This window comes from Pan paniscus, chromosome 2 (genome assembly GCF_029289425.2).
Source record: "Pan paniscus chromosome 2, NHGRI_mPanPan1-v2.0_pri, whole genome shotgun sequence".
Taxonomy (NCBI): Eukaryota; Metazoa; Chordata; class Mammalia; order Primates; family Hominidae; genus Pan; species Pan paniscus.
The window spans coordinates 86,991,638-87,279,995 of NC_085926.1; the positions used below are offsets into that span (position 1 = coordinate 86,991,638).

The 288,358-nt window shown below is 36.2% G+C and overlaps 1 protein-coding gene and 2 pseudogenes across 11 annotated transcripts; all 3 read right to left on the reverse strand.

Moving 5' to 3' along the window:
• Positions 1–14,126: 14,126 nt before the first annotated feature.
• On the reverse strand, positions 14,127–141,963 carry VGLL3 (vestigial like family member 3). 11 transcript variants are annotated; one of them, XR_010111594.1, is made up of 7 exons: positions 141,209–141,892; positions 129,163–129,439; positions 119,223–119,756; positions 60,919–60,990; positions 58,930–59,002; positions 30,188–30,386; positions 14,127–26,662 (listed from the first exon to the last, which is right to left on the reverse strand). XR_010111594.1 is itself a non-coding variant. In XM_063602859.1 (6 exons), exons 1-6 carry the CDS (start codon positions 141,332–141,334, stop codon positions 56,067–56,069), a joined length of 1,113 nt encoding a protein of 370 aa, XP_063458929.1. In that variant the 5' UTR covers positions 141,335–141,892; the 3' UTR covers positions 54,819–56,066. The 11 variants fall into 11 exon arrangements, 10 of the variants coding, with proteins under 10 accessions (XP_063458929.1, XP_063458933.1, XP_063458932.1 ...); XM_063602859.1 differs by lacking the exons at positions 14,127–26,662; positions 30,188–30,386 and adding an exon at positions 54,819–56,097; XM_063602863.1 differs by lacking the exons at positions 14,127–26,662; positions 30,188–30,386 and adding an exon at positions 54,829–56,097 and having other exon boundaries at positions 129,163–129,280.
• On the reverse strand, positions 88,644–90,016 carry LOC106634587 (uncharacterized; annotated as a pseudogene).
• Positions 141,964–201,181: 59,218 nt separating the features above from the next.
• On the reverse strand, positions 201,182–204,199 carry LOC100985209 (amidophosphoribosyltransferase-like; annotated as a pseudogene).
• Positions 204,200–288,358: the final 84,159 nt, after the last annotated feature.

Genomic DNA, 288,358 nt, shown 5'->3' on the forward strand with positions numbered 1-288,358 from the left:
ATAAGTAAAAAACAGTGGGCTTGAAAGTGTTTGGATAATATATGCTCTTCAATAGTTAGACTTGTTTGTATGAGCAGGATAATGGTAGTTCTCTCTAGTAGAGAAATAAAGTTGTCTGTGTCTTTAAGACAGTGAGTGTACAAACAATAAGCAGACAGTTTAATCTCTTTGTTAAGGAAAGAGTCAGCACATTAGGTGAAGTGGAGTTGGTGGGAGTTAATTCAGGTGTGTGGCATTGTGAACACAAAATAATTTTTTAACCAGTTTTTCTCTTTTTTTCAGTTTCCACCTGGTAGATGTAATGATACATAAGCCCATATCCATGGAAAATATTCCCAGAGGAAGGGCGGTGGTAAAGTTGGGTAATTTCTTCTTTAGCTGTGTTTGATACAGTATTGGATTATGATATTCAGTCTCTGGCTTACCAAAGACCATATATGCCATTTATGTGCCCTAGGATGAGCAATAAATCAGGCCATTTACAAGCATTTAGTCTAATAATTGTATTATGCTGCCCTAAGAACTTCGAGATTGTTCAAAAATTTGAAATTTTTTTCTAGATTTTTAATATCAAATGTACTCTTTAAAGCAACTCCTACAGATAAATCACATCAACTGTGCTGGGTTAAAAGACAAGAAAAGATATATCAATCTCCTTAGGCTTAGGTGGGCAAGCACAAGTTGACTAACCAAGGAGATTTATGTGGCTTCGATATTGCAGTTGCATTCAACCTCTGTTTCATCAGCAATAGATGTTGATGTTCATTTCTAATTACTGACTGGCTCTCCAGCTCTTGTACTGCAAGAGATTGGGTCAAAATGACCCAGAAGAGTAAAAACCTGACAGTGAGGAAGGCCAGCATTTCCACAAAAGCGTATCCTCGTCATGTTTATATCAGAAATTTAAGGCCTGATTCCACACAAAGTAGAGAATGTATGGGTATCTTAATACACAGAAATAACAAGAAAAGATCACAAGAGCATGATGTTAGACTTGAAGAACTTTATTTTTTAACTGTGGTGAAATAAAAATGTAAATAAGCTATACTTCCATGCTCATGAAATATATGAGGGTGTCATAACCCTGATATAGACAAGCATCATATGTCCCTGGGAATGTGAAGATAGTTCAGGCAATCATTACCAATGGCAATGATTCTACTCTTTCCTTATTATTGATAGAAATTTAAAAGATATATTTTATATTAATTCATAACAGTGTATTAATATTTGATATTACTCTTTTAATTTATAGTTGCAACTGTAGGTTTGTAGACTTTCTACCTTATTTTTGAGATATGCAGATATTAAATGTTTTCTTATTTTAATTCATGTTTAATTTGTGGTTAAATGACCCTTTCCTGCCCTAAAGTTATAAATTATTTACCAAGGAGTCTTGCAGATAGTTACATGGTTGTATATTTTACATTTAAATCTAGTATTTGTTTTGGTGTAAACAATGAAAAAAGTCCACATTTATTTTTAACACCATTTATCATATGCCCCAATTTATCTTTACTAATTTTGTAAATAATTTTTATAATGTATTATATTTCCATTACACTTGAGTCTAATATACAGTCTCTCAATCAATTCCTATGTCACTTCCACACTGCTTTTTAATTTATGAAATTTTATAGCACATTCACTATTGATAGAACTAGGCCTCGTATTTTTGTTTTTCCTATTATTTTCATATTTTTTATATTTATTCCTACAGATGTTCTTTCAAGTCATTGTTTTTATAATGTTAAATATGTCATAATATTCAAGGTGTTAAAAAAAAGCACTTGGGTGAATTTGATTGAAATTGATTGCATAGCACTTACAGGTTAAGTAAGGGAGAACTGACAAATTTCAATTTTTTCCTATTTGAGAACTAAATATATCTATCTCTAGCAGTCTTTCATCCATAAAAAGTTTCAGAGTTTTAGATGTATTTTCTCATATTGTTCTAGCATGTTTTGTATTATTAATAATAGATTTTCTATTTTTATAATATTTTGATTGTGTTTATAGATAAAAAGTTACTGAATTTATGTCTCAAATCATTTAAATGAATTCATTAATAAAAACCATCTTCATAGATTTATAAAGAAATAGTCCTGATATTTCATTTTCTCTGTGGATAATGCCTGGGGAATGTATACAGAAAGAATACTCAGGTTCATTGCAATAGTTTCCAATTCCCCCAGCACTTAGATGTCTACATGTTTGTGAGCCACTAAATAATCAAATTATTTAAATTCACTCTTCCTAGATCCATCTGTATTTCACATTCACATTGAGTCTTTGTAAAGTTTGTCAAAGTATAATTCATATGAGTTGCAGAATTTGAGAGGTAGATGAAACTATAAACATTATTGAGTCTAATCCATTAAATGTTTCCCATACTTCAAAATATATTGGTCTTAAAAAAATTGAAATATTTTAGTTTTTTAAATGAAATATGATCATCATTCTTCCATTGCTCCAATTACTGAACATTGGTTGATTGTATTATGCTATCACAATGTTGAGTAAATGGCCAGGGACCAACTGCAGTGGCAGCTGCTCATTTTACTGTAACTACAAAGCTGATATCCAGAAAAAAACTGTTATGTCCATAAGGCAACTGATCTTCTCAGTGGTAGATCAGGGTCTCTGATTCCCCTGAGGTTGGGCAGGGAGCCCAGAAGAATAATTTATTAGTGTCAAAAAAGAGATTACTTGGACAACTATGGGTAACAAACACAGTCCCTGAAGCAGCACAGTTCCTCTACCAAGTTTCATAGTGGCAAAAATCATAAATCTTTCTTGTTTAAGTAACAGATGTCTCACTATTTTTTATATTTGTTAAACCAGGAATGAGTCAATTCCTATAGGTCCATAATCAAGAAACAGGTTAAATACCAAGGATGAGATCTACTGCCTAGGCTGTTTGTCAGAAATCAGGGGAAAAGGCTCATGTTTTTGTCCCAGACTCCTTAATGGAATATATTAATAGTATTCAACTACATTAAAAAATAAACAGATGATATGTCATAACATCAACTGAAAAAGTCTAAACCTTCTTACAGAAGTTCTTATCAACTGAAAATGGAGTATTATCTCTTGTTGGCAGCTTGAATGGAATGAGTCTATAAAAGTAACCTTCTCTTATCCTTACTAGTATCTAATTTTTCAGCATAGATTTATTTTAAGATTTGTCTTACAGTAAGAATCCCATGGGGTTAAAGTTAGCTATGTTACTATGTTTTTAACAGTGTCGTGAAGTTAATGTCGGCACCATTTAGTCAGTTACCTAAGCTTCCCAATTCGCTTCCTCAATGTATGTTAAATTTTCTATCTCTTCAATGTCTTCTGTTCCAAAATGATAACGTAAGATCTGCATATTTTAGCCCCTCTGATATCTAGCAGTTAACCTTATTCTGGCCTACCACTTGCTCAAGATGTGGCAGTCGTGTTTACTGACTATGGCAGGAAAAAAAGATGAACTTCCTTTAGGGACAGAATAGAGAGAAGTTCAAGATGTCTGATAAAATCCATGGAGGCGGTTAATTATAAATTGGAGGTGATTGCTAATAAAGGCCATATCAGAGCCTTATTCTATGTATGCAGGAGAATGAATAAAATCCAGGGTTAGGAAAGCAACGAGGAATCTCTGACTACACGTCCAGCCTATTGAGAAGCACTCGTTCATATGCATCTGATGATCTAATAGGCTATTTTGTCTTGTGTCTTTGCAGATGTGGTTTTCCCATGGAAGGCTTTTTCTCTCTGGCCAGCATACTAAACTCCTTCTCATATTTAAAATTGAACTCTGATAAGGCCTTCACTAACTCTTCTATTACTCCTCTCACCCAAAAACCTGATACTCTCTTCCTGCCAGAATGTTAGCTAATACCTATAGGTAGTTTATATAGGAGATGGAAGAATGACCCCAAGAACCTGAAGACAATAAAAATAAGAGCTCCCTTCAAGAGTTAGCTGCATACACAGTCACAGTGAAGAGTTAGAATAACTTCTGGACTATGGTAATTCCATATGAATAGAAATGCTGATATTAGCATATCTAAAGGACACTTCCAAGAGTAAAATAGCTATTAAGTTCAGGAAAGAACAAGAAGTGTCTCTAAGGCATACGTTGGTAGTCTACATTTGGGTACTAACTGTTCAGTCAATACTTATTACTACCTATCTTAGTAGCAGTTATAAAATGGTTGGTGATTTAATTCATTTCAAATAAGATTTAGATTTAGGAAGGAGAAGGGGATGTGACAGGGACTTGAGGTGCTGAGTTCCATTTGTGGAATTTTGTTTTTATGTGCCTATGTGCCTCCAGGCATGTAAACAGAGATACAAGATAGACTGCCAAGCCTAGAGGTATACATTTAGTGTTTATCAATGAACTGATGAATCTATAAGCCTTATGAGTAGGTGAGATTGCCAGGGTGAGAATAGAAAAAAACAAGTGGCAGGGACTAGGGTTCTGATTTTAAGGGAAAAGTGCTCAGCTTGTCACGATTGAGTATGTTAGCTGTTGGTTTGTCATATAAGCCTTTTGTTATTTTATTATATGTCAAGTTACATTTATTCTATACCTATTTTGTTGATAACTTATTTCATGAAAGGATATTAAATTTTGTCAAATGCTTTGCCTGCATCTATTGACATGATCATATGATTTTTATTCTTCATTCTACTAATGTGGTATATCATATTCTTTGATTTGTGTGTGTTAAATCATCCTTGCATCCCACGAATAAATACCACTTGATCATGATGTATGATCCTTTCAGTGTGCTACTGTATTTAGTTTGACAGTACTGTTTTAGTTTTCCCCGTCTACATTTTTCAGAGTTTTTGCCAGGCAATTTTCTCTTTTTGTAGTGTCCTTGTCTGGCTTTGGCAGCAGGGTAAGGCTGGTCCTGTGAAATGAGTTTGGAAATGTTCCCACCTTATCAATTTTTTGGAAGAGTTTGAGAAATAGTGACATTATTTCTTCTTTAAGTGTTTTGTAGAATTTGGCAATGAACCCATCAGGTCCTAGCTTTTCCTCATTGGAAGGTTTTAGATGATTGATACAATCTCCTTGTCGTGATTGGTCTTTTTCACTTTTCTATTTTGTCATGATTCAATTCTAGTAGGTCGTATGATTTAGAAATTATCTATTTCTTCTAGTTTACTCAATTTGTTAGTGTATAATTGTTCACAGTAGTCTTCTCTGATCCTTTGTATTTATTTACATGGTATCAGTTGTAATATCTCCTCTTTCTTTTGTAATTTTATTTGAATCCTCTTTATTTCTTGATTAATCTTGTTAAAGGTTTGGCAATTTGATTTGCTTTTTCAAAAATCACCCCAGTTTTATTGATTTTTGGTGTTTCTAGTTTGCGTTTTATTTATTTATTGTATGATTTTTAATATCCTTTTCCTTTTGTTGATTTTTAGGCTTAGTTTGTTCTTTTTCTAGTTCTTTAAGGTATAAAGTTGGGTTGTTTATTTGAGACATTTCTCTTTTCTTAATGTGGGCATTTATTGCTGTTAACTTCCCTCTCAGAATTGCATTTGCTGCATCTCATAATTCTGGGTATATTATGCTTTCATCTTGTCTCAAGATAATTGTTGACTTCTCCTTTCATTTCTTCTTTGATTCATCAGTTCTTCAGTAGTGTGTTGTTTAATTTCCACATATTTGTGAATTTTTCAATTTTCTTCCTGTTATTGATTTCTAGTTTTATACTACTGTGGTCAGAAAAGATACTTATTATGATTTAATTATTTTTAATTCTGTTAAGATTTATTTTTTGTCCTAACAAAAAATCTGTTCTGAAGCATGTTCTGTATGTGCTTAAAAAGAATGTGAATTCTGCTCTCTTGGGTGAAATAGTGTTTTTTTCTGTTAGGTCCATTTGGTCTATAGTGTTATTCAAGTCTGCTTTTTTTTCTATTTATTTTCTATATGGATCATCTGTCTATTATTGAAATTGGGGTGTTGAAGTCTCCTGCTATTTTTGTATTGCTGTCTATTTCTCCCTTCAGTTCTATTAATATTTGCTTTATATACTTAGGTGTTCCAATATTGTCTGCATATATATTTACAATTGTTATATCTTCTTGATGAATTGACTTCTTTATCATTATATGATGACCATTTTTGTCTCATGTCAGTTTTTGACTTACGGTCTATTTTGAGGTATAGGATATAAATATAGCCACATTACCTTTCACTACTATTTGCATGGAATATCTTTTATTATACCTTCGCTTTCAGCTTATGTGTGTCCTTAAAGCTAAAGTGAATCCCTTGTAGGTAGTATATAATTGGATTTCTTTATTCATCCCACCACTTTATGCATTTTGATTGGATAATTTAGGCCATTTAAATATTGATAAGTAAGGATATACTGTCAGTCATCTCTCAACGTGAATGAGGGATTGGTTCTAGAACCCTCCACAGATACCAAAATCCATGATACTCAATTTCCTTATATTAAATGGCATAACATTTGCATAGAACTTATGCACATCCTCTCATATAATTTAAATCATCTCTAGATTATTATAATACTTGATAGAAAGTAAATGCTATGTAGTTGTTAAACTGTGCTATTTTTATTGTTGCTTTTTATTATTTTTCCCCATATATTCCCATATATATATTCCCATACATATATTCCCATATATATTCCCATATATATATTCCATATATATATTCCCATATGTATATATATTCCCTATGTATTTCCATATATATATATTCCCATATATATATTTCCATATATATATTCCCATATATATTTCCATATATATATATTCCCATATATATATTTCCATATATATATATTCCCATATATATTTCCATATATATATACTCCCATATATATATTTCCATATATATATACTCCCATATATATATTTCCATATATATATATTCCCATATATATATTTCCATATATATATATTCCCATATATATATTTCCATATATATATATTCCCATATATATATTTCCATATATATATATTCCCATATATATATTTCCATATATATATTCCCATATACATATATTTCCATATATATATTCCCATATATATATTTCCATATATATATTCCCATATATATATTTCCATATATATATTCCCATATATATATTTCCATATATATATATATTCCCATATATATATTTCCATATATATATATTCCCATATATATATATTTCCATATATATATATTCCCATATATATATATATTTCCATATATATATTCCCATATATATATTTCCATATATATATTCCCATATATATATATATTTCCATATATATATATTCCCATATATATATTTCCATATATATATATTTCCATATATATATTTATTTCCATATATATATTTATTTCCATATATACTTCCATATATATATTTCCATATATATATTTCCACATATATTTCCATAAATATATTTCCACATATATATTTCCATATATATATTTCCATATATATATTTCCACATATATATTTCCATATATATTTATATATATATTTCCACATATATACATTTCCATATATATATTTTCACATATACATTTCCATATATATATATTTCCACATATACATTTCCATATATATATATTTCCACATATACGTTTCCATATATATATATTTCCACACATACGTTTCCATATATATATTTCCACATATACATTTCCATATATATATTTCCACATATATATTTCCATATATATATTTCCATATATATATTTCCATATGTATATATTTCCATATGTATATATTTCCATATATATATATTTCCATATATATATTTCCATATATATATATATTTCCATATATATATTTCCATATATATATTTCCATATATATATTTCCATATATATATTTCCATATATATTTCCATATATATATTTCCATATATATTTCCATATATATATTTCCATGTATATATTTCCATGTATATATTTCCATGTATATATTTCCATATATATATTTCCATATCTATATATTTCCATATATATATATTTCCATATCTATATATTTCCATATATATATTTCCATATCTATATATTTCCATATATATATTTCCATGTATATATTTCCATATATATATTTCCATATCTATATATTTCCATATATATATTTCCATATATATATTTCCATGTATATATATTTACATATATAAATTTCCATGTATATATTTCCATATATATTTCCATATATATATTTCCATATATATAATTCCATATATATTTCCATACATATATTTCTATATATATATTTCCACATGTATATTTCCACATATATATTTCCATATATATATTTCCACATATATATTTCCATATATATATTTCCACATATATATTTCCATATATATATTTCCACATATATATTTCCACATATATATTTCCATATATGTATTTCCACATATATATTTCCACATATATATTTCCATATATATATGTCCGTATATATATTTCCGTATATATATTTCCGTATATATATTTCCGTATATATATGTCCGTATATATGTGTTCGTATATACGTGTCCATATATACGTGTCCATATATATATGTCCATATATACGTGTCCATATATATATGTCCATATATACGTGTCCATATATATATGTCCATATATACATGTCCATATATATGTCCATATATACATGTCCATATATACATGTCCATATATATACATGTCCATATATATGTCCATATATATACATGTCCATGTATATGTCCATATATATGTCCATATATATGTGTCCACATATATATGTCCACATATATATGTCCATATATATATGTCCACATATATATGTCCACATATATATGTCCACATATATATGTCCACGTATATGTCCATATATATATGTCCACGTATATGTCCATATATATATGTCCATGTATATATCCATATATATATGTCCATATGTATATGTCCATATGTATATGTCCATATGTATATGTCCATATATATGTCCATATATATGTCCATATGTATATGTCCATATGTATATGTCCATATATATGTCCATATATATATGTCCATATGTATATGTCCATATGTATATGTCCATATATATGTCCATATATATATGTCCATATGTATATGTCCATATGTATATGTCCATATATATGTCCATATATATATGTCCATATATATTTCCATATATATGTCCATATATATATGTCCATATATATTTCCATATATATATTTCCATATATGTATATATTTCCATATATGTATATTTCCATATATATTTCCATATATATTTCCATATATATATTTCCATATAAATTTCCATATATATATTTCCATACGTATATTTCCATATATATATTTCCATACGTATATTTCCATATATATATTTCCATATATATATTTCCATATGTATATATATTTCCATATACATATTTCCATATGTATATATATTTCCATATACATATTTCCATATGTATATATATTTCCATATACATATTTCCATATGTATATATATTTCCATATACATATTTCCATATGTATATATATTTCCATATACATATTTCCATATGTATATATATTTCCATATATACATTTCCATATGTATACATATTTCCATATATACATTTCCATATGTATATATATTTCCATATATATATTTCCATATGTATATATATTTCCATATATATATTTCCATATGTATATATTTCCATAGATATTTCCATAGGTATATATTTTCATATATATATTTCCATATGTATATATTTCCTTTTATATATTTCCGTATGTATATATTTCCATATATATATTTCCGTATGTATATATTTCCATATATATTTCCATATGTATATATTTCCATATATATTTCCATATGTATATATTTCCATTTATATATTTCCATATGTATATATTTCCATATGTATATATTTCCATGTTTATATTTCCATATCTATATTTCCATATGTATATATTTCCATATATATATTTCCATATATATATCCATATATATTTCCATATGTATATCCATATATATTTCCACATATAGTCATATATATATTTCCATTTATATATATTTCCATATATATATTTCCATATATATATTTCCATATAGATATTTCCATATATATTTCCATATATAAATATTTCCATATAGATATTTCCATATATAGATATTTCCATATATATATTTCCATATATATATTTCCATGCATATATTTCCATATATATATATTTCCATATATATTTCCATATATATATATTTCCTTATATATATTTCCATATATATATTTCCATATATATATTTCCATATATTTCCATATATATATTTCCATATATATTTCCATATATATGTTTCCATATATATTTCCATATATATGTTTCCATATATATTTCCATATATATGTTTCCATATATATTTCCATATATATGTTTCCATATATATTTCCATATATATGTTTCCATATATATTTCCATATATATATTTCCGTGTATATATTTCCATATATATATTTCCGTACATATATTTCCTTTTATATATTTCCGTATATATATTTCCATGTATATATTTCCATATTTATATTTCCATATATATATTTACATATATAGATTTCCATATATATATATTTCCATATATATATCTTTCCATATATATATCTTTCCATATATATATCTTTCCATATATATATATATATTTGAGATGGAGTCTCGCTCTGTCTCCCAGGCTGGAGTGCAGTGACGCCGTCTTGGCTCAATGTAAGCTCTACCTCCCGGGTTCAGGGCATTCTCCTGCCTCAGCCTCCCGAGTAGCTGGGACTACAGGCGCCTGCCACCATGCCTGGCTAATTTTTTTATTTTTAGTAGAAACAGGGTTTCACCGTTTCCCCACATATTTTTAGTCCATACTTGGTTGAATTTGTAGCTGCGGAACCCATAGATATGGCATGCTGATAGTACTCCTGTCATTATATTGATTTCTGACTGTTTTTTGCTTCCTTTTTTCTATTCTTCTATTGTGAATTAGGTGATTTTCTCTAATGTTTTGCATTGATTTATTTGTCTTTATCTTTTATGTATCTACTACAAGTTTTTTCTTTATGGTTACCATAAAAACTATATAAAAGTCTTATAAGTAAAACAACTTAATTTCAACTATATACAAAAATTCTACACTTTTTCTCCTCTCCCATATTTTGTTACTGTTGTAACCATGTTTGTCTTATATGTATTGTGCATATATTGACAAATTATTGTAGCTGTAATTATTTTTAATTCTTTTGTCTTTTAACTTTTATGCTAGAATTAAAAGTGATTTATGTATTACCATTATAGTATTAGAGCAATATGAATTTGACCATATTCTAACCTTTACGGTAAGTTTTATTTTTTTTATGTTTTCATGATGTTAGTTAGCAGGGGATGTCCTGCAGCCTAGGTCTGTGGGAGAGGCACCTGATATGATTTGGCTGCGTCCCCATCCAAATCTCATCTTGAATTGTACTCCCATAATTCCCATGTGTTGTGTGAGGGACCCAGTGGGAGATAATTTGAATCATGGGGGCGGTTTCCCTCATACTGTTCTTTTGGTAGTGAGTAAGTTTCAAGAGATCTGATGATTCTATCGGGGGTTTCCACTTCTGCATCTTCCTCATTTTACCTTGCTGCCACCATGTAAGAAGTGCCTTTTTCCTCCTACCATTATTCTGAGGCATCCCCAGCCATGTGGAACTGTAAATCCAATTAAACCTCTTTTTCTTTCCAGTCTCAGGTATGTCTTTATCAGCAGCATGAAATGGACTAGTATGCTAAATTGGTACCAGTAGAGTGGGGCATTGATGAAAATATAACTGAAAATGTGGAAGCGACTTTGGAACTGGGTAACAGGCAGAGGTTGGAATGGTTGGGAGGGCTCAGAAGAAGACAGGAAAGTGTGGGAAGGTTTGGAACTTCCTAGAGACTTATTGAATGGCTTTGTCCAAAAGCCTGATAGCAATATGGACAGTAAGGTACAGGCTGAGGTGGTCTCAGATGGAGATGAGGAATTTGCTGGGAGCTGGAGCAAAGGTAACTCCTATTATGTTTTAACAAAGGGATTGGTGGCATTTTGCCCCTGCCCTAGAGATCTGTAGAACTTTGAACTTGACAGGATGATTTGGGGTATCTGAAGAAATTTTTCTAAGCAGCAAAGCATTCAAGAGGTGACTTGTGTGCTGTTAAATGCATTCCGTTTTGTAAGGGAAGCAGAGCACAAAAGTTTGGAAAATTTGCATCCTGACAATGTGATAGAAAAGAAAAAACCCATTTTCTGAGGAGAAATTCAAGCCAGCTGCAGAAATTTGCATAACTAATGAGGAGCTAAAAGTTAATCACCAAGACAGTGGGGAAAATGTCTCAGGGCACATCAGAGGTCTTCATAGCAGCCCCTCTCATTACAGATCTGGAGGCCTAGGAGAAAATGGTTTCATGAGCTGAGCCCAGGGTCCCCAGGCTATGTACAACCTAAGGACATGGTGCCATGTGTCACAGCTCCTCCAACTGTGGCTGAAAGGGGCCAACATAGAGCTCAAGTTGTGACTTCAGAGGGTGCAAGCCTCAAGCCTTGGCAGCTTCCATGTGCTATTGAGCCTGCAAGTACACAGAAGTAAAGAATTGGGGTTTGAGAACCTCTGCCTAGATTTCAGAAGATGTAGGAAAATACCTGGATGTCCAGGCAGAAGTTTGCTGCAAGAGTGGGGTGCTCAAGGAGAACCTCTGCTAGGGCAGTGTAGAAAGGAAATGTGGGATCAAAGCCTCCACACAGAGACCCTACTGGGGCACCACCTAGTGGAGCTATGAGAAGAGGGCCACTGTCTTCCAGACCCCAGAATGGTAGATCCACCAACAGCTTTCAACATTCATCTGGAAAAGCCACAGGCACTCAACACCAGCCTGTGAAAGCAGCTGGGAGGGAGGCTGTGCCCTACAAACCCACAGTGGTGGAGCTGTCCAAGACCATGGGAACCCATCTCTTGCATCAACATGACCTGAATGTGAGACCTGAAGTCAAAGGAGATCATTTTGGAGCTTTAAAATTTGACTGCCCCACTGGATTTCAGACTTGCACGGGCTCTGTAACCCTTGTGTTTTGGCCAATTTCTCCCATTTGCAATGACTGTATTTACCCAATACCTGTACCCCAATTGTATCTAGGAAGTTACCAGTTTGCTTTTATTTTACAGGCCCATAGGCAGACGGGACTTGCCTTGTCTCATATGAGACTTTGGATTGTGGACTTTTTAGTTAATGCTGAAATGAGTCAAGATTTTGCAGAACTATTGGGAAGGCATGATTGGTTTTGCAATGTGAGGACAAGAGGTTTGGAGGGGCCAGAGGCAGAATGATATGGTTTGGCTCTATCCCCATCCAAATCTCATCTTGAATTATACCTCCAGAATTCCCAAGTGTTGTGGGAAGAGCCCAGTGGGAAATAATTTGAATCATGGGGTCAGCTTCCCCCATTCTGCTCTCTGGGCAGTGATTAAGTCTCACAAGATCTGATGGTTTTATCAGAGTTTTCTGCTTTTGCATCTTCCTCATTTTCTCTTGCCACCACCATGTAAGAAGTGCCTTTCACCTCCTGCCATGATTCTGAGGCCTGCCAAGCCATGCGGCACTGTAAGTCCCATTAAACCTCTTTTCCTTCCCAGTCTCGGGTATGCCTTTATCAGCAGTGTGAAAACAGACTAATATAGTACTCTAGCTCATTATTGAGTTTCACTGAAGCAGAACTGGCCCCTGGGTTGGCTAGAGGATGAAGCTGTGGGGGCCATCTTGGACCCTGGGTCTACTGAAGCATGGGACTACAGTGGCCAGCTTGGAGCCTGGGGCCAAGGGGACCACTGTGATGACTGATGGTAAAGAAGTTGGCCTGACGCTGTAATGAGCCTGGAGTCTGGGTCCAAAGGAGCCAGCCTAATGCTGGTGACAGACTGGGATGTTTATTTCTGTTGTTGAGTTGTAACAGTTCTTTACATGTTCTGGCTATTACATCCTCATCTGATATATAATTTGCAAATATTTTAATCCATCCTGTGGGTATTTTCACTCTCTTGGTAGTATTCTTTGATGCACAAACTTTTTTTTTTTATTTTTGTGAAGAAAAACAATGTATTTAATTTTTCTTTTGTTGCCTTGCTTTTAGTGACATATTTAAGAAACTATTGGCCAAATCCCTGGTCAGGAAGATTTTCTCTCATGCTTTCTACTAACATGTTTATAGTTTTAGCTCTTAAATTTAGGTATGCTCTATTTTAAATTAAGTTTTGTACCTGGTGTGGGGTCCTGTGTTCTTAATACTGAATATGTTTTGTATTCATGGCCCCAAGTGAAAATTTATGATTAGCTGAGTTAGATTCACACTTCATCCTACTGTCATCTCTCAGCCCCAATGAATTTCCAGGAAAGTAGGTATGAAGGATACATGGCTTCTTATATATCTATGTCTATATGTATCTATATATCTATATCTATATATCATATCATATATATATATCATATCAGTGGTCACCAGGGATTGGGGGGAAGAGGGGATGGAAGTATGTATAGGCAGAGCACAGAGCATTTCTAGAGCACTCAAAACATTCTCTGTGACTAGGATAGTGGATATCATTGTACATTTGTTTTGCTGAAAGATTGAGTGAGATGAGAGCTAAAAATTTTCTTTAAATGTTATAGCATGAAATCACCATGGACCTCACCAAGAGCTCTTGTGTTGAAGATACTCAATTAGAAAAAGTTGGGGAGTGAATAAGTAGTGCAGAAATGGAAAGAAAATGTATAGACAACACTTTCAAGATAATAAGGGAAAAAGAAAGCAAATTATGAAAGGAGTAATTTTTGTTTTCTTTAAAGATGAGATTAGAAAGAAGGAATAATCTAAGTTTATTTAAAAGTCAGAAGTATAAGAAACCACAGTACGGATAGTGAAAGGACTAGAACCAGAAAAAAAAAGAAAAGGATGGGTATATTTATATATACTTTTGTAGGTTTAGTGTCAGAAAATTGAGAGTTCCTATCCAATTACTTGCATTTTCTCAGGAAAGTAAGAAGCCATGTCTTCTGCTAATAGTGTATGTGAGTGTGAAAGCTGGTAGGAAGGAGTTTCGATAAGATGATGACCACTGTACAAAACAGACAAAATATCTTCCTTGGTATAATTTACAAAGATATTTATTAAAACAATGAACAAGAGATTTTACATTGTATGACAAAAAAAGTGAAAATAGGAAAGAGTAGTGCATCTATAATGAAAGAGTCATAGGGCTGGAATTTCTGATTATGGATGAAAGTTTCTAGTGGGAATAGCGAGAAAGGAATTTGAGTGAAGAGGAATGCCATTAAATCTCTGCCAAATTCTTCAGAGAGTAGGGGACAGGGGGAAGGATTGACCAAAGTATCAGGAGAAGAGAAAATAGATAAGAAGAGGTAAAAGATAATTGAACATAATGGTATAAATCTTAATGATGTAGGAAGTTTTATTAAACTCATCATAAATACAATGATTATGTAATAATCATCATGGAGCTGCAATGGAAAGGAAAAAAATGATGCAATTCTGCCTCCTGACCATCAGGGAAATAAGCTCAAAAGGAAAAGATGCAGAGGAAGTGGCATCCTCAAAGAGGAGGTAAGTGTAAGCTGGGGGAATGCAAGAAAAGTAGCTGGCACATGATTTGTGACTCTTCATTAAATTGAGTCCCAATGATTTCTTGGACAAAAATGAATATTGAGTACTCAGTGCACAGAGGACATATTTCAACCTGTTTGAGATGGCACTTGGCAAGCAATAGAGGTTCTATCAAAGACTAACTCGGCTGGCACTACATCAGCATATGGTCCACTAGGCTGTGTGAAAATTGACAAAATGGAGTCATGCAAATGAGGGTCACACAGCCATCTTTCCTTGCTCTGCTACTCTGCTAACATAGCAATATTCTAATTAGGTGGCTTCTCATACAGGTTTCTTACAGAGAGGGAATATGCTTGGAAAACAAATATGAATGTCTAACCTTCATATAATTGTATTTCTTACTAGAAATTAATGAATTCATATATTTATATATAGGTTTTATACATTTTTTTTTTGTGAACATTGTGAGGGTAAATCAGAAACCTCAGGGGATCAATTCTGGAACACTGGAACATTCAGACACAGCCAGAGTTTTAGCCAACTCTGGATTTACTTTTATTACTGAAAACAAGTCTATTATCACTGAATGTATCTATAGCCTGAGAGCCTCTATAATAATGGAGCCTGAGAGCCTCCATTGCCCTGAAAATAAACTATAGCTTCTATGTGTGTCTTGCCTACAAATCCATGTTTGGAAGACAGAAATGATGTCTTATTTGTTTTATATCTGCAGTATCTAGAGCAGTGCCTAGTATGTGTGAAACAAATATGTAATAGTTTTTGAAATGAATTGAATAGTTACTCCAATGGTGACATTGCAGGAAAAGAAAGATCTTTTCCACTGAACAAGATTATAATATTCATAAGCATCTAACAATTACTTTCTTTGAGATCTAAAGAGCAGGTTTCTTATGTGGCAGAATGCACTATGTGGAAGGACTATGTGGCATGTTCTTTTGTCTAACAGGTCTCTGTGGCAGGTTGTACTAAATGGCTGATATATACAACATGTTGAACTATACGACAGATCATGTCATTATTCATTTTGTAGAATGGGGTCTTTAGATTTTTGAAACAGCTTGTCTTCTTGCCCCTTTAAATGGTGTGGTATGGGTGGGCACCATGACAATATGCCCAGCTATTTCAATGGATATCCTAAAACTTTTTTTAAAGGTTTAGATGGCAGGTTTAACACAGGTTTTGTTTATATGTGTCTGATCTTATGTAGTATGTGCTTAGAACAGAATACTTAACACATAAATGATTTTGATACTCAAGCTGCAAGCATTAAATAATTCTGTCCAATATTTTGGAGATTTCTCATCCGTATTATAGCAAATGAGCACTTTCCAAGGCAAGAAATTTAGTAGCGACCTTTTTAGATCAAAATACAAAATACTTTTTTTTTTCTGACTGCAAGTAAACTATGAAGAACATACAGTTTTTTCTAAAGCTAATTTATAGGTTATTGAATTTTTCTTAGTGTTTACTTCCATTGTTTATTTTAGCAAGTAAGTTTTAATAAGATGAAGAGAAATGCAAGAGTCAGGAAATTGGGCAGATAACTAAAATTATCTTCCTAAGACATAAGGCAATTGCTGACATTTGCCTTCCTCAAGGGCCAAACAGCCAACCAACAGTGTCCTTGGGAGCAGAGCTGAGTTTCTAAACCTACGGCTAGAAACATGGAGATCCAAATCCATATATGGAGATACCTCACAGAAGGAAAAAAAGCAGGAATAAACTCTTGGGAAAGAAAGAATCAGACCCACTTGGACAAAACAAAGAACTTGGTCAATCAGACAAGAATTGTGAGCCCCTCACACTTTGTGCCCAAATCTGAGCTAGCATAAGATGCAGTTATAGAAGAAAAAAAAAAAAAGGCATTCTTATCTTTAGAAAACATGTTGTCCAGCATAGATGTAAGGGTGAAAGTCCAAAATTGAGCCATATACAACTACTAAGGAATAACCATGCACTGATCAATGAAATAATAAAAGCAAATATAAAATGAGCTCAAAGAAGAGATAGAACTATATATAGACTGGAGATCAAGACAGTCAAGATTCCTAGCTACAGTTAAATACAGCTGTTGCAGAGAGAAGCTTGCCAAGGCTAAACCACTGCTTTTACATGCTTTTGCAAGTTAATATTTTTTTTTGCCATTAGTTAACTCATTTCCCCTAAAGTTCTTAGAAAAATAATAAACACAGTGGAATTGGCTGTCATAACATGGACAGGGTTTTCTTTCAATGAAATTGTTTTCAGTTTTGTTTTTTCTTTTTTTTCTTTTTTTTTTTTTTAACAATCACCAAATCACCATCATTAAAACATTCTTTTCTTCTCCTTTTCTAGATGGGGCTATCATGTAGACATAATCCTAAATAAGATGAACTACTCATTAGATGAATGGCAATTTGTCAGTGATTTATTAACTAAGAATTGTGCACGCTCACCTTAAAACATAAATTTAAGTCATTGTTATCTTTTTGCTTCACTTCACTGTAAATTTCTTTACATTATTTTTTGCTGGAAAATTTCTGAATTTGATTTATCCAGTACTTTCAAAAACTCATATTAAAGACAAATGAGTAGATACTGAGCATATCTCATAAAACATGTTTGAAAAATAATTTTTGAGAGATAGAAAACCTTTTTGGTCAACCCTGCAGTTGGTTTTCAAAGGTCATTTTTTTTCAACCCAAATTCAATTAGTCTTATAAAATGTGAGTTAATCATGTCCATCCAATTCCCAACATATCCTGATCCAGAAGCATGTGGAGCTGGTGATAGGTACATGGAAAATAACAAATATGCCTTTAGTTTCCTCCTGGCCATTCCACTTGATGAAGTCCAATTAACTTAAGAAGAATTTGGTCTTCTAGAGAAAATTTCAGTGACTATTGAAGTAAAAGACTATTGCCTCTGAGAAGGCAGTTTAGGAGAATAATCAGTGTTTATTTATACCATAAGGTAGATTTTGTAATGTCCTTTTATTAGCGTTTTAAAAAATCATAAATGGATGAAAATGCATTTGAGAAATTTTAACAAAAAAAAACCCAAATTCAAAATAATTATAATCATTTTGTATTTAGATACTTAAAAATTGCTCTTAATGTTTTTTCTTATATAGTAACTTTCATATCTTATATTCAGTCAGATATTCTTGGGAATACTGCAAAATCTCATGATTTATTTTGTTTTAACATTTTGAGATTAAAAACATTCAGATGAGAAAAAAAGCTATAAGTAGCATCATAAAATTTTCTGAAATACAAGATCCTTTGGGTGAAACTTGACTGATATTAGTATTTTATAATAAAAACAGTATTTTTGCTACTTCATTGAATTGAATTCACCTCCATAAAGTTTATAGGAAGCTATAACTATTAAAAAATAGCGAAGAGGTCTTTATTACAGGAAAATGCAGATACCCACCCCCCCTTTTTTTTAATCAAATAAGTCAAGCTCGTTAAGGAAGTTAAAAACAAAGTTTCTTTTTTATGGTTCCACTAACAGGTTTCTGTAGGCTGAAAATGGACTCTAATCCTGTTGACTGGCAGTGCATTTTTATTTTGCCTGGCTCTCCTGCCCCTGCCCTGCTGAAAACACACATGGCTGGACAAAACGCTTGAAAACAGTGATCTCATTGTGATGGTCCCTAACTCTGGCCTTAGTGCTGTTAGATGATTGAGAAGCACAACTTGCTTCACAGATGTGGAAACCGTGTAATTCTGGGCTTCCTCCAGGAAAGAATGAGCTTTGATAGGCTGAAACTAAAGCTTTTCTAAAGGTATAAAATAACCGTGAATTTCCTATTACTATGGACAACTATTTCAGATATTCACAGCCAATTTAAGCATGGTGGCTAACAGCTGTTCATGATATTGCTGCCTTAGAGTATATATACCTTCTAGTAAGAGTGAGAGGTACATTCCTCACTCTCTTTTTTTTTAGGAAATTATAACCATGTTATTTTCTTAAAAAATATCTAGTACACTAGTTTACTTGTTTTGTTTAGTTCTGAACATTTATATAAAAGTTTTATAAGTAATGTGAGGAGACACTATATACTTCATTTATAAATGTTGGGATTTTGCCTCTAAATCACATCTAATATTTTAAGAATTTTTAAAAATTTAATACAAATTTGTCTTATTTACAAAGTTTGAGAAGTAGCTTTCTACTTTTTCTCAATTCAGCTAAGAAAACTCACTTTGATGCTATAGGTCCCTATACCTAGAGATGCAACCCATATAAACTAGGGTATTTTTTCAATTTCCTTTTAATTGTTATCATTAATAGAACTTTAGTTCACAGAGAAAATCAAATACAACAAAAAGGGAAATAACTTTTATATGTACTGTTAAAAATTCTATTTTGTTTCATTGAATGTGTAACATTTTGACTATCTACATTCAAGCTCGCTCTCCCTCTCTCAACCTAGAGAAAACTTTTATTATAATCATATAAAGTTTTAGCATTAATTTAGATCTGTGAAATTGGCTTCAACTTGTGAAATATTAATGCCATAGATAACAAAAGCATAGGATATAATGTTTTATACGTATTATTCAATAACAGCAGAAGATGATGATGTTGGAGGAGCAGGTAAAATTTAGGTGCAAGCTAAACTCTAATGTGAACTTCTGGAAAAAGAAATCATGCAATAATCATTTTTTTTTCTCTTCAAACACAGAAGTCTTTCAATGTGAAAATGAATTGCCTTGGCTTCAGGGGACAATTTGTACCCATGGTTACTGTACATTGGAAAAGTGCTTGTATACTTAAATAGATGACTAAGTCTACTTTTGTACCCTGAAAATCATTTTATATTCAGCACTTCAATTAATTATTGTTTACATCCAATTGAGGGAAACTTATGAGAATTGGAGTACTGAATATACTTAGGTCATCTTGTACTTGCAAGACTTTTTCCTGGATTGCTTTGGGAACCCAGATTGATAAATTAAAAAATGTTATTGCATTTGTTTAAATGATCATATTTCCATATCACAATCAAGGACTATTATTGTTTTATAAAATAAATCTAATTATTAACTACATGATCTAACAAAATGTTCATGCAAGCTTAGATTAACTATGCATGCATTTCCAATTCGTTTTAAAAGGTGTATTTGGTTTGGTCTTGTGTTGTTTCTTTATTTTTATTGTTATACTTTAAGTTCTGGGATACATGTGCAGAATGCACAGGTTTGTTACATAGGTATACATGTGCCATGGTGGATTGCTGCACCCATGAACCCGTCATCAACATTAGGTATTTCTCCTAATGCTATCCCTCCCCTTGCTCCCCTTCCTCAACAGGACCTGATATGTGCCCATATGTTCTCATTGTTCAACTCCCACTTATGAGTGAGAACATGCGGTGTTTGGTTTTCTGCTCCTGTGTTAGTTTCCTGAGAATGATGGGTTCCAGCTTCATCCATGTCCCTGCATAGGACATTAACTCACTCTTTTCTATGGCTGCATAGTATTCCATGGTGTATACGTGCCACATTTTCTTTATCCAATCTAACATTGATGGGCATTTGGGTTGGTTCCAAGTCTTTGCTATTGTGAATAGTGCTGCAGTAAACATACGTGTGCATGTGTTTTTATAGCAGAATGATTTATAATCCTGTGGGTATATACCCAGTAATGGGATCGCTGGGTTATATGGTATTTCTAGTTCTAGATCCTTGAGGAATCGCCACACTGTCTTCCACAATGGATGAACTAATTTACACTCCCTCCAACCAGTGTAAAAACGTTCCTATTTCTCCACATCCTCTCCAGCATCTATTGTTTCCTGACTTTTTAAAGATTGCCATTCTAATTGGCATGAGATGGTATCTCTGTGGTTTTGATTTGCATTTCTCTAATGACCAGTGATGATGAGCTTTTTTTTATATGTTTCTTGGCCACATAAATGTGTTCTTTTGAGAACTGTCTGTTCATATCCTTTGCCCAGTTATTGATGGTTTTTTTTTCTTGTTAATTTTTTTAAGTTCCTCATAGATTCTGGATATTAGCCCTTTGTCAGAAGGATAGATTGCAAAAATATTCTCCCATTCTGTAGGTTGTCTGTTCACTCTGATAATACTTTCTTTTGCTGTGCAGAAACTTTTTAGTTTAATTAGATCCATTTTGTCCATTTTAGCTTCTGTTGCAATTGCTTTTGGTGTTTTAGTCATGAAGTCTTTGCCCATGCCTATGTCCTGAATGGTATTGCCTAGGTTTTCTTCTAGGGTTTTTATGGTTTTAGGTCTTATGTTTAAATCTTTAATCCATCTTGAGTTGATTTTTGTATAAGGTGTAAGGAAGGGGTCCAATTTCAGTTTTCTGCATATGGCTAGCCAGTTTTCTCAATACCACTTATTAAATAGGGAATCCTTTCCCCATTGCTTATTTTTGTCAGGTTTGTCAAAGATCAGATGGTTATAGATGTGTGGTGTTATTTCTGAGGCCTTTGTCCTGTTCCATTGGTCTATATATCTGTTTTGGCACCAGTACCATGCTGTTTTGGTTACTGTAGTATTGTAGTATAGTTTGAAGTCACGTAGCATGATGCCTCCAGCTTTGTTCTTTTTGCTTAGGATTGTCTTGGCAATGCGGGCTCTTCTTTGGTTCAATATGAAATTTAAAATAGTTTTTTTCTAATTCTGTGAAGAATGTCAATGGTAGCTTGATGGTAATAGCATTGAATCTATAAATTACTTTGGGCAATATGGCCATTTTCACAGTATTGATTCTTCCTATCCGTGAGCATGGAATGTTTTTCCATTTGTTTGTGTCCTCTCTTATTTCCTTGAGCAGTGGTTTGTAGTTCTCCTTGAGGAGGACCTTCACATTCCTTTTAAGTTGTATTCCTAGGTATTTTATTCTCCTTGTGGCAATTGTGAATGGGAGTTTGCTCATGACTGGCTCTCTGTTGGTCTATTATGGGTGCATAGGAATGCTTGTGATTTTTGCACATTGGTTTTTGTATCCTGAGACTTTGCTGAAGTTGCTTATCAGCTTAAGAGGTTTTGGGGCTGAGACAATGGGATTTTCTAAATATACAATAATGTCATCTACAAACAAACATAATTTGATTTCCTCTCTCTATTTGAATACCATTTATATCTTTGTCTTGCCTGATTGCCCAGGCTGGAATTCCAACACTATGTTGAATAGGAATGGTGAGAGAGAACATCCTTGTCTTGTGCCTGTTTTCAAAGGGAATGCTTCCAGCTTTTGCCCACTCAGTATTATATTGGCTGTGGGTTTGTCATGAATAGCTCTTATTGTTTTGAGATGTGTTCCATCAATGCCTAGTTTATTGAGTGTTTTTAGCATGAAGGGGTGTTGAATTTTATTGAAAGCCTTTTCTGTATCTATTGAAATAATAATGTGGTTTTTGTCATCGGTTATGTTTATGTGATGAATTTCATTTATTGATTTGCATATGCTGAACCAGACTTGCATTCCAGGGGTGAAGCCGACTTGATAGTGGTGGATAAGCTTTTTAATGTGCTGCTAGATTCAGTTTGCTTGTATTTTATTGAGGATTTTCCCATCGATGTTCATCAGGTATATTGGCCTGAAATTTTCTTTTTTTGCTGTGTCTCTGCCAGGTTTTGGTATCAGCATGTTGCTGGCCTCATAGAATAATTTAGAGAGGAATTGCTCTTTTTCTATTGTTTGGAATACTTTCAGAAGGAATGGTACAAGCTCCTCTTTCTACCTCTGGTAGAATTTGGCTGTGAATTTGTCTAGTCCTGGGCTTTTTTTGGTTGGTAGGTGATTAATGACTGCCTCAATTTCAGAACTTGTTATTGGTCTATTCAGGGATTCGGCTTCTTCCTGGTTTAGTCTTGGGAGGGTGTATGTGTCTAGGAATTTATCCATTTCTTCTAGATTTTCTAGTTTATTTGTGTAAAGGTGTTCATAATATTCTCTGAGGGTAGTTTGTATTTCTGTGGGATCAGTGATGATCTCCCCTTTATCATTTTTATTGTGTCTATTTGATTCTTTTTTTTTCTTGTTTATTAGTCTGGCTAGTAGTCTATCTATTTTGTTAATCTTTTCAAAAAACCAGCTCCTGAATTCATTGCTTTTTTAAAGGGTTTTTCATGTCTCTATCTCTTTCAGTTCTGCTCTGATCTTAGTTATTTCTTGTCTTCTGCTATCTTTTGAATTTTTTTTCTCTTGCTTCTATAGTTCTTTTAATTGTGATGTTAGGGTGTTGATTTTAGATCATCCCCACTTTCTCCTATGGGCATTTAGTGCTATAAATTTCCCTCTAAACCCTGCTTTAGCTGTGTCCCAGAGATTCTGGTACATTGTGTCTGTGTTCTCATTGGTTTCAAAGAACTTATTTACTTCTGTCTTAATTTTGTTATTTACCTGTAGTTGTGTGGTTTTGAGTGAGTTTCCTAATCCTGAGTTCTAATTTGATTGCACTGTGCTCTGAGAGACTATTGTTGTAATTTCCATTCGTTTGCATTTGCTGAGGAGTGTTTTACTTTCAATGATGTGGTCTCTTTTAGAATAAGTGCTATGTGGTTCTAAGAAGAATGTATATTCTGTTGATTTGGGGTACAGAGGTCTGTAAATGTCTATTAGGTCTGCTTGGTCCAGAGCTGAGTTCAAGTCCTGAATATCCTTGTTAATTATCTGTCTCATCGATTTGTCTAATATTGACATTGGGGTGTTAAAGTCTCCCACTCTTATTGTGTGGGAGTCTAGGTCTCTTTGTAGGTCTCTAATAACTTGCTTTATAAATCTGGCTGCTCCTGTACTGGGTGCATATATATTTAGGATAGTTAGCTCTTCTTGTTGCATTGATCCCTTTACCATTATGTAATGCCATTCTTCATCTTTTTTGATCTTTGTTGCTTTAAAGTCTGTTTTATCAGAGACTAGGTTTGCAACCTCAGCTTTTTTTTCTGCTTCCCATTTTCTTGGTAAATCTTTCTCCATCCCTTTATTTTCAGCCTATTTGTGTCTTTGCAAGTGAGATGGGTCTCCTGAATACAGCACAACAATGGGTCTTGACTCTATCCAATTTGCCAGTCTGTGTCTTTTAATTGGGGCATTTAGCCTGTTTACATTTAAGGTTAATATTATTATGTATAGATTTGATCCTGTCATTATGATGCTAACTGGTTATTTTGCCCATTAGTTGATGCAGTTTCTTCATGGCATTGATGGTCTTTACATTTTGGTTTGTTTTTTGCAGTGGCTGGTACCAGTTTTTCCTTTCCATATTTAGTGTTTCCTTCAGGAGCTCTTGTAAGGCAGGCCTGGTGGTGACAAAATTCCTCAGCATTGTCTGTAAAGGATTTTATTTCTCCTTCACTTATGATGCTTAGTTTGGCGACTATGAAATTCTGGGTTGAAAATTATTTTCCTTAAGAATGTTGAATATCAGCCCCCACTCTCTTCTGACTTGTAGGGTGTCTGCAGAGAGATCTGCTGTTGGTCTAATGGGCTTCCCTTTGTGGGTAACCCGACTTTTCTCTCTGGCTGCCCTTAATATTTTTTCCGTCATTTCAACCTTGGTGAACCTGATGACTATGCGTCTTGGAGTTTCTCTTCTCAAGGAGTATCTTTGTGGTTTTCTCTGTATTTCCTGAATTTGAATGTTGGCCTGTTTTGCTAGGTTGGGGAAGTTCTTCTGGATAATATCCTAAAGTGTGTTTCCAAACTTGGTTCCATTCTCCCCATCACTTTCAGGTACACCAATCAAACGTAGGTTTGGTCTTTTCACATAGTCCCTTATTTCTTGGAGGCTTTGTTCATTCCTTTTCATTCTTTTTTACCTAATCTTGTCTTCACACTTTATTTCATTAAGTTGATCTTCAATCTCTGATACCCTTTCTTCTGCTTGATCAATTTGGCTATTGATACTTGTGTATCCTTCACGAAGGTCTTATGCTGTGTTTTTCAGCTCCGTCAGATCATTTATGTTCTTCTCTACATTGGTTATGCTAGTTAGCAATTCCTCTAACCTTTCATCAAGGTTCTTAGCTTCCTTGCATTGGGTTAGAACATGCTCCTTTAGCTCAGAAAAGTTTGTTATTACCTACCTTCTGAGGCCTACTACTGTCAATTCGTCAAACGCATTCTCCATTAGTTTTTTCCCTTGGTGGCAAGGAATTGTGATCCTTTGGAGGAGAAGAGGCTTTCTGTTTTTTGGAATTTTCAGTCTTTTTTCACTGTTTTTTTCTCAACTTTGTGGATGTATCTACCTTTGGTCTTTGATGTTGGTGACCTTAGGATGGAGTTTTTGTGGGGTCATCCTTTTTGTTGATTTTGATGCTATTGCTTTCTATTGGTTAGTTTTCCTTCTAACAGTCAGGCCCCTCTTCTGCAGGTTTGCTGGAGTTTGCTAAGGGGTCCACTCCAGATCCTCTTTGCCTGGGTATCACCAGCAGAGGCTGTAGAACAGCAAAGATTGCTGCCTGCTCCTTCCTCTGGAAACTTTGTCCCAGAGGGGCACCTGCCAGATGCCAGCCGGAGCTCTCCTGTATGAGGTGTCTGTCAACCTCTGCTGGGAGGTGTCTCCCTGTCAGGAGACATGGGGTCAGGGACCCACCTGAGAAGGCAGAATGTCCCTTAGCAGAGCTTGAGCCGAGCATTGTGCTGGGAGATCCACTGCTCTCTTCAGAGCCAGCAGGCAGGAACATTTAAGTCTGCTGAAGCTGAGCCCACAGCCACCCCTTTCCCCAGGTGCTCTGTCTTTGAGAAATGGGAGTTTTATCTATAAGCCCCTGACTGGGGCTGCCGCCTTTCTTTCAGAGATTCCCTACCCAGAGAGGAGGAATCTAGAGAGGCAGTCTGGCTACAGAGGCTTTGCCCAGCTCTGGTAGGCTCCGCCCAATCTAAACTTCCAGGTGGCTTTGTTTACACTGAGCTAGAAATGCAGAAATCACCTGCCTTCTGCATTGGTCTCCCTGGGAGCTGCAGACAGGAGCTGTTCCTATTTGGCCATCTTGCCTGGGAATCCTCATGTTGTTTCTTAAAGGAGAAGACCTAGTAATAAAAACAGAAATGCCTTTTAAATATTTTAACAATGATGGTTGATAGAAAAGATAAGTTATTGAGAAATGTTTTCATATTTTAATTTTAAAAATCATTATTGTTGTAATCAATATAGAATTGTATATTTTACAGCAAAATGTTAATGCACATCAGTGTTATTAAAACTCATTTGTAGTACAGCAAACCAACATGGCACATGTATACCTATGTTTCAAATCTGCATGTTGTGCACATATACCCTAGAACTTAAAGTATAATAATAAAAGTAAAATAAAATAAAATAAAAATAAAAATAAAAAATCTTGAAATAGAAAAACAAAAATGAAAAAGTCATTTGTACTTCTCCAAAAATAACTTTCTATTTGTCTTGAAGAGTATTTAACTTTATGGTATCTGATTTTTAACCCATCTCAAATTTAATATTAAATCTTGGAAATAACATTCGACTATATTTTTATAGTTCTAAAGTATATTAATGATTAACATTGCCTTATTTTGATATATTTTTTCATGATTATATTTACATACAAAATTCTAAAGCTACTTAAAACTACAAAAATGTGTTTATTTCTTCAAATACATGGATTCATTTCTCTTCAAATACATTAAATTAATAAACAATAAGCAATCTCAAACTTTTTAAACATTTGTAACTGAGCCTAAATAAACATAGTTTTGTGTTTATGTTTTCTTTGGTAAATGAATAAAATAATGCCTTCACAAAGTTATAAATTCAAATACTACAAAAGAGATCATAATGGAAAATGCTACCTTCCCACACCAATAAGAACAACTACTCTTTATATAGTATAGTGTTTCCTATGGACCGGATATTAGTCTAGGTCTTCTGTGTGTAGACATATGTACATTAATTTTCACCACATCCTCATGTGGGAGGTAGTATTGTTTTCATGTTACAGATGATGAAACTGAAGCAAAAAGTATTAGGTAACTTGTCCAAAGTTGCATGGTTAGTAAGGGTCAGGGTCAGAATTTATAATCAGTATTTTTACTCCAGAGGCCATGGTCTTAGTCACTACTCTGTTCTCTTTCTCTCTGAGCATTATATTCCTGATGTGACTAGTGAATTTCTTCAACAGAAAATAATCACTGTATCCTTCATAAATCAGATGGGTAAAAAAATATGGATATTTTTGGCCATGTTTTTTATTAGAGAACAAGTCAATGGAAGGTCATGCTATGACGGATGGATGTGTGTCTGCGCATTTGTCTGCATTTCACTGTAATAAGATTTATTTGCTCATGGTAGTTACCTTTCTCTTTATGTTAATTATTCTAACAAAAGTAAAGGGGATTAAAACATTAAACGGTCACCAAATTCTCTTGCACGGCCCTTTCAAATGTGTCTCTCAGGGCTTGGATTAAGACCTTCTCCTGCTCTGCTGTGACAATATTCTTCAAGACAGATTTCACAGTAAGGAGAAGAAGCATTTAAAAACTGAGGCATGGTGGATATTTGTGTGTGGAGAAAGGGAAGGAATAAAAGGAGACAGATCCAGGGGAACAAGGAGCAAAACATTGCAGTGGTTGTTTAAATAATCTGAATTCCACTAATAACCAAGCATTGTAGAAATAAAATGCTTTAGAATGTTGACTTGGCATTCATTTATTTGTTAACTAACAAGTTGAACATAGCTTTCACATGGGGGCCCTTTCAATTTCCCTCCTAATTTAAATTGAAGCTGTGACACATGGTTCAGTTCCAACAAATGTGACTTTCCCCCAGCCCTCAGAATCTAAGCAATGCATCTCTCAGTTTAAAAAGAAAAGTAATAATAAAATCTTTATAAGATATTATAATCTATTTGCTCCTTTGTTGAGGAATAGTGACAGTCATTTTACAGATTGGATACTGATCAGAAAATTTTTCAAATTTGCTTTGCATTCAGTTTCAGACCTGGACCACAGCTATCGATTATTAATTTGATTGGAGTGCACTTCATCTGATATAAATCTAAAATGTTGATTTAGACTGCATTTTGAATATCTCAATACATCTCTAAAATATGGAAACTCACCTAACAGCTAAACACTGCCTATTGAGGTGGGCTAAAATGTATATTTCTATTTAAGCTCATTTTTCTTATTAACACAGGAACCAGGGCTGTGTGAGTGTTGTGCTAGTAAAATCAAGTCAACCGATAGTCATTTCATACATTGTAGGCATTGTAGGGAATACTAGAGGAAAAAAAAAAAAAAGACACCTGCACAATCTAATTAGAAAGGCAAGATAAATGTTCCTCTAAATTTTAAGACAATACATTATCAATTAATAGATTGTTTTATACAAATATAAGTACTACTGGAAATTGAATGTTTGAAATATCTTTTTTTTTTTTTAATTTAGCCTGAGTTTCGCTTCCCAGGTTCAAGCGATTCTCCCGAATAGTTGGGACTACAGGTGTGCGCTACAATGCCTGGCTAACTTTTGTATTTTTAGTAGAGAAGGGGTTTCACCAGGTTGGCCAGGCTGGTCTCAAACTCCTGACAGGTGATCCTCTTGCTTCAGCCTCCCAAAGTGCTGGGATTACAAGAATGAGCCACCATGCCTGGCCTTGAAATATCTCTGAGGTTGAATGATTAATAAAGTTTTTGTGAAGAAAATTGTTCTAAAAAATTACATATGGTATTATGTTGCAGAAAAATAAGGAAGAGACTACAAGGGTGCAGTGGAAAATGTAGCTCTGGGATAGTGGAAGAAGAAAGCAAGGGAGAAGGGGCAATGACAGAAGTTAACTTACTACAATAAGTTATCATATTGTAGTATGATACAAAGAATTGCTAATGACGGAAGGTTTGTTTCCAGCCTCCCACTCTGCCCCAATTCATATGTTGGAGCTTAATTCCCGATGCCATAGTATTTGGAGATAGGGCTTTTGGGGGTGATTAGGTCATGAGGGTGGAGTCCTCATGGTGAAATTAGTGCTCTTATAAAAAGAGACACAAGAGAGTCTGCTTCCTCTCCCTGCTCTCCACCATGTGAGGCTACAAGGAACGGGGAGCTGGCTACAAATCAAGAAGCGGGCCCTCACCAGACACTGCATCTGCTGCCACCTTGATCTTCAAATTCACAGCTTCTAGACTGTGAGAAATACATATGTGTTGTTTAAACTGCACCATTTATGGTAGTTTACTATGGAAGCCAAAACTAAGATAAATATGTTGAGTCACCCGTCGATGATCTGGACTGGCTGATGGTGCTAAGAATCTACCTCTCAAAAAGCTTTTACTCCTAACCTCCTAAGTAAAGACATGCTATTTTCAAGTTCTTTGTTTGGGTATTTCAGGGAAGATTACTCTCTTTACTGCCTTAGAGATTCCCCTTTTTCAGGTCACCAGCGGCATCATGTTTTTCCTACTCTGCTATACTTCTGAGCCTCTCACTGTTTGATGAGCGGACCCAGTCCATGAGACTGCCCTTGTCCTAGGCTGGACAGAGCCATGCTTTCCATGTGACAGTGTATCATGTAGACCAAGCAGTATGTCGACACTTACCTGAGGTTCAGGTGTTTCCATGGAAGCTAGGGCCACTCATTCAGGTTACATGCTTAAGGACAACAGGTGCAGTCTCTTGATATGTAGCCTTATTATTATCTTCCTACCACAATCTCATCCCCTATCCAAGTCCCCTTATCTCTCAGGGGCCACACAACTTTAATTCTGCTTCCCAGACAACTATAAGGAAAAGTTTAAGCTGTTAAAAAAAAAAAGAAGGAGTTGAGCTGCTGTATCTTTGTATTGAAATATAAACAATTCAAAACTCAAACAGGAAAAAAAAGTTTTTTCTTTATATTTTGTAATTGATTAATTATGGGAAGGGAGCAAGCATTATTCAGTGTAAAAGGAGATGTTCCACCTGTGCCTCCAATATTTCTCTACTTGTGGCTTTTGTGATCTGTAAATCCCATCCCTCCTAGATAAGCCATAACTCTTTTGCTGCCCCATCTCCAAGATCCTAGAAGAAACGAATCTGATACAATTGTAAACTTAAATGTATATGTCCTTGGAGTACAGTGTAACCCAGATATAAAATATCCTTATGATTTTCTAAACTCCAAAATACCACCTAGAGCAGGACATAAATAATGAAATTTAAGTGAGAATATTGCTCAGATATTTAACTTGAGTGGTTACCTGGGAGCGTGCTCTCTTCCTCTCTCATTGTTTTAAGTATTTTTTTTTCTGGTTGCATAATACAAAGTCATATATTAACAAAATGTCAAATTGCCACAGGTTTTGGAATCTTGTAGTAGCTTGTTGGCAAAGAGATACAGCAGAGAGGCTACTGTGTTTTCATTGTAAAAAGGATATCTGAAGAGGGAATGTTAACCAAAAGGGAAATATAATAACAATGTGGGAATAAAAGAAATTTTTGTTATCTTCCCTTAAAAATAATTGTTATTATGTTGAATTATAAGATATCTTTCACCGTAGCTTCATGGGTGTTATCACAGGAGAGGAAAAAGGCTTAATAGCAAGTAAAATAATTTATATTTTTAGGAGAGCATTCATTTAGATCACACCACATATTGGCATACAAACCAGTTCCTACCAAATGAGTCCATTGAGATGACAGTACTTATTTGTTGAAATCAGTGTTGTTTTGAAAATCATGTTGCATTTACAGTCCACTTAAAAAGTAGAATAATTTATTAGTCCTACTTTTATACCCTAAACAAACACTTAAAAAAACAACATTTAAACACTTAAAAAAAGCCATAGTATTAATTCTATTTATATGTTAGTCTACTTTAAGAATGTGCACAAATGGGAGGAAAAACCAATGGTAGAGACAGGGCAATGAAACCCAAGTCTACCCCTCACTTTATTACACTGGAGCTTCAACAAAATTGTATGAGCAATTCTCATTTTTCAGAAATGTTTGACAATGTTTTTGTTTGTTTGTTTTGTTTTTGGACACAGGGTCTCGCTCTGTTACCCAGGCTGGAGCGCAGTGGTGCGATTACAGCTCACTGCAGCCACAATTTCCTGGACTTAAGTCCTCAGCCTCCTGAATAGCTAGGACTATAGGCATGCACCACCACGCTTGGCTATTGTTTTTTTTATTTTTTTGTAGAGATGGTGTATTAGTCCAATCTTGTATTTCTATAAAGAAATAATTGAGGCTGTGTAATTTATAGATAAAAAAGTTTTAATTGGCTCATGGTTTTGCAGGCTATACAGGAAACATAGCAGCTTCTGCTTTTGGGGAGGCCTCAGGCAGCTTCCAATCATGGCAGAAAGCAAAGGGAGAATGAGTCATCTCACATGGCCAAAGCAGGAGGAAAAGAGAGGGGCAGGCACTGCACACTTTTAAACAATCAGATCTCATGAGAACTCACTATTGATGACAGCACCAAGGGGATGGTGTTAAACCATAAGAAACTGCTCCCATGACCCAATCACCTCTCACCAAGCCACACTTCCAACATCGGGAATTACAGTTTTACATAAGATTTGGATTGGGACACAGATCCAAACCATAGTAGACAGGAACTCACTGTGTTAAACAGGCTGGTCCTGAAATCTTGGGCTTAAACAATCCTCCCATCTCAGCCTCCCAAATTGTTCTCCAAAAGTGTATATGTTGAAGTCTTAAACCCCAATCCCTCAGAATATGACTGAATTTGAAGATAGGGCCATACAAAAAGTGACTAAGTTAAGATGAGACAGGTTGAGTCCTAATCCAATATGATTTGTGTCTGTAGAAAGAGGAAATCTGGACACATGCAAGAAACACCAGGGATGCATGTGCACAGAGGAATGACCATGTGAGCACATAGTGGAGGGCAACCAACTACAAGCCAAGGAGAGAGACCTCAGAAGCAACCAATCCCCCTGACACCTTGACCTTGGACTTCTCAGCGTGTAGAACTGTGAAAAAATAAATTTCTGTTGTTTAAGACACTCAGTCTTGGTACTTTTTAATGGCAGCCTAAGTAAACTAATATGTATGCATATGCAGACATAGCAAATCCTTATATAGGTATATATTCATTGCTATGTCATAGTTGTTAGAAATATGCATCAGAAAATGTTCTACAACTTTACATGCATTATTTCATTTAATCCTCAAAATATTATAGCAACAATGAGTTAGGTGCTATTTTAATGTCCATTTTACAAAGAGGAAATTGAGTCACAGGAGGTTTTAATAACTAATGTCTCACAGTCAGTCCAAAATCAGAGTTCAAACTCATAACCACTATTCTCCAAAAGAAACTTTTAAAATTAAAAAAATAAACAAATAAATAAAAATTTAGTTTTGCAGGCATATAGTGCAAATTGTACACCAATAAACCAAAAGCATGAAGCCCCAAAACTTTTGTTAAAAACAGGGAAAATTCAAGTGACTTTAAACCTAATTTAGGCATACATGAGTGCATGTTACCAGATGTATTTTTATAAGAACATTTCAATGTTCATTTTCATGAGGAATGTGGATGACATGCAATTTTTAAAGCACTAAGAGTTGCTTTTAATGCAGCCTAGCCTATAATTTTAGAGTCCCTTAGCACATTAGTTTCAAGTATCCATTGGGCAATTCCATGATCACAGACACAAAGTAGATGTAACTCAGAAGAAAATGAAAGCTAATAACTCCCTTGTCTGGTCCGTGGCTAAAATGCTCATATTTTCAACTTGAAAAGTATTTCATTCTGCCCACATCATTTTGCGTAAAGATTTCAATAGGTCAAATATCTAGATTATATTGTTTTAACAGAAACACAATTTGATAATTTGAAATGTGTTATTAAGTATTGATAGGAGAGGCCCCCAGGGTATATAAGAATTTAGAATGTTTAGCATCAATTACTTCTAAATAATTGTATCTAATAAGATAGAAATAGCATTTGAAGTTATGAAAAATAGTTATTACCACATGCCAGTTACTTTCCTAGATTATAGATGTAGAAATCAACAAGATAAAATCATTTCCTATATTTGTCATAAATATGAGAAAAAGCCATCTCAAATTCATTTAATATTATTACTTTTCCTTGAAATGACTTTTTTGATGAAGCAGAAGGAAATGTTACCTGATGACCCAATAAATATAATCATAAATTGTAATTATTTAATTCTGCGAGTGGCAGTATTTTCTCTTATTTATACAATCTTATTCTTTGTGTGTCTTAAAATCTAAAAAATTGTACTTAGCACTTAATTATTTTCTCTAGCTATAACACTAATACATAACCATCATGGAAAATTCCCACATATTCTCCCTCCACCGCTGAAGATTAGTATCAGATATTGATATATTGCATTTCAGTTTCATATTTGTATACATGAGTATGTGCTCTCAAAGTTTGCTGCATGTATTTATTTATTCTTTTGTTTAGTTACTGTAATCAATGTGCATGGATAACAATTCTGTTTCAGAGCAACGGAAGGCAGAAACCATAAACTCTGTATTCAGAGATTTTAAAAAAAAGTCTATTGATGGAGAGATCAAGAATCCAGATTTGGACATGCTAAGTTTGAGATGTGTATGAAACCCTCAAGTGGAAATATGTTAAGCAGGGAGCCAGATATTGAGTTGTGCAGTTCAGAAGAGAAGTCTTGTCCAGCTTTACTACATTTGGGAGTCAAACGTATTTAAGACCATGCGGCCACATAAAGCAGAAAGACATCAGTGTGGCTAGAAAACAGAAGACACCAGGGATGAGCCCTGAAGCACTTCAATATTAAAAGCATGAAAAGAAAAGGAAGGGCTGGCAAATCTGACAGAGAAGAAGCAACTAGTGAGAGAGGAGAAAAAAAGAGTGAGTTTGGAAAACCAAGTAAAAAATTTTTTTCTAAATTGTACGACTAGAAGAGATAGTTTCAGCTTCGTTAAATAGTGCTGATAGACCAAGTGAGGCAACGAGTGGGAACAGACTGTTGGATTTAAAATGAGGAGGACAGTTTCTCTATCCACTTGTAGATGGACGGGCATTTGGTTTGGTTCCACATTTTTGCAATTGCGAATTGTGCTGCTATACACATGCGTGTGCAAGTATCTTTTTCGTATAATGACTTCTTTTCCTCTGGGTAGATACCCAGTAGGGGGATTGCTGGATCAAGTGGTAGTTCCACTTTTAGTTATTTAAGGAATCTCCAAACTGTTTTCCATAGTGATTGTACTAGTTTACATTCCCACCAGCAGTGTAGAAGTGTTCTCTGTTCACTGAATGCACGATGCACCAAAATCTCAAAATCACCACTAAAGAACTTACTCATATAGCAAAACACAACCTGTTCTCCAATAATCTATGGAAATAAAAAAAACTAATAAATATAAATAAATAAATACAATGGGGAGGACATTGGTAATCTTGATAAAAGCAGCTTCTATGGAGTATTGGAAAAGAAAAACCAACTGGAGTGGAATTAAGAAAAAAGGGGATAAGAACTGGAGAGTGTATAAGCTAGTCTTTCCTGGAGTTTTGAATGAGGAAACTAAAGAAATAAAAGCAAATGGTGTGTCAGAAGGAGGTAAGAAATTGAGCCAAAATAATGATTTTTTTCTTTTAAAATGAGAAAAATAATATCTGGCCTAAATGCTAATTGAAATGATCCAAAGGGGAATAAAAACTTGATGATGTAAGAAAAGGGAGAGAACTGTGATGCCGATGAGAAGAAAAGAGAATGGGGCATCCTGTCATCAGTACATGAAGAGTTGAACTGTAATGATATGCAAGGGTGCAGAGCATGTGAGGGCAGGCAAGGATAGGTAGCTGGTCATGATTAGTGACAGCCTGAAATAATCCCTTAGATATGAATCCACTAGAGATAGGATAGGATAGGTTCAGAAAGATCAAGGCTAATAATCATGAATTTAAAGTGAGAACAATCAGGGGGCTTGTTTTCTCCACTAAGGTTTAGCTGATTAAGTGCAAAATAAATGTAGGATAAATTTTGAATTTAGATAGTATTGGCTAGTTTATCAAGTGTCCAAGAAAGTAAAATGAAGATTTTTAACACAAAGTCATAAGCCTCTTTCCTGTATTGTTGAATATCTTTAAACTTATTATTTTAAAGTTTATAAATAAATATGAACAAAATATATTGAAGTATTTTCCAATTGTTGGAATATTTGTTTTCACTCATTATATATAATATTTCAATAATTATTGAATTTAAGAGCCAAAATTGAAAATCAATTGAAAAAAATCAAAAAAATAATAAATTACAAAGAGCTTCCAAAAGAATAACTCTTTTTTTTTTTTTTTTTTTTTTTTTTTTTTTTTTTTTTTTTTGAGACGGAGTCTCGCTCTGTCGCCCAGGCTGGAGTGCAGTGGCGCGATCTCGGCTCACTGCAAGCTCCGCCTCCCGGGTTCACGCCATTCTCCTGCCTCAGCCTCCCGAGTAGCTGGGACTACAGGCGCCCGCTACCACGCCCGGCTAATTTTTTGTATTTTTAGTAGAGACGGGGTTTCACCGTGTTAGCCAGGATGGTCTCGATCTCCTGACCTCGTGATCCGCCCGCCTCGGCCTCCCAAAGTGCTGGGATTACAGGCGTGAGCCACCGCGCCCGGCCAAGAATAACTCTTTTAATTATGATCTATTGCTATATAGCAGTTCATTCTCAACATTCAGTTGGTTTAAGAAACAACAGACGTTAATTTGTTTACACTACTACAGTTTAGGAAGGACCTGTTTGGTATAGTTTATTTTGTACATGAACATGCATTAGCTAAATTAACCTGGCTAAAAAAATTACTTCCAGAATGGTGTCACTCACATGGCTGTTGGTGCTGGTTGCTGACTGTGAGTAAAGCTGGAGGTATTTGAAAGATCAAAATATATCTTAGAAATCAATATTTCTTGTGGCACATATACACCATGGAATACTATGCAGCCATCGAAAAGAATGAATTTATGTCCTTTGCAGGGACATGGATGAAGCTGGAAACCATCATTCTCAGCAAAATAACACAGAAACAGAAAACCAAACCCACATATTCTCCCTCATAGGTGGGAGATGAACAATAACACATGGACACAGGGAGGGGAACGTCACACACTGGGGCCTGTCGGAGGGTGGGGGGCAAGGGGAGGTAGAGCATTAGGACAAATACCTAATGCATGGTGGGCTTAAAACCTAGATGACGGGTTAATGGGTGCAGCAAACCACCATGACACATGTATACCTACACAACAAATCTGCTCATGTATCCCAGAAATTAAAGAATAATAAAGAAAGAAAGAAAGAAATCAATATTTCTATGATGGATATAAACTTAGATTAGATTGGGAGAATTTTTATATATTTCATTATTTTTCATCCAAATTTTGTTGAAACTTATGAATTAAACTTTTTTAATAATTAAGTTTTGCTTAAATTTTTTTGAAATTACTTTTCTATTTCTTTTAAGTTGACATTGTTCTTTGGCCAATTGATGAAAAGGTTTATTTAATTTAGTTTCATTCTGCTTTGTTAATCTATAATTTTTTTTGGCATTTATCAGTCTCAATTTTTATATTTATTTATTTATTTTTTGAAATCAGTAGGTACTTTAATGAGGGTATATGTGAAACATAGTCGGGACATTTTATAGACAATGAAACCAAAGCCCCCCAACAAAATGTGGGCGAAGGATATGAACAGACACTTCTCAAAAGAAGACATTTATGCAGCCCACAAACATGAAAAAATCTCATCATCACTGTTCATTAGAGAAATGCAAATCAAAACCACAATGAGATACCATCTCATGCCAATCAGAATGGCAATCGTTAAAAAGTTAGGAAACAACAGATGCTGGAGAGGATGTGGAGAAATCGGAATGCTTTTACACTGTTGGTGGGAGTGTAACTTATTTCAACTATTGTGGAAGACAGTGTGGCTATTCCTCAGGGATCTAGAACTAGAAATACAATTTGACCCAGCAATCCCATTACTGAGCATATACCCAAATGTTAATCTATAATTTTTAAATTTAAGTTTTAAATAAGTTTTAATTATTAAAATGTTTAAAACTATGCTTGTGCCTCTGGATATATTCTTGGACACACCTTAAATCACACCTAAGGTGTGTCCTAGTTGTTCACTTTTGCTATTAACTTCTATTTTGTTGATTAAAAAAATGAGAACTTTAAAATTTCTTCTTTGAGAAATACATTGAGGTTTTCTTTGTGACATAATCTAAATTCACTTTTTTGATGAATTTTTAATGAACTCTTAAATAGTTCTTATTCTAAGTTTTAGGTTGTTAGGTTCAATGCATGCCTTTAATTTAACCTAGTGATTCAACACTCAAGCATTTTCTTTTATGATATTACGCCAGTTACTTGATTGGCTGCAGTTTTTAATGTGTAACAAAATTATCATGCCAGATTTATGACTGAGAACTGATGTATATAGCATTAAGGAAAAAAATGTTCATGACACTTGTTAAAGATGGTAAGGAAGAATCTAGGGGAATACAAGGGATTACTGCAGTGGGATTTTACAGTAGGGGGAAGAAATTAGGCTCAATTCTGAATACCACATAAGTATTTACAGCTAAGAAGTAGGGTGAAAAGATTGGTGGATGGAAAATTACTAAGAGAGTAAGGTAATTCTCTGCTAAACTTACCTGCCAAGATTCTTGCTAAAGGTAATCAGACATCATGAAGGGGATGGTAGAAAGGAGGAAATTGTCCAGATATTAAGGTTGATTAGACTCTACAAGAACTAAGACCAAAGCCCAAGTTTGAGCTACTTGAGTGGAGGGCTTAGGGGAACTTGACTGAAGTTTGGCCAGGTACAGTATCTTTGACAACAGCATCTCATTGGTAGAAATGTAATATTTTCAGTTAAAGTAATGTCCTGCCACTATACAATTAATTGTATTTGCCAAAATGTAATCTGAATAATTGATTCACTGTAAAGCCATACAAACAACCCATAAGGCCATTCTATGATTTCAACCCAAAAGACCATTCTAAGATTTTCCTATAAGTATAATGTTGACAAAGTATTAGCCTCTTACATTTAGAATCACTCTGTGATCTAATTCTAAATTATATATTAAGTTACTAGGTATTAAAAGTTATGTTGCTGAATCCAATTTATTTCTTCCTAATACTTAAAAAAAATTAAAATTTATAAAACCTAAAAAGAAGTTTCCATATTATTCACAGGATGTCTCTTCCTACACTCGCATCTTTAACAATGTAAGTCTTCCCATAAGAAAATGCATCTTAAATATTCATGTTTTATGACCTCATCAATTGTAATCATTTTATCCACCTGGATGAAGCATGTAAATAACTATATTAATCATGTTAACAGCATTGCAGTCTGAGGGTACTTACTGAAATCACATATCCTCGCTTTTGACTTTTCTTTTTTTGCAGAATTGATCTCATGATTTATTTTACACTGCTATCATATGTTTCATTGACATATATTATTTATGCAGTTAATATTTCAGCACAGCAATAATATTTCCTAAGGTTCTTATGGGTAAGTTAAAAAGTGTTCATGAGATCTCCATATGCAATGTAACAAACTTACAACAATATTCGACTTTCATCATTTGCATACTAAGAAAATGACTTATAACTTATTTCTATGTAACAGAGTATTTTCTCTGTGAACTTCATTAACATGGGTATTTTTCCATCTTCTTGATTTGGAATTACACTTCCAATCATCACATGGACAAATTCAGTGTGTAATATAAATAAATAATATATTTTTGCACACAAGGTTGACTAATAGCTAATTATTCTTACAGACAAGCCTCTGTAGTAGAATTTGTGAGGTTTGTAGGTGTATTATAATGCCATTCCAACAAATGTACCTCTGTAACAAGAGAATAAGCCTAGATTTTAGAGATGGTTTGCTGGGGTTCCAGAACTATTTGAAAAGTATATGATACTTTGATTTTTTTCTATGAAATATGTTCATATTTCAAGTTTACCATTACACTTTTATTCGTAATTTTACTTCTCTTTTATTCTGACTCTAAATATAATTTTCATCTTCAATCTTGAGCAGAAAATTTTTTCCTCAAAAAGTAACTAAGTACTATATCAGAGTGAATTGTCTGTATTGCCATCTATAGGAAAATAATGCACTACAGTTAATTTCCTCAGGTAAATAAGTCATATAGAAAATATACATTTTATAAAATCCATATGGAATATTTTAATGTTATCCTTACATTCCTTTCAAAAGTATCTACACATCTTGAAGGAGAATAAACACATGCACACACATACACACACATGCAGTGTCTCAGCAATTGAAAACTTAAGACAAATATATGTCAGTATGTACAGTGTTATGAACTAGACCTGTGATATTAGATCTCTTGAATAAAATTCTGTGTTCTCCATTTACTACCTGTTCATCCTTTTGTAAGCTACTCAGTCTAAGTTTTGAAATTCTTATCTGTAAAATGAGATTTTACTTAGGACTATTGTGAAGATTTAGAGTGATCCTGTACCTAAAGGGTAGTATATTCCTGGTACGTATTAAGCACTGACCATATGTTGACTACTATCTTTTTTGTGGTATCTTTTTCGTATCAATATAATTTTAAATGACAGATAATAATATGCATAAACGTATGTATGTCTGTTAAAAAGCAGTTTAAGCTGGCATATGATGGATTTCACAAAGAAATCTATACAGGCTCAAAGACTCAGAAGGAAGAAAGAATATTTAGTTAGTGTTTTTTGAAAAGATTCCATGAATGAATAACACCCTTCCCAGTCACTGACACAGATATCTATAACATGTTATTAATTTACAAGTTTTTATTTTTTATTGCTATAAATTATGTAAACAATTGTCTGGATGACACAGATGCATTATTATTCAACAATAATAGAATTAGTACATGTTTTTGAATAAAAAACAGATCTAATTCAATGTATATGAAGTTGATAATTTATTCTTTATTAGATTTGAGTTCTTCTAGTGTGTTTGAGAAGCAAAGTACAATTGTTTTTAAAAGTCGCAGGTTAAAAAGTATGTGAAATACTTTTCAGAAAATATTTCAATTGGTTGCTGCACAGATAATAACCTACAGCATGTGGTCGTGAATTAAATGCAAAATAACATCAGGAGCCCTGCTTCAAGAAATAATTAGGCTTTCTGCAGAGTCATTCAGTAAAATTACATTATTGTGTTCAACTGAGAGGAGCTGTGTAGAATTGTATTTGTAAAATATAATTGCAGGGACAGCTGGCCTGAAAAAGGAAGAATCTTAATAATATATGTTGCTGAGGTGGTTGTTTACTCCCCATTATGAAAGTGGTTGATAAGAAGAACAGTTACTGTTGCATGGGAAAGAGAAATTAATTCAGGAAAATAATGATGCAGCTTCTCATGTCATTTAACTGAATTTTAAAGCGAAATGTATTGTTAGGCATGCAAGCAGCATGCCTGGAGAATTTGTGCTCCTTGCTCCTACTCCCAAAGCCTCAAATCTGCTATGTGGCCTTTCCCAGTTGGCTTCTTTTATTTTCTTAACTTCTCCCTTGTAATGTAAACATGGGAAAGAGAAAGTGGTAGAAGAACAAAGAATAAGCATACAAAGTAGCTCCACTCCTTCTGCATAGAGCTTTAATAAGGAAATGGTGCCACACTGAGACTATATGAATAGATTGATAATAGTGTGTTCATTTAAACCAAATAAGGAACCACTATATATTGTGCCACTTTAAAGTTAATTTCTCTTTTACTTAAAGGTCTTCTGGATTTTTTTCCACTCTTTGTCAAATAGTACAATTAGTTGTATCAACATAACCTTTCAATGGTGTTATAAACTCACATGTGCTAAAATAAATGTCTTAACACCCTCATGATCATGACTTATACAGATTATCACACAAAATATGGGTGCTAGTATTTCATATACAATTCACTGTCATGTAAATTAAACATAAATCAAGGGAAGACAAGGAAAAATGTTTAGCTGATTATTAACTCTGGAAAGAACCACATTTTAATGTTGAATGATTATTTAAATGCAGGTTAGATTTTAAGTGGGTTTTCATTATTCAAATGAATATTAAGTAAATATTTGTTATAATCATCCCGCAAAACAAAAACATTGATAAATGAATATATTTATCATTTCCTGGAAACTGTAAGTTTCTATTTTTAGACAATGTCAGAATAATGTTCTCTTTAAAATTATTGGGATGACCTGTATTTTCATTTGTAAAAGCAAAGTTTGTAATTTACAGGCAAAATATCTGAAGGCCAAGTTTTACTTATTCAACAAATATATATTAAGGCTACTATGTGCCAGTCACTATTCTATACAGTAAACAAAATAGAGAAACTACTTTCAGGGAAGGGATATGCAAAAGTGGAGGTGGACATTACTCATTTAATGTCATGTCAATAGTAATAAATACAGTGAAGAGACAATAAGCGGAGTAAGGGTATCAATGAAGGATGTGCTATTTGAAGTCGGTTAGTCAGGGAAGGCCTTTCTGAGGCAGTGACATTTGAGCAGAGTCCAGTCTCTTTATTTATTTATTTATTTATTTATTTATTTATTTATTTATTGAGAATCCTTTAATATTTTTATCATTCTGAAATTGAGGAGAAACAACAAAAAACTGTAGGATATAATTGAAGCAATCCTGTTCTATTTATCACAGGAAACCAAATCAGGTCTCTCAGCTATGCACAGCTGAGGTTGACAGAGATGCTTTTATTGGCTTCATTTGTGAAGAAAACATGGATTTAAGTAAATCAGTAGGCGATATTTAGAGCCGTTTTTAATTTGTAGTATCTCAAGGTCTTATGGGTCAAGAATTGAGCCAGAGCTTGGCTTCCTATTTTGTTACACATGGTTTTGACTAAGGCCATTCTGATATTCAGCAGCGCATAGGTTGGTGTAAGGGTCCAAGGCGGCTTCTCTCACACATTGAGTCCTTGGTGGAGAAGACTGAGAGACCAAGTTTGGCCAGGTGTTGTCAATCAGGGCGCTTATATGTGCAGCTCCAGTATAGCAGTCTTCCAGTCATCAGAATTCTAACGTGGTTGTTCAGGGATGCCAGAGGGAGTACTCCTAGAGAAGAAACATGGACGCTCCCAGTCTCTTAAGGCACAGCCCTAACATCTGTCACAACATCATTTTGGCTTATGTTATTGAGTAAAGCAGTCACGGAGCTCACCCAATGAAGAAGGGTGACATGGACTCCTTGTTTTCATGGAAGTAAAGGCAAAGAGATGGTGACCATCTTTAATTGGCCATACTATTCATATAAAAACTTACAAAACGTATTGAAATACAGTGACCAGAAAGCGAATTTGCCTAAGGTTCTTGGATGGTTCTATAGACTCTGTTACGTGTGTGTGTTTGGGTGCATAGTAAACCTAAAATTATATAGCTATCAATAGAATATGTCATTTCTCCAATTTTGTACTGTAGAACTCCTAAATTAAAATCCAGCCAGAGAAACTTGTTTATTTGCATGTTCTAGGTGATAACCCAAGTCCAAAATGCAGGAAAAGCTAATTCACTGTTGGTATTTGTCTTATAGAAAGGATTTCATTCGATGGCTTATTTTTATCTCAATATTTATTTTATACAACATAGTGGCTATAATTAATAGCTTACAGTTAATATGTTATAGTCTTAAAAATTGCTAAGAGAATGTATTTTAAATGTTCTTACCACAAAACAATAAGTATGTGAGGTAATACATATGTTAATTAGCTCGATTTTGGCCATTCCACAATTTATCCATTATTCCAAACATCATGTTGTACACAATAAATACATACAACTTTTGGTTGTCCATTTAAAAAGTATATTTATTTTAGCATCTTTTAATTCTTACATAAAGGGTATAACAGCAACTAACTACAACATAATGATCTCCTGTATGTTTAAATTCCCACTGAAAACCATTAAAACAGGTATTTGTGCAATGCCAACATTATGATGGAGATTGTTTCACCTGTCCCTATTTAACTCAAAGGCAATTTTGTGTCTACTTGAGAATAAATTTTGAAAGCTCTGTGCTGTCAATCCAATCATTATGGCCTCTGCTTCTGATGTTTCCTTTGGCCGGTACCTTTAAGTTACAAGTGAAATATTCACCCAATCAGTTTCAGCCACAGTAGCAACAAACTCATTCTAGCATTCTCCTTAACTGTGGTTATTCATTTACTAGATCAACTTTGAAATGACAGATAATATCATTTAGAATAATTCCTACAGCCATGAAAATTCTTAATTTGGGAAACTATAAGAACTTTTAATTTGGTGTCTAATAGTAGCTCTGAGGTATTATTTTAAGATAATTTTATTTTTTATGAAAAATGCTGTCTATGATATTTAAATTGCCGACATTTTACTATGACACTTTAAATGAGAACGTGTAAAATTCTAGGAATGGCATTGCATCCATTGTAGCAGTTTGTTTGAATTATCCAAATTTCTGGTCTGTGTGGACAGCAAGGAACTATACATTCCAGAATTCACTTGACTTTTAACAGGAATTCTTCTTTCTGTTTATGCCAGTTTGAGGATAGCTATGTGCAACTGGATACTTACTTTTCTTTTCTTTTACCTATGTCTCCCAGACACTAGGTACGACTACGCCCTATATTAATTAGATAAGATTTCTCAATACCTAAATTCTAATAATTAAATTCTTAACATCTGCATGAGTTAGAAAACAAAAATTCTTCTTGCAGTCTTGCTCATTAAACAAACGGAAGCTACTCAGAAATTGCCAAGTGGAAATAAATTAAGAAGAAAACTACTTTCCACTCACCTTGTGCTGATCTTATGAAATAGTCTCATTCACTCTTTAAATATGTCTCTAAAGTTTGACCTTGGCCAGAAAGTTATGAGGACAGAATTACAGTCTCTTCTCTTTGAAATGGGTGGGTCTGGTGGGCAATTTTCCTTTTGGCATTCATAGTCTCAAATTAGTTGTGCACTTAATTAATAGCTACTTTAGTTCCTTTTTTCAAAGTGTAATAAAAATTATATGCCAACATTTAAATGTCTATCCATATAATCACCTAGAAATGGTTTGATATTGCTGTTGTGGGAATATCTGGGTCTAGATATTTGGGGATATCTGAAAGTTTAATTTTTTTTCTTCTTTCGAATGCTTTATTTTCTGTGCCTTTAGCATTATAGAAGCCTAACTATAAACTACTTAATAACAAATAATGTTTGTAGGAAGCACTCATACCACTGAGCAATTCACAGGCAACACTTACAGCACTGAATATTCACTTAAATTTATTAATTTTATTTTCTAGAAACCAGGTGTCCTTTTCATAGCTGTGGACTCCTGAGCTTTAAAAAATAAGAACTAATGCTTCCTGAGCACTAATTCAAATCCAAGTGTTTCTCTAGCGCTTCTTTGTATATTGGGTTATTTAATCTTCATTACATTTCTACAAAAAAAGATACTGGTTTTGAAGGAGAGAGAATCATACCCATTTCTACATGGACATTCTGTCCCAGAGAAGATCACAAAGCTTGTAAATGGCAGAATCAGGATTTGAAGTCAGCCTGTTTGTTTTGCCTGTTTTTTAACTGCTATATTGTTTTTGCTCTCTATATAAATTTAGGAAATTATTTGTAAAGACTCAGTGGCCTTAAGATAAGTCACGGCAGAACCTATATATTCAAAATTGCTTGGTGTGAGTCATTTGGAGTTTTCAAGTGTTCAGGCCTATGAACTCACCACCTCAGACCATGTAGAAATATCTGATTCTAACATTTTTTAGCAATTGACACATCCCTTGATCACTTTTTATGTACAACTTATGATTACCACTTGGAGATACAAATATATATACATATATATACAAATGTTTGGGGGTAATATTGTCACTATTATTACATTTTAAAACATAATTTTTCTTCTAATTTTACCTTATTCTTAGGAGTGTCTAGAAAGACATAATGAGACAAATTACATTTTGGGATTTATTTTTTTTCTAAAGTAATGTTCTACTTTTGGTGACCTCAAGTAGATATCTCAGAAAGTGAGAGAGAGGGACATATTTAAAAGGCAGAAGCATTTCATGTATTTTGATACACTGCCTAAGAAAAGTGAAAGTATAATGTTAAAACAGTAATTGTTTCTCTTATACATACAGCTAGTCATAGTCTTTAAGTAAATTTTTACTTCATGGATGTATCAAATATATATTCTTAGATATAATTGACACTATAATTTCAGAAGAGCTGTTTATCAGGTTCAACAAAATTCACATTCTTGAATTTTTATAATGATTTAAAAAATTATTCAGTTTTAAGAAAAGTTTTAAAATAACAAGTCTCTATAGACCATGGAAATACTTCTCAAAGAAAATAAAATAGAAATATTAAGATAAAATATTTCAGGATAGCTGTTTGTTGTGACTTGGTAAGACAGAGCCTTTCTTGTGGAATTAAAAATTTAACACATCAACCAAATATGTTTGCTAATTTATAGTGTGTGGGAAATAACTCACATATTTTATTTAAATCACTATTATGCTGTATGATTTTTTTCTGCTCTGACTATGCAAGGCTTACTCTCATTAAAGTATAAATTCAAAAAATTTTATTTGAAAAATATTACTACCAGATCTCATAATATGTTTTCCTTATGATCTCCTCAGAAGTGAAGCATTTTTTCCAGATATTGTTTAGCTTTAGCGTTTGGCCAGTGAATCAATAAATATAAATGTTATAATCTATATGGATAGATTTGGTGCTAGGTATGGAAGTAAAAGAGCAAGAATTTTTGAGACATTATGTTGGCTGTGCCTTGTGACGACGTTCCCTGAGGCTAAGACCATATGTTTTTCATCTTGAGTCTAGCATAATTTCTGACACATAGTAGGCAGTTAAAAAATATTTGCTGAATGAAAAATGACTGAATGGCTGAATGTACTTAACTTTTCCAGTTTAGCATTTAGAAGTTATTTTTAAAACTGTTAGAGTGACGAATATACTCATCGAATATGGCAGCAAATATTTTCCTTTCACAAATATCCAAGGATTTTTTGGTAGGTATGTCAGTTTCCCATTGTGCCAAAAGCTCTAGTAATTTTTATTTTATGTTTTTTTTTTTTAATGTAAGTACACCTTAGAAGTCTTTGGTTAAATTGCAAAAGACTTAAGTTTGCATTTTCAGTTTTTCTCTTTGTAAAAATGTTAATTTTCGTGTTGAATTTTCCTTTTGATAAAGTATCATTAATAGTTTTTATATTGTATGCCTATGATTATAAGCAGTTTTTCTTCTTCTTCCTTTTTTTTTTTTTTTTTTTTGAGACGGAGTTTTGCTCTTGTTGCTTGCCCAGGCTGGAGTGCAATGGTGCAATCTTGGCTCACCACAACCTCCACTTCCCAGGTTCAAGTGATTCTCCTGCCTCAGCCTTTCTGAGTAGCTGGGATTATAGGCATGCGCCACCACGCCCAGCTAATTTTGTATTTTTAGTAGAGACAGGGTTTCTCCATGTTGGTCAGGCTGGTCTCCAACTCCCGACCTCAGGTGATCCTCCCACCTCGGCCTCCCAAAGTGCTGGGATTACAGGTGTGAGCCACCGCGCCCGGCCAGCAGTTTTTCTTAAAACAATTATTCCTATTAAATTAAGTACCACTTAGCAATTTTGAAAATTGTGCATAAACCTCACAACAATCCTAAGATATAGGTATTATGGTTATCATTCCTATTTAATTATGTCTGGAGATGTTAAAAGAGTTTGTTCCAGTTCATTCAACTAATAGCGGGGCCAAACATGACAGATCCTAACTTGTTGCCTTTATTACGGTCTTTGGCAAAGCTACTTTTTGTTGGCATTGTAGTGTGTGTACCACATTCTTTTCTCACTGTGTGTCTCTGTGTGTGTATATTTTTCTAATATATATCAGACTATTTAGAGTCTTTACCTCAGCATGTTAAGTTCTTCAGCTAAGTCTAGAATCAAAAGTGCATGGCTAAGGTGGGCATAGTGATGCACGTCTGCAGTTCCGACTACTTGGGAGGCTGAGGCGGGAGGATTGCTCGAGCCCAGGAGTTCCAGACCAGCCTGGGCAACATGGCAAAACCGTGTGTCTACAAAAAAATACAAAAATTAGGCAGGAGTAGTGGCACACGCCTGTAGTCCCAGCTTCTCAGGAGGCTGAGGCAGGAGAATGACCTGAGCCTGGGAGGTAGAGGTTGCAGTGAGCCAACTGCACTCCAGCCTGGGTGACAGAGTGAGACCCTCTCTCAAAAAAGTAAAAATTGTGTTTAAAAACGTACATGGCTGGAAACGTCAATTTTTCAAAGTATTTTATATCAAAAATATAATTTATTTTAATGTTTTAAATATGAAATTATTTAAAAACTTTTCCACATTATTAATGGTGAAATATAAAAACCTAAAAAAAAGACAGAACTTGTTCATTTTTAAGCACCAGATCTGTTTCCCTTACAGTAATTATTTGATTTGTCTTATTTTGTCCTCCTGCTTCCCAAAATGCTTACATAGGTGTGCCTGGTTACAAGTCAAGTTGTTTATGTTATTCTAGTTTTTCAGACAAAGAGAAGTTTCTTTTATTTTTCATACTTTTATTAATATGTCAATGTACCACTAAAAATTCTAAAGAAAGACTGAACTAGAAAACAAATCAGAACCCATTATTGTCTGCAAATGAGAAAAAAACACATGTATTTAAATTACCCGAAAAAGTGCTCATTTTGCTTCTTCAATTGGTATGATTCAGATATACTGACGGAAGAAACTCTCTAAGAGCCATAATTGTATTTCTATTATACCATTTGGATGCTCTTAGCTGGTTGTATCTCAGGAGCCGCATCATGGCCATAGAACAGACTGTTTCCTGTGGAAAGCAGCATCACTGCAACATAGTTCTCCATAAAAAAGGAGACAAAGCACTGCCATGTTCACATTTTTGACATTTTCATTATTATCATAAGTTGCTTCCATTTTCAAAGTTGAACATTCATCAGCGTAATCATTATATCCAAAGCAAAAGAAATAACTATAGAACTCAAAATTTATTGTAGACATGTAACAACTGATTTAGGGGAGTCAGTATTAAACCCAATTCTATTATCATACTTTTAGTTCCCATATTTCTGGTTTATACTGTATAGATGGGCAAATAAATTGACTAATTTTATCAACATGTAGCTTATTGACTTATAAGTCAATAAATCCAAAAATTTAAATGAAAAGATATTCCTGAATGTGTATAGAAATTACAATTTCTGACTGGGCGCAGTGGCTTACGCCTGTAATCCCAGCACTTTCGAAGGCTGAGGCGGGCGGATCACGAGGTCAGGAGATGGAGACCATCCTGGCTAACACGGTGAAACTCCGTCTCTACTAAAAATACAAAAAATTAGCCGGGCGTGGTGGCGGGCGCCTGTAGTCCCAGCGACTCGGGAGGCTGAGGCAGGAGAATGGCGCGAACCCCAGAGGAGGAGCTTGCAGTGAGCCGAGATCGCGCCACTGCCCTCCAGCCTGGGGACAGAGCGAGACTCCGTCTCAGAAAAAAAAAAGAAAAGAAAGAAATTACGATTTCTATAGTAATCCATTCACATATTCGTTGAGTAAATTAGAGAACAAATGAATAAACTGAGTCCATCCCAGATGTTTTGGGGGGAAACCAAACCAATGAGGAAGTAAGGCCTTAGTGAAGGATCATGGATGCCTATTTCAATATTACAGGTACCGAGAGAGAGAGAATATTCTTCCTTTATTTTAACTGTTGATATTTGTTGGTGGTATAATTTGAAGATGACTGATTTAAGAGTCAGAGACCTGGATGCTTATTGATTCAGCCATGTAATGCTATGTAACCTGTTGCCATGTATTTAACCATTTTGGGTTCAAATTTCTTCATGGAAACTGTCCAACTTTCCTTGACTTACAACTTTATGGTGATTACCAAAAGCTGTAAGACACTGTTTTTTAAAAGCCACATTATAAACTAAAGAGCCTTATAAACAGATTTTTCTTATAAATATAAAGTTGAAGATTTTCTGGAGTTTGCCTCATTTGGATAAAATCTTATCCCCCAGTACCTTGCTCCTTTTTGAATCTCTGGAATTTTCCATGTCTACACTCAAGAATAGTGAGTGGGAAATTTCCTTGAAGGGTTTAGAGATAACAGAGATAAAGAAGGAAAGTGTGCACCTGTCATAAGATCAAATGACTAAACTAAAACCATCATTCCAGATCGCCTATGGTCTCAGGTACCCAAACCGGCATCAATAATCTTCTGTGTATGTGTGTGTGTGTTTGTGCTCATGTGTGCTTCTATGCATATTTGTCTGAATTTTTGCCTTTATAATAAATGCTTATTATCCATTCACCAAAATATGCAAATCTTTAACTCCCGAATAATCTACTACACGTAGAAACTATTCTGAGCCAATAGTGTATGTCTTAAAGAAAACTCCTCAAACAAAGAAAATAGATTTATGTTTACCCACAGGACTGAAGAGCAGGAAGACAATATACCGGAGAAATAACTACCTTGTCCAAAGAACCAGTCTTAAAACGATACACGTTTTATGTTCTCATGTAGAAATGATGGATGTTCCTCATTGTAAATGGGATCAGATGGCAATAAAAGGAAGCATATCTGATGGCTACAATATCGGGACCAATTAGATAAAATGAGACAGCAGTGCATAATGGACAGCACACATCTGTTGTTACAATACAAAGTGCTCCAAGGAGTTCAAGGACTACACAAGAAAGAGTAGGGGAATTTCACACTCATTGACTTTGCCTCTAATTGATACTTCAGCTGCAGAGATAAGATAAACCTGCTTTCATGCTTAAGTAACAACAATCTCCAAAATATCTAAGTATCATGAGCAATTATGGTATACAAAGAAAGCAAATGTTATAATATCCGATTTTGTTTTCCAATGGTTAATTAAAAGAATACATGCTATTTCTTTTGCTGCGAAAGTACATTCAGTCTTGAAATATAAAATCAAATTTAGCAATGCAAGTGGCAAGGAACTAATTTATGAACACCACATATAGGCACTCTTTTTATCTATTAAGAAATTGAGGACGTCAATGTTTAAGTATTACTGGGCTCCAGCAGCTGTGATTGTCTGTTAGTGTAATCAGCTATCTAATTATATTGGAATGGTGCAAAATTTTTTGTGTATTTCGCAGCTCAGTGATCAAGATACTCAAAATTAGACAGCACATTAGGGCTCTGATAATGAAAGTAATGTACTGTAATATTTTTGAAGGTAAGGGATTTTTTGGAAACTGATGTTAACTGATTTTAGTGTTAATCCATTTTTAGTTTCAAATATACCTATCTACTTTGCTATTGGAGAATTATAACTAAAAATAAATTAATGATCCTTTTTCAGTCAGCACATTTATTCCAACAGACTTTTCACTCTTAGTGTCTGCTTTTATAATTAGCCACAACACAATTAATAATACAATAACAAATTTTATTGTATATATGGGGGAGGGAGAGAGAGAGACTTTACTGCAATCTATATGAGATAAATACTATTATCACCTCGATTTCACAAATAAGAAACTGACACCAAGAATTTAATTAACTTTTCAAAGATCAAAAGCAAGTAAATTGTGAAGACATGATTCAAATGTAGGAAGGTTTTGCTACACACTAAACTTCTACAGGAACCTGGATTTCACTGTTCATTAAAGCTCCAAATTTATATAAAGAAGAAAAATGTTGAATTGTATCCCTAAGTCTGCTTTCAAATAAGTAATTTATCATCAAATTGTTATTTATTGTGCCTAATTTCAAAGAAGTTTTGAAATTTGACAGACTTCAAAGTCTGTTGTACTTGAGTTTGAATTCTGACCTATCCTTGTCACTTACTGGATGTGTGATTTGGGGTTAGTCACAGTTTCTTAGCCTCATTTCCTTATGTGTAAACAATAAGAAAAAATAACACTGTCCTTTCACCATTGTACGCATAATTAAGCAAAGATTAGTCTTATTATTTGCGATGTTCTTGGCAAAGAAACTGGAAAAATAGAAAAGGCCTAGTATATGGAACTATTAACATTAATATCATTGTTGCCATCATTATCACCCTCCTTTAACATGTATTCATTTAAAATAATTTGATAACTTTCCATAAGCATTTCATAAATATATAATGAATTGCTACTTTTATTGCTTTAGAGACTATAAGCCCTATCTGTTACATTGAGAAATATACTTTTAACCTGGCTTCTAAACAGTAGAATTTCATGTTCCATTTGTAGAGAGGGACTAGAAACAAAGAATAAGTTATTTCTTCAGATATTTTATTTACATTAAAACTGTATATACACACAACCATCTATTCTTCAAGTGAGCTCAAAGCTGTGTAACATGTTGTTATCTATTTGAATTCAATTCAACCCCTGATCAACTTTTGTGGTTGAGCTCATTAGTTGATCTGATCCTTTGGCTCCACTGTCTTCTACAATAAGAAATCTAACAGCTTCTGCAATTAACCGTGCCTAAATATATTTAAGACAAACTGACATCTAGCAAAGAAACACTTTGTCTTTCATCCATCTTTGAGGAGTGAAGACTTGTGTGCAGGTATGCCCAACTCTACTTAACACCTCTAAAGAATATAATGCTTTATATGTAAAAAATATAATGCACCATGTTGCAGAGATCCTATTTAAAACAGATTTAATATTGAGATTACATTGTAAATATAGTAACAAAAGGCTAATTTCTTCTATTATTTAAAAAGTTTTTGCACAAACTCCTTTCACTTTTTTTATTTTCTTCCTCTTTTTGTGAGGATACTTTATGTGCAAACTAGAGTCCTAAAAGTCCATTTACTTCAACAAACACTTACATAGTACCTGCTAATAATATTAGCTACTACTAGTATCTATTCTGCATTAATTATACATTTCCATTTTCAAAGAATCCAGTAAGATAAATATTATCTCCATTTAATAAACAAGGAAACTAAGACTAAAGATATACAGTAAAAAAAGAGATAGAGCTTGCACTCAATAAAGCTTGCAATCTACTATGTTAGAAGATAGCCATGAACACAAAGAGCTTAACACAAACCATGGCATAAGTACAAGTCATCTAAGTATGCTCAATGTACAAAAATCATTGAATGCACAGAAAGAAGAGCACATGATACAAGTTGGATAAAGCTGGGAGGAGCTGGCATTAGATGTAACTTGAAGAAGAACCAGTGAATATCTGAAAATGGGGAAACGACTATTGAGGCAGAAGAAACAATTTGAGAAAAGGCGCAAAGGTGTGAAAGTGTGTGGCATATTTGGAAATGAGTGTGTCATCTTGTGTGATTGTAGTACAGAATATTCGAGGAAGAAAACAGGTGAGACATCATGGTTTAGATCCGTTGCTCTCAAATTTTAGTACCACTCAGTAGTGACTCCCAGGTGGGCCCAAGAATTTTCACTTCTGACAAGTGCCCAGGTAACCCTAGCGCTTCTGTCTCAGAAAACACACTTAGAGAACTACTAGTTTAGAGGCATGTGAGTTGCTAATTTTCAATGTGGAACGTAAAAAGGTTTTATTGTTTGTAATTCATAAAATGAGATGTTTAGTGTTGGCCTACAATGTTAAAATCATGTGATTTAAAAGGTAATTAACTATAGGCTTGAAGGGCCTGCTAAGAAAGGATTTTTTACAATGAAGTCTGGAGTTCATTTGACAATCTAACAGGATGCTTGCTCATAGCCCTCAGGATGAAAGCCCTGTTGAAATTGACATAAGAACAGGCTGTGGCTAGGAGCAATAGTTAAAGAAACCGTTGGAACCTTAGTTGTGGTAATACAACAACAATCCCCTCAAAATGAAGACTGGGGTAACAAAGCAACATTAGGTCACATATGCGAAAGAAGACACCACTTAAGAAGAGACCGAAGAACTGTCTTTGAAGTGTCTCTCTTTGAAGACTACTGCAAAAGGTCATGAATTGGTACACAGCACAAGGGTATTGAGCAGAAGCTGACAGAGGGAGTTAAAATCTACCTCCAGGCTGGGCGTGGTAGCTCATGCCTGTGATCCCAGCACTTTGGGAGGCCGAAACAGGTGGATTACCTCAGGTCAGGAGTTTGCGACCAGCCTAGCCAACATGGTGAAACCCTGTCTTTAATAAAAATACAAAAATTAGCCAGGCATAGTGGAGCACGCCTGTAATCCCAGCTACTCAGGAGGCTGAGGCAAGAGAATCGCTTGAACCCAGGAGGCAGAGGTTGCAGTGAGTCGAGATTGTGCCACTGCACTCCAACCTGGGTGATGAGAAAGATTCTGTCTCAAAATAAGTAAATAAATAAATAAATAAATAAATAAGAAATCTACCTCTAATACTTTCACTCTCATATCTGATGCTGAAGCAGGGGTGTAGTTTTGCTGGCACAAAATAATAATTTGTCTGGACTGCACATCCCTTTCTAATTTATCTCCTCACTTCAGGAGTCTATATTTTTTCATTCAAACCCAGTAAGCCAAAGCATTGGGCAAAATTAGTTAGTTCTAAAATGTGGAGAAAAAGCAATCACCTTCATATTGCTGGTACTGTAGTAGTAGGTTGCATGATCTTAAGGAAGTGGCCTAACTCTTCTGGGATATAGTTTCCTAAAACATGAATTAAAATAGTCAAAATAAGTAATTTCAAATACACTTTCATATCTGAAATCTGTCTTTTAGAATAAAGAAAAAACAATGTGAGTAATCATGAGTATTGACACAGGGAAGATCTGGGTTGAAAACCACTCACTTTCAGAATGCTCACTTACTGAATGATTTTGGGTACACTATTTAATCTTTCAAAGTTTCAGGTGACTTTATTTGCAAAAAGAGAACAATAATCCTTGCTTCATAAGAACAGATAAAACTGAAGAACAAATTCCAATATAAATTTTTTTCAAGCCACTGAAGCAAAACATTTCGCCCATTTTTTTTTCATTGTAAGGTAAATAACCCTACAGAATGAAAATCCATACCAACTTCCATTTCAAATCTTCCCTTACCCAACCCTAAAAGGTGTAAATTGCTTTAAAAAGAAAGGTAAATGAAATTGCTTTAGAAAGAAAAGTAAGTGAAATTGCTTTAAAAAGGAAGGAAAGAAGAAATGAACGATGGAAAGAGATGGAAAAATCGAAGGAAGAAGGGAGGTAGGAATGAAAAGACACATGTTTTAATTCTAGAAAAGAATTACTTTTCTTTAATCCAAAATGACTAAATCAAATAATGGCAGTACAAGAATATATAGAACATATGAAAAGTTACATACTATAAAAATTAAATTGTCAACAGCTCTATATGAAAAGTATGACTACAGAGGGAACAAACATTAAGCAGTACAAGAAATATTAATATTTAACAGCTATCTATATTTTTACATGTGCACTTTATAAAGAAGAAATTAATCATTAAGATGTCAAATTCTCCAGTGTCTTTAAAGGATGTGAAGCACCATACTGTTTTCTAAAAATGCAGATACAGTGTGGGTATTGAGGCTTAAAGCAAATTTTATTTGAATCTTGATTCCGGCACTTGTGTATTCCAGTAATGTGACTTTGAGCCAGGTATTTACAATCTCTCAACCTTAAGTCCCTCATTTACCAAATATAAATAATACTACCTGCTTCTCTAATGGATCTGTGCTCACTACTCAAGTGACCACATAACCAAGCATTTAAATACTTCAAGCCCAATTTCTGAGCTATCTCTGAGTGTTGTTTATTTGGGGGATTAACTGGGACAATGTATTTAAAATATCCGCATATATTAGTCTTTCAATAAATATTAGCTTTATTAATACTAAAGAATTAACATGCAAGTGTGCAATTGACATGCAGTTAAAAATATTCCTATTTGAATACCATAATTTGAGTCATTTTAGCACCCTAGGATTTTTGAATCTATCAAATTAATCTAAAATAGCTATTTTTTTCTTCAACAACTGATTAAGGTTGACACATAATAACAAATTAATTTTCTAGAAATTCTGTTACTTTTATGGGACAAAACAGAAAACATGATTACCTCAAGCATCACATTTTTTATAGAAGTCAACTCATATCACCAGGCACTTCTGAATGCTTATCAATTTATCTCAGAAACTAAACACAATAACACAGGTAGTACCTACCTAAAATTCAAATGAAGGAGTCAGTTATCTATGTCTGGGTCCTGAACATGGTTTTTCAGAAATTCCAAGAAGGTGGTAATACCATACCACGTATCTTTTTATCATCTCACTCTCTAAAATTCCAAATTTTAATGCTTCTTTCTTTAAGTGAAGAGCTAAGATTCCTACTATCATATTCACATACCCATGAAGGACATTTTGAAATGTAATCATTGGCTCTCCATGCTTATCCTCATTTTCAAACACGATTGTGACGAATTGCCTCCCCTGACATAGTCAATTTCATGATCTAGGTGACTTTTGCAGGCCTTGTTGGCTTCCTGTTTGAAATGAATAAAAGGCAATAACACTGCTCAGGTTACAAATGAAATGTTTTTTTATTGACATATTTTATAACTAATATGTAGGTACATTACATAGATTTCAAAATGTACAAAACAAAGTCAAAGAAGAAAATCAGTATCACCTTGTCCTACATGCATACAAGAAAGAAAAATAAATACCCTGCCATTTCCATATAGCACAAATATTTTTTCTGGTAGCTAAATACTTTTGTAAATAACTATTCTAATGAGTAATATATATTAACACATTCATCCTATAATTCATTTCAGTAACCCAATTGTTGATGCCAATTTTTCAGTATTATAAATGTCATAACAATAAAGATATTTATAGACAAATAGATGGCAATTATGTAGAACCTTAAATAGCTTCTTAAGAAGAGAATTTCTGATCTAAAGTTAATAAAGCATTTATTTTTGGTAAGTGCTGTATTTTGTTTTTCAGGAAGTTTATACCAGGCAACAGTAAGTAACATCACTGTTTAAAATATTTCCAGTAATCTTGTTGTATACTTTAAAAAAATTCAATTTTTGTCAGTTGTAACTCAATAAAGCTGATGGAAAAAATAAAAATAGAAGACTTCTGATAAAATTTAATTTTAGTTCAATGGAAGTATAATTAATGCATAGTCATTACAGAAAATTTAGAAAATACAGACGAAAATTAAAAATTTGAATAAATTTTAACATTCACAATTAGTGGCTGTATGTTTTTTCAGCAGAGCTTATGTATATATTAAATACACATTTTTAAAAAGGTAATACAAAGTTTCAAACTCCTCTCTTGACGTTGTATTGTGAGTGAGCATTTTATAATTTTTTTTTTTTTTTTTTTTTTTGAGATGGAGTCTCACTCTGTCACCAGGCTGGAGTGCAGTGGTGTCATCTCGGCTCACTGCAGCCTCCGCCTCCCAGGTTCAAGCAATTTTCCTGCCTCAGCCTCCCAAGTAGCTGAGACTACAGGCGCCCACCACCACGCCTGGCTAATTTTTGTATTTTTAGTAGAGATGGGGTTTCACCATGTTGGCCAGGATGGTTTTGATCTCTTGACCTTGTGATCCGCCCACCTTGGCTTCCCAAAGTGCTGGGATTACAGGCGTGAGCCACCGTGCCCGGCCGCATTTTCTAATTTCTGAGTCTCTTTTTCTTCTTCCTTATTTCAGAGATTGGCTACTATCGACAATGTTGCTGTCATCAGAAACTCATGGGTATCACTCCAGACATTACCTTCTTTCTTTTGTCCAGCACCAGCGGCTTACCAAGTCCTAAAAGATTCACTTGTAGAATAATACTTGTAAGTTTCAGCTCCCCTCCAATCGTATTTCCTCTCTTGTTCACTTGTATTACCACAAATACCTTTCAGCAGGTCTTTTGACCCTCAATTTAGCCATTTTATATTCCACATCCCAAGATCCTGTCAGAATTTTCTTCCCAATATTGAAATAACACCCTGTCACTCCTAGGATTACAATGACTCATTTAAGATAAAATCCTAGTTTTTCTGTATAACACTGTTTCCCTTTACTTTTTCAGCTTCATTCATCTCTTGACATTATCTCAGATGTAGCTTGCCCTGAGGCAATGCCAAACACTTGCTGTTCCTTGACTGTTTGCTGCTTTTCCATGAGTGGGTAAGTTCCATATTGGAAGCTTCATGTAGGGGCTCAGAGCTGGGGCTCTGGGTGAATACTGCATATAGTTAATTCTTAGCTGTGTCAGCTGTTGGCTGTTGTCCTTGGGCAATTCACTTAACTTTTTTTTTTTTTTTTTTTTTTTTCTGAGATAGACTCTTGTTCTGTGGCCCTGGTTGGGCAGGTTCCAGAGATTCTCCCATCTCAGCCTCCCGAGTAGCTGGGACTACAGGTGTGCACCACCATGCCCAACTAATTTTTGTATTTTTAGTAGAGACGGGGTTTCACTATGTTAGCCAGGCTGGTCTTAAACCTCTGGCCTCAAGTGATCCACCCACTTCGGCCTCCCAAAGTGTTAGGATTACAGGCATGAGACACCACACCCGGCCTCACTTAAATGTTATATGTAACTTACGTTTTCTCACTTGTAAAATTAGGATAATAACAGTATTTGCCTCTACAATCATTAGAAGGATTAATTGTTATTGTTATTAACTAATAACTATGTCTATTAAATAAAGGCTTTCTGTTTTGCCGGCAAGTTATATTGATTAACTTGCACAGCTTACCTAACATTGAGATCTCTTCAAAACTTTTTTTTTTCTGAAACTCAGCTGAGATGCATTCCTCTCTCCTTTTACCTTTGTCCCATCATTTTCATCCAGTGTTGAAATTGTCTGTGTTTGTAACTCCTAAAGCAGACTAAGTTGTCTGAGAGTAGAAGTTGTCTTTCTCCTCTTTGTCGCCAGCATCGAGCAGAAAGCTTAAGCTATGTCCCAAATTGTTGTGCACTGGTATCTGTTTTATGAATGAACAATATTTGATAAATGGTAATTTTGATTAAGATCTTATTCACCACTCTTCCTTTTCTGTGCAATGTTTTCAAGACCTTAGTTAAATTTAAAATATATATATATATAAATATATATATATATAATATATAAAGGCCTAAGCTTCACATATTAAATTAAAAACATGTAATCTAATTTTAAAGGGAGACAGGGTCAAAATTTACTTTTATCTAGTATTTTATTGTAATATTTTCATGGAGAAAACAAATAGCACATGTCATATAACAAATACAGTGCCAAGCAGGCACATTGACTGAATTTGTATGTTGTAACAATTGCAAGTAAACGCCATGAGAAGACATGAAGCAAAAAGACATAGAACTTACTTTGCAGGATGCTTAGGGGTCTCTTTAGCTTCAGAAGACACATCCCCAAGATTCTTTAGGCACACCTGGAGATCTGTAACAATGTATAATTCAGAGAATAAGCAAATTAAAACAACGTTGCATCCACTGTTATAAAGAAGACATAAATGGAAGCGTTATGACAGGAACTTTCAGCTCAGCAATGAAATATTTTAGGATGATATTAGTCTTAATTCAAATTATAAAGACAGAGACAAACAAGGCTCTGAAAAGAGAAGGCGAAAAAAGTTAAGGGAGATGAAGAGAACACTCGAAGTCATAAAAGTAGAAATGAGATTGATATCACCAAAAAGAGGCTTTGTGGAGGACGTAAAGCAATTGGCAAATTCTTTTTCTCAGTCTGATGGCGCAACAGGAAATGAAAAAAGGTATATACTACAGAGCATGGAAGGCTTTCACTACTGAAGTATTTAAGAATGAGTGAGGTAAAAGTACTTCATAAATGAAGAAGTTACAAAATGTACTTATGCTTATAATACCACCAATGTTCCTATTAAGTTTCTAACAACAATAATAGTAAACGATAACATAATAGCATTACGACTGATGATGATGAAAAATGATGAATATTATCATTATATTAGTAATCAAGGGGAAGCAAGATGAATAGACAAATGTAGATTTTCTAGATTATGTTATTTAAATATTTCAGGTTTACTGAACACCTGGTTGTCTAATGTGAATTATTCCAAAGAACATGCTGTTCCTTTCCTAACAAAAAAAGCTTCAAAGGCAAATAAATAATTTCCAATTCCTTTTTGGTCTCCAAGTCACTCTTTACACAAGAGGAATTTGATGAGTTAAGTGTAAATGTATAAGAAACATGTGGATTGCATTTTGTTTAAAAACATACAAGGGTTTAAAAATTAAGGACGGAAAGTGTTTGGCACAATGCATTTTTGGTGAAGCCAAACCAGAAACATTTGAGACAGTTTCAGATTGTAGTGTGACCTTCAGCATTGCTTGTGTTTCTGGGTATTAAATGAATCTAAAAATAAACACTATCCTTAACTAGAACTGAAGCAATAAAACCTGTAGCAAGGTATGGACCTGAATGAAAAATTTTTTGAGGATTTACTGAATTTTTTTCTTTTTTCTAAAAAAAAACTTCCAGTCTGAGAGTTCAAGCAAATGCCCACCATATGTGTCATGCTTTGTGTCTATTGCCTTATTTCTTCCTAAGGTTTCTGGTTCACATAGAAGAGGAGACATCTGAATATGTATAAGAAAAATGTCAACCCTCCCCTAGTGGTAAGATTAATTTAACTACAACTTGTACTCTTCAATGGGTTCAAATGTGTTCTGAGCTTGAGTCATTTTTGAATGCTTTTGGTCCATACTTTGTTCTAATTTCTCCCTATGTATTTGTTGAAAAGACACTTTTGGAGAATGACATTTTGTTTCTGTCCATAGGCAAGAATTATAAAACATAAATAGCTGGGTTATGTTGAGATTTATTGGTGGGTAAGTTAAGGTGATATGCACTATAACAGGCAACGGCCATTTTAACAGCCTGTAACAAGTGGAAAAAACAAGAAAATGGAAATGCAAAATTATTGTTTTTATTTTTGTTGTGTGCTGCTGCCTTACCTGGTGCCTCTATTGAAGAATGGCATTTCAGTGGTTTTTGCTGTTCTACAAATTCTCTCAGTCATCGCACATTACCTCCATCTCCTTTATGCCGTTTTCCAAGCACAAAGCACTGTGTATTAGTCCGTTTTCACACTGCTATAAAGAACTGCCTGAGAATCAGTAATTTTAAAGGAAAGAGGTTTAATTGACTCACAGTTCTGCATGGCTGGGGAGGCCTCAGGAAACTTACAATTATGGTGGAAGGCAAAGGGGGAGCATGAACTTTCTTCACATGGTGGCAGGAGAAAGGGGAAGAGAGCAAGAGAGGAAATACCAAAACACTCATAAAACCATCAGATCTCATGAGAATGCACTCACTATCACAAGAACAGCTTGGGGAGAACTGCCGCCATGATCCATCCGCCTTCCACCAGCTGCCTCCCTCAACACCTGGGGAATACAATTCAAGATGAGATTTGGGTAGGGCACAGCCACACCATATCACACTGGATCCTGTCAATTATTTCTTAGTGCCTTTCTCAAAGTCATCCTTTCCTTTATTTTCCTACTGCCAGCTTTCTGAGGTAGGCTCTTATCTCTCTATATCTAGACTGTACTTGTGAAAGAGAGAAACCATCAGTCTCTCCTATTTTACATATGCCCCATAACCTGTTGACAACAATTTAATATTTCTAAAAAATAAAAAATTATTCTATCACTTTCTGCTTTATAACCTTCAATGGCATCCTATTGCTCAAAAGCTAAAATCTTACATCACAATACTAGAAAGCAGTGTTTATTCAGTAAATATTTGTTGAAGAAACAAATGTATTCCTCTCTTTTATAGCTCTCTAAAACCTATCTTCTCACTGTCTGCACTACTTTTTGAAGCACTTAAACTCTTCGCGGTAAGCAGAATGGTTTTTCGAAGTTGCCCACTCACTAATACTTGGAAACTGAATGTTATGTTACATAGCAAAAGAGACTTTGCAGATGTAATCAAGGTTACAAACCTTAAAACGGGAGGGGAGAGGACCCACTATCCAGGTGGGTTCTCAATCTAAATACATCACCCCTTAAAGCAAAGAATCTTTTTGGCTTTCAGGAAAAAAAAAGTGTGGCAGAAGGTGAAGCAAGAGATATGTGACCCAAGGAAAAGTCAGAGAGATTCCAAGCATGAGCAGATTTGACATGCCCTTGCTGGCTTTGAGAAGCAGGAATCCACAGGCAAGGACCTCAGCGGCCATTGGGAGTTAACGACAGCCCCCTAACACAAGTGCAAAAAACTGGATTCTTAGAAGAGTCCAAGTGAGTTTGAAAGTTGACACTTCGGCCGGGCGCGGTGGCTCATGCCTGTAATCCCAGCACTTTGGGAGGCCGAGACGGGCGGATCACGAGGGGATCGAGGCCAACCTGGCTAACACAGTGAAACCCCATCTCTACTAAAAATACAAAAAAAAAAAAAAAAAAAAATTAGCTGGGCGTGGTGGCGGGCGCCTGTAGTCCCAGCTACTAGGGAGGCTGAGGCAGGACGATGGCGTGAACCCGGGAGGCGGAGCTTTCAGTGAGCCGAGATCATGCCACTGTCCTCCAGTCTGGGCGATAGAGCGAGACTCCGTCTCAAAAAAAAAAAAAGGAAAAAGAAAAAAAAAGAAAAGTGGACACTTCCCGGTACCTCCTGATAAGAAACCAGTTTGCCAATATATTTAGTTCAGCCTTGTGAAAAAGCTGAAATCCAGAGCAGAGAAACTAGCCGAACCAACAGAACAATGGGATAAATGTGTGCTGTTTTAAGCAAATTTGTGCTAATTTCTTACAGCAGCAATAGGAAAATAATACACTCTCAAATATGCTGTTCCTGAGTTATGCCCATTGCCTCCTCAGCTCCACCTGGCATGCTACTTACCTATGGCAATAGTGTACCTTGTGTATCACCTTCCAGTCCATCCCTAATCCACACAAACATCTTGAAAAAAATTGCATTGTGTTCCTTACAGCCAAATACTCTTAATTAATTAATGTTTGAAAAAGAGAATACCTGGGAGAATCTCTTTGGTTTGACTGGAAAGAGCAATGTATCTTTTGGATAACTTGCCGTTATATGTAAGATGTTCTTGTTTGATTTATGGCTATGGACATTTAAGAACAACATTTTAAACTAGTGCATAGCAAACCTAAATATGCATATGTCACACCTGGGGATCCTATTAAATTGAAAATTCCGGTTCACTAGGTCTGGATTTGGGCTAAAAAGTCTTCATTTCTAGTAAGCTTTAATTGCATTGTCATTTACTTTTTGTGTGACCTTGAGTAAATTACTTCGGTGTCCAAACCTAATTTTTTTCACCTGTAAAATTGATATTGTGCATATAAATGAGAACATGGATATAAGGGAAACACTGCTTTTTATGCTTTTCTATTACTGCAACTCAGATAACACCAACAAAGCAGCCCAGAAATGCAGGGACGAGCCACGGACAAATCACTCAATTAGCAGATCTCAAGAGCTGGTAGAAAGGTCTCAGGCTCTCGTTCTTTATTTAAAACTGCATTCAACACATTCAACACAGTTTTTTGTTTGTTTGTTCATTTGTTTGTTATTGGAGGCAGAGTCTTGCTCTGTCACCCAGGCTGGAGTGCAGTGGCCCAAACTTGGCTCACTGGAACCTCCACCTCCCAGGTTCAAGTGATTTTTGTGCCTCAGTCTCCCAAGTAGTGGGGATTGTAGGCATGTGCCCCATGCCTGGCTAATTGTATCTTAATAGAGAGAAGGCTTCACCATGTTTCCCAGACTGGTCTCGAACTCCTGAGCTCAGGCAATTCACCCCCATCAGCCTTCCAAAATGCTAGGATTGCAGGCATGAGCCACCGTGCCCTGCATCAGCATAGTTCTTTAGAGGGACTGAGGCCCATAACAGATGGAATTCCAGTTGTTCTCAGTGGTAACAAGCTTCCCTCTTTTCTTAGTTTACTTTCCCCACCCCTCTGCTTCTGTTTCTTGGATGCTTTCAAATAAACTTCCTTTTCATAAGTCCTTTTCTCAAACTAATTTGGCATCACAATTACTGATACTTTTACCTATTTTGAAATGGGATAAGAGGTAGAAAAGAGGGAAACATTGGCTTATGCAGTAGCTCTGATACTTGAACTTTGTGGGGGCAATGATAATTTAAAAAATTGTAAAATTAGTTGACATTTAATTTGCATTGAAAACCTTGGAGAAACAGAATGACACTGGCCAGAAGACCTTCATGGAAGTTTTTAAAAGACTTTCATTTTCTATAGCTCTGGGTAGACTTTGCTGAAATTCAAGCCCAAGATTTAATAGTAAAGGTAACAAAACTGCAAAGGAGACAATGTTCAGCCTTAGTGCGTCTTTTAAGCTAAAATCATGGCCAAGATACAAAAGAAGTAAGAGACTGATATATCTGGGATAGGAATACCTGGGTTTCTGCATCCAAGGAGGCACGCATTATTGAAGAAAACACTAACATTTTTGAGAAGTGCAGTATGGCTATCCTCTGCTGTACAGAATTGACAGAAGGAGACAGTTCCATGAGACAAAGGCCCCTAGTGTCAATGAAGCTGACAGAGTTCCGGAATAGCAGAAAACAAAGTGGTGGCGCTTAGCCATCAGAAGCAATACTAGAAGGCACAGACATATCTGTATGGCAAAAAAAGGGTTCCTTAACCTACAGAGAACTCTGGCAATGGTTAAAAGACTGTAGTGTATATCTGGAAGTGAAATAAATGTGCAGCCATCAAAGATGTTGCTTGACATGTATAAAACCAAGAAAAAACTCAAAAGGTAGTAGGCCAAGAGTTCTATCAGACTCTGCAATAAAAATTTACTACTCCTGGCCCAGTTTTCAGATCTGAGATAGCCTCAGATAGGATCTATTGACCAAAATGAGGATAGATACTCCTGAGGAAAGACCCTTTTATGCCACCAAAAGCATATATCATAAATGTTATATCAATCTGTCATCAAAAGTACCTATGGTCTTGTACCAGAGTAACCGCACATTAAGGAAAATGCATAATCAAGCTCTTTCAAAGAGATGTTGAAAACTGAGTCTTATTTCATACTGAAATTAAAGTAACTCTAATTCCTTGTGTATTATGACCAGACGGTCAGTAGATTTCCGGCTTTAAATCTAGCTTATAATGAGTTTAATTTTTCCATGGAATCACCCTGTAGTTATTTCTCAAGACTCTGAATTTTAATCAAATTTAGGATCTGATAGAACCCTTACATTAGATTTCTGATTTGTAGAATAAGAGACATTAGGGTGAAATACCAAGAACAAACCTGAGATTTCCCACCCACTCCCAGTCATGATAGTAAATCAAAAGTCATGCTGTATCCAAGTTGAAAGTGTGTAATCACAAGATCATAGACAATCTGATAGAATGTAAGAATGGCCTTATAAAGGTTCAGCCTAGTTGTCACTGTGGGGATGACACCTTATTTGGTTAGGATACTGCCTTTTGTGATGTGATGTTCATATTTAAGAAATAACTATTATATGATGCCTTGTTCCTAGTACTAGAATACACAGGTGAGAGAATGAAATGTTGAAAGAAGCATCGACCACACTCACCATCCCCCCGTCCCCACAAATGACCCACTGTGGAGCTTGTGTTTCTCACTCCTGCACGTTTAGACTCTGTAGATTCTAGGTCTTAAACCCCAGTAGGGGAAATTTTGCTTCTAGGAAATGCAGTAAGGGTTTCTTCAAACCTGAACCTTAGCTTTTGCTTAGTCATTTTGGACTCCTCATGCCTGTAGACCAGCACATAAATGATTTTTAAAAACAGTTACTAGATTGACAGGATGTTTAACCCTAGTTATCATGTGTTTCTATGTTTGCTGCCATATAATGGAGGTGTGGAGGAGTGCACTGGGCACTGAGGGAAAGCACTGTAGCCTCTCGTGGTGTTTCTATGCTCAGTGAAAAAAGAAAACAGGCATTTGCAGCAGCAACAATCTGATAAGGGGCAAGACAAAGAAGACTCAGACAACTAAGGGGTGAAGCTCTGTGCTTCTCTGTCAGGCAAGCAGCTGTATGCCAGCTGTAAGGCTGGCCATGTGAAAGAAAGCTGTACAGTGGGTGGTAGAGAAGGAAGATAATGAATATCAGTTACAGCCTTGGGACTCAGACTGTAGCAGGAACTGTAGCTCGCTCTACTAAACCTATTTTAAATTCATATTTAAAGAGGTTGTGACAAGCCACGACTTCAGAGTTGTTAAAAAGTTGAACTTAATATGGAGCAGTAGCATTTCTGAGCAGTGAAAAGGGATACTATAGCAGACAACTTGTGTGTTTTGTGTCAGAGTCCCTAAGCCAACTTGCAATTTTAGCTGCATTTATGGAAAGTTCCCAGGCACTCCAGCAGCATCCCACTTTTCTTCTTTGCTTTTCTTCTTTACATTTTGTGTGGACCCTCACTCCGCACACAGGGCAGCTTGGGAGTGGGAGATGATTAACTGCCCTGGGGCACAGTCCTCAACAGTAATGGACAAGGGTCATGGTAAAGGCCCAGTTTCCTGTTCTACAGAGAAACTATTCTCAGGGTCTCCAACAGGACTGAGCCCCAGTGGCTCACAGTCATAACCCACCCTTTAATGGCATCTCTTCCTTTCAACCCCACATTCCTGGATCCTCCGATATTGCTTTCTGGGATCACATACTAAGTAAGTTACCTAAAAAAAAACAGTAACTCATTCTGAGAAAATCTAAATTGTGAACAGATATAAAGTGCCCTACACCGTGCTTGATAAATAATCAGTACCCAGTACATATTCCTATCCTCCGATTTTTTTCTTTGCCATAAGATATTTATAGTTCTTTGGAGAAAATAACCGACTAAAAGATAGGTGTTATTTGTAAATATCATCATACTCTGCAAATGTACCTATAGCCAGAAATTAAGCCAGCATATTCCCATGTACAGAGGGCCAACTGATGTTTTTCATTCGTATATGTCTGGAGCTTGAGCGGCAGAGTGTTGTATCACTACAATAGGAACCTGAAGAATTGGATTTTGACTCTGTTTCATTTACTTACTGGGATTTTATTTTATGTTTAAAATATTCACCAATATATTTAACGTTAGGTTCATTGTCTTCAAAATATTATAATTTCTTATAATTTCTCAGTTGAGATGAAGTCTGAGTAAGCTAATGGATACAAATATGTCTTGTAAAATGTAAGCTATCTTAATGTAAATGTACATGTCTCTACCACATGATGTCAAAGATGGTTGTTATTTGGCGAAGTGAGCCAAAATAATATTTCCTGAAAAACGCTAAATGCATGCTAATATATGTTATTTTGTCTTTATTTTTAGGAAAAATAAAATTCGGTCTCGGGGGGCTGATTCTATTTATTGGAATTTTAGATAATTTGAAAGGTTTGTGATGACAAAACTGCCTGTTAGCACATCTCAAATTTATGCACAGAATATAACCTACCTTGCTTGAGCTTAGAGCTGGTCTTAATAGTGCCTTTCTTTCTTTTGAAAACAGTTCTAAATGTTACCAAGATATTTGGCAGAAATTTTCAGCATCTAGACACAGACGTGAAAGAAACAGATGAGGGATATAGCTTGTGTCTGAAAACTTATGGAGGCTCAGGAAATAAAGAACAGTTAAATTACAGTCACTTATTCACTAATATCCCTGGCTGGTTATTTTTTTGGTAGTTACAGCCCAATCATGTTGGTTTCAGTGGTAATTCACTGGTAATGAGTGAGTATATACCAAGCTCAATCTTATCTCTACATAAATATTTGAATTATCTTGTAAGAATTTTCCTAAAGATTTTACTTAATTTACTATTTGATATGGTTTGGCTCTGTGTCCCCACCCAAATCTCACCTTGAATTATAATTCCTAATGTTAGGGAGGGGTCTGGTTGGAGGCAATTGAATCATGGGGGCAGACATCTCCCTTTCTGTTCTTGTGATAGTGAGTGAGTTCTCATGAGATCTGGGTGTTTAAAGGTGTATAGCGCTTCCCCCTTTACTCTCTCTCTCTTCTGCTCTGCCACAGTAAGAGGTGCTTGCTTCCCCGTGGCCTTCTGTAATGACTGTAATTTTCCTGAGGCCTCCCAGCCATGCTTCCTGTACAGCCTACAGAACTGTGAGTCAATCAAAATCTCTTTTCCTCATAAATCACCAAGTCTTAGGTTGTTCTTTATAGCAGTATGAGAACGAGAATGGACTAATACACTACTTGAACTATTTAGTTTACTTTTCAAGAGATTATGGAACAAAGTATACTTTTTACCATTTTTGATTCACTGGTAATGAGCTCACTCATAAACTCTAGAAAGGTAAACTAAACTGTTCAAATAGTAAAGTAGAAATATCTTTAGGAAAATTGTTATAAGATAACCAAAATATTTATGTAGAGATAAGATTCCAGTTAGTATGGTGCTTCAATTATATATTGGAAAATAGGGTTGTTCAGTTATTTAGGGGAAGTGACTTTTTTTTCTCCTTTAAGTTTTATCTTCTTTTTAGGGAGGTTAATATAACTTGTGATATTTTTGATAACTACTCTTACTCTTCAATATAATATTCTTTATAAGCTTTCAGCCTACTAAATTTTTTAATTGAATGATAATTTGGATAGCAATCATTCAGAACATTTTTCTATTCATAAACATTTTTCCTCTTGGTTTTAAGTTTGCTTGGTTGTCAGTTACTTTTCAAGGCTGTCATAATTTGGAATGGAATAGAGATTGCTAACTCAATCTTAGCTGCCAATCCTCTTTTATATCAGTGACATGACATAACAAAACTTTCAGCTTGCTTCATCAGACGGTTTTTCTTCTATCACTACTTCCCCAATAGTTATGTTAACAAACAGTTATATAAACAAACTTTATCCATTTGTTGCTTCTTTTCAGGAATACTGGTAGTTGATGAAAACAATGAGAGAAATGCCTGCTTCTTTGCGTACACCATAATCTTTCCAAGAGCACCAAACTGAATGCTATGTGTTTTTGAATGTATCAATCTAACAGTCAAACCTGGAATAAAAGTTTTATTCGAGGTGAAGGCAGTTAAAGCTCAAACTTTGGGAACTATAAAATTCCAAATTCAAGGTGACTTTTCTCTAATTGATTTCATTTAAAACAGAACCACTTATTTCAAGAAAATGAACTTGAATAAAATTATAAATAGGTGAGAGTATGAGTAGGCATGCTATGGTTAATCGATGAGAAACATAGTCTTTTTATCAGACTAGACATGCTCAGTGAATAAATATGAATAGTTAGAACCTTTCATAAAATTTCTGAAGAAATAATAGATATTTTAATATATTATTCCATGTATATTAGTTTCAAAGACTCTAAGAAAAATCCTAAGATCATAGACTGTTAGAACAGAGGGTATTTTAGGGAGCATTCAATTCCATCCTCTGTCCTTAGATCCTCCTTCTTACCCAGGAAAAGGAATGTAGCATTAAGGTTAAACACGCAGAATCTGGAGCCAAACAACCTTAGTTTTAGTCTCGGCTGTGACCAAGTTACCTAATGTCTCCACCTCTCAGTTTCCCACCTGCGCAAGGAGAAGGATAATAGGAGCACCTAATTACAGGGCTGTTGAAGAACTGAGTGGCTGAATACATGGTAGATCTTAGAAGAAATTGACACACCCTAGTAACAATAAGTGTGTGTGTGTGTGTGTGTGTGTGTGTTTCTGCAGTGATGTTTTATTGAGAACCTCCTACATGCAATCATTGACCAGGTACTAGAAATGCAAAGAAAACTTCTCATGTTTTCTGTCCTCAGGATGCTGAAAAACTTGAGGAGATGGACACCACAATGGTGTGAATGGGCAGATTTCCCTGAAACGATATTTACAGATGAGATGATATTTTATCCAGATCTTGAAGTTTAAGTAAAAGCTTGCTAATATGCCATTGCTGCTACTGCTGTTGTTGCCATTGATGATGATGATATTGATCATGATGACAATAAATAATGAATTAATAATATAATTATTAGTTAATTGCTAAAATTTATTGGACACTTACTATTGGCTAATTTCTAATAACAAAATGTGTTATTTTGTTTAATGCTGAGAAAGATCCCATGAGTCAAATTTCACTTTTATCTTTATTCTGGAAGACATGAAACTGAGGCCTTGAGAGATTATGCTAGTCTTGAAGACATGAAACTGAGGCCTTGAGAGATTATGAAATTTTCCCAAGGTTACTCAAGGAGTAGATGGAAGAGCTGGAAAGTAAGCACAGGCAGAAATCCATTTTAAGTAATGGGACAAGCACTGGAGAGCATACCTAAAAAATGATGCATTGTGATGAATGGAAAAAAATGTTCAAAGCAGCTCAAGCACTGAGTGTGCGCAGGTGATGGCAGCTGATGATGAAGAACCTTCAATACTCTGCTAAAAGGGTGAACATAATATAGTAGGACCCAATGGAAAAGAGAGGCTTTTAAAAGAGAGAAAGAAGAATGATTGCTACCATTCGTTAAGAATTTATATCTACTCATAATCTCAATTGCCTGTCCCAATAGCATGTTTTACACATAATAGAATCCTTGGAAGTTTAGAGGTTAATCACTTTCCTAGGAATTTTGAAAAGATTACTCTAGAGGCAGTGTGCTTGAGAGTAATTTCTTAATTGAAGGGGAGGATGAAAGGGAAGAAACGATGAAGTCAAGAATGACTGTGGTTTCTGGAGTAGGGCATTATGGAATAAATTATAACAATAAATGAGATTTATTGGAGAGTTAGAGAGGCAGTGGAGGAAATACAAAATTAAGATTTTACACAAACACTTTTCACTGATTATTGGATTTCCTAATGGTAGATGTGGTAGATGTTTTTAGATGAGCAGTTAATATATGCATCTGAACAGGAAAGAGAAGGTAGATAATAATGACAATAATAGTAATGATTTGAAAAGCATTAAGGAATTTTCCTTTTACCTTTCTGAGTATATAACCATTATGCTGGTTGATCTGAGGTCCAGTGATGTGGGAATCAGTGGTGGGTGAGAAGATGAAAATGTTTCAGAAGAAATGTAGAGAAAGAAGATGATAATAGTTATATCAATAATGATTTACAGCAAGACAGTGATTGTAAGTTCCAACATCACAGAGAAAAATAAAGATTACTTTAACATCTTTAATTCTGAGTTTATATATGAAGGGCTAAACTAGATGTTTCCCGAAAGTTAGAAAAGGCAACCATTCCCTGAGGTTAGAAGAGAAAGGAAAGTGATAATGTGATACATAAAAACACTTCACACTGACTTGAAGTTTGGTCAGAGAATGGAGTTGGGGAGAGAGGAAACTATTTGACTTATGTCTCAGTATTCCCACTCTGGATTTGACCTGAGGATGGGGAAAGTCTATTAGATAATTAGGGGAGAGTAGAAAGTTCCGGGGACTTGTGACTTCAATTGAAATAATTTGGGAGTATTCACTATGCACTGCGCCCTGCACTAACATGAGGCAGCCAGTTTAGTAGACAAGGCGGAGTGGCGTGGGAAAAGAGGAGCACAGTGGGCACCCTCTAGCTCCTGCCATTCTTTGATGGCAGGGAGACCATGGAGGAGGTCACCAGATCTGTGAGCAGCCTCCCGAAGTGGCATAAGTCACTCTTGTCAAGGCCAGAGAGATGAACGGAAGAGAACTGTATATCTTTGCCAGCTGAAACTTGGGTAAGCTGAGCTAACCAGGTGGGAGATGGCTATGCTTCTGGAAGGACTTGATTACAGCCCTAAGTTTAAAACCTCAAACTTTAGTTTAGGAAGCATGTACGAGGCCCAACTACAAAGTGGACAAGAGTGACATTAAAAATATCAGCAAGTGCATATCTAGCAAAGAACCAAAGTCGGAGGAGTCCTCCCCATTGTACCTCTCACGAAATTAAAATAATACAAAACTAACAGCCACCACAAAGACATGTGAACATTCCCTTTTCTCTGTCTGAAAAGCTTAACTTCATAGCAGGTGAAGTAGGAGGAGAATATCTGAACCTAAATACTGCTAAAAGAGACAGCTTATTTAGTTTCAAATTACATACAACTAAAAGTTAATACTTTTCTCCTTACCAAGGAGTGAAGATTTCTAGGAAGACAGGCATAGTTATGGACTGGATAAAAGAGGTTTTATTTCCTCTGTGACCAGAATGAGATTGGGAAAGAATAATGAGAGAGAATAGAGGTATTTCAAACTTAGAGATTCCTTTCCAGTTGTGGGAAGAGTTTCAGAAGAAATCTGAAAAAGTTTAATTAATTTTCCCAATGGTACAGCAAGTGAATGCGCTGAAATTTTTAGTTTGAGTTCATTTCTTGACTGTGCATCACCTCATGGCCACTCCCCATGGGAGGAGCCTGAGGATGATACCAAGCACTTCCCATAGTGCTTATGAGGCTTTAAAGAAAAGAATTTCCCAATTGGCTTCTGGAAGTACTGCGCTAGATGGGTGGAAGGAAAGCTCTGTAGAATGTTACGAAGCAAATGTTAACCCTCTCCATAAAAATGGTACCAAAAAACCCAACATAGTTTATTAGCAAAATCTGGATAGATAGAATCCTTTTTAAAAACCCAATTTTATTTTTTACTTGCCTAAAATCAAAAAGGTTTTATATAATAGTTTGGGGGTCATATTTACCATTATTTTGCTTTCCAAAACAGGTTTGGATTTATCAGATGTGGTCTTTGCTGCTTTGGGATACAACATTTTCAAATTGTATTATTTGGATTAAATCTAAATGAATCACAAATATATATGTAAGGTAAAAATATCAAGATTCTGGTAACTAGTGTATCAACTGGTATATTGATATTAATAGCTCTCATATTAATAATTACTCTGACTTTTAGTAGCCATAAGGCTTACCAACAGTTGAAGTACTTCTGTGATGTTCTTGGACAGCCGTCAACATTACCAACTCATTCCCAACTCAATTGACACAATGGAGAAAGTCAGACCCTACTTAGCCACTACTTTTACCGATTCTTAGTACAGAACTAAATCTGTACCCTGTGCCACAAGAGTGTGTGTGAGACCAACCTCATATTTTCTACTTATAAGCTCTTTCTTTCGCCTTTTGTCTACCTTTCCATTAGTGCCTCTTCTTTTTACTTTCAAAGTTGTAAGGGTTAAACTACTTTCTTGTTCTAGCTCTGAGAACTGCATTGTATTTCACCCTTTTGTTGAAAAGGGAAATTGACTTTAAATGAAAGGCAAATAGATACTACTCAGTCATGATAAATGGTGAAAATTAAGCCCACAGAACTTTTATCTTTAAGCATATTTTTACCCTGACATCTTGAAAATATTATATGATGCAACTATTTCCACAAGTATTTTAAAACTGTTTTTCTGTTCCAAATAGGACTTCAAATTGTTGCCATCATCATCTTTCCATGGACTCCTACTCTGCATAAGGTGCTCTAAAGACATTGTACCTACTGAAAAGATATTGTACATGACTAAGATCAAAGGATCTTTCTCACTGAGAGGCTAAGAGTCTATTTAGGGCAATTGTAGAAGCACAGAAAAATTATAATCCCAGGCAAGATTTATTTACCATGTGGGTTATAAGATCAGAAAGTAATGAATGCTATTCATAGAGTAGAAAATGGCTTTGAAGAGTCTTAAAAGATGAGTAAGATTGAGGCAAAGGAAGTCAGTGTATCACAGCACCTTCAACAGCAAGTGTGTGGTGCGTGCCTGTGTGGAGTTGGGAACGCACATGGCAAGCCTGGGAAACAATAGTAGGTCATTTGGGCCACAGTGAGGAATTTTTATATAGAATAATTTTTCTCACTAGTAAAAACTAGAAAGAGTTCTGAAGGAAGAGAAAAGAACTCCCAAGCATCAACAGAGATACAATATAAATAATGGCTGCGAGATGAATATTCTTGTAAACAAAGATTTTTGTATGTCTTTTTTTCCTCTTCCTTTTTAATGGGGACTTAATGTTCCAAGAATCCATTTGACTTTGACAAGCTCTACCAGACACCAAGTGATGGCATCTTTAATTTGTTTACATGAAACAGAAAAATAAAAAATAAAAATAAATAAATAAAACCTAGAATGATTTTCACTTGAAAAAGCCAGAAACTGAGAAGTGAGTGGGTGTTGTATCCACTGTGAAATTGATGCTGGTATCTCTAGAAGGATCCTATCTCTGCTGTACAGGTTAGTTTTGTCGTGTTTCATAAAATGTTCCAGTCCTGTGACATATTGGACTCTTTGTTCTTTTCTCCTTCCCTTCAAAGGTTAAAACAAGCAGGGGAGGTTGGGTGATGATCATAACAGAAAGAATGTGGGCGTAGGAGGTGTGAGGAAATCAGTGCCTGGGGCCTGAGTTGGTTCTTCCCTGAAATGATTGAAAAGCACAGTGTGGCTTGATGACCAGAATGAACAGCAAAGACTTTGAGTAGAATCTGCAGTCTGGGCCCATGGGAAGAGTGTTCTGCAGTGATGAGTCCAGCCATCACTCACTCACATTTGCCAAAACAACCAGCCGTAAGAAGGATGCCCATCTCCCCCAAGGCCCTGCTTGTAGCTTGGATGTAGTGTTGCCTGTTGCTAATGAACCACTAGGATTGCCTCAAACACACCCTGACAGCTGCAGAGTTTTCGGTAACAGCCCTAATTCCACTTTCTCTTCCATCTGTCTACAGATGGTTTAAATTTGACCCCTTTAAAAAAAACGTATCCTATTAAGAGGCAATTACTGTGCTTGTAGATTTCCCATAAAAAATGACAGAATTGTAATTTGCAAGAGAGTCTGGTAATTGTGGATTATGTTGAGAGTTTGATACTCATTCTGGACATGGAGGTTTTGACACTATTTGGGGCTGGATTGCTAATATTCTATTTGGAATAATTCTGTCAATCATAATGGCATAGATAATAGTCAGAAAGTTCAGCCATAAGCGCAAAAAGAAGTCAGTCCTTTCAAAACCATTAGCACTGATTTTATTTTTATTTTTCAAAATATCTTTCAACTACAACAGGATGCTACAACACCAGAATGTTTCTGTTTATTTTGTGCCATCTGGGTTTCCATGATTAATTATACAATTCTTCTTTCTGCAAGAACTTTCTTCTGAAAATTGCAAAGCAGTTTCAAGATAGTACTTCAATATTCATTATACTTTACGTATTATCTCAGTGTGAATATCAGAACCAAGCTAATTTAGGAGAAATCAAAATGTAAATAGGTTTCTAGAATATTTCAAAGAATTACAAATCTTAGACTCTTTGCAGTCTTAAAGTTTGCTTGTCCAAATCTCTCCTTTGCTAGGGGCAGGGAGGATCACCATGCCCTGAGTGACCAATTTTGCCTCCCAGTGAGCCAGAAGGAAATGCCAGTCCTACTGATGCCCAGTTTAGTACTATGCACTTTTGACACCTAAGTGAATAAATCTTTCTTCTAAAATGAGTCTGTGTTTTATAATGACCGAATTTCTCTCTAAAGATTTCTGAAATAGAAGGATTTTCATTTTAACATATCAAACCAATACTTTAAAGCATGTGCTTTGTGCACTATGTTGCAGAGACTACAAAGAAAAGATACAGTCCCTGTCTCAAGATGCATATTCTTGTCTTGGAAAATTACCTTGAGGAATCCAGGCCTTCGAATGTGAAAAGGTATTTAATATTGGGAGGTTGTGCATGACAGAAAGTGAATGGTACAGTTGATATGGAAGTGAGTAAGGCTTCTCCTTGACTTTCAGCAGGTGCTCTGCAAACACTTGTTGAGTTGCATTGAGCTGTATTCACTTGGAGAGCAGCTTCTCTATGGGAAAAACAATGGGTTTGATCAACAGTGTTAACTACTAATTTTTAGTAAAAATTCTGTAGGTGGGGCTGAGTTGTGGATATTTATTTATATATATTTCAATGTACAGTGTGACTAAAAAGTGCTACGCTATGTGTTTATTCTAAAAAATTATGTTGAACATGATTATATTAATATGGGGGGAAATATTTTTTTAAATAATTTTCTAAGTCTTTACCAGTAGGTTTCTAATTTGTGACGGCTGATTTATGTGTTAATTTGGCTGGGCCATGGTACCCAGGTATTTGGTCAAACACCAGTCTAGATGTTTTTATGAAGTATTTATTTAGATAACATTAACATTTAAATCAGTATTCGATGAGCAAAGCAAATTACTCTCACAATGCAGTTGGGCCTCATCCAATCAGTTGAAGGCCTTAAAAGAAAAAAAGGCTAATATCCCTTAAGGAAAAGGAAATTCTATTAGCAATCTGCCTTCGCACTCATTGCAACATCAACTTTTCCACGGGTATCTAGCCTCTCTCCCTACTCTGAAGATTTTGGACTTACCAGCCTCCATAATCACCTGAGCCAATTCCTTAAATCTCTCTTTTGTGAATGTGTGCATGTGTGTATCTTTAGAAATATAAAATCCCATAATACCATATATACAGCAGGTTCTTCAATAACATCCTTGCAAACATGCAAATGGACTGTGTGCTGCAGAAGAATTACAAACACACACCACGAACAACATGTGGTTGTAATGTATATGTAGAGTTTATTGGGGAAACATGCATATATAGAGTTTACTGGAGAAAATTCAAACTAAAGAAGTAGTATAGCACACGCTGTCTTCCAAGCTCATTATTCTACAACTTAAGCAGGGTATAGATGGTCTGAATGCACCCTGGCCATGGTTTCACCAGGAGGGGTCTGCCAGGATGAGAAGCTAGAAGAAAAACTGAGAACATGCCAAGACAGTGAATAAGCCTGGAGCCGGCACTGCATTACATATTTTTTGGTTAACCTATGAGGGGCTAGGGAATACCTAGTTTCACAAAGTAACAAAAAATATTTTAAGATATCTCTGAGCCCAGGTAGGATGCTACAGAGAATGCATACAAATCAGGTGGGTCCGGAAAGCTATGCATGCTAGGAATGCAGACATCAAAGATCTTTTCTCTCTGTAGGCCATTACACCAAGTGAGCCAACTCCCTGCCAAGATACCAATAAAGAGGAGAAAATGAGCCTCTAGAGCCATGTAGACTTGTTTCCCATCAGGGTCTTAAATATGAGTGACAAGAGTCACTTCCACTTTCTGACTCAGTTCCCATACTTGTATATTCTAACTATGGAAAAAATACAACTGCATATTAGTTGCTATTTCGAAGCAAGTTATGCATCTTGTGTGACAGCAAATCCAACCTTGGAGGGTGTTGTCTCCTAGGTGGCCCCCAAACTGAATCTTCAGCCATTCCACTAGTCTACTAGATCAGCTAGTACATAGATATGAATTAATTGCCAATCTTTTATGTTTCTAGGTTAGAAGCAATGATGTGTGGGATACCATAACTTGTAAGTAAGGCATTCTATAATTGCTTGGATGATAGTACTAGAAGCTAGATGCATTGATAAGTCAAATCCAATTTTGAACATATATCTATTTATATTAAAAAATTTTGCTCACCAAGACTTGTTTCTCCTTTTGAGTGGGATATTGTGCATATTGCAACACTTGTCTTTCACACTAAAAGGAATGCACCTATATGCCCTTAGAAACTTCTCTAAGGGCAGAAGCCTGAAATTTCATTTTATCTCTTACTCTGTACACACAAATGACTTCCTAATCATTTAGGATATTCTTTCTATTCCCCCTAACCAGATTCAATCAGCATCTAAGTCATGGACAAGTGTGATGTTCTGTGAAAGGTACTAATCAAGGTCCTGAGTATGTATAAGCATATTATATAAGGTATGAACACTCCCATACCTTTTATAATATAGAAGCATATCATATACTGTGTTGATACCTCATATACTATGTTTATACATACAATACACTGATAGCTCTGACAAGAGAAAATGAGCTGCTTCTGGTCAACCTTTCAAATTGATATGGAGAAGAAGAAAAAAGCATTTTTCAAGCCACATTAATAGATGTGTACCAAAATCTAAAGCCTTGTTTGCTTTATTGTACTCAGAATACCTATGTGGAATAGCAGTTGCAATTGGAGTAACCACCTGAGTTTAAGACAGCCCTCAGTCATTCTTTATGACTCCTTATGCCTTTTTCCTGGAAGTAAACTTGTTGTGGCCCTCCAGGGATGAGGCTTTGCTTTTGGTTTACTGTGTAGGTACAGATGGCACTTCCAGGTGCTAACACTTGGGACTTCTTACCATAATGGACAATGCTGGGGTTCTGTTAGTTTCCTAATGTGCTTTACCCAACTATGCTATTAGGAACTGGAAAAACACCCAAAGGAGAATCCTGGACCCAAAAGGACCATTTTCAGATAGACTTGGCCCAAAACTTTATTCATCAGCCAATTTCCATAAATCCCAGAAGACTATAGTGGCACTTCAGGTGCTCAGGGATGAGTGTCAACTCAGAGCCAGTGTCTAGAATTTTCCCTTTCTCCAGTGCGAAGTCATAGGCGAAATGGCCATCTACTCATTCAGGCTATGCTTAGAGGAAGATTTATAATCTGTATACATAAGGATGTTGCAAGACCTTCCCCAAGGGGGCCTGGTCTCTCCTTCAATTAAGCAATCCAGGTTTATAGACTAGTTTAGGTGGAGGAATTGGAGGAGACGCCATGACTTCTTACTGCAGTGACTCAAATAAGACCTGTGCTCCCTATATATAGTGATTCTCTATAATAAAAATCAAGTAATATTTTATGCCTATTTATTTTGTCCCTAGGTTCCGGTAATCAATTATCCATGACTCAGGTCCCTCAAGTTTAAAACATTCTGGATGGCAGTCCACCTTTACAACCAATCATGGTAATTGAGCCACCCTTATCTCTGATGGTTAAGTACTGCCACCTGGCCTCTGTCACTCTGGAATCCCACAATTTCCATTAAAATCATGTAGACTACTTCACAAGTGGCAACTCCCATCATCAACCCCTATTTCCAGTTGAAATTCAGAACCAAGTTTTCAAAAATGCTGGTATTTCCCTCATGAAGCATTTCTCAATGCCCTGGTGATATAAGTGTTTTTTTGCAACTTTCAGATAAAATTGTCAGAGGAAGAGAAGGCAAATTGTCCATAATTATTTTACTCTAAATTTATCATGTTTGTATATCTGTTGGACTCCTTGCTCTAAATAATTACAGGAAAGTTTTCGCATCTTGACCTCTTTAGACATAGTCCTTTGTGGAATCCATGCTTTAGGCAGTCAACCAAGTGAACTATTTCCAGATGATCAAGTTAATACATTAAATCATGAATCCAATAGATATAGCAAACCTAACTGTATATTTCATTTTCTTCCTTTCACATGCTTAGGATTCATTTATATATGTGCTCTTTAAATTTCAATTAATCGATATGGGCAAGTTTTTGCAATTCCTGGTGGTCTATATGCTGTCTTCTTCCAAGATAACTATTGATTCTACCCTGGTCTTACTGGAATCTGACTCCAGTTTTGGATCTATAAACAATGAAGTGTGATGTGTGTGAATTTCAAAAGAAAGCTAGTTTCCTCAGGAAAATGAAAAGAGGGAGAGGTGTTTCTACTAGGAAATCAGTTTTGATATTGAATTATGGAACTTATTTCATTGTGGAAGTCCAGTGTCCAGCTTTATCTGTGAACAAACAGGTTTCTGTCCATTTCTAAGAGAATCATTGCTTTCTCACTAACCCCTGAATATTAACAGAAGAAATTTGGCAAAGTTATCTGACCAACTTGCTTCAAAATTCTCCAAACTACACCACAAGACGTTAGTCTTGACTTTCAGCCATGCTGTCCTGTATGTATAATGGATAAAAATAATTCACTGAAAGCTGTCATCAAGTACTCTGGTTTTCTACCTGTGTTCGAGCTGAAACTTTAAAGTCTTGCATTGGCTTTCTTTTTTTGGAAACCTTGAAGTGTTGTCTCAAATACTTTATCAAGCTCTACAATACTTGTAATCATTGTTACTGCCATAGTGGCAGAGTACAGCAGATTACTTAATTTCTTAGAGCCTTGATAATCCAGGTAGTTTTGATGCCTCTGCATACCATGGATTACTAAAATTCTCTCTCTGCCTTCATGCGGCTCATTCCTACTTTCATGCTCTAACATAAAATCCTTTCTTGAGGATTTGTTTCCTGGGATCACTCTTTATGGACAAAATGGTATATGCCATATTTCAACCAGGTAAATAGAAACCACTCTGAGTTCTTAAACAGCAAATTTGAAGCCGGAAATTGGTTATGTAGTGATAGAAGAGCTATGGAGATGGTCAAACAAACTAGAGATTAGCAACATCAGGAAGCCGCTCCCACCCATAGGGGCAAAGAGGAGAAGCATTCTAAAAGGAGCCCAGACACTAGGGTACCCAGCAGTAGCTGGGAGTGTGTCAGCAGCTGAGGCCTTAGAGGAGTCATAGTCACTGCAGGAGACACAGCTGCTGCCAGAGATGCTGTTCAAAGCAGAGTAGGAGACAGAGAAATATCCCGGCTTCTCCTTGTACGCGGTCTCACCCTGCAATCTCCTGCCAGGGCTAGAGCTCAATCCGCTGGTGATACTACATGGACATTGTACATGGTACATTGTACATGGGACAATCTGCACGGGACATTGGGAAGTCTAGGAAGGGATCAGTCTTGGGAAAACAGTTTCAGTACCTGCAAGGAAACTAATGTTTCCCTTTTCAGAACAGAGTGGTTTATCAAGGAAGAGAAACTGTCTTCCTCCACCACGGAATGGACTACTCTGGCTGTAATTTGTATCCACCCTTGCGCAGTTAGGGGGCCTCGGGCTTGATGTGATCAATCTATTTACAGTAAAGCTATGATGAGGGTAAAAACTGATGAAGTATGTGTTAGGGCATTTGCTGAGAAAGACGTACTCATGAGAAATGTGGCAAGTCAAATTGACTAATATGGAAACATTATTGATAGAAGAGAATGTGATAGAGATCCATACACATGAAACAGTCAGACCAAGGAGGTTGAGGGTGTTTTCAGGGCACAGAGACTGTATTCATTTAACTTGCTTTGTCTACATGCTGGATGGCATCATGAGCAGGTGGCAAATGCCTTCAAATTATCATGATAAACTGTTCTTACTAATGAAAGTGTGAATGACTGTAGGTAATTACATGAAATTCAGTCATGAGATTAAGCCGTCAGCAAGTGCAGGAAAATTATATTGAAATTTAGTCATTTATTAGTGTCCCAGAAGAATCTGTAGACGCCAACATGGATCGTTGAAATTAAGCTGGACACATAACAAAGATTTTGTTTTGTAAAATGCAGCAGAGCTGATTGAGCTGGATAACCTGTTATGTCTTTAATGATATATGTCTGTAACTTTGTCTACTGTGCTGCCTGTAATTAGTAATAGGAATGCTGTGAATGTTTTTTTTAATTCTACATTTCTATTTTCCACCACTGAATAATTCAAACCAGCACATGAAACATATGGGATGAGCAAAATGTCTAAATTGTGCACAGGTTTGCATATTGGCTCCTTGAAAGAAAAACTTAAAAACACAATTCCAGGATGTCAAATTCCTAAGAGAATCATGTCTTTCTTGCTATTTATTTTCTCTCTTTTTTTAAAACTTCAGATTACATAAATGCCAATGGCATTTGTTGCAGAGATTGTTTGGAATTTTTCTTTGTTCCACTCTGAACAACATTGTCATTATTGAATTTTTACAGCTCCAACTTCCATTAACATCTGAAGAAGTTGTTAAATAATCTTTTCCAATTAGATTATTCTTTCCAAACTATTCTAGCTCCAGGAAAATATGAATGATGATGTCTAAATAAGGTACAGTGTCATATTTAAAGAAAATACATGTACAAAAACTTTTAGAACTAGAGGAAGCCTTAAAGATTGTCTAGTTGTATTGTTCCTATTTTATAGAGAAGAAAACACATCAAAGAAATTTAGTTATTTTTTTTCTAGGAGCACACGGGTTGTTAGTGACAAAAGTAGGTCAGGAATAGATTGTTTTTCAGATAATCTACGAAAGCATTCTTTAGGTAACTCTTCATTATTCAGTAAGATTCCATTACTTTAACATGTGATGTAGTTCTGGTTCATGATCATGCATAGTTGCAAACAACATATAGTTTTATTATTAAGAACAACAAGACTGCTTTATCCAGAGGATAACTCATTCCTCATAATTCTCGGCATCAGGTTATTTGCACACAAATTCTTCAGTTCAGAGTCATCTTACAGACTTTTTCCTTGTTTGTCTGCTTAAAATTTTTTCCAAACATTTTTAACTTTCCCTTCTGTCTCTCTCAGTCAACCAGGTCTTGTTACATCTTAGTTATTCAGCATGTAACTCTCTTATCATCTTACGGTTTTGTTTGTTTGTTTGAGGCAGGGTCTTGCTCTGTCACCTAGGCTGGAGTGCAGTGGTACGATCTCGGCTCACTTGGACCTCAGCCTCCTGAGCTCAAGTAATCCTTCCACTTCAGCCTCCCAAGTAGCTGGGGTTATAGGCATGCACCACCACACCTGGCTACTTTTTGTATTTTTTTGTAGAGACATAGAGACAAGGTTTCATCATTTTGTCCAGGTTGGCCTCAAACTCCTGATCACAAGTGATCTGCCCGCCTTGGCCTCCCAGAGTGCTGGGATTACAGGCGTGAGCCACCACACCCCACCTTATTATCTTTGAATTTTCAGTTTAATGTACTGCAACAGAAAGAAACTAGAAATTAAAAGTGCAAAGCCACAATCAAATGCCTTTCTAAATAGAACTTCCTTTTTTATCGTGGGAGACATGCTTAGGTGACACGTGCATAGGAGATTTGCCGTGAGGCTAACCAGCTAAAGCTTCCAGGTTTCACTTGCACAGGCCCTTTCCCAGGTCTTGGGATGAATCTAGAGCTCATGTTGACATATGTTTTTGTAATTTTCTCAAAAATTAGCTGTTTTTAAGCACTATTGTTTAAGAACACTGTCTCCTTCACTCACATACACTGTCTTCTCCATCACATGTTCCTCTTATGGGATGGGAGGGATGAAGCTAAGACAAGGTTGAGTTGGTCAACACATACAACTGAGATTTAGTGGATATATTTATGCCATTTTCAAATACGTCTATGTACAATTAAGTAGTCATTCCCTGGTGTATAAATGGCTTCTAGGAATCCTTCAACCCCATCCATTGCAATGTTTGAAATGGGCCTGAGATGACCTCTCTCTATGAACATATCCTATCAGTGTTCTATGAGCAAGCACAAGGGTTTAGTGAAAAAGATAAAAAACAGGTTTAAAATGTGCAGAGGATTAAAACCAGTCATTAGAAATGCAGTGCATCACATATGCATCTTTAAGCAAGTAATTAATGAAAATATACATTTTTTTCTGAATTTTGTGTTCTATGGCATTTATTTGCTTTTCAAAATTTGTCCATTGTGATTTCTCATTTTCAGTCTTCACTTATGTACATAACTTGGTATTCATTTTGTATTCTTTTTCTTAAAAGGTCATCCTCCCCCCAGCTTTCATAAGTCTCAGGCCCCACAAATCCTGGATCCAGGTGATTAAGTTTCCAAAGCTAATCCTTTTAGACCTCAGAGGGAAAGCCTGTTCCTGGCTCGCTTTAGCAGCTGAAGTTTAGCAGGGCTGGGGTAACAAAGACCTAGTAGAACAATCAAGAAATAAAAACAGGTAAAAATCTTTTCTGGGACATGCAATAAAAAGTTCCACATCAGAGAAGCTGAATTTTTTTGACAAGTCTAAGAGAATTGTCATGGTGCCAGGGAGCACGGGCAAGTTTGGAAGCCTCACGGGTCCAAAAGTACAGCAGAGAGCAAGGCGCAGTGGTTGCATCTAAAAATATTTCCATGAAAAAGCTGGCATTTCTGAGACTTGCTTTTTATGAATGTGCACTACCTGATCAGAGAGAGTGGGTTAGCCTATTACAAATAGTCAATACAGACACCATATTCACTGTCAACATTGACAAGGGAAATGGATGAAACATCCATATGAATTCAAATCAGGACTTCTAGGGATTGAAATCACTACTTTGTTTTACTTCTATTAGTATTTTTACCACATATAGTTGACCCTATAGAAAGTCTAAATAAAGAGAAAAAAAGATACACACACACTCACACATTCACACACACACACACACTCACACAAGTTCTGGGGGTAGGATGATTTCTCCTGCTTTATATTCATGAGTTTAGAGAAAGAAGGAAATGGGGATTATAGTTCATAGCAATCTGAATTTTGATGCAGAAATTGGACTAGATTGTCCAATTACTTATCATGATGTGTCAGTCTCATAATGCAATTTTAAGCAAGTAAGACAGTAGTGCAGAGAGTACAGCTAGTTTGTGGTATAAGCGGTTTAAAAACCAGGCTTTCGGTTACCTGCAGTACGATCTCTAGACTTCTGCCTTACTTATATTTTGTATGTGAATGTGAGCAAACACTAGGCACTCAATATTAATCATATAGTAGATTGAGATGGAGTTTGGTGTAGTGGAAAATACATGAGCTATGAAATTACACAACTGGACTTTTAATCCTGATTCTGCTGTGTCATATTATTTAAAATCCCTGCAACTCAGTTTCTCATCTCTAATGTGAAAATAAGGAAACCCGCCTTGAAAAGTTGTTCGGAGGATTCCAAGAGGTGACTTTTGTAAAGTTCCTGGTTATAGATGCCTAGTAAATTTGAGCCAGTACTAATTGATGCGTAAAATTCTAAGCTTCCTGGGAAGTCTAGTACTTGACAGGCACTTACACATTATCCCATCTAATCTGCGTATCTATCCTATAATGTAGGTATTGCCATCTCCTTTTTACTGAGGAAGGGTACATTTCCTATGTCAAACAACTGGCAAGTGGGGAGTAGGAGGACGATAGAATCTCATAGCCTCTCAGCTTTCTGACACAGAAGCTGCAGATTAAGACAAGTGTTTTCAAATGATTTATTCTATTCATGTTTGTTAAAGTCTTGCCCAAACACATACTCTAAGTGTGAGAAATGAGGATACTTCATTAAAAAAATTTTTCAGGACTAAAATGTAATTTTGATTTCTTTTCTAGCAGACAAAACAAGTGCTGAACACCTAAAGAGATTGGGGAGTTGACAGTTTCAGATGAAAAATAAGATGTCAACATCAAGAAGCTATAATTCTTCCAATCCGTTATTCACTATTTTAATGAGATTTGAGGATAAGCTGAGTAAAGAAATAATCATATTCCCTGAGATCAGAAATATATGTCAGATGAATTTATTCTGTATCCCCAAGTGGCAAATAATGTTCTACAATTCCGAAGTCTCTCATAACTCTCATTCATGAAAGCCACATTACTCTCCCTCACTCTTCCAAAGTATCCTATCCTTCCTGGCCATTTTTAGCTTCTCCTACTGTCTCTTTTTATCCCAGTTGGCTATGAGATTATAAAATCTTCTCACAGCAAATACATTCAGATGTGACAATAGCAAAAATTTGGGGGTGGTATGGAGTTCTGAGTTTCCTGTTTGGCTAAATCTGGGTTTGGATCCTGGCTCTGTCACTCACAGCTGGGTGCCTATATTAGTCAGAGTTATCTACAGGAGAAGAACTAATAGGAGATTTTATATATCTATATATCTATATCTACATCTATATATCTATATATATATATATCCCAACACACAGACTCAAATGTTAATCTCCTTTGGCAACACCTCACAGACACACCCAGGATCAATACTTTGCATTTTTCAATCCATTCAAGTTGACACTCAGTATTAACATCACAAGTCCACCCCTTGTCGAATTGAACCCACACACATCTCCTGAAATCATACATAACTTCAAATAAAGACAATAATAAGGTCATAATTACACCTAACATACTACAACTCTCCTTCATACAACCAGAAATGCAACAATCCCTAACCCAAATGCTATTACATAAAGTTAACAACACATAAATGCTGATATGAAGTCATTAAATCTTACGTCACATGATAAAGGAAAAAGGGAATAAAATGAAGGTATTTTCTTAGTGCAAGTGTATACTTGCACAAACATGTTTCTAACAAAAGGAGAAGGAAATACTCATGACAATTACAGTCCCCATTTCTGCAGCTGGTCACATGGTCGTAGCTGATATTGATGACTACCTTGTTCTGCTACCCATTCTGTATTCCCTTTGCCTTCAGCAAGCATCTTGGCAGGTCGTGGTTTTTTCCCCTGGTGGAGTTACCCAACCATCAGTTCTTGACTTCTGTGCACTCACAGGCTCAACATCATGTGGAAGCTGCCAAGGTTTAAGCCACAGCCCAGCCTCTATGTTGGGCCCTTTCAGCCACCGCTAGAGCAGCTGGGATGTACCAAGACCTTAGGCTGCACACAGCACAGGGACCCTGGGCCCAGCCCACAAAAACATGTTTTCCCCCTAAGCCTCCTGAGATGGGAGGGACTGCCATGAAGACCTCTGATATGCCCTGGAGACATTTTCCCCATTGGCTTGGGGATTAACTTTCAGCTCCTTAGTATTTATGCAAATTTCTGCAGCCGGCTTGAATTTCGCCTCAGAAAATTGATTTTCCTTTTCTATCACATTGTCAGGCTGCAAATTTTCTGAACTTTTATGCTCTGCTTCCCTAATAAAACGGAATGCCTTTAACAGCACACAAGTAACCTCTTGAATGCTTTGCTGCTTAGAAATTTATTCCACTAGATACTCTAAATCATCTCTCTCAAGGTCAAAGTTCCACAGATCTCTAGGGCAGGGCAAAATTCCTCGTCTTTTTGCTGAGACATAACAAGAGTCACCTTTGCTCCAGTACCCAACAAGTTCCTCCTCTCCATCTGAGACCATCTCGTCTTGGATTTCATTGTCCATATCACTATCAGCCTTTTGATCAAAGCTAGTCAACAAATCTCTAGGAAGTTCCAAACTTTCCCATATTTTCCTGTCTTCTTCTGACCCCTCCAAACTGTTCCAACCTCTGCCTGTTACCCAGTTCCAAAGTTGCTTCCACATTATTGGGTATCTTTTCAGCAGTGCCCCCACTCTACTGGTACCAATTTACTGTATTAGCCCATTTTCATGCTGCTGATTTCATACCCGAGACTAGGCAATTTACAAAAGAAAGAGGTTTAATGAACTTACAGTTCCACATGATTGGGGAGGCCTCACAATCATGGTGGAAGGCAAGGAAGAGCAAGTTACATCTTACATGGATGGCAGCATACAAAGAGAGAGCTTGTGCAAGGAAACTCCCCTTTGTAAAACTATCAGATCTTGTGAGACTCATTCACTATCACAAGAACAGCACTGGGTCCCTTCCACAACTCTTGGTAATTATGGGAGCTACAAGATGAGATTTGAGTGGGGGCTCAGGGCCAAATTATATCAGTGCCCTTCAGAATGAACTTAACTGATGATTTCCTCAATTACTGAAAAGTTAGATTAATTAAAGAGCAACAACAATAATTACTTAGTGATAAGTAAATTAAATACTTAATTCTAGTAACAACTCTGTGAAGTAGTTTCCTTTAATATCTTCATTTGACGGCTGGGCTCAGTGGCTCATGCTTGCAGTCCCAGCACTTTGGGAAGCTAAGGCAGGCAGATCACAAGGTCAGGAGTTCGAGACGAGTCTGGCCAGTGAAACCCAGTCTCTACTAGAAATACAAAAATTAGCTGGGCATGGTGGCAGGCACCTGTAATCCCAGCTACTTGGGAGGCTGAGGCAGGAGAATCCCTTGAATTCAGGAGGCAGAGGTTGCGGTGAGCCGAGATCCAGCCACTGCACTCTAGCCTGGGTGACAGAGCTAGACTCCAGCTCAAAAAAAAAAAAAAAAAAAATCATCTTCATTTTACATACAGATGACCACACTGTGACTTAAAGAGGTGAAGAAAATTATCCAAATTATACAGCTTCTAAGTAGCATTGCTGAAACTCAACCCCCATTTTTATATTGCTAACAGCTTCTCAAATAATGCTATCTGCATATTGCTATTTGTGAAAATCACTTGAGGTGAATTCATGTAATACTCATGATAGATCAATGACTTTCATTAAATATTGGTTCCTATTTATTTGTATTTATATAGCACTTTATTTTTCCCAAATCAGTTTAGATTTATTTCACTTGATCTTCCTTGGACAGATAAACAGAAATATAAGATTAAATGATATCAACAAATCGCCAGTGGAAATGGTCCTAGGATGTGGGCCTTCTCTCTTCATATTTGGTAGCTTTTTTCCTTCAAACCTTCAATTCTTCAAGATACCATAAGAAGAAACTTTGAATTTTAACTTTTCTTGTGTCCTCCCTCCATTTTCGGGCTCTGAGGAAAGGCATATGAAAATAGGGCATATGCTTATTTTCATAAAAGGATGAGTGCCTTGATGTTACAGAACCTGATAGCACACACTTAAAATGATTATTTTGCCATCTTTGGAATCATCATGGCTGGAGGGCCACTCACAACAGGACTTTTCCTCTTCTTGCAATGATAAGCCTTAATGGAATCTGGCCTGCAGAGTGTCTGGGCTGTGTGTGAGCCTGATGTCAGATCAAGTCCAAGCAAGTTCCCCGAAGCTCAGGCTTTACAACATCGTGTAACTCAGAAACATTCCATCAAGCCACCACCCACCTTTTCCAGTGGGAATCTACTAAAATGATTTTCTTGGAAGCAGTGTGGAAGTAGGGGGAAGGGTGTTAAATTTGTGCTTTTGGAGTGGATTGTAGATGGGTGAGTGGGTGGAGAAAAGAGCGAGGGGGGGAATTAAAAGCAAAGATGGAAAAAATAACCACGCTGCCACCAAAATATTCTGCTCAAGGATGAGGGAGTACACCCTACAGCTGTTAGTGCTGTTCAGCATATTTTGCATATTTACATATACCAAGTATTTCCAAACAGCCTTGTGTTTGTTTTAAAATCCCACACAGAGATGTCTGGTAAAGCTGTCACTGCAGAAACTTCATGGTGAAGTTTGCAAGACTATTTTCAAAATTCTTTATATGCATCATAAACTGAGCAGAAGAGCTATTGTCATTAACCACATTATAGAGAAATCTAAACTAATCTGCCTACCCATCAGACAACACTCAGAACAAAGCACCCATGTTCTAAGACAAAGAAAGAACCTCGTTGATTGAAGCCAATTTTTTTTATTGTTGGTGTAATTTGTTTAACACAAAATGGCACATAGCATGATATCATGTCACCCATTGATCCTTGATTAGTCCTGAAGTTATCAAAGTATGATTTTTCTTTATTTCTGTTGACTCTAATCTTTGACTTAACGATATTTTCCCAGACTTACTGAGTTATAATTGACACATAAAAGTTGTATATATTTAAGGTATACGATATGATGATTTGATATAGGTAAACATTGTGTAATCATTATCACAATCAAATTAATACAACCATAACCAGAAGTATTTTTTGTAAGAAAAATGATAACACTGGACAGATTTTTCATGTAGCCATTTTCTTTTGGAAACATAAAACACCGCAAAACCATACATAGCTCATTTGAAAAAGATTCTTAAGCTTTCAACAGAAGGAATAGGGGAGTTTAAAGCTATATTTTCCTTTTAGCAAGATCCACAAGAAAGGATAGAGTGTCATGCTTAAAGGGGAACAGATTTTGTATTTTTTGGCAAGATATTAAATCCTCTGTTGCTATATTTGGCTCTCTGCAAATAGTCTCTTGTACAAGTGCAAAGCAAAGATCAATGCTGGTGTTCTTCATTCAGTCACAGCCAAACTTGGTATGGAAAGTAAAACAGTTGTGCTTGAGTGTTGTTTCGAACAAAGTCTTGCAGCTCATTTATTGATCAGCAGCATTCCAGAGTATGGATACCCTCTTTACACATTAAATCTATCAAAACATGTTTGTTTTTCCATAACAGTTTTCCACTGCTTAACTGATAGCAGATGGAGTGATTCAATCTGGACAAAAGTGTTAAAGCTTTACCACGTCAATGTGGTCATATTTAGCTATTCAGTCAAATGTGTATAAGCAGGTCAAATAAGATGCTTGGAGACTTAGGACATCGCAAGATGGGTCTAAGTTCCCAAAAAAGGAAGCAAAACAATTAAATCCTACTTGGTTGTCCCCAGAGAAAACACACTTCAGCTAGGAAGAATCTGCACTAGATGACCTGCTCTCCACCCCCTAGACTGCTCATCTTACATAAGTAACACATAACCCTTTGGATTCTGAAGCACTATAATAACTACATGAAACATTTGAAATAGTGACAGGAATTTTCTTTACATGCAATTATTTAATGAATGAAGATAAACCCCCACACAAATGCCAACGCAAACATTATGACTTGCTACTCCCAGTGAAATAGTCTTTCTCGATTACAAGAGTGATAGAAAATGATGGAAGTCCAATACTAATTGTTGTAGGTAGAATAATGGCTCCAAGTCCTAATCCCCAGAACCATTGAATATGTTACTGTACATGGAAAAAGGGCCTTTAAAGATGTAATTAAGAACCTTGAGCATGGCGCAATGGCTTATGCCTGTAATCCCAACACTTTGGGAGGCCAAGGCAGGCAGATCACGAGGTCAGGAGATGGAGACCATCCTGGCCAACATGGTGAAATCCCGTCTCTACTAAAATACAAAATATTAGCCTTGTGTGGTAGCACGCATCTGTAGTCCCAGCTGCTCGAGAGGCTGAGGCAGGGGAATCCTCTGAACCCGGGAGGCGGAGGTTGGAGTGAGCCGAGATCACGCCACTGCACTCCAGCCTGACGACAGAGCAAGACTCCATCAAAACAAAACAAAACAAAACAAAACAAAACAAAAAAACAAAACAGAACAAAAACCTTGAGATGAAGAGATTATTCTGGATTACACAGATGCAGCTATTGTAATCACATGAGTCCTTAAATATGTAAAGGAGAGGAAGAAGAGGAAGTCAGTGATGTCATGTGAGAAGGTCTAGACCAGGTTGCTGGATTTGAAGATGGAAGGAAACTAAGCAAAGGACTCTAGAAGCAGGGAATAGCAAGATTCTCTCTTGGAAGCATCCAGGAAATGCCTCCTACATTCTGTAGCCCACCAAGACTAAGATCTTTGCTGAATGTCTGACTGACAGAGCTGTAAGATACTAAATTTGTGTTGTTTTAGGCCGTTATCGTTGTAGTAATGTAGTAATATTTTACAGCAGTTCTAAAAATCTCATTTTGACACCACATTCTAAATATGGTAGACAGTTAAAAAGCCTGCACCAAATTATTTCATCTGTAATGCTGGAAAGTCTATTATTTAAATGCTGATTTTCAGACTTTAGTACTTTCACATTAAAGATACGTGTAATAAGAAAATTGAGGGCCCACGTAGAGAAACTCTAGCTTTCTTCAGAATACAAGGTCTTGGAATTCTCTTTTCAATGTTAATGAATCGTAGAAAAGTTTTTGTTTGTTTTTTCATACTACTTATGGCAGAGTCCCTGTCAACAAATGTAAAAACAATAAAATACACCTTGGTCAACAAATATCCTTAGAAGCATTGTATTATAAAATTCTCAAGACTCTTGCTGTTATGTAATTAATATACCCCATTTCATTTTCTTTTCCATTATAAACATGTAATTTATAATCTATTCCTTGCTGTAACATATAGACTTCTTGGCCCTAGAAATTAACTTCTTAATTAATAACACCTAAGATGTTGTAATTTCCAAAATATTTATAAGATGCTTAATTGAATAAGGAGGAAACAAAAAGAGCTTTAAATTCTCAAGAAATGCAGACCAAATCCAAATGCTACGTTAAAATACAAACATTCAATTCACATTAAATTATTTATTGAACAAATTGAAGATAATGACATATGTTTTTATTACAAAGTCTTCCATCATCTTATATCATTGACACATATTATGAGACCTGCATTTGAAGAGTGAATAGAAATAAGAAAATGTTTTCCCAACCCCACAAAAACAGAAAAAAATATAATTTTATAATTATCTTATAAAGCCAAAAGTTTTATGAATTATACTTTTTTTATTAGTTAAAAATGACAGCATAACTAAGGTTAATTTTTATTTCTGGAAACACAAAATTAAGGTAGCACAACTGCTTGTAGAACTAACAAGTCTGAAATTTCATGGCATTTCAATGCAGTGAAATAATATTTCTATTGTTAGTTTTCAGTTTACCTAATCAAGTGACAAATATAAAATTCACTACACTGTATTTTTGTTGATGAAAGCATTTCACCTTACCTAGATTTATATAATAAAAACAAATTGTATCCATCTTCCCTTTAAATATATGTACTTTAAAGTGATACAAAGAATTCACATGAAAACCTTTCCCTATGTTTTATCTCCTGAAAAAAAAATGTATGGAATAGTATTTTTAAATCAGATATAATATCCAATATTATACATATCCTAAGAAATTAAATCAATTGTGTAAATAATCATTATTAACTTTTGCTCTAGCCACGGCATAGAAAGAAATGTACATCTCTATTAATATAAAGAGATATCAATAGGAAAGTTCACATCTTATGCATATACCAAAAAAACTAATTAAAGTATGTTGCATTTTAAAAGAATTATTCTTATGCCAAATTTAGTAGTCTAGAAATTGTTTTTTTTTAAAAAAAAAACAAATTGATGGTTACTTATCCTTTTCTAAAAGGTGTCTGTTTGCTTATACAATGGAATTGGTAAAAGTACACTTATTTATAATAGAATTTCTTGGAACTTAAAAAGGAGATTCAGAAAAACTTATTGGATCAAATTAAATTGACTACAACTTCAAGAGAATACTACTTTGACCAATACTTTAAAACTATAAAAGTATTTTTAAACAAAAAAGCACAATAGACAATAAAAGAAATAGAAAAGTTGAGATACTTTAACAATAATGACGATTTCTGTAGGTTGTAAAAGTGTACATGGTGCAATTCCCAGAGAGCACTACATGATTCAAAAGAAAAAAAAAAAACCTGCTAAAAAATTCTAAATGTCTGTGCTGTGACCAATCTCCATGACCAAGTTACCAAGTAAAGTAACATTTTGAAGTTACTGAGACTGAGGTTTCCTTATGGACTCCACCCATGCCCCCACTTGCCAGAGCCATTCACTTTTTTATAGGTTATATGTTTGTTTTCAACATTCGTTTTTGAATGGATGTTGAAAGTTAGGCTAAAATTTTTGCCTAATTTTTCTATAATGATTTTAATAATAGTTTCAGTGCTTTAATAATAGATTTAAAGGGCACTTTGGCCTTTAAATATTTTCAGAGAATAAACTGTAATTTCTCTCTCAAACAAGCCTTTCTTATTCTGAAAGATGTCTTTTATCTTACAGGAAAGAAAAAAAAAATGAGTTTCTAGGAGCCTCTCCATTAAACTGGCAGGCTGATTTCATTTCTGATCCCATACAGTTTCTGTTGTCTTTCCCTTGGCTGCAAAGGTGATCAATCAGGAATCCGAACTGCCATCAATACCCCTTTGTAACTGCAATGGCTCAAGTGAACTCCTTCCATCTTCAATAACTGACACAGTGTCAACATCTGCTTCCAATAAGGTTGTTTCTTTTTTTCCTTGAGTAGAGTAAATCTGCTGACTGAGATCATAAATGGTTGTGTTTTTTCCCCCTTTTAATGCGGAAGATTTTTTCCACCATATTTTGCAACTTTCCTTCAAGTCAAGTAAAAATAAAAAAAAATTGGATAACTTCAAAAGAAATGTTCTTATCCTAGGTGCCAAGGAAGTTTGATATATAACTAAAAATATAAACTATGGTGAATGAATGACACTGTCCTCATAATTTTGGACACAGTAATTTAATTAAAGTTTTGGAACACGTAGGAAAACTGAATTGGACCTACATGCCACTATAAGGTTAATTTATTTTTCCTTCAGAAATGACACACTAAAAAGTCAGCTAATTAAGAAACGTACATTCATCTCCTATACCAGGTAGAAGGAACAGTTAGTAGGAGAAAAAGATTCTCTTTGCAGTAATTTCTTACAGAAAAACAATCATGTATCTATTTGATTGCTGCAGAAACGGATATGGATGTGAAGAGAAGAGACCTTTGGGAGCTCAATTTAATGAACTACTTACTCAACTGATAGGCATCTGTAGTAGCTGTTATTTATTGAACATCTAATATGAGCTAGATGATTGATCGTGTGTGTGTGTGTGTGTGTGTGTGTGTGTGTGTGTATGTGATTTCCAACTTCCAGAGCCTGCCTGTTAGGTATTATCCCATTTTACTCATGAGATAAATAAATGAAGCCCCAAACCACACATAAACTTGTGGCTAAACTAGAATTTAGAGAATGGCCTAACAGCCAAGTTCTTTTCCATTAATTCATTCTGCTTTCTATTTATCCCTCAGTCAAAACTCTAACATATATACTTTCCTTTTTCCACCACTTAATGCCACTGCCCCCAACGCCTTAATTCAGCAAACACTATTTAAAGAAGGGACACTCAGTAAGGGATAGAATACAGGTTCTTGAAACAGTTTCTGATTTCCACTTTAAATTATAAATACAATATTAAACCAGATAGCAAACTCAAAAGCTAGACAGGGTGACATATTCTGCAAATCTTAGAATAGGAATGGGCAAATACTTTTTGTATAATGAATAACAAGCTTCTCAAAGGCAACTTTCATGTCAGTGCTTAGAATTTGGGTTTTTTTTGAAGTCTTATAAAGTTAAAGAAATAAATCCCTCAATTATTTGCAATCCACTCCTCATTTTGCAAATTTTAGAGCAATCTTAGCCATTTTTGCTTAACAAAATAATATAAATACTCTTTCTTAAGAAGAAAGAAAAAGGAGAGCAAATAGAGGGGAAAGTTAAGAGAGGGTGCTTAACTTTCTTAAGAAGACACATTGATTTCTCAAAAGTTTAGAGGCTCTTTCAAATTAATAATGAGAGACAAAATAATCTGTTAGGTTCCTGATTTGTCAACATTATGTTGTTTCTTAGCTCCCGATGGTTTATTGGTGGAAGCATAGATTCTATTTAAAATAAACGAGACAATTTTCTAGGGTCTACTTCACAGATATTTAGAAAGCTTGAATAAAATCTGATTTGTAAAATCAGACAAAAGTCACCTTTGTCTAAAGGTGGAGTGGTTTTAATAAAATTGTGGAGGCAGATAGTAGCCCTCAATAAAACAGTTCGGAAGCCTCTAAGTCCAACAGCATCATTTTGATGTGAAAAAGGAAGAGCCAGAGAATGACAGGATTTTAAACTTGGAATGAATTCAGAATATTATGCTAAATTACAACCCATCCTCTTTTAGGACTTCTAACAGCAATATGGTCCTAGAAGACAATTATAGAGACATGCTCATTCTTTTTCTATGTATATTTTTGATCCACTCCCTGGGTGGCAGTGTACCCCAAACACCTAGGTCCTGTTTTCTTTTTCCTTTTGAGACAGGATCTTGCTCTGTTGCCCAAGCTGGAGTACAGTGGTGCAATCACAGCTCACTGCAAGCTGCAAACTCAAACTCCCAGGCTCAAACGATCCTCCGGACTCAGCCTCCAGAGTAGCTGGGACAACAGGTGTGCCCCACAATGCCCAGGTAATTTTTCAGAAATTTTTTGTAGGGGTAGGGTCTCCCTGTGTTGCCTAGGCGGATCTTGAACTCCTGGGCTCAAGCAATCCTCCCGAGCCTCTGCATCCTATAATACTAGGATTACAGGCATGAGCTGCTGTGCCCAGCCTGGGTCCTGTTTTCAAAGAGAGAGCTCACTTACAAATCTTTCCTGTGTACAGCAGAAACCAGGTTCCCAACATTTCTCAGGTCCTCAGAGCCAATAAACTTTTTATCTGACAGTTACCGGGAGAACACAGAGCAAAGTCTAAATTCAGGGTGAAGACATCTAATTAATGCCCTTCAATTAAATTTGGTGGAAAATAAGAAATGGAGCTAGGAATAACTACTTTCCTTTTCCTCTTCATTGGGAAAATCCAACTGAATGATCTGAATGAGTTTAACACTACTTTCAAATAAATTACAAAGGAAGTTAATGTATTCCGAAGGTGGATGTGGATGAGGCAAATAACCCTGTCAGTCATCACATGGGGACTGTTGAATACTTGCCTTTGAAAACTCAGAAGGACACAAGGCAAATCCAGATTTATAAATTCACTAAATTTTGTGCCCCATGTATTTGGGCAAATTATAAATGAAACAATCATATCAAATCAAATTATGGACCAAAGTATAGAAAATTTAACCTGGCTACTCCCAGGAAATATAAGTTCATATTATTAGTGAGTGGAAGGTATCTTAAATTTGGACCCCACAATGGTAAAAATGTGCATATTGTGTAAAAGAGAGTCTAGGTAAGAAACAGCAAAGTGCGGAGTGATGAGAGTACAAAAGAGTATATAGATCTGAAGCTCAAAAGACGGATAGGATATAAATGAATACAGAAATTACAGCCAAGGAAAATATTTGATAATTATCTGTGAGAACTCTGCCTAGCTGAACATGTCATGTTCATGTCTAAAAAGTTCGCATATATGATACGAACAATTAAAGATAGAAAGTGGCATTTCACTGAACATACTATTTTATGTGGGTGGAGAGAAAAATGGGAGAAATTTGAAAAAACCTCTTTATAAAGCTAAAAAACTTCTCTAATACACTAACTTTTTTACATGACATCTCTGGAAGCAGTTAATGGAAGAAATGAACTTTGCCTTTGAAGTCCAGCAGTATCAGTAACTGCTGCTTTCATAATCTTAATCTTCTCCTAGCAGTGTCTTAATGATAATTTCAACTTTATTTAGATCCTGAGAGCTATATCAAGTTAAATCCTCAAATTTTTAATTTTTAGCCCAATTTAAATTGTATATAACCTCTGGTTTTATTTTTAAATTGTGGTATAAATTTAAATCCTAATATACACTTTATTTTGCCCTAAATTTCTTTCTAAAAAGGAATTAAATCAAGTAAAGCCAGATTTAAACAAACAAAAAAAGAGACTTGTTAAGTTCTGTGTTGAAACTATTATATATAGAACTGTTTGTTTGTTTGTTTGTTTGTTTGTTTAGCTTACAGGGATAGGTGGCATTATAGGAAAGAGCTCGGGCTTTGTAATTTTTCTAGTACCTTCCCAGATATTGTTCCTTCAAATGCTCTTCAGGAAAAACAAATCCCACTGAAAATATGACTTTTTAAATTGCCATGAATGAATAATTAGAAACAAGTAAAATAAGTCACTGGCACTCATAGGTGGCATGGTTAAATGCATTTTTTTCCTTGTAGTTGTATATAACCTCTGGTTCCATTTATCAAATTTGGATGGGCTAGAAAGAGAATTAGTCTCCTCTAGGCAAACTCTTCATTTGATTGAAAGTTTATGCCAACTTTCTTATTAGTCAACCTCCAAGTTATTCTTTGGGAGAAATCAAAGCAATAAAATATCATTTCTTTAGTACAGTCATTAAAAAAAATTTTCAAGCTATACATATAATGCAAAACTAATTGAGCTAGCATGGAATTAAATCTTTACTGAGATTCAATGTAAAAACAATACTGCATTGGTTTGACTACGGTATAGCTACTTTTGTAAAAAGGAAAAAACAAAACATTTGAGGTAACCTAGAAAGCACAGACAGAGCATATAATAGACATCTTAGAGATAAGCATTTTAAACATTTTTGCCAGTGCTTCTCTGAGAGCAAGTTCTTTAAACAGAACTCAACAATTTTTACAATATTAAAAAAAATACATCCCTCAAAAATAGCCCATCAATGCTAAACCAAACTTTTTGTATTTCTACAAAAATAGATGCACATAGAGCTACAAACTTGTATTCCTGAAAGAATGAACATTTTAATGTGTGGTTCATCCTTTCCTGACAAGGTGGTTGGCTAAAAAAAAAAATCAAAATGAAACAAAAACTTAGCTATATATTGATAAAAGCAAGATAACAAAAGGAGAGAGTTGCACAGTTGGCAAAGGCTCAGATGAGGAAATAAACAAATAAAAATGCTTTTCTTCAATGTCTGGGACCCACTTTGCTTTCTCAAGAAAGGCCGAAAACCAGTCAACTGCGTGACACTTTGTCTTCTCCTTCTATGCCTTTCGTGTCCTATTGCTGAATGGAAAATCCCGACAGTATCTTTTCCCAGTGGGCCCTTGGATTTATGCTGCAACTTAACTCACTAAGATTGTGTGTTTCAGTACCATGGTGATTCCTTACTCTTGTCTTGATGCTGTAGACCTGGAACAAATGACAATGGGGAAAAATAAAGAACATTAATACATATGGTACCAAAAATTAGCATAATCGGCAATACTTTGGATATAGAAACCAAAATGATAATCCAGGCAACTGTGAGTTCTGACCTGAAGACATCATGATCTCTAAGCAAATTCTGTGCTGGAGCTCACAATTTTCAAAAAATCAACTAACACAGTATGTGACAAAAACACAAGACTAGGACAGTGCTATTTATACAATACAAATTATTTGCTATATTTTTTATTTGCTTGGAGTATGAGTGAATAGTAAATAGCAAAAATGAAACATTTGTTTCATTGGGAGAAAAAAGACATAAATAATCTTTGGAGCATTTATTCAGTGCTTCAATTAATACTTTCAGTAACAATCAAAATTATTCTTTTAGACTAATGTGATAAATAAATTCTGTTGTTATTTTGAAATGTACTCCACAATGGGATTACTATAAACTATGTGAGCAATTAGATGGCTAAAAACTGAGTCTACTATTGTCAATAAAATAAACATAGTTGGTTCATAACTAACAGTCCAGACCTATATTCTATTTATTAATTTACTTATTTTATCTTATCTTCTTCCAAAAAGTATTTAAAGTGGATTTAAAAAATCATACCAGATAGCAAAAATTAAAATTTAGAAGTTAAAAATAGTGACAAAAGGAAGGTATACATTGATTAATAGGACATAGATTAATTCAAACTCAAAGCTAAAATCAGTAAGAAGTTTATCAAACAAAAAACAGGAAATGTGACTTTTATCTGTGTCTAATACAGTTAATTGAATAATTTCTGATATGGGCAATTCACATAGCACCTTCAGTTTGCACCTACTCGAAGTTACTTTTATTTTGTTTTTTTTTCTTTCCAGCTTCATTGAAATATAATTGAAAATTAAAATTGTATATATTTAAGGTGTATAACGAGATACTTTGATGAACTTATATATTGTGAAATGATTACCTAAATAAAGTTAGTTAATGCATCTGTCACCTGTTTTAGTTCCCTTTGTTTTTGTTCCTGAAGTATAATTGTTTGGAAGAGTAAAAACACAGAATAATAGGTGCTTCTATGTTGTTTAAAACTAAATAACAAAACATGAAGCAAAACTCTTTAAACATGTGTGTAGAAATGCAGCAAGGTTGCTGTTGTGTGGGTGCAAGGATCTCAAGTTGTCTGCTTGACCTTTGATCTAAAACTGTTGTAAACCCAGGATGGATGTCAGAAATTTAATAGCTAAATGAGCCAATTTGGTTCAAAGTTTTTCTATTATTAAACAACATTTCTTATCCCTCAACTAGTCAAAGAATTTTGCAAAATATGGATTTCATTACAAAATAGGACACAATTAGTGTTTGGAGGCATTAAGGCAATATACAAAACTGACTACACAAAAGGCAAAAGAACAAATAGAAGGAGATATACACATGTAACTAACCTGCACATTGTGCACATGTACCCTAAAACTTTAAGTATAATAATAATACATAAATTAATTTAAAAAAAGCAGCATCTCATAAAATTACAAGTCTCAATCTGTGTACTGTGTAGCATTTGTGTACTGGAAACAAACAACACTTCCTGAATGCCAAAAGATTGGCTCCACCTTTTTCTTTTTACCACAAGCATACTGGTTTTATGCTTGATAAAGAAGCAATAGTTTTCCTTTCCCATTTCGAAAGAAGAGAAGGAGAAGGATAAAAGAGGACAATGAGAGGGAGAAAAAAAGTAAAAGGATCTGGGGGTATGTCAATCCACTCTAAGTTTGCTTTATTCATTTTCAAATGGTTTTCTGGTTAGAATAATTTGCAACCTGACATAGGCTCTGTTGGGTAACTCTTGTAATCTAAACCACCTTTACTGACAATCTGCTGACTATATAAATATTTTTTTAATTATTAAAACATCTCATCTTCTGTATGACTCAGGATTTCCACACTTGAAGACTGCATCAATCTACAGAATGTCAGCACTGCAAGTCATGAATACTGTTGTAATCATCAAGTGGTTTGCCTGTCTTATTCTTGCTTTTAAACAAAGGCAATTTCTTATTTGCTTTGCAAAGACATATGACTATTTCAAAATCACGTGAGACTTTTGCTGCGGACAAGTATTTCATTACTTAAGATCGCCCCAGATTTTCCAATCAGAATAACAGAAGTCATTCTCTCGTTATAAATTCATATATTCAATTTCTTGTTTCCATGTCTCTGCATTTCTACAATGCGAATCTTAAACAGTCAATTCCTCTGTGGCCTAAAATGTATCAGATATCTAATGGACCCTTGTGGTTAAACTTCTTCTTCGTGATGGAACATAAAAAATTTTGCTTTAATTACCAGGCATTCATATTTGTAAATCTCAAAATAGGCATATGTAAAGCACAAGAAAATGAGCAACTACAAACAAAAAACCCTACTAATAAGTTGCAAAAGAAAAGCAGGGCTGGCTGGGCGCGGTGGCTCATGTCTGTAATCCCAGCACTTTGGGAAGCCGAGGCGGGCGGATCACGAGGTCAGGAGACCGAGACCATCCTGGCTAACACGGTGAAACCCTGTCTCCACTAAAAATACAAACAATTAGCCGGGCGTGGTCGCGGGCGCCTGTAGTCCCAGCTACTCGGGAGGCTGAGGCAGGAGTATGGCGTGAACCCGGGAGGCAGAGCTCACAGTGAGCCGAGATCACGCCACTGCACTCCAGCCTGGGTGACAGAGCGAGACTCCATCTCAAAAAAAAAAAAAAGAAAGAAAAAAAGAAAAGAAAGAAAAGCAGGGCTACAATTTTTTTTTTATTAAGACAACTGGTAATGGTAGATTGGAAAAATTAAGAGTCAACAAGTACATTTAGTTTTTCCCAGCGAGGGTGGAGGGGGGCAAAATTGTTAACCCATGAATCTTATGTGGTCTACATTTATTTGGGATTTCCCAAGATTTTTCTTGCCAGAACAAAATCCACTCTGCTACAGGTTCTGCTCCTATTCATACTTTTCTGCTTCCTCACTTACCCAAATCAAACCTACTTGAAATTAATTCATAACATATCCTGAGATTTCCCCACTGGCTGTCTGAAATCACATCTGCTTACCTTCTTTATAGTAGCCATTTTCTTTTAGTTCTATTGTTCAGACTGTGAGATTTTTCAGTAGAAAGGAAAAAAAATCATAAAAATGAAGTGACCTAACATTTTCTTAGGGCCTTAATGATTGTATTAAGCACAGTGCTAAGTGCTTTATATGAAACATCATACTTCATGCTCCTAATCATGCTAAAATAATATTCATTTTACAAATGAGAAAATTTAAGTTAAGAGAATTTATGCAATTATTAAGTGAGAGAACTAGGATTTTAAAAGAGGTGTTCTGATGTCAGAGTCAATGGTCTTAACCACAATATACATGTTCACATTATATGAGTTATACTGGCTGTAGCCTAAGTCAAAATTATCACAAAATCAATTCAAGGAAAACTTAACAGATTATTATACTCCGTTTTGCACTGCTTAGAAACACCCTGATTTAACAGAACTCATATGAAGATTAACAAAACAGCCCTCAGTGATTTTTTAAAAATTCTCCATTTGTCACATTTTTCCCAAGATGACATAAATGATGGCATAGTAGTCTGTTACATTTTTGATGAAGACCACTTCAGTGGTATGATAGGATGTGTCATATTTAACTGATGTGTCTCTCTATATGTATCTTTAATTTAACCACCACACCCCCTGCCAGACTTCTCCAGTGTGAACTTTAAAAACATAGGGTGGTCAGTTGGCTCTTGAGGCGGTTGTCAGAAATGAATGAAGAAACAAAGATTTCAATTGTTTACTCCAGAGTTTGAGTTTGAAATTCAGTTAGGACAAAAGCCTGAAAGAAACTGAGAGTCCTTAGACCCATTTCCTTACTTCAATGCCAACACCACTACTGCCTGACCACCAAAAGAAAAGGAAAAAATATATTCAGAGCCAGGATGAGAGCAAAGGAAATAAAAACACACACAAAAAAGACACCCACCACAACAACAAAACATAAAAACAACAACAACAAAAAAAACCTTTGCATATGGGTAAGTCAGAAGTCTTGGTCAAGGAAGAGGATGAGAACATGATTTTCCTTAAAAATTTGAAGATTCTAAACAGTCTTAGTTCGTTTGGGCTGCTATACCAAAATATCATAAACTAGATAGCTTATAAATAACCAAATCTTATTTATCACAGTTCTGAAGGCTGGGAAATCTAAGATCAAGGTGCCAGCAGATTTGGTGTCTAGTGAGAGCCTGCTTTCTGGTTCACAGAGAGTGCCTTCTACTGTGTGATCACCTGAGATCTCTCTCAGATCTCTTTTATAAGGGCATTGATTTACATTCATGAAAGCTCTGCCCTCATGACCTAATCACCTCCCAAAGGGCCAGCCTTCTAATACCAGTACCTGGGGGCTAGGATTTCAACATATGAATTTGGGAGAGATGTAGTGATTCAGACCATAGCACTGACTGTACATAACAAGGCATTATGACTCATTTTCTAACTGAGATTCAGGGAGGCAGCAGCTTCACAGATCTACCTCTTGTAAAATGCTATAGAAATAAGAAAATAGAAATGGCAACATGGTAGGTCTGAGCATGAACAGCCTAGAGACTTCCCCCTCTTTAGTTTACTTCAAACCCTGTTTTTCCCCCAACAAAAAATCTTAAAGCTCGCCTGTGTTCCCCATAATTGGTATAGGAGACAGTTCAGTGAGAATTCTGGGGTCCTGTCAGTATTAGCTGTGATGTGGGTATCCCACAGCAGAAGAAATAGCATGGGCCACCCCAGAACCCCAGATGAGCGTCTTGCAGGGATCACAAACACTAGGAACTGAATTCAAATAGGCCATGTTGAGTAGGCCATTATTAGAAAGAACATTAGAAAGAATATTGTATGGAGAATGGCTGGAGAAACAGATTAGAGGAGGAGGGTATATTGGAAACAGCAGTCCAGGATAAGAATGAAAAGACAGAACCAAAAAGCAGACAACAACTTATCAACTGGACAGTTTTTAACTTGGACGTGAATAACTTTCTAGGAACAGAGGCAACCCCAAGGAAAAAAATGAGGAAAGAATCTGAGAAGACCTTTCAATTCAAATGGGATTTTGTTTTAAACTGAGAATAACGGAGCTGCCAGTGGATTGAACTAAGAATAAACATAATTGATGAGGGTAAGTCTTCTACCATTAGATAGAAATAATAAATAAACATTGGGTAACAAAAAACGTTACACTAATATACAGCTGAGTTTTAGGTACTGTTTGTTTGTCAGAGTCATAACCCACTAAATAAACATGCTCTACTTCTGAGAAAGCATAGTCATTTGACAACACCACTGATCATGGCTCTTTTAAGTAAGTTGAATATGCTTTCAATTAATTTTATTGCGGGAGATAAAAGAGGTAACCATACAATGGGAAACATGCTGTTGATTAAAAAAAGAGAACATAAATAGGAACATAAAGCCTGAAAGTGTGTGTAGAAACTTTGAAGACCTAAAAGTAAAGATAGCATTTGTATGGGTAAGTGTAAACTTTTCATTTCATACATATTAAAAGTCAAGAAGCCATGTGGATTAGAATGCTTACTATTAGACTATAAGAACCTGGTAACATTTCTATATTTAAAAAATAGATCTCCCCTTTCATCCATCCTTTAATAAAGATAAGAAATACTTATTACAAAGTTAAATACATACAACACTGTGTCAGATGCTACATCAAAATATCCAAACTTCACCAGCAACTTGACAGCTAACACTGACACATTGACATATGATCACAAAAAGGTGCAAGAGACAGTCATACTATTTTCTATTACTTTATGAAATTATCATTGTTAATGATCATACAATTGCATTTGTTTGTCTGAGCCCTGGAGCAATCACTTTAAATACTAGTGAAGAATTTCTAAATAAGATCTGTGTAGGGGTAGGACCTTAACACTTGCAAGAGAAAAATGTAAGAGAGAAGGCTACTCAATCTGAGAACTGTGATTTCATTTCAGGTGAATATCAAGATTAATATATAGGCGCTACATTTTAAAACATTTTTAAAACTCTTAAAACATCATGGAATTCTTGCTTAAAAATCAAGTTACATAGTATTTAGAAAGTAAAAAGCCTACATAATATCACCTATCATCAGACAATTTGCTAAGTGTACCCAATCTACATATATACACATACCACTTGCCTATTTCATCAGCAGTATTATCTTGGAAAACCGTTCCAGGTCTGTATGTGTAGCTCGACCCCATCCTTTTGGAGGGCTGCACAATATTTATTCTATAGTATACTATTACCCAATTCTCTATAAATATACATCTTTTAGATAGACACACACACACACACGGGTGTACAAAGTTGCTGTTACTTGTGTGAATATTTACGAGTTACATTTCTTAGAAAAATATACATGTGTATAATTGCTGAATCCAAGCATACGAACATTTACATTTACATATTTAATTGTGGTGGCTAAATGTGTTTAGGAAGTTTGTACCCATATTTATATATTTTTCCTATTTATGATCAATATTATAGATTAAAAGTATCTAGTTGTTTTAATGTTAGTTTCTTTCACTGTTAGTGAGGCTGGATATTGTCCGATTATGGCATTTATTCCTCTGTGTTTTAACTCTGGCCACATGTTTATGCTTTTTAAAAAGTAATTTTCTGGTTGATTTTTAAATGCTTTTTGTATACTAGCATTTAGTATACTTTTAGGTATACTAGCATTTTTTCCCATGTATTACAAATATTTTTGCCAGTTTGATGACTTCTCTCCATATTTAATATGCAAATTTTGAACAATAATTCTTTTTAAAGTAATCACAAATAAGGTGTATTTTCTTAAACCAGACCAAAGATTAAATTTATTATGATATTTTAAGTGCAATTATTCTCTTATAATTACAGTTCTTGCACACTAAAATCATTACAAAAGATACCTAGCATGGCAGCATAATAATTTTCTGGCAGAGGAGATTTTCTGTTTATAGAGGTATTTTCTCCAGGCACATTTAGAATTCACTTAAAATCTCCACGTAGTAGTATTGTCAGAAACAATGAGGTTAAAAACTGTCTGAACTTGTCAAAATGTCTTTAAGCTCAGATTCAAAATAGGGCAGAAATGTAAAACCCACTGAAGCTGATGTTACTAGAAAACCATAATCCACTATGTTATTTTAAGAAGTACAGCACCTGCTCACCTGAGGCAAACATTGCAGGTGACAAAAGTTCAGCCACCCAGGTGTTTCTCCATGCTGGTGTTTCCCAGACCCAGACAGCAAGCCACTTTATTCTGCTCTCTCAGTACCCACCTCCCTCCAAAAACCACAAACTCTCCTGTGCACAGAATCTCTAGCCTTTGCCTTTAGTGACATCCACTTCCTCAGACATGTGCATATTAAAATGCATAGCTGGAAGGTAAATTGGCAAGTACTTAAAGCATCAGGATATAAAGTTACAAATCTGAACCAGTTGTTTAAAAACTGACCTTGTGGACATATATAAAAAACATGAATCATAGAGTTAGGTAGTTTTTTTTATCATAGTGGCAATTTACCAGTCTCAAAATTTGAATGTCAAGGTGGCCAATAACCTCTTGGGTGATAGAAGCTGGGGACTATACGGAACGATATGGAATTTAGACACTGCTTACCAATTTGGTGACTTCAATTTCAAAAGCAGATATAAAGAAACTTTGAAGCTGGAGACAAAGAATAAAGGAAAGGAAGAAGGGAGTGGGGAAAATGAAATGGAATACTCTTTGTAATTTCTTCTACAGGCTTTCTCCCAGAACTGGAGAGGAGCAAAAGCAAAAAAAAAAAAAAAAGCTTGGATCACTTATTGTAACCAAAACCACAAGTTATAATAGTCTCAAGAGATTCTAACTATCCAGACATCTGTTGGATAACAAATGTAGCCAAACATGCATCTTTAAAGAGGTTTCTAGGTTATGCAGTGACAGCTTTACAGTCCAGAAAACAGATAATCCAATCAAAGAAAGAGCTAATCTGGATCCATTTCTTACCCCAAAAAAAAGTAATTAAGGACATAACACCAACATAGGAAACATGATACCTAGGAGTATGACTTATAACATTTACTACTCCAAAAATTTCAAAAGATGCTTAGAAACTGCTGAAATATACTTGCATTTTAATGCCTATTTGATAGAAGTAATCAATCTCTCTATTAATGCAAGATATATTGGAAAGCATTCCATTAGAATGAGATATGTTGCATATATATCAATTCTTGCATTGACATCAGAAACTTTTCATCTCTCTCTCTCTCTCTTTTTTTTTTCTTTTTTTGAGATGAAGTCTCACTCTGTCACCCAGGCTAGAGGCTGGAGTGCAATGGTACCATCTCGGCTCACTGCAACCTCTGCCTCCTGGGTTCAAGTGATTCTCATGCCTCAGCCTCCCCAGTAGCTGGAATTACAGGTGTGTGCCACCATGCCTGGCTAATTTTTTGTATTTTTAGTACAGACGGAGTTTCACCATGTTGTCCAGGCTGGTCTCAAACTCCTGACCTCAGGTGATCCACCCACCTTGGCCTCCCAAAGTGTTGGGATTACAGGTGTGAACCACCGTGCCTGGCCTCATCTCACTTTTATGTGACATGAACAGAAGCTCGCTCTCTGACATTTTCCAAAAGAGACTGTCCAATTCAAGTAAACATAAATAGGGCTTCAATGATTATGAAGATGCTAAGCATCACCCAATAGTGCTCAAGTAGACCAGGCATGAAAATAAACACTATAACACATACTTGTGTTAAAAAAATTATGAATTAAGTCCCCAGCATATCAGACTGTGACCCAAAAATAAAAAATACCTAGCATATTTTGCTTCTCATCAGTCCTTTTTGCCAAGAAATTCAGAACATGTTGCCTGCAGACAACTGTTTGTGAAACCTTATATTACTGATAAAGAGAACAAGAAAAGAATAGTTAGGCAGCCTGAAAGGGAATAAACAGTATCTGTAAATTCCTCAGGCCATATAGAATTTTTCTATATAATCTTTGCAGACTGTTCGAAAACGGATATAAAATTGTCAGGTAACAAGTTCTGAAACAGATTTCTTCATTTGAGCTGTTCTTTTAGATGCACCCCTATATGACAGATGAGAAACAGCAAAGCTGAAAGTATTATTTGCTGATAAGAACCTGACCACTGAAACAGGCTTTCCAATGCTTTGTGTCGTTCTCTATTGAGAGTCATATCAGGACAACCTGCGAGTTATGGCTTCCTTCTATAGTGAGTGAGCACATCAGTTTCTTTTGGGAAGACAAGTTTTACTTTGAAAAAGTCTCCACCTTCCAACCGCAGCTAGTTGATGACAACTCCTTTAAGAAAACTGTCAAAAGATGATGGCATTGCCTAATCTTGCTTGCAGTTTTTAAGAAAATACTTGGCCTGGCGCAGTGGCTCACGCCTGTAATTCCAGCACTTTTGGAGGCCGAGGCGGGCGGATCACGAGGTCAGGAGATCGAGATCATCCTGGCTAGCACGGTGAAACCCGGTCTTTACTAAAAATACAAAAAATTAGCCGGGCATGTTGGCGGCGCCTGTAGTCCCAGCTACTCAGGAGGCTGAGGCAGGAGAATGGCCTGAACCCGGGAAGCGGAGCTTGCAGTGAGCCGAGATCGCGCCACTGCACTCCAGCCTGGGCGACAGAGCGAGACTCCGTCTCAAAAAAAAAAAAAAAAAAAAGAAAAGAAAATACTTAAGATAACGAGGGATGCTCTCCAATTTATGTAGTAATTTATATGGCAAAGGAGCTTTAAAACTCCTTCATAAAATTAATGCTAAGATTAAAAAAACTGATTAGATTTGCAACTTTTAAGGATTAGCATTTATTATTGAAGTTTTGTTGAGCTTAATTCATAGTCTAACTTCCTTTTTTGTACTTAAAATTTTTTTTGTTTTATATGAGTGCCAGGGATGAATAAATATCTCAACAATACGTAAGCATAATGGGATAGGTTTTTATTTTTAGTACCCTCTCATTCCACGTGGCAGGGTATTCTAGATAGGGAAAATGTTCAAATGTATAAAAATGTCTTGAAGATGTTAACCCCGCAATATTTTTATCTTCTTTTCCATTGTCTGCCCAATCAATACAAAAGCACCTAGTTTTCACTGCACGGCCAATATCAGCAAACACTACTATCAGGAAATTTAACTGTAACAAGTATCACAGCTAATCTTCAAGAACAGGAAATAATTAAGTCAGACACAGACAAAATAAAAATGACAGATGCATTCACAGCTTGCACCTCAATTCTTCAGGATGCCTCAAACCTCCAATGTGAATTAATTTTTTGTCGTAATGAACCATATCTCAGATTCAGAACCATGAGAGTTTTCATTCTGTATCATGTATCACCGTCTAGAAAACACAATCTCATTGGGTTCTCCCAGCTGTGTCAGGGGAGGAAGTGTCCTCTCCATTTTGCATCTAAGGAAGAGGAGGAGCTGAGGGGTTATAGGCTTACTCAACATAATGCAGCTAATAAGTGGTGATATGTATGCAGAATCTGTGTTTCAGTCCCATTTTTCCCTACATATATCTGGACAGAATTTCTACATCTCTGCAAATATTAAAGATGCCTACATTGACCAGGATTTTTATGAGCCCCTAAGTGCATTTGGGAGGGGGTAATAAATTACTAATAAAATTAATATATCTCTTTTCTTTTTTTCCCTGTCTGCCTGTCTCTCTCTTTCAATGCATACATACAAATATGTACATAAATAAACATGTATATATATTATTCTTCTAAAGTCCTTCTCCTTCTTTCCTCCTCAAACTCCTATTAGTGACCTCAATATCTGCAGCCCCAAAAGAAAACACATTTTGACAAACTAGTCTTCTCTGCTTTCATTGAATGATATGTACGTGCACATATGATACAGACAAATATGCACACTTTTTTGTTATTATTTTCCAAAAAAGACATATATGTGCTTTTCTTGAGCTTTTCTTTTTCAGTCAGCAATACCATATGGAACACAATTCACTCATAGATCCCACCTCTTGATGGTCATCGCTCAATTCCATTTTTTTTTGTTACTGCAAACATTGTCACAATAAACATTTTTGTACACATATCATATGCTGCTGCTTCTATTTATGGGAGGTAGACTCATAGGAGTAAGAATGTTCAGCCAACGTTTATGAAAAGTATTACTGTTACTACATTTTCCAGTCTACTTCTTTAAAATACTAAAACTCTAATTTTCTACCAGCAATATATGAGAAATAGCAGTTTCTCTTACCAAGACGTCTTTTACAATGATTCAAATTTACACCACATAACTATTTGTATTATTATGCAAGCACATCCTAAAACATAACACCTTTACAAAGCTCCTGCACCTGTTCCACCAAGTAGGAGAAGAATCTGAGGCAAATCCCCATACTTTAGGCATTGTGACATTATGGCACCATTTTATGGAGGAAAGCCCACAGAAGCCCATGGGCATGATAGCTACATGGCTCTCAGAGAGCAGGGGAATTTCATTAAGGTCCTGCAGCATCCAGGCTTGAATACTTGAAACTGACGGCAATGCTCTGGAATGCATTTCTCCCCTCTTATTCATCATCCAGTTACTTTTCATGCAGATCTCACAGGCTGGGATCTCCTGGCGTTTTGCATGCATCTCAAAGATGGTTTCCATTACCCTTCTGGTCATGAAATTATCATTCTGGACACGTGCCCTACACAACTAACACCAATCAAGAGTTTGTAAATATTTTAACATAACTCTGATGTTTTTTTCCTCAGTGGAAAATAGGCTTATGACACATGCCAGAGAAAAAGAAAAAGTTTTGTAGAAAGTGTGAAGCAATCGGGTGTTGATTAGAAAAACTTTTATTGTTACCAAATCATCATAAACTCAATAATGACAACAAAGTCCAGAAAAAGTATTTCCATTATTCATAAACATTCTGCCTGGTATTTTTAAAAACAATCTGCACCTATTGCTTTATGATGTTCTAACTATCCTAGCTGAGATAATGCCCTCAAGGTAGGTACACAAAATTCTATAAATCTTTTTTGAACCATAATAATGAGATGGAAAAAAATCATATAGTCCTAGGGCTGGCTTCCATATAGAAATGTCATTTTACCTACCTACATACTGAGATCAAATGATTATAAGTAAACTTTTATGCCTATTATATTTTTAATACCATTTTTAAACATCTTCATAACTTCCTAATCATTTATACAGATTACTAATATTGTCAGGAAAGGCTTCAATGAATCCCTAATGCCATAGTCCTCAGAATTCAGATGGCTAATGTATGCTCCCTGAGAAGAAGTGAAGTAGAAGGAAGGAAACTATTTTTAGTTGAGCATCTACAATATATGATATTTTGATGCTCTCTCATCTTTAGGGTGAAAAATATCACAGTGCTTTAATATTTTAACATAAATCAAACTATTCTGTTTATTATTGAGGCTAATGATTCATCTCCATTTCATTGTAAAGCCTGGAATTGGAGCATTATTATATTTAGTAAATATTCTAGGGTCTTGAGTTGTAAATCTAGGTTTCCTTTAGTCCTTTTTGTAAATGTAACTGGGTATTGTAGATGTTACTGGGTATAAAGCTCCATAACTTTAATAACATTAGTACCCCAATGAAATTAACATATCGTAACTTTTAAAGTGTGTTATTTAGCAAGGTTATTTGTAGAACTTTCATGCAACTAGTGATTTTTACCCAGGTGGGTTAGCACCAGACCACCTAAAAGAAATCATAGGTCTTGAGATGTGAGTTAAGTTTTGGCAAATTTACAGGTGGAATGGAAAAGTAAGAAGTAAATAGATCTCTCTCTCTTTCATGGAGAGAAATTGCCTCTCCATTTGCTTCTCTAGTATATTCGCTATTCTCACCCGGTTTTTTGTATTGCCTGTACCTAACAAAACCAAGATATTTATGTTTTTAATTAATAGATTTCATTATAAAGCGTCATTGTAGTGCCAACCGTCATAATCTTAAACACTAAGGTAGTTTAATTAGTATGTTCCAAAGTGAATAGTATATAACAATTTTGAGAAATTAAACCCATTAAAATATAATTTTTGTCACTTGTGAATAATGTCCCTTTCACAGAATATTCAGATTAAATCAGAATGTTGTTTTTAAATATAGTTTACTGGCCTTAAACCATAAATAATTCGGAATACCACTTAATGTGATTCTGTTTTTATGATATCATCAGGCACAAGCTGTCCATGAAGAGAAAAGCGTAGATTAGGACATTTATCTACTCCTGACTTCCTCTGTAGTACCCAGCTCTTCCTATCTAATATCAAAATGGAGACCCTCAAACAATTTTTTTCAGTTTTCTTAACAGATAAACTTCATTCACAGATTAGAGAGTAAAGTTTATTGCTATGAAAGTCTGTTCAGAGAGAATACTAGAAACAACTTCCTGTGCTTATGGCAAACTTCTCAGTCTGTACTTTGCAAGTAATTTGTGGACTAGTAGCTATTGTAGTTTTGTTCCCTCTGTCTGGCAAATAACCATTGTCCCCATCTGTGACACACAGTCTTGATTTCACTTGTATCTAAAGGTATCTTGCTAAGTAAGAGATGAACCAGATAGTGTTTAATATCTGGATATAATCACAGTTTGGGGCCAGCTCATATAATGACTCACTCATAAAATCCACTATTAGGTGGCTACTTATGCAAATTAATGCCTAGTTTTTTTGAGAGGCAAAAGGTACATCAACATATGTTTACTCCCTCTAAGCTCTAGATTTCATGGACCTGCGAAATATTAGGTTATGCAAAAGTAATTGTGATATATATATATATATATATGCATATGATGTTGTTTTGTTTGTTTAATATTAGGTTACCTAAATATATTGTAGTAAAAAGTATATGAATACCTCAATTCTAAGTTGTTTATGTATACTGTATATTGCATTGTTGTGACATTCATCAAAGTAAAAATAGATATTTATAACAAAATTGTAGCTAAAATAACATGAGGGATCCCAAGAAAAATAAATCTGTGGATCTACAGATGAATACAATCTCATGCCATGAGCAGCTTGTGTTTATAAAGAAGTCACACCACAAAGCATGACTACTTTTGTTTTTGGTACATTTAAATAAAGTGGATGAAGTGGAAATTATGAAAGTCAAGTTTAAATTTCAGTAAAAAGCCCTTATTAACAAATCTTCACTTGAAAAATTAATTTAAACTTGGCTGGAATGTACAAGATTTTATGTCTTACATTAGGTAAATTATTGGCAACAACAGGAAGTAAGAATGACAACATTTCAGTAAAATGCCCGGAATGATTATGACCACTAAAAGAGGACAACTATGTCAGAATTTACTTAATGTTATCACTAAAAAATCTGAGGAAGATAAGAAGAGACATATTCTTGCATTCACACGTGAATGCCTGGTAATATGTTGTACACGATCACAAATATTTCCACATTTAACTCTCCCCTTCCTTACACACAAAGGGGCTCTGAGATAGCTGAAATCAGTCCTCCACATCCTGTGACCCTCCCTTATTCATTGTACTATTCTAGGTGTTATCTCTGGCCCCAACTACCCTTGTTAACCTAGGTTACACGCAGCTTAATGTAAGGTGAAAGTCATTCACAAAAGTTGAAAACTATGGCTTCTATTATGCAGAAGTGACAAAGCTAAATGAGAAGTTAATAAGTACACCCCCAAAAAATGTGTTCATCAGAAAAGCAGAGTGAAACAATCTCCTGCTAAACACAATTTAAAATGCTTTTTTACTGAAGAATATATAAAACATTTTATATGCCATAGGGAACTGTGATCTCTAAGAGGTATATGGTAGGCAATGTAAATAAATTCATTTGATAATAGATCTTTTCTTTTTTCAATTAAGCCCGTATTATCACATTCTGAGTATTTTTCCTATGGAACCCATGAAACTCAGTTTAAAGACTGATAAAGGAAAGGGAAAAAGCCTAATGTGAGATTTGTGATAACAGCCTCTTGGTAAAGATGAGCATTTTTCACGTGGAGGGCAAATACAAATGACTTATGATCATACCATACTGATCATTTCAAGGTACCCGTATGTAATACCTGTTCAACAGAGGGAGCAAAAAGTAAGAGTGAGCTCGCATGACAGCAAAGCAACACCAAGACAGAGGTTAGAGGAATAAGGAGCCCTGGGTGCAAAATATGGGGTGGCATACACTTGCACAGCCCTCACAGTATGGAACCTTTTAAATTTTGTGCCAGAGGCACCTCACTCTCCTCACCACCACTCAGCCCTTTGGAAAAAATGGACCACCTTACTTCATTCCTATGGCAGTTTTGCCTACCAAACCTCAAACTCTACTATAATATGTTGTAATGAATCTTAACAATCTAAATACTAAAAAAAAATTTTAAAAATAAAAATTTAAATTTAAATATTTTTAAAATTGCATATATATGCTCTTTGAAAAAAATTCAAAAAATATAGAAATATATAAAATAAAAAGTGAGGTTCTCTTAACCCCACAGTTCTACTCCTAGATATATTTCCAAGAGAATTAAACACACATTTACTTAAAAACTTGTACATGAGGGCTGGACACAGTGGCTCACACCTGTAATCCCAGCACCTTGGGAGTCCGAGGCAGGTGGATCACGAGGTCAGGAGTTTGAGACCAGCCTGGCCAAAATAGTGAAGCCAGCCTTCACTATTCAAAATAGGGAAGCCAGCCTTCACTATTCAAAATAGGGAAGCCAGCCTTCACTATTCAAAATAGTGACTCTCTACTAAAAACACAAAAAATTAGCCGGGAGTGGTGGCGGACGCCTGTAATTCCAGCTACTCAGGTGGCTGAGGCAGGACAATTGGTTGAACTCGGGAGGCAGAGGTTGCAGTGAGTCAAGAATCTCACCATTGCACTCCAGCCTGGGAGATAAGAGTGAAACTCTGTCTCAAAACAAAACAAAACAAAACCTTGTACATGAGTGTTCATCACAGTATTATTCCTATTAGCCGAAAAGTAGAAACAAAACAAATGTCCATATTCATTTGCTTATGCATCAAATGCATAAACAAAGTGTGGTATTATCCACACAATGAAATCGTACCTAGCCCCAAAAAAGAATGACTTTATGATAGATGCTACAACACGAATGAAACTTGAAAACATTACACTAAGTGAAAAAAGACACAAAAAGCCACATATCATTTAATTCCATTTGTATGAAATGTCCAAAATAAGAAAATCCACAGAAGTAGAAAGTAGACTAATATTTGCCAGGCATAGCGGATAGGGAAAATTGGGAGTGATTCCTAAGAGGAATAGGAGTTCTTGTTACAGTGATGGAATGTTCTCTAATTAGAAGGTTGCACAATATTGTGAATATATTATAAGACCAATCAGTTATACTTATTAAACTGGTGAAGCATATGCTATTGTGAAATATATCTAAATAATAAATTTTTAGAAGTTAAATAAAGTGTAAGTCTGTCCATCTTCTCTTACATAGCTAGAATTTACAGAGTACTTGTTATATGCCTGGTATATTTGTAAATGCTTTACTGCATGAACTAATTTAATCTCAAAACAATCCTATTAGGCATTGTTTACAGATAAAGAAGTTGAAGTAGCAGGAGGGTAAAGTCATTGGTCCAAAGTCTGCTTCTTTTGTAAGTGGCAGAGCTGGGCTGACAAAATCAGGTAGTCTGGCTTCAAAGCTCATGCCATCCACTAACTCACCAGGAGTAACTACAATTAAAAGTTGGGATATACACTTCAAGATAATTTTCATTGAGGGAGTGCATGCACCCACCTGCATGAATGTGTGTAGAAGATAAAAATTATACACAGGGATGATACTGAGGGTCAGCAACTACCCACAGGCCAAATTCAGCATCACCTGTTTGTGTATACCCATGAGTTAAGAATGCAAGAGTGAATTTTTCGGTGGTTGGAAGAAAAGAAGAAAAAAAGCAGAGTAGCATTTGATGACATGTGAGAAATATATAAAACTCAAATTTCAGCACCAACCAATAAAGTTTTATTGGAACACAACCATCTTCATATATGTTTTGTCTATAGCTGTTTCTGTACCACATGAGTAGAGTAGAATTAGGTAGTGGTAACAGAGACCTGTATGGCATGGCAAAGCATAAAATATTTTTATCTGTTTCTTCACAGAAAAATTTTGCTAACCCCTGGATTATGCCATACGTGATATTATAAAACTTTTATTTGTCACTACACATTATATGACGTTCAACCTTCTAGATTTCAAGGTTTCCTTAATTTCTTTAAGTAGATACAATGAAAAAATGCACCAAAAATTATTAAATTATTTGCAATGAATTGAATGTTTATGACTCCCCTCCAAATAAATTCAGATGTTGAAATCCTAACCCCCAAGGTGATGGTATAAGAAAGCGAGCCTTAGAAGGTAATTAGGTTATGAGGGTGGAGCCCTCATGAATGGCATTATTGCCCTTATAAAAGAGATCCTGAAGGTTACTTTGCCCGTTTCACCATTTGAGGTTACAATGAAAAGATGGGCATCTAGAAAACAGGCCCTTACCAGACATCAAATCTTTTAGAACCTTGATCTTGGATTTCCCAGCCTTCAAAACTATGACAGTAAATTTCTGTTGTTTATAAGCTACACAGTGTATGGTATTTTATTATAACAGCTTGAAAGCACTAAGACATCATTTCTCTACTAATGAAAATTTCATGTTTTTAGGCCGGGTGCAAGTGGCTCACGCCTGTAATCCCAGCACTTTGGGAGGCCAAGGTGGGCAGATGATGAGGTCAGGAGTTTGAGACCAGCCTGGCCAACATAGTGAAACCCCATCTCTACTAAAAATACAAAATTATCTGGGCATAGTGGCATGCACCTGTAGTCCCAGCTACTCGGGAGGCTGAGGCAGGAGAATCGCTTGAACCCAGGAAGTGAAGCTTGCGGTGAGCTGAGATCGCGCCACTGCACTCCAGCCTGGGCAACAGAGCCAGACTCCATCAAAAGAAAAAAAAAAAAAAGGAAAGAAAGCAAATTTCATGTTTTTACCGACTTCTTCTCAAAATAGTTGGTTTAATGTATTTATCTTCTAATGGATGTGAAAATGACCTATATTTTAATGGTCCCGGTCACCTGGACTTTGAGAAGTTTTATGACTGTATGAAGGTTCTTCTCTTGGCTGCTCAGTAGTCACCCAATATCGATGCTGAGTTTTCAGCTGAGTCACTGTTTCTGGCTGTATGGTCAGGCCAATGTGGCACAGGTTACACAGAGGGACCCAACTTTCACTGTTCTCAACTGCTCTGCTACCCCTTCCTAGCTTGGTCCTACTAGGCAGAAACTTCTGTTCATTTAAAAGGAGTTGGAAAAGTGGTAGAGTGGCTACTACCCCTTTGCTGTCCCTCTTTAGAGGACAGTGTGGTGTGCAACCAGACCCCTCTCCCTTTAGGACCGAGGCATTTATTCTCCTGTTGCTGGCAATTCCTGACTCTCGGTTGCTTCTCTCTTTGGGAATTGCCTTCAGCTGAACAAACCCACCTGACCCAATATCATGTCCCCTTCCCAGAGGCAGATCACAACTTCTAACTGGTCAATTCAGGAACGTAAAAGCCCAACCCCCTTGACCCCATGCAGAACAGTTATGAAGAACCATCTCACTCCAGAGCTCCTTGTAGAATCCAGGCCTCTATTGACTTCATCAGTGAGACTTCTGCCCAAATCTCTCATTCTCCAAAGATGTTGCCCTGAGAACATTACCCCATAAATTGTCTACAAGCAAATCTGAGTCTCAGAGTCTGTTTCCTAGAAAAATTGACCTACAACACCCCTCTCTAACTCCTCCCAAAGAAAGAGAGATGTAATATTTGTCATTATATCTGAGTTTAGCAGAATAAAATGACCACATATGGCTCAGCCCCTCCCACTGTCTCTTTTTCGGGCCAGCCTCGATGCATGATGGTGCATTGTCCTCCTGCTTGTGCCTTTTGTAGGGAAACTGCACAAGGCTTAGGCCTCAGATTACGTTTTTCAGAGACAAATCTGAGCAATCATCAGTCTCTTCACAGTAACGGAGCTCTAAGCTGTATAACAAGGAAGGTGTCTATGGGAATCTTCTCTGAACTCTAGATTTCCCCAGAACTGCATGTTCCAGAATCTAAATTTAGCTGAAGGCAGTAGGAGGTCTAACTGTGGCATTAAGTCTAATCTAGAATCTCCAATTCTGCCTGATCAATGATTATGCTAATAATTTTATCTTTATTTTCATGATTCCTTTGTTTTCTCAATTGGGTCAAAATTTATGAAACGAATCTTGATTACTGTCCTAAACCCACACTGACAAAGGGCAGCATGCCACACATGCAATAGGAAAACCTTCATCTTTCACTACTAACCATTTTAATAGTCGAATTCACCTAATTTTACCTGATTTACTTATACAAGGAGATATTATCCCAGCAATCCCTCAGAGAGGGACACGTCTTAGTTCAAACTTCAGCTTGGACACATAACAATGCAATTTAAGCAAGTAGTTTTCTGAGCCTCAGGTTTCTTATTCATAAATGAAACTAACGAGATCTATCTCAGATTTAGTTTAAGAACTTAAAGTAATAGTGTGTGTGTATATATATATATAAAGTACCCCAGGTAGTGCCTTATATTGTGAGTAATAAATGCTCATTCATAGCTCTGTAAGTATAAAGAATTATTATAAATGATATCCAACTGGGTCCTCTCAAGAATTTCCAGGGAACAAAAACCCTCTTGTCTATTTCCAAAAGGTGTGAGAATGGCTTTTCATCTTGATGAGATTATTTCAAGCTGAAATTCTGTAACAAGTGAGTGAATCAAGCTCACACCAAAGTGAACAAGTACAAAAGTAGGCTCTCAAAATGAAAGAGCAATAATCACATCCATTTCCCCCCTTATTGGTAGAATTCATAGAGGGAAGAACACACCCTTTGCCTGCTAAGAGCATTGTTACTGTTGCCACATAAGTACCACATAAAACAGAGAAGAGCCTCCTGAGACCTGCTGTCCATGAAGGCAGCTGCCAAATTGGGAACTCTAATAAGATCTGGCCTCAGGCATCAAATGACTCCCAAGTTGTCTTTATTTTGTTAGTATGTGGCAAAGAAAGAAGGGAAGCCTGTGCTGGCTGTGCCATCACACACGCTTCTGCAGAGGGATTACCAAGTCCCCTGATACTTTGTTTAGAAAAGCAGCTTGAACACAGTCTCAATAGGAAGCTGAAATGGGTTAGATGGGGCAATGATCAACAATGGAAAGCTCAGTGGAGAAAAGTTAACCAAAATAAGAATGTTCCACTCATGTCACGGGAGAGGTAAAATAAAGCTGAGCATTTATGACTCTGGGGAATTATTTGTTGTGAACCAGCACATGATTAAGGGTTCTCCACACTACAGAAAAGCTAAGGAAGGAAAGAATTTCTTTAAGCTTTTGGAAAGAGAGTTCCAATGTGCCACAAAATGTTCTAGCAAAAGAACCTGGGACCCACTACTTTGGACTCTAGGGATGCAATGATCAATTTGTCGTTTTGGGCTCTGATGCCTGTGATTTCATGAGCTCAGAACTATGAATACTATTAATATGACCAGTCTGGTCCAAAAATCAAGCTCAGACATTTAACACAGAACCTTCAGAACTAGTGAATTCCAGAGAGGAGATGAATGCTCTGTGAAGAAATCATTTCCTTACTATTCGTTTCTAAATCTGTTGAATATAAATTTTATAGTAGTCTTTTAAGTCTTGTATTATTTAAATCAGAGACAGGGAGAGAGGAGAGGAACAAAGGAGGAGGAATAAGAGAAAAGAAGGAAAGGCAAAGGAGGATAAAGTCAGGAAACGGAGGGCAGAAGAGGGGAGAGGAGGAAGAAAATGAAGAAAAAAATCATTCTTTTAAAATATGTTCCCTAATTCTTGTTCAAAAGGCTACACTATAGACTATATTTCAGAAAGCAGTTTTTATAAGTCATACATAAGGCCTAACAAAAAAAGGAAGGAAAGAAAAATTACTGAAGTGCACCATTTCTGAATTCTGTTAGGCCTGACACATGGTATAATGCTCAGAGACATGGGAGATTTAAATAATGGGCTCATTTCTTTTTAAACAGAAGGTACCAGAGATTCCATTTCAAAGGAACAGACTACTAGCCTAAGATATGAGAGAAAAGCTCTGAGACCTTTCTCAGGCTGGATTTCATGAGCTAGTCATACCAGTTTCTGCAGGAATGCAGAAATTATTGCAAAATGGCTAGGTTCCATAAACATGTTGGTAAAGTTTAACTTTACAGATAAGAAAAAATAATTTCAAAACAAATTTCCACCCTTTCTTAAATTAACTTTATCTTGTTATAGGAAGAAAGAAATCCAGCAGCTTACCTGTATCGAATCCCACGCTGGGCACTATGTCTACTGTTCCATGAAAGGCTCCAGCCCATGCTGAGGTAGCAGAGGTGACTGTAGTCGGTTCTGTCTTTGTGATGTCACACTGGGGAGCAGGAATCCTGGCCGCATGCACTGAAGGCATCAGCAGAGGCCCATAGGATGGATCCAGGGCAGAGCCAGCAGGAGGGTGGTGATGGTGATGATGGTGGCGGTGGCGGTGGTGCATGTGGGCATGAGGGTGGTGGTGCCGCATGTACACGTCATGCATATGGCTGTAGGATGGGCTCACCTGAGATGTCAAAGGATAAGGCCAGGACTCAGACACAGCAGGGGGAGGGGCTGGGCCAGTCTGATGCAGGTTGTGTCCCGGCCAAGGACTGGGATCAGCTGCAGAAAAGGTGCCAGGGGGTCCAGTGACCTGGAAGTCAGGATGAACTCCCCCCAAACAAGGTGCAGGTGGGGGCTGGTAAGAGCTGGTCCAAAAGGAAGTTGGGAAACTATTCCGTTGGCTTGAGAGAGCTGAGCTGTCTGAGAAGACAGAAAATAAAAAACATTATTAACATAAGACTCAGTTTTGGGATAGACTTGCCTCTAATTGTCCACTCGAATTGTCCAATAATATTTTACAAGCAGTCAAATTAGCATGCACTCTTATTCTCCCCAAACAGGGATGAATTGATACCAGGTTGGCCTCTGGGCTCGCAAGCCAATGGGTCCATGTGCAAGATCCAAAGTGTTAAATGAGCCTCCCTCCATTTGCTTTGCTTGGCTTATGCCGTCACAGTCTGTGCTAAGGTTTGAAATTTGAGGATTGAAAAATTTCATTTCCTTCTGAGTACCCTGCAGCCATTAGGCCTAAGAGGAGGTCATATCTACCCACTTCACTGGTAAAGAAATCTTATGCCATAAATGAGGTTTATATAAGTTGGACATGATCATTTTTACCAACTTCTAAATGCAAATACAATTTTCATTTAAATGAAACATTTTAATGCCGAAGGTAACAATGGAAGTAAGATTACAATTACTTATACTCACTAACACTCATTTTCCATTAAGAAGAGTGTATTCCAACCTCATTTTATTTATTTATTTATTTATTTATTTATTTTCTGTGGAGATCTGGGAGTCTCTAGACCGAGAATAAAAATGGTCAATATTTAATGACAGTATCAAATGCCCAACATTTTTCCAGGGGCTTTTCATGGATAATCTCATAGGAGTTTCATTCCAGGCCTATGGGGTAGTTATTATTATTATTCCCATGATGAGAAAATCCCAGTAGAGAAGAAGCCTAAGGCTTAAGATGGCAAGAATGGGACTAGGCTTTGAAGCCAGGTGGCCTAAATGGCCAATGGCTGGGCCTCTTCATAAAGTGCCACAAGAGGGCACAATTGTAACTATGAACCTCAACATCTCGAATTTGGTGAAGATCCTATGGAAATAATGAGTGGAGGAAATTCAAGTAGAGGTCACGGATTTGAGGAAGTATTTTGGGGAGAGGGAAATATCAAAGAATAGCACTTAGAGACGAATAAGAAAGAAAACGATCCCCTAACTTTTCATCAGTTCAATTTCCTACTCAATCATAATAACACATTTATACACGACCTACTATGTATCAAACATAGGCGTCAGGGATGACCAAATGGACATCATTTTTAGTCACAATCTGCAGAAGGATAGATAAGTAAAAACAGACATGTGCAAGGTGACATGGTAGGTATTCTCCCAACAGGAAGCACAGAGAGCACCGACCCAGCTTAGAGAGTGATAAGTGGAAGCTGACAGACTGAGTGGGGGCTAGCCCTGGGAAGTAAGCTTTAGGCAAATGGATCAGCACATAAGAAAAGGCCATATATTACACACACGCACACACACACACACACACACACACACACACATATGACAGCAGCAGCATTTGAAAGACAAAAAGAGTCCCATAGGCAGAAGGTGGCAACAGAAAAATTGAGACTATTGAAATGAGGACCAAGATGGGTGTAGACTTGCTGGCCATGGTACTGAATGTAAATTCTATTCTGAGGTGGCAGGGTCTCAATGGGCTTTGAAGGGTTTTAATCTAGTAAGTGACACAGTCAAATCCATTTGTGGAAAGATCAGTGCCTCCACCTGTAGCCTGTTGCCTACAGTGTTGTATAACTAAACAAGCACTGGGCTGGGAGACCAAGGAGCCCGGCTTTGATCCTAGGTCTTACCCTATCTCATTTTATCACCCAATATGGACCCATTGATCTTTCCATGGTTTACTTTCTTTCACTAAGAAAATGAAGTATTTGAACTCATTAGTTCAAATTATCTACGGCTTAATACTGCTAACAGTCTGTGAAGTGCCCTATGGATTATTTTTATTTACAGAAGAAGACATTTTCTAAAGATGTTAGTCATGGAAGTTTAAGAGAGTATTTTTATACTGAGTTCCACATAAAAGAACCTTGCTAGATCTTTCCATTGAATGAAGGGTATGAATGGAGGATATCTTAAGAAGTATTTTAAAATAAGAATATTCAAAACTCTGACATTATCTATGTTCTCTCTATAAATATCAGGCCATAGTTTTCTTGCCTCAGGGAAAGCTTAAAAAACTTCAATCAACCATCACATATATCATTTGGTTAACATAATTCGGCTATTACTGTGGTGTGTGAACATTTCCTCTCCCCTAAAAGCTGTGGCAGCAGCACTGCAAGCTCTTCTATTCTCTCCCCTTCAGCTGGGCACCAGAGCTATGATCATGACCATTCATCCCATTCATCCTGTGGTCACACAGCTATTCACAGTCAATTCCCTCTCTCACAACATCTCCATCGATCTCAAAACACTCGGGGAAATCTAGGAAATGATGTTCTTCAAAAGGCAAAGAATGGAACTGCACACTTTAAGTCTTCAAACAACCTCAGGAAACTTTTAATTGAATGACTTTGTTAAAATCACAATGTATCCAAAAATACCACCTATAATCAGCCTTACTGACATTGAGGTAACTATGTTTTCTTGAATTAACAATCGTCTCTTTGCAACATATGAAAAATACTATTAATGACAAGAAGGAAAGTCGTGTAAGTTGTAAGAAGAAAATTCAATTTGCCTTAGGTGATGGTCATTTGTAAAATATTTCTGTCATACCCACAATGAAAGCCATCAATGTTTAAAGCTTAAAACCCATACACAGAGTTTAGAGAGGCTCCTTATTCTACATAGTTCATCCTTGCTACCACACATTTGCCACTTTGCTCTCACAACTCCCATCTTTGGGACCAAAGCCTTCATTCTGCTCCTAACTTCCATCTCCCGAGGGGCTAGAATCCTATTATGAAAACCGTTGAGCCCCAACCACAAGTACGTGCCAGAGATATAGAATTCCCCTTATTAAAATCCACCATTAAGATGTCAAAAGTACGGAGAGTATATACCATTTCTCTGTATGCTTTTAGTCTCATTTATATGTACATGGAGCCAATCTTATAGATGCTTATGCAGTTTGAATATGCATGCGCAAATGGGAATAATGAATGAATTATTTATCAAAAATATTATTGGTCTATTTATGAAGTACTGTACCATGATTAGTGAAGACATTATTATTGAAAGTAGAAATCTATTTTTGAAAATGCACTCCATAAAGATTGAACAAAGTTTTAAAATGCTCCAGGGAAAAATAAAATTAAAAGGAACTTAATATTTTCCCAGTCAATATGTCTCTTGAGATGAATATAAAGTTTGCAAAGATCTATGCAGCCCTTTAAAAAAAACCTGTTACATTTACAATTGAAACAATATTGAGTTGAAAATATGTTTATGAAGAAGTTTATACTTCAAAATCACTATTCGGTGTCTTGCTTGTTTAAGAAAAAAAAGTCTTGATACAAAGGAAGAGATGATATGCTTAGTTCATGCCTGAGAACCAGTGTGCTTATTTCATATGTATGTAAATTTTTTTCATTACGTGATTCTTTGCTTATGAGTACTTAATCACAGCCACATTTGTTGGATGAAGAAGACATATGAAAAACTGCATGGACTATTTCTATGTGATATTACGTTTCAGGTTAGTGAAGAAAATACAGTACTTTATGCTATTAACACTATATGGTGAGTTTGGATTCAACATTACCTGGTATATAGGTGATGTTAACCAATATTTGGATGATGTTGACACTGACAGTCTAACACATACAAAATGCCCAACTATAATTTTGGCTCAATTTTCATTTGGGGTTAAAAATATTACTCACACATACATACACACGAGTTTATTTCTAGACAAAAAAGAAAATGATAATATTGATACATTGTCTAATAAAATCCACTAAAAGCAAACCTAATAATCTCACTATCTGATTTAGACTGCAAATATATCTTAAAGACATGAAAGAGTTCAACATGGTATACCAGGTATTTCTTTCAATTTCATAATAGTGGGATATTTTTTACACTGATTCTAAATGTCTCTTAAAAAAAAAACAACACACACGCACATTACCCCCAAAAAATTTTTTAAAATCTCTGAGTAAAAAATTTAAGAAAGATAAGATTCAAAATTTAAAGAATGATACAGCTTATTAATTTTGAAAATAACAAAAACTAAATTAAAAGGAAAATGGGACAATGAAGTGTTGTAGAAACTCTAAGTCATCTTAAAAATTTCCAGAAAACACATTAGAATCAATATTGATTAAAATATCATTATTAAATGCTAAAAGGTAACAATTTTACATTTTTTATTAATATCAGTTAAAAAACAAAATTCTACTCAATTCTTAAGCTAAAGTGTTCTTGCTGTAATTTCATTGCCATTCTCTTGTTGTTCTTCCCATAAAAATAAATGGCTGGGTCAGAAGTGAAATGACATGTGTTCCAGTGTTTTCTGTCATTCAGTAATTATGCATTACCATTATGTCCAAAGATTGCCTTCTAGTTACTTTCTTCTAGAGTTGCTCAAAATGGGCCTTGTGACTCTACAATGAGAGTTTCAAGGGGTGATGTCAGAGGCCGATACTCCTTGGAGGCAGCAGGGTGAGATTAGTCACACCTCACTTTTTTCCCCATGTCTTGGTCCTATGGACATTCTGTTCATTTCCAGTATCAGCCAGCTCATCAGACAGGCCCTCCTTTTCCTTTCTCCATTTGACTATTTAGGTTTCGTATATATTTTGAGAGCTTTTTCCCATGAGAATGAATTGCCCAAGCAGACCCTATGTATATCAATGAGCCAACAGATGATTTTCTTTGCAACTGCAATATCAGTAAGATTAGCATTCTGTATGGTTTTAAGTCAGTGATTTACTCTGCTATGGCTTGACATAACTCCTGCCCTTTTCTACAGATACACACAGACTCATTTCTGTAAAGATCAGTGCATAGGCATATTTGAAGCCAATGTTTAGCTCTGTGCTAAATTAATCATATAGATTATTTTTAAAATCATTATAATAACTCTAGGAGAAGGGTATCAATAAACATATATTTGTATGGAGATAAGGGAACAATCATATTCATTAGGTTTTCTATTTTTTTTTTTTTTTTAGATAGAGTCTCACTCTGTCACACAGGCTGGAGTACAATGGCATAATCTCGACTCACTGCAACCTCCACCTCCCGGGTTCAAGCGATTCTCCTGTCTCAGTCTCCTAAGTAGCTGGGATTACAGGTGGCTGTCACCATGCCTGGCTAATTTTTTGTGTTTTTAGTAGAGATGGGGTTTCACAATGTTGCCCAGGCTGGTCTCGAACTCCTGACCTCAGGTGATCTGCCCGGCCACAGCCTCCCAAAGTGCTGGGATTACAGGCATGAGCCACCACGCCCAGCTAGTTAGGTTTTCTTAATGGAAAGAAATGAAATTCTTTCAACCCTGTTAGAATATATAGCAGGATTAGAGGTAACTGATAAGACATTGTGCCAAGTAAAATACATATACTTCCTATCATTGTTTGCCTTACAGCTGAAAAACACCTAAAAAAACTTACCTAGCTTCATCAAGGAGATATACATTCAAAGTATAACCACTATTTCATTATTAGCTGACACACTATTCTTTGTCTAAAGATTTACCATGTAAATATATTCCTAGTCCAACATGATTCAGTTATTAAATTTGTCTGTAGCATGGTAGCACTTCTGTGGCACTGTAATAACTTTATGCTGTAAACTAGACCCTTTAATACTCGGTCAGCAGTTCCTTTCTAAGCATCATTGCCATGGCCACTAACATTATCATTAGCCTTTAGTATCTACTATTATCTAAGACTCTGTGTTTTGTACCAAAAACACAAAGTTCCAGAAAACAATGTTCCTGGATAAAGGCTCAGGGTTTGTTTTCTATGTGTCAAATGAGTGGAAACTTACTTAAGGAAGAGAGAAAAGGCATCTGACTTTCATTTAGCACCTTGAGTCAAGCTCTATGCTAAATCATTCATATACATTATTTAAAAATCTTTACAATAACTCTATGAGATGGGTATCAATAAACACATATTACAGTTGAGGAAGTTGATGTAAGAGATTTCAATTTAGTAATCCAAGATCACATTGCAACCAGAAGGTAAAGGCTGGAACATGAATCTAAAACAAATGGACTCCAAAGACTGTATTTTCCAATCCTGTGTAGCTTTGCCAATTAATATTAAATTGTCACCAACTCTCTCATTTTATGAGAATAAAAATGTGAGTCTCATTTTATTGAACCTCTTCTTTAAGACATTTTCTATATTTTTAATTATCGTTTGTGGCTTTCCTATAAATCCTACACAAGTTTTATATATTTATCTAAATCTGACTAATTCACAACTTAAGACAATTATGACAAAGATCTAAGAAAAGCAAATAATACCTTTGAAATTACAGAACTTTACAGAAGAAAATATTTTTACCAATTATTTAATTTAACCCCCTTATTTTATAAATTAAAAAAAAAACTGTACCCAAAGAGTTCATATAACTTATTACCAAGAAATTTTCTATTAAAGACTCTTGTTTTCTAATTCCGGATACATGGTATGAAATTGGTTCATTTAATTCAGTCACTTAATCATTCAATGCATATCTATTTCAGATTTTCCACATAGAAACACATTGTTGTGAGCATCAGAAAAAATGAGGCACCATAAGAAGATATGGTATTTGTAGACTTAGTGGGAGAATAGGAGATGAAAATTGAAGCGCATGCTGTGTTCTCCTGGTATACGCTGAAAAACTGATGTAAAAAGCTCTAAAACAGTGGGGCGCGGTGGCTCACACCTGTAAGTGTGGCTCCGAGCACTTTGGGAGGCCAAGGCGGGCAGATCACCTGAGGTCAGGAGTTCAAGACCAGCCTGGCCAACATGGTGAAACCCCGTCTCTACCAAAAAAATACAAAAATTAGCTGAGCATGGTGGAAGGTCCCTGTAATCCCAGCTACTAGGGAGGCTGAGGCATGAGAATCGCTGGAACTGGGGAGGCGGAGGTTGCAGTGAGCCGAGATCGCACCACTGCACTCCAGCCTGGGTGACAAGAGCGAAACTCCGTCTCAAAAAAAAAAAAGTTCTAAAGCATCTGTTCTCCACCTATTACTTTGCATTTCATTCACCTCACACCAGCATCTTTGCTTCTCATTGAATATTCTAAGCTCAGTCCATCTTCAGGGCCTTTGCACTATCTGTCCCTTCTGTGTAGAATTACTTTCCCCTAGGTAACCACATGATGAGTATTCTTATTTCCTTCAGCTATCTGCTCAAACATAACTGTGCCACACAGGGCTTTTGTTATCACCTTATGTAAAATAAGATATTTTGTAACAATTGTTTGTTTCCTGTTTCTACCCTAAAAGCTCCATGAGGGTAGAGCCTTGGGCTGTCTCAGGACTTAGCACATTGCCTAACACATAGCAGGAGGTTAATAAATGTTTGCTGAATATGTCAATGAATAAAACAGGAGACATATTTGAAGATCAAATTTAAGATAGTTCCAAGAAAACTTTAGTAGTAGTTATGAAAACATTGCCTTTATTAACCCTTTCTATGCTACAATTTAACATCTGCTAAAGGAACTTGTGTAATGTGTTATGCAAATTACAGAGAAAATGCTGATGTGTTGTAGGGTTTCTGCACATTCACAACATCCCACTAAAAATTATTTTGAATATGATTCTATAGACAATCACTCTCACACCAAGAAATAATTTGGGACATTAATTCTGATTTTTCAGTTTAAATGATAGCAAGGTTGCATATGCCCATGTGCTAAAAGAAGTAGACATTATATTTATTACTCTCCTGGCACTGATTATCTTAATAGGATTCATTATTGATATATCAAATTATTTATTAAAGCCGTCTAACTCACTAATGTTTTCCTATTTTCTTCCTCTACAAATTATTAAAATTATTCATCACGTCCTGTTAAATAGGACATTAGTCTATTACATAAGCATCATAGGCTTCCAAGGACTAAGTCTCAGTTCTCATAGTAAACCCATAATATTTACTAATCAAATAACTAGTATGTTTTTCAGTTCATTTCCATCAAGGCCTTGGATATTTTATTTGTATTCCACCTTCCCCTTTATAGTCACTGTTTAGTGTTGTTTATATTTACTAAAAAGAAAAGTAAAGAAGCAAAGAAAAAAAGAAGGAGAGGAGAGGAGAAGACGCAAACAGGGAGGGAAGGAAGGAGAGAGGGTAAGAAGGGAGGGAGGGAGAGAAGAAAAGAAAGGTCAAGTAGGTAAGAAAAGATCAGGCCCAGCAATTCCATGTGGCCAGGACTTCTACAGTAGAGCAGAACCATTCCTGTGCTGCCCAGAAGGTACCACTAGTCACTGCTCACTGCTCACCTGGCCCTGCCCACAGGTAGCCAGCTTTTCCTCATGATAGGAATCACCCAGAGCCCTTGCTAAAGTGTGATTCCCACACCTTCCTATGAAGATTCTAGTTCAATAGATTCGAGATAAGGGGGTCCTGCAAACTGTCCTTAACAGGACTAGATCAATGATTATCAAACTCTGCACTGGAGTCACTGGGAGGGCTGGTTAAAACACAGATTGCCCCACCCCAGAGTTTCTGATTCTGCAGGTCTGGGGTGGAGCCCAAGAATTTGCACTTCTAACAAGCTCCCATGTGGCACTGATGTTCCTGGTCAGGAAAATCACACCTCGAGAACCATTTTACAGATCATTCCTATAACCAGGTGAATTTGGAAGAAATCACCACTGTAGCAAATTTCTCTGAAGCTGTCATTGGAATGACATATTATGTTTTTATCTAACCCTGTAATTACCCTGATTTAGATGTCACCAATAATTTTCTGTGAGTCAGAAATCAGTTTCAAACACATCTCTGTGACCTCGATACAGAGAGAAATAAAGGAGTCCAATGTGCTGCTCTTTCTTTATCAAGGTAAAAACACTAGTTTAAACCATGTGGATTCTGCCAAAATGCCTAGATTGTATACTATAAAGAGTTAATACAATAACAAATCAGGATAAAGAAGCCTATTAAAAGAACACAGACAGCTTTCAATGTCTGTATTCCTGGGTCAGACTCAGGTCTCTGGTATGTCACCACATAGCACCTATTGGAATGAGCAAGAGCTAATTTTTTAAAAGCTGATTTAGACACGCCTATTATTTAGAGATCCAAATTGGGCCACTGGGGCTTTAGGAATGGTGCTTCGCAGCTCAATGTAGCCACTATAAACTCAAGCCGGTTGTATCACTACTTTCCATGAGGAATTTAAGGGGTGTAACTGCATCCTTTCCAACCCTACATTCCACATGTGACAAAACCGATCCAGCTGTTTGTCTGAAAGAAATTCCTCACTGTCCTTAAATATTAAAAAGCAAGTGGATATCCATCCTCAGGGGCAAGTCTCCAGCTGGAACCTGGTACAGGCAGTTGCGAAACAAAGACAGTGCCCTGGAGAACATCTGCTTTTGAATTCTTACCTCGCCATAGGGGGGTTAGCCCCATCTTGCTTTTTGAAATGGCAGATTCAGGATGGAGGGTGATGGCTTGGCCCAAAGCTCTTGAGAAGTGTTCATCCACTACTGACCCAATGTCTCCCTGGAAATAAGTGAAAAGGACACAGCGAGAGTTAAGGTACTCCATCTCGGCAGGCTGGTCTTTCTCCTCCTCCTCCTCCTCCTCATCCTCCTCCTCTTGTTTGCTGGGAAGGGTGACTTCCAGAGAGTCCTGCATCTTGCTGAATACCGCTAACTTCTTCTGGGATGGAATAAACAAAACACAGTATCAAAGACAGTTTGTAGAAAAGCATTCACTAGTTAAGTTTTCACTTTTTTAAAAAAAGAATCTAAATATTAACATATGTTTGCAAACTGATTCTTCTTCATCTGTTTTACTCCATCTTTTTCCTCCCCAAACCAGTTGCCTCCTTCCCACACTAAAAAAAATACAACAAAAAGTCTGTGATTCTACATTTGGCAAACGAACATAAAAGCCCATTATCAAATAGTATATTTTCAAAACAAGATTTTGTTTTTGCTTTTGTTTTTGTTTTGCTTTTTGTTTTTTCATCTAGCTAGGCCAACAGGAGAATTACTTTTTTAAAAAGTTTTTCTTCCCAGTTTTGGTTTATTTTTAAAAATGCAATGTACAGCAGTGTTATGGTTTAGGACAGAGAGGAATGACTGTCTGGGGGTGGAGTGGAGAAGAAAAGAACTTTTCATAAATAAAATAAACTAAAATAAAAACAGGAATGTAGCATCTTATAAAAGGATTTGGCAGATGTGCTGAACTCATGTCTTCAAAAATCAAACTAAAATGACAAAATAAGTCTGTGTGAAGATGCATTTTGCATGGAACATATTTTTTAGATGTTCCACTTACCACCATTATCATGAGGGGAAAAGGTTTCATTATGGCTTAGTGAAAATATTACAAAATACTAGTAATGGGTTAATCTTTCAAATAAAAATGAGAAAGATTTGTTAATTTAAAATGTTTAAAAATATAATTCTAATAATAATATACATTATTTCAGACATGTTTCTAAAACTTTATATTTATCACCTCACTTAATCTTTACAATTCTATAACATGGCTATTAATACTATCCATATTGTAAAGATCAAAAAGCTAAAGCACAGAAAAATTAAGTTACTTGCCAAAAGTCACAAATCATGTAAGCTGCAGAGTCAGAATGCATAAGAAAAACATACAGGTATAGACATGTGTGTGCGTATATATGTTCTGGGGAATGGCAGGGAGGAATATCTAGTGTATAGATATGCATGTGCATACATTTGGTGGGGAAAGGCAGGGAGGGATATCTAGAGTAAAAAAAATACAAAAATGTATTTTGTATTGTTTTTCTGTGTAATACGTTTATAGTTAATTGTCATTTTCTTATTTCTGCTTTTCAGTATTTCCAAACATTTTTCACTGAGCACATATTTCATTTATTATCAACTTCAATGCGAATTACATATAAGAAGATAATGCTAAAGATATGAAATGTATTATTCTAGTGACGAAATGAGCTTTCTCTGTCATCTTTATGTCTGCAAAACCTGGTCCTTGATCATACCATTTTTTTTTTTTACTTTGAAAAAAACGCATGCTGGAAAATGAATGTGAATAGAAATAGATAAATCACTCCAGAATACCCAGTAATTTTTCAAATGTTAGCAAAACACATACCCCAGACTCTATATTTCTAATGTAATTACTAGCTTCAATATCTATAGCTTTAAATTATAAATGCACCATTCAATAAATTGGTCCCTTTCCCCTAGCAGTGAATATGTTGTTCTTGTATAAGGTGAGTACTGAAATATTCAGAAATACTATGAACTTCTAGTTATCGTTTCAGGATGGTTATTTATAAATATGTGTTTTGCTTTTATTTAAAATTTGTATCAGTATGGTTATGATTTGTTGATGACTAGATAATTCATACTTTGTAAGTGAATGTGCCTTGCTGATGAATGGGTGATTGCTTTTATTTCTCATAATCTACCTCTGCACAGATTTGAACATGTTTATATTTAACTTCAATAGTATAAACACCATAGAAACATATGGTATGTGTAAAATGAGGGAATCGAACTAAATAACCTCTAAAGCTATTCCTAGTTTTAAATTCCATTATAAAATTAAATGAATATTATGATTTATTAGTCAAATCACAGTGCTGCTTCTTCGGGTGCATGTGTATTTACCTAAAACATGTACTGTTTTAACCATATGCACACACTCTCTGCTGAATATTCTGGCACATTAGAAAGCAGCTCTGTTTTTCTATGAAAAAAAAAAAAAACTCTAAAACCTATCTACATGGTGGCATCATTGTCCACAAGTGTTCATTCTTATCCGTGAAACTAATTTCTTTTTTCTGTTAATGTCCAGCTCAGCATCAGTTTGTGAGAGTGGGGCTTTGCATATAAATGCTTTATTTGTTTAATTGTAACATTCATTCTTTAAATAGAAGAGCCTGGCTATGTTAACAATCCAAATAAAGTCAACGTTTTATTTTATCCTTAATTGACAGCAATTAATTCTTAGATGAAATAAAATTGAAGTTATATATATGTAAAGGATTTGAAGGCCATGAATCCTGATACAAATGTCAAATAGTATTCTTATCAATAGTAGCAATCATAAAATATCAATTTTAAAATCGATATTTTAAAATCCATTAAACTATTGTATTTAAACTATAGAATTTCAATTGATTTAAGATTTCACAGTTTTCTAAATGCTTCATAATATTGTGTTACTTTTCCTACCAATTTTTCAATGGTTGGATAGAAATAAACTAACCTAAAAATTATGTTTTTCAATATGCAATGGGAAATAGTAAGCAAAAGCTGCCCCTGCATTAAAATGTCTGTCATCAGTTTATTTTAGAAAAAGAATTCTCATTGTATGTATTCTTTATATTCTTTTTATTTCATATATGTAATATATCTATATTTACATAAATATGTATACTGAAATATTCCTTTTTGATATAGCAAATATATATGGTTCTGTAAAATATTTATACTGATTCCTCTAATTAAATAAAATTTTTTGGAATGATTATATACTTTCTTTTTTCTTTTTCTCTCTCTCGATTCTTTTACTAATTAAATAAATTTGCTAGAAAACTATCAAACAAATAAAATGAAAAAAGCTTCTATCTATCAATAGGCAGGACACAAGAATGTCTACCGTTGCCACTTGCAATTTTTTTTTCAGATAAAGTTAGGTTAATTTTCACAGATTATAATGAACCAATTTAAATATTTGCATTTACAACACACACAAGCACACACACACTCACATACACAGACATTTATAGCCTCACAATCAACAGTACTGGTTAAAATAAGAATCTCAAAGTATCCAAATGGCCTGATAACTCACTAATGTGCCAAGGTTGAATTTGCATACTTTTTTTTAACATTAAGTGTGATCATGAGGAAAACAGAAATACAGCATTTAAACAGCAATGGATTCAAATGCTGCCTTTCATCCCGTCTTAATTTCATTCTCCATAGACTCTGGTGCCTCAACTACTTTCTAATGTCTGTGTTCTGTTGACTGTAAATCAATTTATTGCTTTTTTTAATTTTTATTTTTTGAGACGGACTTTTGCTCTTGTTGCCCAGGCTGGAGTGCAATGGTGTGATCTTGGCTCACTGCAACCTCCGCCTCCCAGGTTCAAGTGATTCTCCTGCCTCAGCCTCCCTAGAAGCTGGGATTACAGGTGCCTGCCACGATGCCCAGCTAATTTTTTGTATTTTTCCTAGAGACGGGGTTTCACTATGTTGGCCAGGCTGCTCTCAAACTCCTGACCTCAGGTGATTTACCCGCCTCAGCCTCCCAAAGTGCTGGGATTACAGGCATGAGCCACTGCGCCCAGCTCTGCTTTTTTTTTTTTTTTTTTTTAACTAAGTATTTTGCTCATAAGCACTTCTGCCACATTCTGTATTCACTTGGTGTTTGCTCCTTCAGTGAAACTTTCCTAGTGTTACATTCTTTCTTGGGAATAATATATAAAATTCAAAACATCGAGACTAAATATCAAATCATCAGAACCAAGATTTCCTGATTGAAGGTCACAATGTAATCTAATTGGTATTTTTCTCAAAATGCACAATCACTTCCTAAAAAGATCCAGATTTCTCAGAAATATTTATGTTTTTCTTCGAAGACCCTGCAGAAATGTTAACAAAAATAAAGTCATCTAAAGGGATTTTAAAGACTACAAGTTGTTGTTTTTTTAAATGCATATTTATGTCTCTTCACCACTACATAGTTATGACAATTTTTCCCTCGGTAAAATGACTCTGGAGTAACATGAAACAATAAATGGGTTAATAGTTATAAAGTTAAAGCTAGCTCACGAAGAGGTTAAAGCATCAATGTGGAGAGTTCGCTTGGGCAGTACAGACCATATCCAACCAACACACTGCTTGCCATTAGGCACAACAGCAACAAACTTTTCAGCAGGAATGTGCAGGGGAAGGATTTGTCTGACAAGAGAAAGACTTCCATGTCAGGAGCCAAATACCACTAACTCCCCAAGGCTTAAGCCTACAAAATGCCAAATGATTACCGTGCATATGTGGAAACTTTTTTTCCTAGGGAAACAAAAGTATTTTAATGAATCACTGGAGTCTTTGGATATTTAGAAACAGATTTAAAAAGAAAATCTACTGGCTATCTTTTTAAAATCCAGTGATTCTTTTATATTCAAAAACATGATTGGAGCTATAAGAAGAAATCACTATCCCAGGGTAAATATTTCAAAATCATAAGGACATAAAAGCAGCACATTACTCTGTGACCATATATATATTTTTTCTTTTGAGACAGGTTCTTGCTCTCATTTGCACTCATTGCACTCATTGCCCAGGCTGGAGTGCACTGCAGCCTCCACCTCTCAGGCTCAAATGATTATCTCACTTCAACTGGGACTACAGGTGTGTGCCACCATGCTGGCCTTATTTTTTTGTAGTGACAGGATCTCACTATGTTGCCAGGGTTGGTCTCCAACTCCCGGCCTTAAGTGATCCTCCTGCCTCAGCCTCCCAGAAGTGTTGGGATTACAGGCATGAGCCACCGTGCCTGGCCACATATTTCCTAATTTACTTGGATAACAGATTTTGGTTCTTAGTCTATTTGGAGAAGGATAGGTCAAGTTATATGAGGTTCGGTCAAGTTAAGGAACATATGTCACAAATCTTTTGTATATTTCATTTCACATAACTGTCCTCTCACATACACATATTTTGTCAGAATAAGTATTCCCAAGTAATAAGTTAATATGCAAATTACTGGGTCAGGATGGCCTAACTATAATAGTAAGTGGCAGAGATGGGATTAGAACCTATTTCTGTCTTTTACAAAGCATGTACCCAGAAAATAGACTAAAGAAAATGTGTCTCTATGATATTTATTTTAACTGAATAAACAGACAAACAGAAAACATCAGTCAGCATGGCATCACATGCTAACTAGGACAGTCTAAAACTCATGACATTAAAAAATTAGAGATTAAACAATGCCATGCTTTTAAAAACATATATAATTCTAGGTGAAATTGAACTTCTATGTTTAAGAATATATTATCTCCTTGACAAATCAGATACATAAAACAATTGTCTACAATTTTTCTGAAAATCTTATTTTGGAAATTTGACCAGTCAGTCTGTGAGACAAAATCACACCTCAGGATTCTGTGTTTGTTTTTCTCTTTTTGTTAACAGTAGGGAGGAGCCAACCAAAAATAATATAACTTAACAGGATGAGTTACTTTTGAGTGCATTTGCCTCTAAATGATTCTTGTCATGATCAAAAAATCAAACCTAACCCCTCCAAGGAAGAAAAATTGCCAGTTTTGATGATGTTCAAAAAAATGTGCCACAGGCTTAGAGGCGATTTCAAAATTTACATTCCCAAAATGTTTTAAGCAATGATCATATCATGAGGGTATGTGTTCTCTCTCAAACCAACTACTTTGAAGGAGACAACAGTTTCCAACATATAAATTTCTAGTTAGTTTGTATAACTCTATTACTAGACTTAGGGTATAATTTCATTTTTAAGGTAATTTATCCATTATTCATTAATTTATCTAATTGTCAATTAATACCTACCTTGTGTCAGAACTTATGCAAAGACTCGGAGTCACAAAGATGAAAGTCATAGCCTGTTCCTAAACTCAAATTTCTCATAGTTAGTTGGAAGAGTATAGTAAGGGCAATAATAAATAAAGAGAGCCTCATGGTTTATTTATATGGCTGATGGCATTATAATCTCTAAGTGGCTAATATTTCAAAATTTAAAAGTAAGAAAATTCAAAAGATAACATAGGTTAATTACTAACTGTTTTCTTGTTTCTAAAGCAGCACAGATGGGAAGGGAATTCAATAGAAAAAGAACTGAAATGGGAAAGAAGATTTGACCGAAACTATTTCCATGAGTCTGAGCAAGCCACTGAAGCTTCTGGCCCTTAGCTTCCTCTTTTGAAAACAAGAAACTTTGATTTGATTGTCTCAGAGGTCTCTCATCCAACTCTATATCTTAATAAGCAACATGCTGGAGCTCTAGACAAATTCACACTTAATTTTGTTTCTTACATTGGCTGCCTCTTCTGATATTTAGCCAAAAAAACCCTACAGATCATTGAAGAACAATTTATTTTCAGACATGGGTCATCTAGCCCAATTCCTAGGAATTAGTTACAGCGCTTCGTTTATCTGTCTTCATATTAACAAGAAAGGATAGACTTTTAGAGTCCCTCTACTGCATCCTCCAATGACAAGTGTTTTGGCATACTAAAATCATTTGGTTTTAAGGAGAAATGACACCTGTTGAATTTAAGTCATTCTTCTTTTCTTCTTCAACTAAAGAAGAAGACAAGTGAAAAATGGTTCAGTTATCCTAGTTCAGACCACACTTGTAAATTACTGGCATAAATCTGGTATCCACTGAACTATCAGTAAATATGGATTTATGAGTTGTTCTAGCAGCAGCTGTTTGGGTCTAATGATTCAAGGCAGTCTTAGGTCTTCCTAAATGAGTAGTCAGAGCAGAAAACCAGCTGCTTAAAGAGATGTGTTTTGAAAGGTTCAGAGCAGAGCTTAGCTCAAAAGTTTTGCTTTCACTGTCCCTGACAGAGCCTCAAATTCAACCCTTAGAGAGCTTTTGCTTCTTGAATAAAAATGTTTTCTTGGAGGTAATACCCTAACATATTATCTATTACAAGATATATTAGTTTTCAGATTTTTAAAAAGTTAGTTGGACACAGAGCCTATGGAAGTGAGAGCCAAGCTAAGCACCCAGGTCTTAGAATGACAGTCACCTAGCTTACAAGTTTGCTTTAAGATCTGCCTTAGGCATCATAAGCATAATAGTTTTATTCCCATTGAAAATTCCCTTTGCACAGATAGATATGACAAATGTATATATATACACACACACACACATATACACACACGCACACAGCCCAGCTTCTTCTGCAGTAACCTGAAGAAACAGTGCATAAGAGAACAAGACTTTCCACTCTAAACACCTATTTTACCAACTTATAGGTCACCTCCTTGCCATCTCCAGCCTTGTGAGATGTGAAATTTTACTAAGGGCTAGATAAGGTAGAACTTCCTTGCATTTAGCCAAAATACCCTTTACATAAATTTCCAGAGTGTCACCTTGTCCTGGCATTTTGTTTCTTGGTGAACACATCCTCACTATGCATGATTTTACAGTTCTCAATATTGCCCTTACCATCATCATTGTAATCTCGATTCTGGTTGACTACCAGAGATAAGAGTTCAATTATTTTAACATTTAATTTTTCCTCCGGCTTTGAATTTTCTGGCTGGGAAGTTATAGGGAGCATGAAGCTGTGGGGCACTTTAAGTCTCGAAGTCTCTACAGTGAAGTTAATTTGTGTAGTGTGAAGTTATAGGGGCTGTTCTTTCTCAAAGAAGTCCTGTATAACTTTTTATAAATCTACTTAAGTCCTTACTTACAGTTGCAAGAAAAATAGATCCTCTGCCTCAAATAAGTTGTCTGTGAATTGAAACTACTTCGGTTATAATTGTATTCTTTTCTCTTAATGAATCTAAACTTATGTTGGAATAGCAATAATAGATGAGACACTTAACTGCTAATACCACTTCCTGTATTTTATTTTAGATAAATAAATATTCATTTGCTAACTGGATATACTGTTTCATCAACAAGGGTGCAACATGGATAGCATAAGTCATTAGCATAATCCAAATGCTTGCTAAAGGCCTTTGGAATGCCTAAACTTAAAAAAGTACACTACCAAGGACTTGGAAAGAATCTCGCTCTCCAACGCCAAAGAATCTATTGCATATTAATCTTCATTAGAAAAAAAATTGATTGGGGACCTAAAGACAAAAATAAGCCTATTGTGCAATAGCAAAACATTAAAAAATTTAAAAAGCTTAAGGAAATTTCATGTCATTGTACAAAGATGCTACACCGGAGAAAGGGGGATCTGGTGATCCTAATTTTGTCACCAGCTTTGAAATCTTTAGCTAGGCATTTCAGCCCTATAAAAATCCATTTTCTCACTTGTAAAAAGAAGAGTCGAAGTTATGTTTTTCCAGGGCTTTTTTCTCTGACAAACTGAATTGCAGAACAATTTTATGACTCAACCAAGGTAGCAGAGTCCACAGAGAGTTTGAAAAAACACCTTACAAAACTTAGAACTGAAGTTCTCCCTCCAAGGGCACTTAATTTTTTCAAGTGAAAGCATGCATGCAGATTCATCCAGCTGTTACCCTGGAAGAGGACAGAGTAAATATACTCCATTTTATATGAAGCCCAAAGTGTGATTGTTAAAAATCCCCATGCACAATTAGAAAACCAGTGACTGTTCTCTGTCTCATCTATAAACTGCATAATTCTGAAACCTTTGACAGCATGTGCTGAGAGACTGAGTCAAGGGTTCTCCTGAGGGGTTGTTAGAGACTGACATATTAAAGCCAGAAAGAGATGGTGGACACGGGAAACAGGTCACCCAGCATCCCTCAGTAATTTTGGCTCTATAAACCCCACTGTAGGATTTATACCCAGCCATGCAATTTCTAGTAATTAATGTCAGGGACAATAAAATGTATACTTTGGACATATTTTAGCTTACTTTGACTTTTTAGCCCACTGTATACCTAAGTAACACACTGCAGTGCAAGCTAATATATATATACAGTTAACTAGGTTTTTAAAATGACATTCACTTTTACCCACCTACAACATGCAATATGTTCAACAAAAACCTAAACTTAAATTTCAGGTGCACATTTGTGCTTATTGGAAAACAGGTGAGAGTACACATGCCTGGATAATGAAGTTCTGTTGTTTCCAAAATAATTCTCAATGTTATATGATGTTAAGAGGAAAAATATACCTGTGTTTAACATCCATTATAAGGAATCATTTTGATACAGTAATTAATAAGGACTTCAGAGCCATACAGTTTGAGGGGAAAATTAGTTGACAGATACACTACTACGACTGAATACAGAAGTAATACAAAACTTTAATGCTGTCTTTTCTAGCATTTTTTAAATGGCTATTAAAATTTCTTGATTGCTGTTACTTTTCTTTGCTCCTTTTCCATTTTTTCCTTCTCCAAAAATCAATTTTTCAAATTCAGTAGGAGTTGTAGCCCTTACTTTTGTCTCCCAGGCAAGATGCTATTAGGGGTCACTTCCCATGTACGGAGAAAACAATCTTCATGGATAATAATGATAAAACCTTATGGAATGCAAAAACAACCAAAATATGTATTCTCGGATGACTGCATTAGGGCCAAGTCAATATTAGTCCCACTTCACCCACGCATCGCATAGTCTAAAAATGCTGTCAGCCTGATAAGAATTTCCTGATTTACTCTCTTTTCCAATAGAAAATGTAGGTCATCAAAATAAACTTCTGACACTAAAAGAACAGTAGTTACACTGTCAAGTCTTTTTTTTTTATTTCGTTAGCCAGTTATGGTCAAACAGTTTCTTTACTTGACCAAAAAAAAAAAAAAAAAAAAAAGAAGAAGGAGAAGAAAAAGAAGAAAGAAAGCAATTTTGAACAAGCCATTTTAGTAAAAGCAACATGAAAATTTCCAAGCACCTCCCTATGGCTCACTCAGCCTAACATCTAGTTAAGCAATGTCTACAAAAGCCCAAAATATGGAAGTTGATCATTATGTAACCAATCAATGTAGATAAATTGTTTTCTTTTTAAGAAGCTCAATGGTCAGAGTTTTCCTGATTTTTATTTTATTTTATTTTTTACTTTTTAAAATTGTTGTCTTCAGTATGTTGACGGTTTTAGCAAAAGAAATGAATTTGGGGACCGAGTCTCAGGGCTATTGCAAACATTATATAAAGTATTGGAGTCATTTCTTATTGAAAACTTTTATGATTGGCAATTTGCCATTTTCTCTGATACCGAATGTTATTTTCTAGCTCAAAAAAAGTGTTATAGTATTAACTCCACACCACAGATTCATTAATTTCACAACCCTAAAACATGAAGCCATATTTGAAACAACTTCTACTAGTTTGTCATTTTATAAAGGAGGAAAGTATCTTTCTGAACATGTAGAGAAGTTTTAGTTTGTTGCTAATCCACATTCCAAATGATAATTGAAGACCTCTGTAATATCAGAGATGCTTTGAAATGCTGGTGCTGCTAAATATTTTTTTTTTTAAAGAGGATAGCAAGAAAGTAGGGCTCCTTTCTCTTTTGCCCTAATTGGTCCTGGTTAAGCTGGTACTATTTAGCAGATGAATCTGGGGCATGTACCCTTCCAGAATTAGCTGAATTTCATAGTTCCTAAATTCTAAACGGAAAGTTAGATTTCTTTCTAAAGAGTAGCACTGTAATTCTAGCAAAGAGACAGAAGTAGAGGAAATACAGAAAGTAAAATGTCAGATTAATTAAGAGCCCAAACCTATGAAGGTTTGCAATAAAACGTGGTACCTAAGAAAGTAAAAAGAAATAAATCAATATATTCTATGGATGGTAATTTCCTAACCAAATCTAGTTATATTTTTTTAAGTTTCTCCAAATCCACCCACCCTAATTCCCATAGTCTGAGGTGGACTCTATTTTGGTACAGCCCTTGCCACATACATTTTTTATTTTAATGTAGCACTAACTAAGCCTTGGCACACTCTCCGTTGTATCCAGAGAGTAATGTCCAAGGGCGCCTCGTGCCAAATTCCCCAGAACTCGACTGTTCCTTCTAAAGTAACTATATCATCTCCTCAGTTCACGACCCCTTATTATGGACATCTTCAGTTACTCTTGGAAGAGTGGAGACTCAGCATCCAGAGATTCAAGGTAACCTTTTGGCCGAGGGACACACTGTCAACAGACTGAACACGTACAAACTCTGTGCTTTGCTGGAATTAAAAAATGAATGAAGAACCTTGGAATCCATCCCTGTCCTCTAAGTCACAGTCACCGGGAGAAAGACTCTGTGGAGAAGTTCTAGTAACACCCGATAGACATTATGCTAGACCAGTGTTCCCCCATGAAAGTCCCAGATCATTTCGTGAACTCACTCTCCAGGTAGCCTCCCCTACCTCTGTCAGCGCACTTCATCTTCCTCATCAATAAAACCCTGAAACATTCCATCTTTCCAAATAAACAAAATAGTTGGTTGAAAGGAAGTTTACTCACATGGTCCTAAGATAGATGCCCTTGGTGAGCTTCAGAGAACTGAGTCCTAAGAGCTAGGGTGCCTAGGAGGAGCAGCCTCTGAGCTCCGGTGACCACAGCTCAATGAAGCCCCCAGCTAGGTCATGCCTCACCCACCCGTCCACCCCGCTGCTCTCCCTTCCCGGCTCTCTCGGGATGGCTTTCTGCTCAAGGTCGCTCCCGCAGGTCCCAGAGCATCGTCTGCGCCACGCGTGCCGGCGGGACGTCGCCGAGCCCCAGACCGATACTCTCGATGCCCTTCGCCCCCGCCCCCAGCAGGCTGCCCGGCCGGTGACTCACCTGCTGGCCAGGTTGGGGCGCCGGCTGATAGTAGGCTGTGGGGCAGGTTGTCGCTGCCATGGGGTTGGGCAGATACTGGGACGCTCCATACGGCTGGGGGTGATACATCACCTCCGCACAACTCATGGCAGCCGGGGCAGTGGCGGCCCCCGAGCTGCCGCCGCCGCTCTACGCGCTCGCGCGAGGGGCGCGGGCGCCGCCGCCGCCGCAGCTGCCGCCTCTGTCGCTGCTCCAGCTGCTACTGCGGCGAAGGCGGGTCCTCGGCGGCCTCGGGCTCCGCGCGGGGCGCGGGGTCGGGAGGGACTGGCAATCAGCGGGGGCCCATGCGCGGGCACCTTCATCTTCAGCCCCTCCGGGTGTCCCCTGCCGCGCTTATATAGCGGCTCAGGGACGCAGCCGCCCGCTGCGCCGCTGGGGCATTACCGCGTCCGGCTCCCGCGAGGGCTGCGGCGCCCACGGCAGCGCCAGTCACAGCCACAGCCCAGGCCCGGGTCGGGCAGCTGTGGGGAGCCCGGCTCCGGTTTGCATATACACAATGCACGCCCGGGGCTCGTCCTATCACGGGTGCTCCCGGCTGTGCGAGGACCGGGAGGCGGGGGCAGAGGGAGGGGGAACGCCGGGGAGGCGGGGGAGCACTTTGCCTCCCCAGGCTCTGACGCGGAACTTTGCAAAGTTTCTCCAACTCGCTTTGCAGCGGGCGGGTCACCCTGCAGGGGGACCCCGGGGAAGGCTGGCTGCGGATTGGAGCGAAGTTTGCAGCCCTCTCCGCCTCCCAGCATGGGATGGTGGTGGGAGGGGAATGGTATGCAGAGGCTCCGCGCCCTCAAGGCTCGGCAGGTTCCCACCCTGTCTCTGTCACCTGGCCGCCAGGGCGAGGGCTTCCCTACTCCAAGGAGATTTTACAGGGAACACCAACTCAGAGGCTGGGACCAAACAAAAGCCGAGTGTACAAAGGGGTAAAACAGAGCAGGCGCAGAATACACGGGGATTAGCTCCTACATTAAAATAATCATAAGTGAAAGTTAACATCTCTGCAAGTGCGCACATGCCAAGAATGCAACACAGTTTTCCACAAACAATCTCTGCTTTAAGTTTACATCTTCATGGAATGACACTGCTGTGGGACGTCCACCATTTCTGGCTTTTACAGCCTGGTTTTCACAGAGCAATAAAGGGTAGTTGATTAAGCCCATTCGTTAATAAAGTTTTATCTCTTTGCAATTGGATCTGACCCTCTCCAAAATGGGGAAAAAAAGTCTGTGAGAATATACTTGTATTCTGACATAATCAGTAGAAATAATTATACTCACATTATTTTATTTATTTTGAGACAGGGTTTCCTTCTGCCGCCCAAGCTAGAGTGCAGTGACATGAGCACAGCTCACTGCAGCTACCACCCCCACGCTCAGGAGATCCTCCCATCTCAGCCTCTGGAGTAGCTGGGACTACAGGCCTGCATTACCACGCCCAGGTAATTTTTTTTAAAAAAATTTTTTTATAGAGAAGGGGTCTTGCTATGTTACCTAGGCTGGTCTCCAACTCCTGGGCTCAAGTGATCCTTCTGCCTCGGTCTCCCAAAGTGCTGGGATAACAGGCATGAGGCACCGCACTGGGCCTCATTTTATAAATGAGCAAACTCTAGCTCTGAGATTCAGCAAACCTATCTCTCCTTATACGTAGGCTTCCTCTTTTATGACTCACAGCAATCTCTCATTTTTACAGTCTATCTTTTCTCAGAGAAAAAGTCAGTTTGAAAGTCAAATGCACTAATGTTTTTATAGTTTGAATTATGTCTTCCCAAAAATGTATATATTGAAGCCCTAACCCACAATATGGCTGTATTTGAAGACAGGACATATAAGGAGGTGATAAGGTTAAATGAGATTTAAAAGGTTGGGCCCTAATCTAATAGGACTAGCTTCCTTATAAGAAGAGAAAACACGCCAGAGATATCTATCTGTCCGCCAAACCCCACTCCCTCTCTCTCTGCTCTGTCAAAGAGGAAAGACCATCTGAAGTCATAGTGAGTTACCTACAAGCCAAGAAGAAAGGTCTCACCTTGAAACCAACACTGACCACACCTTATCTTGTGCTTCTATCCTCCAGAACTATGAAAAAATTAACTTCTTTTTTTTTTTTTTTTTTTTTTTTGAGACGGAGTCTCGCTCTGTTGCCCAGGCTGGAGTGCAATGTCACGATCTCAGCTCACTGCAACCTCTGCCCGGTTCAAGTGATTCTTCCGCCCCAGCCTCCCGAGTAGCTGGGATTACAGGCACCCGCCATCATGCCCGGCTAATTTTTGTACTTTTGTAGAGACAGGGTTTCACCATGTTGGCCAGGATGATCTTGAACTCCTGACCTCAGGTGATCCGCCCACTTCGACCTCCCAAAGTACTGGGATTACAGGCGTGAGCCACGGTATGCCCAGCCTAATTTGTTTTTTTTTGGGGCCACCTAGTTTGTGGTATTTATGACAGCCCTAGCAGACTAATGCAGATATACAGTTATCATATATCGTTAATGTTTACATAAGTGTCTGTGTGTATGTCTAGCTACACAGATACATACACATGTATAAACACACAGGCATACACACACACACTCACACTATAAAAATTGGATAGGAACTTTTTGCTACGCTGTAACAGCTTTTATTCAATCATTTTATCACTGAATATTAAAAACATATTTATTAAGGGTTTGCACAGTTCTTGGACTTTAAATTGTGTTCTTTGTAGTACAAGAGTATTTCCAGCAATAATATGTTTCATAATTTACTTTAAACGTTTATTATTGTCTTTTCCCAAATTGACCTCCTTTGATCAGATCCCTTCCTGTGTTCCATATTTATCTATTCAGTTCTTTCTAGGTAGCGCCACATAGGTGTTACATAAGGACCTCAATCCTAATAGTACTGATTGTCTCATGTCCCCAGTTTGATCCTCTTTTTAAATCTTCATCTCTACTGAAACTCCCCCACTACCAGTTGCCCCAGCTAGAAATGTGGGAATCTTCTGGCACTCCTTCCTTCTCCTCACAGTCCCCACATCTGGTCTTGGAGTCAAGTTGACCCCAAATTTTCCATTTCTACTGACTCTCTCCTTATCTCTGTTGCTATAATCTTTAGTTTGCTCGGCATCTCTCACTCAGACTCCTGCAAGAGACCCTTAGTGATTTCCGGGTCCCAAGGCGAACCTTCTTCCTGTTCTTCATAGTTTATACTGCTCTTTAATGACCCAGCCACTGCAAATCCAACTGTGCAATGATGATTCATTCTTCTTTTAAAAATTTCACAGTCACATCCCGCAGTCTGTAGAAACAACTCTTTAACCTTCAGATTCTGATCCCTGCCCATGTCACTACCTCCTGCAAATGTTTACCAGCTATCTGAATTGAGATCTGCATTCTGCGAAGAAGCCGTGGTACTTTCTACCAGCATGTCATTTTACATATGAGCAGAGCATTTGCACCAACACATTCCTCATCCTCTTCACTTGTTAACTCCTTCTTGCTCTTCATGTAATTGTCTTCCAAAACATCCGATGAGGATCAGCTTTAATGCTCCTATTTTCACCAGTTCTTGTTCTTTTAAGAATACTGCTCCCATCATACTAATAATTAACTACTTGATTTGAAGTTGCTTATTTGCTTGTTTCCCCAATATGACCATGGCTGCTTGAGAGGAGAGACTGTGACTTTTATCTCTAAATTTCACTAAATTTCAATCATATTATATCGGCTTAGTAAACATTCTTTGAATAAGTAAAGTATATAATAGGAGGAGAAACAAAAACTATTAGAATAACTTACAAATTCTTGGTGGGATCTGAGCACATATAAAATCAGTGAAGCTATAATGTAGAATATGATTTCAAACTCTGTCTTAGGCTTTCTACTGTATGTTAGATTGAGAAAATCCTTATGATGTTAAAAAAAAAAAATAGGACCTAGAATATAAAGTGACTGAATTAGGCCACAGAGCAAGTTTGTGAGGACAGCCACTTCTCAATGCCAAACCTCCTGTTCAAATGTTTAATGCCTCCAACTTTTTTCAAATAACTTTTATCTGTAGTTGATTTTTTTGTACAATTATGAGTTCAATATCTGTCTTTTTAGCTAGACTTTGGCAGAGGTTATTTATATCTTGTTCATCTCCATATCTAACACTTCGAAGACATTCTATATATATTTTCCGAATGATAAAATAAAGTCAGAACTTGATTCAACATGTCCATACCCCTCATTGCTGCATCTTCCATGCTCCCTATGGCCTCTAGTGTGTTGCAAATATTTATTCTATGACAAAAAAAAGTTATTTGGTACTAATACGTCATGGACACAAAAGTCTGTAGGTGTTTGGCAAAATCTTCCTGCAATGCAATATCTTTTTTGATACCTTTCTTTGTTTCTATATTGTGTACTGCTGGAAGAAGATAAGAGAGTAAAGATTAATTCTACCTAGACTTAGAATCTACAGAAGTGGACAGACAGAGAAAATAGCTTGTCAAAGCCTGCAGTCTTAGTGAGGTCATTAATAAAAATTCTGATAATTCATGTTAGGGAAATCTACATTTGAGTTCTAGTAGAAAAGCAGATGTACCTGACTTCCCCTGGGTAACTCTTTAGGTTTTTATAGTGGAAAATAATAAAAAGGATCATCAAGCTTAAAACATCCTTTTTCATAGATAAGTAAATATATGATCTGATTAATGTCTTCTAGGGAACTAGTGGCAGAAATAAAACCAAAGTCCTGTTTCTCTTGACTCTTGATTTAGTTCTCTTTCCATAATTGCATAATAAAGATATATAAACAAATAAATATGCATGTGTATGTGCATACATACATTATACATGTGTGTACATATTCCTAGATATTTACTTATGTATGTGTGTGTGTGTATATATATATATATATATACACACACACACACATGCATATACAAAGGAAGAAGTTTTTGATCAGATCATCCTTGGGTCAACTTGGAGTTGAAGAAGAGGAGTGTGTGTATGGGGTGGGGATGCGGGCCAATTGCATTTAGCAAGAGTGAGTCACTCAGATCAGAGAATGTGATCTGACCACTGGTGTACTCATTGTCGTCTCTGCTATGTAAGGGTGTCACAATTACTTGGAAAAAGCAGCAATGGTATGGAATTTAATTCTATGTAGTTCTGAGCTAAAGTTCCTCAAAGTTTACCCTTCTTTGATTTATCCTTTTACACTACTCCACCGCTTTTCTGGTTCAGTTCTGATGTGGTACCTGATCTAAATAAATGGACTTAAACATTTCCAACTCTTCTGAATTGTGACTTTACAGTCACTACATTTTTGCCCCCACCACCAAATTTCTCAAAATGTTTGTTTCCAAATTCTCCAACTGGAAATTAGTGAGGTGGACCACCCCCCGCCTCTAGTTTTATTTGGAGGGATAACTTGAAGTGGGTTTTCCTAATATATTTTGGAATAAGATAGGGTAAAAAGTGGGGCAGCTTATTTTTTGAGTGGTGACAGCCACCCCTGCCTTTAACTTGGGATCCCAATATAAGAGAACTCCCTGGACCCTGCAGTACATACATGTAGATATCTCAAACTAAGTATTTAAATCTCCTCTACCTGCCCCCTGCTACCAAACAGTTGAGTTTTGACCAGTCCTTTACCCTAAGCTGAGTCCACTGACAATGCAGCCTGCTCTAGGAACCATGGCTCTGCGGAAATGGGCCTGCGTCATCTGTGCAGGAAATTGTCAGGTCTTGAGTAAAGAAACATAGTTGTTCTAGGCAGAATTATGCCACTCCCCAAAGATGTCCACATTCTAATTCCTGGAACTCTTGAATGTTCTGTTACTTAGAAAAGGAGAGTTAAGGCTGCAGATGGAATTAAGGCTTGCTAATGAGAGGATTTTAAGAAGATAAGCCTGATTCTTTGGACGGGCCCAATGTAATCATTATGAGGTGGGCCTCCTCATATAAGGGAGGCAAGGGACAGAGGAGTCTCCCATACTGATGCAAAGAAAGAAAAATGACTCTGCAGGCCGTTGCTAGTTTTGAAAATGGAGGGGAATTGAATCACCAGCCAAGGAATGCAGACAGCCTTTAGAAGCTGAAAAAGGCGAGAAAATGGGTTTTCCTAAAGTCTCCAGAAAGAACACAGCCCTGCTGACACATGTGAGCCCTGTTTTTGTACTTCTGATTTGCAGAACCATAAGTTACTAAATTTACCTTATTTAAAGCCACTAAGTTTGTGGTAATTGGTTACAGTAACAATAGAACCCAAATACAATGGTAGGATGGTGAAGGAGACGCTGGAAGAGGTTTTGGGTGAGCAATTCCCCTTTGCCCTACAATTTCCTATGGGGAAAGCCACCACAGGAAGAGAGCTAGTGAGGGGTACTGTAAAGCTCAGGGCCAGGGAAGACCTCTAGTTGCCTGGATCTAAGAGTGGTATCAATGGTGCCAATGGGATAGAAGTAAAAACAGGAGGTCAAAACTTGCATGTAAGAATGAAGATCATTTTAATCAGTTGTCATTCAGGATCACCTGCCCTCCTCAATGGCACTGCAACTTTACTATGTTTCTCTAAATGTGCTTACCTGCATCCTCTTGCAACTATTGCTTCCTGTCTTGTCCACCATTCTCATATCTGTCCAATTCAATTTTATCCACGTTCTCCATCTCTGTTCCCTATTTTGCTCCATCACCTCACCAACATATATTAAGGTCAATAATACTGAACATGTTGCCCAATTCAAAGTTAACTGTTAAAACCTCATCCTAATTGATGCTTTATAAATTTTGCCATTGTGAATTAATCCCTTCTTAAAATTCTTTCTTCTATTGACATCTTTTCGTGGTATCCTCCTGTCTGCATCTGTTTCTTTATACTTTGGCTGTTCTTCCCGTTTCCTTTGCTACATCCTCCTCTACCTAAACTTTAAACGCTGAGTGTCTTAGTATTTGGTCCTGTGCCCTTTTCTCATCCTTAGGTAGTACTTCTTGAGGATATTTTATATGTACTCTAATTTGAGGTGTTTTTTTTTTTTTTTCCTGATGAGTTTACAACATCTAGTGAAGTACTCCCTTCTCTTATTAATGACTCTTATGAGGTTGTTAGAGTACACCTCATATAAAGACTCTGAGGCTGGGGTTTCAACTGTAACAATTAATGATGGGCTACTTTCAATCTTCATGGTTTGATTTATTTAATGAAAAACGAGACTTTAAATATTTCTGGTTGACTCAGCAGAGACACATAGCAAATGATAGCACCTGCTTCACACAAAATTCTCATTCGCTGGGAGCCCAGCCAGGGTTGGCCAGGACCCTCTCTTAGCACCTCTATCTACCATTAGCACACACTCCTGAAAGAGTCAGCACACTCTTTCTGTTAAATGATTTTCTTCCATAATTTCATAAAATTTTTTCATATTTTGTCATGAATTTGCCTGGAGTTACAGGATTTCACTAGAAGGCACACACACACACATATGCAAATATATGTGTATGATACTATATTACTAGTATATTTTATAGATACTTAAACATAGAGGAATCCAAGATGAGAAATAGTGAGGTGAGATGAAAAGATGTCAAGACACTACTTAGGATCTATCAGCGGAGTGAGGTGATAGATATGTTAATTAACCTGATTTAATCATTCCACAATATATACATATTCTACATTCTACAATATATCATAACATCACATTGTACACCCTTAAGTGTATACCATTATTATTTGTAATTAAAATGAAATTTTAAAAAATACAGGTTAGTCTAACAAATGTTCAGATAACATCACCTCATCATTTAACTATGTGCTATTAAAACGTTAATTATTTTTAAAATATTAGCAAAGAATATGTACTTAACTGTATAATAGGGTTATCTGTCTTCACAAATGACAGACCTTGAGTTCATTGCATACTTTGAGTTTGTTGTTTGTTTCTTTGCTAGTTTTCCTCATAGTAATGACAGATCTGGGCTAATGTAACCACATTGTCTCTCTTGGCCTCTGACAAGTGGAATACATTCACACGACGTCTGGCCTGGGTATGAGTACAGTTCTGTCCATGGAATGGAACAAAGCTAAGTAGGCCAAGGGGATTAAACCCTTGATCTTGGCATCATTAGCACTGTGTTCTAACCCACCAGGCTAACTAACCACAGACAAAGACCAATTGGACTAATAAATCACAGCAGTCAGAAGTATCTGGTTTGCATTTATATCTCATTTGTAATACATTATTTTTATAATTTGATTTAAATATTTTAAAATAAAAAATGTAAAAAGAAAAAGAGAAAAGAAAAATAAAAACTTTGGAAGAAATGAAGCCAAAGGCAATGTTGCTGTCATTCAGAAGAGAGAAAGCAGGAAGGAAAAGCAATCCCACACGAATTCCCAGCACAAAGTAAGACTATGAGATGTGCTCTCGCTTTCTACAAGAGGTGTCAGCTGAGAATGTTGAGAGAAAATCACAATTCTTTTAAGTAATTTATGTTTAAGAAGCTTTGTATTTAAGGAAAGCTTTTTTGAACCACTTTGAAGGCCAATAGCTTTTATGAAAATAAAGTACTGTTATGAAAAACAAAAATCTTCTGCTCTGTTGTTGCTGTTTCCAGATTTTCAGTTTTGTGTTTCATCCAAAAATGAGGTATGCACGTATTTTCACATCCTGAAAGTAACTCAGTGGCATCCCAACTGCCCAATTCATTCTCATTGTATAAATAGGTCACTGGAGAGGATGTCTTAGCATTATTGTCCCTGTGGATTTTGATTCCTGGAATATATTCAAAATCCCATCTATTTCCAAAGCCCATTATAAGTAGTACCTCCTTTAGGAAGTGTACCTTAACATTTGAAAATTGACTTCCCTATACTGTTATAATTTGTGTTGCCTGCATCTTACATTTGGAGACTTGATTGTATGTAATTATTATTGTTGCTCCTTATTTTGTTCCAATCATTTCCATTATCGTAATTGTCTCCCTAATGAGAAGACAAATTCCTTAAAGGAAAAGGCAGAATTAGATACCTCTTGGATGACTCACACAGCACAAAATGTAGGCACAAAATTTGTACCTGCTGAATTTTATTTGAATTTAACAATTATACCTGTGATCTGTGAATATTGTGGGATTGTTAATCTACAAATGTTCTTGCTTTGGTCTCTTTCAACACCAAATAAGAAGAACAGAGATGCTCAGAATTTTTATGTGAACATTATACAAGAATTATATGTTGCATTATTTTTTAGCTTAATTGACTAATTTACTTCTATGAGTAACTTATGTCTTCAAGTAGATGTCTCTTTGAAAAAAATATCTACAAAATAATGTCAAAATGCTGAATGTGATGGGCAATACTTTTGAAGTTTTTTATTTTCTAAGAATTCTAACTACAGCAGTTTTGTTAGTATAGTACAATTATAGTAAAACTGAAAAATATAAAATAAATTATTTCAGAAGCTATGCATCACCTTCAGTAACTATAAATACTAGCATCTCATCTTCACATGTTTGTATATTGAGGCCTTGCAAAATCAAGTTCATCTTGGTGGTATAGTAAGGGGCAGACTTCCTGAAATTATCTAACCATAACATAAACTTGATGAATATAAAGGAATAAAGTAACAGCAATAATAGCAATAGTAATAAAGATGATAATAGTTAACCTTTAGAGTGCCTACAATATTGTAGGCAGGTCTTAAGTGCTTTACACATACTAACTCATTTACTCCTCACAACAGCCTCATGAGGTAAGAACAATAATTTTCCCCATCATACAGATTAGGAAATTGAGGCACTAAGTGGTTAAGTGATTTTCTCAACGTTATCCAGCCATTCAATCTGTTTCCACAGTTCAGCCCTTAACCAGTGTGCATACTATGTCTCAAAGGTGAGGGTGTTGAAGAAAGTTGATGTGTAATTTTGCCCGTTCTAGATCATTTTACCCATTCTATTATAAAAAGTCATGGTCTCTTGTCTACAATTTGTTCCTAGAAACTGAGCAGATAACATCATCTCTGAAATCTAAGATGATGTTCTGTACTCTAGATAACAATGATCTTCACTAGAAGGAAAAACTGTGGGTGATAATAACCTGTCCCCTACATATGCCAGCTTCTTGGAATCTCAAGGGGACAGGGACAGTGAAAGTAAACAAACCAACTAAAATAAAACAACACCTAATGCCTTAATATAATACTTGCCCAGTTATCTTATTTGTAGAATCCAAATATAAATTTTATTCTTTCTTAAAAGTGAATAACTGAAATAATGGCACGCCTGCTGCCAACTTTGTAGAATTAAATCTCATAAATTCTCAAAGACTGAACTGCTTGTTTATATTTTCCTTGGGAGCACACCATGTTCTGTATAGATAATAACAATTTAAAAAGAAAACCTAAAAGAAATCTCTGAGCATTTGGTAATCAGGTCATGACATCATCAACTTCAGGAATGATGAGAATATGAGGAACTCAATGTGAACAAATGGGAGAGATAAAGATATTGGGAGCTATTCTTGGTCAATGTGAGATACGATGCTGAATATTGATTGTTACTTCAAGCTCAGGAAATGTGCAAAGATTAGACATTAACTAGAGCGTTGCTACTCAAGGTGTGGTCTATGGTCCAGCAGGATTGTTATTACCTGAGTTAGAAATGAGTAATCTCAGGGCCCCAGTTCAAATCTGCAGAATCTGAATCTGCATTTTGATAAGATCTTCCAAGCACATTAAAATTTGAGATTCACTGAACTAAAGTGTCTCTCTATACCCAATATCAAAATGTAAAATCACATCACTTATATTACCTTTTAGCCTAATTTTTAGACCACAGCCACCTTAAAAAATAGACTAATTATGATATATTTATGGCAATTTAAATATATAAAGCCCTTTCCCAGGCACTTACCTCATGTAAAATCCTTATTCTGCCTTTGAGAAATTCAGCATATGTACATGTTTTTAATGGTAAACTGTTGCTAAGAGAGAAATTATCATGGGGACAAATACACAGAGGTGGTAGTTTAAACCTTTATCTTGCAAATCCAAATTCAGTATCCAAATCCACTTTAACACCCTCACCTTTGAGACATAGAGAGACCTTTTCCATTTCCAAGACAAGCATCTACAGTTGTCAGAACATTATTAAGTTGTGTTCAGGAAATTCTGAAGAGTTGACAGTCTATTTTTCTGGGACACAATGTATTCCCAGTACAATTTCCGGTCTTCATGAAGGTAGAAAATGTGATTTAGTCAAGCACATGTAAACTATGTCACCACTCTAAGATTTTCTTGACATTTTCTGGATAAACGCAATGGTTTGAGGTTAAACTAGACATTTCAGATGTTTCCCTTTTCTTCTGCCTGAAATGTTATTAGGCTATTTGGTGGGGTAGGGGAGTGCATATGTGGGGCCATGGTATGGAGGAGACGCTGTGGTTGCCTCAGGTTCTTAGTCCTGACACCCCACGTAGCCATCTCTACTCTTTCCCCTTGCCATGGTGACATTCTTGGGAGTCTGCTGCCTCTTGGCATGCTAGGCAGAGAGCAGAGGCACAGGCATTCCATCCTGTAAAATTCCACTTATGATCGGCTTCTATTTCTCCTCTTCCCTTTTAGGATCCAACTCCAAGGGTGGGGACAGGAGAGGAGTGGACAGGCCAGAGGTGCCCCCTCTCATATGCTTTCACCAATTCTCTACTCTTTAGTTTCCTGTACAACTCTTCGCTATTTCTTCTAGCCCAGAGAGTTCTTATCTCTTCAAAGGCAAGAAAAACTAGATCTTCCAGTATTCTTATGTGGCTTTAATTTTAAAGCTTAAAAGTCAGGAGTTGAATGGTTTTGTTTTTCAGTTTCCATAGCTGCCACTTCCCCTTAAGGCAATGCCTGCCTCAAGTCCGTCTGGTAACCTAAATGGAGGAGAGGTAACGGGGTAAAATGGAATGAGGTATGGCAAGCATCGGTTAATATTTAAAAATATTGTCCTTTCTGGTGTCCTATAATTCTCATGAGATAATATGAAAGTCTAGAGCATTGGACTTTCTAGAGTTTAAACCATGGAAACTTGGGCTCACCTAATCTGTTTGTCTGAGAATATTTTAGATACTGAATTCAGTTCTTGGTACCACTCTTTAAATGTCATTGTCAACCTAAGGGATGGTCTTAGGAAAAGAATCAAAATGGAAAGGTGTCTGGGAATGATTTCCTGTGAGGTCTGATTACATGAAATATGATTACTTAGCCTACAAAAAAATAGACTAAGAGGAAATAAATATTTAAACATCTATCATATTTATAGGGAAAAGTAAGTAAGCTTTTGCTATTGTTGTTGCTTGTTCCAAGAGCAGAATGAATTAGAATCGGTGAATTAAATTTAAGAAATCTCACTTTAGTTCAAATTAAGTATGGCAGACAAAACATTGCCATTTTCATTTTACTTCTGGATAGAGCAACATTATAGAAAAGCCCCAATTCCTGAGATATGATTTGAAGGGAAAAGCCACGAGGAAGGCATGCATTTTACACATATCAAATGGTGATATGAGGGAGAAATAAAATTTTTATTATGTAATGCCATCACTAATATTTTGTGATTTTTATTTTATCACAGCATATTCTCCTACCTTGAATCAAATAGTAAGGAAGAATTTCCTGGGACAGATATTCAGCAATGAACTGGATTTCCCGTGCAGAAGTACCTATCCTATTATGGAAATTATTGAGCAGTAAAAAGAATACATTTATTCAATAAATGTTTCCTTAAATTTACTTTTACATTTCTTAAAATACGTATCTTCATTGAGTACATACTATGTGCCCGCTATTCTAGTATGCAATGAAGAAAAATTGTTAGGCAAGATCAGCATGGCCTCTCGAAATTGACTGGTTGTTTTGATTAGGTGATTTTTATGTTTGCTTCTGATCCTAAAAGTTTTAGGATCAATTTAATAATAGATCCTAAATCCTACTGCACATTAACGTTCCTATAATATTCAGCCATCTCATTTTTTCCATATACGTTAGTGTGTATGCATATTTTTGCATTTTTATTTATACACAGTTTTATATTTCTTATAACTTGTCTAATGATTTTTAAGAATTGTAAATAATCTGAGATTTTTATCCTACTTGTAAGATAACAAGTTAGCTTGCCCTAGTTTCATGGATGCTAACAGAAGGCAAAAGACTCCTGAATCAGAAACAAAGGACGGTTTATCGCTTACATCAATAGCAGTAACCAAAATATCAGCATTTACTCTGGTTGCCTGAGTCCCAATTCCTATAAGCAGATGTGAGGAAGGCCAAGTGGCACCTGCACACGCAACGGGTTGCATTAGATTACAGGGGAGGAATACCAAATTTAGGAAATCTCAGGCTTTTAGAATGGGCTGCAAGCAAGCCTGCCCAAACGTTGTCCCTGAGGAAGACATTACTTATTTTCATAATGGATAGCAAACAAGCCTGGTCTCTGCCCTCAAAGGAGACACTCTCTATCTTCGAAGGTTGTCTTCTATACAAACCTGAAACTTCTCTGAAAAGATAGAACAAAAGGCTGTCAGTACTTCCGTTCCCAAGACACACAGAAACGCTAGAGATCCATAGAAATTGTCTTGCAATAATCATACCTGCTAGATTTCAAGTTACCATGAACCAGATCCCATCTTTTCCATCACCATATTCAATTTCTTCCCCACTGTCTAGTGCATAGTGCACAGTATAAGGAGCTAAGACTTACTGAGGTCTCATGATATGTCACAACTTTTCGAATACCGTGTATGTAAACTCAATTCTAACTACTATTATATAGTTACAAATGTTACCTTCATTTGGCACCTGAGGAAACTGAAGTCAAAATAATTTAGAAACTCATCTAAGACCAAACAACTGACAACAGTTGGAGCATATATATATCTAGAAGAAGTAAATTGGATTAATAGATGGCTGGAAAATTATGAAACAGAAAAGAAGCCTGTGTGATTATATGCATCAAGCTATGTATCAGGCTGCAATTATGAGTTTGAACACAGTGCAGTTCTTTCTCCAGACCTCACATACTATTAAAACCAGAGGCTAATGCATATTGTTTTACTATTTGTTGATTTCTGTAACTGCAATCTGCTCAGGGAATCTACAAGGATGCCTGTGCTGTAACATATCTAATGGAAGCTTTAGTGTCTAGGTTTAATTTGCCTGACTTGGCCAAAGTTCACGGTAAAAGACTAATTCTATCTGAAAAATACAAGAATTTATTTCATACTGATTGTTCTTAGCAGTATGTCCATTGGCAGAACATTAAAAAACAAGAAGAATGGCTCTGTTTTATTAGCTGTGGAATAAATGTACAATGGAAAAACTAGCTCATGCCTAAAAGAGAGAGAAGTCATTTCTGTGCTATGTAGCTGTCCCTGGATATAGACATGACTGTAGCTACACAAAGTACATACTGCTCTATGTCTTGATTTTTGTTTTTCAGAAATTATACTCTGTTCATTTCTAGTCCCCCTCTTCATAGAATGATCTCTTTTTTCCAGGTTGTAAATACAAAGTGGCATGCATTCGGATAGAAGGAGACCGAAAAATATATATTACTGCATATCAGCAGGGATATAATGGAGAAAAAGGTGGGAAAAAAGAGGAGTTTGGAAAATCAGGAAATTAAATAATGTGCACGTAATTCCATACCCCGATGTAGAACCATTATCATATTAACTTGTATTTTTTCCTCCAATATTTAAGTGATTCATCGACAAATTCACACAACACATACTTACTGAGCACCTACTATATGTCAGGTACCATTTAAGGTGCTGGGCATATAGCAGTATACAAAATGAAACAAATATTCCTGCATACATTCTAGAGATGGTTTTCTAGATAGTACGTATAACATTTTGAATGCTATCTTTTAAACTTTTAATCATTTTCCAGGTTACTCTTTGGTTTTCATAATCATCATTTTTAAAGGACTGAATGATCTTAACAAAATAGCCAATGATTTCAACTACTTTTTTAATGGTGGTTATATTTGCCTTTTCTTCTTTCCTTTCTTCCTTCCTTCTATTTTTATTTAAAAATAACTTTTAGGAAATAGCCTCATACTGAACATCTTGTCAGACTGCTTTTTTCTCTGTATTTTATACAAGTGTGTTCTTTCAGCTCACATTTCCTTTGGACTTGTGCATGCTGCCTTTAGACACTCTTCTCTGTTTTGGGCAAGATTCACATTACAGAGCCTGAATGTTAACACATCGAATTCTCTGACAGCAGAATTGACATTGAATAATTCCAGCGGTGACAAAGAATGATTCTCCTGGGATTTCCTTTACCCATAGCTGATTTTTGAAATTTCAAGGTTAGAGCTTCACAACTGCCCTCCTTCAAAATGTACATACCACTGCAATACTAAAATCTAACCTTATTATAATCATCTATGCATTTATAGGAACAAAGAAGGGGCAGGTTTGATAGAGCAGAAGAAGAAAGCAGAAAACTAATGGTGCCCATTTTGTCCTATGCATACAATCCAGGCAAGTTCATTTGTACATATGTATATATGAATGTTATTTCTTGCTTCACCGTTGCTATGAAATACCTAGTATGGGATTATCTGACATTAAGAAAATCTGTCCAACTGTAAGCACGTGTGTAATTGGCTGGGTAAAGGGATCAGGCGTGAATCCCATCAGCGCAGTGCTTTAGTTGTCTAGAGTCAATAAATAGGAGGGATTTTATATACTGTCAGACTGTTATAATGATTAAGGATAAGAATAAGCTGGGAATGGGGTAGGCGCATAGATTGTTAGCACTGTACGCTTTTCTAGTATAGTTATTTCATTTTCAAGTGGAGAAGCTGAGGACTAAAGAAACTGAGAGACTTAACTAAGTCATAAAAATAGAACAATATTTCCCTATTAGTATCCTTTTAGCTTGTGTTTACTGCCTCTATACTTGAATGAGCATTTGGATATTTTATAATGGCCTTTCAAAAACTCGATTTTTTCAGCTTTTTCAAGGAAAAGACTGTATCAGTAGATGCTTTTATTTAATTGTGTATTTTTCCTTTTCACCTGGAATCTCAATAATTTTTCTAAACCGCTTTGTGGGCATACGTTATGAAAATATGAAATAGGAAAAGGTGACAAAAGAAAAAAAATAGAATGAAGTAACAATTTTAAAGTAAATTGAGTGAATTCTGACTTTCTCCTAATAATATATAAAACTTCAACATGTGTTTTCTATATAAAAGTTCCAGTTTCCCTTGTATTCCACTAGAAGGAGCCATTCAGTCTCAACTTTCAGGGCATACCTCCTTCCCAGAATAACGTGAAGCATCTATTTTTTTCCTGTTAGACTTGAGCTAAGCATGAGAATCAATTTTCTTAAAACAAAGTTATCTCTATCTTTAATTAAGAATAAATACTTGTTTTAAATTGTTAATGGATTTGGGCTTTATTCTAATGCATGGTTATGCTCCTCTCTAAGAGTCTGTCCATCCTAACATGGGAGAACAAAAGGCAGAAAAATAATCCATATACTTATAAGGGAGCAAAAGGGTGCAAATGAAAATTCTTGGAAACTGGAAGTTGGAAAAACTAGTTAGAGGAGCGTAGAAACCAAATGTCAAATGATTCTCCTATAGTGAATCTACTCATCAGCAATTCCTGGGGCAAGGAAATGGAGATTAAGACCTTATAAAAAGCACTATTCTAATGTCCAGGAGCTGGGCTGGACAAAAAAACTCAATTTCAGTCAACTTCCCAGTCATTACATGATGAAAATATGTCCCTTCCCTGCTGTCAATTTAGACTTCAGATGATTGAGATCAATGACTTGCTCACATTATTTCAATCTTCTTAGGAAACATATTTGCTTACTCCATGCTAGAGTCTAAATGTTTGTGTGCCTCCAAAACCTGTACGTTGGAATTTGATCACCAGTGTGGTGGTATTGGGAGGTGAGGGCTTTGCGGGGGTCTAATTACTAGTTAGATGGTGAAGCTCTTATTAATGGAATCAGTGACATTACAGAAGGGGCCCCAGAAAGCTGCCTTGCCCCTTCTACCATATAAGGACAGAGCTAGACAGTACCATCTATGAACCAGAGAGCAGGCCCTCACCAGACCACGACTCTGCCAGCACTTTGATCTTGGACTTCCCAGCCTCTAGCACTGTGAGAAATAAATCAATCTGTGGTGTTTTCAAGCCAGACGGTTTATGGTATTTTGTTATAGTAGACAGAATGGACTAAGACAATTTAAGATTCTACTTTAGACAGAAACAGAGATCTGAACTATTTTCCTCATATTGTTTGTTAATGCTTGTTTTTATTGTTTACTGGATTGTTACTGAAAATAACTAAATAATATTTCCCCTTTTCCACATTTACTATGCTATCTTAGAGAGAGAGAGGGAGAGAGGTTATAGTTTATTCTTTTTTTCTCCATTCATATTTCTGGACAGTTATTTGTTCTTGAACAACACATGCCAGTTGAATTTGCGTATGCTTATATAATTTATAAATTGCCAGAACACAGTTTTGTAAAACTACCAAATTAAAATATTATGCCCATCAAAGTGTAGCATTCCTTATTTAGGTTATGCACTATTTCTTAAGTAATGGGAGTGACTCAAAAGCATTTTATAATTATTTATTGAGACCTACTTTTGTAAAACAGGCCATAAAATCTATAATAGGCATTACATGCTAAATATTGTTTCTTTAAAAATAAAATAAAATTTAAATTTTTAATTGTAAAATTTCATATCTAAGTGGTAGTTATCAAAGGCTATATTTAGATTCATAAATTACTGCTCCTCCAAAACAATATATAAATGATTACTTTGCTTTGTCTTTATTAGTTTGGTTACATATTTTCATGTATCTATTAGGTTGTTTTACTTGTTTTTAATTGATGTATAACAATTGTATATATCTTTGAGGTACATGTGATATTTTGATACATGTATATAATGTATAATGATCAAATCAGGGTAATTGGGATAACTGCCATCTCTTTTCTTCCTGTTGAGAAAGTTGCAATCCTTCTCTTCTAGCTATTTTGAAATATAAAATAAATTTTAAACCATTAATCTCCCTACTATACTACTGAATACTAGAATTTATTTCTTCTTTCTAACTGTATTCTTGTACCTATTAACCAACTTCTCTTCATCACCCCTCCTCTCTACCCTTTCCCCTGGTAACCATTCTTCTCATCTCTACTTTCATGAGATCTACTTTTTTAGCTCCCACATATGAGTGAAAACATGCAATATTTGTCTTCCTGTGCCTGGCTAATTTTGTTTAACATAATGACTCCTAGTTCTATCCATGTTGCTGCAAATGACAAAATTGTATTCTTTTTTATAGCTGAATAGTATTCCATTGTGTATATATACCACATTTTCTGTAGCAATTCATCCGTTGATAGACCTGAAGGTTGATTTCTTATTTTGGCTATTGTGGCTAGTGCTACAATAAACATGAGCATGCAGATATCTGTTGAATATACTGATTTCCTTTCCTTTGGATATACACCCAGCAGTAAAATTTCTGAGTCATACAGTAGTTTTATTTTTAGTCTTTTGAGGAAACTCCATACTGTTCTCCAAGGTGACTGTACTACTTTAAATTTCTACCAAGAGTGTATGAGTGCATTCTTCTTTCTCCCCACTCTCATTCATCTGTTATTATTTTTTTCTTTCTGTAATTGTTTTCCTCTTGATCGCAGCCATTTTAACTGGGTGAGGTGGTATCTCATTGTGGTTTTGATTTGCATGTCTCTGATGATTAGTGGTGCTGAGCATTTTTTTTTCTCATTGACTGTATGTCTTCTTCTGAGAAATGTCTATTCAGGTCCTTTGTCCATTTTTAAATGGGATTATTTGGTTTTACTGCTATTGAGCTATTTGAGCACATTATATACTCTACATATCAATCTTTTGTCAGATGGATAGTGTGCAAATGTTCTCTCCCATTCTGTAAGCCATCTCTTCACATTGTTGATTCTTTTGCTGTGGAGAAGCTTTTCAGTTTTATGTAATCTCATTTGTCTATTTTTGCCATTGTTGCCTATGATTTTGAGGTCTTTTCCAAAAAATCTGTAGTGTTTCCTCAAAGTATTTTACTAGTAGTTTCATAGTTTTAGGTCTAACATTTAAGTCTTTATCTCTTTTGAGCTAATTTTTTACATGGTGAAAGATAGGATGTAGTTAATTTTTCTTCATATGGACATACAGTTTTCCAAGTACCACTTATTAAAGGGACTGCTCTTTTCACAGTGTATGTTCTTTGTGCATTTGTCAAAAAAGAGTTGGCTATAAATGTGTGAATTTATTTCTAGGTTCTGTATTCTGTTCCATTGGTCTACATGTCTGTGTTTATGCCAGTTTATGCTGTTTGGTTACTATAGGTTTGTAGTATAATGTGAAGTCAGGTAGTGTGATGCCTCCAGCTTTGTTTTTTTTGTTGTTGTTTTTTGTTTTTTGTGTGTTTTTTTTTTTTTTTTTTTGCACAGGATTGCTTTAGCCACTCAAGGTCTTTTGAGTTTCCATACAGATTTCAGGATTGTTTTTCCTAATTCTCTGAGTAATGTCACTGGTATTTTGATAGGGGTTGCATTGAATCTGTAGATTGCTTTGGGTAGTATGGAAATTTTCACAATATTAATTCTTCTAATCTATAAGCATGAGATATGGCTTTCATTTTTGTGTATTCTTCAATTTCTTTTATAAGTGTTTTATAGTTTTCCCCGTGGAAATCTTTCATTTCTTTGGTTAAATTTATTCCCAGATTTTTTTTTGTAGCTATTGTAAATGAGATTTCTTTCTTGATTTTATTTTCAGGTTGATAGCTGTTAGCAAACAGAAACACTACTGATTTTTGTATGTTGATATTGGATTCTGAAACTTTATTGATCTCATCAGTTGTAAGAGTTTTTTGTTTGCATCTTTAGGATTTTCTAAATATAAGATTATGTTGTCTGCAAACAAGAATAATTCAACTTCTTCCTTTCCAATTTGTATACCCTCCATTTCTTTCTCCTGCTTAATTGCTCTGGCTTGGACTTCCAGAACTATGTTGAATAAAGTGGTGAAAAGTACCGTCTTTGTCTTATTCCATATCTTAGTGGAAAGCTTTTTCATTTTTTCTTTTTTGTTCAGTATAATATTAGTTGTGGGCTTGTCATATATGACCTTGTTGTTTGGAAGAATGCTCCTCCTATGCTCAGTTTGTTCAGGTTTTTTTCATGAAGGGATGTTGCATTATATCAAATACATTTCAGCATCTATTGGAATGATCATATGGTTTTGTCCTTGATTCTGTTGATGTGATGTATCGTGTTTATTGATTTGAATATGTTGAACCATCCTTACATCTCTGGGATAAATCCCGCTTGATCATGGTGAATGATCTTTTTAATGTGTTGCTGAATTCAATTTGCTGGTATTTTCTTAAGAATTTTTGCATATATGTTAATCAGGGATATTGGTCTGTAGTTTTCTTTTTTTGTTGTATCTTTGGATTTGATATCAGAGTAATGCTGGCCTCATAGAATGAGTTTCAAAGTATTCTCTCCCCTTTAATTTTTTGGAATAATTTGAGTATAATGATATTAGTTCACCTTTAAACATTTGGCAGAATTTAGCAGTGAAGCCTTCAGGTCCTGACTTTTCTCTGATGGGAGACATGTTAGTACTTCTTCAATCCCATTACTTATTATTGGTCTGTTCAGGTTTTCTATTTCTTTATGGTTCAATCTTGCAGGGTGTGTATGTCCAGAAATTGTCTTCTAGTTTTTCCAATTTGTTGATACATAGTCTTTTTTTGTTTTAAAAATATGAGTTAACTTTTTTAAGTATGAAGTAACTACTTATGGCAGTAAATATAATTTCTTATTTTAAAATAATACATATTGATGTTAATTTGCATACAGTAAATTTGCCCCTTTTGGAGTACAGTTTTATGAGTTTTGACAAACAAATACAGTTGTGTTGCCACCATCACATTTAAGATATATAAAATATCCATCATCCTCCCCAAATTCCCTTGTTCCCACTTATAGTCAATGCCCTTCCCAACCACCATCTCCTACCAACCTCAGGTCTGTTTTCTATCTATAATTTCCTCTTTTTCAGAATGTAATACAAATGGAATAATAAGTTATGTAACCATTTAAGTCTGGCCTTTCACTTAGCATAATGTCTTTGCTATTCATCCATGATTTTACATGTATCACTAATAGTTTGCTGCTTTCTGTGACTAAATAGTATTCCATTTTTTGAATGTACCACAATTCATTTTTCCATTCACTATGTGATACACACAGAGAGAGGGATTGCTGAGTCATAATATTTGACATATATTTAACTTTATTTACTGTATTCCCTACAAGAGCATTGTATAATTTTTCTTTTGATATTAAGGGTTTCCGTGTAACTTGCTTTAGCCAATAAAATGTGAATAAATATACCTGTGCAGCTTCGGAGTAAAAGCTTTAAGAAACAAAGCATGTGCCTTTTGCAAATATCTTTTACCAGTCTGTGGCTTGCCTTATTTTCTTGACAGTATCTTTCACAGAGCAGAAGTATCCGATAAAAATCTGTTATTCAAAATATACAAAGAACTCTTAAAACTCAACAATGAAAAACACAAACAACCTGAATAGAAAAATGAGCAAAAAGATACCTTAAAAGATACCTCACCAAAGAAGATATGCAGGTGACAAATAGCATATGAAAACATACTCCACATCATATATCATCAGAAATGCAAATTAAAACAACAATGAGAAACCACTACACAACTACAACTATTAGAAGGGCAGAAATCCGAAGCACTGACAACATCAAATACTGGCAAAGATGTAGAGCAACCGGAGCTCTCATTCATTGCTGATTGGAATGCAAAATGGTACAGCCACTTTGGAGGATAGTTGAGAATTTCTTATAAAACTAAAAATACTCTTAGCATATGATCTAGCAATCATATTCTTTGGTATTTACTGAAAGTAGGTGAAAACATATGTCCACACAGAAACCTACACATAAATGTTAACAGCAGCTTTAATTATAGTTGCCAAAACTTTGAAGCAACCAAAATGTCCTTCAGTAGGAAAGAATAAATAAACTGTGATACATTCAGACAAGAAAATCCCATCAGCACTAAAAAGATATGAGCTATCAAGCAATATACTTGGAGAAAACTTATACGCATGCGCTAAGTGGAAGAAGTCAACCTGAAACGCTTACACACTATATGATCCCAACTTCATGACATTCTGAAAAAGGGAAAAATACAGAGACAGAAGAAGATCAGTTGTTGCCAGGGTCTGGAGGGAATACAGAGGCAGAGGATGAATAGACAGACTGCTGAGGATTTTTAGGGCAGCGAAAATACTCTTTATGATACTATAATGATCCATAAATGCTATTAAAAATTTGTCCAAACCCATAGAATGTACAACACAAAAAGTGTACCCTGATGTAAACTATGGACATTGATGAATACGATGTGTCATTGTATTTTCATCAATTGTAAGAAACATACGATTATGTGGATGGTGTTGATAACAGAGGAGGTTATGCAGGTGAGAGGAAGAGGATATATGGGAAATCTCTGTAATTTGCTCCCAATTTTGCTGTGATCCTACAGTTGCTCTAAAGAATAAAGTCTATTAAAATCAAAAAACAAAAACAAAACAACCAAAAAAGAATGCATGATTCTTCCTCATGCTTGTTTCTCTACTGAGAGAACCACAGGTACCTAATAAAGTTGCTCTTTCATCCTGGATCTAGGAATGAAGATGATAGATGAAGCAGGGCCACAATCAATCCACAGCCTCCATGTAACCTGAGTGAGAAACAAACATCTGCCAGCATATAAAACTGAGGCTCTGAGTTTGTCACCATAACCTAGCCAAAGTTAACTGATAAACTGTGGAAACTCCTTTCTACTCCACTTAACTTCATGTATCATTTGAAGCCCACTTCCTTGGACTTCTTTCTTTATCCCCTTTAACTTGATCTATGACTTGTTTTTTTTTGTTTTGTTTTGTTTTCTAACCTCTTCTTTGCTCCTTTCATTCTTATTTTCATTGGATTTTCTTTCTACTGCCATTCTTTACAAAACTAAATTTGTAAATCACATCTTTACCTCCACACACTAATTGTACTGTAGTAAATGTTTAATTAGTTTCACAATTTTGAATCTATAATCCCCTAGCTTGGACTATGTATTTGTGACATTAGATTGAACTTAAAAAACAATATTTGCCTTATATTATGTTTCTACTAAAAATCATTAGTAACCACTCATGACTTATAGGATTAATCTGACCATCTCACCTTTGTTAACAAGGTCCTTCAGTTGGTTTCTGAACTGCCTTCCCTGCCACTTCTACCATTGCAAGCATCTTCCATTTCTCTATTGAACTAACAGTCTTCAAACTGTACGGGTATACTCCTTGTTCCAGGATTTGCAGCACATATTTCAGTCTCTTTTGAACCCTATTTCTTTCCATCATTTGAAATCCTCCAACATATATATCTTAAATTCCATTCTTTCCAAGAAATTCTTTCTACTGATTTCCTTGAGTTACCATTGACCCCTTCAAGCCACTCTCTGCAAAGCTGCAAGAATGACCTTTCAATGACACTTATCCTTCATCCCTTCTCTCTACCCTACTTAAATTATTTCACTGGGCATTTAGGGAAAAAAATACTAAAAATCTTGAAGAATCTACAGAGGTATAATCTGTTCTACTCTCTCTCTAGCATTCTAGCCACAGGTACCATCTTGTGGCTCTATTGAATACCATATTCTCTCCAACCACAGGATCTTAGTGCTTGTTATTTGCTTTCCCTACGATGTGATTCTTTGTCGTTCTATAGTTAACCCCTTCTTTTCCTTCAGTTCTTAATTCTCTTATTACTTCCACAGAGAAACCTCTGACCTCTCTGTGCAGATACAAACTTTTTATTTTGATCATGCCTTTATAGCATGATTTATCTACCCCTCCTTCAGTGTATGTATTATTGTTGTACTTTTATATTTATTTTTTGATTATTACATTATCTACCTGCTTGGACTTCAGCATTATAGACCTGCCCTACCCATGGAACAGTATCTGGCATGCTGTACACCCTCAATAAATATTTGTTGACTGTTACTCAAAAAGTCCATGATGCCTGGGCCCTTCCTTCTGTCTTTATCTTTCATTTGTTATGCATTATCATACTGATTGACAGTCTTATATTGATTTGTAATTTAAGTCTTTGTCACTCTTCCTTGCTAATTTTTTTGTTTGCATCACTGCTATTCCAACAAACACATCCAAGGGTCCTAAGTTATTAGTTGAATAAATGCATGCTTTCTGGCTATTACTGAATAAGAGTACTCACCAACTGAAGGTTAGTAGATGCAGCCAGATTTATATATTTAAATTCATCAACATCTTGCTATTTTAAAAAATTTAATCCATAGTGTCATTTACATACTCAAACAAAACTACTCAAGCAAAAACTCTTGAGCACCTATCATCCCAAGCACTACGATTAGGATTGCCAGATAAAATCTCAGCCATGAATAATTTTTTGGTGTATGCTTTCTGTATAGCTTAGGACACACTTATAGTAAAGTTATGAGTGGTTTTTCTGAAATTCAAGTTTAACTGGGAATCTTTTATTCTTATTGGCGAAATCTGGCAACTATAACTACGATATTCACTGAAATGGTAATGGTTGTTCTTCACTGAGCACTGACTGTGAGTCACACATGGTACCAAGTGCTGTCTATTGACCAGGGTTCTATGAAAATTTACTTTGGGCACATGAAAAAACTGAGGCACAGATTAAAGAACTTGCTCAGAGTCACAAAACTATCAAGTGACAACTCTGGTTTATGTCTTGAGATGTATAAGAACTTAGAGCCAGCACTACTAATCGTTATAAAATACCACCTCATCTAACACAATCTAAGCTATTGCACATACCCTCAGCAACAGTGAAATCAACAGGAAGACGTTTGTCATCAACTGTTTCAAGTACCTTTTAACTATAATCATCCAGAGATCCTAATGTAAAACCCAGCATCCGATTTGTAAAACTTCAAATGTATTTCTGACACTCCGTAGGAAGTTTCAGGTAGTTTATCAACTATAGGGGTTCTGAATTGATATAAGTGTGTTAGAGCATCACTATTTGTGTAAGTTATAATGTTGGGTTTAGTTGCCTATGAGTTAACTGAGAATTTTCTATGACATTAAAAAATCTAGATATAGTTTTCATGTCCTTAGATCAATTTAATGGATATGTTTCCAGTGACAAAAACATCTCCAAAATCATATTTTCTTTGAGGACTTATAAAGGTTTGCACTACACTCGCCATTTTATTCCATTGATAACTTTCGATATTATCAGATCACCCAGTGCTTTCCACTGTAACCACATAAACATTATGTCAATTAGTTATTACTTTGAACCCCTTTTATAAGTATTAATTTTAAATTCCTTCTCTTTAAATTAAATTGTTAGGTGACTTAATCCCTGAGTTCTATGCAAAAGGTGGCTGGGGCATAGTAATGGATTAAGTGATTCTTGTGCAGAGTTTAAATATCAGCTTGAAAGTTGGTAAAGAAAAAATTTAAGATATATCATATGTCAAGAATGTTGGGCCTTCAACCTCTGCTCCTTCATCATTATGTAACTTTCACTAAGTGGGGGTCTTAGACACAGACATAAAATGACTCTATTCCACACTGAGTCCATCCATGTTCTCTCCTTGGTTCACTTAACTTAGCTCTCTTGCTTTTTCTCACCATCTTCACATCACTCCTCTGAGATCTTGTCAGTCAGCACACCCAGGGATAAGCTGCCTCCTTTTTCTTATGTAGTGACAATGTCACAAAGTCAACAGTGCAAGCTCTTGAGTCAGACCGACTTAAGTTCAAATCCCAGCTTTATTTATCAGCTGTGTAACCTAGGGCTGTTTATTTAACTAAAATGTTAACTAATCAGTATTACTAGCATTTCATGTCAGAAAAAATGTGCAGAATATGCCATTGTAAATGTGAAAAAAAAATGCCTTAGTTTTTACTTTCCTGTTGGACTACACTCTAATTTCCCCTGTCAATTTTCCTATTAATAAGTTGCATTTAATGTAAATATGTTTTTAGCCTTAAAAAAGCAACACACGAAAGCTATTAAATTTTATAATATCAGTGAAAAACACAGTGCAGAACACATTGCTGATCATGTTCACATCTACCCATTCCTTGGCTGTTAGACTCTTCAACTACTAGAATAAATTACTAAAGGTACATTCTTCCTGAATAAAGTGATTCCTTGGTTTACAAGACAGAATCAGGGGGTGGAGCCAAGATGGCCGAATAGGAACAGCTCCAGTCTACAGCTCCCAGCATGAGCGATGCAGAAGACAGGTGATTTCTGCATTTCCAACTGAGGTACCAGGCTCATCTCACTGGGGAGTGTTGGCAAGTGGGTGCAGGACAGTGGGTGCAGCACACCTGGGAAGCACAAGGGGTCAGGGAATTCCCTTTCCTAGTCAAAGAAAGGAGTGACAGAGGGCACCTGGAAAATCAGGTCACTCCCACCCTAATACTGTGCTTTTCTAATGGTCTTAGCAAATGGCACACCAGGAGATCATATCCCCTGCGTGGTTCAGAGGGTCCTGCACCCACGGAGCCTCGCTCATTGCTAGCACAGCAGTCTGAGATCAAACTGCAAGGAGGCAGTGAGGCTGGGGGAGGGGCGCCCGCCATTGCCAAGGCTTGAGTAGGTAAACAAAGCAGCAAGGAAGCCCGAACTGGGTGGAGCCCACTGCAGCTCAAGGAGGCCTGCCTGCCTCTGTAGACTCCACCTCTGGGAGCAGGGAATAGCCAAACAAAAGGCAGCAGAAACCTCTGCAGACTTAAACGTCCCTGTCTGACAGCTTTGAAGAGAGTAGTGGTTCTCCCAGCACACAGCTGGAGATCTGAGAATGGACAGACTGCCCCCTCAAGTGGGACCCTGACCCCCAAGTAGCCTAACTGGGAGGCACCCCCCAGTAGGGGCAGACTGACACCTCACAAGGCTGGGTACCCCTCTGAGACGAAACTCCCAGAGGAATGATCAGGCAGCAACATTTGCTGCTCACCAATATCCGTGGTTCTGCAGCCTCCGCTGCTGATACCCAGGCAAACAGGGTCTGGAGTGGACCTCCAGCAAACTCCAACAGACCTGCAGCTGAGGGTGCTGACTGTTAGAAGGAAAACTAACAAACAGAAAGGACATCCACACCAAAAACCCATCTCTACGTCACCATCATCAAAGACCACAGGTAGATTAAACCACAAAGATGGGGAAAAAACAGAGCAGAAAAACTGGAAACTCTAAAAATCAGAGTACCTCTCCCCCTCCAAAGGAACGCAGCTCCTCGCCAGCAATGGAACAAAGCTGGACGGAGAATGACTTTGATGAGTTGAGAGAAGAAGGCTTCAGACAATCAAACTACTCCTAGCTAAAGGAGGAAGTTCGAACCCATGGCAAAGAAGTTAAAAACATTGAAAAAAAAAATTAGACGAATGGCTAACTAGAATAACCAATGCAGAGAAGTCCTTAAAGGACCTGATGGAGCTGAAAACCAAGGCACGAGAAATATGTGACGAATGCACAGGCCTCAGTAGCCGATTCGACCAACTGAAAGAAAGGGTATCGGTGATGGAAGATCAAATGAATGAAATGAAGCGAGAAGAGAAGTTTAGAGAAAAAAGAATAAAAAGAAACAAACAAAGCCTCCAAGCAATATGGGACTATGTAAAAAGACCAAATCTACGTCTGATTGGTGTACCTGAAAGTGAGGGGGAGAAGGGAACCAAGTTGGAAAACACCCTGCAGGATATTATCCAGGAGAACTTCCCCAGTAATCTAGCAAGGCGGCCAACATTCAAATTCAGGAAATACAGAGAACGCCACAGAGATACTCCTCGAGAAGAGCAACTCCAAGACACATAACTGTCAGATGCACCAACGTTGAAATGAAGGAAAAAATGTTAAGGGCAGCCAGAGAGAAAGGTCGGGTTACCCACAAAGGGAAGCCCATCAGACTAACAGCTGATCTCTTGGCAGAAACTCTACAAGCCAGAAGAGAGTGAGGACCAATATTCAACATACTTAAAAGAATTTTCAACCCAGAATTTCGTATCCAGCCAAACTAAGCTTCATAAGTGAAGGAGAAATGAAATACTTTACAAACAAGCAAATGCTGAGAGATTTTGTCACCACCAGGCCTGCTCTAAAAGAGCTCCTGAAGGAAGCACTAAACATGGAAAGGAACAACCAGTACCAGGCACTGCAAAAACATGCCAAATTGTAAAGACCAGTGAGGCTAGGAAGAAACTGCATCAACTAATGAGCAAAATAACCAGCTAACATCATAATGACAGGATCAGATTCACACATAACAATATTTACCTTAAATGTAAATGGGCTAAATGCTCCAATTAAAAGACACAGACTGGCAAATTGGATAGAGTCAAGACCCATCAGTGTACTGTATTCAGAAAACCCATCTCACATGCAGAGACACACATAGGCTCAAAATAAAGGGATGGAGGAAGATCTACCAAGCAAATGGAAAATAAAAAAGGCAGGGGTTTTTCATCCTAGTCTCGGATAAAACAGACTTTAAACCAACAAAGATCAAAAGAGACAAAGAAGGCCATTACATAGTGGTAAAGCAATCAATTCAATAAGAAGAGCTAACTATCCTAAATATATATGCACCCAATACAGGAGCACCCAGATTCATAAAGCAAGTCCTTAGAGACCTACAAAGAGACTTAGTCTCCTACACAGTAATAATGGGAGACTTTAATACTCCACTGTCAACATTAGACAGATCCACGAGACAGAAGGCTAACAAGGATATCCAGGAATTGAACTCAGCTCTGACTAATAGACATCTACAGAACTCTCTACCCCAAATCAACAGAATATACATTCTTCTGAGCACCACACCACACTTACTCCAAAATTGACCACATAGTTGCAAGTAAAGCACTCTTCAGCAAATGTAAAAGAAGAGAAATTATAACAAACTATCTCTCAGACCACAGTGCAATCAAACTAGAACTCAGGATTAAGAAACTCACTCAAAACTGCTCAACTACATGGAAACTGAACAACCTGCTCCTGAATGACTACTGGGTACATAACAAAATGAAGGCAGAAATAAAGATGTTCTTTGAAACCAACGAGAACAAAGACACAACATACTAGAATCTCTGGGACACATTCAAAGCAGTGTGTAGAGGGAAATTTATAGCACTAAATGCCAACAAGAGAAAGCAGGAAAGATCTAAAATTGACACCCTAACATCACAATTAAAAGAACTAGAGAAGCAAGAGCAAGCACATTCTAGCAGAAGGCAAGAAATAACTAGGATCAGAGCATAACTGATGGAAATAGAGACACGAAAAACCCTTCAAAAAATCAATGAATTCAGGAGGTGATTTTTTGAAAAGATCAACAAAATTGATAGACCGCTAGCAAGACTAATAAAGAAGAAAAAAGAGAAGAATCTAATAGACACAATAAAAAATGATACCACCACCGATCCCACAGACATACAAACTACCATCAGAGAATACTATAAACTACTCTACGCAAATAAACTAGAAAATCTAGAAGAAATGGATCAATTCCTCGACACATACACCCTCCCAAGACTAAACCAGGAAGAACTTGAATCTCTGAATAGACCAATAACAGGCTCTGAAATAGAGGCAATACTTAATAGCTTACCAACAAAATAAAGTCCAGGACCAGATGGATTCATAGCCGAATTCTACCAGAGGAACAAGGAGGAGCTGGTACCATTCCTTCTGACACTATTCCAATCAATAGAAAAAGAGGGAATCCTCCCTAACTCATTTTGTGAGGCCAGCGTCATCCTGATACCAAAGCCTGGCAGAGACACAACCGAAAAAGAGAATTTTAGACCGATATCCCTGATGAACATCGATGCAAAAATCCTCAATAAAATACTGGAAAACCAAATGCAGCAGCACCATCAAAAAGCTTATCCACCATGATCAAGTGGGCTTCATCCCTGGGCTGCAAGGCTGGTTTAACATAAGCAAATCAATGAATGTAATCCAGCATATAAACAGAACCAATGAAAAAAACACGATTATCTCCATAGATGCAAAAAAGGTCTTTGACAAAATTCAACAACACTTCATGCTAAAAACTCTCGATAAATTAGGTATTGATGGGACGTATCTCAAAATAATAAGAGCTATCTATGACAAACCCACAGCCAATATCGTTCTGAATGGGCAAAAACTGGAAGCATTCCCTTTGAAAACTGGCACAAGACAGGGATGCCCTCTCTCACCACTCTTACTCAACATAGTGTTGGAAGTTCTGGCCAGGGCAATCAGGCAGGAGAAGGAAATAAACGGTATTCAATTAGGAAAAGAGGAAGTCAAATTGTCCCTGTTTGCAGATGACATAATTGTATATCTAGAAAACCCCATCATCTCAGCCCAAAATCTCCTTAAGCTGATAAGCAACTTCAGCAAAGTCTAAGCATACAAAATCAATGTGCAAAAATCACAAGCATTCTTATACACCAATAGCAGACAAACAGCCAAATCATGGGTGAACTCCCATTCACAATTGTTTCAAAGAGAATAAAATACCTAGGAATCCAATTTACAAGGGATGTGAGGGACCTCTTCAAGGAGAACTACAAACCACTGTTCAATGAAATAAAAGAGGATACAAACAAATGGAAGAACATTCCATTCTCATGGGTAGGAAGAATCAATATTGTGAAAATGGGCATGCTGCCCAAGGTAATTTATAGATTCAATGCCATCCCCATCAAGCTACCAATGACTTTCTTCACAGAATTGAAAAAAAATACTTTAAAGTTCATATGGAACCAAAAAAGAGCCCACATTGCCAAGTCAATCCTAAGCCAAAAGAACAAAGCTGGAGGTATCACGCTACCTGACTTCAAACTATACTACAAGGCTAGAGTAACCAAAACAGCATGGTACTGGTACCAAAACAGAGATATAGACCAATGGAACAGAACAGAGCCCTCAGAAATAATGCCAGATATCTACAACCATCTGATCTTTGACAAACCTGACAAAAACAAGAAATGGGGAAAGGATTCCCTATTTAATAAATGGTGCTGGGAAAACTGGCTAGCTATATGTAGAAAGCTGAAACTGGATCCCTTCCTTACACCTTCTACGAAAATTAATTCAAGATGGATTAAAGACTTAAATGTTAGACCTAAAGCCATAAAAGTCCTAGAAGAAAACCTAGGCAATACCATTCAGGACATAGGAATGGGCAAGGACTTCATGTCTAAAACACCAAAAGCAATGGCAACAAAAGCCAAAATTGACAAATGGGATCTAATAAAACTAAAGAGCTTCTGCACAGCAGAAGAAACTACCATCAGAGTGAACAGGCAACCTACAAAATGGGAGAAAATTTTTGCAATCTACTCATCTGACAAAGGGCTAATATCCAGAATCTACAATGAACTCAAACAAATTTACAAGAAAAAAACCAACAACCCCATCAACAAGTGGGCAAAGGATATGAACAGACACTTCTCAAATGAAGACATTTATGCAGCCAAAAGACACATGAAAAATGCTCATCATCACTGCCCATCAGAGAAATGCAAATGAAAATCACAATGAGATATCATCTCACACCAGTTAGAATGGCAATCATTAAAAAGTCAGGAAACAACAGATGCTGGAGAGGATGTGGAGAAATAGGAACACTTTTACACTGTTGGTGGGACTGTAAACTAGTTCCACCATTGTGGAAGTCAGTGTGGTGATTCCTCAGGGATCCAGAACTAGAAATGCCATTTGACCCAGCCATCCCATTACTGGGTATATACCCAAAGGATTATAAATCATGCTGCTATAAAGACACATGCACACATATGTTTATTGCAGCACTATTCACAAAAGCAAAGACTTGGAACCAAGCCAAATGTCCAACAATGATAGACTGGATTAAGAAAATGTGGCATATATACACCATGGAATACTATGCAGCCATAAAAAGGATGAGTTCATGTCCTTTGTAGGAACATGGATGAAGCTGGAAACCATCATTCTCAGGAAACTATCGCAAGGACAAAAAAACCTAACACCGCATGTTCTCACTCATAGGTGGGAATTGAACAATGAGTACACATGGACACAGGAAGGGGAACATCCCACACTGGGGTCTGTTGTGGGGTGGGGTCAGGGGGGGAGGGATAGCATTAAGAGATATACCTAATGTTAAATGATGAGTTAATGGATGCAGCACACCAACATGGCACATGTATACATATGTAACAAACCTGCACGTTGTGCACATGTACCCTAAAACTTAAAGTATAATAATTAAAAAAAAAGAAGACAAAATCCGAGCAAATATCTCTTATTCTGCTAAAAGCATTATCGTTGGTTTTTTCAAAGTATGTAGAATCTTAGCGCTCTCTAATTACAAATATATTGATGTTCTTTCTTTCATATTGAATGTCCCCTGCACCACCTCTAGCATATTTTCTTTTTTTTCAGCTTGATGAAAAATTTCCCATCCATTAATACTTTCATAAAACAATTCATCATGTTTGGAATATAATTACTCAGATCAAACGTGTCTTGATCTCTCTCTCTCTTTCTTTTTCTCTCTCTATCTCTTCCTTTCTCTCTCTCACTCTTTCTTTCTCTTTCCAACCTTCCAACCACCCCTTGGACTCTCTTTCACACTCAGTCCCCTCTACCCTCTGCTTTTAGACCTCATTGTCTTTAACACACCACTCTCTTCTTAAACAAAAACCTAATCTTTTCTTCCTAGTAGTATTTGTAACTAGTAGATTTAGGTGTTAACTTTTCCTCATGCTTAACCATCCATTTATCTCCTACATCAATAGAGATTGTAAAAGTCCAAATTTGCCCATTCATTTAGTAAAGTTTCATGTCTGAAAAACACACACACACACCAAAAAACAAACAAACAAACAAACAAACAAACAAAAACTCCCAGTGCTTTTAGTAGCAGATAGTTTGCCACAAAAGAAACTTTTAAAATATTCATCATCTGCAAAATTCATTACAGGCCCACTAACTGCTGAAATTGCTGCTTATGATGATGGTATTATCATCTCCATTTGGTCCAGTCTTTATCATAAATGCTATTCTTAATAAATAATAAGTACTTGAAACTCTTCTTTTTGGAAAAATCAATTAATAATGTTTGAGAGGGTGGCATTATTACCAAGTTATACTGTGTAAATTATAGTATATATTCTCAAAGTCCTTTATGCTAAAACTCTGTGCTTAATATTTTCAAGAAAGGAAAATTGAATATGTGTGTTAGGTATCCAATTCTTGTTTTCATTCCTTCAATAAACATTTGTTAAGAGACTCATGTGCTTCACACTTTGGATAAATCACTGAGAGATTGTTGAGCAAGATGTCATATCCAGGTCACTGTATTTATGTATTGTGCATTTCAAAGGAAAAAAGTCCATATCAAATAAATGATTAACATTTTATTTGTATAACTCTATGAAGAAATCAGTTGGTTCTATGAGAGTGTCTGATGGACTGGATGCAGAAATGAGGGTAAATCAATGAAATATAAAAACCCAGAATTCTCACGTCGAATAAAATAAGAATGACCAGATAATCACATGGTCTGAATTCTTTATAAATAAAAATTGATTTCTAATATGTGTTTATTTAATTCAAACATATAAATAATTAAAGACAATGGGAGTAATCGATGTTATACCTGGATTAAGCCAAAAAGCTCCTTGAAGAAAAGAATTCATATAACAAAATTGTACTATATTTATCAATTTGGGGGTAGGTCATAACTCCTTTGGAAGAATCATAGTTTCAAAATTTAAATGTAAGTCAGTGAGAAGATATTATTTGATACAGTGATGCCAGGTTAACTTTCTTTAACTACAACTACTTCCGGACTGTACCGCATGTAATGAAGTTATAATTATGACTAGAAGATTACCTATATCTGAAAGTCAAATATGTGATGGAAAAGGAATCTCACTCATAAGCTAACACATGTTATTAAGCTCCTCCACTGGGCCATATCCAAGGCTTTGTGTTTGTGGTAATACTACGTTTCTCTGGGGAAAATCAGGAAGCCTTTCCTCAATGGAATCATATTTTCCTTGGGTTTTAGTGTGAGTAGGTGTTCATCAGTCTGAGAGGAGGGGGAGAAACATTCCAGGGCTATAAAACAGCTTGAAAAAATACATGGAAATTTGAAAGGACATTGCATGTTCACAAGGCAGTGAAAATAGGATGGAATATTGGGAAGCAATAACAGCATTTTGTATGCTATATTAAAGAGTTTAAATTTTATTGTGTTTTAATTGGTGAACCAACAGCAATTTCCAGCTAGCTAAGTGACAAGATCATATTTGCGTTTTAGAAAGTTTTCTCTGCTATTAACGTAATCTGTGACCTGAGGACTGGACAGACCACCATGAAACAGATGGAACTACAGTGATAATCTGGCTAAGAGATGGCTTCACTCCATATAATCCATAACCTTTGGTTATTACATCTGGGTTATGGTTATTCCTAATGTGAAGTCACAGGGAAGTTTATAACCACATGTAGTACCATATAGGATTGTGAGACTATTTTTGAGACTAATAAAAAAAATACTTAAACATACCCCCAACTTGACTATTTAAAATTAGTGTCAAGAGTCAACAGTTTCTGACCAGGGAGGCAGAAAGCCATAACAGAGATTGTAACCCTCATAAGCAGTATGAATTTGATCTTACATCCAAACACTGAAGTCAGGGCTTCAGATTTTATACCATTTCTTAAACATTAAACAAAAGCTAAATTGTTTAGACCTGCTTATGTTACTTTTATTATCCTCTTCAGATGACTTCAATTTATACATATTTTTAATGTTGTGGTGACCAACATCAGTTTCGTCACCAGGGCTGCTGGTGGGATCTAAAGTTGCTGGGCAACATCTTTGCTGTGGGTTTCCAGGCAACATGCTTTGCATGTGGTCAGAGTTAAAGTTTGTTGTAGTCTAGGGTGTTTGGACTGCTGCAGAAATGTTTCTTTTGGGTTTTGTTTTGTTCTGTTGTTTTAAAGTTTCAACCATGTTTGTTAATGTGTATTATAAAATGCATAAAATTGCCTACCATAAAGAAATTTTCAGGTCGGAAAAAAAAGAAAAAAAAACATGAGTGGTACTTTTCCAAATATTAAAGTCTATAGAGAGTCAGTTTCATGATAACTATATTTTGAGCCAGTTTTTCTGCTTCTCTGACATTAGCATTTTTCTGCATACATATTTCCCGTGTTTCTCAAGAAAATCAATGATACCCTCCCAGCATGTGGTTTGGATGAAATACAAGGCAAAATGAAGAGAGCTTCCTTTAAATGAGCCACTGAGTTCTTTAATCAAGCTGGGTTCAGGCCCTGCTGAGGAAAAATCAAGCCCTTTTTTCATCAAGCAAGGGCATGCAATTGGAAGAGGGAAACCTCCTAAATACATAAGAAGTGGATGCATGGCTTTTCTCTGGTACTGGAATGCAGAAGAGCCTGCAAAGCCTGTAGCATAATCTCAGGGGTGTCCATTCCCATTCTGTTGAATCCTGTTTGGGGACTGTGAATCTGGACCTATGCCAGTTGACCTTTTGAATCACTGATTAACTCTTCCAGCTTGTGAAACACCAAAAAAATCTAGTTACAGAAGATGGATTCAACCCCACCTCTCTTGTATCAAACAGATGCAAATGACCCCAGAATAAAGCCCCTGAAATAGCCTTCTTCCTTAGGAAAAATCAGGTCATTAACTTACATACTTTATTGGTAGTAACATGAAGTTTTAAAATAGTGTTGGAATGGAAGTCAGAAGGACCCTCCCTACCAGTAGATCACCAAATGCATTCAAGCTCCTAGTATTTCCCTCATATTAGAGTCCTTCTTCCTTCTAGCTGACCAGAGTCTCATTTATACCTTGGGAGTCATCCGTTCTACACTATGTGTGGCTCAATGAAAATACACTGCTATTTTATGCTTGTTTTCTGATTCACTTCTGCTACCTAAACATTCTATTTCACTCCTGTGTTTTTCTTTTTTCTGAACCTTAATTTTTACTTCAAAATGTCACTCTGAGGTCACCTCTTCTGTGAAAATTGCTTCAATAACTATATACACGTTCTACTTCTTCCTGTAGTCTCATCTCATCTTGTTTTCCCTTGATAGCATGTCCATACCCTCCAGTCTCTCTGAGGCTCTTCTTTCTTAATTTCAAGGTCCTAAGCCAGAGCTGGTATATAAAAGCTATTTAATTCAAACCTTCCAAATGAACCAAGGAAACTCTTGGTTAAGACCACTATTTTAAGTTAATTTGATGTATGATTTAAGCAAACCTTTTCCTTTTGCTGGGAGTAAGTTTTCACGTCTATAAAATGAGTATGAACAAGAGGATCTCAACAATTTCTTCTATGGTAGCCATTAGCCTTGTTCATAAATATTCTGGTGCTCCACCTACCAGGCCCATGTTAGTCTGAAGTATGGCATGATCATGTGACTTTAGTATAAGTGACATATGCCCCTTGTAAGACATTGCAATGTTCACTCTTTCCTTCTTTCTCCCTCCCTTGTGGTGACCGGAAGAAGGGATTGAGATGGAGCAACGCACCACAATGGACTGTGTCGGATAAATTGAGTGAGTGAAAATGTTTGTTGTTTTTCAGATTCGGGGGTTATTTTTGTTTTGTTTTCTTTTGTTTCGTTTTTTGTTGTTTTATTGAGACGGAGTCTCCCTTTGTCGCCCAGGCTGGAGTGCAGTGGCGCGACCTTGCCTCACTGCAAGCTCCACCTCCCGGGTTCACGCCATTCTCCTGCCTCAGCCTCCCGAGTAGCTGGGACTACAGGCGCCCGCCACCACGCCCGGCTAATTTTTTGTATTTTTAGTAGAGACAGGGTTTCACCGTGTTAGCGAGGATGGTCTCGATCTCCTGACCTTGTGATCCGCCCGCCTCGACCTCCCAAAGTGCTGGGATTACAGGCGTGAGCCCCCGCTCCTGGCCGATTTGGGGGTTATTTGTTAACACAGTGTAGCACAGCCTTCGCTGACTAAGTTCAACACTTACATTTCATGATTCTATTTTATTTAAGAGAAAACACACTTCCATTACAAGGCTAATATCAGGCCATAAAAGTATGGTTTCCAAAAATCGATTACATTAATATGCCCTGTAGAAGGGTTATTTTTAAAACAATCAACAACACTTGAAGCACAAGTATGCTTCTATTTAATGACAGGCAATTATAATAAAATAAAAAGACTTCAAAATTAGTTTTATATAAACCATAAAGAGAAATGGGGTATAATAGAGAATATTTTCCTCTTCTGCTTTTAATTTATATCCAGAAAAGATGGTTTAGTTTCTATCTTTTGGAAAACAATGTCGCACATGGACTCAATTTTACTAAAAATGCAGTGTTTGTGTATATTATTTTCCAAGTCATTCCTCTTTCCAAGAAATATGGCTAAGTTTTCCCTTTTTGACTACATTTTCATGATTTCATGTGTTATATGGTAATGTTTTAAATATAAAAGGAATTTTAAAAATATATTTCCCCTAACTTCAAAACTATCACCAAAAAGTTGTACCAATGTCAAAAAATCCAAGTAAATTTTTTTAAAACTTAGGCTTCCATATGTTTCTAATTTTAGAGGCTAATCACTGAATAGACTGAACAACCAAAAGAATGCTTATATTTTTTCTATTTTATTCAGCAATTTTTATAATGACAAATTGATTTTTAATTTATTTTACATTTTATTTGAAAATAAATTCATCTGGGGAGATCTTTTTTGGGGTTATCAATGAATTAAATCTTGCTTTCCACTGGTTGTAAAACTTTTCCTTTTTCTAACCTAGACTCTGATAGCCAAGAATGAAATTGCTATTATGCTTTGACTGTCAATATTTATCCAAGACATTTCAGATCTTCACTTTTCTTTAGGCTAACCATTAACACAGCACTTCTATTTTTATTCTAGAATCTAAATTGCACTGCTTCTTTGTGTACTAAGGTTTAAGGAGGCACAGATCATAAAGACAGCTCTTTGACCTAACAAGCTGACTTCAAACTCCACAGGTTCAGCCAACCAGTCAAGTATCCTTGGAGAATTACTTACTCTCTGGAAACCTTAGGTTCCATTTTTACAAATATGAGTACTGATAATTAACTGCCTCATGCATTTGTTATTAGAGATCAATGGGATGTGCCATTTAATTCCAGAACTATAAGTTCTATAAATGTGTGTTGCTTGGCTCCTTCCCTAGTCCCAGTATTCACCATATCTCATACGGAGGAACCCTTGTATGATATGTGTTGAGTCAATGATTGTATAATCATTTGAATCAAAGGAGTTAATAATGTATCAATGCTTGAATAAAACTTTTTATAATATTTAAAATATTGGATAAGCTCTACAAGTGATAGTTATAATTATGACTGTCATGATACAATATTTACTTTTACTCTTAAATTCTCCCAAGATTTTATAGTTTGGCACTTTTATAAAAAATATTTCCAGCCTGGAAAACATAGTGAGACTGTGTCTCTACAAATAATAATAAAAAATTAGCCAGGTGTGGTGGTGTGCCCCTGTGCTTTCAGCTACTCAGGAGGCTGAGGTGGGAGGATCACTTGAACCCAGGCAGTTGAGACTTCAGTGAGCTGTGATCATGTCATTGCACTCCAGCCTGTGTGACAGAGTGAGACCCAATCTCTCACTCTCTCTCTATAGATAGATAGATAGATAGATAGATAGATAGATAGATAGACAGATAGATAGATCAATTTTTATATTTTTGATAAACCATATTGCTAAGGCCTAAGATCATGGACTATTGTAAAGAAAACCCTTATAGAACTTTCAAGAAAAGCCACTCATTATTTTCTGTATTCTGTCAGTCCACAAAGATTGTTATCATCTTTACTTTCAGGATTTACGTTACTTTAGAGATGTCTATTTAATTGATTTAAATGAAAATGTAAGTATTGATAATATATTCTGTGTATGATGCTTTTAGACACATAATCTACAGATTTATTTTCTTCATATGACCCACACTCACTCTCTCTGTCTCTCTGTCTCTGTCTCTCCCTCTCTCTCTCTCTCTCTGTTTCTTTCTCTCTCCTCTTATAAGCATCCTTCTAGAGACTAGAGGAGAGTTTGACAAGATCACCCTATGGAAAAAGCATCAGCACATAGCCACACATGCTGTTTACCTCATGGTGTTGCCATTTCACTTGTGGACTATAAATACTTAAACACTGAATAACACACCCCTCCTGAAGTTGACCTCTTCTGTAGACTGAGTTGCTTGGCTCAGGAATTTTGCTATTCCCTATGAAGTACTGTGATGAGCCAAAAAAGTAATGAGCAGAACTTTGAAATTCCCTCCTGGTTCATGCTAAATGAGGATAGCAGAGCAAAGGCAACTCTGTGATGCAAGACAAATCCAAAAACCTGTAGCTACACTATGCTCCCCCATGCCCAAGCCCAAAATGATTAGTAAAACTGCTTACAAATCTTGAGAAGAAAAATGGCAAAGAAACCAGACAACGTATGCATCTTTTGTCACCATACATATATTTACAAATGATCCACATTTATTTGTATGCTTGAATTTTATCATTTTATGCTATTCCAGTAGTATTTGCCAGTGTGGTCATACCTGGGTATCTTTGTTTCACTGTTCAATGGAGCAAACTCTAATTACAAGTTTTCAGAACTCTTTGCACCAGCTAACTTGGCTAGTACTATAAAAAGACGTTTACAAGTCAATTGAAGAAACATATTTATTTTCTGTAAGTAAACTAGCAAAACTCCCCAGCAACATACTGGAGACTTTTAGGTAAGAAGAATGAAGGATCTCAGGTTATTCTAGTCCAAGATTCCTTTAGGGAAAAGCATATAAATGTTTTTAACAGATCCACCCTTCTAAGTTATTTCTTCATGTATTGATCTTGGTTACCTGGCTCCAACGCATTAAAGTAGCTCTTCAGGATGAGGATGGTGTCTGGAGTCTGGCTATCTGAAGCAGAAGAAAGAATCAAAGTTCTTCTCAGAGGCCCTACCAAAACATTAATATAATAAAGACTTTTATTTTTGTAATAAATGAAAGGAGGCTTTTGTTTATGACCCATAAATATATTTTCACTGCTGCCAAAATATCTGGCACATAGTAGGCACTTAATGAATATTTGAAGAACGAATGACTGAATGAAAGAACGCATATTTCCTGGCTAATTGATTAAGCAGAATTTCAGGATTCATTGATAATTTATTCATTTTTACATCAAACAATTTGTGAATAACTTTAGATCTTATCAATTTCATCCTTTTCATTTTGATGAAGAATTTGATGCCCAGAGATTTTCAGTGCCAGCTGCCTATTCTGAGAGAGACAACCACTCTGAGGGGCTTGGGGTGTTCTTCCCGAGAAATATACCAGCCTGTGGCATCGTAAAAAGTAGGAGCTAGACAATGCTGGTGAACCAGTTTGCTCCAGGTTACAACTCAACTACTTTCAAATTTGTAAAAATCCAATTATCTTGTGGCTCAAGTCTAGTTATTTTCTTCTAGTGCCAGTTGTGACCCAATTTTGCAAGGAGAAATTCTTCTTTTAAAAAAACCTTTAAAAAAACCTCCTTTTTGCTCTTCCTCCCACTTAGACCACAAATCCAGAATCAGTCTGAACCTTTATTCTGCTCTAAGAAACATACTTTCCAACCGCTCCGTGCTTTTCTTCCTTAACAAGTTTCCCCAAGTCTTTTCTCAGACCATATTTCGAATGTCAGTTCTTCCTCCAGCTAGTAACTCAGTCAACAAGTATTTAATGAGAGTCTGCTCATATGTGCACTAATTTGCAATGCTCGCAATCTTTCCTGCTCAAACATCTGAATTTGGGAACGTTGTGTGAGGAAGTTTATAATAGGCCAGGAACCCTCAGTCCACTCCATCAGCTAAAACAAGCATGTTGTATTCTCAGTACTAGATTTTGTACCTCCTGGAAGTAGAGCAAGAAATAAGAGAATCATCTCTGCCAATCTTAATATCCAACGACTTGCCTTAATCTCTAAATCCACACTTCATATAGTCAATACAGTCTTGTATTGACCTAGTACATTCTTGTTCTCCAAAGTAACGTAAAAAATGTTTTTTACCTGTAATCCCAGCACTTTGGGAGGCCGAGGCGGGCGGATCACAAGGTCAGGAGATGGAGACGACGGTGAAATCCCATCTCTACTAAAACAAACAAACAAACAAACAAAAAAAATACAAAAAATTAGCCAGGCGCAGTGGCAGGCGCCTGTAGTCACAGCTACTCAGGAGGCTGAGGCAGGAGAATGTCGTGAACCCGGGAGGTGGAGCTTGCAGTGAGCCGAGATAGCGCCACTGCACTCCAACCTGGGCGACAGAGCGAGACTCCGTCTCCAAAAAAAAAAAAAAAAAAAAAAAAAAAAAGTTTTTTAAACCTGGATTTAGGACATATGTTTAAATCTAAGCAGTCTGGAGAAAAAATAGATAACATGCTTTGCCTATTTCCCAATTGTTTTATATAAAATGAAAGTCAAAGAATTTAGCCTTCTTTTAGTTAACAAGCACTACCTGCCTGTTTTCTCCATGAATGTAGAAAACCAGCTGTACCCAAGCAGTACAAAAGATTCAAATTTGACATTTTGTTTTCCCAAGTATTTAGCAAGTGAATATGTACAAGAATTATCAATCCATGAAGAAAGAAAAAAATGTCTAAATGTTTCAAAATAGATAAGTAGATTCTAGGAAGGGGAGTTAAAAATAACATGGAATTGTACCAATTTGCCAGATTAATGGACGTGAATGAGATACGTTCATGTCCAAAACCCCCTATATTTTTCTAACAGTACTAAGAGCAAAAAGAGACTCTTTTCACTTGGTTCTGGGGGCTGAAGGTAATATGTACATATAAAGTGAAAATTCTATAGGCTGATAAACATAAAGCTCTGATCTGAACCCATTCAAAGAGAATCATAACCCAAAATGGTATCCAACCAAAATAATGGTTCCATGTAGATTCATTTCACCCTATTTAAATGAAAAAGATGAAAATATCTAGAACTTCAATCTTCTGTAAATATTTCCAAGTAAGGGCAATATTTAAAACAATGATTACTAGAACATTTGAGATTTTCCTACTTTATTTAAATGTATAATTCTATGCTGTGTTTCATCTGGGAATGCAATAAGACTGTGAGGAACTTATGAAAGCAAATGGCATCTAAGTACTACCTATCATAAAACAAAGGCCATGGAATCCATGGCCTTGGTCTCTTACCAACAATTCCTCAGCTAGATACTATAACTTTATGCCACATGAAAGGATTATGGGCTGATTCCTAACATATCTTTTTACCTTTGACTCAAGTATAAGGAGTTTTGAATTAATGATAGACGACTCCAAATAATTACTTATTTGGTATACTCCTACATGTTTAGTGAGACTATATTAGCACTAAAAGAATGGAAAATTTTAATTCTGACCTAGCATCAGTAGTGATTCATCATTTTAAATTCTTTGGAAAGCAAAATAGGGTAAAATAAATAAATAAACCAAAACATTTGCAAGGGATCTGGTGTGATAAATACATGCTAAGTAACAAATGATGAAATTGGTCCTCCACACTGGTTGCTGACTGAATCTTCTGGTACTCCTTGAGTATCTAGGAAAGAGTATAGGTCTTGATCATTATAGGGTACCAGGTGTCATCATTAATGTTGTTTCAAGTGTTTAATGCAAACTTCTTTTGCACGCTGAAAAAGTACGCCATTTAAGTGGGCAGGTGTCTTTATGTGTCTTTATGTCTTTATGTGTGTTATTTTTAGAGGAAATAATTGCAGAAAAAGTAGAAAGTTAATATTGAGTATTCCCGGGTAGAGTATGTCTCCTCTATCTATGAAAATATCAAGATAATATAGTAGAATAAAATAATGTTTTCCAAAGATGTCCATATGTTAATCTCTGAAACCTGTGAATATGTTACCTTATGTGGCAAAAGGGACTTTGCAAACATGATTAAGTTAAGGATCTTGACCTAGAGAGATTAACCTTAATTATCTGGATGGGCTCAGTGTAATCACACCTGTCCTTATAAGAGGAATTTAGGATAATCAGAGTCAGAGAAGGAGATGTGAGGATGAAAGCAGTGTCAGAGAGATTTGAAGATGCTGCATTACTGACTTCAAAGATGAAAAGGCTACAAGACAAGGAATGCAGATTGCCTCTAGAAATGGAAAGAAGCAAGGAAGAGATTAGTCTCTAGAGTCCAGAAGGAATGTAGCCCTTTCTTGTAGCCCATAAGACCCTTTCAGACTTCTGACCTCCAGAGCTGTGAGATAATAAATTTGTGTTGTTTTTAAGCTCTTAAGTTGGTAGTAATCAGATACAGCATCAATAGGAAACTAATGCAAATGGGTTTATAAAAAGAGAAATCTCTGGAGCTAGATTGTTTGGGTTTGAACCCACATCTCTGTGTGATATTGATCAATTTAAATTTTCTGTTTCAGTTTCTTCATCAGAATAGGAATAATAATGGTAATCATTTCATAGGGTTGAGGCAAGGACTAAATTAACTAATATATGTAAAACATAAATATGAGTCTGGAATGAAGAAATCACTGTATATGTATTATACATTATGTTTAGAATTGGAGCAAAGGGCATATCTGAGAGTTAATCAGTAACTCTTGTTTGTGTGTGTGTTTTTTTTTTTTTCTGTTGTTGTTTTGCTGTCGTTGTCCAGACTAGAGTGCAATGGCGTGATCTTGGCTCATCGCAACCTCCGCCTCCCAGGTTCAAGCGGTTCTCCTGCCTCAGCCTCCCAAGTAGCTGGGATTACAGGCATGCACCACCACACCTGGCTAATTTTGTATTTTTAGTAGAGACGGGGTTTCTCCATGTTGGTCAGGCTGCTCTCGAACTCCCGACCTCAGGTGATCTGCCTGCCTCGGCCTCCCAAAGTGCTGGGATTACAGGCGTGAGCCACCACACTTGGCCATTAATCGATAACTCTTACGTAGCTCCTGCATAGCTGCCACCTGCTCAGTTGGTACATGAATGGCAGCTTGGTCTATTGGCAAAGTGACTTTCTGTCTATAGTGTATGGAAATACATGGCCTCTTACTCCATTATTTTCCTGTTTTGCTGGTATAGTTCATGACCTATTTCCAACTCTAAAGAAGGATAAGGGGTCATTTCAAATCATTCTGAGGCAAGAGTCAAAGGAATTAAGTTCAAGATTCCAAAATTAAATCAATAGAAGGCAATAAAAGGCAACCTGGGACCAAATATAAAGTCAGAGTCACAAATGATGTCAAATTTGAGCAGCATTGATGACATCAGATTTTGCTGCTTGATTCAAGGTTGAAGGCGGAAGATGACAGAGAAGGAGACAATTCATGGGAGAGACTGAACATATGGAAGTCTATATAAATTTCCCAAACCATCATTATGAGTTTGAGTTATGGAATTTTCTTAATCTACTTTTAGTGCAGAAATCTCTCCAGAGATTCAAGTACCTCTTTCTAATAGTCAACTGGTCATCTCTTCATATCTCCTCCCCATAGTACTTATCTTGCTTGATTAATGATACTAACATTCCATACAGAAACTGGAAACTATCATCAACCTCTCCCTCATAGCTAATATCTAACTGGCCAAATCCCATCAATTCTGCATGTCAAGTAAACCTCAATTCGTCTTCTGTCTCCACCCCCATGGTTTAGGCCCTAATAGTTTCTCACTAGCTTCCTAAAGGGTCTGTCTGCTTCTATTGTCACCATGTTTCAACTAATCTTATACACTCTGCCTAAACTATCTTCATGAAGTTTGAATTTGTTCATGCCATTCTTATGTTTAAAATATTTTGATAAATTTTTTTCAACTATAGAACAAACCCAAAATTTCTTAGCAAAGACTTTTATGTTCTAGCTAGATCTGCTTTTTCCATTATCATGACGCTGTTTACTAATTCTTAGGTGCCAGTCATCTGTGAACTATCTCTTGATCCTACCCAAGCACAGAGTTATTTTTCATGCTTCCATATCTTTGCATATACTCTTTGTTTCCCTGAATGCACCTCATCTATCATTCACCTGACATATTCTTATTCATCTTTCAAACTTTGCTTAAATGTTATCACATTGACAAATAACGTGAAGCCTTTTCTTACTGCAGAGTGTTTTCTGCATGTGTGTGTTCATAGCAGGTATGAAGCTCAGTAAGTGTAGAAGAACTTGTGGGAGAAGCGTTCTTTCTTTTTCTGTGACACGAATTAATTTTACTTTGAGCTCTCATTTTGCCATTGTAGCAGAAAATTGTCCTAAATTAATTTGGGCTTCCTGCTTCTTTTTCTGAGGCTGGCTTTAAATTCTAGGAGACTCAGGTAATTCCAAGTACTTAGGGACAGGTGTTGTGCTGAATCCCTATTGACCACAATAGGGAAGGTACCAGGTTCAAGAGGTGGAAGAAGAGATGCAGAGTCAGCAAACGAGACATGGGTTTTTTTTTTAGGGGGTTACATACAGGGTAGACAGTCCAATGGCAGCAGGCTGAACAGGAGAACCGCCTTACGTACAGAAATGGTATCGTGGCAGCAGGCTGAACGAGATATCTGCCTTACATACCATCCAGTGGAGATGGGCTGGACAAGATAACCACAGGGCCCAGTGGCCACAGTGGTGGGCTGGGCAGGAAAATGGCAACAACCTGCAGTTTATATAGCGTTTTTACTTGACACCCTCCCTTTGACGATCTCACCTGGCAACCTTCATCCAACCCAAAACTCAGGGCTTCAATCCTCTGGGTGGCCTGTGTTCCAGTGGATGAGACAGGGGCTAAGTTGTTCCTCATATACAAGGAATGAATCTCCGGGTTGACCACTCCACACATTCCGGTGTGTCTGCCATACAGGGCCATCCTAAGGGTATGTTTAGCTTTTTGCTCTCAGGTTTGTTTACCCTACCCTCCACTCCAGCATACCCTTGAATGGCCCTCACATTCTTATCACGCCAGTGGTCCGTGATTTCCCTGGGGCCAGGTATGCAAAGGAGCCTAGGAGTAGATGCCAGCAACAATATACACTACAACAACAAATACAGTGATAATCATAAAGCTCTTCCAAACGCTTGGAAGTTCATCCTGGATGTGCCATGGCAGGCCTGTGGTGGAGGAGAGGGGAAGCTCTCCGCAGGCCCAACAGTCTACTTTGTTCTAGAGAAAGGCCACCATCTGTGCCCAGTTGGTAAAGAGGTTTGCTGTACACCATCTATGGGGGGAAGGTGAGATGTTTAGTGGGTATAAGAAAGGGCACTCAGGAGCAGTCAAGATACAGGAAGTTGTGTCATTCTGAGAGCACCACCCCTGGCAGAGGACTTGTACTGGTTTATGAAACCAAATGGATTAGACCCCCTCTGCACTACAGGAGGCCAGAGTAAGATACCAGGGGCACCAAAGTGTTCCACAATAAGAGGATGATTGTTCTAGAACAAGAGAATGATCATCTCCCTGCACAAGAGAGGACCAGGACCCACCATCCTAGAAGTACGAGGGGAAGTAGGGTGCAAAACAACTGTGACCTGTATGTCCTGTTCTAGGCCTTTTCCCTATGGAGCAGAAAAAACAAACCATGGCTGGTTTGACACTTCCAGGACCATGTAATGATGGGCTCTGTGGTGGGTCGCTCCTGTGGCAAGGGCAATAGTAGGTTACTTTGAGTCCCAGGGTAGGGCAAAGGTGAGTCAGGAATTGGACCTAGTCCCTCTTATATGAAGGAAGGAATCCACAGAGGTCTAGTGGCCTCCATAAAAGACTGTCCTTCAGTTGTCACATAGGTGACAGGGTCAAGCATCCAATGGAGCTTTGCATTCAAGAGGCTACCAGTCAATGTGCTCCTCTGTTGCAGCCCTGCATGCCTTCTGGCCACAGTCTGTGTCTGAGCATTCCCAGACCTCAGTCTCGGGGAAAGCATTCTTGAGCCAACCTGCCATGGAGTACTGGGTATGCACCAGCACCAGGACGCCCTCTACAGTGTCCTCTACCTGCTGCAAAGCACAATATGCAGCTCAGAGTTCTTGCTCCATGGTACCATAATCCACCTTCAGCCCCCTTCCACAGTAGGGACCAGAATCCTGAATTCACCCATTCACGTCTTTGCCACAGGCCCCACTCAAACCTCTCAGGGACTTGGGCTATACCTAATTCACAAGGCTGTCCCTGCACTGGAACACTCAAGGCTTTTATCTATTTCACTGTGACTTGTAGCTTGTTCAAAGTCCTCATCCTCCTTTGTGGACCCATCCCATGGGCCACTTCCTGACTAAGTGCTATGGGGGCCAAAGGAGTTGGGCCAAATGGGGAATAGAAGGATGCCAATACCATAAAAGACCTGAGAAAACTCGCAACTGCTTTGGTGTGGTAGGACATGGGTAGGCCTGAAACTTACCCATAATGGCAGACTGAAAGACTTTGCTGTTACCTGACCAGATGACACCCAAGTATTTGTCCCTGAGCCTGGACCTTGGACTTTGTCTGTGATGACCACCTATCCTCTGTTGGGGCAGCTGGGTGGGGCTTGCAGTTTGTAAGCTGGACTCTGAAGTTAGCATGATATCATCAATGTGATGGAAAACATGTAACTCCCCCGCGTGGTAACCATGGGGCAAGAAAGTAAAGGTCCAGTGCAAATTGGCCTTGATTCCCTGGGGCAGAGGAGATGCTGAAGAAGGCATTGGCTAAATCCATAATAAAAGAGTAGGTGGCCGGCCCTCTCCTACTCTTATGTTCATCAGAAGGGAGGCAATACTGGGTGCAGCTCCATACATTGAGGAGGACCATCTTATTCAATTCCTGGTAATCTACTTTCACTCTCCATAGGTATCTGCACAGGCCTACAGGGCTGTGGTATTGTCTGTCTTCTGGCCTTATAATGCTTACCCAGGCTAATTCCTTAATACTCCCATCATTCCTCTGTCTTCTCCATCTATACCCCCTCTCCCAGGTTGAGAGGATTAGTAGGAAAGGAGGTTATTTTCCTTTCATGTATTTTTAATCTGTATTTCAACTCTTCTTCATTCCCTCATGGCCTTAAGTATCTATAAAGCAAAGCCACAATAAAATTCCAGCTTTTTTTTTTTTTTTTGGTTATTGTTTTGATTGTTGTTGTGGCTATTGTGGTCATTGTGTTTCTGTTTTGATGCTTCCCTTTGGAAGGAGTGAACATAGCAGTCTATCCGCAGGAGCGAGGAGAAAGAGAAAGAATAAATCCAGGTGGGAAAGACAAATGGAAATATATCTTTACTGTGTTATCCTCTTCCACACCACAATTGACATAGAAGCCAAAGACAGAGTCCAAAACAACTAATTTCTGCTGTGGCTGTTGTTAAGATAATTTGCAAAGCAGAAGAAGTTAGTTAGTTTTTAGACATCATATCTTTCCAATGTTTTCATCAACTTTTTCTCTCTTCTCATTTTAGTTCACTCATTTCCTCCTTAATCCATCAAAATATGTTATCAAGAAAGCTTCACTTAGCAGTTATTTTCTATTAATATATAACTCTAATAGTAGTATGTTTAAAACAGTTGATTTTTGCATGTTAATCTCATCTACATTACAGAACTTATAGTTATATGCTAAAATGGGAGGGGGTAGGGAGGTATTTTAAGGCAAACATACATTCTGATTATCAAAAAAAAAATAGATCGGTTTCTTTTGTCTATGATGCTTTCAGGGGCCAGACCAAGAAGCTAGCTAAGAAAACAGACATACATGAGACTATACCAAATTTTGTTGTCTGCTTGTAGGCAATCAGAAAATATAATTGCTAGTAATTCTTTCTTTGACTAATTTGTTATCCAGTTGTGCCAGGGGTCGCTTTGGGTTCAGTTACTCATCATAATTTGCAAGAATAATTCTGTGGGTCTTCTTCAACTGCCAAGCATCAGCTGCCAGGTTTGATTTACATAGTTACAGAAGATAATATCATTTTAAAAATTACTACCATATGAATGTTTATGCATAAATCTTCTTTTTTTACTATCTTTGTAAAATGATACATCTTAAATATATCAAAACATTTTTTTAAGTACATGGGGAAATAGTAAACTGAAAACTATCAACTTTCTGACAAAATTATGTGCCTAAAGATGCAACTGTAGGCATTGTCCAGTCTTAGGACAAAATTTTACTTTCATAGGAAAAGAAACTAAATATTATGAATATTCAGCAATGTATATATTAATATTTCTAGTCCTTTATTAAAGTTGCTAAACATTAAATGCTTTTTAAAATGAATAAAGACTATATATAATTTACACCAAATAAATACTTCGGTATTTAAACATTTTAAATTGTCATTCCCAAATTGAGAGGCCGAGGGCAACTTTTTATTTTTTGCATAATAAGGCCAAGAACAAAACCTTGAAATGGACCCAAACCATTTGAGGGTTTAAATATCTTGTTTTTTCAGCTGTGCATTCTAGAAGAGCCTACAGATATCTAACAGTGTACACTTTAAAGATTTCACTGAAAGGAAAAATATTGCATTTTATGAGGGAAAACTACTTTTGGTAAATATGGATGTAAATGAAAACAGAAGATGCACTTTGCACTTCAGAGTTTAACTGAAAGGGAAGTTTTATTTACAAAATTCTTTTTTTAAGTCATCTAATTTTGACTTGAGTGTCTTCCACTTCCCTTTGCCTTTTTTTTTTTTTTTGTCTGTGCTTCATGATTCCTTTCTCTTAGTCCATAGTTCAGGTACTGTGACTATTGAAAAGTTTTTGAATGTTAAATTGAGTCCAGTGTTCGTGGACTTAAATGTTCTTTTCCCCTGATTCACCACCTGTTCAGCCAAAGCTGTTCCACTCAAAAGACAGAAACATACATTGGTTCTCATATAGCTTCCACACTTAGTAAAAATATTAACGTGCTCTATTTCCCACCTTCAACAGAGGAATTCAAATCACTTACCAAACAAATGTATGAGTAGGTACTATTTCATTCAGAAGGCTAGTTACCTGGAGTAAAAGCAGGTTGCCTTATCCTGGTAGTTTTCCCTATTGCTTGACACTGGTCAACCAGCAGGAAGATTATATTTGCCACAGGGTGATACAAAGTTGTCAAATGATACGTAAACTGCCAGGGCCCTACTCAGTTTAATTTCCAAAACTGATTAGGCATTACCCGGAAGACATTAGGAACAGATAAGTAAATACTGGATTTATGTTGCTTTAAATTGGGATTCATATTTTCAAAACAAGCGTTATAGTTTTCTGGATGTGTACTTGGTTTAATAAGATTGCTAACATTGGCTTTTAACACTGGCTATTACAATTTTTTGTTACAGGAGAAAATTCAAAGAAGACAATATTTCATTGACATTTTAAATTATATTTGTACTACATATATATTTCTATACGCATACACAAAGAGAGAATGGCATTTGGTTATTGTGTGATGCAATATTTTGTCCACTAGATGGGTCTCACTTTCATATTTATCAAAACAAGACACATATTTTTCTCTATTCATTCTGGTTGACCTCACAGAGTTACCTGTTGGAGTTAGAAAGAACACCTAACCAATGCTCTTCAAAAGTGCTAAAAAGTTGCAAAACAACAACAACAACAAAAGACCGACTGTTACAACTGTTTGTAACTGGAAGAGACTGAAACAAATATCAAAATGCAATGCTGGAGCCAGAATCCAAATCTGAAACAAAAGAAAAAATTAATTGGACAACTGGTGAAATCTGAATCATGTGTGGAATTTAGTTAACAGTAAGTACAAATACTAATTTCCTGATTTTGATCATTGTACCGTGGTTATGGTACAATTACCTTCCTTCTTTCCTTTCTCTCTTCCTTCTTTTTCTCCCTCCCTCCTTGTCTTCTCTCTTCCTCCTCCACACCTTTGCCCCACCTTCCTCTTCCTCCTCCTCCCCTATCCCTAGCACTTTCTCTCACAGCATCTCTTTCTTGTCTCTATCCCTGTTTCTCTCTCTTCTTTTTTTTTTTATTGTGTCAGTATTCGTCCTTCTGAATTTCGGAGAGTTTAATAATTTTTTATACTTTACTACTGATTCAGATTGCTTGTATTCTGCCCTTTACTGCATTAGAGGCAGATTTTAATTTGGCTATTGCATTACTTTTCAATTTTGCTTTAACATATCATAATTGTTTGTTACTTAATAAGACCGTACTACTTTCTAAGGTTGCCAGAGTTATGTTTCTTATCTTACTTTAAAGTCCTTCATTATCTTCTGAGTTTTTGCAACTCCCTGTACACAACATAATGGGAGTAGAAATAGACACTTCAAATGAGATATCATTAAGCTGCAAGGCTATCAGAAGTTAACAAAAGGTGGACAGAAGTGTTCAAAATATGTCTGATGAGAATGATAAAGTATGAAAGGATTTAAGAATGAACGAGGGAAATCTGTTTCATATCTTTAGCATGGTGGAAGATACACGAATGTACACAAGTGATAAAATCTGTAGAGAACTTATAAACAGCCAGGCGCGGTGGCTTACATATGTAATCTCAGGCCTTTGGGAGGCCGAGGCGGGCAGATCACGTGAGGTCAGGAGTCCAAGACCTGTCTGACTAACATGGTGAAACCCCATCTCCACTAAAAATACAAAAATTAGCCGGCTGTGGTGGCACATGTCTGTAATCCAAGCTACTTGGGAGGCTGAGGTAGGAGAATTGCTAGAACCCGGTAGGTGGAGGTTGCAGGTTGCAGTGAGCCGAGATTGTGCCATTGCACTCCAGCCTGGGTGACAAGAGTGAAACTCCGTCTCAAAAACAAAACAAAACAAAAAGCTTATACGTATGCACACACACAAACATGCACATATATACAGATGAGTACAAGTAAAACAGGAAATCTGAGTAAGATTGATTAGATCACTGTCAATATCTTGGTTATCCTACTATAGTTTTGCAAAATGTTATTTATGGAAACTAGGCAAAATGTAGATGTAATGTCTGATTATTTCTTACAACTGCTTGTGAATCTATAATCATCCCAATTAAGAAAAAAATGTGAAGGCAAAATAAAGATAATCAACAATTTAAAAAGAAAGAGAAAGAGAGACAGAGAAGAACCTAAACTACTAGCCATTCTCTTAAGGAGAAAAGAAAGGAATTTATATTGTGTGGTTCTTGAGTAATCAGTAAACTTCTATAAAGGGCCAGACAGTAAATATTTCAGGCTTGTGGGCCTTTCTGTCTCTTGAAACTACTCATCTCTGCCATTGTAGCATGAAAGCAGCCATCACCAATACATAAATAATAACCATGGCTGTGCCCCAATAAAACTTTATTTATAGAAACTAAAAAATGAGTTTCATATGATTGTCATGTATTATGACGTACTCTACTTTTGTTAATTTTTAAAAACCATTTTAAAATGTAAAATCTATTCTTAGTTTGCAAGTCATACAAAAATGGGATGCAAAGCAGCATTTGGCACTAAGGCCGACTGCGGCTGAAAACAATGACGTTCACAGCAATGTAAGTGAAGTAAAATAGGCTTTCTGTTAAGATGGTGAGGAGGATTTTTGCAGTGGATGAGAAACTGAAAATGGTGGCCCAAGATGACTTCCAATTTAAAGGTCTTGTTGCTCTTTTTGTGAAATGTAGGGAATTAAAATATAATATTTTAGTTATTTAAAATGTTATTTTTTATTTGCCTCAAAATATTGACTATTTTTTCAATATTAAAAAAAATCTGTATTTTTACATTTTTCTAAACTTGAAAGCTACCTTCCAAACCTGAATTCTTCTTTACATTCTGATTTATATCTGACTTTGGATAACATCTTCAGTAAGTTTACTTAAATTTTGCAGTGGAAGCCACAATTTAGCAAAGATCCTGACATTCATTCAGTGGTCAATGAGGTCTAACCTGCCTTATTTTGTTGTTGTTGTTCTGTTTTATTTTGTTTTAGGCTTTTAGCAGCCTGAAGCCATTGTTTTTAGTTTCTATCTCTAGTGATCAGTGGAAAAGAGGGATGAGAAAGGGGCTTTACTGGCCCAACCAGAAACAGAACTCATGACCGTATTATCTCCCTTGGACACCCTGGTCTAATTATTTTTGTCACCATTGCTATTGTTATTGTTTGCCAATTTTGTGCAAATATAAGAAGTCTGGACATGTCACAGAAAATACGAGAAACTCAGAAGACTCCCATGTAAATTACTTCCACTGAAATATCAATATATAATGGCAGGAAAACTTGATTTCAGACAAAGGAAAGGTTTTTTGCTACTCATTGCCACGTACCTGAAATTCAGTCTTGATAATTGCAACTTTTTATCTTAAGGCTTTGGCGCTGTTCAAGGGCAGCATCTTTGGGACAGCTGCCATACTAAACTGTATGAGTGGGGTCTGATTTGGGTTTTGTAGATCCTGCCATTCTCCTTACAGTAAACAACACTGCACAATTATGGATGAAACTTAGGTATAAGACTTCAAAAGGAGGCATGCAAGAGATGGGATCTGAAGCTAGGCTGTAAGGAGCTTGACAGTAAATTTACCTCAATGTCAAAAAAGAGAATGAATTTCTCTTGTTTCACAAAGATCATTCATGAAACAAAAGATAGATGACCTCAAGGCTTAGAAAACCCGAATTTCTATGAGTAATAACATTTCCATAATATGTTAAGCAGTCAAACACTGGGAATTGATGGGAGGGACTGTGTTACCAGTGACAGACTCTACATATCTCACAGTTTAATCTTCACCCCTTTCCTTTGATGGCCTCATCATTATTGATCCCATGCAGAAGATGATATTATCCAGTCACCTGTAAACATAGAATCCTGAGGCCCTAAATTAAGTAGGCAAATAACTTGCTGAAATATGTTATGAAAATAACTAGATATGGACTTTTAACCAATAAAGACTATTATAAGATATGACAGAGGGATTTCATTTATGAGAACATCTTTTCGAAAGGCACCATTTTCTTCTGAAAAGGATCAAAACTTTAGCACCTAAGAAAGTGGGGATTGTTGAGCCAGTACCCTTGTGTTCTCTGAGGCAGTTCTGGTTTTCTTTTTCTTGTCATTAAGCGCACACACTGAAGCATGTAATTATGGCAGCATGCTGAGAATTGAACTGGCACTCCATGAGCATATGTCTTTTCCTAAATGCCCTCTGAGCAATAGCTGATCAATGAGCATATCTTTGCAATTCGTGCCAATGTGTTTAACTTAGGGCGATCAGATGTAACTGAATCTTTTGCATCTTAGCTGAATATTAGAATTTTATCCATGTAGTTAGAAAGAATCATCTACATTTTGCTTAAGAGAATTTCATCAGATTCAGGGCTATCATAGGAAATATGGGGTGCAACTTGGCCCAGGTTCCATGCAGCTGAATGTGTAGATATCTATATCATCAAAAGCAAACCTGTCATTTATTAGTGGTTTTTAAATTGAATATAGCTACATTTGTGAAATATTTCAAGTTGTGTTTCAAAATTAAAAAAAGACAAAATGTATGATTAATCCCTAAAATTACAGCAAATTAAAGATGCTAAAGAATACACCAGCTTCATTATGCTGCATTATTAGAAGCTTTCTTCAGCCAGGGAAAAGGGATAGAATTACAGCTACTTATCTAAAAATTGTGCGTAGCCCGCAATATTAGTGAAGTATTTAAATAGCTATTTTTATCATTGATGTAATCATTAACCACTTCTAGAATGAATCATCTAAAACATATTTGATATGTCTAATGTTACATAGCATAGAGCAAATAGGAACTCATCCATTGTATCTATTACCATGTAGAAAGCATGGGAATTACTGGCTTAAGGAACCTGAGGGCTATGCATCCCTGATACCTGCAAATCCATAAATGCACCAGGAAATGCCTAGAGATAAAATAAACTACTTGTCACACATAAATCTCATGTATTATATAATATTTGAGTGTGTAAATGCCATTTTGATTTTAGATACCTTTGTAAAGAGTTTCTGAATTCAGGATAGATTTTTGGCCTTACGTGTTTTCACAATTAATGGACATTAAACATACAATTACTATCATATTAGAGTTTATGGAACATGAGTTTATCTTTTTTAAAAAAGGTAGTTGAAAAGTTTAACAACTACTGCAAATCTCTAAAGGTAGGGTTAGTAATGTGGCAATATTATTTCTGTCCCCAGAACTCTTATTTCACATGTGCTCCCAGGATTCTGGGCTACAGAACAGGACTTTGTAAAGCACATGCTCATGGTAGAAGTGCAGTGGTAGGACTTATATTTTGCCCCAGATTGTGTACTCTCCTCTTCTATAAATGTTGAATCGTAGAGTTACTTTTCTCCAACATGACTTATGATCCAAATCTTTACCTACGAAAAGCAATGAGTCCTTAAAGTGTCTACATATGTTTCTTCTAAATCTGTGTAAAGTTGCTTCTTTTAAACTGAATAATCCCTCAGTGGCAACTAGCTCATTTTAATGTTCTTTGATTAAAAACAATTGTGATTTATAGAGCGGAGGTAATAGCTTCATTTAAGATCCTACTGTTATTAACAACACAGCATGAGAGCTCTCAAGACAACAGCATTTTAGCAGAGAATGTTATGGAGCAAATGTAACACATTTCAATAGCTACAGCCCATCATCTTTTTACGTGCCTGAAGAAAGAATGCTGCATTAACATGCAGGCTGAACATATACATATCTGGATAGATTTTATGAAACCAATTTAATTCATTTTGTTAATTTAAACTTACAAAAATCACAGCGTACACATTTTTGCTAGATAACTATTTGGATGTGTCTTACATAACATTAGCATATTGCAAATGAGAAATTCATCCATTCTGTGTTTCATTAAAAAAAATTTCCTATGCTTCGCATATATAGTTACCACAATTAAAAAATGCATTTTTTACTTAAACATTTATTTGTTTCATCCTAAACCCTTAACATTTAAAAAAAAAGACTATCTTTCTTTACCTCCTACTATTAAAATTCAATGACATTTGCCAGAAAGATGAATGACATGGTGATGTGGGGGTGGCAAGTAAGTGTCCTTTAATATTAGATATGCTTCAAGTAATTGAAACTATTATATTCAAGAAGGTAAAATCAAATATCCTATCTTGCTGCCTATCTATACAGGCATTCAATTAGGAAATATTTGAGATCAAGAGTATAATGCTATATTGAAACACCATGGTTTTTGAAAATCTATATTTTTAAGCTTACATAGATGAGCCATCATAATTATTATGAGAAATATTCTCACCAAACAGATAGTCAGAGCTTACTACTAAGACTTAAATGAAAATTTGAATATAAAAGCTGAATGGATTGGCTGGAGCGATTTAGTAGGACCTTCTCATTTTATTGATGAAGAAAACTCATACCAGTGAAGTGATTTATCCAAGGGCACACCAAAGTTGTGGACGATCTGGGCTGATTTTATATTCTTTAGATTATCTCATGTTGCTTCTGCTGCTCTATTACCATCCCTTCCCTTTAGTGCAGATGTAAATAAAGATCTAGAAGCATCAGCACAATGACTATAGCTGGCCTAACTTCATTATAACTTTGTCTTTTTCCATATACTCTGTAAGTAAAAAAATTACCCACTCTCCATATTTTTGGTCAGAAACACAATTTTGGTCGTATCTCTCTCTCTCTCTCTTTTCTAAGGCCATTTTGTTCAGTTTATGCTGAAATGGTAAAGCCTGAATTGGCAGTGGTCAAGTGAGGACCCTGCATAGGCTTCTTGGCCCTTCTGAATTAACTGAAAGGACTGGATAAAACATCTCCAGGGAGGGTCCGAATAGAATAGTATACAAGGCCGTTGAAAAAGTTTAGGATATGAAAGAATGACACTTTAGGGCTGCTTATCTTTGCCCCAGGATCCCAGAGTTTGCAGGAGGAAATATGGTAGGGAAGAGAGAGAAGGAGTTCAGACGACTTTCCTGAGCCCAGAAAGGAGTGTGTTAGTCTCATTCTAAAGGCAAAGATGTAAATCAACCTTCTCAAGTCCAGTGTTGTTTGAACTGATATTTACTGAAAGTGATCCAAGAGATTCAGAAATATTACAACCACAAGGTTGCTAAGCATCCCTCTAAAGTACACAGAAGGAAACTAAAGACTTCTAACTCACACCAAGACTGTTCAAATAGAAAGAACTCAAATCATTCCGAAAGCAATGTGACCTGAATGTTTCCAGGCCCTAACAGGAATGAGTTTGCCATTGTCAGTTTAAAAACAAAAAATGTTATTAACAGCCTTTCCAAATTCAAAAACAATTCCACTAAATTTCCCTACAATTCTATTCGTCAATAAGTTTTTATTTTGTACTTGTAGGATTACTATACATATACAATTAGACAATTGAAAGTCAAGGGTCTTCTGAATTCAGGATAGATTTTTCGCCTTACGTGTTTTCACAATTAATGGACATTAAGTAAGGGCTTAATAAATAGTAAGGGCTTAATAAGAGTAATTAATGGACATTCAGTAAGGGCTTAATAAATAGCAAGACACTACGATTTTAAGTAATGTTTGATTTTGTTTCTTATACCAAAATATATTGCTCTAAAATTGTATTTTCTGTGTTATAGTTAGTGTCACACAGCAAAGCAAGCATTTCATTAGCAAGATGTAAATGAAGCAAACTTATTTGGTTAAATATAGAAAAACACAGCTTTTTGTTTGTTTAAAAAATATTTTATTCAGTTACTGGCCATCCAGTTTGTGTGTCTGTATGTCTGTATGTTTTAAAAGAAGACACAGTTTAAGCTATTTATCTTCAATTACAAAAGGGGAAAACTCAAATGTAGGGGTTAATACGTTTGATTTTAAACTCAATACTAACTATGACCCCTGGATATGCTGAGCCTTGACTAATTATTATGCAAGACTTCAAAATGTCTAAAGAGAGAGCGAGAAGAGAAGACAGAGATGCCATCAAAACAACGCTACGAGCTCACCATTGCTTGTATTATTCCAATTAACCTGTGTTATAAAATTGTCAACTAACACAATTTTGCCAAATCTAACTTCCCTTCTTAGTGATTCACTTTACAAACAGCCTCCCATCACTTTCCAAATAGTTGATTTCTCCATTTAGAAACTCTCTCTTACTTTGGCTTCAGTAACACTAAATCTTCACAGCTTTCCTTCTCTCTTTCTTTGGCCACTATTTCACAATTTTTCTGCTTCTCCTCTATCCAAAATTTAAATGTAGTTTCATAGGCCTTGTTTTTGTAACCTCTTTTGTTCTTTTTTTTAAAACATACTTATTACACATATTTATCAACAAGACATCACAAATAAGTCACAAAAAGTAGGCTTAGTTCAGTTCACAATATAAATCCTGTGAAAACACATTTTTCATCTCTGCAGTTTATAATACTCTACGTATATAAATTTAAAGCAGTTAAACAACATTTGAGATTAAATTGGTAAAAAAAAGTTGAATTCAGACTTCAGAAAATTGTGAAGTAAAAGGCCATGATAGAGAAATATTAAGAAATCTGTAGAATTACTGAACAGTCACAGTATTATTTTCCTTTACAAAAGCATCTCAGTAAAACAAAAACTACAAAAAACGCAAAGTAAAATCAGAGATTTTGGTTTAGTACTTTCCCTGAGTTTCTTGTTTTAAAAATCAAAGTAAGTCCAGTTCAAAATTGACCCACAAGTCTTACCTCCTCCATGCTGCCATGGGGAATACATTTAAGACAAGAGGCTACACATGTTGAGGTGGTCCCAGGGCTTTATTCAAATGCCAATTTGCCCGTGTCACTGCCACAGGGTTGTCTGACCCACTGTCGCATGTGGGCTTAAAGAGCTTTCAAAATTTTATCTTGGCCTGCTATAATGTAATATGTGAGACTATATACCAAAGGAAGACAAACAGTTTCAGTTATTAATATTAAATTTCTAAATGGATCTGGACACTATATACATCAAATTATGGTAACATAACAGAAATAAACACTTTTATGTTTAAAAATTCTTACATAAACAAAGGTTTGGGGTCATCTTAAACTTCTAAATCTCAGATGTTACAAGAAAAAACTTCAAAAAAGAAATCAAATTCATTAGATCTTAATAAAGTAGAAAAAAGTGATTATAAGATGATACTTGGACTTGGATTATAAGTTGATACTAACTCCCCAAAGTGGTTGTCTCTTTGATCCTTAAACAAAACTGGCCCCTATTGTGTCTGTACTTGATCACTTAATTGCAATAATATTTATGTGTATGTGTACATGTATATATGCTTGCAAGTGATCAAGCCCTTCATTAAAAAACTATATGATAATTAATTAAATTAAGGATAAAGGGATTGTTTTAATCTAAAAATTTGGTTTTTATTTCAAACGTACCAGGTTACTTGCTGAGCTTATAGTATCAGGGCGCTAAATACTGTGGATCACATTTTCTAATCAAATGTAGGAAAAACTTTTTCACAGATTTTTACAACCCTTTTTAGGACATCTCAAAGAGAGATGGCAAAGATCTGCCAATTATATCTCCTTCCATCATAATGAAATCTTAATTGTAAACTAATTTCAAAAAGTTAATAATCATTAGCTTTCCGAAAGCTAACAATCATGAGCTGTCTTAAAATCAGAAGTGAAATGATGGCTCAAATCACAAAAGTATGACACTTATTCACATTCTTATTAATTATTTAGTCTAATAAGTATCCCATTGCACATGTGGGGAAACTGAGGCACCACAGATTATATTTTGTGTTTTTTGTTTTTAAAGATTTGTCTGCAGTTAGACAGGGAAGCCAAGGTCATAACTACAGCCAGAACTTTACAAGCTAGACACCTATGAGGTATAATATATTCTATTCAAACTTTGTATGAAATGTTACATTTAACTCACCTGTCTTGTTGGCATCACCTCTCCTTAACCCTAACTTCTTGCAAACCCTTTAAAGCATGGACATGGCAAATGTCGGTGACCACCTGCCTTCTCTGACCAGGTTAAAAAGGCTAGCCAATGCTTGTGTAAAAAAAAGAACACCACATATTGTTGTATTATATGCAATTAGAAATGTTCGGTTATCCCACTTTGGTATCCTTTTCAGAAAAAAAAAATCTCAAAACTTATAAATGTAAACATAAGCATGGCATTTTACATTGTACCAACTGAGTAACAGTAAATAGATGAGGTGTGACCACTATAACTTCTTGACCAACTTTCTATCTTGAAACTACACACATCCAACCCTACCAGCTACCATTCTAATTCTACAGGATATTTTCCAGTGAGACAAGCTGTACAATGACCACTCTTTTCAAAACATTCCAGACCATTTCCATTTTCTTGGATCATAATATCGTGCTTTTTCTCTTTCTGTTTTTTAAACTTTATCCCTTCTTGTACAGGTGAAACCAGTCCTTCTACTGACAGATACACAACACTGTTTGCTCCTAGATATTCTGCAAGGTGATCAAATTCTGGTTTATTGGCAATGAGCTCTTCTTTTGTAGGAATGTTTATTCCCATGAAGCATGGATATATAATTGCTGGTGAAGCTACTCGAATGTGTTCCTCTTTTGCACCAGATTCTTTGAGCAATTTTATTATAGTTGAGATGGTATTGCCTCTCACAATTGAATCATCTACAAGAACAATTCTTTTGCCTTTAAAGTTGTCTGACAATACTCCAAATTTTTTTGCAACACCAAGTTGTCTTACCCTCATGTTTGGCTGAATGAAGGTTCTCCCTACATATCAGGTTTTACACAGCACCTCCACATATGGAAGTCCACACTTCCCTGCATAAGCAAGAGCAGCAGGCGTAGCAGATTCTGGAACAGTGCTAACCAAATCTGCATCCATAGGTGCTTCAATAGCTAGCTGCCGGCCACAACGGTATCTTATTGTATAAACCATTTGGTCTTCAAACATACTGTCTGGTCTTGCAAAATAAACATATTCAAAGATACAAAAAGCCATAGGGTTTCCTTCAGACCTTGATATAATATCAAGAGTTCGGACATTACGTCTGGATATTTCCACAATTTCTCCAGGCAAGACTTCACGGTAATATCTTGCACCAATAGGTAAGAAGCTACAAGATTCTGAAGACACCACCCATCCTTCTGTTTCCGATGTTTTTTTCTCTTTGTCATTTATATCAGACGCTGGAATAAGACGATCAATGCATAGGGGACGATTTCCATAATGATCTCATACTGCGTAAATAACATCTCTGGGCATTTTAAGCAGGGAGTATGTTGTGGGTGTTTCCTTCATCAAGTTTTTAATCCTGGCTACCCAGTCTGGGGTGTCATCTTGTTCCTGAGGAGGGGTATACGCCAGTAACTGGGTAATCACTTCACTATCAGAACTTGTGGACAGACCAATACCGTGACGCAGAAGCTTTTTCCTTAATCGAGCAGCATTTGCCAATTCGCCATTATGTGCCACAGCTATCTTCCCATGAAGTGTTTCAACAACAAAGGGCTGACAATTTTCTAATTCACATTTTCCTGTGGCGGCATACCTTGTGTGTCCAATTCCAAGATTTGAAACATGTAATTTTTTCAAATTGTCTTCAGTAAAGACGTGATTTACAAGACCCATTCCCTTGTGTGATTTGAATGTTGGCACTGAACTCCCCTCACTAGTCAGAATACCAGCACTCTCCTGACCCCGGCGCTGCAGCGTCCCAGAGTGATCACATGCGGCACATCCAGCTGCGTGGGCCACTCTCCTGAGGCGATGCACCCAAACACGCCACATTCCTCTCGGATCCCCAACTCCTCCAGCTCCAGGTCGCCGCCGAAAGCACGTGGAGGGACCTGCTGCGGCCAAGGTGTAAGCACCAACCAGCTGCCAGCTCGGCCCATCGAGCTTATGCGCTCGCGAATCGAGCTTATGCGCTCGCGACAGGCGCTTCCTTCCCGAGGCTGGCTCCCCTCTTTTGTTCTTAATGTAAATTTTCACCCTAGGTTAACTTGCAGCCTTTAGTGTCATTTAACAGAAAGGTAGTCCCCATTATCCCATCCCACAAGTATTTTTCTTTATATTCTTGCTAGTGGTGGGAAGGGAGTCTAGTATAATTGAGTAGAAGGGAAAATATACTTATTTATTTATTTATTTATTTATTTTGAGATGGAGTCTCCCCGTGTCGCCCAGGCTGGAGTGCAGTGGCACCATGCCGGCTCACTGCAAGCTCCGCCTCCCGGGTTAGCATCATTCTTCTGCCTCAGCCTCCCGAGTAGCTGGAACTACAGGCGCCCGCCACCACGCCCAGCTAATTTTTTTTTTTTTTTTTTTTTTTTTTTTTTTGTATTTTTAGTAGAGACGGGGTTTCACAGTGTTAGCCAGGATGGTCTCGATCTCCTGACTTCGTGATCTGCCCGCCCTGGCCTCCCAAAGTGCTGGGATTACAGGCGTGAGCCACCGCGCCCGGCCGAAAATATCCTTTATTAAACCCATAATGCATCAAGGTCATCAAGGTGATGAGTAAATGCTATTGACTTACTCTCCAAGCTGAAGTTTAAACACTGGAATGTCCTCTTGTAGCGTGGACAGTAAGATTGTATCATGAGTTGCCAAGAATTACCATTTTTATGACTTTGAGGACCATAAACAACTAGACCCTGGAGAAGAGGCCGAAGGTTTAGAAAGAGGAGGAAGAATGTGCATGGAAGGGACAGAATGGAAGGAGACTATATATATATTTGTAGGCAGCTACTGGAAAGACTGTTGATTTGCTATTTTTTTCTGGTAATTGACTCTACATGTGCATCATTCCAAATGCTGATGTCATAATTAATGAGTTACATCAGTGCTCAGGACTTCTGCTTTTTTTGCCAGCCTAGATTTTCCTTTAAGTTTCAGAATGTTTTACAGAGTTATTACTCAATTTATCCATGTTATTTCTAGCTAAGCATTTATGAAAGAAAACTCATATACTTCTTTCTGTTTTTCTTACTCTAATGTTATTTATTTCATTGTTGCTCATGAACAAACCTAAAAGCTACCCTTAACAAACAACTCATTATTCCTCATCCTCTATATCAAATCCATGCATTCTCCACTATCTCTGCTCTCATTACCTTAGTCCAAGTTATTAGGATTTCTTGTCTGGATGATTTAAATATCCATAGGTTGGTTTTTAAATGTATTTTATTATTTTTTTATCAGAGTTCTACATGCATGCATGAATTCTACACGGATTAAAAAGTCAAATAGTTCTACAAGGTTTGTTCAAGGCTTGATACACACCCAGAGTACACTGACATTCTCATTTTCCATCTCCAAGTTAACCATTTTCAATTCTATTAGTTAAGTTAATCATTTTGGCATTTACCTCTACAGCTCCACAAATAAATAATATTGTTATTTCTTGATTCAGAATGGAACATTAATTTTCTGCACATTTTGTATTCCCTATATTTTCTCTAATTGTCTAGAATTTTTTCTTTTAGTATGCTTACTTTTGCATTTATCACAAATTCTTTGCCAGTTGTCTAAATGTCCGGTTGTCGGATACATCAGATATTCTTTCAATTTCTGCATTTTGAAAAACCTCTCCCACAGACTATTGACTTGTTCTGGTCTGGTTGACTTCCATGACTGGCTTGCTTCTCCCTTCTAAGCCCTCCTGGGCATTTCTTTCACTTTTCTTTTTATGCCTTGTTTTCTATATTCCATAACTTTCTATTTATAATGAACAATTCCATGGTTCATTTCTTTGTTTTAGTAGTGTATCTCCTGCAGCAGCCTCTTTAGGAACTTCGTCTAGGACGTGAGTTTTTGTAACTTGCATGTCACAGTATTTTGGGTTCTACCTTAGCAATTTATTGCCAGTGTCTGACTATAGTATTCTAGGTTGAAAACGGTTGTCTTTTAGGATTAGAAGGCAATGTACCATTGTCTGCTATTGCTTTCTATTTCTCTCTGCAAGTTTGTTGGTTCTTAATTTTGGCCCTCTAAAATTTCATGCTGTGGTACTTTGGGGGCATGTGGTGGACCTTTTTAATCTGTAAATTTATGTTTCTCTGTCTTTGGAATCCCCTTAAATTCTTCGATTAATGGTTTCCTTCCTCCATGTCTCCTATTCTCTCTAGCTAAAATGCCTGTTATTTAGATATTGGCTCTTGTGGGCCCATCATCAAATTTTCTTATGTTCTCTCTGAATTTCACGTTTTTGCTCTATTGTCTGGAATATAGTCCCACTTTGTATTTTTGCTCTACTATCTGAAATATATACCCTATTCTAACTTTCAAGCCTAGTATTTTGTTTTTTATTTTTTGGATGTTTTTATTTTTAATGTCACTACAACTTTTTGTTTTTGTATTCTGAATATTCATCTTAATCTTTTTCTTTAGTAGTATCTTCTTCCCATTTCATGTTTCTCCATCTTTTTATCTCTCAAGTTCTTAATCATAGCTTTCATTGTTTTATTTTTTTCTACACAGTTTTATTTTCTTCAGTTTGCTTTTTAAATTTCTTTGTTTTGGACTTTTTTTAAGTAAAGAGATTTTCCGCGGATACCTGATATTTCTTTATTTACTGCTAATGGAGATTAAAATTGAAAGGAAAGTCTGAGAGCGTACAGGTTAGACTTTGTCAATGTAGGTTCAGTAGAGAAATCTGCACCATACTGTTGGGTCATCCCACAGCACTATTTTTAGGTCCTTACTTTGGGTCTTATCATATTGCCCAAGGACAATTTCCCATGCTCAGTGCTTAGCTAGAAGCAGCCTAACAGAATACTAAAACCCAAATTGAAAAAAAAAAAGCTGAGATTTTCAATATCTAATCTGCTTTCATTAGTTTTACTACTTTCTTTTTTGTATAGACTTTACCACCTCCATTCATATTTGCAACTGTGCATGATTTTTTTTTTTTGTACAGAGATTTTGGGTTTATTTCTCCAGAATATATAAACTTCTATCCTTCTTCTCTTATGGGAAGGTATATTTAGGTTCTCCTCCTTTATTCCTACTTCCATGGAACCTAGAAAGCCTGATTCCTGAGACCCTGAGAAACTGTCGTATGAATCTGTTCAATTCCTAACCTATCTAAACTGCTGCTTTAGGATTCAGCATTCTTCTTTTTGGTTAGTCAGTTTTCACTTTTTCAACTGCTTCCCAGTTTTTAAAATTTTGTTGCTTGTTATCTCCTCTACAGTTTTTCATAATTTTCTGAATTTTATAAATAAATCAAAATTTACTATTATATGTTTATTCTTCCATTTTTACTCAGAGTTTTTAACACTGGATTTCTTTATTTCCACTCTACAAACAAAATTATTATTTTTAAAATAGAAATTAGGTTAGTCTTTGCTTAAAGGCCTTGAATCACCTCCTAATTTCTTACACATTGAAATAATAATAATAACATAATTTTCCAAGACTTTCTGAGACCCAGTTATTGCCTTCTCTTTTCTATTATTCCATTTCCTGTTACTCATTGTGCTCTAATCTATGGTTGCCAGAATAAACAAATGAAAATACACCTATTACTTGGGAGAAATACCTACATTTTTAAAAGTGCATTGTGTATCTGGAATTCAAACTTAACTGGAAGTCTTATATTTTCTCTGCAACCCTACATAGTGGCTATATTCATCTGTGTTCACTCTGCTGAAAAAGACATAACCGAGACTGGGCAATTTACAAAGAAAGAGGCTTAATGGAAAAGTCACAGTTCCACATGGCTAGGGAAGCCTCACTATCATGGCAGAAGTCAAGGAGGAGAAGTCAAGGAGGAGAAAGTCGCGCATTACATGGATGGCGGCAGGCAAAGAGAGCTTGTGCAGACAAACTCCCATTTTTTTTTTTAAACCATCAGATCTCATGAGATTCATTCACTACCACAAGAACAGCACAGGAAAGACCTGCTCCCATAATTCAATCACCTCCCACCAGGTTCCTCCCAAGACACATGGGAATTGTGGGAGTTACAACTCAAGATGAGATTTGTGTGGGGACACAAAGCCAAACCATAACATTCCGCCCTTGGCCACTCCAAAATCTCATGTCCTCACATTTCAAAACCAATCATGCCTTCCCAACGTCTTAACTCATTTCAGAATTAACTCAAAAGTCCACAGTCTAACGTCTCATGTGAGACAAGACAAGTCCCTTTGGCCTATGAGCCTGCGAAATCAAATGCAAGTTAGTTACTTCCTAGATACAATGGGGGTACAGGTGATGGGTAAATACAGCCATTCAAAATGGGAGAAATTGGCCAAAACAAAGGGGCCACAGGCCCCATCCAAGTCCAAACTCCAGCAGGGCAGTCAGATCTTAAAGCTCCAAAATGATCTCCATTCATTCCATGTCTCATATCCAGGTCATGCTGATGCAAGAGCTGGGTTCCAATGGTCTTGGGTAGCTCCACCCCTGTGGCTTTGCAGGGTACAGCCTCCCTCCTGGCTGCTTTCATGAGCTTGCATTGTCTGTGGCTTTTCCTGGTGAACAGTGCAAGCTCTCAGTGTATCTATCATTCTGGGGTCTGGAGGATGGTGGCCCTCTCCTCACAGTTCCACTAGGTGGTGCCCCAGTAGGGACTCTGTGTGGGGGCTCCAACCCCACATTTCCCTTCTGCACTGCTCTAGCAGAGGTTCTCCATGAGCAACCTACTCCTGCAAAAAACTTCTGCCTAGGCATCCAGACATTTCCATACATCTTCTGAAATCTAGGCAGATGTTCTCAAACCGCAATTCTTGACTTCGGTGCACCTGCAGGCTCAAAACCACATGGAAGTTACCAAGCCTTGGGGCTTGTACCCTCTAAGCCACAGCCTGAGCTCTACATTGGCCCCTTTCAGCCATGACTGGAGCAACTGGGACACAGGGCACTAAGTCCCTAGTCTGCACACAGCACAGGGATCCTGGGCCTGGCCCGTGAAACCATTTTCTCCTAGGCCTCTTGGTCTGTGATGGAGAGAAGCTGCCATGAAGACCTCTGATATGCCCTGGAGAGATTTCCCCATTGTCTTGGTGACTAACATCGGGCTCCTCGTTACTTATGCAAATTTCTGCAACTGGATTGTATTTCTCCTCAGAAAATGGGTTTTACTTTTCTATCACATTGTCAGCCTGCAAATTTTCCAAACTTTTATACTCTACTTTTATACTTCTCTTTTAACACTGAATGCCTTTAACGGCACCCAAGTCACCCCTTGAATGCTTCGCTGCTTAGAAATTCCTTCCGCCAGATACCCTAAATCATCTCTCTCAAGTTCAAAGTTCCACAAATTTCTAGGGCAGGGGCAAAATGCTGCCAGTCTCTTCACTAAAACATAGCAAGAGTCACCTTTGCTACAGTTCCCAACAAGTTCCTAATCTCCAAATGGGACCACCTCAGCCTAGACCTTATTGCCCATATCACAATCAGGCTTTTGGTCAAAGCCATTCAACCAGTCTCTAGAAAGTTCCAAACTTTCCCACGTTTTCCCATCTTCTTCTGAGCCCTCCAAGTTGCTTCCGCATTTTCAGGTGTCTTTTCAGCAGTGCTTCACTCTACTGGTACCAATTTAATGTATATTAGTCTGTTTTCATACTGCTGACAAAGACATACCCAAGACTGGGCAGTTTACAAAGGAAAGAGGTTTAATGGACAACTCAACAGTTCCACATGACTGGAGATGCCTCACAATGATGGTGGAAGGCAAAGAGGAGCAAGTCTCATGCATGGCAGCAGGGAAAGAGAGCTTGTGTAGGCAAACTCCTGTTTGTTTGTTTGTTTGTTTGTTTGTTTGTTTGTTTTAAATCAGATCTTGTGAGAATCATGCACTATCACAAGAACAGCACAGGAAAGATCTGCCCCCATAATTCAATCACCTCTCACCAGATTCCTCCCACAACACATGGGAATTGTGAGAGTTACAATTCAAGATGATATTTGGGTAGGGTCACAGAGCCAAACCATATCGGTGGCCTTCTTTAGGTCATTGAGCAAGCTGAGATTGTTTTTTTTTTCTTCAGTATCCAGTCCTCATGCCTGCTATTTGATCTATCAGGCATGCTCTTCCCTTGGCCTCCTTCAGATTCCTTTTTGCCTTCCCAATTTAAATTTCAAGTCTCTTTCTAAATGTCAGGTTCTCAGAGAAGCCTTTCCTAATCTTCCAAACAGGATTTGATCTCCCTACACTCACTCACCAAAATTCTCTACTTCTTCTTCTGATTATTAATTAAAATTAAATCTATTTTAATAATTACAGCCATTGCAGTGGCTCATGCCTGTAATCCCAGCTCTTTGGGAGGCCAAGGAGAGTGGATCACGAGGTCAGGAGTTCGAGACCAGCTTGGCCAACATGGCAAAACCCTGTCTCTACAAAAATTACAAAAATTAGCCAGGCATGGTGGTGGTCCCCTGTAATCCCAGCTACTTGGGAGGCTGAGGCAGGAGAATCGCTTGAACCTGGGAGGTGGACGTTGCAGGGAGCTGAAATCACACCATTGCACTCCAGCTTAGGTAACAAGAGTGAAACTTCATCTCAAAAAATTTAAAAAAGGCCGGGCGCAGTGGCTCACACCTGTAATCCAGCAATTTGGAAGGCCGAGGCAGCCTGATCACAAGGTCAGGAGATTGAGACCATCCTGGCTAACACGGTGAAACCCCGTCTCTAATAAAAAATACAAAAATTTAGCTGAGCGTGGTGGCGGGCGCCTGTAGTCCCAGCTACTCAGGAGGCTGAGGCAGGAGAATGGCGTGAATCCAGGAGGTGGAGCTTGCAGTGAGCCAAGATCGCGCCACTGCACTCCAGCCTGGGCGACAGAGCAAGACTCTGTCTCAAAATAAATAAATAAATAAATAAATAAATAAATAAAATTACTAGTTTAAGCTTTATCTATCATACTAGATTGTAAGCAACTTGAGAGCAGTACGGGATTGTCTTGTTTTCAGCTGTAGCACAGTGCCAGGTATATTTTCTAGTTAATTAATAAATAAACAATACATATTGTTTGAATGAATGAATGAGCCTAAGAAAATTTAAAAAAACTGAGATAAACATTATTAAAATGCTTAAGGCATGGACTATGATTTGTAATTTGTGTTATTGTATCGAACTACAAAATCATTTCAAAGTATTGCATACTCATGTTATCCTTGATCTATTTACTCACTTTAATCCTATTATAACTACTAGTTGATTCCATTTTAAAATAAATTAACTAAAAATTATCTGATTTAATTTTAAGAAGATGAAATGCTCCAAGAATTATTAATGACAGAAAAGCTAGTCTAAAGTATTAAAAATAAATACATTTCTATGCCAGGTAGTGCTAAAAGATATGAAGAAAAGTAAAGCAGTGTAAGGGAATAAAGAGCAATGGGGGAGTTATTTTAGATATGGGAATCAGGGAAGATTTATATGTTAGGTTGACATTTGAGCAGAGATCAGCAGAAAATTTGGGATTAAGCCACGAGTATATCATATTGTTCTTTATTTACACTCATGTACAAAATAATTTTTTTAATTTTGCAATTAAGAAAATATTTTTATATTAGAATACTATGAATTTTTATTTTGAAAATCTTTTGTTTTGCAAATATTTCCCATAATTTGCAATGTACTTTTCTCATCATAGATTCAGTACTTATCTTTATTATAGTTGGCACGTTTTATTCTCCTTCGTTCTCAGTTTCCAGATTATGGCCTTTCAAACCTGCCTAGTGTTAGAATGAGACCCACGTGGGGCTACATATTCATGTTACAGAAAAAGAAGCTTTGAGACAACCGTGCTAATGGAATCACAGCTAAATTCTTTGCCAGTGATACTCAAGCTCTCAGTTATTTTCTGGCTGGAACAATAATTTTGGTTTATTCTTTCAGTCACATAGGTATAGGCAATCCCAAAGGGTCTTTCTGATAAAGGTTTCCAAATAATCATTTCCCTGGAGAGTTATAATTTGGGATGATTTAAAACTGAGAAGCATAGTTCAACCAGTCATCCTTCTTGCCTGTTATTACCTACAAACCTTGAGTGGTCCTGGCATCTGATTCTATGTGATTCCTTAGATATGTTGCATGCAGACTATAATAAACTTTATTTCCACATACAAATTCTTCACCCCCAAAGTTAAAGTCTGAGAGACAGAGAGAAACCAGAGATGCAAGTACCATTTGAAATGTACCTGAAAATCAGGCTGCAGCAAAAATAATAACCCCTGCAGTTTGTCATATCTTAATTTCAAATTTAATATACAATATATCACATTTTATTACCTACATTATAAACTTTTTGTTTATATGGAAAAGATCACTTCTCCACATTCTTAAATAACTGCTCATAATAAATAGAGCATACATCATTCTAACTATAAATGCATTGCCCTACAATAATAGCTAATATTGAGTGTTTAGTAAGTATAGGTGTAACTTGATTAGATAGATATATAGGTGACAGATAGATAGATAGATAGATAGATAAAAGTAGATTTATTTTTAGATATAAACTTATTTAAACATCACATTAACTCTTATAAAGTGAAGTTTAAGATATCTCTATTTTACAGAGGAAGAAACTGAGGTACAGCAAGGGCAAACAATCTGTCCTAAGTTATAGAAATAATAAGCAATAGACCCTCAATTCGAACCCCAATACTCTTGACCCAAAACTATTTTACAGAATATCAGTCATGATTCTATACTGCCACAATCTTTCAGTTAGTTATTCTTCTGTCTAGCACCTCTCAAGATCCTATTTCTTCTTTTATCAATCAGACCAGTTGAATAGCATTTTTTTGTGATTCACTTCTTCACCTGCCACACATACGAAAAAACCCTCCAAAACCTTGCCCTTCATTCCAAGCCTATCCCTGCAGAATGTCAACAATTCTACCATTTGTAGATATTGAGCACAGATTTTGGATACCGTCTTAGTCCTGAAACAAACATTGACTAACAAGAACATTAAATACAATAATAATTGACTCAACACATCCGTTTTCCTTTTTAACATTACTTTTCATTTTATATTCATAATAAAATGTGAGAATAACTCTGGTTCCCAATGATTTAATTAATACTTTTTCATCCAGGCAGTGAGACTAAGACCTGGTAATGCATTAATCTTGTCAGTCTCTCTTTACATTTTTTTCTATTTCTATATAATAATAATAATGGGACATTATTAAGCCAGGGTTGAAAGATGATTTTAGAGGCCTCCAATATGAATCCACTAGATATTTACACAGACTGCTCAAGTTTTAGAAAGAGAAAAAAGTTACTTAGAGAAAAAGTGAGGTATATGTTGTAGAACACATACTAAAGACAGTAAATCTGGGTCTACTCTCATTTCCATTTCTCACTTGTGTGGCAAAGTTACTTTGTTCATCTGTTAAATGGGAATGTTGAATTTTAGTACAGAGGCTCATTCCTAGGCTAAAATTATATTATTTCCATATTATTACAAAGCGAATGAAGTAACAAGTTGTAGTGGTGGTCTGTCTTCCAGAATTGATAACTAGTATCGTATGATTTTGACTCCAAAAAAAGCAAAAAAATAACAAGACATTTACTCAAATGGTATTATAAAGTTGACATAGTTCAGAAAAAGAGAATCACTTAAAAAGCAACTACATACCCCCTCTCACCCAGCTCTGAACCTCTGCCACCCATCTTTGATGGCTTCCTTAATTCTTAGTCATTTATATTATAAAGTTCATAGATAAGTAGGGATTTTTAAAGAAATAATTTCTCCTCTTCCTAAAAAACATGGATGAGAAAGCTCCTCCAACTTTTCATCCCACAAATTACTTTTGAACTAGTTTCTGAGGCTTCGTTGACAAGATCACGCTTGGCCACTGGCTACTCATGCTTGTGTCAAATTTTTCTTTTCTGTCATTCTCAACTTTGCCTATTGGAATCACCTGGGGATCTTGTAAAACTACTTATGCCTGGGTCTTAGCCCCAGAGAGTCAGATCTATAGATCTGCTGTGGGGCCTGAGCATTGGGATTTGTTAAAGCTCCCCAGGTGGTTCTAAGGAACATCTAATGTTGAGAATTCCTCTGAGTTCTGAAAATATGTGAAGGATTCAGTCACTGACTCAGTTAATGTGCCGTGTTCACTTTCTGTGTCAGCCTCTATGCATCATTCCTGGTGCATTCTGAGTTAAAAGAAAAAAGCATACACTATTCATTTATGGCTATAAGGAAATATTGCTATTTTAAAATAAAGAAAAATATTGCACACTTTTCTATATTTTGGGGGACCTATATAATTACTCTTAGGTAGAAAAGGCTTTTTTTCTTTTAGAAAAGAATTTTTTTTTCATTATGAAAGGCAAGGCATCAGGCAATGTTTGAATGAGAAAACAGATAACCATAATTAAATGTTTTCCATAATAAAGTTCATATTTGTTCTTGCTGATATAAAGAGATTATTTTAAGGTATAATAATTTCAGCTTTGAACAGGTAGCTCCAAATGCAGGATTGCGTGTGTGTGTGCGCGTGCATGCATGCATGTGTGCGTGTTTGGATTGTTTGTTTTGCAGTTTGTTTTTCATTGCTGTTTTGTTGTAGGGGGGGGTTCTTCCCCCCTTTCTTCGAGCTTTGCTGGGTGTGGGGTCAGCAGTGGTGGTGGAGGATGGAGAAGTAATGAAGTGGTTGTGGATGGATAGTATAAAAGAACTAGGAGACAAGAATTTGCAAAGCCAGAATGGGTCCCAGCAACATGGGTACAGATCAAGCCCAAAGGAAAAACATAGCTACTATATTATTTTAAAATTCCCTGAGACAGTGTGGGATTAGTAAATCTAGAAAGAGCAGTTTCCTCTTCTATGCTGTAATTTCCCTAATCCCAAATCTTTAATACAGCTTAATCAACTACTAACCTAATAATGGCTGTCTCTTCCCTTTGCTTTGGAGACTAAAATCTATATTTACAATTTGAGGTGAAGCCACAGAAGAGCTAGCGGAATATGTAGAGTGTTGGAGAGGTAGCCAGAATGGTCAGGGAGAAGCCAGCCAAAACCAGGAATTTGGCAGTGGAGCTGAAAAGTTAACAACCGAGATATATAAGCACGATCTCCAAGAATTCGCAGAAATATTTGGGAAGAATATAAATTTCTTTTAGTCTAAAGTGAGATTGGAATTCAAATTATTTTATTAAAGAATTAAAGAAAAATTTGCTCCCACTGAATGCCAGAGGGCACAACTGGGTTATACTTTGGTATATTCATGAAAGGGACAGAAATCTTTGTACAGAACTGTCATTTATCTCTTCCACAGTTCCATTACTCTTTCTGGGGCAGATATATCACAATGTACAGGAAAAAAATCCATGGAGCTTTCATTTTATAATGGAGTAGAAGAGCTTAACACATACCCTTAACTGAATAGCTAAGATCTTGAGAGAACTCCAGGTTTCTATATTATTGTTGTGACCTATTTGAGCCCTATGAAAAGTCCTGTGGCATTGCAATGTTTTTTTTTTTTAATCTAAAGTTATAGTTGCTTCTTGTTGTTTTTGTAAGTGAGATGGAAACCCTATCAAAAGAAGAAAACAAACCATAAATTGTCCAACATTAGGCCAATTACAGGATGCTAAATAGTTTGCAAGTCTGTAAACAAGGTATAGTTTATTGAATTACTGGTAGTTTGTATTCAGATGGTATTTTTTCTTCCTTTAAAGGTCTTACAGTAAGATATGCTTAAATTCTTAGTGATGACCAGTTTACTAGATTCATGAGATATTTTTGATGATAGGCTCATTTTTTTTTTTCTTAGAGACATGTTATTTTTATAGAAATATTATAATTTTCAGCCTAGTGGTTCCAAAAATACATAAAACACAAAGTAAGTAAAATACAAGAAATCTATGGTTGGCTGTCTGTGTAAGAATCATTACAATAACATTAAAAATGCAAATGATAGGGCCCCAACTATAGTAGGGAAGGGATAAAAACAGAAATCTGGTTTTTTTTAGAAAAGTACAGAGAAATCAGGTTTGAGAAACACCGGGCTGTATGATAGACCCCTCAAACAACCTATAGCTGAGAAGCTTCAATATATTTTGCTACTAAGAGCAGATGCATATATTATGCTTCTGTTGTCTAATAATGTTCCTTTTCACTTGAGAGTTTTAAATTTTCTCTTTTCTCCTTTACAATTTAATCTTTATATTGCCTCCTTTATAGAATTTTTCTCTCTTTCTTGTTTAGTAGGTTTCTTAGGTGATTGCTTACAGGGTATTTTGTGTCCTGTAAGAAAAGATAGTAATTTCAGATGGAGACACAGAGAAGACAAACAAACTTCAATATGAAATGAGCTAAGATTCAAGTATTTATAAGAGAATATTCCAAAGCACTCTGTAAAGTGTTATATGCTACATTCTATTGCGATTCTATATTTAGTTTCTAGAACCAGGTACATACCAGATGTGTAATACATATTTGTTGAATGAATGAATGAATGAATAATTCATGAATGAATGAATGAATTAGCTAGCAGCATAGCATACAAGCCAATAGAAAAGCCTCTGGAGTTAGCTAAACTTATCTGTCAGGGAGTTATACCTAATAAGTCATTGAATTTTTGTTTCGTTAGACCAATGTACATTTTAGATATACTACCAGGATTTTACAAAATCATAAACTAGAGCAAAATTTTAAGGAAGGCATTGCTGCACACACATTAATATTAGAGGCACCATATAATCTCTAAAGTCATGAAGGGTAAGTGTTACAGAAAAATATGCCATTGGATTACCTTTAACATGTACCATTAGAACGTGGTCCACTCACATTCCCAAGTTTTGAAATATTTTTTTAAAAAATTGCTTATTTTGTTCATCTTTTCTTATAATGATCAATTTTCCTCTATTGATATCAGACTTAGGATAATTTTATATATGAACCATCACCTTTCTTAATCCATTCAAAATTCATAATCTATAAGAAACAAAGTTCATTCTTATTATTTTTAATTGCTTTGAAAAATAAGAATGCTATGTTTATTATTTTTCATTGCTTTGAAAAATAATACTTTGATGCAAAAAATAATTACATCTGAAAAAGAGGAAGAGTGTGGTTATTAATAAAAATCTGTAATTGAACTAGAACAATAAAATAAAATTTCTAAAAACTTTATTGTCTTCCTTCCCATTGTTTCATAAACAAAGATATAAGTGTTATTGAATAGGACAGAAATCCTCTTTCTTGGAAGAAATCTGTCAGTATTTACGTTTCTGGAACAGAAAAGAGCTAATTCAAACCAATGCTCTACCATTTGCTATCTAATATACAGTAGAAGAGGCCAGGTAGGGTGTTCACTCCTGTAATCCTAGCACTGTGGGAGGCAAAGGCGGGTGGATCACTTGAGGCCAGGAGTTCGAGATTAGCCTGGCCAACATGGAAAAACCCTGTCTCTACTGAAAATACAAAAATTAGCTTGGCATGGTGGTGCATGCCTGTAATCCCAGCTACTCGGGAGGCACAAGAATCACTTGAACCCAGGAGGTGGAGGTTGTAGTGAGCTGAAATCGCTCCACTGCACTTCAGCCTAAGTGACAGAGTGAGACACAGTCTCAAAAAAAAAAAAAAAATAGAGAGAGAGTAGACGAGTTATAAGGTCTGAATGTGCACTTTAAGCTGAAGTATAAATGATGAACAGGAGCCAAATACAGGAGTATGTGAGGAAAGATCCTTCCAAGCGGAAGGAATAGCAAGTGCAAAGCAATAGGCAGGAATGAGCTTGGTGTGTTTGAGAAACATTAGGAAGTTATCCCTGATGAGTTAGAAGTGCAGTCGGTGTGGTAGAAAATGGTAGGTTTCAAAGTTAGAGGCCCAGCAAAAGCCAAAAATATACAGGTCTGTGGGCATAGTAAGGGTTTGGATTTTACTTCAATTGCAATGAAAGCTATCCAGAAAGTTTCAAATAAGGATAAAATGTAGATTTGAGGCTTATATTTTTAAAATATTACTCTTCCTGCTTTGGATATGACTTAAGAGTGGTCAAAAGAAAGTTCTGCTAAGAAGCTACAGCAGGAGTACAAGATTGAGATGCTCTTGATTGGACTTGAGCAGCCATGAAAAGGGTGTGTGCTGGTGGTTATCTTTTGATGCGTTATTTTGATGTGTTACTCCTTCTGCCATCTTCCCTGTACTGTGGTTTATCCCCAAGCCCCTCACCAGCAAGTCTGTGCTTTAGACTCTGCCTATTGCAGGCACTGACAAAGATTCAGAAGGAAAAGTGTTATAATTCATTATTTCTCCTGCAGTAGTGCAGCAGCTCAGACTCCTGGAGTGGTGGCAGTGGAACGCTTCTTAAAATCCAAACTCCAGTGGCCCTGTCCTGCTTTGTGGGTGAAATTTTGGCATCGACTTCTTGCAGTTTTGTAATTTCTAGATAGCATTCCCAGTCCTTACAGTGACTTCTCTACCCTCACCAACATTATTTCAAACAACTGATCTTGGATTAAATCGGTTTGAAATATATAGATTGATTTTTTTCCCCTGACTAAACTCTGACTAATACAGTATTTTTCTTTGTCCAGTAGTAGTTCCAAGAAATTGTCCTGCAAAGATGGGAACCTGGGAGAGATTTTCCGTCCTGGATGGGTTTGATCAAAATTATGACCTCGACTGCAGTATAAAATGGGATGTCAGTCATACATAGCATTTAGACAAAGTAGCCATCGAGTGAATGACTGCCAGGGCTCTATGGTGGACCCTGGCTACACTGGACAATGACATAAAGAAAATTTTGAGTTCAGTGCTTTAAATTCTTCTTGTCGAGTTATGAGCAGAGAACCAGAGTATTTCAATTACCGCCCTAAAATAATCTCTTCTCTCTTATTTACAAGAGATAGGATGGCCAATATGGCAAAGACCAGATACAAAATTTAACTCTGTGGGTTTGAAAAATTACAATGTAAATTGAATTCAGAATATTAATAGGCCTCTTATTTGAATTTTTTTTTGCATTGAATAAAGGGAATAAGACACAGGGAGCTGGATGTGGGATATTTCAGCTGACAGATAAATCTGTTAAACTTGAACCTCTAAGTCCCACTGTGTGTCCTGGAGGAAGCAGCCCCTTCTTCCTTGAGTCAGAGGACAAATCCTTTCCTATCTTGTCTGAAGCAGTTATCTCACAGAGTGGCCAATCCCTTCAACAACCACTCATCACCTCTCATTGTCTCTAGAACCATAATTGGAACATGGCTTAGGATCAAGCACACACAATGTGCCTGAAAGGGAACACATTGCACAGAACCTGAGTTGTCACATGGGAGTTCTCAGCCTTTGACTTACATTCTATACCTAAACCAGTTCAAACGACTGAAGCCCTTTGAATGAACTCTGAGAATCTGCCAAAAGTATTATTTATTGAAAGTTATCCTCCTAACCTTCCCCAAAGGGACCTATAGACATTTGCCATGGTCACTGTGCACTGAGGAGGAGGAAATACTTAAGCTTTTGAAAGATTATTCGATATTTAATCTCATTTGACACTATTTCCCAGGAACGAAACTGCCTCTATAGTCTACCAGTCAAAAAGGGGATTTCCAGGAGTCATGTGATGAAGATTTAGCTCAAATCCATCAGAGGTGGATCCAGATGATCTGTCAGTCTCTCTCTTCCAAGTCTTTAAAGGTAGCATTAATCTGTGTTTTCCCCAGAAATGTGGTATTACATTTGTTTTTATTATTTTGATAGAGACAAAAATTTCCAGATCCTTATGCTTGGCCCTATCTATTATAATGGTTCTATTGTTTTTTCCTTGCTTCAAACTGGGGAAATAATATCAAATTATTGAAAGAGACATCTTTATATACTTTCCTCTTTAGTCTGTGACAAGATAAGTAGGTCATAGAAAAAAATAGCAAACTACTTTGAGTAGGCAGTGACACCAATTGCAGTTGGTGTTGCAAGTGTGATCTCTTTGCTACAGCAAATTAACATACCCATCCTCATTAAATGTGCAGATTTTGGTCTGGCAAGTGCCCCCTCACCAGGATTGTAATTATTAGACCATACTGGCAGCAGTAAAACTTCATTCCATTATTTGGGGAATGTGTCCATTTTCTGATTATCTTTCATACTCCAATGTTCAGGGCACTTGATCACACACCGCCCCACAGGATATTACACTGGCCTAATACATTTATGACATCCTGGTCAGACCTGGTAAGAAGGAAGCAGCAAATATCCTAAATGTGTTGATAAGATATATCCATGCCTGAGGGAAGAAATAAATCCCGTGAAAACTCAGAGACCTGTCATCTTCATGAGGTTCTAGGAATCCAGTAGAATTGAGGAAATCCCAGGTATTTCTTCCAAAATGAACAACAAGGTGCTTTGCCTTGCATCTCTATGACACAGAAAGAGATGATGAATGAGCTTCTTTAAATTTTGCAGGCAGTGTGCACTTCGTTAAATACGCTGTTCTGAATCATATAACAGGAAGTTTTGACATTAGGCACGATAATGGCCCTTCATAGATGTCCAGGTCCTCTGGAAGCTGTGTATATGTTGCATTACCTGGCAAAAGGGATTATGCAAATATGATTAAGTTAAGGACCTTGAGTTGGGGGAGATTATCCTGGATTATCTAGGTGGGCTCAATCTAAGCAAATGGGACCTTAAAAACAGAGACTATTTCCTTCTGTTGCAAAAGAAGGACATGTAACTGTGAAGAATAGTCAGAGATGTGGCAAGGCTTGATTTGAAGATAGAAAATCAGGGAAGATCATAAAGCAGGGAATGTGGGCAACCTCTAATAGCTGGAAAAGCAAGGAAATGATTCTCAACTAGAGCCTCCAGAAAGGAATGCAGCCCTGCCAAACCTTGGTTTTAGCGCAATAAGACCATCTTGAATTTCAGACTTACAGAACTGTAAGATAAAATTCACTTTTTGTTGTTTTAGTCCACTAACTTTGTAGTTATGTAGCATGTTACTACATGCCACAAAACAATGGAAAACTAATACAGGGCCACATCAAGAATAGGTTCTAAAGCTGGAGCAGGTATAGTGCAGCTGCTTTCCTGCTTGGGCTTGAAAACCCGGCAGATAAAAATGTGCTCCAAACGTCTATTGCAGATAGGAATGCGATGGACTCTCTGGGAATCCTGATAGAAGAATCATGATGCAGGCTCCTACAGCTTTTGATTGCAGCTATGCCTTCTTAACACACATAACTTATTTACATTTTGAAAATCAGCTCCTGGGCATGTTCCTAAGATCTGGTAAAGCCTGGGTTCCTGGCATTCCTATCGTGAAATGCCAAGAGCATCTGAAACTAATCTGCCCGTCTATAAACTCATTGTTTTCTGATCCACCAAATCATAAAGTTGTGTGTGCATCCCAACACTCCATTCTCAAGAGGAGTTAGATAAGGCTTTAGCAGTGTCTGAGAGCACAAGAAAGTTTCATATATATTTGGTTCAGAGTCTTGTGGCACCTGTTTCCCCTGCATTATCCCACCACTCTCAAACGGCACCTTTTTGTAAGTCCCCATGACCACTGAATGGTTAAGGAAAAAACAAAAAAAACAAAAAAACACCTCACCCATATCAACCAATATTCAGCGAAGTTCCCTACTGGAGAGGAAGTTCTTAATAGTCAGGTAGACAATATAATCAGTTTTGAGTGTTATCACTCAGTCTTTTTCTTTTTTTTTTCTTTTTTTTTTATTATACTTTAAGTTTTAGGGTACATGTGCACATTGTGCAGGTTAGTTACATACGTATACATGTGCCATGCTGGTGCACTAACTCGTTATCTAGCACTAGGTATATCTCCCAATGCTATCCCTCCCCCCTCCCCCCACCCCACAACAGTCCCCAGAGTGTGATATTCCCCTTCCTGTGTCCATGTGATCTCATTGTTCAATTCCCACCTATGAGTGAAAATATGCGGTGTTTGGTTTTTTGTTCTTGTGATAGTTTACTGAGAATGATGATTTCCAATTTCATCCATGTCCCCACAAAGGACATGAACTCACCATTTTTTACGGCTGCATAGTATTCCATGGTGTATATGTGCCACATTTTCTTAATCCAGTCTATCATTGTTGGACATTTGGGTTGGTTCCAAGTCTTTGCTATTGTGAATAATGCCTCAATAAACATACGTGTGCATGTGTCTTTATAGCAGCATGATTTATAGTCCTTTGGGTATATACCCAGTAATGGGATGGCTGAGTCAAATGGTATTTCTAGTTCTAGATCCCTGAGGAATCACCACACTGACTTCCACAATGGTTGAACTAGTTTACAGTCCCACCAACATTGTAAAAGTGTTCCTATTTCTCCACATCCTCTCCAGGACCTGTTGTTTCCTGACTTTTTAATGATTGCCATTCTAACTGGTGTGAGATGGTATCTCATTGTGGTTTTGATTTGCATTTCTCTGATGTCCAGTGATGATGAGCATTTTTTCATGTGTTTTTTGGCTGCATAAATGTCTTCTTTTGAGAAGTGTCTGTTCATGTCCTTTGCCCACTTTTTGATGGGGTTGTTTGTTTTTTTCTTGTAAATTTGTTGGAGTTCATTGTAGATTCTGGATATTAGCCCTTTGTCAGATGAGTAGGTTGCGAAAATTTTCTCCCATTTTGTAGGTTGCCTGTTCACTCTGATGGTAGTTTCTTTTGCTGTGCAGAAGCTCTTTAGTTTAATTAGATCCCATTTGTCAATTTTGGCTTTTGTTGCCATTGCTTTTGGTGTTTTAGACATGAAGTCCTTGCCCATGCCTATGTCCTGAATGGTATTGCCTAGGTTTTCTTCTAGGGTTTTTATGGTTTTAGGTCTAACGTTTAAGTCTTTAATCCATCTTGAATTGATTTTTGTATAAGGTGTAAGGAAGGGATCCAGTTTCAGCTTTCTACATATGGCTAGCCAGTTTTCCCAGCACCATTTATTACATAGGGAATCCTTTCCCCATTGCTTGTTTTTCTCAGGTTTGTCAAAGATCAGATAGTTGTAGATATGTGGTGTTATTTCTGAGGGCTCAGATTTCTGTTCCATTGATCTATATCTCTGTTTTGGTACCAGTACCATGCTGTTTTGGTTACTCTAGCCTTGTAGTATAGTTTGAAGTCAGGTAGTGTGATGCCTCCAGCTTTGTTCTTTTGGCTTAGGATTGACTTGGCAATGTGGGCTCTGTTTTGGTTCCATATGAACTTTAAAGTAGTTTTTTCCAATTCTGTGAAGAAAGGCATTGGTAGCTTCATGGGGATGGCATTGAATCTGTAAATTACCTTGGGCAGTATGGCCGTTTTCACAATATTGATTCTTCCTACCCATGAGCATGGAATGTTCTTCCATTTGTTTGTATCCTCTTTTATTTTGTTGAGCAGTGGTTTGTAGTTGTCCTTGAAGAGGTCCTTCACATCCCTTGTAAGTTGGATTCCTAGGTATTTTATTCTCTTTGAAGCAATTGTGAATGGGAGTTCACTCATGATTTGACTCTCTGTTTGTCTGTTGTTGGTGTATAAGAATGCTTGTGATTTTTGTACATTGATTTTGTATCCTGAGACTTTGCTGAAGTTGCTTATCAGCTTAAGCAGATTTTGGGCTGAGACAATGGGGTTTTCTAGATATACAATCATGTCATCTGCAAACAGGGACAATTTGATTTCCTCTTTTCCTAATTGAATACCCTTTATTTCCTTCTCCTGCCTAATTGCCCTGGCCAGAACTTCCAACACTATGTTGAATAGCAGTGGTGAGAGAGGGCATCCCTGTCTTGTGCCAGTTTTCAAAGGGAATGCTTCCAGTTTTTGCCCATTCAGTATGATATTGGCTGTGGGTTTGTCATAGATAGCTCTTATTATTTTGAAATACGTCCCATCAATACCTAATTTATTGAGAGTTTTTAGCATGAAGGGTTGCTGAATTTTGTCAAAAAAAAGAGAGAAGAATCAAATAGACGCAATAAAAAATGATAAAGGGGATATCACCACCGATCTCACAGAAATACAAACTACCATCAGAGAATACTACAAACACCTCTACGCAAATAAACTAGAAAATCTAGAAGAAATGGATAAATTCCTCGACACATACACTCTCCCAAGACTAAACCAGGAAGAAATTGAATCTCTGAATAGACCAATAACAGGATCTGAAATTGTGGCAATAATCAATAGCTTACCAACCAAAAAGAGTCCAGGACCAGATGGATTCACAGCCGAATTCTACCAGAGGTACAAGGAGGAACTGGTACCATTCCTTCTGAAACTATTCCAATCAATAGAAAAAGAGGGAATCCTCCCTAGCTCATTTTATGAGGCCAGCATCATCCTGATACCAAAGCCGGGCAGAGACACAACCAAAAAAGGGAATTTTAGACCAATATCCTTGATGAACATTGATGCAAAAATCCTCAATAAAATACTGGCAAACCGAATCCAGCAGCACATCAAAAAGCTTATCCACCATGATCAAGTGGGCTTCATCCCTGGGATGCAAGGCTGGTTCAATATACGCAAATCAATAAATGTAATCCAGCATATAAACAGAGCCAAAGACAATAACCACATGATTATCTCAATAGATGCACTCAGTCTTTTTCTATAGTTCATTAAAAAAAGCACCTGTATTGGCAAGATTGTTAAAGTTATGTATAGGTTTAGTGATATGACATTCCTTTTAACAAGCCTTATTTGATTCCTGTTCCTGCTGTATTTCCAACCTGCCAACAGCAGAGATCAAGGCTAAGTTTCTAATATAATTCTACTACCTAAAGGACTGACCAGTCACCTAGGGGCAGGACAATTAAATTAGAATCCTTATACCATGGAGGAAGCAAATTTTCTCTTCACTGTAAAACATACTTATTCAGGATGTGAATATATCTGCCTTGTCCACAATGCTTCTTCCAGCACCATTATCCATTCTCTTATTCATGATTATGGTAATGTACACAACATTGTTTTTGTCTAATGCTTTCCAATTCTAACATGTATCCCATCATCCAGAAATAGTCTGCCTTATACAGTGTCAGAAGACCTGTTCAAGATTCAGATATGGGTCCAGTTGAAAGAACACTGTGTCTCTAGGGTGCTGTCCTACAAATGCAAAATAAGCTTTGAATATTATTTTGATACTATGAACAATGAAAGGAGCTGTTTATTCTAAAGCTAAAACAAAAGATTCTTGGAACCAAGGACCGGAAGCTGGTAGGAGTGGCTTCTATGTCTAGCACACCTACTAAATCTCTCAAAAAATTTCCCTTGATCCCAGAAATTTAGATGCTGATATCTTAATGTAACTAATTACCAAGAAAAGAATGCTTCCATTAGGAAATACAACAATGTTTTGATGGAAATAAAATTGGCACCTTTTTGTGGTATGCTTCATCTCAGCTCTGTTGCCTGCCTTTTCCTCCTTCTTATCCATGTATCAAGCTATCGTGTATATGCGTATAAATATAAACTCTTAGTTCCAATTGCAAATTCTTAGGAAAGCATATCTGAGTGCTCCTGCTGGCATCAGACTCTAACTCCAATCTTATTAGCAGGGGCCAGGGTGCCACTAATCAATGGCAGAAGCCAAAGAGAAAAAGGGATCATCATTGTTCATTTGTCTCAACACCCAGGTAGTAATATTCATTATCTCATTAAATCTTCACATGAAATGCAACCGAGGTGTTAACTGAGAACTTCTTGCCCTTTGAGTTACAAGTATGATTAACTTGAAGCTCCAATTACATGCTCTGTGGAGGTTCAAAGTTTTTTTTTTCCCCTAAAATGTCAGTAAATTCTCAAGAGACATATTCTCCATCTGCAGGGTCCTGTTTCCATACATGTGTCTCTGCTCCATTCTACTCCAACCCAACTGTAAAGCTCAATCACTTATTTAATTTTCACTGAAACAAAACTATTTACATACATCATGCTCCATACAAAGTGTTTAGAAATATAGAAAAAGTCACCTAACAGCAAAACAACAGCAAATCCCATTGTAATTTCTCTCATGAGATTTTTAATAAGGCCATCAATGGTCCTTTAATTCATGTATTGAAAAATTACAATGTAGTAATTGTAACAGGAGTTACAAGAATGAGATGCTTTTGATTGGACTAGGGCAGACATGAAAAGGGTGTGTGCAGTGGTTACCTCCTTCTCCTTGGTCAATTTCCATTCAGAAAGCAGAAAATCAAAACATAATCAAAACATCAAATTTTCTTATCCTGTACAACTTAACTCTCTTTTAGCTGTATTACTAGGAATACCATATTCAAATTCAAAATATTTATCATGTTTTTATCTTCCTCCAAAGAGAAAATCTCTTCTTCAAAAATCTATCAGCCATTAAATGATTAATGATATGATAAATTTATTAAATGATAAACAATAAATTCTCACATAGCTAAATGATCATGAAATATTGGAATGATTATCTTTTTTTCTTATCTCTATTTTAAAGAAGAGTAATATTAGACCAAGCAGTGGTAAGTTAAATGCCACATTAGGAAGAAATGGAATTTTAATCCAAGTATATTTTATTCCAAGTTCATGCTGTTTTCACTGCAGCAGACTTCTTCCCAGATGTTTATTGAGGCCTTGCTATATGCCAAAGACTTCATATATTACACTTCATTTATTCTTCACAATAACCTTGTAAAGTCAGCAGTCAAGATATTTAAAAATCTGGCATCTAGTCAAGATATAGTCTAACTCACTGTGGCATGCTTTCAAATCTGTTTCCCTATTAGTAAAATTAGACATTTGGACTTAATTATTTGGGTAGCCACTTTTGATACTAATCTTAGGGGATCCTATTATGTTTTCTGTCATTCTTCCTCACTCTGTAATAACAACTTTACTCTAACTTCAAAAAATCAAAAGGACTCTATTTCTAGCACTTATATATTAGAGTTAAATTTTTTATGTATGTATCTGTTATATTCTAGAGGGCAAACCAAACAATATTTTTATGTTCCCAATGTCTGTGTATAATTAAAGACTTAATGAATACTTATTGAATAACAAGTGATTACATATAACTATATAATGTTGGTCTGTATATGAGGGAATAATTCATATTTATTAACAGGATAATATTCAGTCCAATTTAAGGGAAAAACTCCTTTTCTGGATAGATTTTATTTTAACAAGTGTAGACAGACACAAAGACATCTGTGTACCAAGTTGAAAGTGAGTACATTTGTGAATGGGGAGTTTGTTCTTTGTTTTTTGTTGCTGGTTGTTTTCTATTTGCTTATTTTATTTTTTTCTTTCTTTGTTCATATTGAAATATAAGTATGAAAAGACGTCTTGTGTTCACATTGGCCATTCATTGGCTTAATTTTTATGTTATCCCATAGTGAATTTATACATGTGTTTTAGGTATTTTTCTATATACAAGATAAAGTAGCTTAATTATATTTTGAAAAATAAAAAATAAGAGAATTTGACTTCTGTGGGACTGTCTGTCCATAATGAACTCTTTGGAAAACAAATACTTACATTCATTATCTTTGCTATTAGTTATCTGTACAATTCATGCATATCTTCTATGTGGATAAATACATAATTTTTCATTGATGGGATTTAGATGAAACAATTAGTAAAAATTTCGATTGTACTTTTTCTTTGTTTTCTCTATTTTGTTGTCCAAACACCTCCTGAACACAGGTTACATGGACAGCAGTGTGCCATGCTGTGGGGCCTCATGCAGATGACAGCGTCTGCTTGACTGCATTTCTGGAGGAGAGTCAATTGATTTTACACATATGTGCATGAGAGCTTAGAGTGCATTAGCATATTCTTTTACTAAAAATAAATAAATAACTAGGAAAATGGTTCCAAAAATCAGTGTTCACCTTGTTAGCTGTTGAATTTTTAAGCTGTTTTGTAACAGAATGTTTTAGATGTAAATGTTATTGGCAATTAGGTTCGCTTATTTGCCTTTCTTGTTTTCTTCAGTCAAAAGCATTATCTTATAGATAACATTATTTCGTGGAGCTAACTGCAAATGAGAAGCGGGAAACAATTTTACCAGCCAGTGTGATTAGTGGAGATACATAATTGCCTGCTTATTTACTTTGAAGTTGTCATTTAATGAAGTGGTTCTAACTAAAGCTCTAATGGAGAAAAATTCTTAATTCCTTTTTAATATTTCCCTATGTCTGGGAATGTAATTTAAAATAAATTTGAATGTTGATTGTTAAATTATATTCTTCCCCATCAGCACATCAAGTTGTATCTCGGTTTATAGACAAGGAAACAGGTCATTTAAGATGTTCAAAGTAAACAGCCAATCATTAAAAAATAATCATAAGCACAACCAAAGTGTCAATTCTTATACAGTAAACCCAATTTAAATGTTTATTTTTCATCCAATGTTCTTCATATATTTATTCCAAAAAATTTATAAATTCTCATACATTTCCTGTGTCATTATGTATTAAAATTCTTTATTATGAAATCAAATAGGATTGCATGCATAGAAATTATACAATCGATATGTTTAAATTTCTATTCAGCATCAGGCTAAATTTTAAATGTCAATCTCAAAGGTCTCTTACCATATGATTCCATTTATAAAACATTCTCAAATGACAAAATTATAGAAATGAACAGGCTAGTAGTTGCCAGGTGTTAGGAATGGTGAGGGAAGGAGGACATGTGTGACTATAAAAGGCTAATCATGAAGAAAGTCTTTGTGGTGATTGACTGGATCTGTATCATGACTGCAGTTGTGGTTATCTGAATCTACACATATGATAAAAGAGCATAGCAACTACACACACACATTGTACAATGTCAATTTCATGGCTTATGTCTACTCTGCTTCTGTAGGATGTAACCATGGGGGAAAATTGGTAGAAGGCAACATGAGACCTCTCTGTACTACTTTTGTAATTCCCATATATCTATAATTATTATTTCAAAATAATAATATTCAAAATAAAGTTTTAAAACTATAATTGATGTAATATAGTGTAGTAGTTGAGTTCACGAGCTCTAGAAACAGATTGCCTGGATTGGAAACCTGGCTTTATCTTTTACCAGATCGTTTCATTTCTTACCAGCTGTATGACCTTGGATAAATCCAGGAAATTGAACTGCAGTTATCCTTATCTACAAAATGTAGATAATAATACTCCTTATGTCACATGTAAATAATTTAATACATTTTCTGACATATAAGAAGTTCTATTAAAATGTTTTTATCATCAACATCATCATTATCATTATCAAGATTATGAATTCCATGATTTACGGAATCATTGATTCAGAATTTGCCTTAAAGTAACAGTTTTTCAGAGACAGTTACTGTTTAGGACTCTTGTCCCAACCTGCTTTATTATTATTATTAATTATTATTATTATTGAGACAGGTTCTCACTCTTTCACCCATGCTGAAGTGCAGTGGCACAATCTTGGCCCATTGCAACCTCTGCCTCTGGGACTTAAGTGATCCTCTCACCTCAGCCTCCAGAGTAGCTGGGACCATGCTCGGTGCTCACCACCATGCTCAGCTAATTTTTAAATTTATTTTTATTTTTTTGTAGAGACAGGGTGTTGCCATGTTACCCAGGCTGGTGTCAAAATCCTGAACTCAAGCAATCAGCCTGCCTCAGCCTTCCAAACTGCTGGGATTACAGGCATGACCCACTACCCTCAGCTCCAACCTGCATATTATTAGTGTCCTCTTTCATTCTTAAATGTGTCCTGTTGGGATTATAAGACATATGATCACCTTCTTTAAAAGTTTATTACACTAAATTTAAATCCAGTACATGTTGATCCTCTCCTGCACCCTAGTCCATGTTGTATAAAAAAGTCTGTCTAAAACAATCAACAATAAAAAACTAGTAATTTCATATGGAGCCTATTCTTTTTTAGGCATCACTAATTGTCAAAAGCATCTTTATATGATTAAGCTGAAGTCTGACTTCCTAAGATGATCCAAAACTCCTGTGATCCTAATCTGTCTTCTAGAGCTATACAAATAAGGTTAATTTCTCGTTTCATGTTATGCCTTTAATATCTCTGAAGCTAACTATACCCAATATGTTCTCAATCCTGTCTCCTCCCTGCCCACCCACCTTAGAATTAATTTTTGCTTAGGCTTAATATTTTCCATTCCATCAATCACTTCTAATAAGAAAATATCTTATTCTCATTGCTTTTCCCAGAAGTCATTACAATTTGCTCAATGTTTCTTTAAAACTGTGGTTTCTGGAGACAATACGACCTAGACATGGTCTATGTGCTGTATAGAGTGACACTATTGCCTACCTTATTTAAAACTTTGAATGCATTTATTAATGTGGTTTAATATCATGTTTGCTTCATCGGCAAGCATAACACATTATGTAGGTGCCTGTGTAATTAATATGTGAAATTGAATGCTATTACTTTCTTGACAAATCCCATATTCCATGTTAGAATAATTTTCCTGATTGTAAATAGTCAGATTATATATTTCATAAATACATAAATGAATATAGTATAATTATTACTAAAATATTATAGTAAAAATATATTACTATTAGTAGTATATTATAATATATACTAATTATTATAGTAATAATAATAAAGTATATAAGTACATCAATAATGAATCAATACTTATTTGGAGTAAATTATATAAATTATATGTCAAATATGTAAATTATTTAGTTAAAATCATAAGTAATACATTAATGACAAAATTATATTTATTATCATATATTATTTTATGTGCATATGTATAATAATCTACCTGAGAAAATGATCTCAAGTTATGTAATATTTTATCATGTTTAGTGAAATATAAATGATAGGGAATATAATACATACAACTTTAGTTTGGAGAGAATAAAAATATTTTCAAATAAAATGACTCTAAGCTTTCACCCTGAACATAATAGCAGGTGTATTTGGAGAACACGATGCTAATGAATGTCATATTACTCTTAGGTATATTTATATTAAAGACATTTTTTGTTGAAGCTAGCTTGTCTATTCCAATGCAAACAGGTTCTACTACTTATAATTTTTACAACCTCCTTCTAGTCATAAACCATCCCAATATAGTCCCCATGGTTAGCTATATTTCGTTCGTGCCACCTTATAACAGCTTGTGTAGAGATATCTTTGCCATTCCTTCACATTATGATATATCTGAGTGCTACATGAGAGTGTCTGGGAATTGGGTAGTTAAGTCATCCCTGAGAAGATTTACCACATAGCAACTCATTGTTTACATTGCCTGCAAAGGAATCTCGGCAAAAGAAAAAAAAGAAAGGAATAACATGCTTCCTTTCACTTAGAATAAATTGACATGGTATATATTATACAAAGTGATTACTAATGAAATGAAAAATAGTATATTTGTGCTCATGTATAGAGAATAATGCATTATAATCAGAAGCCTCTTAAAGTATTTTAATAATACATTTACATGTGATTTTGGTGTAATCTTTTAAATTTACAGCCAAGGAGAGTAGTAGTAAGAAATAATTTTCTCAGTGTTGAGAACATGACTAAACCATGTAAAAGGCATGACAAGTATGAAGCAGAGATCTTAGGCCTAAGTTCTTGCAAATGAAGTACCTGGACTTTACAGAAACAAAGTCAAAGGCTGGAATCTAATCCTTGCTCTGTCGCAACTAATCATACAACCTGAGAAAATATTTACATTTACTGAGCTTCAGTATGCTCAAGTGAAAATTGGAGATGCTGAGATAATAGGTGTGAAAAACTCTTTGATAATTGTGAAAAATGTAAGATTCCTGCAGTATGAACAGTTGATTCAAATGAAACATTGAGCTTTGGAGAAAGAACTGGCAGATCAGTTGTCCAAAAGTCAAAAGATGGAAGTTCTATTGTCACTGATTCTTGTGTTTCTGGAAAAGTACCTTAATGCTTCCGAAACTTGGGTCTCTCATCAAAATACTAAAGTTTAATCAGATGATCAATAAGGCTACTTTCAAACTCAAAGTTTGATAAATCAAAAATATATAATTGGGGTAGATATGCATAAAATGAGGTGTGAAGTTTTGGCAAGTAAAATTATTACAGAAAACAATGAAGAGATGAAGATTATAAGAAAAACATTGAGGCGAGAGAGGAAATCCACAAAGGAGATACAAGCTTAGACTAGTAAGAAAAGAAACAAAACATGTATTACCCAACAGGGGAAAAAGAAAGAATTTAATATTTATTGTACACCTTGTGCCTATCAGCCATATGATAGATCCTCTACATGCTATATCTGATTTCACTCTCACAACAAACCATGAAGTGCATTTTTACTACTATTATTCTATACATGAGATGATTTAGGGCCCAAAAGCCTGAGCCAGAGAGGGTGGGGCTGCAGTTAATATCCAGGTAAAGTTTCTATCTTATGCTGCCTCTCACTTGCCATGAAATATGTGGAAGCCAAATTATAGTTATTAAAGAGAAAATGGTTGATAGTGAAACATATCCTGAAAGATTTCTGATAAAAATGTAAAAACCAATGGAGTGAGAGGAGTAAAAGAAGCAGAAATGGGAAGGAAAGAGTGAGGGGCTTGGGTTCAATGAACATATCTGGCAAAGATTAGTTTGGGTAATAGATTGGAGTTACACAGAAATAAATGGGCCATACTGATAAGGAGAACCCATCTGTGATCAGAGAATATGAGATTCCCGTGGATCTATTTGGGAGGCTATATTAATATGCTGTGGTAATACTTCTAATCTAAAGAACAGAATAAAGGGTGACAGCAATCCAGACTGGATATTTTCAAGATATTCACAGAAAAATCAAAGAGGATATAAGAGCAGACAATGTTGGAATACTTGACCATGTATTCTCAGTTGGGTAGGAATCATGTAAAAGTATGAAGAACTGACAGGTTACAGAAACACGAAAGGAATAATCTTTATCAAAAAGATATTTCTGACAAAACATTTCACATTTTTGCTTTAGCTCTACAATCATAGGCACTTCTTGTTTAAACAAATGATTTAAAATCCTTCACCAACAGCAACAACATTTTTTCCTCCACAGAGTTCTCACATAACCGATTAGAATTCGGAATATAAAAGTAAATAACATATTACATTGAACTACCAGTCAGCAAGTTGTCATTTTGCAGCCCCAACCAACAAAAAAAAAATGCACATACTAAAAATGGATGAAATATGAGCTCTATTTTTGTCCTTATTAACCATTCAGTAAAGCAAACTCTAATTTTTTTAAAAATCCCCTTTTTATTTTTCTATACTCTTAAAAATCATGAGTTTGTCTTTTATTATACAAATTTACTGCGTGCTTTTCTACAAGATTTTTAACAAGAGTGTAAAAGATAACTTTATAACTGATTTTTACAGTTTAATAGTGTTCTGCTTTTCTTTAGTTAAAAAGACATTAATATATAATTATATGCCATGGCTACTACTGAAACTAGGCTTTTTGTTTTTCACTTCTGGGGAAAAAAAATGCTAACCTCCCTCTCTGCTACTTATTCTCCCAATCTCTCTTCCCCATTCCCCATCTGATAAACACATACTTTTCTTTCCAAAGCCAACTTAGAGGACACCACTCTTTAGAGCCTTCTCTAACACCCAACAACAGTTAGCTTACAAAAAAACTAACCACTCTTGACTGTGCCAAGGTGACAGGCACTGTGGTGTTAGTTGTTAAAGGAACAGAATGGGGCTGGTGAGCCACCATCAAAGCCTGGCTCTGATATGAGCTGTGCCATCTTGAGGAAGTCATTACCCTCTCTGAGCCTCAGCTTGCTCAAGATAGATATGAATATTATAGCTCTTGTTTTGTATACATTTCTACATAGCATCGGATTAGTAATCATATATATGTATGTATATATAATACCTTAGACAAATATTAGGCACATATATATGCATATATTAGACAAATAAACTCAATCATGTATTGTCCCTATCCCCAGAATCTAACACAGTCCTCATAATAAAGAATGTAGCTAATAAATAGTTTTCTGAATTAGTAAACGAACAATAAAAACAACAGTAATAGCAGTCTATTATTTACTAAGGCCACTGGCCCATGGCGTGTGTTAGCAATTGCACAATCTTATTTAACCTCAATAACCATTAAATAATTTATGGAGTATCTTCATTTTATTGTTGATATTGCTGAATTTTAGAGTTAAATAGCTTGTACTGCATCATATGATGAATATGAGCTCATGTTAGTCTGATGCCAAAACTGAATGAATAAATGAATGAATGAAACAAATGGGTTATTCAATCAAGTTAAGCCCACACATGACAGAGGAAGAGATAGCCAGATCCTACAATGGATCCTGCTCTCTGGCTTCTAGGTATGTGCTTTTCGTGTGTGAAGTCTCTTTTACTCACATTCTAGCCCTCTTGGACCAGGAAAGATGGAAAGAATGACTTGCACCCCACATCACATGGAAGTACAAAGAAAATGTTTGTTTCCAGAAGCGTATTCATGAATCTAGTCTAAACAACAAAAAAAATTATAGTGTTTCCTCTTTCTTAAAAAAATGCCTCATCAGCTGTAATCAAGTAAACAATTCACTTTTATATATCTTTTAAAAATAATCTAGGCTGGGCTCGGTGGTTCACACCTGTAATCCCAGCACTTTGGGAGGCCGAGGCAGGCAGATCACGAGGTCAGGAGCTCGAGGCCATCCTGGCCAACATGGTGAAACCTCATCTCTACTAAAAATACAAAAATTAGCCAGGCATGTTGGCACATGCCTGTAATCCCAGCCACTCAGGAGGCTGAGGCAGGAGAATCGCTTGAACCCGGGAGGCGGAGGTTGCAGTGAGCCAAGATCGCATCATTGCACTCCAGCCTGGGCGACAGAGCAAGACTCCATCACAAAAAAAAAAAAAAAAAAAAAAAAAAACTTAAAAGCCACTTACTTGTGATTGCTACTTTTTAAGTTCCTTCTCTACAGTGTCTTAAAATGTCTAATGAGTTTTATAGACTTATATAATTACACTCTCAAGGATTGAAAAATTTGAAAATCTTTCATCACTTCAAATATTCGGCAAAATCCTTTTCTAACTATAATGTCATTCTGTTTTGGTGCAAAGTTAGACTTGTTCCCAGAGTTGGTAGGCAAATTTTGATGGTTTTGAGGCTCCGTATGGTTTCCTTTTTTTCTTTCTTTTGAGACAGGGTCTTACTCTGTCACCCAGGCTGGTGTGCAGTAGTGTAATTATAGCTCACTGTAGCCTCCAACTTCTGAGTTCAAGTGATTCTCCTGCCTCAGCCTCACGAGCAGCTGGGACAACAAGTGCGCACCACCACTCCAGGTTAATTTTTTAAAATTTGTGTAGACACAGGTTCTTATCATATTGCCCAGGCTGGTCTTGAACTCCTGGCTCCAAGCAGACCTCCAGCCTCAGCCTCCCAAAGTGCTGGGATTACGAGTGTAAGCCACCACACCCAGCCCTCCACATGTTGTTTAAAAAGAAATAAGTCTTCCATGCTGAGATCTCACGGTTGGTGTGCTTTGGAGCAAGCTGTTCTCTCACAACGGTGTCTCTACCTTTCCTTTCAGGGGCATTTGAACTCCCCTCTCAGCGCCTGCAGGAGATTGGCTGTACCTAGCAACAAAATAATCTGTGCAGTCCAGATTGCAAAGAGGATGGATCATTCAATAGGTCCATCCATTACATGTGAAAAGATGTTCCTTCAGGCAAGCCTACCAACAAATCCTGTATTTTAACTATTGTACTGACTCTGTTAAATTGTATGTCTGTAGAGTTTCAGAATCCTCATCACACGGGCCTTTTAAATTTCCACTCTTCTGCCTGGAATATTCTCTCTTTAAATCTCATAAGGCCAACTCCTTATTCAGGACTCAGTTCAGTTTCCCCCAGGAGAATCTTACCTGACCATGCCAATTGCACCCGTTTTCCCATATTTCATCATCTTCTATTATGTTTTTCATAATGCTTAGGACCATTTGAAATAATTCTATAATTTATTGATTTCTTTAACAGAATGTAAGCCTCTTGTTCACCACCAAGGTAACATCTAGGCCATAAATCAGCCAATAAATTTAAGAGAAAAGAGGCATTTTAAAAGACTGTGTTTTTCTAAGTTCTCATAGCAACTTGTTGAAAATTCTACTATATAATTTACTATTTGGAAATATATATATCTAATATTTTATATATACATATAAATTATTCCATTAGACCCTTACCTTAAAGAATGGTAATATTCTATTCATTTCATATACTGTATAGACAGTGTCCATCAAATATTTGTAGTTTTATTACATCTTTAACAAAATATAGTTGAACATAGCTATGTTTTAAGCAGAGCTGTGTTTTAAGCCAAATTATATGAATAATTGCCTCTCACTGATCATGTGGTCTTCAAGGTGTTTTACTTCTACTAAAATTTTCTTAGTTCTTTGAAGTTACTCTATGTCCAAGAATGTATATGTAAAGATAAAACTTAATAAAGTACCATTTCCTCCATCTCTTCACATTCTATATTTCTTTTGATAGCACTGAAATAAGGAGATCTTCACTAAATAAAATAAGTTTCTGTGCTTGGCAATTAATAGAAAAGTGATAATAAATAATACCTATGTTACTAGTGCTTTAGCTATTTTATATTCTATGTTTATGTTCTATGGAAACTCCATAGAGTTAGACAGGTTAAAATGTAGAATTAATTTTAAGTCACTTACTTTATGGTATAGAAAATGTCCTTCCTGATTCTGTGTCAAGAGGTTATTCCGTGCAGCTTGAGTGCTTTTGGATTCAAGAGGTTAAGAGTGACCTCTGGTGGCAATGGTATTTCTCATTCACCCTTACTCTAAAGGGGAGAAAACTGGCTTCCAAGATTGCTTTCCACATTCTAAGATTGACAGAGTTTATAGTTCAAGAGAATTGGTCATAATCAGTCATACGTAAGTCAATGTTTAACCTGCTTTTGGGGGGTTGGGGGTGGAGAGGCAGAAGGCAGAAGAAATCTTCGTCTCTAGTATTCGCTTATTTATTGGGAGCAAAATGTCTTTGGTGTAAATGCCAACCGTGGCATTTCAAGCCATGTCAATGAGACATTCCTGAACACAGGGTTGGAAAAAACTGGTTATCATCAGCTTTAGCCAGTGGGTGCAATCTGGTTCCAGCACACCATTGGTTGAAACCCTTTTTGGGGGCCCTTTACAACCCTCTCCTTGATACATATTCAAAGCTAGTCAAACAAACAAATGAGCAGGAGCACTGACAGCAGTGAGTTTTCTGTTATCATTATGGAGAGAACAATGCCTCCAGGAAGGAGAGTGGCTGGATAAATACAGGATCCCCAGGTAAATTTGAATAGCAAACAAAATGGCAATTTTTTTATTATAAGTATATCACAGCTATTACATGGGATGTCTTTATATTAATTTTTTTTGAGATTCACATTTAACTGAGCACATGTATTTTCATTTGCTAAATCTGACAATCTTAGAAGGATCACAGAATGAAAATTTTAAGAGAAAATGAAATATTGGCCAGGTTTAGCAGCCTGTAAATGCTCTCAACTAGTGCTCTACAGCTGGTGGAGATCTCAACCAGTGATTCTAAATGATTTACACATGAGACAAGACAGATTCCCTGAGCCTTTGAGGCATCAATGGCAGGGCTAGGGTGTTCAGAGCCCCGAGCCATCATCACGTGCCTCTAGAGGCCCAGTCCATATCTCCCAGGGTAATGTGATATTATCCCATCTATGTTTGTCATTGCTTGAGGAAGGTTGGAAGGTTTTCTTCTACAGTGCTTGTTCCTTCTCTCTCACCTCCACTAAGGTCTACCCTAGTTGCCAGACACTGGTATGGTTCCAGACAGAATGTTCATAGAGTTCTCCAGTCTGGCAACATGATGGGGCTCAGCCATAGATCCACTGATGACCATGAAACTCTACATCACCCTGGTCCATCCTGGTGGCATCCCTGACTGGCCATTAAAGTTTCTGCCCTTCTGAAGGAAAGAGAGCACATCTTTGAGATGCTTGAGGTTCATAAAAAGGAATTTTCAGGAATTGAAGCAACTTTAATGAAAGCCAGACTTGAGAACACTTTAACAGAAATACAAAGACCTGGAAATCTCCAATTCTTTATGTTGGCTTTTTAAAAGTTACCTAGAAAAAAGACTGAAAGAAAAGAAATCTCAATGTTTAGAACAAGCTGGGCTGATAATAAATGTAACAAGAAAGACTCAGTGTTTTAATGGCAAATGGTGCATCAAAACATTTAAAATTTCAAGTAGCTGCTTCAACTACATTTCAGCTAAAACACTCTTCATTATACATCAGCAAAATGAAGCACAACTTCAGACATTAAAATGCTTTGATAAAAATTCTAATCATGAGGAAAGTATGAAGACTTTTTTATAAGCAGAAAGATGGGAAAGAAGAGTTAGTGAACACTAAATGAAATGCAATGCTATAAAATGCAAAAGTGGTATGGAACAAGTTCTAAAAGTAAAAATCAGATCAAATTTCTAGGTGAGCCCTTGCTGAAGCTCAGTGATCTGACTGCTGTTATTGGAGAAGACGACATGGATGGTGGGAACTTGGAATTTCCTAAAACAAATGTTTCAGGAAATGGAGATTTCTTAGAAGTTTTGAAGAAATGGACTGATGTGGCCTAGTAAAACTTACTGTGGAAGCTGAATAATGTCCCCTACTCTCCCTGGCAAAGGTATCCATGTCCTAAGTCCCAGAACAAAAATGTAAATGTATTCTATTCACTTACATGTCAAAAGAGACTTCGTAGATATAATTAATTTAAGTATCTTGAGATGGGGAGAGTACCCTGGAATACCTGGGTGAGCTCCAAAGTAATCACACAGGTTCTTGTAAAAGGGAGGCAGAAAGATCCAAGTCCAGGAAGGAAATGATGCAATGAAAGCAGAGGTTGAAGAGATGTGGTTATGAATCAAGCAACGTAGGCCACCTCCAGAAACTGTGAGAGAGAAGGGATGGATTCTCCGATAGCGCTGCTCGAAGAACTGCAGCCCTGTTGATAGACTGATTTTACCCCAGGGAAACTGATTTCAGACTGCTGATGTCCAGAACGCAAGATAATAAATTTACATTGTTTTAAGCCACTGTTTGTGGTAATTTGTTACAGCAAGCATAGAAAACACACTTATTTTAACAGAGAAGAAATAAATGAAATGTACATTAAAATAACTGAAGAAGATAAAATAATCAATGTACCTAAATATTATATTAAAAGTATTAAACTGAGCAGATTTGCTGCAACCAAGAAACCATGGTCAGAAAGTAAAAAGCAATAGTTCCAGAAGATATTTCATGTCCTTCTTCAACTACATCAAGAAAAACAAATGGATTTTCATGAAATACACAATTTAGAGTTAATTTACCACAAAAAAATAAAGAAGAATCTTACCAAACCAATTGATAAAAACAGCCTTTCATGTTAAGAGCTAGACACGCCAAAATCTTTCAGAAACAGTGTAAATGATCACTGGCAAGTATCATCGTCAGCGTGTTTCCCATGAAAGAAAAGCTCATGCTAGCAGGTTGAGAATACTGATAACGAAGAGTAACTGATGAGTTCAGGAAGGAAAAATGGCAACTTTAGACGGGAAGTTTTCGAGTTAGAATTGAATATGAACATTTTGAGAAGTATCTTGATATCCCTGGTGTTCTAAATTGGACATTTGGCAGAGGCCCGAGAAGCCCACCAGGGAATGCTCTCTAGATCCCAAGGAAGGTGCAATGGTGTAGAAAATGAGGGTCTAGTGGCTATTAAAGACAAGATGCCGCCCCCCTCCCCCACCCCAGTGTTAGAACCCTAGGAGAAGGAGATGCACCAGGGGCTCCACAAGGGAAAGACAGAGTACATCATGATGCTCCTTGTACTGGCATTTGCTGGGGACCTTCTTTTGATTTAACTCTCCCAAATGAAATGGAGAGGCTGGTCTTCAACTAGTCTACTCAATGAGTCTACAGCAAATGGTTTTTTTTTTTAATCTTCTAAAACAATTTTAATGTTTTTCTATCTTGGCAATATTAAGGACCACTGTTTAAGGGATTAGATGATAGTGCAAATAGAAATTTTAAAGGTTATAATTCTTAGCATAGTACTTTATTAATGTATACATATTTTATATTTATATTAGAAATGTAAATCTATAATGCATAAATATTTATATGTGAATCTGATTGTAAATTTTTTCTATTTTATTTTAATTTTAGATCATGTAATTATACTATTTTTTGGTTGATATTTAGCAAAACTCTTCTATGGCTCAGAAACACAGCAGTTTTTTTGCCTCTCTTCCAAAAGAAGAATTTCCTTTTGTTTAGTTTCACTGTTATTATACAAGCAAATGGAAAGGTGACAAAAATGTTAATTGTTGAGAATATTTTATATATCTCATTTATTTAAAAGTGAATTTCATGAGTAAATTATTCCCTTTTCTTCTATTTTGTAGCTAGTGTATAGATAGTATTTCAGTTGATGGTGTTTAAAAAGCCCCCTGTAATGTGCACTGTAGTAAGGGTTTTATAGGAACAGTCTCACTTTTGGATATTTTCAAAATTCAATGTCCATTTGTGTATGCCAAGGGCTGAATTTGCTCTAGTTTTCAGACTAATATGTTTACATGAATAAATTTTAGTTTGAAAGAAATACATATCTATGTCTCTTATTGAGCTTCTCATAAGACCCAAATCCCCATTATGGCCTATAAGGCCCTGTGTGAGCTGGACCCTGCTGTTCCCCCAGACCTCATCTGGAGCTCTCTGTGCTCTAGGCACCCTGACCACCTACCAGAAGCTCCAAGGCCCCACGCTGCTCTTCTCTTTTGTTCACTCTGTTCTTTCGAACTGAAATCCTTTTCTGCTTATACTCTGCCCATTTTCCAATTGAAATTAATTTCAATTAAATTTCCCAATTGAAATTAATTCCTCCTGTTCCTCTTTTCATCCTATGCTTTTCCAAATTTCTTGGCTACCATTTATGACAATTTGTAATTATATAACTATGTATGCGATTATGTGTTGGATGTACATATCCATCCCTCATCTCCACATAGTCAGGGACTGTAGCTTTTTTCTTCATTCACTTTTTCCAGTGTTTTTAGGGCAGGGGATGAAGGGTGCGTAGGGCATTTGGATAGGACAGTTCTACCTTGTGCATGCGTATTAAGTAGGTTTTGTGCAATACCCATGCATAACAAATGACCTTCAAAACTTAGGGGCTACGATGACAAAGATTTACTTTTTAATTGCAGTTCTGTTGATCAGCACTTGTTCCTCTGGGCTTTGCTAGGTCTGAGTTTCAAGTTTGCTGTCATCAGTCTGGTCTGTTTTTTATTCAAGTGCCCAGGCTAAAATTTTGAACAATAGCTACAGAATCATCTTCTTCTCACGAGGGGTACCCTAAGCACACTAGAGCAAGCAGAAGACAGCACACTTCTTAAAGCCTCAACTTGAATTGACATATTTTCATGTCTGCTCACTCCCACTAATCAAATCAAGTCATGTGAAGGAGGGAGCTAAACCACCCACTTGTCAATACCCTACATTCATATAATTCCCTACGGGGCTGATAGCAAAACTTTTCTCCCCTTACCCTGCTCCTATAGAGAACCCTTCCTACTGCCTGCTAGACAATAATGACTAACTAGTCATTCAGACTAATATTGTGAATAAACTTACTTTGTGAATAAACTTACTAGTCATTCAGACTAATATTGTGAATAAACTTACTTTGACAAATTGTCGTCCAGAATGGTTTTAATAATGTACACAATATTTGGGAGTGTTATTAGCATTGATAAAAGGGCTTTCTATATTAACAATCTAAGTACAAATACCTAATTTACTTTTCTTGGAGGCTGTGTTTTTTTTATTTTTCCTTTTATGTTTTATTTTTAAATCTGTGATACTCTTGCCATATATAATTTAACCATTTACCAGCTTGTTTTTAAATGGTTTGAATATTTTGACAAGCAGAGATTTTGTTGTTGTTTGTTTCTTGTTTTTTTGTTTTTGTGGTTGTTTTTGTTTCTGTTTTTACATGTTTTTTATTTCTTGTACTTTGACAGCATCAGTCAATCTTTTTAATGACAATTTATAGTCTATAAGATGAACATATCATAACTTATCTAATGTTTCTTGTTGTGGATAAAGTTGTTTTCATTTTTTTCTTTTACAAATAATAATGTGATGAAGATCTTTGTAGGTTATCAAGACTTCATATAATTTTTTGAAAGATCCTAGAAAAAGATGGATCAAGTTCAAAAGTATTTTTAAAGTTATTTACATATTTTGTCAAATTATTCTCCAGAGAAGTTGTACTACTTTTCCCTCCCTTGTACACAAGACTGTGCAAGAGCCATCAACCCTTCTCCATCTAAATATTAACATTAAAGATATTTTGGACCAATTTAATGGTGAATGTTATCTTATTTTAATAGTACCAAAGGATAAGTACAAGATTCTGCATTGTGGGGAGATTGCGAGACAAATGAACTTTTAAAAGATATTTGGGAACAGACGAAATGGCCTGCTCTGCTGAGAAACTGAAAGGGCTTGAGACCCAGAGTGAAGCGAAAGGAAAATAAAATAGCACTTTGGGATGGAAAGGGGACGCCAGCACACCCCAGGTCTGTACCCCTGGCCTCGCAGTCTTCGGGGTCCCTGACAGGCAGTCGGGCTCAAAAGGAAGCCAAGTGCAGCTGCAGGGGGCTTCTCTCCGAGGGTCGCCCCGCAGTCTCTGGGTTATGATCCCCACGCGAGTACCTGGGAGTTCCCCGCCATTCGGCCCCTACAGGAGGACCAAGCAGAGGAATTTCTGATTCATGTGTTTTTCCGTGGGATGCCAGAAAGGGAGTTTTGAGAGCTCCTACACCAGCTTAGCTTGGGAGCCCCTACGCAACAACCATCCAGGTCCCGGAAGATGCCAGCTCTGCCTGGCGCCCGCAGCCCAGATCTCCTGCCCGGAGTACAGGGGCGCGGGCGCAGCTGAAATGTGACCGCGTCCCGGTGCCTTCCTGCTCTGGGGCGCGAAGCTGCCAAGAAACCGGCTGCGGTCTCCAGGAGGGGCCAGGAGGCAAAATGGAAGGAAGCGCTGGATCTCCGCGGCGGAAGTCATTCTTATGCCCTGCCAAAGAGTTGAGGGCAGCAACCGACTTGTGCGAAAGGAGGGCACGTGTGGGTCTGCCAGGGTCCTGCAGGGGGAATGAGACCCTCGCTCCGCTCCGGCGATCCCTTCGCTCTCCACCCTCGGCCAGCCCCTCCTGTCCTCCATCAGGCCTCGCTGAGGATACCTCCTGGGTTCCAAAGCGCGAGTTGAACCTGAGCTTGACATTCATTCCGTCTCGTACAAAAGCCATGCCTGCGGGGAGAGGGAGAAAATTTCCTACAGGGGCCTCAAGACTGCGTTTCAGGAAGCCCTAGGACCCACTGATCCTGCAGCTGCGCCTCTCACTCGCCTCAGGTTTGGATTAATTGTCACTTTCTGTTAAGCTGACATTTATGGAGGGCCTAGTGCGTCCTGGGTGCTGCGCTATTTAGGCTGTTGCACAGAGGAGTGGCCAACTCCAGCAAGGCTCTTGCTTTGCGGCTTCCCCATTCTTCCTCCCCCTGTAATCCAGACAAAACCCCACATTGTAACCAATCCAGGGGCAGCTTAGCAGTGCCAAGCAGGCAGCTCAGAGGCCACTGGTAGGACAGGGCATGATCAACAGGCCTCCTGATATTTTCTAACATACGTATTAACAAGTAAGAGGAAATTAAAAAACGAAGATGGACAACAGAACTTCACTCTGACTTGAGTGACTTTTATCCTCATTTGGATAATAGTTTTCAAAAATTATTTGTGAGTGTATATGTGCTATTCACAAAACAATGGCTACTGACCCAACACGTATTTATATCTCTTCTTCATTATTGGCATTTCACTCTGTAAATGTCTTAGCCTAGACAATCAACAAAGCCATAAACCAAATCCTGATTTGTAGCATTTGCTGACTTCAGTGTTTAAATTACCCATCATAGGCGATTTTAAGTTACAATGTGTAGTCGTTGAATACAGATTTGGAGAGAGTCACAATTGCACACTCTTTTATATTTTTCCACCTAAAAGGTACAATAGACATAAATAACTCTAAGAACACAGATAACAGCAAAATGTAGCAACTAATTAGGAAGAAATGAATTTTGTGTCTCCATTACTTTTCCAGTAAAATTCATCTAACAAGTGTATTACAAACAAGTGTATGCAATTGAATTTTAACTCAAAATTTTAGAATTTGAACAATTGATGCTAGTTAGGGTGTGAGCTAGCTCCAGCACATAATCCTGTCCCGTGAAGAGAAGTTTTATGGCTTATATTTTTAGATATATCTAAGTTTACTGGAACTCAAATACAGAACAAAATCCCACCAAAATTAACATATACTGTCATATATAAATATATACACTTTTATATGTGTACATATATATGTGTATACACACTTTAATATATGTATATATGTATATATACTTTATGTATATGTTTTACATATATTTTTAATATATGCATGTATCTGTATATATACTTTTAATTAACAGTCATGTTACAGAGGGCCTACTCTGACAGAAATGTACATCTCTCAGAATCATTATCATCCAGTGCAAGTGTCAGCTAACTACTGCCAATAGGCTAGATATCTCTAGCTTGCCACCTGGTTTTGTACTGCCAGAGAGCTATGTATGGATTTTACACATTTATACTGTAAAGACCATTATCTTTTCCACATGAACAGTTGCTTGAAGAGTTGAGGGTATTGGCAGTAGCAACAACAGACAACTAAAGAACAAAGCAAATATCCAGTATGTTTAGATGAGTTGGCAGCAATGCTGTTATTTCCTTGAGGAGTTCATGTTGAGTTTGAAGTCACTAAAGAATCATCTCCTATGAATAGTCTGCTGGGAACAACTATACATGAGAATATTTTTAAAGAAGTTGAGAAAATATGAATTTCATTACAACCTGAAGTACAACCTGCTAAGATATCTTTCAATTGAATCTGAGACAGTATGTGGAACAGAAAAAGTCTAATTTGAAAAAATTTACAAAGCTTGTGAAAATATACGTTATTTATTTATTCATTTTATTATTCATCAGCAGTACTTTGCATAAAACATTTTAATCTATCATTTGTTATTTAAACCAGCATTGTCATTGCTGAACTACATTCACTCTGGTGAACAGTTCAGACAACTAGAAATGGCAGATGAATACCCTGAGCTTGTCCTACTGCATGGCAGTTTGATGGGTTAGGACTCAATTTTTTTGAAATTTTTGAGCTTAAGGAAGAGATCAAAATATTTTTCTGTATGAAAAGAATTTCCCTTGGCCTGTACCAACAACCACTGAATGACTTTGGAAATTAGCTTTTGCTGCAGACTTGATAATGCTTCTTACATCTTTCTTTCTTTTTTTTTTTTTTTTTTTTTTGAGATGGAATCTCGCTCTGTCACCCAGGCTGGAGTACAGTGGCTCGATCTCAGCTCACTGCAACCTCCACCTCCTGGATTCAAGTGATTCTCCTGCCTCAGCCTCCTGAGTAGCTGCGATTACAGGCACGTGCCACCACGCCCAGCTAATTTTTGTATTTTTAGTAGAGATGGTGTTTCACCATGTTGGTCAGGCTGGTCTCAAACTCCTGACCTCGTGATCCGCCCACCTCGGCCTCCCAAAGTGCTGGGATTACAGGCATGAGCCACCATGCCCGGCCTTGATAATGTTTCTTAATGAATTCAACCTGTATCTATACAAGGCAAGATGGTGCTTATATATGGAAGTTATACTGCAATATATCCTTTAGATAATGAATGTTATATAAATCCCTAGTAATGTTGAGTTGATCTATAAATTTCTTATGTTGGAAAAAGTGAAAACAAAACGAACTCCATTCCCACACTATTTGAAGCAGCTATAATTTCCCAGATCAAGCTACAGCTTCAATTACATTTTTCTCATCTTTAGGAAAGGACAGAGGAAATTCCCATATCTCAGAATCTGTTTAATTTTCCAATTGAGAAGCTGCCACCTAACTTTTCTTTTCTTTATTTTATTTTATTTTTTCACATAGTATCTTTTTTTATTATTATTATACATTAAGTTTTAGGGTACGTGTGCACAACGTGCAGGTTTGTTACATATGTATACATGTGCCATGTTGGTGTGCTGCACCCATTAACTCGTCATTTAACATTAGGTATATCTCCTAAAGCTATCCCTCCCCGCTCCCCCCACCCCACAACAGGCCCTGGTGTGTGATGTTCCCCTTCCTGTGTCCATGTGTTCTCATTGTTCAATTCCCACCTATGAGTAAGAACATGTGGTGTTTGGTTTTTTGTCCTTGCAGTAGTTTGTTGAGAATAATGGTTTCCAGCTTCATCCACATCCCTACAAAGGACATGAACTCATCATTTTTTATGGCTGCATAGTATTCCATGGTGTATATGTGCCACATTTTCTTAATCCAGTCTATCATTGTTGGACATTTGGGTTGGTTCCAAGTCTTTGCTATTGTGAATAGTGCCACAATAAACATACGTGTGCATGTGTTTTTATAGCAGCATGATTTATAATCCTTTGGGTATATACCCAGTAATGGGATGCCTGGGGCAAATGGTATTTCTAGTTCTAGATCCCTGAGGAATCGCCACAGCGACTTCCACAATGGTTGAACTAGTTGACAGTCCCACCAACAGTGTAAAAGTGTTCCTATTTCTCCACATCCTCTCCAGCACCTGTTCTTTCCTGACTTTTAAATGATCGCTATTCTAACTGCTGTGAGATGGTATCTCACTGTGGTTTTGATTTGCATTTCTCTGATGGCCAGTGATGATGAGCATTTTTTCATGTGTCTTTTAGCTGCACAAATGTCTTCTCTTGAGAAGTGTCTGTTCATATCCTTTGCCCACTTGTTGGTGGGGTTGTTTTTTTCTTGTAAATTTGTTTGAGTTCATTGTAGATTCTGGATATTAGCCCTTTGTCAGAGGAGTAGATTGCAAAAATTTTCTCCCATTCTGTAGGTTGCCTGTTCACTCCGATGGTAGTTTCTTTTGCTGTGCAGAAGTCTTTAGTTTAATTAGATCCCATTTGTCAATTTTGGCTTTTGTTGACATTGCTTTTGGTGTTTTAGACATGAAGTCCTTGCCCATGCCTATGTCCTGAATGGTATTGCCTAGGTTTTCTTCTAGGATTTTTATGGTTTTAGGTCTAACATTTAAGTCTTTAATCCATCTTGAATTAATTTTCGTATAAGGTGTAAGGAAGGGATCCAGTTTCAGCTTTCTACATATGGCTAGCCAGTTTTCCCAGCACCATTTATTAAATAGGGAATCCTTTCCCCATTTCTTGTTTTTGTCAGGTTTGTCAAAGATCAGATAGTTGTAGATATGTGGCATTACTTCTGAGGGCTGTGTTCTGTTCCATTGGTCTATATCTCTGTTTTGGTACCAGTACCATGCTGTTTTGGTTACTCTAGCCTCGTAGTATAGTTTGAAGTCAGGTAGCGTGATACCTCCAGCTTTGTTCTTTTGGCTTAGGATTGACTTGGCAATGAGGGCTCTTTTTTGGTTCCATATGAACTTTAAAGTATTTTTTTCCAATTCTGTGAAGAAAGTCATTGGCAGCTTGATGGGGATGGCATTGAATCTATAAATTACCTTGGGCAGTATGCCCATTTTCATGTTATTGATTCTTCCTACCCATGAGCATGGAATGTTCTTCCATTTGTTTGTATCCTCTTTGATTTCATTGAGCAGTGGTTTGTAGTTCTCCTTGAAGAGGTCCTTCACATCCCTTGTAAGTTGGATTCCTAGGTAGTTTATTCTCTTTGAAGCAATTGTGAATGGGAGATCACTCATGATTTGGCTGTTTTTCTGTTATTGGTGTATAAGAATGCTTGTGATTTTTGCACATTGATTTTATATCCTGAGACTTTGCTGAAGTTGCTTATCAGCTTAAGGAGATTTTGGGCTGAGACAATGGGGTTTTCTAGATATACAATCATGTCATCTGCAAACAGGGACAATTTGACTTCCTCTTTTCCTAATTGAATACCCTTTATTTCCTTCTCCTGCCTGATTGCCCTGGCCAGAACTTCCAACACTATGTTGAATAGGAGTGGTGAGAGAGGGCATCCCTGTCTTGTGCTAGTTTTCAAAGGGAATGCTTCCAGTTTTTGCCCATTAAGAATGATATTGGCTGTGGGTTTGTCATAGATAGCTCTCATTATTTTGAGATACGTCCCATCAATACGTAATTTATTGAGAGTTTTTAGCATGAAGGGCTGTTGAATTTTGTCAAAGGCCTTTTTGGCATCTATTGAGATAATCGTGTGGTTTTTATCATTGGTTCTGTTTATATGCTGGATTACATTTATGATTTGCATATGTTGAACCAGCCTTGCATCCCAGGGATGAAGCCCACTTGATCATGGTGGTTAAGCTTTTTGATGGTGCTGGCGCATTCGGTTTGCCATTATTTTACTGAGATTTTTGCATCGATGTTCATCAAGGATATTGGTCTAAAATTCTCTTTTTTTGTTGTGTCTCTGCCAGGCTTTGGTATCAGGATGATGCTGGCCTCATAAAATGAGTTAGAGAGGATTCCCTGTTTTTCTGTTGATTGGAATAGTTTCAGAAGGAAAGGTATCAGCTGCTCCTTGTACCTCTGGTAGAATTCGGCTGTGAATCCGTCTGGTCCTGGACTTTTTTTGGCTGGTAAGCTATTAATTATTGCCTCAATTTCAGAGCCTGTTATTGGTCTATTCAGAGATTCAACTTCTTCCTGGTTTAGTCTTGGGAAGTGTATGTGTCAAGGAATTTATCCATTTCTTCTAGATTTTCTAGTTTATTTGCATAGAAGTGTTCATAGTATTCTCTGATGGTAGTTGGTATTTCTGTGGGATTGGTGGTGATATCCCCTTTATCAGTTTTTATTGCATCTATTTGATTCTTCTCTCTTTTCTTCGTTATTAGTCCTGCTAGCAGTCTATCAATTTTGTTGATCTTTTCAAGAAAACCAGCTCTTGGATTCATTGATTTTTTGAAGGTTTTTTGTGTCTCTATCTCCTTAAGTTTTGCTGTGATCTTTGTTATTTCTTGCCTTCTGCTAGCTTTTGAATGTGTTTGCTCTTGCTTCTCTAGTTCTTTTAATTGTGATGTTAGGGTGTCAATTTTAGATCTTTGCCGCTACCTCTTGTGGGCATTTAGTGCTGTAAATTTCCCTCTACATACTGCTTTGAATGTGTCCCAGAGATTCTGGTATGTTGTGTCTTTGTTCTCATTGGTTTCAAAGAACATCTTTATTTCTGCCTTCATTTTGTTATTACCCAGTAGTCATTCAGGAGCAGGTTATTCAGTTTCCATGTAGTTGAGCAGTTTTGAGTGAGTTTCTTAATTCTGAGTTCTAGTTTGATTGCACTGTGGTCTGAGAGACAGTTTGTTATAATTTCTCTTCTTTTACATTTGCTGAGGAGAGCTTTACTTCCAACTATGTGGTCAATTTTGGAATAGGTGTGGTGTGGTGCTGAAAAGAATGTGTAGTCTGCTGATTTCGGGTGGAGAGTTCTGTAGATATCTATTAGGTCTGCTTGGTGCAGAGCTGAGTTCAATTCCTGGATATCGTTGTTAACTTTCTGTCTCATTTATCTGTCGAATGTTGACAGTGGGGTGTTAAAATCTCCCGTTATTATTGTATGGGAGTCTAAGTCTCTTTGTAGGTCTCTAAGGACTTGCTTTATGAATCTGGGTGCTCCTGTATTGTGTGCATATGTATTTAGGATAGTTAGCTCTTCTTGTTGAATTGATCCGTTTACCATTATGTAATGGCCTTCTTTGTCTCTTGATTTTGTTGGTTTAAAGTCTGTTTTATCAGAGACTAATATTGCAGCCCCTGCCTTTTTTTGTTTTCCATTTGCTTGGTAGATCTTCCTCCATCCCTTTATTTTGAGCCTATATGTGTCTTTGCACGTGAGATGGGTTTCCTGAATACAGCACACTGATGGGTCTTGATTCTTTATCCAATTTGCCAGTCTGTGTCTTTTAATTGGAGCATTTAGCCCATTTACATTTAAGGTGAATATTGTTATGTGTGAATTTGATCCTATCATTATGATGTTAGCTGGTTATTTTGCTCGTTAGTTGATGCAGTTTCTTCCTAGCCTCGATGGTCTTTACAATTTGGCATGTTTTTGCAGTGGCTGGTACCAGTTGTTCCTTTCCATGTTTAGTGCTTCCTTCAGGAGCTCTTGTAGGGCAGGCCTGGTGGTGACAAAATCTCTCAGCATTTGCTTGTCTGTAAAGGATTTTATTTCTCCCTCACTTATGAAGCTTAGTTTGGCTGGATATGAAATTCTGGGTTAAAAATTCTTTTCTTTACAAATGTTGAATATTGGTCCCCACTCTATTCTGGCTTGTAGAGTTTCTGCTGAGAGATCAGCTGTTAGTCTGATGGGCTTCCCTTTGTGGGTAACCCGACCTTTCTCTCTGGCTGCCCTTAACATTTTTTCCTTCATTTCAACATTGGTGAATCTGACAATTATGTGTCTTGGAGTTGCTGTTCTCGAGGAGTATCTTTGTGGCGTTCTCTGTATTTCCTGAATTTGAATGTTGGCCTGCCTTGCTAGATTGGGGAAGTTCTCCTGGATAATATCCTTTAGAGTGTTTTCCAACTTGATTCCATTCTCTTCATCACTTTCAGGTACACCAATTAGATGTAGATTTGGTCTTTTCACGTAGTCCCATATTTCTTGAAGGCTTTGTTCATTTCTTTTTATTCTTTTTTCTTTAAACTTCTCTTCTCACTTCATTTCATTCATTTGATCTTCCATCACTGATACCCTTTCTTCCAGTTGATCGAATCAGCTACTGAGGCTTGTGCATTCACCACGTAGTTCTCGTGCCTTGGTTTTCAGCTACATCAGGTCCTTTAAGGACTTCTCCACATTGGTTATTCTAGTTAGCCATTCGTCTACTTTTTTTTCAAGGTTTTTAACTTCTTTTCCATGGGTTCGAACTTCCTCCTTTAACTCAGATTAGTTTGATCATCTGAAGCCTTCTTCTCTCAACTCATCAAAGTCATTCTCCATCCAGCTTTCTTCCATTGCTGGTGAGGAGCTGTGTTCCTCTGGAGGAGGAGAGGCACTCTGATTTTTAAAGTTTCCAGTTTTTCTGCTCTGTTTTTTCCCCATCTTTGTGGTTTAATCTACCTTTGGTCTTTGATGATGGTGACGTGCAGTTGGGGTTTTGGTGTGAATGTCCTTTCTGTTTGTTAGTTTTCCTTCTAACAGTCAGGACCCTCAGCTGCAGGTCTGTTGGAGTTTGCTGGAGGTCCACCCCAGACCCTGTTTGCCTGGGTATCAGCAGCGGAGGCTGCAGAACAGTGGATATTGGTGAACAGCAAATGTTGCTGCCTGATTGTTCCTCTGGAAGTTTTGTCTCAGAGGAGTACCCAGCCGTGTGAGGTGTCAGTCTGCCCCTACTGGGGGGTGCCTCCCAGTTAGGCTTCTCGGGGGTCAGGGACCCACTTGAGGAGGCAGTCTGTCTGCTCTCAGATCTCCAGCTGGGTGCTGGGAGAACCACTACTCTCTTCAAAGCTGTCAGACAGGGATATTCAAGTCTTCAGAGGTTTCTGCTGCCTTTTGTTTGGCTATGCCCTGCTCCCAGAGGTGGAGTCTACAGAGGCAGGCAGTCCTCCTTGTGCTGCAGTGGGCTCCACCTAGTTCGAGCTTCTCTGCCACTTTGTTTACCTGCTCAAGCCTCGGCAATGGTGGGCACCCCTCCCCCAGCCTTGCTGCCACCTTGCAGTTTGATCTCAGACTGCTGTGCTAGCAATGAGCAAGGCTCCGTGGGCTAGGACCCTCTGAGCCAGGCACCAGATATAATCTCCTGGTGTGCCATATGCTAAGACCATTGCAAAAGCACAGTATTAGGGTGGGAGTGACCCGAATTTTCAAGTGCCTTCTGTCACCCCTTTCTTTGACTAGGAAAGGGAATTCCCTGACCCCCTGCACTTCCCGGGTGAGGTGATGCCTCACCCTGCTTTGGCTCACACTCGGTGCACTGCACCCACTGTCTGACACTCCCCAGTGAGATGAACCTGGTACCTCAGTTGGAAATGTAGAAATCACCCGTCTTCTCCGTCACCCTCGCTGGGAGCTGTAGACTGGAGCTGCTCCTATTCGGCCATCTTGGCTCCACCCTCACTGCCACCTAACATTTCAACTGGAAATGATTACTCTGTAAAGCAATGACATAATAAAATACAAATATCAAGAAAATAGTTTGACAGAATTCTATCTGCCTTTTAAGGGATAAATATGTACAATCGAAATTATATGCTAATGGATTAATATCAGTATTTGGCAGTTCTCTTAAATGTGAAAAGCTATTTCAAAGACAAAATCTGTAAAATCTCGTTTCAGATCAGCATTAACAGACGAGCAATTATTTATGATGAGCACAACTTTGAATACTGATTACATAAAATGTTAATAAAATAATTATCAAATTGTACTTGATTTCTATTTTGTGTTTCATCTATAATACTAGCAAGAATTTTTCTTGTTATATGAGGATCTGCATATTATCCTTAATTTTGCCTTCAGCCTGGAAACCTAAAATATGTAGTATCTGGCCCCTTAAAACAATTTTGCTGATCCCTGATCTACTTGAAAATAAAATTAGTAAGTATGAATTGACCCTTTAGAATTCTTCACAAAAACACTCTGCTTACCTGATTGCCGCTGGTAATTATAAATAAAACATTTTGCACCCCCCCCCAGCACTTTGGGGGGCCAAGGCGGGCGGATCATGAGGTCAGGAGATCGAGACCATCCTGGCTAACATGGTGAAACCCTGTCTCTACTAAAAATACAAAAAATTAGGTGTGCGTGGTGGCGGGCACCTGTAGTCTCAGCTGCTCGGGAGGCTGAGGCAGGAGAATGGCGGGAACCCAGGAGGCGGAGCTTGCAGTGAGCCGAGATCGCGCCACTGCACTCCAGCCTAGGTGACAGAGCGAGACTCCATCTCAAAAAGAAAAAAAAAAAAAATTTTATAAAAAGTCTAGTATAGTAATATATGATATAGATTTAGTTTATATTTAAATACTTGATATTAGATATATGACCACTTAAAATATAATAATAAAAAAGCAATATTGTTTGAAATAAAATATTAATTGATATAATATCTATTATTATTCTTGACATATATCATGCCTGTATCATGTAGAAGAAATCTGTAAGAGTGATTTCAATCTTTCTAGCCACTTTCATCCAAAGTTTAATATATATTATTACACATCAGTAGGCCGTGTATCAAAATGCAGTATCAGTCTATAAGCAGTCATTGCATTGTGACAAATTGCTTTCATGTTCCCTGTAAAGTTTTCTTCAAGGTACATTCTTATAACAAAGCTGCTTTGGAAAGGTAACCCCTGACCCAGATGAAATTAGAAATGTTTTCTGATAGAAAAAAATCTCTCACTTTGCATTCAAAAGCTGTGCTAGTTGAGGACTTTATGATTTATATGATTGCTGTTTTTAGCAAACCAATCTATATGTCCTAGGGAATAATATATACAAACATCTTATAATTGATATTTCTGTTGGCAATAAACCACTTCTTACCCTACTCGAGAATGCAGGAATTGTTTTTGTTATTTTGCTTCCTTTGTCTCTTTTTAATGTGGAGTTTACCATGTGATCAACTTTTCTAAACAAATTCTGAATTTTTAATTTTGCGATGTACATACATTTGCTTATGTAGTTTACTGGATATAGACATAAAAACACCTATCACATGATATATATTATGGACTGAAAATTCCCTAAGTTTTTGATAACAGCAATACATTACTTCCCTACTTTGTCAATTCTACTTTTACAAATTGTATAATATTTTCCTTATGAATAGGTGTATCTACATGCTCATCTTAAGTCTTTAAACTTTGAAAATCGGCGGGGCGCTGTGGCTCACGCCTGTAATCCCAGTACTTTGTAAGGCCGAGGCTGGTGGATCACGAGGTCTCAGGAGATCGAGACGATCCTGGCTAACATGGTGAAACCCCGTCTCTACTAAAAATACAAAAAATTAGCCAGGCCTGGTGGTGGGTGCCTGTAGTCCCAGCTACTTGGGAGGCTGAGGCAGGAGAATGACGTGAACCCGGGAGGCGGAGCTTGCAGTGAGTTGAGATCACGCCACTGCACTCCAGCCTGGGTGACAGAGTAAGACTCCATCTCAAAAATAATAATAATAATAAAAGTAAATAAATAAATAAACTTTGAAAATCAACTTTAAATTCCAGATCATTTATATAATGTTATATCTATACACTCAGAACCACTACAGATAAGTCAGAAGCTCAATGACTCTGTTGCCTTTTTAATTCATATATTCATTCAGAATTTAAAGAATAAGTACCAAATGCCCAGCACTGACCTAGATGCTAAATCCAGCCAAATAATAGTCATTGTACCACCTTATTCTTATTCAATAACTTACTGATTTTTATAAGTTTCATAATAATGGAACCAAATGGGTTATCATTTTTAAATGTGTGCTTCAAATATCATAATTTATTTAAAACATATAATATTATTTTATTTATTTTCCTCATATCGAAAAACTATTCTATAAAAGAATGTCAGTGTTTATTCTTCTTCCTCAAGTTTTACTTTTAGTTATCTTTTACATTGAGCATGTAGAGTTGAATTTTATTCTAAAGACTAATTTCTTTAACAGGCCTTTGCTTTAAGCTTAGGTTTTGCAGTATGTTTTCTTATTCTGGGAAGATAAATATATTTAATATACTTTAAATTGGATCATATTTTATGAGACCTCAAGGGATCTATTCTTATATGAACCAAACATTATTGCATAATTATTACTTCAGATAACTCCAATGATGATGACTAATTAAATATACATATAATACATTTATCAGTAAAAAAATTGCAATGACATTTTCTTTACCCTTTTGAAAGTGCCTGTATTCTTTGCAGAAGAAGTTTTAAGAAGGAGCCAGTATAACAACAACTGAGAACATGATTTAGCATTAATATTTCATAATGCAGTTGAGGTTCATGGTTAACTCGAGAAATGCCAACATCCTCCAGGTAAGCATGACTCTGGGATTCTCTAACAAGGTGATACATAAGGCTCCATGGAAGATGTTGGTCTTTGTGTGTACATTTTATTAATGATAAATTTATTTTATTATTGATTTAGAAAAGTGTTCTGAAGAGACCTTCATTATAAAGAAAAAAATATAAAATCCATAACTCTTTCTCCCTGAATTTACGATTTATACCACAAACTATGCTAACTTTTAGTTTTCTAGAATATCCATAGCCTTAATTCTAAAATGAGTAAAGAAAGTTTAGCCATTTGACCACTTTAACAAACAAAAGTTCCTGATGTGTTATTCTGGAACTATGGTCTGTAATTAAGCATTTACCAGGAATATAACCAGTTAGTTATATTCCATTTGGAAAACACAAACAAATGTACAAACAAACCAATAAAAATAGGCAAAGATAAAGCATAAATATTTTACATGGTTCGAGAAGAACAATTTATGTATAAGTGAAAGATACTAGGCTGGTTGAGTTTTGGTATTATACTATACTAGACATTTTCCCTATCTACATTTTTGTGTTGTCATTTCATTTCTTTTTAGAAATGACAGTGCTAGTAATTGATTTATTTAATGTATGTATATTGGTTAAATTTGTTTTTGTCAGCATATGTTCATTTCCTTTCTTACTCATTTTCTATTTATTTATTTACTATTTACTCATCTTTGAAATATGAAGGCCCAGGATGTGGGCTGTGTGGGAGGCAAATGCACTGTTTCTCACAAATCGTTTAACAAAAATCCCAAGCAGGGTGCCCCTTACATTCTCTCCTACAACTCATCAGAGATAAGCTTAGCATAGAAAGCACATGGAATGTGTCTGCCATAGATGATGACATTCTGATTTTCCTGTAGTTTTGTGGTATTTGAAAGGTACTGCTGATTATTTTTTCTTTAAAACTTTCCTACAGAGAAGGGTAGAACATATCTTTCTCTAAATTCTACTAGAGAGTAAATTATGCAGTAACCTCATGCAAAACAAAGTCTATTAAGCAAGTCCTTGTGTTTATAAGTGAAAGACCCTCTGATTTTCTGACTATTTGAAATGTTTGGGTAGTTCAAACTCTGAGTTTGGCTCCTTTTCAATAGTTTTAAAGAAATTTAGATAAATCAGTGCCTAATGAAAAGCTTTGTAGCATATTCATGTATACAATATAAAAGAATTTCCTATCGTTTCCAGACAACTGCTCACAAATAACAAACCATTCTGGGAAAACAAAGCAAAATAGAACAGCAACAAAAATAAAAGAAATACCTCAAGCATAGCAAGAGCTTTACTAGCTTTCAATATTTCTTGCTTTCTATTTTTCAGTAGAGGTCAGGGAAGTCCCTTCCCTCACCTTTTGTAAACTACTTTTTCATTTTCCCTCTGTGTAGTTCTTTCCCCAACTTAATAGCGCAGTATCAGTATACCTGGGAGCCTGTTAGAAATACAGCATTTCAGACCCTACTCCAAACATATTGAATCACAATCTTTCATTGAAAAAGATCCCGGAGTGATAAATATACACATTAAATTTTGAAAAAGAAGGGGTAGAGAAGGTTTGACCTGAGATCCCTATTACCTAGGTGAGGTACCTTTAATTTCAAATCAATATTGCCCACTTGAGTTTTTCATATCTGAGGGAGCAGCTAAATGGTGAGAACATTCCTACTGCAGTTCATCAACTTTAATGTGTGGACATAGATAGAGCCATATACTATTATCTCCAATTGATATAATAAAACCCATTGGTTTCATCTACTCTGTATTGTTTAAATATTTTACAATAAGCATGGACGAAATTTATTACATAACAAAGACATTTTCACTGTAACAAGGAACTAAATTCCATTGTGCAAATTTTGAAACCAACATTAACACTAATTAAAACTTGAAGATTTTAATTGACTCAGAGATTATGCCATATATCATAAGAATCTTTGTACAACTTTAAAAAACAAACCAAACTTACACTGAAAACAATTTTTACATAAACATATGCCATATAACATTTTTAGAAAGAAAGAAGACTGCATCCTCTCTACACCCACATACACAATACTGCATAAGCACACAAAAGTCAGTTTGAAATAACTGTTCCATCTTTAGTGGATGAAGACAAATAGGAACATTGAGCAATTTTCTACTATGAGTTCCAGTATAAAAATCAAGACATTACCAAGATACATTATTATAATTAGCTATAACCATGTTATTTCCTAAGTATGATGATTCTAATAGATTCATTTTCCATGGTTTACTTCTTTGCTGTTGCCAAAAGATTGTCCAAAGAAGAGTCATTATAGTTGAATCTGGTTAATAGCCCTTGTTTCTTTGCAAAACTGGAATTATAAGAGCATAGATGGATATTCAACAACAAAAATAAAGAAAACCTTGATGTGGATTATGCAAAAGGCTCTTAACTAAATTATTTGGGCAATAGAGTTTATGGAAGAAAGCAAGATAAAATGAAAGTATTTTAATGTATAGTGCATAATAGAGAATAAATCAATAATACCTTAAGTTGTTAATGCAGAATGTTTTATAGAATTATGTGGAAAGAAAGATCAAGGGAAATCATGGGAACTAAACTATATGCACAAGCTCTTGTGCAATAATTTGTTATAAGTAACTGATTTTTAATAAAGAAAAGATGATTAAGCAGAGGCATTTTGTATTAGCTTGCTGTTAATTAGCACTCCAAGTAATGGTTGAACTAATTCTTCATGATTCTGTATCAGTAAGATTACACTCATAGGGCAGAATCCCATTGACTTGGTTAAACTCCATATATCTGGCTTGTGTGAAGGTTCTCTGCAGAGACACAAGGAGATTATTTACCCAAATTAGGTAAGAGACACACAACAGATCATCAACTCTGTGTTCAGACATGCACAATCAAAAGAAAAACTGTGCCTAAAGCTCCATAAATTTGTTTTATAAGCTTCCAGTATTAAAACTGAATGATATTTCAAGCTGAATAAATTGCTTTGTCTTTAAAATTCATTTTTAAAATTTAATTACAGAAATGTGGAGGGAAAGGATTTTTAAAAACTAGTTTATTTATTAATTACTCTATATTTCAGATACTCTACTAAATGCTTTGTGTCCACCATCTCACATAATGTTTGCAAAAAATTTGGGAGTCAACTACTATTTTTATCTCTATTTTACAAATTATGAAAATGGAGCACTGAAAGACTAGTAGACGAATTCACATATTTCAAAAACAAGGCAGAACTCAAATGAAACAAGATACTATGAATACAAATTTCTTTCATGTTATATAAATAACCCAGTTAAATTATATGTGGATGCTAAATTCAGTGTTTCCGCATCCTTTATTCTCATGAAATTTCTTATACTTTTTTCCAAAAAACATAATAAAATAATCTGCTTCCAAAAATATATATTACTTTACCTTTCTCTGTGACTATAATGATAAAGATTTTTTTGTGTGCATGATGTTATTATCTGGAGAAAAGCGGTGGGCAAAAATGCCATAGTATCACAAAGGTAAATAAAATGAACACAAAGAGGCCACCATTAGAGGCAACTGGGGTCACTGGTGACAATTGTGAGAATATTTTCAGAATGATAATGAAAGAAGAGTCCAGGTTGGATACTGACAGGGTAAGTTAGCAAATATAGAACATTTTTCAAGAAGCAGAGTAGCAATGGAAAGTAGACAGGTAGTAATTTAGAGAGGAGTCATAGATTAGCTTCTTCTTAAAAATTAAATACAGAGACTTCAACATGTATAAATTAATGGAAAGAATGGATTATGCAAAAGCAGGTCTGGAGATACCAAAAAGAAAATACATAATAGAAGGTTAAGGATAGAAGCAGAGCCAAGTAAAACGATAAAGATGAACACAACAGATACAGGTTTAGAAAGTAGCAGGTTTATTTCTGTTGTGCTAGAAGTTTTAGAGATAATGGTAATGAAGAAAAATATCAGAATCACTGTTTTTTTGAGATTAATCTTCAGAAAATATTGTACATGGGACCAATTTAAATGTATAAAGACACCTCAAAACTTATTGCAAAGAAAGAAGCCCAATTTACAAGTTTTTAAATGGGCAAAAAATTTGAGTGGATATTTCACCAAAAAAGGTATAAGGATGTCTAATAAGCACTTGAAAAACTGTTTGAAATCATTAGCTGTTAGGGAAATACAATTTAAATCCATGATGAGATGCCATTACATACCTTTTTCAATGACTTAAAAATAATTCTGACAATACTGAGTGCTGTTGAGGATGCAGAGCAACTGGAACTTCCATACATTGTTGGCATGAATACGAAAATAGTATACCCACTTTGGAAAACAGTTTGGCAGTTTTTAAAAAAATAAAGTTACATATTCACTTATCACATGACCCAGTGATCCCACCACTGGGTATTTATTTTAGAGAAATAAATATTTATCTTCACACAGAAGCAAATTTTTATAGTAGTTTTTATAACCATCCTAAACTGGAAACAATGAAAATATCCTTTAACATATGAACTGAAAAACTATGGTACATCTATGCATTGGAATATTATTTGGCAATAAAAAGCTCAAACTATTAATTTATGCAACAACTTAGATGAATTTCAAGGCATTATGCTGAATATAAAAAAAGTCTCAAAATATTATATTAATATAATCTATAATTCCTGATATTGTCTGCCTGTGTCCCCATCCAAATCTCATCTTGAATTGTAGCTCCCATAATTCCCACATGTTGTGGGAGGGACCTGGTGAGAGATAATGGAATCATTTGGGGCAGTTTCCCCCAAATGTTCTCGTGGTAGTGAATAAGTCTCACAAGATCTGATTACTATATAAGGGGTTTCCCCTTTCACTTGGCTCTTATTCATTCTAGCCTGCCACCATGTAAGACATGACTTTCACCTTCCACCATGATTGTGAGGCATCCCCAGCCACATGGAACTGTGAGTCCATTAAACCTTTTTTCTTTATTAATTACCCAGTCTCAGGTATGTCTTTATCAGCAGTGTGAGAACAGACTAATACAGTAAAGTGGTACCAGTGGAGTGGGGCATTGCTGTAAAGATAACCAAAAATGTGGAAGCAACTTTGGAACTGGGTAACAGACCGAGGTTGGAACCATTTGGAGGGCTCAGAAGAAGACAGGAAAATGTGGGAAAGTTTGGAACTTCGTAGAGACTTGTTAAATGGCTTTGACCAAAATGCTGATAATGGACAATGGAATCCAGGCTGAAGTGGTCTCAAATGGAGATGAGGAACTCGGGAACTGGAGCAAAGGTGACTCTTGTTAAAACAACAAAGAGACTGGTGGCATTTTGTCCCTGCCTTAGAGATATGCGGAACTTTGAACTTGAAGGGGATGATTTTGGGTATCTGGTGGAAGAAATTTCTAAGCAGCAAAGCATTCAAGAGGTGATTTGGGTGCTGTAACAAAGCATTCAGTTTTAAATGGGAAACAGACCATAAAAGTTCAGAAAATTTGCAACCTGATGATGTGATGGAAAATAAAAACCAATTTTATGAGGAGAAATTCAAGCGGACTGCAGATATTTGCATAAGTAATGAGGAACCAAATGTTAATTGCCAAGACAATGGGGAAAATGTCTTGAGGGCATGTCAGAGACCTTTGTGGCAGTCCCTGCCATCACAGGCCCAGAGGCCTAGAAAGAAAAATGGTTTCATGAGCCAGCCCCAAGTCCCTCCTGCTGTGAGCAGCCTCAGGACTTGGTACCCTGCATCTTAGCCCTGGCTAAAAGGAGCCAAGGTACACCTCAAGCCATGGCTTCGGAGGGTGCAAGCTCCAAGTGCTGTTGGTTTCCACATGGTATCAAGCCTGCAAGTACACAGAAGCCAGGAATTGAAGTTTGGGAACCTCCGCCTAGATTTCAGAGGATGTATTGAAATGCCTGGATGTCCAGGCAGAAGTTTGCTGCAGGGGCAGGCCCCTCATGGAGAACCTCTACTAGGGAAGTATAGAAGGGAAATGTGGGGTTGAAGCCCCCACAAAGAGTGCCTTCTGGGGCACTGCCTAGTAAAGCTGTGAGAAGACAGTCACCATCCTCCAGACCCCAGAATGGTAGATCCACTGACAATTTGCACCATGTTCCTGGAAAAGCTGCAGACACTCAATGTGAAAGAAGCCAGGAGGGGTCTGTACCCTGCAAAGCCACAGGGGCAGAGCTGCCCAAGACCATGGGAACCTACCTCTTGCATCAGCATGACCTGGATGTGAGATGAGACATGAAGTCAAAGGAGGTTATTTTGGAGCTTTAAGACTTGACTGCCCCACTGGATATCAGACATGCATAGGGCCTGTAGCCCCTTTGTTTTGGCCAATTCCTCCCATTTAGAATGGCTGTATTTACCCAATGCCTGTACCCTCATTGTATCTAGGAAGTAACTAGCTTGCTTTTGATTTTACGTGCTCATAGGTGGAAGAGACTTACCTTGTCTCAAATAAGACTTTGGACTGTGGACTTTTGAGTTAATGCTGAAATGATTTAAGACTTTAGGGGACTGTTGGGAAGGCATGATTGGTTTTGAATTGTGAGGACATGAGATTTGGGAGGCCCAGGGATGGAATGATATGGTTTGGCTGTGTCCCCACCCAAATCTCACCTTGAATTGTAGCTTCCATAATTCCCATGTGTTGTGGGAGGGACTGGTTGGAGGTAATTGAATAATGGAGGCTGTTTTCCCCCATACTGTTCTCATGGTAGTGAATAAGTCTCACAAGATCTGATAATTTTATAAGGGGTTTCCCCTTTTGCTTGGCTCTCATTCGCTCTTGCCTGCCACCATGTAAGATGTGCCTTTCACTTCTGCCATGATTGTGAGACCTGCCCAGCCATATGTAACTGTGAGTCCATTAAGCCTCTTTTTCTTTGTAAATTACGCAGTCTTGAGTATGTCTTTATCAGCAGTGTGAGAACAGACCAATACAATTCCATTTAAATTACATTCTCAAAAAGACATAGTGATGGAGAATAGATCAATAGTTGACAGGACTTAGGGATGGGGAAGGGGTACCGATAAAGAAATAGCACAAGAGAGTTTTTGAGGTGATGAAATTGTTTTGTATCCTGACTGTAGTGGTATCCTGACTATAGTCTTGTGTGTGTGTGTGCACATGCATACGTACATACACACAGATATGCACCACCCACACACACACATATGCATAAAATTGTACATCCCAAAAAAGTAATTTTACTGAATTAAAAGAATATGTTTTTGGGCTAGACTGGATAAGAAAATAGTTACAGCTAAATTGCTATGTATAATACAACAATTGGGATTTGGTAGTTATCTTCCAGCTGCATAAGGAAAACATTGGAAGACTTGAAAAGGAGATGAGAGAAGAAAGGACTGACAAAAAAAAAAAAAAACAAGGCAGCAATATGGGACAGGCCGGGGCCTAAGAAGAAATTTGCTCAGAGAAAATTCCTTGCTGCAAGAGTAACCAACACAAAACTATCAGATTGTAAATTTCTTCCTCTTTTGTTATTGATATCTCCCTTTTATTACTTCCACTTATTTAATGAAAATTCTACTTTGAGCAGAAGTTTTGTGTTAGTTACTTCAATGAATATAGAAGAAATGGCCTCTGTCCACTTATGGTAGCTAGCTGCCAGAGACATGTGCATAGAACAACAGCTGAAAGAAATGAGATGGTGAGAGAGAATTGAGAATATAGAGTAGCAAAAAGGGCATGGAAAATAACAACTCCTCCTCCCAAGGAATCCTGCACAACACTTTGATGAATGTTGCATCTCCCATAAAATGAGCACATTTACATCTAGTCAAGGGAAAGGTAGCCCAAAAAGGCTAGGGGATCTGGAGACCCTTGGGTTACACATATGTAACTACAAAACCTAATTCTAATTTAATCTTTCTGAATTATGCCAATGATAATCACTGTGGGCATCACAAACATTATTCTCATCATTTAAATTATTTGATGTCTAAACTCCTTTATACAGTAGAATTTTTTCCATGAAGTCAAATATATCTTATTGGGATATGCATTTATATAGATCTAATTCTAGCAATCATATTCTTTACTTTTACACACCTTTGCAACTTTCACACTTGCCATTTTATTGGAATGTTTTTTTTAACTCGACATAAAAATCCACTTCAGCATCTGATAGCAGATTAAACATAACATCATTCCATATGTAACAGTGTGAACTCATGATGTAACTATTGTCCCTTGGTGGCTCGTGACCTCCCAGGCACCCAGGCTTCTCTAAACTAGTTAACAGCCCCAAAATACAGCAAGAGCTTTTTGGCCATTATCATGCTGTCCATCACAGCATCTCATTCAAAATGCACAAAAGAAGAGGATGGTGTCATTTGCAGGCAGTTAAAACACACCAGACAAGTATGCTGGATTCTGAAAAGCTCTGTGACATATGCCATCACAGCCCTTTGTTTTCACTGCTGACTTGAGTGAAACAGGCAGTAATATACAGCACCCTATTCTTACTTTTATCCTGGCAAGAATATAACATGTATAAACCCTTTTGGCTCTTACTTCATTTCTATTTACTTATTTTGAAATTATATACTTCTTCTACCTCTCACTCCCTATTTCTTTTTATTAGGAAAACCATGCTTGCTGTCCTGTGGAATAATCTATTTGGAGATACTTGTATTTGTCTGCCAGGAATGACATAGCAAAATACTGCAGACTGAGTGAATTAAACAATCTAAACGTTATTTTCACACAGCACTGGAAGCCAGAAGTCCAAGATCAAGGTGTTGTCAGGCTTGTAAACTGCTGAAGGTCCTTTCCCTGGCTTACAGATAGCTGTCTTCTCAATGCATTCTCACACGGCCTTTCTTCTGTATGCTCATGGCTGGGGTGGTGGGGGAAAGGAGAGAGCAGGAGTTCTGGGTATCTCTTCCAATTCTTATAAGGACGTCAATCCTATCTGATCAAAGACCATCTCTTATGACCTCAGTAACCTTAATTGTGTCATTAAAGGCTCTATATCAAGATATAGGATAGTCACATTGGGGGTTAAGGCTCCAACATATGAACTAGAGGGACACAGTCCATCCATAATGCTTGGGTTCTGTTGAATCCTTTCTTTAATGCTTCATTTCTTAATTCTATGAAGAAATTTGCACAAAGGCAGAAATACACTTTCTGAAGAATTCACTTGAACCTTTATATGACTATTTCTTTTATTGAAAATGCATCTCTGTTCCTTTTCTTCAGCATAATTATGTCCAGAAGGAACCTTGGATCTTCACCCATTGATTAGGTCTGCTCTGGGAGTCAAGCGTAGCTCTCTGAGTTTCCCAATTGAATCACATTGCTCTTTAACGTCTCAGATTTAAAATCAATAAAATGGCAAGAGAAATGTGCACCATTTATTTCCATCACATGAAGAATGATATGAGAAAGGGTATGTTTAGTGATGTGATTGAGTGTTCTGGCCACGCAGCAAACACTGAGACAAGTAAATTATGAAAGAAAAGGAAAATATATACTTAAAGGCAAAAAAGAAAATAAGGAAAGAAATCCTGATGTATGGGTTAACTAATTAGTTGAAAATACCGTAACAGCTCATTGGGCAATTTCGTAATCAGATGAGCCCAAGGGATGAATATGATCAAGTTTATAACAGTTCATTTTCTTTGAATGCAGCTGTATACAATGCCTCAGGAGATTCTAGAAGCAATGAAACTACAGTGACTCTTTTGATTGATAACATATTCAATCCCTAAAATCCATGAATAGAAAAGCATACGGTTATGCCTTGAAGGGTATCCATAGACACTGTGGAGCACCTTCTGGAGAGAGAGTGAAGTAGCTGAAAGCTGCTGTGAATGGAAATCTCAACTGTGTTCCTTTCTTAAAGATGGTCTTTTAAAAGGTTTTTTTTTTTTTTCATTTTTTTCTCAGTATCTAAGTTCATAAGGTTAAACTATGTTGTGATTGCTGTAATTGTAATTTCTCTCCCAGTGATTTTATAGCCAACAAGGGAACATCAGCACCCACTGATTCTTTGTGGGAAATAATCTATTTAAAGATATTTGCTTCAGTGGAATTCTTTTTAATGCTTCACTCCATTATTTTATTATGGAGAAATATGCATGAAGGCAGAATTGGAGCTTCCAAATAATTCATGTATCTCTATATTTATTATTCCCTGGAAGTGATAAGCCTCTGCTGATAGCAGCCCAGATGGGTGCTAGGGAAGCAATAATAATTTAAAACATAATGGGAATTCAGAGTTGCAGGACATCTGCAAACATCAAGGACTCTTGTTAAGGGGCTAATGCCACACTCATTGTATGACTTATTTCTTTCTTTTTCTTTCTTTTTTTAAATTTTATTATTATTATTGTTATTATATTTTTATTTTTATTTTTGGAGACAGAATCTTGCTCTATCACCCAGACCAGAGGGCAATGGCACCGTCTCGGCTCACTGCAACTTCTGCCTCCCGGATCAAGTGATTCTCATGTTTCAGCCTCCCAAGTAGCTGGGATTACAGGCACATGCCACCACATGCCCAACTAAATTTTTGTATATTTAGTAGAGACAGAGTTTCACCATATTGGCCAGGCTGGTGTCAAACTCCTGGCCTCAGGTGATCAGCCCGCCTTGGCCTCCCAAACTGCGGAGATTACAGGCATGTACCACCACGCCCAGTGGGTATGACTTCTTTCTTAGAGTTGTCTCTCTCTCAGTAATTACTGGGTTATCAAACACATGTATTTAGCCAACCCTTTGGGTGGCACACAGGCATAGTCTGATTCAGCTATTTAAACATTGATTGATACGATATATTTTGGTAAGATACAAAACATCTAACATTACCCAACAATCTCTTTCCTTTCAATTGGTGGAAATTTACATTAAAAGAATATAGTAAACAAGGGAAGTAAGTAGTATGATTTTGCTAAGCAATGTCTGAAATATATAGTAAATGCAAATTTCCTTCTCTTCCATCCTTTCTTTCTAAAGCTAAATGTGTTCTCATTTAGGGCGGCGGTTTTCCAGGCTTGAGGGTGGGGCCTTTGCTGAGGAATCACCCTCTTTTACCCAATATTTCCCTGTCTCTTGTTCATATAACCAGTATTCTTTTATCCATAAAAAGGAGAATAGTTCTCAGATTACCACATCATGGCATTTCTAAATACTGTTTGGAAACACTACTACAAAATAATTTTTTTTGCACACAAAATTTCAATTTAAGTCAGTTCTTCAAAGTCTCTTTAAAACTTATAAAAGTTTATAGTTCCTTTTTTTGTCAGTGCAGTGATTCTTAAATTTTTCTTTTTTGTTGTTTATGGATCCCTTTGAGAATGTAATGAAAATAAAGAGTCCTCAATATAGAAAAATGTACATATACATAATACAAAATACAACTCCTAGGATCCCAGGTTCCTGGGTCCCCTGAAGTCCATCCATGGGCTCCAGATTGAGAATGGCGTAAGAATCCAAAGATCGATTTATTTACTACAGAAGACTCATATTTTAATTGGAATTTTATAAATTCCAAGTCGTTATGAAGCTTGAAAAATCATCCTTTACCATTGCTAATATCATGAAGGGAAAAGTTTGAATCAATTTGGTTTCACAGGCCATGTGTGAATATTGATTTCAGCCTGCCACATAGCCTTTCTGCACACTAAGTGAAGAGACTATTCTGGCTTCATTTCAAGGCAACACTCATCCACCTCAGTGATAAATGCTGAAAACAAGCTGCAAGGGATCCAGCTGCCTCAGCCACATCAGAGCCTGCTTCTATATGTGTCCAAAAGATTAGTTAAATAATATTGATAATTCTGCATTCAGTAATTATTTCCTTGTTTCCATAGACTTGAGTGAGAAGTTATTTGAAATTTCCAAATCTATGTCAAAAGACAGATGATTCTGAAAAGTGCCAGGATTTTGACTATTTTTGGGTAAAAATCCTTAAATGCTTATAAATTCGACAGTGATTATTTATTTATTTCGTATAAATGTAAAATACATTAAAAGCCTATACTTTAATAAAGCTAAAATGAAATGTCTTATTTTTTTCTGTTTACACAGGGCATCAATTTTACCCAGATTTTCATTTCCTTAGCACACTTATAGAGTATCATTTTAAAGTTGGTTCATTGTTCAGATTGCCTATAACAGACTGTTTCCACTAAATATAATGCATAATCTTTTACTTACATGTTAAGAAATAGTTTCTATAGCACAGACATCATTACCTGATTCGGCCTCAATGAGCTTTTTAAAAAATGTATAAAAATTCACAAAAATAGAATGTATTAGTCCATTTTTATGCTGCTGATAAAGACATACCCAAGACTGGGCAACTTATTGGACTCACAGTTCCATGTGGCTGGGGAGTTTTCACAATTACAGTGGAAGGCAAGGAGGAGCAAGTCACATCTTACATGAATGGCAGCAGGCAAAGAGAGAGTGTGTGCAGGGAAACTCCCATTTTTAAAACCATCAGATCTTGTAAGACTTATTCGCTATCACAAGAACAGCATGGGAAAGACTCGCTCCCATGAGTCAATTACCTCCCACTGGGTTCCTCCCACGACACATTATGGGAATTGTGGCAGTTACAATTCTAGATGAGATTTGAGTGGGGACACAGCCAAACCAATATCATACAATAAAATGCAAAACGTACTTTTAAGATGATATTGTATGAATGGTTTAGATAATTTTCAATAATGAATAGTATTCATTTTCAAAGGTATATCATTTTTAGAAATGTTACATTTTAAAACATAAAAATGAGCAGTCCAGGTCAACTTTCTGTGATATACTAAATTTTGATTGCTAGTATATAAAAACAACACACAAAAAGCTGTCTTGCACATCACTCTCTTTGGAAATTATTAAGGAACTTTTTTAGAGATGAACGTTTAATTGAAAAAAACATAAGTCCTATGGAAAATGTCACTTAAAAACTCAAAAAAAGTTACAGATTGTTATAAGTCTAATATTCAAGTTCCTTGATATCAGGAGTCCAAGGTTGTATGTACAAAACCATGCTTTATGTCACATAGACAAATAATTCACTTTCTACGCTTCTGATAAACACCAGTTTGAAGTCTCTAAGCTCACAAATTTAGACTCAAAGTTATTACAGTACACTAGAATTAATTATATGCAGTCAACCCTTCATATCAGTGTGTTCCACATCCATGGATTCAACTAATCTTAAATCAAATATACTTTGAAAAAATGTCACAAAGTTCTAAAAAACAAAACTTAAATTTGATGCACACTGTGTACTACATTGAATCCATGCAAATGAAGTGATGTGTAGACCCCATAGTAAGTATTATCCATAATCTAGATATAATTTAAAATATACGAGAGGATGTACACAGGTAATAAGCAAATACTATGTCATTTTATATAAGGGACTTGAGCATGTGGATTTGGGTATCCATAAGGAGTCCTGGAACCTATCCCCCATAGATACCAAGGGATGACTATATACCAGTAAATTATAAAATAATATAAAAATAAAACAGTGTTTTCTAAATGCTTACTTCTTTTTCAGAAAAATAAACTTCAAAAGTTCTTTGATATTTGAAACTTCTTAATTCTTCTTAAACGAAGACGACTCATCTATCACCATATATTTTCTTCAGACACTAGATCTGTTACTTTTTTCTTTAAACACTAGATCTTCACTTTATGAAGAAAATAATTCCACATATATTTAAAACATACTATATGCTCACTATTGGCTAAATATATTACATATATAATCTCATTTAATCCTTAAAATGACTCTATGAGTGATGTCATTTTACTGATGAAGAAAGTGAAGCTTTTAGAGATGAAATACTCACACCACTGGCAGGATGGAGATTTCAGCTGCAGTCCTCTTGACTCCAAATTTTGAGCTTTACCCCCTACAGTCGTCATCCCTTACAACTATCATGGTCTTAAATGTCTTCCCTAGTACTACAACTTGTGAAATGTTACACAAAATTTTAAAACATCGGCATCTTACTAAATAAAGGCACAATATCATTGTAGTTACAAGTGTGGGCTGTGGAGCAGATTCCTGATCCCACCAACCAGTGGTCTAAATTACTTAAACTCCGTTCTTCAGTTTATACATCTGCAAAATTGGTGTAATTATAATGCTAATTTTATAAACCTATTATGGTTATGAAATGAAACCTATCCAAAAATACATACAAATTACTAAAAAAGAGCCTTAGAACATAATAAATAATGTATGTTGTTAATGTAACTACTATTATCAAGTTATCTTTTCTTCACGTCACTTTTCCATGAAAAAAAAACAAAATTTTTATCAGATAGAAGTCATATATTGTGGTTTTTCATCTCCTTTGAAATGGAATTGCTTTTTAATATATGAAGCTAAATATTTAGATTGTGTTTTACATCACTGTCCAAGACAACTATTTTTTCCCTAGGAATGAGCATTTCATATTGAAAAATATTTCATTCTATAATTAACCCAGCTAAAGTCTAGAACATAAGGATAGGAAAGAAGAAAGAAAAACTAAAGAAAAGAAATAAAGCCCTGGAGGCTGGACATTTACAACACCTCTAGGAGTGAAAATAATAAAGCCTCCTTCACAGATTCACTGCCAACACCTTTTCCTTTATACTGGGCGTACCAAGCTGTTTACCATATGGGTGTTATTTAGCCATCTCAATTGCCTAGGACTGATTGAATGGCACCCACACACACACAAATGTCTACAAATTTTGTAACTTAAAAAATTGAATAATAGTTATTACTATTCTGGATAAAAGACAAATGTTTTACCTTTTCATTTCAGTTAATATTCTAGCAACATTAGCCAAAAGTCTTCTTAAAACTATCTTAAACTACTCGTGATCTTTGATGATGCTTTTTTAATGTTTCTACTTACTTTATTATAAAACATTGAAGCAAGTGATTAGCAGAGTGATTTAAAGTCAATTTCCTAAGGAATGAAATTTATGTTATGTTAATAATGTATGATTACACTATTAGGCCATATTGTCCTCTAGAACAAAGACACTACTTTATCAATGCAGGCCCTCCACGCGTACTTACTAAACAGAACGCTAATCACTCAATAAGCTCATGGTAATGGCATATAAAAAGGCAGTGAGGATGAAGTGGTGGAAAATGTAGTTATTTCAAATATACTAACTTTAACTTGAGAGGAGTCAGAAAGTTTCCAACTCATTTGCTAAAATTTTATCTTGAATTTGTTAAAATAGAATAACTTCTTCAAAAGAAACATAGACTTTTAGACTAAGGAAATACCATAAAAGGGATATAACTCACAGACACACAATGGAAAAAAAAATATTAGTATTAATCTTCTATATTTTATGGTAGGGGGAAGAACTCTAAGCAAACGGCAATGGTCACTGACTGAATTTTGTTAAGTCATTTCACCATTTTGGCTTTTGTTTGCATTTCTATAAAATAATTGATCTAGAAATCTCTGAGTCCCTTCAAATATCTAGCTTTCTGCCTTTCTGCTTCTAGTAGTGGTAAACTCATTACATTTTTTATAGTTTGCCATAAAATTCAAATTTTGATAATATTCTTGGCTTCCTGTATTTTTATCCATCAGTTGTTTCTGTCAGTGACTCAGGAAACACTAAGCATACTCTCTCTTAGAATCTTTTACATATCTGTAAGTTTGCTAATGTGTCCTTTCCCCCACAAGTCTTCTCTTTTATAAGCTAAGTTAGTTCTGCCAAAGTGGAGTAAAAATAAAAATAAATAAAAAAAATAAATAAATAAAAGTAAAAATAAATAAAAATGTAATACATCCATTTTAATGAAAACACATGGATTGCATTGAGTAAAATAGTAAATTTTAGATATTGAAGATTTCATTAGAGTTGTTTTGCCCTAAACAAACAAAAAAAGCTACTTACTTAAACATCTTATTTTCTTCAAACACATATTCCACACAGCCTTCAGAATAATTATTCAGAAATACACAACTGAACAATTGTCCTCATTATGTATTCTCTTTGTATCTCTTAAATTGTTCTGGATAAAATCCAAAGTTTCTAATATTTCACAGGGGAACTGATCACCTGTCTTTAGCTCACACTTTTGTTACTCTCTACTTTCCAGTTTTTGGTAAAGCACGGAATTGTCTCTGGTTCCTAAGCCAGAAGCTGCTGTTTCTTTCATTTACTAGTTCAAGCTGGTGCTTCTTCACCAGGCTAATCTATAGTCATTGTTTAAGCAACAACCAAAGCATTACCTCTAAGGAAGCCCTCTCTGACCTCCAGATGAGATTGTCTCTTCTTATTACCCCATATCATCCAGTGCAAATATCTTAACATTATATTCACCACAGTGATTTACAAATAATGCTTCTAACAGATTCTTCTACACTCAATTCTGAGCTACCTGAGAGTAAGAGCTCCGTTTTGCTCATCTCTGTACCCCTCATGCTCAGCCCAGTGCTTGGCATATGTCAACCTGTTGATAAGCACATGATAAGCACATGAATATGTGTATATTAAATAGGACAAATTCCAGTATGTAACAGATATTTGATCAACTGTGTAAGAAATACCATTGATCTGTACAGAATGTATGATAAGGGCAATGAAACAATAAAAAATAGGCACCTATTTATATTGCCAGCTAATTTGACACTTAACTTGAAGGAACATTGTGACACATGGCGGATGTTTATCACAATCATGTAGAATGTTCCAGTTTCAAAGAGCATCACAAGTGATGTAACTTGAAAGTGGGAGGAAAGCTGCACATCCTTGAAACCCCCTCCTGGGTTCTGTTGTTGAAAGGGGGTGGAAAATGAGTAGAAACTGTATAGATGGCTGCGCACACTTGCCAGGGTAACTGTGTTCAGCCCCTCTTTAGTTCTGCCAAAGTGGAGGTGGTGCATGGAGCATGGTCTGCAAAACAGCAGATGAGGTTGGCTTGGTCCCCATGGAAACCAGATCTCCCATTGAGAAGTAAACATGTTTGGTACTTTTGTAATCAGAATCCATGAAAAAGTAAAAAACAAGTCATTTCTATTATGTTTGTATTGTCTTGAAACATTTATGCCAAGTTAGATTCACTGGAATATACTTCCAGTTCTACCACAGACTTTGTCAAGTTATGCTTCATTTTAACCATTGACACAGAGATTGAAAAAGTTTCTCGGTTTGATTCAGTACTCTATAGAAGTCTAGAAAACTAATTCTATTCTATTATTTGATTAGGAATGTATGGTAAAATGACCAATATAGCCAAAGTATATAATTGTTCACTCCAGATCTCTACCTGGCGGCAAAGACATCTCAGTATCAAAATAATTTTACATTAAAAATAATGCTAACTGAAATTAAATAAACAGGTTCCTGGCCATAGCCCAGGTGACATCATTTCCATGAATCTTTAGAATATGCATTACACTTTTATGTAAACTGGAAAAGATGACTTTTCTTCCTAATATATTGATTAGGCAGTTTTTAGGAGCTGTTGTGAAAATATTCAATCCTATCTCTTGAAATTCTGGGTATTAAATTTTTATCTATACAAGTGAAATAATTCTGTACCTATTGTCATTAATTCATGTTGGAGGATTTGATTGGTGGAAAAATTGTATGTATAGCAATAAATATCCAGTATCTGGAAAGTTCTATCCTGGGTCCTAATTATAACAAAAATTGTTACCCTTTCTTACATGTAGAAGTAATCCAACCTCACCTACACACTCTGGTTTTTGGAAAATTAAAACTTCACTTCAATAATTTTATATGTATAAGGTTGGAACACTGAGATATAAAAAGTTTGTTTATTAACTGTGCATTAGGGTCTAAGTGACATTAAACATGTAGATATTTCCAGGTAATGTGACATTTGATATACTATAGACAACTGAGAGGACTGTCCCCCTCATCTTAATATACATATTTTTGTATTGTCTAGGTCTAAAAGTAAAAATAATAATAATACAACTTCTCTAAATATGAATTCACTCCTTCTAATATATTTACATGTGAAGACTCCAAAATTACTACATCTAAAACTTAGCAGATTTTTCGAATTCATCCCAGAACACTTGCCAATCTTATATAAGATTCTTCTTTTGACATCATTTATAGAAATTGGCAGCCATGTGTTTCTAATAGCTCATAAACACCAAGAATTCAGGCTGCTGTTTATTTATTAGGTTTGAGTAAATTTTTAAAAGGCTGTATTTCAATAAGGTGTGCTGTTGTCATGACTGATGATAATATTACAGAGAATTTTCTAATATTTTTGTTAGAAATGTCAATAGCATTTTGTATCATGTTCTAATATAACATAAAGTTTCAAAGTTATTACAAATATCTTAGCAAACTTTGAAAAAAAACCCAAAATTGAAAAAGTAACTATCTCAGGAATAAGCCCTTTTCAAGTGTACATGATGTTCTGGAACAGAGCATTTCAAATGTGGTCTATGAAACCTGAGGCAAGGACAAAACCTCAGCTGCAGCAGGTTTTGACCTTGCTCATTTACTAGGATTGAAGGGTCCGGGAATAGGAGGGATTTCTTCCAGCCTATTTGTCCAAGTTCTTTACAATTACTTTCCTAATACATTGCACTGATCCAGTACCTTGTTACCTCTGATGCCTTCAGTCAATCACATATTCCAATGCTCGTCTCTTTTTCCTTGCTCCCTTACCTGACTTTCATTTGCATGTTTTACCCACTTTAGTAAACACTTCTCTCATTGGAAAGGGGCATAATAAAATTAATACACTAAAGCCAACACCATAGAGCCACAGTGTAATAAGCTATCTCATTCAATGACCTTTCCAATTGAAGAATGTCCCTTATAATAATATCATATACTAATTTCTCAATCTGTATTAAAGCACATCTTATGAGGGGTAATTTGCTCCTTCCCCAGAAGCCAATTTTATCTTTAGATGTGGTGGATTTTTAGAAAGGTCTTTCTTCTTTTAACTTCAGCCTATTGGTTCAAGTTTTGCCCTCTGAAGAAACATAAAATAAGCCATTTTTTTCTATTATTCCCTTTTTTACATACCAGAAAAACAAATACTGGCCTGTCTGATTCACCTACAGTACATTGCTTATTTTATGGGTGTTTTCTGCATTTGGCAAGGAAAGCAGTTTCCAAATTGAGGTCAGAATCAAAAGTGGCTTCCCTGGCCACAAATGTGATGATCATGAGTCTTAGACTCTAATTCAGTTGAGCATGCTCCCTGATTGAAACAGTTTAGAAATTTGCCTGCTGTTTAACCACCTCACTGTCACTATCCACTATCACTTACTGTATTTGTCAATGTTCAGTGAGAAAAGAGAGAACTCACTAGTTATACTAACAGATAATTTAATCCTAAGAATTCTAAATAGGCATAAAGCTGATGAAGGTAAAAGGCAAAAATAGAACACTAAGTCATCATGGAGCCAGCGATTGCAGAAAGTGGTTGCTACCTGCATGAGTGGAGAAACAAACAAAAGAGCATGGAGTTATTAAAACTTAGTAGGCTCAAAAGTTTCAAGAAAGGGCTTTAGAGCAGGCACCAATTCTTAGCTTAGGGGAGGGACCTCAGGGAGCTGGAATTCAGACCTCTAAGGAGGGGGTCCTAGCCTACTAGCTTGGTGTTTTTGAAGAGGCTGGCTTTATAAGTATTGAAGAAACTGCAAACAATCCAACAGCTGCTGCTATTGGAACAAACCATCACCGCAGGGTGAAGTAGCAAAGCTGGAGAGACAGGGACAGCAACAGAAAAACAATAGGAGCAAGCAGAATCCCCTTTTCTTTTTCTAGCCTTTCAGCCTTCCTTTAGCATCCCAACTCATAGGGTCTAACAGGGAGCCAGCTGCCAAACCAGAAATGTGGTTTGCAGAGGCGCAGCCCAAGCTTTATGGAGAAGCATATGGGGTGGGTTTTGAAACTGAGAGATAATAGCTTAATAACTGGCACACTTACTTTACTGTGTTTTTAATTATTTGCATAAATAACTGCCTTTTCAGCCTAAAAATTTCTCTTTGAAGGCAGAAAATACGTTTGTGTTCATTCCATTATATGAAATAGTATTTGATCTACTTTTGCTGTTGAATAAATGCATGGTTAATGTATAATGGCCCTGTGTTCATCCATGTTAACTAGCATTCTGTTAAATGCATCAATTGTTCTAGTTTTAATTTTTTTCCCCCACAGAAATAATTCTGGGTCTCTTAGTTATTACTCCCAGCTTTTGGATCATCTGCAAATTTTGTATGCATTAACTATTATTACAAATAATTGATGTAAAATTTGTTGTGAAACAGTCTTTCTCTAACCTCAAAGGATGTAAACATCACCTGGTGAGCCACTTAAACATAGGTTCCTGGGTCTTACTTTAGTGATTCTGATTCAGTAGATCTGAAGTGGGACATGAAAACTTATATTTCTAACAAACTCACATGCATGCTGAAGCCGCCCTTCATTTTTAATTACGTTGCTTTAGTAAAAAGTCAGAATGTGTCAGTCTTTTAAAGCTGCTTCATACTTTAATTCAACAAAACATTTATTGGCCACATAATATCTATAAATCACCCTGTTGGAAATTTCAAGAAATCCTGCAATGATTAAAATATGGTCTCTCTTCTCAAAGGGTTTTAAATTAATAACACAGTAGACATGCCTGACAGCTATGACTTGACTTGCACATTCTCTGAGAATGATCTTGTATGGCAGACACAACTGAATGTGTGTTGAGTTCCAAGCTCAGGAATCTGGGAGTGGCCAACACGGAGATCCATTACTTATCTGTGAGGAACATCTGAGCCCCTCACCACAACCACCATTCTGTGGAACGCGGGCCATGCAGGGAATGGAGACCATGTGTTTTGGGTTAAATGAAGTTTTCTAGGTGGAGGTTGTTAGGGTAAGGGTGTTAAGTGAAAATGCTATACAAAGTGCATGATTTTTGTAAGGGACTGCAGTTCTTTTGCCCAGCCTACCACCACTGGGCCGTGCAATTATCCTGTCCAGCCTGCTGCCACTGGACTCTCCTGTACATACTTCCCCCAGAAAAACCCATGTGTCATTCACTGGCTCTGCACCTCTTCTTCAGCCTCTTGAAGCTGGTCCCATGCCAGTTGGAGTTGATATGGATTTAGCATGACAATCACTTAGTATAAAACCTACAATCATTAAATAAGGACTAAAACAGTGCAAATAATGTTATTTGGGATACACAGAGGAAGGAAACATAATCAAATGGTGATTTTTTTATGTCAAATCTGAAGCTGACTTTGGAAAGTTAATTAAAATTATGTATTACTTGTTTTTATTCTTAATAAATAAGTAATGTGGTTAGAATATCCCGTTACAGATCAGTGTTATTCAGCTTCAACTATTTTATTGGTACTTTATATCCATCACTTAAGTAATTTCGGTGTCTATTCTTTACTCAGATTTCTGCTTTTATATACTTCATGATAGAATTTATTTTAAAAAATCAAAATAAGGAACGAAAATTTCAGATAAACCTGTGAAAGTGGTGTAATGGAGAAAGTGAGAGGGACAAAAGTGAAGGAAAAAATGTGCAGAAGCTGATGATCTCTCTCTCTATCCATGACTCCAAAATGCTAGAATGTCATCATCAGAGCACTAGACATTTGCTGCCACATGTATCTACAGATCATGTTCTCATAGCCACAGACTGTACTAAGTGTAACCAGATCATTTGTTCAGAAAGGGGTTTCAATGGAATGATGAGAATGAAGCAGATAAAATCAATTTCCTGTAGTCAATACTGAGGGGAAATATCAATTTAAATGGAATACCACAGACCCACAGCTTTGGGCCTGATTCCCTAGATTCAAATATTGGATTTCTTAGCTGTTAAGGTGCAAACTAATGTGGTAACTCTTTTATAGGATTATTTTGAGGATTTAATGCATAAATTCAGTTAATGCACTGAGAAGTATCTGGTAGATAGAAATTACTAAACATAGCTGAGTTATTATTTTACAGATAGATCGATAACATCATCTTCATACAAAGTATAGTTGGTCTGTTATCCAGAAAGCATTATTTTAAGACCAGTAATTTTTGGTAATGCATTTGAATATTTTTGAAAATGAATTTAAAAATTACAATTTTTAAGACTAAAACATATTACTTAAACATGTTTATCCCCTTTGCTTTCCTTTATCTTATTGAGAAAGATAAAATAAGTAGTATAAAGAATAGTTTAAATAGATATTTGGATAAATATTGTGATGGGTTGTAAAAGTTTACCAAAATTTAAAACAGCATAGATAATAAAAAATGAGCAGTGTTTTATCTTAGTTTGAAAATATAAGCACTATTATGACTATGCTAACAATTTGTACATTATAGAACATTCAAGTTCTTGTTTTACACTTGTTTTGCATCTTTAAACCTTTAGCCATTATTATTTGTTAAAATATCAAAGAGCATTAAACAAGGCCAATAAAATAATATAATAAAATTCTTCCACTTGGCAATTAATTGTAATTGAAACATGGCTAAAATGGTGCTTAGTACTTAGAAATACTAAATGTTATATTTCTAAATTATCTGGATTCAGGCCACTTTATTATATGAGAAAGAGGCAAAACCCATCTTAAAAGATGATTCTGCATATTTTATTGCTGTTTTTGCCAAACTATCTCCTTTATTTCTTCATCAAAAAAGAATTATCTCAAAAATACAGTGTCTAGGGACATATTGGCATTATAGACTGATATTATATGCCTTTTCTCAATACATAATTGTTACAAAGATTAACCTAAAACCAATAAGCTTATATGTGTCTGTATATGTGAGTGTACATATTTCCCCATCCTGAGCCTTGCTTCTCTCAGATACTTTTACATGTGCGGGCGTTCTTCATTCTTCTCATTCTCATGGTACCTAACTGTGAAACTCAGAAATTGAGTTTCAGATATCATGGTAGAAGGAGGAAGATCTTGGGTCTATCCTGATTCATCTAAGTCAGTGGCTTTCAGCCTTAATTGCACATCGGAATTTCCTGGGGAACAGAAGGGCTCGGAATGTTTTTTGTAAAATCTTTTCAAGTGATTATAAAATGCAGCTAAGTTTGCAGACCATTGCTTTAAATCAACAAGTAGGTGTATTTTCTTACTACTATATTCTTGCCACCACCCATCCAACCCATTTTACCTGGATCCTGCCAACCTCTGATTAAGACACCTATTGAGCGTTATTAGTACATGCACACATCAGTGCATTCATGATGACAAAAAGATTCTCCCTTTTTATAACAATTACCATATTTGGGAGATTTATGCTTAATTTTTTTAAAAAAAAATACTTATTTATGCCAGTGTATATGAGGCACCAGCCTAGCTGCTACTGGAAATACAAAGGTGAGTTGGATATACTGTTTGTAGTCAAGGAGCTTGAAATTTGTGAAAAGAGACAAATTCATGTGCAAAGATATTTTAGTATCAGAAAGGTTTTAATGCAGTTTTTTTCAACACGGGCTGTACATTAGAATCACCTGGAGAGTTTTAAAAAATGTTGATGGCTGGCCCCAGAACTGCATCAGGGTTCCCCAAGAACTGCATCAGAATTTTTCAAGTGCTCCCCACGCAAATGTCTCTAATGTGTCTCTGGGACTGGGAAGCACAACTTTAATTTATGTTCTAATAGCAATAAAAGTTCTATGACAATGAGGAAAGAAATGGTTTTGAGGAATAGGGAGCATTGAATGTTAATGGAGAATGCTCATAAACTTATTGTATAGCAGATACTTTACATGAGTTAATTCACTTAATTATCACACAAAAAAACCCTGAAATAGATGCTATAATCCCTTTTTTAACAACTGAGAAACCAAGTTACAGAAAAAGTAACTTACCCAAGACCGAGGAGATAGCGGAGTCCAAACCAGGGACTCTAACGTCAAGGCTTGTTCTCAAATACTATGCTATTCTTCCTAAAGAATGGGAATTTAGAAAGTAGATCAATGTAAATACATTCCAGGAGAAGAAACAGAATGCATGATATGGAGTAGTGTTTACAAGTAAAGGCCCTGGGGCCAGATACATGCCTCTTCAAATTCTGGGTCTATCATGAGTTAGGCAAGTTACTTAGCTTCTGTGTGCCCCAGTTTTCCCATATGTACAGAAAGAATAATAAGAGCACTTATTTCACAGAATTGGTGTAAGATAAAATAAATCAATACGTTAATATTAGCAATGATAGTTGCTTTGAGAAAAAGAACAACTACCAGGGAAGTTGAAATGTCTGGTTATAAAACAGTAAGAAGTCCAGTGTTAGATTATAGGACGCAAGGTAGCCTAAATAGTTAGCATGTTTGTAATTCCAAGTTTAAACCTACTGTCCTGTTGTAATAATTGGGAATGCCTGCTTTACTCTTAAATATGTCCTGGTTTGGACAATAAAGAGAAGATCTACCATCACTGTAGTATATCAAGTCTTAACAGCCCAAGTAAGGGGTTTATAGGAAGCATCAATAATGGACTTTGATTATGGAAGAGAAAAAAATAAGATCTGTGTTTTTAAAAATAACTCAGGCATCAGTATTTGATGGATTGCAAATTTGTAAAATGTTGTAATTTCCAAATGCAAAGCAGTATACACACGTGCTTTGAAAGATACCTTGGGCACTGGGGACATAAATCAGGGGGAGAAGATTTGAGAATGACATGTATCCTAGTGAGACCGAATCTTTAATCTTTGCAAACAAGCATCAAGCTAGGACTTGTTTCATTATTAAGGCCATGTGTGGCCTGAAACACTCAAAAAGACCAGACCTCAATAAATTTGGCCAAATTTTCAGTGGTGTGTGGGTTTTGATTTTTCTCACTGTGTGACATAATGGTAATCCAGTCCAGAGTGAAAAACACAGTGTCATATCTAAGTCTTTATGACCCATGGACTGAGAATGGGGACCAGGTGAGCAAGCTCATCTGTGTGATAATAAAAGGGAGGGTGAAACAAGAGGAGAAGGAGAGAAGTGGTTGCTGTCAGATGTTTTAAGAACTGTCATTCATCTGAAAGAGCACAGGCGCCCAGCTCTTGTGAAAAGGAGTAAGCCTGTGTTATTTTCCTTACCTAGCTGATTTTCATGTGGATATAATTCTCAGTCCGAGATCCCTCTAAAAGAACACATCAGCTCTCACGCAACATTCAAGAAACATGGAAAATAAGTGAACCTATGACTGAAAACTGAAGCCAGAATTTCTGCATTCCTGAAAGTACCCATAGTTCCTTTAATTATACTCGGGGCTTGTAAACAGGAAAGTGTTTCACAGATATAGAGAATCCAAGGGGTGAGCCAAAAAATAAAATAAATATATGGTTTGGCAAAACCAAACTAGATTAAAGCAACATGATTTTCTAAGAAAGAGAAATAGAGGAATAGTACCAATGATGGAATCATGAAAAATGCTACTTATTTGAGAAAGGTTTGTAACTGAGAGATTGTCAATTTTGATAAATATAACAAAGATACAGGAGATAAAATAAGAGGAAATATTTATTTTTAAAATTGTTACTTTAAGAACACAAAATCTCCTTTACCTATTGTCTCGTTTCCAAACTTTGCTTTCAGAGAGAGACAGAAAGATCCTAGAGTTTATTACTTCTGTGGTGATTACTGAAAATAATATTTTAATAATGATCTCCAATATATTTTTACTATTAAATATCTTCATCTTGTTTTACTAATTCCTATTCGTCTAATTTCTGAGGTTTTACAGGCTCTTTCGTACTGCATTACTCTTAGCCAGATTCCTATCCATGCAACATAAGGAGGTCTCTGATGTCAAAATGAATCTCATATAATTTGTTAGTAAATCAGACCAAAAATTTAAGAAGTAGTTTTCAGAGAAAGCCCAATTGTGTTTAAATACATCTGCAAAGTACTTTGTTCCCCTCAGCATCTAGAAGGCACACATGAAATTGATTGAGGTTATTAGACATGAAATACTTCAATCAAGTTATTCCACAAGAAGAAATAAGAATTTGTTATGTTCATTAGCAATTAATACGCAGGTTATCACTTGATTCATTAGCATGCTTTTGCAAACACAATTTTGTTATCTAATTTGCCTTCCCAGAATTCCTCTCGCTTCTCACTCTCCCTGGCAGGAAGTCACTGTGGTGACATCTGTTTCTTGTAGAACTATCAAGAACGATAAGCAACTTCTTGTGTTGCTTAAGTCATGGGGTTTTTCCTTCTTTTCTCCAACAGTTAATGTGCTTCTTTTCTGCCATATGGAAAAGATAAATACCAGAACCTAAAATATCAGAGTACTAGAGAAACGAGAATGAAACTCTTTGAACACTGACCATGAAGGAAGTACTTAAGAAGTACGTTCAAAGGTGTTGGGATTTCTGTGTTTTTGTTATTAAAGTAGTGACCATATCAAAAATGTTAGCTGGCAAAATTTTTCCTTTATATCATCCTATTCAAAATTCAAATAGGTGCAAAGAGGTAAAACCATACCTCATTTCCAGTTATTTATTGCTGAACAACAAAACACCCCAAAAGTTTTTGACTCCAAATAACATTTTATAATTATCCTAATGGATCTGTGACTGACTACGCTCAACTAGGTGCTGGTCTCAGTTGGAGTCTCTTGTGCATCGCAATGAGATATTGGCTGGAAGTGCAGCCATCTGATGACTCGACAGGACTAGATAACCACAGTGGCCCATTCATATCACTGAGAGTTGATGAACACTGTTGGTTGGGAGTTCAGCTGGGGCTGCAAATTTTAGCACTTAGACCAGCCTCTCCTAGTGGCTTGGACTTCTGATGGTATGGTAGTTTGGTTTCAAGAGAGAGTGTCCATAATACTCAGACAAAAAATGACAAGTTTTTTAATGACTCAGATTCAGAAGTCATGTGGCATCACTTCTGTCATATTTTACTGTTCAAAAAGTGAGTCACTGTGTCAACCTAAATTGAAGAGGTAGGATCACACAAGGACCTGAATACAAGGTGGCATGTCTCTTTGGGAGGAAAGGAAGGAATACACCATTGAAGAGTAGATACCAGACCTCAAATTAAAACCTTATGTGAAAAGCCAGAGAGAAATTTTATATAAAAAATATTCAAACTTAAAGAATTTACAGATTCAGGGTCCAGTTTGTTTTAAAACATATAATTTCATTCAGTGTCTAAGATTACTTTACATAATACCCAACTATATTGGATTTTGTATTTATAAATACATATTAATATACATATGTTTTAGTAAACAAGATTTCACATTACTATCATTACTGCAATACTTATACTAGGGATAAGTTTTCCTTTTTCAATATTGATCATTTCCAATAATAATGGCTAGTGTTTACTGAGGATTAACAAAGTTGTAGAAATTGTCATGCTTTTGGTATATTAATCCCATAACAAATCTATAAAAGAAGTACTATTAATATCCTCACTTTATAGATGAAGACAAAGGCTCAAATATAAAGAATTGACTAATAATCTTATTGCTAATGAGTGACAGAGCTGCAACTTGGTACCAGGGAATCTGGATCCAGACCTCGTACTCTTAAATATAATAGCGGCTACAAAATATCTCAACAAGTACAAATGTGATCATGTTACCCTGCAATGGAATCTGGGTCAGAGTTTTAAGTAATGTCTATTCCCTCCAGCCAAAGACCAGGAACATGTGTAGTAGAGCAAGCTGGGCGTATTACACATTGAGGCACTGAAGAACACCCAATGTGGAAACATGGAATGTCTCAGTAAGACGTTTTTAGAAAGAACCTATTATAGGATTTGGGCTTTGATTGGGTGAGTTTTGATAGGTTCTAAGAAAGCAGTGATTTGCTCTAGATTCAATGCCATAAGGAAGTGGTGGCAATAATACGATTGGGTATCTCATGAAATATTATCTATAAGAAACGAAAACTTCAGGAAGGATAAAGCTGTAATTAAGGTAAAGAAATAGCAGTCACTCACACTAGCCAAGAAACAGTGATTCTTAGTATTTGGTGGTTTGCACAGTGACCTTGTTTTTCTCTGTGTTTAGGCAAAATTATTAAACGTTTGTTTTTATTTCACTTTATCATGATCTCATTGTCTAATGTTGATGTTCTGTATGAATGTTTATATCCAGCTTCTGTCCAACAGCAGAACAACATGGCCTAGATGTGAGTGTCAGACCAATTCCTGGGTCAGAAGCTGCTTTCTTAAAATTTCTTCAAAAAATGTCTTAGTAGGGGCCAGGCACGGTGGCTCACGTCTGTAATCCCAGCACTTTGGGAGGCCGAGGCGGGTGGATCATGAGGTCAGGAGATAGAGAGGATCCTGGCTAACACGGTAAAACCCCGTCTCTACTAATAATACAAAAAATTAGCCGGGGAGTGGTGGCAGGCGCCTGTAGTCCCAGCTACTCGGGAGGCTGAGGCAGGAGAATGGCATGAACCTGAGAGGTAGAGGTTGCAATAAGCTGAGATTTTGGCATTGCACTCTAGCCTGGGCGACAGAGCGAAGCTCCATCTCAAAAAAAAAAAAAAAAAAAAAAAAAAAAAAAAAAAATTTCTTAGTAGACTAATTTTTTTGACTGAATATAGTGGATCCTATTTATTTTAGCACATTATTTTTCTTTAATGCTTAAAATGCAGTGTTAACACAAATAATCTAAACAAAGACACTGTATATTTGTAATTTATAATTTTAAGTGATTTTGTTAGTAAAAATGTTTTATCAAAGATCATTTCATTATTAACTATCTCTATATAATAGGCATTTTATTTTAAATTGCGTTGTCATATTATGAAGAAAAACAGTTTTAAAAAATAATGAATTTTTTTAGTGAAATTAAAGGAAAAAGGGCTGATACATTGACAGTGATGACTGGTTTTATATTAATTAGGTATATGTTTCAATATTAATGTTAAACTGCCTCTTTTACATTAATTGATTTTGGAATCATTTCTATACATTTATATTGAAATAAAAGACTAGAGATTTTGAAACAAGATATACTGAGAGGTCAACATGATACATAAGATTCATAAAAGTTTTATTCCATATAAATTGTTAGCAGTATACTGCAATAAAATGAAGACTTACTTTTTACCCATTCAACATGTTGGCAGACTAGGTTAAATTTTGTTAAGATACTTAGCCAAGTCCAGAAAATCAGATTGGATAACATCTCACCATAGGTAGAATTTAGCATTTAGGCTAAAGAACGTCACAAGGTGATTTAGTGCAGGGAAAAAAAAAAAAACTATTTAGTTCATATAACTACTAAGTCTCATTTCTCTTACTGCATATTTTTGTTTATCCTTCAGGGCTCAGCTCAGTTTTCACTTCCTTTGCTTGAAATAATTGCTGTCCTTTGTGGTCCCTAAAACACTTTCAATAATTCTATCATTTTTGTCTGTCTATCCAACTAGACTGTGGGTTCTTCAAGAATAGAGTGATTCATCTCCTTACCTCAGTGCCTAAAATAATGTCTGGCATATAATGAGTGTTTGAAAAATGCCTGTTGAATGAATGCATGAATGAATTCATAAATGTTAGCTTTTATTCTCAGCTCAGGGATAAATTGGCTTAAGAATGTTCTTTCTCATAATTAACAAGGTAAGCATACAATAAGCAATCGGTTGACTTTAAAGGTGTAGTAATTTTCTAAATTATGCAGGAAAGCTCTAACATTATTTTTTGATGTAAAGTTACTCTTTTTATTTCCTATACCCATAAGACAAGATCTTTTCTTTTTTTTAACTTTTATTTTGGTTTCAGGAGTTCATGTGCAGGTTTGTTATACAGGTAAATTGCATGTCACAAGGATTTGATGTTCAGATTATTTTGTCACCCAAGTAATAAGTATAGTACCAGATAGGTAGTTTTTCTATCCTCACCCTCCTCCCACCCTCCACCCCCAAGTAGCCTCTGGAGTCTATAATTCCCTTCTTTGTGTCTGTGTGTACTCATTGTTTAGCTCCGATGTATAAGTGAGAACATTCGGTATTTGGTTTTCTGTTCCTGTGTTACTCCACTTAGGATAATGGCCTCCAGAACTATCCATGTTGCTGAAAAGGACATGATCTCATGTTTTATGGCTGCATAGTATTCCATAGTATATATGTACCACATTTTCTTTATCTGGTCTACCATTTGTGGGCATTTGGTTGATTCCATGTATTTGCTACTGTGAATAGTGGTGCAATGAACATATGCATGTATCTTTATGGTAGAATGATTTATATTCCTTTGGGTATATACTGAATAATGGGACTGATGGGTTGAATGGCAGTTCTATTTTAAGTTCTTTGAGAAATCACCACTGCTTTCCACAGTAGCTGAACTAATTTACATTCCCACCAGCAGTGTAAGAGCATTCCCTTTTCTCTGTAGCCTCACTAACATCTCTCATTTTTTGACTTTCTAATAATAACCATTCTGATAGGCGTGAGACAGTATCTCATTGTGGTCATGATTTGCATTTCTCTAATGATTAGTGATGTTGAGCATTTTTTCCTATTCTTGTTGATCACATGTATGTCTTCTTTTGAAAAGTGTCTGTTCTTGTCTGTATTAGGGTTCTCTAGAGGGACAGAACGAATAAGACAGATGTATATATAAGGGGAGTTTATTAAGGAGTATTGACTCACAGGATCACAAGGTGAAGTCCCACAATAGACCATCTGCTAGCTGAGGAGCAAAGAAGCCAGTCTGAGTCCCAAAACCGCAAAAGTAGGGAAGCCAACAGTATAGCCTTCAGTCTGTGGCCAGAGGCTCGAGAACCCCTGGCAAACCACTAGTGTAAGTCCAATAATTCAAAAGCTAAGGAACTTGGAGTCTGATGTTTGAGGGCAGGACGCATCCAGCATGGGAGAAAGATGAAGTCAGGAAGACTCAGCAAGTCTGCTCATTCCACTTTCTTCTGCCTGCTTTATTCTAGTTGCACTGGCAGCTGATTAGATGGTGCCCTTCCAGATTGGGGGTGGGTCTGCCTCTCCCAGTCCATTGACTCAAATGTTAATCTCCTTTGGCAACACCCTCATACACACACACCCAGGAACAATATTTTACATCCTTCAGTCCAATCAAGTTGACACAAAATATTAACCATCACGAGTATTATGCTAGTGAGTCACTAGGATGTCTTTTGCCCACTTTTTAAGGGTGTTGTTTGTTGTTTGTTTTTTGCTTGCTAGTTTAAGGTACTTATAGATTCTGGATATTAGACCTTGTCAGATACATAGTTTAAGAATATTTGCTTCAATTCTGTGGGTTTTCTGTTTACTATGTTGATAGCTTCTTTTGTTGTGCAGAAGTTGTTTAGTTTAACTAGGTTTCATTTATCAATTTTGTTTTTGCTGCAATTGCTTTTGGCCTTTTCGTCATGAAATCTTTGCCCCTTCCTAAGTCTGGAATAGTATTTCCTAGGTTTTCTTCAAGAGTTTTTATAGTTTTAGACATGACATTTAAGTATTTAATCCATCTTGAGTTGATTTTTGAATATGGTGTAAGGAAGGGGTCCTGTTTTAATATGCATATTTCTAGCCAGTTATCCCAGCACCAGTTATTGAATAGGGATTCTTTTCCCCATTGCTTGTTTTTCTTGACTTTGTTGAAGATCAGATAGTGGTAGATGTGTGGCCTTTTTTCTGAGTTCTCTATTCTGTACCATTGGCCTATGTGTCTGCTTTTGTACCAGTACCATGTTGTTTTGGTTACAGTAGCCTTGTAGTATAACTTGAAGTTGGGTAATGCGATTCTTCCAATGTTGTTTGTTTTGCTTAGGAATGCTTTGGTTATTCAGGCTCTTTTTTTGGTCCATATGATTTTTAGAATTTTCTAATTCTATGAAGAATGTCATTGGTAGTTTGAAAAGAATAGCATTGGATCTGTAAATTGCTTTGGGCAGTATGACTATTTTAATAATATTGATTCTTCCCATGAGCATGAAATGTTTCCCATTTGTTTGTGTCATCTCTGGTTTCTTTCAGCAGTGTCTTGTTATTCTCATTGTAGAGATATTTCATCTGCCTTGTTAGCTGTATTTCTAGGCATTTAATTTTTATGTGGCTATTGTGAATGAGATTGCACCTTGGTTTGGACTCAGCTTGAATATTGCTGGTGAATAAAAATACTACTGATTTTTGTACATCGATTTTTGTATCCTGAAACTTTCTGAAGTTGTTTATCATATCTAGGAGCCTTTGGGCAGAGGCTATAGGGTTTTCTAGTTATAAAATCATATTATCTGCAAACGGATATAGTTTGACTTCTTATTATTATTTGGATCCCTTTTCTTTCTTTCTCTTGCCTGATTGCTCTGGCTAGGACTTCCAGTACTATGTTGAATAAGAGTGGTGAGAGAGGATATCCTTGTCTTGTTCCAGTTCTCAAGGGGGATGCTTCCAGCTATTGCCCATTCAGTATAATAATACTGGCTGTGGGTTTGTCATAGATGACTCTTATTATTTCGAGATATGTTCCTTCAATGCCTAGCTTGTTGAGGGTTTTTACTATGAAGGGATGCTGAATTTTGTTGAAAGCCCTTTTTGCAGCAAGATGTTTTCTTGGGACTGTTTTGTTGTTTTGTTTTTGGAATTTGTTTTAGAAAATATAAAACAGGTGTGGATCATCTGTAGTCATTTAAAGAAACTTGAAAGTGAAATTTTGAGTGTATACTTCATAAAACACATACAAAGTTAGCTTAATTTCAAAAGCAAATAAAACAAATGTTGATATGTATAAATACCACATAAAAAGTGTTGAAATTAATATCAGAACTTCAGAAAATGAACCCCCAATGTCTAGAATGCTAAGACAAGAACAAGTAAAACAGATTTGTTAATTCACAGATATTTATAGCCATATATAAAGTACTAAATATAACATTGCTATAGACTATTATTTAGGGCAAATTCATAATTTTTTTTGAAATAAGACCTTACAAAAAGGTCTTCATAGTTTTATTCTATAAATTAGTAAGCAAACATTATGAAATTAGCCTTATTTTGTTAACTATTATTACTCTTAAGTGCAAAAAATGAGCAAATTCTTTCCAATAATTCCGGTTGCACCAATTAATAATAATTGTGTCAATTGTAATAGTATCTAGAGTAATCATTCTATCTCTTATAATTTTATTATAGTCTGCATGTAGAACAGACCTGATTTGATTCCCAAATATCTTGAGAAAAGTGTAAAAAGATGTAATTCAAAGAGGAGACATTTTTCTTTAATAAAGTAAAAATAAATATTTTATTCATTCTTCCTGAAAAATGCACTGTAACCTATTAGTACTAAAATGAAATTCAAATCTTGTATAATGAACCACAGGAAATTTATGAACATATTCATATATCTGCATGGAGCCATATTTCTGAGGAATGGGGAGAAACAAACTGCCAAAATGGAGGTTATAAATAGGTTTTCTTGGCTTTATTCATATAGATCTTTAGATCCCCAGTTAGAAAAGCATGCACTATAGTACATAGATGTTTTTACTATAAATATATGAGAGACACATAGTAAATTTTGGGGAACATTTTATGCCATTGTAACAGTGAAATATTTCACTGCTAAAAGAAATCTAATAGAATTACCATGAAAGTGTACAAAATAGCATTCTATCCCATCCTTTACCCCCTCACCTGGGTCCTGACAGTCTCTCCCCCTCCATCTTTCTCCTATTCTCTGTCTCTCCAACTGTTAAATCCTAAAAGTTGGAAGTAATTTTTTATATTAAAGAACAACATTTTATCAAAAATTTTTATTGCTAAACACCTGAATATTTGAAGACTTTATTCATAAGAAATACTCTATAACTTAAAAAAGTAGCAGGTAATAATTCACAGTCCAAATGCTATTCATCATTTACCAAATAATTATTACATCAGCATTTGTGATCTAAGTTATGTTGCTAGTGATTAGCATGACTGTAACCAAGAACCTTTAGGTGTGGGA

Excerpts from the sequence above, each read along its gene's own strand:
- VGLL3 (XM_063602856.1), bottom strand. The coding sequence starts at position 141,334 with ATGAGTTGTGCGGAGGTGATGTATCACCCCCAGCCGTATGGAGCGTCC. Across the intron at positions 129,440-141,208 it reads CGCCCCAACCTGGCCAGCAG|AAGAAGTTAGCGGTATTCAG; the intron begins GTGAGTCACCGG and ends ATTCCATCCCAG. Across the intron at positions 60,991-119,222 it reads CAGCGTGGGATTCGATACAG|GTGTTGAGGGAGGCAGCTGG; the intron begins GTAAGCTGCTGG and ends TGTATTCCCCAG.